At 43.6% G+C, this 281,825-nt stretch overlaps 3 protein-coding genes across 10 annotated transcripts in view; 2 read left to right on the top strand and 1 right to left on the bottom strand.

Moving 5' to 3' along the window:
* Positions 1-24,538, bottom strand: part of LOC131136480 (zinc finger BED domain-containing protein 4-like) — a 49,028-nt gene extending 24,490 nt beyond the window's left edge. Inside the window, exon 1 of the mRNA XM_058083331.1 lies at positions 24,361-24,538. The gene's annotated coding sequence lies outside the window, so the exon portion shown is untranslated. The remainder of the gene's footprint in view (positions 1-24,360) is intronic.
* Positions 24,539-41,877: 17,339 nt separating this feature from the next.
* On the top strand, positions 41,878-197,452 carry LOC131137599 (copine-5-like). Of its 7 annotated transcripts, none has more exons than XR_009131945.1 (22): positions 41,879-42,330; positions 80,665-80,705; positions 81,419-81,465; positions 88,130-88,233; positions 92,449-92,488; positions 93,557-93,571; positions 93,735-93,811; positions 116,005-116,068; positions 131,675-131,778; positions 131,991-132,095; positions 135,297-135,338; positions 135,440-135,515; positions 138,977-139,030; positions 140,306-140,367; positions 151,119-151,165; positions 151,851-152,032; positions 156,286-156,413; positions 168,661-168,763; positions 189,172-189,229; positions 191,051-191,124; positions 193,923-194,350; positions 194,592-197,452. XR_009131945.1 is itself a non-coding variant. In XM_058085726.1 (21 exons), the coding sequence occupies exons 1-21, from the start codon at positions 42,221-42,223 to the stop codon at positions 194,109-194,111; spliced, it is 1,722 nt and encodes a 573-aa protein (XP_057941709.1). In that variant the 5' UTR covers positions 41,879-42,220; the 3' UTR covers positions 194,112-197,452. The 7 variants fall into 7 exon arrangements, 5 of the variants coding, with proteins under 5 accessions (XP_057941711.1, XP_057941710.1, XP_057941712.1 ...); XR_009131944.1 differs by having other exon boundaries at positions 194,522-197,452; XM_058085726.1 differs by having other exon boundaries at positions 193,923-197,452.
* LOC131137601 (uncharacterized) lies at positions 58,271-66,240 on the top strand. 2 transcript variants are annotated; one of them, XM_058085733.1, is made up of 7 exons: positions 58,271-58,497; positions 59,234-59,272; positions 59,605-59,656; positions 63,898-64,088; positions 64,278-64,433; positions 65,221-65,313; positions 65,744-66,240. In XM_058085733.1, the coding sequence occupies exons 3-7, from the start codon at positions 59,620-59,622 to the stop codon at positions 66,053-66,055; spliced, it is 789 nt and encodes a 262-aa protein (XP_057941716.1). In that variant the 5' UTR covers positions 58,271-58,497; positions 59,234-59,272; positions 59,605-59,619; the 3' UTR covers positions 66,056-66,240. The 2 variants fall into 2 exon arrangements, with proteins under 2 accessions (XP_057941716.1, XP_057941714.1); XM_058085731.1 differs by having other exon boundaries at positions 58,271-59,272.
* Positions 197,453-281,825: the final 84,373 nt, after the last annotated feature.

Raw genomic sequence — 281,825 nt, 5'->3', positions numbered from 1 at the left:
CTGGCGACCTATCATCAGAAGAGAATACACTTTGCAATATTACAGCTCTCCAGAAAAGACTATCCACCTCCAAAGACTAGAAGAACATGAGCAGCGACCATCTCCGATTCAAGCTGGATGGCATTTAACTATGTCATCTTTGACAAACAACTGGAAGAGCAAGTCTATCACAGCACAAATGAGAGGTGTCCATGTTTTGATTTTCAGCCATGAGTTTCAACGGCTTTTCCCAGCAGCTTTTGCTTTAGGGAGGTGACTTTTGGCCTGCTTTTCTCATCGTCTGTTTTCAGAAATCATTTCTGAAATAGCTGACAAGTGTACTTCAGCTCTCGTGGGTAACTCAGACTGACAGCATAGATGTGGCCCATCAGCTTGGTATAGCCAACCCCTGCAGGACTTCTGTGCCCTCTATCGTGATGATCGCGCTCGATGGATCGGATGCTGTGGCGCCTTTGGTGACTAGGATCTTCATCACACGATTGTCAAGATCTCCAATTTGGCCCTCAGAATCCTGAATGTGAGAATATTAGAGACAAATCAGTATTGTCACTACTGGCACGGTCAACCACTAGCTACCTATGCTTTTTCTTTGATTTTAGCTGAAAATAGTCACTGAGTACATTTTTCTCAATTATTTGATGACTTTTGTGGAACATTTTTTTTTTTACAATTAAATCCCTTGACCTGAGAACAGCATGATGGACAGTGCTCCATCACAGTGCTCTGGAGACTGCATTTCCACTCAGGGCAAGTGCTTTAGTAAAACAAGTTACTTTGTGTTACTTTGTCCCTGTGAATGACCGAGTGAGTGCAGAGCAACAGGCAGCAGCCAAAAAAACAAGAGGGAAGGCGGATAGATCACTATAGATGTACTAAATATGGAATTACTTTCATTTATTTGTTAAAACATGGAACATGCTGAATCTTGGCCAGTCACAAAATATATATATTTTGAAGCTAATTGTCATGTGACTCGCAGCATGCTGATGATGATGATGATGATATGCCTTTATTCGTCCCACAGTGGGGAAATTTGCATGAAGTGGGGGGAGAGTCAGTGTGTTGATGCGCATTGTTTTGCTTTGTTTTATGTTATAAAACTGTTTTTTGCGCCAGTACCGGGAGCTCATGAACATCAGGGGAGCAACACCAGAGGATTTATTTCCTAAATTTCTCCTTCCAACAGCGGAAATTTTGGATATATTGGTCAAAGGTGCGCTCACCCTTGCACACGCAGCGAAACGCCGGAGGAGAGGAAAACGGGCCGGCGCGCTCGTGCGCCTTCGTCAGCGGGGATTACGCACGTCACTACCCGGGATATTTCTCTCTAACGTGCGTTCACTTCCCAACAAACTAGATGAACTACAACTGCTGTTGGGAAAAAACAGGGACTTCTCTTCATCTGCAGTTTTGTGCTTTATTGAGACGTGGCTCTGTGGATTAATACCGGACTCTGCGCTGCAGCTGGCTGGCTTCCAACTCCATCGTGCGGACAGAGACACAGAACTTTCCGGCAAAACCAAAGGTGGAGGAATCTGTTTCTATATCAACAGTGGTTGGTGCAACGATGTGACAGTGATCCAGCAGCACTGTTCTCCTGACCTGGAATCTTTCACCATTAACTGCATCTACATCCCGCCGCAGGCCAACGTGCAGGACGCACAGCGCATGCTCGCCGACCAGATACTGTGTGTGGAGCGGACCTACCCGGACTCCTTAGTTATTGTCCTTGGTGACTTTAACAAAGGCGACCTCACCCACGAACTCCCTAAATACAAACAGTTTATCAAATGCCCAACCAGAGAGGAGAATATTCTGGATCATTGTTACACTACAGTCAGGGATGCTTATCACGCCGTCCCCCGTGCTGCTCTGGGACTCTCTGACCACATCATGGTCCACCTGATTCCTGCGTACAGGCAGAAACTAAAGCTCTGCAAACCTGTAGTGAGGACATCAAGGAAGTGGACCAGTGAGGCTGTGGAGGATCTCCAGGCGTGTTTGGACTCCACTGACTGGGATGTGTTCAGGACTGCTACCAACAGTCTGGATGAGTACACAGAGGCTGTGACGTCCTACATCAGCTTCTGTGAGGACTTCTGCGTTCCATCACGCACCAGGGTGAGTTACAACAACGACAAACCCTGGTTGACAGCCAAACTCAGACATTTAAGGTTGGCGAAGGAGGAGGCCTTCAGGAGTGGCGACAAAAACAAGTATAAAGAGTCGAAGTACAAGTTTAGCAAGGCGGTGAAAGAGGCTAAACGACTGTACTCTGAGAAGCTCCAACACCAATTCTCAGCTAACGACTCTGCGTCTGTCTGGAAAGGGCTCAGGCAGATCACCAACTACAAGCCTAAAGCCCCCCACTCCATCAACGATCGACGCCTAGCCAACGACCTGAACGAGTTCTACTGCCGCTTTGAAAGACAAAAGGACAGTCCAGCAACCATCCCCCTCGACACCTTCCAACAGCTCCAGCTCCAGCCATCTCCACCAAGACCTGCCTTAATGGCCCTCCCTTCCCCCTCCTCACCCACCTCAGTGACGACTCTTTCCATCCACGAGAGAGACGTAAACAAACTCTTCAGGAGACAGAACCCCCGGAAAGCAGCTGGACCGGACTCTGTGTCTCCTTCCGCCTTGAAGCACTGCGCTGACCAGCTGTCTCCAGTGTTCACAGAGATTTTCAACACCTCACTGGAGACATGCCACGTGCCTGCCTGCTTCAAGACCGCAACCATCATCCCTGTTCCCAAAAAGCCAAGGACCACAGGACTTAATGACTTCAGACCCGTCGCCCTGACCTCCGTGGTCATGAAGTCCTTTGAGCGCCTTGTGCTCTCTCACCTCAAAGTCATCACCGACCCTCTCCTAGACCCCCTGCAGTTTGCCTACAGAGCCAACAGGTCTGTAGACGATGCAGTCAACTTGGCCCTCCACTACATCCTCCAGCACCTGGACTCCGCAGGAACCTACGCTAGGATCCTGTTCGTGGACTTCAGCTCTGCATTCAACACCATCCTCCCATCTCTGCTCCAGGAGAAGCTCTCCCAGCTGAGCGTGCCTGACTCCACCTGCAGGTGGATTACAGACTTCCTGTCTGACAGGAAACAGTGTGTGAAGATGGGGAAACACTTCTCCGATACAAGAACCATCAGCACCGGATCCCCCCAGGGCTGCGTTCTTTCTCCTCTGCTCTTCTCCCTGTACACGAACAGTTGTACCTCCAGTCACCAGTCTGTCAAGCTCCTGAAGTTTGCGGACGACACCACCCTCATCGGACTCATCTCTGACGGTGACGAGTCCGCCTACAGGTGGGAGGTTGACCATCTGGCGACTTGGTGCAACCTGAACAACCTGGAGCTCAACGCCCTAAAAACAGTGGAGATGGTTGTGGACAACAGGAAGAAATCAGCCTCTCCTGTCCCCATCACCCTCTGTGTTGACAATTGACATTGTGGAGTCCTCCCGCTTCCTGGGTACCATCATCTCCCAGGACCTCAAGTGAGAGCCGAACATCAGCTCCCTCATCAAGAAGGCTCAGCAGAGATTGTACTTCCTACGGCAGCTGAAGAAATTCAGCCTGCCAAAGACAATGATGGTGCACTTCTACACCTCCATCATTGAGTCCATCCTCACCTCCTCCATCACCATCTGGTACGCTGCTGCCACTGCTAATGACAAAGGCAGGCTGCAGCGTGTCATTCGGTCTGCAGAGAAGGTGATTGGCTGCAATCTCCCGTCCCTCCAGGATCTGTACGCCTCCAGGACCCTGAGGCGTGCAAAAAGGATTGTGGCCGATCCCTCTCACCCCGGACATAGACTCTTCGAGACGCTCCCCTCTGGCAGGAGGCTGCGGTCCATCAGGACCAAAACCTCACGCCACAAGAACAGTTTCTTCCCGTCTGCTGTCAGCCTCATCAACAAGGCCCGAACCCCACCTGACACTCTTCACACCCCACCTCTGCCTCATCCTGCCACTTTGACACTTTCATTGTATACGTTACATTAACGCTCAGTTTGGACTCTTAGGAAAAACAATCAGACTGCACTTCCGGAATAACAAACAAAAACAGACTGTGTACATATATTTATACTGTTATTCTGTATATTTTGTATTTTCATATTTTGTATTTCATATTTTGTATTCTCATTCTTTTTTAATAGATGTGTATGCACCTACTACACCAAAATAAATTCCTAGTATGTGTTTGATCATACATGGCAATTAACCTTTTCTGATTCTGATTCTGAGAGGGGAGGGGAAAAAACAACAACTCCAAACTAGACTCTGAGATGAAGGAGTACAGTGTGGGACCGTTAAAAAAACCTCGGCATACAAATCGGCAGGTAAAAGACATTGTTCACACACATAGACACAAGACCAGCGCCACAAAGGGAAAAATAGCCGATACGAGCAGCGGCCAGCCCGGCTACCTGCAGCCACTTAGCCGTGGTCCGTCATGCCCGCACCGGGGGAATTAGCGACGGAGGCTTTTGGTGGGGGTGGGGTGGAGGTGGGGGGTGGATGCCTGCGACGCTTCCCCCACCCACCCGCAGTTCAGTTCGCAGGGCGTCATTGCGACACATAGCAGTTGCCATGGAGAAGTCCGTGGTGGGCCAAAGAGAAACAACAGGTGTCCATGAAGGAATGAAGGAGGGTCAGAGCGTCCCGCTGCAGCAATCTCTTGGGAGAAGTTGTTTTCACAACACGACCTTGGTTAGCCGTGGTGGGGACGCCGAAATCCAGATTAAGAATATTGTTTGGGTTAGTTCGGGCAGCCACATTCCAATAGACCGGACCACCCTATTGTCCATTCTGGCCTCCCAATTGATCCAACTGCTTTTGCAAAGCCGAAATCTTCACCAAGATGGTATCCTTGTTGTGATTGGCAGTCACAGTCAGTGTGTGAACGGCTTTGCCCACCAAATCATTCACGATGGGCAGCTGTGGGCCAACTCGATCCGCTGCCTTCATCATCATATGAATTTTGCGATACACCAGGAAAGTGCCCAATCCAATCAGCAACAGACCTGTTATCATGGTCCCGATTAGGTAGACGTCTTCGATGTCCTCCATGGAAAGAATCGCCAGGCACATGACCTTCCACTTCCCCCAACTGTCCATCACGTACCCAGCGGTGAACATTCCGTCAGGGCAGGCAGGTTCCCCCGTACCTGAGCTTTTCGTCGAGAAGATCGTGTCAATTGCGTGGAGAGACCAGTTGATCAATTCCATGATTTAGGCTTTTGGAGAGCAGTGCAGTGAGAGGCTCTTGAGGAAGTATAAGACGAGACTAGACAAGACAAAGACGCTAAGCAGGGAAGATAAGGGATAGGGAGGAGAGGGGAAAGATGCGACCGCCTTCGTTGAGAGCCAGAGAAGAAATGGTTGGAGGTGATGGAACGACGGATCTCAATTACTGTGGCAGAGCTGTGTGAGATCGATGACCTCGCCACCAGTTTGGTGCTGGACCCTCTGCTGGGCTTTGGCACCCACCAAATGAAAACCAGTCCTTTACCAGACGGAAGGGACGGAAGCCGGACTGGAAGGGTTCATACAGACTGTTAAGAGTGAGATGTGCGTGAAGTTGGGAGGAGACTATTTTTTCAAGAATTTTGGAAATGAAAGGTGTAGCCAAATTTAGTTTTTTAAATAATTGTCTTTGAGCTAGGGTAGATTAGTATCAGGTCAAGCTGTGACCTGTACCAGTAAAGGGTCAGTTAACAGATGTCAGGGCACAGTATCCTGTGTTGTGGTTCTTGTTGTCTTTGCAGAGGTCATTGGGGGAGAACCAAAAGGCCAGGAGGGTCTTAGGTATTCACGATCATTTATCCAGGAGGCAATAAAGATAACGGGGTGAAGGAGGAAGTATCTGGTCCAGGAACGGGATCCTGGTCCATTCCCCACACATCCCCCCAACTCCACCCCATCTGAGGAGATCTACAAAAAGCCCTGGGATGCAAGAATCAGGGCTGACTTTCCTTCTTATCGTCGGGAGGTTGCAGGCGGACTTTGGAAGAGAAACTCAGCCCAGGATCCTGTGTTTTTGTGAAATTATTCTGTCTGATCTTGTTATACAATACATAGTGTTAACTTGTACTAGTGTGTGAGTTTTATTCCTTCTCATAAGTGGAGATTAACGAATACGCTTGGGTAGATGAAATTTACTTAAACAAGTGGTCTTGGAGGCCTCAATTAGGTTGAGGAGAATTTCTTCTACAACAAAGGTAAGTTGGAGATAGGGTGGAGGTTATTGAAGTTGTTGGGATCTGTTTTTTAAGAATTGGGGTGACAGCAGCAGTTTTGAAAGCTGGATTTCCTTTGGATTTCATTGTCCAGAGTTCAGGGGTGTACCAAGGTGCAGATGATGAAAGAGAAACAGTCCGAGTTTTCAGTGGGGCAATAGAGTTGAGGATGTTGTTTAAACCAGTGTTGTAGAGAGCTGTGAGAACATCAGGGTTGGAAGGAAAATCCGGAATTGGGATACAGGAAATTTCGGAGCAGAGAGTCAACATTAATGTCGTTTAGGTTCCTGAAGGAGATGAGACGTGGATGTTTGATTGAAGAGAGGCAGAGTGTAGTGCTGAATGAGAGGAGAAAGTGGTCCGTTATAGGAAGTTCGTCGGAGGTGCAGTTGGAGGGGGTGAGGCCAGAACAGCAGAGTAGGTCCAATGTATGTCCTTTGGTATGTGTCGGGAAGTCAATGTATTGATGGAGTCCAAAACTGTCGAGGCAAGTCTCTGGTGAGGGGAAGAGTTTTGTTGTCTATGTGTATGTTGAATCTCCCAGCAGTATTAAGTAAGGTGACAGAGTGGAGAGTTGTGTAAGAAGCGTGGCAAAGTACAGTTTAATTTTTTCCGTGTGCACTCAAATGCATCGCAACAAGCATGGAACGGCAGAGGCAGAGACGGCAGAGGTTGCGTGATTATCATTCCCGGTGGGAGAAGAACTTTGAGGCAGTAGTGATGGAGGAAACCCGCAATGAATAAGAAGAACCAAACGACTAAGACGCTTTCAACTAATAAAAAACACTTAAGGTAGCCGTTTGGCTAACATGACCAGTAGCATTAATTTCCCGTGGTTTACGGGGGAATGTTAATTTACAACCTAAACTACAATATTTACTATGATGACTATCGTGGTGCTTAGGATATATATACAGTATATGTAGCAGCATAGGAGTATATCCATATCTCCCTATGCAGCGTGTACCGTTAAACAGAGCTCACTGATGGCCAATCATTGTGTAGGTGGAGAGTATTTAAGCAGCGCTCCTCTCACTGCTTCTTCCGTTGCACTTCCGTCTGTGTACTTCCGGGTCAAGTGTTCGACTGAGACAGAGTGATCGGTGTGCTGCTAGGGCATACGTGTCTTTCGGCATCCCATTGTGGTGAGTGTTATCTCTCCCTCTCTCTCCGTTGCTGTGCATGCTCGTAGCTTGCTAATGCTAGTGTGGTCATAGGTGAGACGCCCGTAGCCACCTGGGTTTACTCCCTCCCTCGCTCCTCTCATGTGCCTGTGTGTCTGCTTAGAAGGTATGTAGAGTTATTAACATAGGTCGTAACCGCTACGGCTTGCTACTGGCCTGTTCCGTTACTGCTCGGTCTTGTGGCTTCACCTAGCTGGGAGCTTGGCGCTGGTGGCCTCTGTCTGCGCTCTGGACTGCTCTGCCTGCTGTGATCAGCCCGCGGGCTGGACTGTGACTGACTTGCCAGGCCGCTCGGCCTCTCCTGACAGACAGACACTACGTGCAATTCTTATTATTATTTTAGAGTTTCACTTCTATTATGTGTGTGTTTTAGTGGTGGGGTTGTAGATCCCTTTTTGTTTAGTTACAATTGCATAGGTTTTCCTTTTGCTTTTGTTTAGATTATTTCTATAGGTTTACCTTTTTGTTTTAGGATTATTTTGACTCAGTTATATTTTCTAGCCTAGTTGCTTTATTTGATTTTGGGAATTGGGTGGGTTTTCCTTGAGAAGTTCCTTCTTTTGTTTATCATATGTTGTTTTGCTTGTTTAATTTGTGTGTTTAGTGGCTCAACCTTCAATTTAGTTAGTATAATTTTGTTATTTTTGTTTAATTGCTTTATTATTTTGTTTTTGACCCCATTAATTGTTTTATTCCCTTTTCAGTTGCTGAGGATCGGTGGTGGTGCTGGTGGTCTGGGTGGCGGTATCCCCTCCTTCTGTGTGCGGTGCTCCTCTGGGATTTGGTTTTCTTTGCACATCCCTGTGTGTGTGTCACGTGTGACTGGGTGCTTTTTGGGTTGTTTTGGGTGGATCCCTCCCCCCTTCACTAGCCCATTGTCCACCTGGTAAGCCTCAGCACCTGATTAGGTTTCCCTCTTCCCCATTCTTGTGTGTGTGGTATTTTAAAAAGATGTTAAAACTTGTTAATAAAATCTATTAATTTTTTATAATGTGAACCATGTCTCCAGCCTCATGAGTATAATGAACCTGTGTATGCTTTAAGAGGGAAAAGAAAAAGAAATTGACTCTCTGGGTGAAATTCCCAGGGTGGGCGTTGTCTGGTCCTCGAAAATCTCTGGTGTAAGCCAGTATTCTTCCACTCCCTACCACTGCCACAAACTTGGCGTTGTCTGCAGGATTTACTCAATTGAAAGGCTGAGACGTGTGTTCCTTTTGCTTTTGTTTTTTTTACTTTCTGATTGTCTTGTGTATTGATTTTGTTTGGTTTTGGTCCTGACAGATTGGAGAGCTTGGAGACAAAGCAGCGGTAATTCACAGCGGATCCTTGTGACCGTCCTGTTATGGAGGAAGAGATTCAGGAACTCAGAAATGTAATTGCACAGTTAAAAGCTGACAATGAGCGGTTGCGACAGGAACAGGCTGGGCCTAGTGCTCCTCCTTCTACTTCTGCGCCACCTACTGTCCCCTCCACGTCTAGTGTCTCTGTACCAGAGAGACTCATTTTTGTGCCTAGAGATAGGAAGTGTCCAGTCTTTAGGGGAAAGGTAGGTATAGGTTTGAGTGAGTGGAAAGAGGAGGTGCAGGCGTGTATGAGAGCCCGGCATCTATCCCGGTCTGACCAGGCATTCTTCCTGTTTGATCACTTGGAGGGTGAGGCTAGAGATGAGATCAAGTATCGCTCTAGCGCGGAAAGAGAGGATCCTGATCACATACTTGCCATTTTACAGGAGCTGTACGGGTGTTCAGATTCTTATGTTGCACTGCAGGAGGCTTTCTTCTCTAGGAAGCAGACAGAGGGGGAGACTCTTCAAGAGTTTTCCCTCGCATTGATGGGTCTCATGGAGAGGGTGAAGCAGCGTGCCCCGGCCGGTATGTTGAACTCTGAAGTCCTCCTGAGGGACCAGTTTGTTGAGCAGGTGTTCAACAGTTCCCTGCGTCGTGAGCTGAAGCAGTTGGTGCGTAGACAGCCTAATTCCACTTTGCTTGATGTTAGGGCAGAGGCGATCCAGTGGGAGCGCGAAGGGTTACCTGGTGGCGCAAGAGGCCGTAGTCACTCCGTCCCCCTAATGTTTGGTGTTCAGTATGGGGTTCATGGTGGTCCTCAAGTGTCTGTCCCCTCGTCTTCCGTATCAGAGATGAGTGAGATGAAAGAAATGCTAAAACGTCAGCAAGAGCAGCTCAATCAGCTCACTGAGAGCCTTGCTCGGCTGCAGAATCCCCAGCAGTACAACCGCCCACCTCGTACTGGCCCCATAGTGTGCTTGCGCTGTAATCAGCCTGGTCATATTGCCCGACATTGTGATGGAGCGCGTGTTTCTTCCCGCTCACAGGTCCCCTCCCGACCCCCTCCTACCCCTGGTAGGCAGTCCCACAACGCTCCGGTGTCGGAAAACTAGTGCCCACCGAACTGCAGAGCCACAGTTTGGGTGGGGTCGCCACTGGCTCACAGGTTTCAGATAGCTTTGAGTCTTCTAAGCTGATTTCATCTTGTCCCCATCTAGATGTGGACATGGGTGGAGTTAAGGTTCCCTGTTTGGTAGACACGGGTTCCATGGTCACCACGATTTCTGAGGGCTTTTTCCGCCAGTATTTCGAGCCTTGGGGTCAGGAGCGCCTGCGGTCGTGTCACTGGTTGGACCTCAAGGCTGCTAATGGTTTGGCTATCCCCTATCTTGGCTACCAAGAGCTTGAGGTGGAGCTTTGTGGTAAGTTCATGCCCCACTGTGGAGTGTTGGTGGTAAGGGACCCCCCTGATGGTGCAACTGCCCGGGTGCCTGGTGTTTTAGGGATGAATGTGATGCGCAAGTGTTACCACAAGCTTTTTGTGCAACATGGCGCTACTTTGTTTTTGCAGCCTTGTGTTTTGGAGGCCCCCAGGCCTGTTATGCAGGCCCTACAGCAGTGCCGCGTTGACAGCACTCGGACCCCTCGTGACGTTCCAGGACAAGTAAAGATCAGAGGTAAGAGAACCTGCCGGATCCCTGGCAGAGCCATGAAAGTTGTGACTGCCACATGTTCAGCGCAGTACGCTGGTTCCACTGTCCTCTTTGAGCCCTCTGATTCTGGTTTGCCTGCTGGGTTGCTTGCGTCCCCTGCCCTGGTCCGAGTAGTCAGAGGTACAGCCTACATACCTGTTGTTAATGTGGGAACCACCAAGGTGTTGTTGCATCCCCAAACAGCTGTTGGCACGCTGGATTTGTGAATGTGGTCAGTCTGCCTGCAGGGGTCACCGAGGTGCCATCAGGTGTGGCCACTCTGTCCTCCCAGACAGCTGTTCCCAGTGTGCAACAGCAGCTGGGAGACATGGACCTGTCTTCATTGTCTGCTGAGGAGCAAGGTAGGGTGAGGTCTGTGCTTCAGCAGTACACGCCCACGAGGGAGACCTTGGGTGTACCAACCTCATCTCCCATGACATTCCTCTGGTTGATAATGTCCCGGTCCGGCAGCGCTACAGGCGTATTCCACCCTCTGAGTACGAGGTCGTAAAGGAGCACATTAACCAGCTGCTGTCATCCCAGGTAATTCGGGAGAGCAGTAGCCCCTATGCATCTCCTATCGTGTTAGTGAGGAAGAAAGATGGTTCAATTCGCATGTGTGTTGACTACAGGCAGCTCAACAGTAAAACCCATAAGGATGCCTTCCCTCTACCACGCATAGAGGAGTCCCTGGATGCTCTGTGTGGTACTCGCTGGTTCTCGACCCTGGACTTGGCCAGTGGTTACAACCAAGTCCCAGTTACTGAGGCAGATCGGGCCAAGACTGCCTTTTGCACACCCTTCGGCCTGTTTGAGTGGAACAGAATGCCCTTTGGGCTCTGTAACGCCCCCAATACCTTTCAGAGGTTAATGCAGTGTATCTTTGGTGATCAGCAGTGTCAGTCATTATTGTTGTATTTGGATGATATCGTTGTGTTCTCCTCCACTATAGAACAACACCTGGAGAGGCTGAAGTTGGTCCTAGGCCGATTACAGCAGGAGGGCCTCAAGGCAAAGCTCAGTAAGTGCTCCTTCTTCCAGAGAGAAGTGAGTTACTTAGGCCATGTGATTTCTGGTGAGGGTGTCTCCACCGATCCGAGTAAAACTGAAGTGGTCGCCAACTGGCCAATTCCCACTACTGTCTCGGAGTTACGCTCTTTTCTCGGGTTCGCCAGTTATTACAGGCGGTTTGTGGAGGGTTTTGCCAAGCTGGCAGCCCCTCTGCACAAAGTTGTAGCTGAGTGTAGCAACACTAGGGCTGGTAGGAGGTCTGACCGTGGTGTTATCAGGTGTTGGACTGACCAGTGCCAACAGAGCTTTGAGGCATTGAAAGCTAGGCTCACCACTGCACCTGTGTTGGGTTATGACGATTTCTCCCTTCCTTTTGTCCTCAAGGTGGATGCAAGCCATGGCGGCTTGGGCGCGGTGCTCTCTCAGGAGCAGGCAGGTAAGGTAAGACCGATAGCCTACGCTAGTCGAGGTCTGAAGCCCACAGAACAGAACATGGCTAACTACAGTTCCATGAAATTGGAGTTCTTGGCCCTTAAGTGGGCCACGATGGAAAAGTTCAGGGAGTACTTATTGGGTAATAAGTGTGTGGTTTATACTGACAACAACCCTCTTAGTCATTTGTCTTCGGCTAAACTGGCTGCCACTGAGCAGAGGTGGGCAGCTCAGCTGGCCTCTTTTGACTTTGAGCTCAAGTATCGTTCTGGCAGAAGCAACAGGAATGCAGATGCGCTCTCCCGTCAGCACCCGCCTGGCCCTCAAGATGTCCTGAGGTTGAGAAAGGTGGAGGTAACTCAAGCTTCTGTCGCTGTCATGCCACAGCGCTCTGCCCCTGAACTTCATGCCCTTCAACAGGCTGATCCTGTCATCCAGGAACTGCTAGAATTGCTGCTAGAGGGCACCAGGCCAAGGGGGTTCAGTGTACACAATCGGGCCAGTAGACGACCTGACCAAGGTAAGACAGGTACATCGTACTATGTTGAAGGCCGTGGTTGGAGTAGACTCCTCCGGTCGTGCATCTTCCCATAACTCTCCCCCTGTTGAAGAGCCACCTGTTGAAGATGAGTGCTCATTTGAGTATGATTTACTTGTTTTGGGACACCAGACTCCTAAGGTACCCGCTGCCATGCCCACCACCAGGTTAGTGACAATGACTTGTCCCACACCCCAGATTTTAGTGCCACCGCCCAACTCAGACCCCCCTGGGCGTCGTCCCTCGAGTGCTTCACCAGAGGAAGCCTCAACATCTTTGGCTGTTCCCTTAGTTGGTCAGGCCGGTTCGGATCACATGGCTCCTCGTCGGACCTCTCGGTCAACTGCTGGCCACCACCCTAATGTGTATCACCTCCCACGGCCAGCTAGAAACCCACAAGTTGCCAACCCTTCTGTTCCTGTTTCGAAAGGAGTGTCTGCTTTGTTTAGACCTTGGAGCTAGTTTGTAGTGTCTCCCTCATTTTGTTCATCGTCGGGGCGACGATGCAAGGGGGGGGGGGGGTAGAATGTAGCAGCATAGGAGTATATCCATATCTCCCTATGCAGCGTGTACCGTTAAACAGAGCTCACTGCTGGCCAATCATTGTGTAGGTGGAGAGTATTTAAGCAGCGCTCCTCTCACTGCTTCTTCCGTTGCACTTCCGTCTGTGTACTTCCGGGTCAAGTGTTCGACTGAGACAGAGTGATCGGTGTGCTGCTAGGGCATACGTGTCTTTTGACGTCCTATTGTGGTGAGTGTTATCTCTCTCTCTCTCCCCGTTGCTGTGCATGCTCGTAGCTTGCTAATGCTAGTGTGGTCATAGGTGAGACGCCCGTAGCCGCCTGGGTTTACTCCCTCCCTCGCTCCTCTCATGTGCCTGTGTGTCTGCTTAGAAGGTATGTAGAGTTATTAACATAGATCGTAACCGCATCATTGTCGGCCATATCATTAATTTTAACATCTGCGATAGGTGTAATCTGCCTGAATGCCAGCTAACACTGCCGCCGCATGTGATGTCATCGCCAGCCATCTGAGAACGCCGCTGCTTTGTCTCCGCTGCTTTGTCTCCGCTGTTTTGTCTCCGCTGTTTTGTCTCTGTGGTTGCTTCCGCTGCTTCGTCTGCACTGTCGCTGCTTGCCTTGACTGACTGCTCTCCCGCTGCTGTGCTACGGCTTGCTACTGGCCTGTTCCGCTACTGCTCGGTCTTGTGGCTTCACCTAGCTGGGAGCTTGGCGCTGGTGGCCTCTGTCTGCGCTCTGGACTGCTCTGCCTGCTGTGATCAGCCCGCGGGCTGGACTGTGACTGACTTGCCAGGCCGCTCGGCCTCTCCTGACAGACAGACACTACGTGCAATTCTTATTATTATTTTAGAGTTTCACTTCTATTATGTGTGTGTTTTAGTGGTGGGGTTGTAGATCCCTTTTTGTTTAGTTACAATTGCATAGGTTTTCCTTTTGCTTTTGTTTAGATTATTTCTATAGGTTTACCTTTTTGTTTTAGGATTATTTTGACTCAGTTATATTTTCTAGCCTAGTTGCTTTATTTGATTTTGGGAATTGGGTGGGTTTTCCTTGAGAAGTTCCTTCTTTTGTTTGTCATATGTTGTTTTGCTTGTTTAATTTGTGTGTTTAGTGGCTCAACCTTCAATTTAGTTAGTATTGTTGATGTGCTCTCATTTCATTTTGTTTGTTAAAATGTTATGATTTATTTGTTCATTTTGGTATCACGTGACTGTGATTAGGGAACTGCCCACATGCTCTAATTAATATAAAACAGGTGAGGCCGTGTGTGCGGGTGCTTCACTCAGCACTGAACAACGTGTGCCGTGTGTTATGTGCGTTTAACGTTTAACGTTGGGTAAAAGAACTCTGCTAACAGGTTATGGGCCCAGTTGAATCCCATAACACAAAGTTTGAAAGTCGGTGAAAGGTGAAAGTCGCAACTTGTACCGCGTGCACCTGAGAGCTAAAGGTATGAACAGAAAAGAAAGGGAGACAGCGAGTAGCCGCTGGGCGAGGCTCATTTTTGACGGTGACGAGAAAAACTACGAAATATGGGAAACCAAGTTTTTAGGCCATCTGTGCCTTCAAGGATTGAAAGACACAATCTTGAACGAGCCCGACGATGCAGACGAAGAAGACGATGGGAAAAACGCTGAGGCTTACGCGGAGCTCATCCAGTTTTTGGACAACAAAAGCCTATCACTGGTGATGCGTGAAGCCGCAGATGATGGACGCGGTGCGCTGAAGATTCTCCGTGAGTACTATGCTGGAAAAGGAAAGCCCAGAATAATTAACTTGTATACAGAGTTAACCTCACTGCAGAAGTCGCCAACCGAGGATGTCACAGAGTATGTTATCAGAGCAGAGACTGCGATTACAGCCCTGAGAAACGCAGGCGAAGCGCTCAGTGATGGACTTTTAATAGCAATGGTGCTGAAGGGGTTACCAGAGACATTTAAACCTTTTGCCATACATGTAACCCAGAGTGAAGCCAAAATGACTTTTGCTGAGTTTAAGACAAAACTCGGAAGTTATGAGGATGTTGAAAACATGCGCGCAACCGTGTCTGAGGACAATGTCATGAAGGCAAGAACACAGTTTGGCACAAAGCGCGCGCCCGCCGGAGTAAAGGACAGCAATTATATGGACGTTGTATGTTACAAGTGTGGTGCAAGTGGACACATTGCCAGATCCTGTTCGCGCAGACGATGGTGCCATCACTGCAAAAGCAACACACACAACAGTGCCAGCTGCAGACGGAACAAGCAGCGGGGTGACGTGCGTAAAGCAGCCGACGAGACTGGGGGCAAGGAGTATGCATTTCGGATATGCGACTCTGAAGAACCAGCGCTGGATGTCAAGAGGAAAGGCCTGTTGGTGGATGCAGGTGCGACGTCTCACATAATCACAGACATCGCAAAGTTCAAGAAGTTTGACAGCAGTTTCCAAGCCGGGTCTCACTGCGTGGAGCTGGCTGACGGCTCCAGATGCAAAGGAGTGGCCAAGCGCAGAGGTGACGCGGAGGTGTGGCTCATCGACAGCGGGGGCAGGAGCTTCCGAACAACGCTGAGGGGTGCCTTATACATCCCAACGTATCCACAAGATATCTTTTCAGTGAAAGCTGCCACTTCCAGCGGAGCCACTGTGACCTTCAGTGAGAAGAAAAATGAGCTGCTGCACAGAGACGGTACCAAATTCAATTCAATTGAATTTGTGTATTTGTGTATTTGTGCATTCAATTCAATACACGTACACAACAAACTTTATTATCTGCACACATCAGAAAACATGTGTAAGACTAATGACCAGTGTAAGAAAAGCCTTGATTTGCAGAGTTGGCATGAAATCTTAGGTCATTGCAATTTTGCAGATATAATGAAACTGAAAAAAGTTGTAGATGGAATGGAAATTAAGAATGAAGGTAACAAACCTTTTTCACAGTGTGAAGTATGCATTCAAGGGAAGTTTGTCCAAACTAGAAACAGAGGGCCAGATGTGAGGGCTAAAGCACCTCTGGACATGGTACACACTGACTTAGCGGGTCCTATAGATCCAGTGTCTAAAGATGGTCATAAATATGCACTTTCTTTCACAGATGATTACTCTAGTGCAATTTTTGTTTACTTTTTGAAACACAAAAGTGACACTGTACAAGCAACAGAAAAATTCATTGCTGATGTGGCGCCCTATGGCAAAATAAAATGTATGCGATCTGACAATGGCACAGAGTACACATCCAGAGAGTTCCAAGCATTAATGTGCAAGATGGGTATTAGGCATGAGACTTCCGCTCCATATTCTCCACACCAAAATGGTACAGCGGAATGCAATTGGAAAACCCTGTTTGAAATGGCCAGGTGTATGCTAATAGAGAGCAAGCTGCCAAAGATGTTGTGGACCTATGCTGTCCAGACAGTTGCTGTGGTGAGAAATAGGTGTTTTAATAGACGTACAAAACAGACACCTTACTACATGTTAACAGACAGACAGCCAAATATTGCCAGAATGCAGAAATTTGGACAAGTGTGTTATGCTTACAAACAACAAAAAGGAAAGTTGGACTCTAAATGTGAAAGGGCAATTTTTATTGGATATGATAAAAATAGTCCGGCCTACATGGTGTACTATCCCAGCATCAGAAAAGTACAAAAACACAGACTTGTAGAGTTTGTAGTTAAAAAGAATGAGGAGGTACTGGATGTTACCAATATTGACTACTGTTACAGACTCCTGTGTAATGTTCCTCAAACATACACAGAAGCAATCACTTCAGTTAATGCAAAACAATGGGTTGATGCTATGGATGAAGAAATGCAGTCACTACAAGACAATGTAACTTTTACCTTGACCACTCTTCCCAAGGGTAAAGATGTAGTGGGGGTAAATGGGTTTATGCAATGAAAAAGAACACTGATGGATCAGACAAGTACAAAGCCCGATATGTAGCCAGAGGGTTTAGCCAAAAGAAAGGTGTAAACTATGATGAAACTTTCTCCCCTACAGCTAATATGACCAGTGTCCGGGTATTAGCACAGAAAGCAGCACAGGAGCAGCTAGTTGTTCACCAGATGGATGTAAAAACTGCTTATCTTCATGCACCAATCGAGTGTGAAATCTACATTGAACAACCTGAAGGTTATGAAGTTGTATCAAAAGAAGGTGACAAATTAGTGTGCAAACTAGAAAAATCCCTGTACGGTCTAAAACAGTCAGGACGCAACTGGAATAAGATGTTGCATGATTATTTGTGTGAGATGAAATTTGTACAGAACCCAGCCGATCATTGTGTTTATAGCAAAATTACTGAACAAGAAAAAGTGCACATAATCATATGGGTCGATGATTTGATTATTGCTGCCAATGATGATGATGTCTTACAATGTGTTAAAGAAATGTTGAAACTCAAGTTCAGAATGAAAAACTTAGGTAAACTAACACATTACCTGGGTATTGACTTTGAACAATCTGCAGATTGTGTTAAGATGTCACAATGCAAATATGTACAGAAAATACTGAAGAGATTTGACATGTTAGACTGTAAAGCCAAAGCTACCCCTTGTGAAGAGAAACTTGACTACAGTGATGATGCTAAACTAATGGATGATGTGAGGAAATACAGAGAGGCAGTTGGGAGCTTAATATATGTACTTAGCAACATGTACAAGGCCAGACCTGAGTTTTATAGTGAGTAAACTATCTCAGTACTTCACTAGACCGACTACTGATCAATGGACAACGGTAAAGCATGTGTTGAGATACTTAAAAGGTACTCAAAACAAAGAACTTTGTTTCAAAAAGCACAAAGGTGAAAACACAATCCATGCTTGTAGTGATGCCAACTGGGCCGCTGATATTGATCGAAAAAGCACGACAGGTTACTGTATCAGCCTGAACAAAGATGGGCCATTTGTTTCATGGAAAACTAAAAGACAACCTACAGTTGCACTCTCTACTTGTGAGGCTGAGTATATGGCTTTAGCTGCGACCATGCAAGAGTGTCTGTATTTAAAACAGCTTCTGAAGTATTTTGATGGACAGGTATACAGGTGTTTAGTCTACGAGGACAACCAGGGCACTATAGCTCTAGCCAAAAACCCTGTACATAGGCAAAGATGTAAGCATGTGGGCATTAAATACCACTTTGTGAGATCTACTTTACAAACTGATGATGTGACATTGGAATACTGTCCAACTAATGAAATGGTTGCAGACATCCTAACGAAACCAGCCAGTAAGCTGAAGTTGATGAACTTTGAAACCTTTATGTTTGGTGAATGAACCATGGACTATGAACAACTAATGAACTCTGAACTTATGATTTTTGTGTGAGCATTGGGGGAAAAAAAAAAAAAAAGAAAAACCTGTGAAGTTTATGTTGACATGATTCTTGTAAAATGTGAGCAAGTGGGGGTGTTGATGTGCTCTCATTTCATTTTGTTTGTTAAAATGTTATGATTTATTTGTTCATTTTGGTATCACGTGACTGTGATTAGGGAACTGCCCACATGCTCTAATTAATATAAAACAGGTGAGCCCGTGTGTGCGGGTGCTTCACTCAGCACTGAACAACGTGTGCCGTGTGTTATGTGCGTTTAACGTTTAACGTTGGGTAAAAGAACTCTGCTAACAAGTATAATTTTGTTATTTTTGTTTAATTGCTTTATTATTTTGTTTTTGACCCCACTAATTGTTTTATTCCCTTTTCAGTTGCTGAGGATCGGTGGTGGTGCTGGTGGTCTGGGTGGCGGTATCCCCTCCTTCTGTGTGCGGTGCTCCTCTGGGATTTGGTTTTCTTTGCACATCCCTGTGTGTGTGTCACCTGTGACTGGGTGCTTTTTGGGTTGTTTTGGGTGGATCCCTCCCCCCTTCACTAGCCCATTGTCCACCTGGTAAGCCTCAGCACCTGATTAGGTTTCCCTCTTCCCCATTCTTGTGTGTGTGGTATTTTAAACGGATGTTAAAACTTGTTAATAAAATCTATTCATTTTTTATAATGTGAACCATGTCTCCAGCCTCATGAGTATAATGAACCTGTGTATGCTTTAAGAGGGAAAAGAAAAAGAAATTGACGTTGTCTGGTCCTCGAAAATCTCTGGTGTAAGCCAGTATTCTTCCACTCCCTACCACTGCCACATATATATTCATTAAATTCATCGATGGCGGCGGCGCGGTGACGCCTTTAAGTACTTTATACTTAAAAGGTAACAATTCGGTGGTCTGTGACAAAATGTGTGCAAAATGGAGATGGCGTACCATATAAGCAATAACATGCACCAGCACCAGGGAGCTGCTTGTGTGGAGGAGAAGATACCGTACATTTCCAACTTTTTTTCTTTTAATGTAACAATTAACCTCGTCATTCGTCGAAATTGCCCCATGTAACTTGCGCTCCGGCCTCGCACACACATGAGACACCGGAGCAGACGCACACACGCACGGAGTGAGAATGGTGGTGGGTGGAAAGCAAGAGGAAAAGAAGTGCTCTTGCAGGAACACACAGCTGCTGTTCTTATATTTTTTGTATTTTGATTCAGATTGTATTTTTCCACAGTTTTATTTATTGAAAAAGTTTGTTGTTATTATAGGATTCCATTGTGAACTGTATTGTTGTATTGTTCAATACAATTCATTTTGGAACACATGAAAATTGAAAATATATTGGAAATAAGAAATTTGTGTTTTATTCACGGAGATAAATTAGTATTATTTGCTATAAAGGTCAAATCAAAATTAACTCTCCCTGACCCCTGTTCTACACAATTTTGCTGTGGTTCAGAAAAGGGGATGGCGGGTAATTACTCTGATTACTTACCAAGTTGTTGTTAAATTCATTAAAACAATGTGTTTTTTGTCTGTGGTTGTAAAAGTATTTTTGACATGAGCCATGCTGTGGCCGAATTGCACTGCTATGCAAAATTCCCCAAAGGCATATTTTATCTCTGTGGGCTAACCATGTCATATATTTTTGGCAGAATATGGCAACAAAAAAGCCAAGAGAAGGAGAAGACCAAGAGAAGGAATCGGTATTGAACTTGTGGCTAATGTGGCTTACAACTCAACTGATCAAATGAAAATAGAGATCAAAATGTTCACATTATTCAGTCCAGTTTAACCTTATTTATTAATTTGAGTTTGAGCATTTCCCATTCTTAAAGTGAATGACTTTGGACTTACTGTACGTCTGTGTTTGCTGTAGCCTTTTCAATGCAAGTCCATTTATGTAGCTGAAATTTGAACTTATTTTTACAAGCTCAGTTCATTGTCAGAATCCAGCAATGATGTAGACTGTGAAAATACCTGACACAACTACCCCGACCAAGGTTGATGTAGATGTAGATGTTGATGACACCGAGGAGGAGGGTAAGCAAGTTACGGTGAAATCCTGTGTCCGGGGCCAAAAATGTACATGGGACAAGAGACACTATTGCCTGTACTGCAAAAAGGCTAAGAGTAAAATGGCACGACATCTAATTAGGAAACACGGTGATGAAAAAGAAGTGGCCTTAGTTAAAGGTCTTCCACCATCATCAAAAAAATGTCAAATGTTGGAGCAAATTCGCAGGAAAGGCAATTTTATGCATAACAAATGCGCTGAAGAGGGGACAGGGTGAGATGGTTACATACAGGCAGCCATCAGATCATGCAACTATCTTACATGCAACATGTTATGGGTTCTTTTCAAAATCAAATCTTTGGAGACACGAGAAAGCCTGTCGAAAAACAACGAGTCATAAGTGGAAAGTGGAAAACAAAGAAGAATTCAAACTGCTGCTTCATCTCTTCTTCCACACAAAGGAGAGACGTCGGTGAGGTGCAATCTCATTGTGAGCAGAATGGTGATTGATGACACATATATCAAAAGAAGTAAGACCCAATCTAAAAAATAAAAAATAAAAAAATAATAAAAAAAAAAGAAATGACCCAATCATATGTGAGTTTGGTGATGGACTCCTGGCCAAACAGTAATCAGCTGTAATCAGGCAGTGCTAGAATCGTACTTCCTACCAGTACTCTTTTTCACAATGCTTTTTCTGCTTCATCATTCCACTGTAAGAGTCATGTCATTTTTATACATTAAGTTTGTTAATGGTGACACTATTTGTGCATAGTTTGGAATCCAACATCTACATCTAATTAGTGAAACATAAAAAGGACATAATTTGTTTTACCCACTTTTATGGCCTTCTTTTGCTAATTGATGCAATAAGGCTATTGTGTCTTCCTCACATGATTTCTTATCTGGTGACGCTAGTAGGATGTCATCTACATATAGTAATATCTGGCTTTCATTTGGGGGTTCAACATAGACATAATGGCTATCATTGCTTGTGAATAAATTTGGGCTTTCACAATATCCTTGCAGTAGGCGTGTGTATGTATATTTTTTCCTGCAAACGTAAATGCGAGTCAGAACTGACTTTCTTTCACTATTGGAATGGAGAAGATGCATTACTGATGTCTACTATGGTGAACCATGTGAAATCTGTTGGTAAAGAATTTAACAATGTGTGTGGGTCAGGCACACAAGGTGCTCTTGCCACCACAGCTTGATTTACAACTTGTCCTGTATCATTCTCCATCTCACAGAGAGTGGTGCTTTTTCACACTGGAAAAATAAGGATGTTACATTTTTCTAATCTCTTCTCATAATTTGGGTTAGGTCCACTGTCTTGTCTGAAATTAATGGTTACATGCAATCCATCTGGTGGCATTTGATCCTGTACTATTTGAAGCAATGGTAACGCTTCCTGAAGGAGACTAGTGCCTATGTTCGTGGGAGGCTTGTTTGGGATGTCCAGGGAATAGACATATCTTGGTTCCCCTTTCCCTTGCAACACGAAAATACATTGTAATTTGTGTTTTTGCCTCACTACCAGTTGTCCCTTGTCTGTGGTAACTAGGGCGAGACCCAATGCTCCCATTGCGTCTCTTCCCAGTAAATTTGCTGGACATTGTGCGGCTAGGAGGATGGATAGTTTACATGTCCCCCCTTGCGGGTCTCTAATAGTTGCTGGTAGGGATTAATTGCTATTGTCAAATCTCCTGCTGTCCTGAGCCATGTATTGCCTGCAGATCTGAAATGCGGAAATTCTGCAAGTTGTTCTACATGCTCCTAAGTCACAAAGAAATCTGATTGGATTACCATTCACTTCCAATGTGACTTCCGGTCGGGGATGTTCAAAGGCAAATATCTCTTGTAAATTTAATTCTACTATTGGTTCATCATTTTGTTCTGGTTCTCTTTGTTAAGACAAGCCCAGTTATGCTGAATATGGCTTTTGGTTCCTTTTGAACTGGCCTTTGACACAATCACGGGAGAAGTGACCCTCTTCACCACAATTCCAACATCCAGTAGTGTTGGGATAGTTTTGTATATTCTGTCTACCTGTTCCTCTACCTCTTTGTCTTCCTCTACCTCTTCCTCCGAATCTTCTCCGAGTTGGCATAACCCTACTTTCGTTACCTTCCTTTTGTGTGAAAAATGTGTATGAGTCTTTCTCCTCACTTACTTTTCCTTCATCTTTCTGATACTCATGAAGTTAAACTTCCCTTACTATCTTATATAACTCTTCCTTTTTACAACCTTCACTTTCTGCTCTCTCTCTCGCTTTCCTCTCTGCCAACTCCTTCCAATATGATAGGTCATCATACCCTTCCTTTTGCATCCATCCATCCATCCATTTTCCTCCGCTTATCCGGGTCCGGGTCGCGGGGGCAGCAGTCTTAGTAGGGAAGCCCAGACTTCCCGGTCCCCGGCCTTTTGCATTTTAATTGGTTTGATTCTTGTTCCTTTTTGCAATATCCTGTTGCAATTTTATTAATTTAGGGATTGATAATTGTCCGTCAAAACCATACTTGTTAATACATATTTCTAGATGGTTTGCTGTGGTTGGATGGCACTGAAACACGTAACACCAATCCTTGCACTTTAGTACTTCCTATTTTAACTTGTGGTTTTCCACTTTTATTTCCCATCTTGGGAATAATTTGGTCCCTGTTGTGATGCGCTTCCTAGGGAAAATAACAACAGGGTTGCTTGTCAGTGAGAGAGTAATGAACTTTTCTTTGAGGTAATTCTCAAGCTTCTACCCCGGTGAGGGCGGAGAATTCTTGCCTCTGCTTCCTCAAAGACTTACTTTTTTTCTCACCCTTTAATATGAAGACCTGTCTAGTGACAAAATCTCCCATTCACACACTCATTCGTACTTTGAAAACGTTTTCACATTCAAACCCCGAAAAGGCCTTTCACCGCGGAGGCTCTCCTTTTCTAGCCTAACATGACCGTCAACTCCGTCTTTGTACAAAAAACTGCCAACTCTGTCTTATTGTGAAAGACGGCCAACTCCGTCTTATTACAAAAAACTGCCAACTCCGTCTGATTACACATGACAACTCCTTTCTATAGCAGGAACACTGTGGGTCCGTCTTATTACACAAGACAACTCCTTTCTACAGTCGGAACACTGCCGGGTCCGTCTTATTGCAAAAAGACTGCAAGTCTGTCTTACTGCAAAAGACTGCCAAGTCCGCCTTATCACAAAAGACTGCCAGCTCGTCTTCCTACCAAAGACTGTCGAGTCTTTTGCTTGCCAGCGACTAGTATACACAAGGCTTTTAGCACCGGGTGACAAACCTTATTGACTTGCGGGCCGCACTCAGCTCTAAGGGTCAAGAACCCTTCTGGCCTCCCTGCATTGGTTGCCTGTTCGCTTTAGGATTGATTCTGAGATTTTATTGTTTGTTTTTAAGGCGTTGGTTGGGCTGGCCCTCAAATACACCTCGGACCTCATCCAAATTTACTCTCCAGCACGGTCACTGAGGTCCGAGGGCCAGCTCCAACTTGTGGTGCCCAAGACGAGACTTAAGACCAGGGGAGACCGAGTCTTTTCTGTGGTTGGCCCCAAGCTATGGAACTCTCTCCCCTCCCAAGTAAAAAAAGCCCCCAACATTCAAAGCTTTAAGTCTCGTCTTAAAACCCACTTTTATTCTCTGGCTTTTAACTCGGAGTCAGTCGTATGGTCCTGTGTCCTTTAGTTCTTTCTTTTTATTTTAATTGGTTTTATTTTTTTAATATATTGCTAATTAATTATTCGATCTTTTAGTTTTGGATTAATTCAATTTGTACCTTCATTTATTGTATTTTATTTTTACTTTTTATTGTACTCATCTGTGTAGCACTTTGGAAACTCTGTTTATAAAATGTGCTATATCAATAAAGTGGATTGGATTAGTGGGCTGCAAGCGGCCCCCAGGTCTCAGTTTGCCCACCCTTGCTTTAACACAAAGGGACAGCACCCTTTCACTCACACTTTGCACCTGGTGACAAACATTATTGACTCGTGGGCCGCACTCAGTTATTGGATTAGTGGACTGCATGCGGCCCCCTGGTCTCAGTTTGCCCACCTCTGCTTTAACACAAAGGGACGGCGCCCTCTCACTCACACTCTGATCAAAATGTCTTACTGTTTGTTATCTTCTCTTCTGTCAGTATCCCGTCAACCTTGAGCTTCCAGTTGTTGAGCTGAGAAGATAGCCCGTCAAAGGGTTTTGTCTGCCGTGGCCACGGTCTTTCTGTCTTGTCCACAACTGGACTCCTCAGGTATCTTGGGATCCGGCTCGAAGGACCAAGTTCCTGACCTTCTTAAGCATGGCAGCAGGTGTGCCTTGTCGCCAGATCGTACCTCAGCCTACCTCGTCCTACACGCCCTCCGCTTGCTCAGCAGCGTGTTAACCCTTTGTGTCCTTGCTTTCTGCCGTTCAGCCGTCATTTCTTGGAAGTACCAGCCCATTAGTTCTGCACTATTTGCACTGCTCTGTTTGCGTCTTGTACCCGTGTGACCTTTTGTCCACAGTGTTTTCCATTGTACTTTGCTCTCTGTGTTTCCTGCTAGCCGTTTGCTGCAGTGTTTATTGTTGTTCTTGGTTGGGTTGAACTTTTGGGACTCTATGTAGCCAAATGTTTCTACTTTTCGCCCTGTGTCTGCGTTTAGGTTCCAGACTGGCTCTCGCCACCCCCTGATGACATATTCCAATTCATTATTCGTAAACAGGTTCTGAATCCCGTATTCGGGTTCGGCCCCACCCCTAGTACTTATCAAATGTCTCGAAATGCTGGCTTTTCAACAGGGGTGTCTGCCAGTGTTGTGCGTGAATGAGTTCAAAAGAACGCCTTCAATGAACATAAATAAATAGTAAATAAAGAACTTGTGAACTTGTTAATATTATGTGAGAATTGGTGCCACTGTTTAAGTACAGTTGTTACCTGACGAGAGATATTTGCACTTCTGCTCCAACAGTATGTTATTGGCACTATATACGGCATTGGCATTGGCATATGGCATTATATTACCCATGAAGCATTGCTTCATGCCCTATCGTAGCAAATCAGCAATTCTTAAAGGGGACCTATTATGCTCATTTTCAGCGCTTTGTATTGATTGTTGGACTCCACCATAACCACAACAGAGCAACAAGCTGCCAACTTTTTACAGTCAAAGGAGGTAGATGTCAAGAAACAATGAGCTGGTCCAATGCGGAGGCAGGAAGTGTAACAAAAAGTGTTTATGAACAAAAAGAGTCCACACAGGTTAAAGTACAAATAAACAGGTAACAGCAAAAAGGCTCTAATCCCGGCTAAAAACACGGTAACTAAAAAACACTGTAGCAAAAGAAGGCACAAGAAAACTGCTGACAAAAGGTCAGCGAAAAAAAAAAGGAAGCAGTAACAAAAAACACAGTGGCTTAAACCGAAGGGCTCGTGCTCACGAGGCAATGGATACAAACCGGAAAGCGTGGCCGAGCAGCAGACACGGACAAGCTTGAGGGACAATCTGGCGGTTTGCAGAGCTGTGACAGGGCTTAATAGTCCATGGGAATGATTAAATACGGGTGTGTGCAGTATGGGCCCGGCATGAGAGTGGAGGTATTAAGGCGGTATAAACACATCCATACATCCATTCAGAACGCCACACCTATCACCATGGAGAAGTTCACCAACAGAAAATTGCACCATGCACTGCTGAAACAGGGAAGGAAGCTAAAAAGTAAAAAGAGAAAACCTCTACATCATGGATCATTAACTCCAACACCGGACCCAGACACTGTCCGGTACAGACCTGGACCAATAATCCAATAGTTAAGTTTGGATTGGGTTCTTCTGTGTTGTCTTCCTTTTTAGACTGATTAGTTCAGGAAATCCATGTGAAGCTACTCAGCCAATCAAATCTGTGCCCCGGGGCTAAACATTGCAATTGTAAGTACAACAAAGGAGGAGAGAAGCAAAATGAGTGACACGGGAGACATAGTGAGACATATAAAAAAGGAAGATCAAAGCAAGGCAATAGGGAAAGTTAAACTAGTTTAAGATTGCAAGGTGCATCCTGCAACATGCGGAGAGGGGATTCATATTTATAGTATCTATTAATATATGTTGATATTATCTATTCATATATATATATATATATATATATATATATATAGCTATATATTGATAGTATGTATTAAATTTATATATGTGTTGCTATTATGTATTAATATATGTATTGACATTATTTATTAATCTATATATATATATATATATATATATATATATATATATATATTCATATTTTGTATTAACCCTTTCACGCTGTCATGTCTGTCATCGCCTACCCCGCCTTCACCTTGGAGACCTTCACCTCCTGCCTGATTGTGTTCAGGTGTCCCTCATCACCTGATTTCCTGCTTCCTATTTACTTCCTGATTCCTCCTGTCCGGTGCAAGTTCGTTGTACACTCATGTCTCGTCCTAGCACTCCTTTATCGCCTCGCCTGGTTTTGGACTCTTGTCAGTTTTTCGACCTCTCCTTCTGCCTGCTGTTCTTGGATACCTTTGCCTTATTGGACTGACTTCTTGTGAACCAACCCTCACCCTCGTGTAGAACCTTACCTCGTGTAGTGCCTGCCAATTCTGCCTTTGGGTCCTCCTTCCCACGTCCTATCTAGACAGAACGAACTTGCCATCATGGACACAGCAGAGTTGGAGTCCGTTCGACAGGCACTCCGGAACCAAGGACAGCGAGCGCCAGAGCCAACAAGAGGAACAGCTTGCTGCTCTGGGCACGGCGTTACAATCCCTGTCAGAGCAACAGGACGCAATGGATGGGAATCTAGGCTCCCAGCTTATCTCTCTGCTACTGTCTCTTCAGCCAGCTGCTCAACCCGCGGCTCCAGTGCTGCTACGCTCCCTCCAACGGTCCTGACGGCCGCCACGCCTTGAAGTGGATGCATCAGATATTGGGGTGGGAGCCGTCCTGTCCCAGATTGGCACAAAGGACAGTAAACTGCATCCATGTGCCTTTCTGTCTAAAAAAAATTCTTCAGCAGAGTGCAATTACAACAGTGGTAACACAGACAAGTACAAGGTTCATTCCTTTCATTAAAATTCCCTCTGCCAAAGAAATGGCCGAGGCACTGCTCAACAATATATTTTGCATTTTCGGTTTCCCTCAGGGCATAGTGTCCGATCGTGGTCCTCAATTTGTCTCCTTGTTTTGGAAGGAATTTTGTGGCTTGCTGGGATGCAAGTCTCTCATCTGGAGTTCACCTGTCTTCTTGGGCTAAACAGCTCTTGTGGATGGAGTTGGCCCACAATACCTTGCCGAGTGCATCCACCGGTATGTCTCCGCATCACGTGGTATTTGGTCACCAACCCTTCTTGTTCCCCTCGCTCATCAAGAGTTCCGCTGTTCCCTCCGCCTTGGCCTTGGTAGGGCGTATCAAGAGAGTTTGGCAGAGGGCTCGCAAGAATCTTCAAAGGCAGTCTGATATCTACAAGGTGGCGGCAGACCGTAAAAGAATTCCTGCTCCTGCCGGAAACGGTGGGCCAAAGAGTTTGGTTATCCTCCAAGACCCTTCCTCTGAGAGTGGAGTCTAAGAAGCTTTCCCCTAGGTTTGTCGGCCCATTTCCAATCTCCAAAGTTATTAATACCTTACCTTGATATCTACTGTTAGCAGAGTTCTTTTACCCAACGTTAAACGCACATAACACACGGCACACGTTGTTCAGTGCTGAGTGAAGCACCCGCACACACGGGCTCACCTGTTTTATATTAATTAGAGCATGTAGGCAGTTCCCCAATCACAGTCACGTGATACCAAAATGAACAAATAAATTATAACATTTTAACAAACAAAATTAAATGAGAGCACATCAACACCCCCACTTGCTCACATTTTACAAGAATCATGTCAACATAAACTTCACAGGTTTTTCTGTACATATTTGCATTGTGACATCTTAACACAATCTGCAGATTGTTCAAAGTCAATACCCAGGCAATGTGTTAGTTTACCCAAGTTTTTCATTCTGAACTTGAGTTTCAACATTTCTTTAACACATTGTAAGACATCATCATCATTGGCAGCAATAATCAAATCATCGACCCATATGATTATGTGCACTTTTTCTTGTTCAGTAATTTTGCTATAAACACAATGATCGGCTGGGTTCTGTACAAATTTCATCTCACACAAATATGTGTCATGCAACATCTTATTCCAGTTGCGTCCTGACTGTTTTAGACCGTACAGGGATTTTTCTAGTTTGGACAAACTTCCCTTGAATGCATACTTCACACTGTGAAACAGGTTTGTTACCTTCATTCTTAATTTCCATTCCATCTACAACATTTTTCAGTTTCATTATATCTGCAAAATTGCAATGACCTAAGATTTCATGCCAACTCTGCAAATCAAGGCTTTTCTTACACTGGTCATTAGTCTTACACATGTTTTCTGATGTGTGCAGATAATAAAGTTTGTTGTGTACGTGTATGGGGAATTTGGTACCGTCTCTGTGCAGCAGCACATTTTTCTTCTCACTGAAGGTCACAGTGGCTCCGCTGGAAGTGGCAGCTTTCACTGAAAACATATCTTGTGGATACGTTGGGATGTATAAGGCACCCCTCAGCGTTGTTCGGAAGCTCCTGCTCCCGCTGTCGATGAGCCACACCTCCGCGTCACCTCTGCGCTTGGCCACTCCTTTGCATCTGGAGCTGTCAGCCAGCTCCACGCAGTGAGACCAGGCTTGGAAACTGCTGTCAAACTTCTTGAACTTTGCGATGTCCGTGATTATGTGAGACGTCGCACCTGCATCCACCATCAGGCCTTTCCTCTTGACATCCAGCGCTGGTTCTTCAGAGTCGCATATCCGAAATGCATACTCCTTGCCCCCAGTCTCGTCGGCTGCTTTACGCACGTCATCTCGCTGCTTGTTCCGTCTGCAGCTGGCACTGTTGTGTGTGTTGCTTTTGCAGTGATGGCACCATCGTCTGCGCGAACAGGATCTGGCAATGTGTCCACTTGCACCACACTTGTAACATACAACGTCCATATAATTGCTGTCCTTTACTCCGGCGGGCGCGCGCTTTGTGCCAAACTGTGTTCTTGCCGTCATGACATTGTCCTCAGACACGGTTGCGCGCATGTTTTCAACATCCTCATAACTTCGGAGTTTTGTCTTAAACCCAGCAAAAGTCATTTTTGCTTCACTCTGGGTTACATGTATGGCAAAAGGTTTAAATGTCTCTGGTAACCCCTTCAGCACCATTGCTATTAAAAGTCCATCACTGAGCGCTTCACCTGCGTTTCTCAGGGCTGTAATCGCAGTCTCTGCTCTGATAACATATTCTGTGACATCCTCGGTTGGCGACTTCTGCAGTGAGGTTAACTCTGTATACAAGTTAATTATTCTGGACTCTCCTTTTCCAGCATAGTACTCATGGAGAATCTTCAGCGCACCGCGTCCATCATCTGCGGCTTCACGCATCACCAGTGATAGGCTTTTGTCGTCCAAAAACTGGATGAGCTCTGCGTAAGCCTCAGCGTTTTTCCCCATCGTCTTCTTCGTCTGCATCGTCGGGCTCGTTCAAGATTGTGTCTTTCAATCCTTGAAGGCACAGATGGCCTAAAAACTTGGTTTCCCATATTTCGTAGTTTTTCTCGTCACCGTCAAAAATGAGCCTCGCCCAGAGGCTACTCGCTGTCTCCCTTTCCTTTCTGTTCATACCTTTAGCTCTCAGGTGCACGCGGTACAAGTTGCGACTTTCACCTTTCACCGACTTTCAAACTTTGTGTTATGGGATTCAACTGGGCCCATATCAACATCAACATTTTATGCTATTAGATTGTGATGACATCCAATTCAAGAACCACAAGATGTTTTTTGATAACTATTTTTGTGGCATTACACTAATTACTGTCTTGAAGGAACAGGGCATCTATGGCACTGGCACATGCCGGCTCAACAGGCTTTAGGGGGCACAAACAAAACCCAGGAGTGCAACAGAACTCAAAGAGGAAGGAAGAGGAGCTATCTCTGTTGTCACCAATGATGAAGATGTCACTGTAACACGTTGGCTTGACACTTCACTTTTTCACATAGCCTCTTCAAGCACCCGAGGGATGTTGCACAGAGATGGTCCAAGAAAGATAAGAAAATCATCAACATTGACAGGCCATTTGTAGTGAAGGTCTACAACGATTATATTTGAGGGGTTGACCTGATGGACCAAATGGTGGCAATGTATCCCCACAGATGCAAGAACAAACACTGGTACATCAGAACGTTCTTCCACTTCCTCGTAACCGTTGTGAATGCCTGGCATCTCCTCAGATTCTCTGGATTAGAGGAGGGTGGTCTTCAGCCTTTCAAGACATCTGTGGCTTGTTCATTGATAAATGCAGGCACTGTCCGCAAAAAGGGGAGACCAAGTGACACTTCCCCACCTCCTCTTCCTGTCAAGCGCAAACCTGCATCCAAGGTAGCTTGTGTAGTTTGTCAGTTGAAGCACTGCTGTTTGTCTCGTTTTGTCAATTGAAGCGCTGAAGGTTGCTTAGTTTTGCAATTAAAACACTATAGTTCATTTTTCTGTGGAAAAGAAAAGTCCAGAATGGTGTATTGAAGGGAGCAAAATATTTTGAAAAGTATTTATAATTTTTGCATAATTCAATGAACATTGATCACTTGATCTTTGTTGAATTTTTTTATATTTTAGTTAAAATCCATAGACACATGCTGTCCACCTATGTGGACATGTTCATAACTCCATGAAAATTTGGTGTATAAAAACAGAACCAAATCAGTTCTTATTGTCTAAAAACACATAAAAACATTTTTTTAACTCAGTAGATTATGCATCATGCACGAAAGGGTTAATATATGTATTGATATTGTGTATTAATGTATGTATTGATATTATCTATTAATATACAGTGCATCCGGAAAGTATTCACAGCGCTTCACTTTTTCTACATTTTGTCATGTTACAGCCTCATTCCAAACTGTATTAAATTAATCTCTTACCTCAAAATTCTACACAAAATACTCCATTATGACAATGTGAAAAAAGGTTTTTTTTTACATGTTTTGAATTTATTAAAAATAGAAAACAAAAAAAATCACATTTACATAAGTATTCACAGCCTTTGCTTAATACTTTGTTGATCCACCTTTGGCAGCAATTACAGCCTCAAGTCTTTTTGAATATGATCCCACAAGTTTAGCACACCTATCTTTAGGCAGTTTTGCCCATTCTTCTTTGCAATAAGTCTCAAGCTCCATCAGGTTGGATGGGAGACGTCTGTGCACAGCCATTTTCAGATCTCTCCAGAGATGTTCGATCGGATTCAAGTCTGGACTCTGGCTGGGCCACTCCAGGACATTCACAGAGTGGTTCTGAAGCCAATCTTTTGAGATCTTGGCTGTGTGCTTCGGGTCGTTGACCTCAGGCTGGGGCGAAGGTTCATTTTTCAGCAGGACAAGAGCGCTCTGGAGCAGGTTTTCATCCAGGATATCGCTATATATTGCTGCATTCATTTTTCCTTCTATCCTGACTAGTCTGCCAGTTCCTGCTGCTGAAAAACATCCCCACAGCATGATGCTGCCACCACCATGCTTCACTGTAGGGTTGGTATTGGCCTGGTGATGAGCAGTGCCTGGTTTCCTCCAAACATGGCGCCTGGCATTCACACCAAAGAGTTCAATCTTTGTCTCATCAGACCAGAGAAGTTTGTTTCTCATGGTCTGAGAGTCATTCAGGTGCTTTTTGGCAAATTCCAGACGGGCTGCCATGTTCCTTTTACTAAGGAGTGGCTTTCGTCTGGCCACTCTACCATACAGGCCTGATTGGTGGATTGCTGCAGAGATGGTTGTCCTTCTGGAAGGCTCTCCTCTCTCCACAGAGGAACGCTGGAGCTCTGACAGAGTGACCATCGAGGCCTTGGAGGCCTTTGGGACCTTCAAAGCAGCAGAAATTTTTCTGTATCCTTCCCCAGATTTGTGCCTCAAGACAATCCTGTCTCGCAGGTCTACAGACAGTTCTTTTGACTTCATGCTTGGTGTTTGTGCTCTGACATGCACAGTCAACTGTGGGACCTTATATAGACAGGTGTGTGCCTTTTCAAATCATGTCCAATCAACTGAATTTACTGTAGGTGGACTCCAATTAAGCTGTAGAAAGATCTCAAGGATGATCAGTGGAAAAAAGATGTACCTGAGCTCAATTTTGAGCTTCATGGCAAAGGCTGTGAATACTTATGTAAATGTGATTTCTTAGTTTTCTATTTTTAATAAATTCAAAAAAAGGCAAAAAAAAAAACTTTTTCACATTGTCATAATAGAGTATTTTGTGTAGAATTTTGAGGTAAGAGATTAAATTAATACAATTTGGAATGAGGCTGTAACATGACAAAATGTGGAAAAAGTGAAGCGCTGTGAATACTTTCCGGATGCACTGTATATATTGATAATATGTATTAATATATGTATGGCTCATGTCAGCCACACACACTCTTGTGCTCCAGTGCAATTGTACCTAATGTAGTGGCCAGTCAATGCTGGTCAATACATTTAGTACTGAGTTATTGACTGTCTGCACAGTGCTGCATGTAATGGAAGACTTTAGATAGAAACCAAAATCGAGGCCAGCTGAAGAAAAGCTAATAAAGTGGAGGCATTGGGACAAACGCTGGGCCATTTTCAACTTCCCAGTTGCACCGTGTGAAACACCGCCAAGCTCCTCTGTGACTGCAGCCACACGGTCACTGTGTGTGACTAGCCAATCACAGAGCGTGAAGAGTGAATACATAATGAGCATTTTCTTTAAACACGAATACGGATAATGATGAAATGTACTTGTTTCATACTCGTATCTGACAGAAATGATCCACATCCATAATGGATACTGGTTTATAAAGAGTATCCAGCTCATCCCTAATGTTTATGCATTTATGCATATCTTATCTTACTTTATGCGTTTATGCAGTTTGGATGATGAATGATGAAAAATGCATTTGCACCATTAGGGACCGTTAATGGCGCTGAAGCATGGAGCTGTTATTTCTGTCTCAGCTGGTGATGGTGGTAGTGATGAGCTGAAAGGGGCTAAAGGCTACTGGTACTCTCCAGCGATGAGTTTAACCTCCATGAGATGTCCTCAGGACTTCAGATGCCCATCAAACACAGAGCTCATACTGCTCCTGTAATGTAGAACGCCATAATGGCAAGTTTAGCTAGAGGCTCCTCTGTCTGTGTCAGCGCCAGAGGTGCATGTGCACAAGACAGTGGGGGTGTTTCAGTATTTCATCTGTCTTCTCATTATCTGGACATAGTGCCATAGTGGGTGGTGGGGGGGAGGGGAAACAGTTGGGGCATGGAGTGGCATTAATCCCACCGTCAAACATGTGAGGGTCCGTTCCACAGAAAGGAGTTCTGACATCACAGTATGCTGCACTGGAGATGACCACAAATACTTTTAACCATCACAACACTAACATTAAAACATGATGCCCTCTGTTACCAGCTCAACTCCTCATCATAGTTGATGATTTGTGGCTTTGTGGAAAATTGGTCCTGACTGATCTAGCTCAGCAGTACCTTACTCCTTGTGTGGGAGTAATTACTCCCCAGTGGGCCCTCTGCAGCGTGCTGCGCCTGCACCGCCTTACCTTGTGCATATTAGTGACCGAGCGTTCCATTTCCATCCATACTTGCACTCAGGGGATAATTGTAATGATTTGTATCGATATAGCTTGGGGGGACACTAATGAAAGCCCCACCTGCACACGATGGAAAGCAAACTTTTATCTGTGAGGGGGATGTCTCCTGGAATCACAAGGGCAGGAGGCTACTGAGTTGTAACATCTCGCTTGTTGAACAAAATAAAAAACACAACTTGGATAGAAGCCCTTTGAGCATCTATCTAATATTTATTTTTAAAGTCAAGATGCTCAGAGGAAGTGCAGCTGCAGGAAACATGATTATCAGACGTGTTGCTGTCACATGATGATGATGATAATGATGCCCAAATGGAAAACTGAGCCAATGCTGCAGTGGCCTGCAACGGTGGCATGACTTGAGAGATGATAAATGTATCTAAGAATCCCTGCCCCTGAGGAAATTTATTTTCTTTTATTGATTACCGCCGGTTACCGCAAAGCTTGTGCTTCTTTCAAAAAGGCAGTCGAGAAATTTCCTGCAATAAGTTTAGCTAAAATCTACCATGTCTTGCTCAGAAAGTGCATGTGTGTCATTTTTGGATTGATAACACTTTTGTGCAAATACAGCATGTTTGTTCTGCTCTCATTTTTTCTAGAGTCATGTCTGAACGCTTAATGTGAACTTTATTTTTTTAAGCGATGCCACCCTTTAATACGTCAACCTCCATCCTCCATCCACCTCATTATGTTTGTTGGGATTGCTCATGGTTGGTGCCTACACAGAGAGGGAGGGCGTAAGAGAGAGAGGAACGCCCTGATTTAACAGATGTGACAGCAGGGTTACGTTAAATTAATGTGACATTGACAGGGTTGTTGCTTAACCTTACAACCTAAAGCTACAATGCTGAAAAAAACGCTACTCAAAACGGTGCCGGTCTTACCTCCCAGTAGTCACGGGCAAGGTCCTCAATCCAATACCAAGTTTGCGTCTGCATTAACTAATGCAATCCAGTGACTTCAATATCCATGTCAATTCTCCTGAGAGGTCCCTTGGTGTGGCTTTTCAGACAATAATTGATACTTTTGGCTTTGTTCAATGAATACATGAGCCGACCCACATTCATGGAAATACCTTAGGTGCAGTCTTAACTGGGGGCATTATGACCTCCAATGTTGTTACAAGGGGGCTGGTGCGTGCACCAGGCGTTGTGGCCCCCAGAGCAGAGACGAAGGCGGAGATGGTAAAAAGGGTGTTTAATAGCAACAGAAGGCGCACACAGAGGAGGAAAAAACACGCTATAACAAAAGACGCCGGCAGCCAAAGGTCACCGGAGAACTAGAAGTACAACAAAAGGCACAGAACGGCAAACAAGGAAAAACTAGGGAGCTCAACTACTCATGGGAAAAGAGTAGGCAGCAGGAAATAGCAGTAAGTAAGAAGGCTAGGCCAAGGTGTCAGGAGTCGCGAGGCAGGAACAATACAGGGTACGCAGTAGGACAATCTGACAAGGTCTTGCCAGGCCGCATGGCTTAAGAAGGCCTAATAGAAGATTGGCCCCAGGTGTGCTGGCCTGATGAGCCGGGGGTGGAGTCCTCAGCAGAGCTGCAAGGAGACAGCAGAGGGCAGCGGACCAAGCAGAGTGAATCATGACAAAAGTAATGGTATTTCCTTATACAAACATTATGTCTGACCATTATTTCATAACATTTGAAGTCTTAACCCAATGCCACCGCTCTGACCGGAATCAGTGCTCTAGCAGTCCTAATATGAGTTCTTCAACTGTTACTGCCCTCAGTGGTTTCCTCCTTTTCCTCGTATATGGTCCTAGAGACAATCTAACAGCACTCCACTCGCTCAGAGAAGGCCTCCGAAGAGCGTTTTGGCACTTATGGAACACATTTAGTGTGATGTGCTTTATTGCTTGATTTTAAGAAGGTGTTATGTAAAGCTCTTGATACCGTAGCACCTTTAAGAAATAAGTCTCATCCCCAAAGACTTACTCCTTGGTTTATGGATGAAACTCAAAGGCTGAAACTGTTATGTCGGAGATTGGAACGCAAATGGCGTGCAACTAAACCTGATGTCTTCCATCAGGCATGGGGGAGATAGTCTGACCAAATACAAACAGTTGCGTTGCGGCATTATTTTTCTACATTAATTGGCATCAGGGGTCGCAACCTTGACTATCAAAAGAGCCATTTTATCCTCTCGCTCACTGAAGAAAAAGACTGGAGATGCAAAACACAGTTTAAAAACAATATCTTATAAACTTTCGAAAGTTTGAATCTTTCTTCATTTGACCAGTTTTAACATCAGAATACAACAAATATAAATGCAGTGTGTAGGTGTAATGGAGCCCATTTCATAAGGTATGACAGTATCATCTTGGTTAAACCTCAATACCTGACGCCTGAAGAAATGTACAGCGTCGTACTCACACCCAGAGCGAATTGCGAGTCTACCAAGATTTTGATTGACTGTCAGATTTGGAGGGAATAGTGGAGTATCAGAGTAGTTCAGAAGAGAAAAAGCGAAGTTGATGGAGTACTCTTGTTGGAGTTGCTTGTATCGGATCTTGCTAACATTGAAGATAAATGTTATAAATATAAATATCTGTGTATATTAAATGTAAACTTACATGGTATGTTTACTCTGGTGCAAACAAGCTCCCGAAAATCTGACCTGTGAGAACCTAGCATCCTGTTGGCTCATTGGTCGGTCAAAAAACCCTCCTGCTTATTGATCCTTGTCTGGGCGTCCGTGCACGATGACATGCACAAGCATAAATTCAACAGGTGTGTACTTCATGTCACTTCGCTGGACAGAGACTGAGCATAATCGCCCTGTCAAGCAGGTTCCATTGAAAATGACCATGTACCATGTTTTCATAGCGTTTTCCATTTTTAGAGTTGCAATGCAATGGAATAAGAATAGAGGTAATTCACTTCTTTGAAGTCCGCCCACCTCAATGTGCAAATGGGTCGTCCAGTCAACCCAGCCCTCTTTTGGAGCCTGAGTTGAACCAAATAAGGCCCCGAAAATTTGAACCAAATATGGAACCATGACAATGGAAAAGCAAATCACCAAAGAACCAGCTCCAAAAAAGCTCCAAAGCAGTTACTGTTACAGTTATACCTCTGAACGACCTCAGGCGACACTTTTCTCTTTGAGCTGTCCAATTTGTCTCCTTTCTCTTTTGTTCTGTCCATTTATTTTGTTATATTGTCTTTGTTATGTTATCTTTCTCTAGCAGCAGAAAACTCTAATATAAACAAACACTATTGCTCTAATATGGTGCCAATGCCCCACAATGCATTGCTCCATCACATGGAAGTATAACTAAATGTTGTCTTGGGCTGGTGATCCAAGATGGCGGTGTAAACAAACCGTATGCTAAGGAAATGGGCAAACACAAACCAAGGCAATTTTAGCAAACTTTTTGGGTGTTAACCAGAAAATGCACCAAGGTTCGGAAGATGTTAACCAAGGTACCACTGTAAATGACACTCATTGCCACAACAAATTGAGGGACTTCATTGTGCTTGTGTTGGCTCTCGGGTTGATGGACAAAATAATCCAAATTCAATGATACATTGTCACAATCGTCTCACATGCGATATAATTTGTGACACAATCGTGATACTACCTTGCTTCACACATCATCATCATCTTGATGTGACATTTGTGAATGATTTAAGACTATTTGGCTTTATTACTAAGAAATATTCCAATAATTCATTCGAGGCTGCTAGCCATAGTGTTTTGGTTTCTTGAGGAAAAACGGTGTCTGAAAGCTCTAAATCCTTGCTGGATGTTAATCGAGTGTTTGTCAACCAATAACAATTGAGTTTATTGTCTATAAATTGTGGCGTGTAAATAAATGGTCACAGCAACAGACGCAAAGTTTAATTTGGGTAACATTTGAGAAAGGAGCGCTTCTCTCAGGGATCGGACTTGTGTCTTGTCTGACTTAGTCACACTCTGGAGGAGGCGTGCATTATTTCTCTGAGAGTTCACAGCTCCAGATTTGAGTCTGTCATGCAGTCCAGGACCTGAACCATGGCTCCGCTTGCATGATTATTGAGGGAGTGGCCATCCATCACCAAGCAGCACCTAGACAACCTTCAACTTGACTGCTCCAGTATGCGTTTAAGATGGACAAACACATCCCAATGTGCTGACATTGGATGAGAGCTGCTATTTAGAGAGTTTTCGCTTCTGCTCAAGGGGCCCCCTTATGACTGAGAGCTCTATGAATATGTATATGGAAATGCATGGATCTAGGTCAGGCTGCTGGTTGCTGATGAGATGCCTGTGAAGCCAAGCAACACAAGACTACCCGGAGAAACCCTTAAGAGGAAGTGAGAGACCTTTAGTTTTCAGAATAGCGTGTCTGAGAAGTTTTCAAGCCAGTGGATTTTTCTTTTTCAAAGAGTGGCAACTCATCCAAGCTGAGAAGCCTGAAATGACTTCCCTGACTTCCCCATTGCAATCTTATAGCTTCAACAGAGCGACTGCATGCATCGACTGGCCCTTCTACTCTGTAAAACATTGCCCTAAAGATGATGTCTTGTTTTTAGGTGAAAAAGGAAGAGCTAGTGTTTTATGCCAGATTTGAGATCATCATTTCAGAGTCACTAAACGCCACGCCTTAGGGAGGTTCTCTTCTCAACAGAAGCATACTAAATATGTGAAAACCACCAAAATGACAGGAGAGCCAATCCAGCATGATACAGGACACGTGTGAGTTGGAGATACCCACGGTAGATGGTGCTGCTGTTGTGTTCAGGTTGGTGGCAGAGTCTGAAAGGAGGAAAAAAAAAAAAAGGCAACTGCTGTTCTGAATTTGCTACATATGTTTTAATCAATAAAAATCACCATTTATTGAAGTAATATGTTATTAAAGTAATATTTTAATCAGCAATATTTTCCCATCCAGAATGCAATCGAGCGCTGGATTGGTGAACATTTTTTTGTTTTTAATGCGTTTTTTTTCCCTCTTATTTGCAATCACACTTTGAAGATCGTAGAAGCGTTGTCATGATCGGGCTTCACCCCCTCGTGACAGCTTTCTTAGTTTTTGTCTTTTTCTCTGTTCCCCGTTTGTGCCCTTATTTTGTATTCACTTCCTCTGTTGCTCTGTTCTGTTTTTCGTTCATTTCTATTATCTCCCGCACCTTTTTCCGATTTTGTGTTGCCTATTTATTTCAGGTGCGCGCTCCCTTTGTTGTTGGTTCATTGCCATGTTTGAGTTTGCCATGATAGTGACTTCTTATGCTGCATAGCACAATTAAATATATTTTTACCTGCAATCGGGTCCTTATCTCTGCATCCTGGGGTCGAACCATAAAACTCACAAGCCGCAACGTGACAGAATAAACCGACCAGACGACGACCTCGCGGAGATGGATTTCTGGACCCTGCAGATCTAGCAGCACTAAAATATCAGCACAAAACAAAATGTCTTTACGTCACAGCACACCGAATCACTACAATGTAGTGGTGGCACAGTGGATGTAGGCATTATAATATAATATAATATAATATATAATATAATATAATATAATATAATATAATATAATATAATATAATATAATATAATATAATATAATATAATATAATATAATATAATATAATATAATATAATATAATATAATTTTATGTTATTATATTAATATATGATATAATTTCATGTTATTATTTAATATTATTAATATAATATAATATAATATAATATAATATAATATAATATAATATAATATAATATTATATTATATTATATTATATTATATTATATATTGCTAGTTACTCCAAAGGTCACACACATGCACTGTAGCACTGACACCTTGCTCCATTCAGCCACCATTGCACCATTGCTCCACCACAGAAAAAGAATGACAATGTAATGCTTATTATGTGGTATTATCAATGTGGTATTTTTGTTATACATCTCATTCGCAACCCCCTTTCAGAGAAAATGATGCCTAGAAAAGTCTAAATTTCTCTTTCTGGGCAATGCAAATAGTCTCTTGTTTACTTCTTTTATGGTCAACTTTACACTCGTGCTGTCACAGTGTGGCATGTTGGCGTTGCGTTACGAGCCCAGGATGCAGACAGCAGGACCCAAATGCAGATAAAAGGTGTTTTTAATGGTCAAAGCAATGCGGTAAAATGACTAGTATGTACAAACACAAAAACCACAATGATCCATCAAGGTAAGGAGCATGCACCTGAACTAAATAGTGAAACAGGTGCAAGAGACAAAGGCAAAGCAAAAGAAAACAGGGCAACGCAGGAATTGAATACAAAATAAGGGCACGAGTCAGGAACTATGGCATGAAAGGAAACTACACAAACTGTCATGGAGGCCAACTCCCACATCGTGACACAAGCAACACAGCTCAACCTCTTTGGCTCTTTCCGGTGATTATGTCACGACAAAACAAAACATTTATTTCTGTTATGCTGCTACTTTATATATTTGATTTACTTGATTTACTTTGATTTACTTTACTTGAACAAGAGATGTTGGCTGCACGGCGGCCTAGTGGTTAGCACGCAGACCTCACAGCTAGGATTCAATTCCACCCTCGGCCATCTCTGTGTGGAGTTTGCATGTTCTCCCCGTGCATGCATGGCTCCATAGGCTCCAGCACCCCCGAGACCCTCGTGAGGATAAGCTGTAGAAAATAAATGAACAAGAGATTTTGGTTTTTCTGAATGAGTTTAAAATAGCTTGACTGTTTGTCAGACACCTTACAAAACTAATATGAATAGAAATACTTGCTATAGAAATGCTCCCAAAAGAGGAGCATTGAAGGTTGAATTCTGCAGGGCCAGATGCCTTAGTCTTCTCTGCTTCTCTGGCTTAACCTTTGGGCTTCACATGTGGCGAAAAACAACCACAAATGGTTTACATCTTCTGAAAAGAAATAAATATTCTTTTATTTCACCCTCTTGCCGTATGATACATCAGCCGTGTGTGTATTGCGAGTCCTATTATAATGTGAGGTACCCTAAAATTCCCAGCCTAAGTTTGAACGTCTTAAAATTAAGTTATTTTTACACTTGTACCAGTTGAGAATGTTCAAAAATATTCTTAAAGCAATATTCTTAAGCCATTATCATCATGGATGGATGGATGGACGGACGGACGGATGGACGGATGAATGGACAGATGGACGGATGGATGGATAGACAGATGGATGGATGGATGGATGGATTGGATGGACGGATGGATGGACGGATGGATGGACGGATAGATGAATGATGGACAGATGGATGGACAGATGGATGGACGGACGGACGGATGGATGGACGGATAGATGGATGGACGGATAGATGGACAGATAGATGGACAGATGGATGGACGGACGGATGGACAGATGGATGGACGGGTGGACAGATGATTGGACGGATGGATGGATAGATGGAAGGATGGATGGACAGATGGATGGACCGATGGATGGAAGGATGGATGGATGGACGGATGGATGGGAGGTCTATGATGTGGATCTCACACTCCATCATATAAGCACATGTGGATGTTTTATTTTCCGATGTGACAAAAGGAATAGTGTAGAAAACACACACACACACTTGCACCCCATTTGAAAATCCCTGCAATGAAATGTGTGCCAATTCCTGCATCTCCCAAGCCAATTACAACCTAAATGTCAATCTCCACCTTCACACCACAGCATGTAAACTCTTGCTGCGTCTCCAAGATGCAGATCAGATATTAATGACCGAGAAAAGGGAGACGAGAGCATCACTTATCATCATAAGAAGGAAGCATCAGCTCGTCTGAGGAGCTGGCCACTTGCTCACACAGCAATTACTGGAGATCAGCATAAAGTTATTATGTGAGAACACCTTTTACTGCCTTCGTAATATTACACATTTTTATTCACAAAAACCCCAAAGGTAATTTTCAGCCCCCCAGATCATATTTATTCCCTTTTAAAGCCGATACGTAGCCCAGTAACGATGCATGCTGTGAATCCATAGCTTGAGGAGAATGCACTTAGAACAAGAAAGGAGGAGGGTGGAGCTCACAGCTCGAACTCCGCCGGCGAGCCTCCGCGTCAAAGCGCGCATTCATCGTCTGTCAGGCGGTCCGGGAGGCTGATATGAGCCCGTCCACCGGTCAATAAACTTTCCATGCGCTTTCCACTTCCGCGGACAGCACTCAGGAGGTTTGAGTGGACCGGATTTGCGCTGCCGCCACTGACAAGACCTCTCCGCTCCTCCGCGCCGCAACCACCGCAGCGGTCACCGTTCACTGGGTAGGTTCCGAGGGTGCAACACTCGACCCCGCGCAGCCTGGGCACGATCTCCCGGCAGCATGGAGGGCGACGTGATGGACAAAGTGGAGGCCACGGCGGTGGTGTGTGACTTCGACCCTCTCAGTGGGAGCATCCCGGCGACCAAAGTAGAGATCACCGTCTCCTGCAGGTGGGTGGCTTTGGGATGCATGAAAATGTGCACCTTTGGGACATTTTATCACTCGTATTTGAACATCTCATATGAATTAATCAATGAATAAAAGGCTATTTCATTAAGTCGCAAACACAAAATAATGTGATCAAATCTGAACTTTATCAGATAATCCAGCATTTCACAAGAATTTTTCATCACGACCTATGTCAAAAATTTCAAACATATCAATATCTGTATATTGATATTCTATATTTTGATATATATATCAATATCAAAAATATTGGTGATATTGTAAAAACAAATCCCATTCATAAATCCATGAAGTGTGTGTCATTGTGTGTCAGTGTCACATCAAGAAATGTTATTGTAGTGCATGTGTGTGTGTCAGACTTTTGTTCACCACGGACCCGCTTCCCCTGGGAGCGCTTTGTCAAAGCATCTCCAGTTTGTCACACAAATTGTTGGTCTGCCAATTCAGGTTCGGAAAGACCAGTCCCCAGCTCCAAAAATACCCTTTCAACACTCCCAAGTGTAAGCTTGCACGTGTAGGGTGGGGCAGGGTTGGATGCCTCTGCTGCAACATCCTCTCCATCCTTGTAGCTGGACTGTAGAAGCAGCCGCTTCACATTTACACGCTACTCTTTTAGCTCCGTGCAACACAATGCTACTGTATGTTTGCTTTAATTATTCATTGACACATAATTGATGAGTTCCAGCTCATGGGGGAGGGGGGGCATACGCAAGACAGCATTATTCAGCAAGCATCATTATTCTTAAAAACGTACAACTATTGTTTAGGAATGAATGAATGTGTTGATTATCCTCATGAATCAGTTCCTATGTTGTTATGTTTTTCTGGCACATTTCTTAAAAAAATGTAATCTTAACCTTATAAAATGTCTGGCATAGCTTGGATGTGTGTGTGTGTTTGGTGAGCAGCAGCTGGACTGCTGTTTTTATCCTTCAGCCCCTCATAGTACTTCAACTGCATGTATCGGTGTTGATGCCTTCGGTGCCTTCAGTGTCTGTCGGCTTACAGCTCCCATGTTTGTCATTAACGTCTTTCCAAGCAAAGATTTGCTTCTGGCCACACTTTTATAAAGAAGGAAAATAATTGGTACTCTCAGTGAGCTTGGTGAGGTTTGTTTGCTTTTTTTTGATTGCATTTCCACTGTGGTCTGACATTTGGAGCACTGCAACACACTATTTGAAGTATACACGTATCGATGATTGCAGCCACTCCGCTCTCAGATGTGTACATTTGGACCATCCAATGGAGACAATATGGAGCACGTGGGTGTTGTGTGGCTGAGAAGCTCCACAATACCGTGTCATTGATTGAGTCAGGCTGAAAACTCTGAGATTGCAGGGCGCTTGGAATTGAATTGAAGCATGCAGCCGCGCAGGCATTCTTATATTATCTGCCAGTATTGCTGCAGACCCTTGAAAAACAGAATTGAAGAAGGCAGACAAGCCCTTATCAAATCAAAGTGCATATCGCTGTGAAGGCACATTGCTCAGTCTCTAATGTTCTGATTGCTTTTTGCTCATAGGTCAGTCACTGATCTGAACCTCCTGGTAGTGAGGGTTTTGGTCCTAATCAGCCATAATATTACTCTTCTCACGGCTCCTCTCGCTGTCTGATCTCCTCCTCTTATAGACGGTCATGTGTTAATATTTCAGCTATGCTGATGAATATTTCATACATTGTCTATGCAGTTTGCCACATCATGCTTTAATCATTATATAAGTTATACCTGTGAACCTCTCAACCAAGATGCCATTCATGGCTTTCCACATTTATTGAATACACATTTAAAAAATCATACAGCAGATCCATGTTAAGGTAACGCCTCTGTTTAATGTATGCCTGATACAGATTGACGCAACATTCCTTGGTTGTTGATGAGCTTGGTGAACATCACCCGATTGACATCACTAATATTTTTCCTTGCAAAAAAGTAAAGCCTTGATGAGCGGCCACATGCACAATCAATAATAAGCCCAATAATAAGGCCACTTAAAAGAATAATTGCAGCATAAACAATTACATTGTGATTTGAAGGCAACCAATCTTCATCTCCATAGGCTCTAATTTTGTAGACCAGGCGCCACGGCAACGGGGTGTGGCCGGTGTACTTTGCAATTTTTTGTGAGCAGGACAATGTTAAGAGGTACGTAAACTGTCTACATAGCGGTTTTCCACAAATTAATTGAAAAATTCTTACTGTTTCATAGTTCCATAGACAGCAGATAAATCTACAGCAGTGGTTCTCAAACGTTTTACAGCCCCATACCTCTTCTGACATTTGACCTGAAGCCATGCACCCCCAACTCCTGCACACTTCAAAAACATAAACCTTATTATGTTAGTTCACTTGAAATATTGAAGATAATTCAATGGTTCATTCATGTGATAGTAATTGTGGGTAGAGATGTGTATTTACATGGTGATCAGGATAACGTTAGACATGAGCCCTGATAAATAGATCAGGTATCACCAGGTATTGATGTCTGTTAGAAGTAGAACATTTTCTAACATGGTCTTATTGTTGGATGAGCAACAGGCGGTTGGTTCTGGAAATATCACCTACTTTGAGCTGCATGTGTGGGTGTGTTTGCTGTGATTTAGTGTCCCTGAATGCAGCAGCAATGTGTGTCCCAGGAGTTGTGATGTACCTGGATGCACCATTTTAGAAAAAGCAGCACTGATGGCAGTTTGCTAGTTTGGATCCTGCTTGTTGGGTATGAACATAGTGTCCATGAACTGGCTAGAATCTTTGCATGGTGTCCCAACTCTAAATGAATCACTACCCTCTTCTTAATAGTATCTGAAATCCAAACAACAAAGCCTCATTGTGGGGTGAATCTCCAGCCCAGTGCCAGGTTGTCACCGCCCTCCCGTGTGGGGATGAATGGGAACGCCCAATAAATGACATCTTCAAGATGAAACACTCTTAATGCACAAAGTCATCATTCAGACTTGTTGATATGATTCACACAGAGCAAGGAACAACTTGCTGCTCTGTCTACTTCCTGCTGGTCTCCTGGCACTGTGAGACGTTCAGGCGAACTCGGAATGTTGAGTGTTATAGTGTGTTATTGTGCTTATTGTTTTTCATTTTTATTCACGTACCGCCCTACAGCAAATGACAAACCCCTGGGGGTACCCCTGTCCATATTCAACCGTTTTTACTGATGTGTATTTGATAATGGGGATTTTAAAAATGTGGGAAAAGTGTGTTGTACAGTGTTATTGATACATAGCATCACGTCTTCTTAGTGATGCGTATTTGCGTACAGCATGGAACCAACTGCAGTAAATGTAGATACGATAGATCATTTAAACTGCCTTGTTTTATTCCGTATTGGTCACCTCCGTGTTTGGCCTGATTGTATGGAAACAGTTACAGTAACTTTTGCTGTCTTTTCATGTTTGGTAAGTATCCATGTTGGCACTGCATCGGCATTTTCATCAACATCTGTTGGATTGATATCTTTTGTATATTGTTTCTTGATTATTTAGCATAAGTTGAAGTAACTCCAATTTGCATGGTAGTATAAATTACCTGTCGGCAGTGACATGCACAGTTGGGAATAAGGTATCTGGTGGCGTGTGCTCTGACATTTTAACTGTGGATGTGCTTGTAAGTTTCAATGCTTGTTTCAGTGTTGAAACCAGAAATGAGGGCTATGGTTTTAAGAATAAGACAGAAACACTGAGTGCACCCCCACTCGATGCGCCACTGCATCAATACTCTGTATGGAACCAGACGTGCTACGTATGCATGTATTTTACTCACAGCCATTGAGTATTTTACTGGAGCCACTCAGTCACATGTACTGCATTTAAATTTAAGTAAAATAGCTGTGGCTATAAACTGACACTGAAATTAACTTAGCCGATAAATGGATGGAAAATATCATGTTCCTGAAAGACAGATGGACAGGAAGTGAGGTTGGGGTTCAGAGTTGGGATGATTGGTTAACAGACGCATCTAGGTTGGATATGGAACGGAAATTGGAGAGGTTATTGGGATCGAGACCAGACTTTTTGAGTGTGGGGGTGATTGCCGCCAGCTTGAAAGACTGTGGGACGGATCCAGTGATAAGGGAGGAGTTAATGATACTTGTGATCAGCAGGGAGATGATGTGGAGGCAGGGTTTAATGAATGAAGAAGGGATAGGATCCAGGGAGCATGTCGGAGTCTTTATACCGGTTAGTATTTCAGTGAGTTGCACGGGGGAGATAGGTGTGAATTTGGTGAGTCGTTGGGTGGAGCCAGATAGCGGAGGGTCGAGGGGCAGCGAGTGAGCCGAGGGGGGATTTAAGGAGCTGTATATTTTGGTAATTTTGGGCTGGAAGTAGGTTAAGAAGTTGTTGCATTTGGTGGTGACACCAATGTTTTTTGGGACACTAAGAGATGTGTGTAAATCAAATGTGATGGCCAGATGGTCTGATATGTGGAGGTTATGGCTAGTGAGGTTGTGAATATTGATACCAGTAGTGCAGACAAGCTCCAGGATGTGTCCTCTGGTGTGGGTGGGGAAGTTAACTTGTTGAGTGATGGAGAAACAGTTGAGAAGGTCAAGGAATTCTGTTGCGGGTTTGGAGTTGGAATTGTCAATGTGAAGGTTGAAATCACCGAGCAGAAGGATGGATGATGAGATGACATTACGGATGAGGTCCGTAAAATCTGATAGGAAAGAGGAATTTGGTTTTCTGTTTTTTGCCATCTATCGCCCCGACAGATGACAGCAGTGACAAGGGGGGATGGACCGGACAGTTTGAAGGCAGTGAATTCGAAGGAGTGAACATTTTGGAGGGAGATTGGAGTGACTTTGATGTCCTTTTTATATATGACTGCCGTGCCACCGCCACATCCGTCAGGCCGGTCGTTTTCAAGGCATGTAAATCCAGGAGGTGTTGCTTGGTTCAGGGAGAAATAGTCCAAAGGTTTGTGCCAGGTTTCAGTCAGACAGAGGAAGTCCAGTGTATTTTCAGTGATGCATTCATTTAGGATGAGAGCCTTGTTATTGAGAGAGCGGACATTTAGGAGGGATAATTTGAGATTATAAGAGTTTGTCATTTGATCTTGGCTGCAGTAGAGTGGGCGGATATTTATCAAATTCGCGCGTTTATTGTTGTAATAGCGGAGTCCAGTCGGGCGGTATGAACAGTGGGATGGGATCTTGTTTGTAGGTGAAAGAACAGGCTGAAAAGTAGAACAAGCAGTAGCAGGGTGCAGACGCTGTGGACTGCAGGAGGAGCTGTGGGTAAAATTGTAGCCGGATATGGAAGAAGAGAAAGGGGGGAGTGTCTGATTAAATGTAAATAGTCACGCACTGTGAACAGCGTGTTGTAAGTGTACTGTTAAAATTTGACTGCCAAGCTTGCTAGGATGGAGGCCGTCAGGATTAAAAAAGGATTTCCGGCCCCAAAAAAGATCGAAGTTGTCAATATAGTTAAGACAGTTAACAGTTTGTAGCAGACTGGAGCCAGGTGTGGAGGGAGAGAATGCGACTGAATATACCATAGGTACCATAGGTTGTGAGGTGAGAGAGGGCCACTAATGAAGATAGTCTTGCCAGTTTTGTGAAGGAACTGAAAAAGATTATTGAACTGCACTTTGGTAATTTCAGACTGACTGTGGAAAGCATCAACGCAGCCAACGTGTACAATTATTCTATGGACATACTATTTAAATTATTCTATGGCTTTTTGGCCTTGGTGACAGTTTAGCTGGGGTGGAGGTCGCCAAGGACTTGGGTTTATCCCCCAGCAAGACGGCTGCGGCGTCGGGAGCTGCCGGAGGGACAGCAAGGGAAACATCCGGCCGATCATGGAGGACATCATGCAACGGGAGAGGTGGACTATCTGTTGAGGCAGCGAGGGAGGCTGGATGTGTGGTAGATTCGGACCGTGGGGATGGTAGACGGAAAGTGATGGTGTCCATTAGGCGCTCAGCCTCGCGGACCCTGTGCATGGTAGCAATGCGCTCCTCCAACTCGTGGATTTTTCCCAGGAGGATTGAGCAGTCAGGGCAGCTGCAAGTGGAGGTGAGTCATGGTGGGTAAGGTTGCTGAAAAACAGTAGGCAGCCGGCCAGAACAAGGCTGAAAGTGCACGATTCTGCTTATGGCAGGCAGCAGTGGAGTAGAAGAGTGGTGGTTAGCGAAGACAGGGACAGAGACTTACACGCAAGGGCTCTAATGGAGCCCTCTGTGTAGAAACAGCGTTGTGCAGGATATGAAGGAGCAAGACTTACAGACAAGGGCCCAGAAAAGGGCCTGACTGTAGAGAATACACTTCTGAGATTCGCGGAAACTGTACCAACTCTACCACTGTAGGACCATGCTTCAAGTTCACTCAATGTGTCTTTATATGCCTTTCTATTTCACTTTAGTCAGGGTAATGGTAACGGTTTTAGGGCTGCACGGGAAACAATTTGCTTAAATATTGGGGCTGTCAAATGATTAAAATTTGTAATCTGAAGCGCCGAAGAACTGGAGTCTGAGGCGGAGTGTCGAATTTGGGAGAAAACTTTATTTTTCTTGCAAACATTAACTTGCACTCTTTGCTACGTAAGACATGAAAGCCCCGTCTCTCAACCACAACAGGAAGCGGAAAGCCCCGTCCCTTGCGCCCACCCCTCCGGGTGGCAACCCCTCCCCTATCGATCGTTCCGGGGTGAATTATGTCCCGGTAACCTACCTCTACACAAGCCCCCCCAGAAAAAAAGTGTTGTGATGTGACAAGATTGTCCACGCGGGGGTCGGCACGCCTGGCCCGGCAGGGGGCGCCTTGCCGGGGAGCGGGGGCCTACCCCGGCGAGGGGGTTCCGCCAGTGTCAGGGGTTGGGTGTCGTCCACCAGCGCAACCTTCAGCCGGTCCACCGAGACAGTCTCCCGTCGGCCACCCATGTCCAAAACAAAATACTTGTCGCCATGCTCCAGGACCCTGTATGGTCCGTCATAGGGTGGGCGTAAAGGCCCACGGTGTGTGTCGTGGCGGCCAAACACAAAACGTGCTGTGCCCAGGGCAGTGGGAACATGTGGGTCCACCGTGCCGTGGTGTGATGCAGGGATGGGTTTAAAGGTGTCCACCGCCTCCTGCAGGGTGGACCTCTGTAGGGCGGCGGACCAGGGTGCGGTGAAATGCTCCAGTGGTGCCTTTGTGTGGTGGTGAATCTTAGCGCGTTGACATGGAATGCACGAACTGGCCCAAGCAAGCACATCTTTCTTTAGCGCCCGCCACACGAACTTTTGTGACCGTGTAGAGACCGTGTATAATGTCGAAGACGGCACGTTGCCAACCCGCCGGGACCAACGGGCGGGGCAGACCGGTGGAGAGATCGCACCAAAACCTGGCCCCGGAGGTGCCAACAGGCACCTTGGCCAGGCACTCCCTCATCGGTGGCCTTGTTCCTCCGCCATTCGCGAGTAATCCAGGTCTAGTTGCACGGCACTCACAACCGCTCTGGACAGACAGTCTGCCACCACGTTCGCCTTGCCTGAAACGTGGCGTATGTCCGTGGTATACTCGGAGATGAAGGACAGTTGTCTCTGCTGTCTCGCGGACCATGGCTCGGTCACTTTGGACATGGCAAAGACGAGTGGCTTGTGGTCAACGTAGTCTGTGAAATCGCGACCTTCGAGCAGGAAACGTTAGGGTCGAATCGCCAGCCACAGCGCAAGGAGCTCTCGGTCAAAGGCGCTGTACTTCTGTTCCCGTGGGACCAGCTTGCGGCTGAAGAAAGCGAGCGGCTGCCAGGCGTCATCTACCCACTGTTCGTAAACCGCACCCACCGCGTAGTCCGAAGCGTCCGTGGTGAGGGCCACTGGGGCTGTGGGGCATGGGTGTGCTAACAAGGCAGCTTGGCTTAGGGCGGACTTGGTGGCTTCGAAGGCGTCCTTCCTCTCCTCTGTCCACACAATAGCTTGGTTGGGCGACAGATTATGTAGCGCCTCATATAGCGGCCGCATGACGTGCGCTGCATGGCGGACGAAGCGGTGGTAATACGCTACCATGCCCAAAAACTCTCTGAGGCCACGGGCTGTTTGTGGGAGGGGAAAGGCAGTGATCGCCTCCACTTTCGACGGCAGTGGTGCAGAACCGTCCGCTTTGAAAAGGTGCCCCAAGAATTTGACCGAGGGGACACCGAAGACGCATTTTGCTGGATTAATGATCAGTCCATTCTTGTCGAGTCTCGAGACTAGCTCTCGGAGGTGACGCAGATGCTCTTGTTTAGACCGACTAGCCACCAGGACATCGTCCAAATACACGAAAATGGACGGCATGTCTCTGAGCACAGAGTCCATGAGGCGCTGGAAGGACTGGATTCTTGAGTCCAAACGGCATCCGGAGAAATTCGAACAGCCCAAAAGGTGTAATGACGGCCGTCTTTGGGATGTCGGCGGGAAGTACGGGCACCTGGTGGTAGCCCCGCACCAAATCAACCTTTGAAAAGATGGTGCAGCCCGCAAGGTGCGCGGAAAAGTCTTGGACATGGGGAACAGGGTAGCGGTCAGGCGTGGTAGCATCATTGAGGCGGCGGTAATCCCCACATGGACGGATCCCGCCGTCTGCCTTGGGCACGATATGGAGGGGGGACGCCCCCGGGCTGTCAGAATGGCGGACAATGCCCAAGCGCTCCATATTGGTGAACTCCGACTTGGCGACTGCCAACTTCGCGGGGTCGAGGCGGCGGGCTCGGGCGTGGACGGGTGGGCCAGTGGTGTCAATGTGGTATTCCACACCATGCTTGGCAGAGAGGGCGGAGAAGGTGGGGCTGGTGAGGCTCGGATACTCCTTGAGGTGGCGCTGGAAGTCGTCGCCCTCCGAATGTGAGCAGCACAGGCCCCCGTACCGCCCTCCGTCCCAGACACAGGCGAGGGACGAGAACGTTAAAGCATCCACCAACCGGCCATTCTTAACGTCCACCAATAATCCGTGTGTGCAGAAAAAATCTGCGCCGAGTAGTGGAAAAGCGATGTCCGGCGTAACAAGGTGCCACACAAAGCGCTGTCAAGTGCGACTTGAGACCGTTGTACTTCCGCTGGGCCGGCGGGGAGGTGATGAAGTTTACCGCTTTACCGGCCGTCGAGCTGCTCAACGCCGCAACAACATGGTAGTAGTGAGAGTCGTCGTCATCCACACCGCGGACGGCGAACTGTGCCTGTGCGAACCATGCCGCCGCTGCTGATTCCCAGAACTCCGGCAATTTTAGGGTGGCGTTTGTAGCCATGTTCACTGTAGCTCCGAATACTTCGGAACTACTGTCGGGGTCACCAGTGAAGCGCCTCACCAGTGAGGCGAAGTGTCGAATTTGGGAGAAAACTTTATTTTTCTTGCAAACATTATCTTGCACTCTTTGCTACGTAAGACATGAAAGCCCCGTCTCGCAACCACAACAGGAAGCGGAAAACCCCCGTCCCTTGCGCCCACCCCTCCGGGTGGCAACCCCTCCCCTATCGATCGTTCCGGGGTGAATTATGTCCCGGTAACCTACCACTACAAATCATTAATTTTTAATCACGGTTTTCAAATTAACTAATCATGATTAATCACTATGTCTGAAATATGCCCCTTTGTACCATATTTTTCTTGAAAGAAAGACAAATTATAGGGCAAATTACAGCGGCAAAATTATAACAAATGAAGAGATGACACACATGTCTGAAAATTTATTTATATATAAATATTTATTATATATCTAAATATATATATTTATATATATATATATATATATATATATATATATATATATATATATATATATATATATATATATATATATATATATATATATATATATAATTTATATATTTACCTAAATACTGCTTTATTTAATTGTCGCCTGAAGTCAGCTGGGGTGGGCTCCAGCATACTCCTGGGACACCCTGAAATAGCCTGCTAACAATAGCATGAATTAGAATCAGAATCAGCATCAGAATCGCCTTTATTGTCATTGTATTGCATACAACGAAATTTGAGTGCAACTCCACTGTGCATTTTGTAGAAAGTAAAAATAAGAATAAGGAAAAGGATAAAAATAAAACAAGGAAAGTCCAGTAATGCACAATTTGTAGCTGAGGAAGCCGTCCCTGAGCCTGTATGTCCAGGTTTTGTGTGACCTGTACCGCCTGCCTAAGGGTAGCAGATCAACCAAGTGGTTACCAGGCCAGGATGCTCTCGATGGTTGCTCTGTTGAACATCACCGGCAGCTTCTCCTCCAGGTTGTTCCTCCTGAGCACCCTCAGGAAATGGAGTCGCTGCTGGGCTTTCTTCACTGCCGCCGTGGTGTTTGCTGTGCAAGAGAGGAATCTGATGGAGCTGACCCTTGTTTTTGTGGTGTTCAGTGGCAGGTTGTTTGCTGAACACCACGCTGTCAGTCTGTTGACTTCATCTCTGAGCCCGACCACGGAGGTGTCATCCTCAAACTTTATGATGGTGTTTGAGAGATGAGTCGGAGAGCAGTCGTATGTGTAAAGAGTGAACAGGAGTGCTTAGTGTGATGGTGGAGGAGAGGGGCCAAGTTTGACGGACAGAGGGCGGTCCGTCAGGAAATCTATTCCACTGGCAGATGGATGTGGAGATGCCCAGGTGGAACAGTTTCTGGACCAGGATCTCCGGGATGATGTGGTTGAAGGCTGAGCTGAAGTCCAGGAAGAGCATCCTCACGTAGCTTCCGAGGTCCTCCAGATGACTCAGCGCATGGTGATATATGGTTATATAGTAGTTATAGCATCCTCTGTGGATCGATTTGTCCTGGTGAGGGTCCACAGTGGGAGGCACACAGGTCTTGATGTGTTGTGAGACCAGACGCTCAAAGCACTTCATGACCACAGGCGTAAGTGCAACAGGCCTGTAGTCGTTAAGGCTCTCCACTGCTGACATTTTGGGGACAGGGATGATGGTGGAGTCTTTGAGCCAGGATGGAATGATGGTCTGTGACAGAGACAGGTTTAAAATACAGGTGAAACCTCCTGCCAGTTGGTCAGCACACGCTTTGAGTACCTTACCAGGTACACCATCAGGGCCGGCCGCTTTCCTGGGGTTCACAGACTTTTGCACACGTCTCACTTCATGCTCCTGAAGTGTCAATGTGATAGTGCTGGAAGATGGTGTGAGTGGAGTGACTGCTGGGGGTCTGTCTGCCTCAAAGTGAGCAAAGAAGCAGTTGAGTTCCTGTGCCAGCGAGGCATCCACCTCCGCACTCACCGGGTTGCTGCTTCTGTAGTTGGTGATGTGATTTATTCCCTGCCACATCTTCCTGGGGTCATTTGCAGTCAAGTGGTCCTCTTTTTTCCTCTTGCGGGCTGCCTTGGCCTCCCTGATGCTTCTTTTCAGGTCAGACCTGGCCAGGCTGTACAGGGCCCTGTCTCCTGACTTGAAGGTGGTGTTGCGGCTTTTAAATAGAGAGTGGACTTTGCTTTTCATCCAGGGTTTCTGGTTTGGAACAACCCTGACCCTTTTGTCGACACTGACAGTGTCAACACAGTTTTTGATGTATGAGAGTACGTTGTCAGTGTACTCCTGCAGGTTGTGGTTGGAGAATAAATCCCTAAATAAATAAATCAGTCCTTGAGAAGCAGTCCTGTAGCTGCTTGAGGGCTCCCTCAGGCCAAGTCTTTATTGTCTTTTGTTATGGCTTTGTCTTCCTCAACAGGGGAGTGTAGGTGGGGGTGAGGGATACACAGAGATGGTCAGATCCAGCAAGATGGGGGAGGGGAGTCACTCTGTAAGCTTGTTTAATGTTGGAATAAACACGGTCCAAAGTATTATCCCCTCTGGTGGCACATTTCACATATTGGACGAATTTAGGGAGCACAGTTTTTAGACACGCTTGATTGAAGTCACCGGCAACAGTAGAGACGCCATCCGGATGGGCGAGCAGGCGAGCAAGAGGCTAAGGACCATGCTAATGTTAGCATCAGTGGGATGTAAACAGCTATCACAATAACAACAGTGAACTCCCTCGGGAGATAAAAAGGTCTGCACGAGATTGACAGAACCTCTAAATCAGGTGAACAGTGGGAGTCAATGGTCCTGCTGTTACAACACCACTCTCCGCTAACGTAAACACAGAGCCCCCCACCTCTGCTCTTGCCGGAGTGTCTTTTTCTGTCCTGCCGATGTAGCGTGTGGCCAGCGTGCGGCGACAGGTGAAGCCACGTCTCCGTGATGAAAATAACGCTGCAGTTCCGCACAAAGCTGTTGGTGGCCATCCGTAGTTCCAATTCATCCATTTTGTGGGTGATGGATCTGGTGTTTGAGAGGAAGAGGCTCGGTAACGCTGGCCTGTGTGGTTGTTTACGTAGCCTAGCATCTGAGCCCGACTGGCAACCTCGCTTCTGCTTCCTTTCTCTGCGCCGCCTTTTCTGCTTGCTGGGCAGACTGGTCATCCACGGAGAGCCTGGTCATGCTCACGTGTTGGGGGAGAGAATTCCCAGTGGAGGTCGGGTGTAGACAGTGCAGAGGCTTCCCTGGAACATCCCTACAGTTGCTCCTGAAAATCCTCGGAATGTCAGACCCCAATAGGAAGTGAGATCTCCATAACCTTGGTGAGAAAGCTGAGCAAGGCAGCTTGTCTCTGACTCCAAAGCAAGGGCAAGTAGTGGGAAAAATAAGGATTATTTCTGCTAAATCAGCTGCGACAATCATTTGAGCCCTGCCCTCAACCCCATCAAACACCCATGGGATGAAATACAACAGAGCTGGTGAACCAGCAGGCCCTTTCCCACAAATAGACGCAATCCAACATTTGTGGAATTCAAGTAGTGGGACCTGGAGTTCCTGTGTGGCCAGATGTCCCGATATTTTTTTCTTTTTTTAGCCAAATAAGTACAGTGGCTTCACACAAAGTCAATCTTATGACTTCGACAACCATCAGTGTCTGTTATCCAGGATGTAGATGGTGCTTCTTGTCATTCCCAGTCATGACGTTGGACCTCATTGGAACCATTCAGTTTCAGTGATGGATTGATTTGAGCAGCGCAGCAGCCAATCAATATATTCCATAGCTGTGGGGGGTATCTAACACAGTCTGCCCACTCGCCTCCCAAGGGAGTCTAATGACTCTCCTCCTGCTCGTGTTCACATGTCCAAGGTAATCCTTGGACATGTGAACACGAGCAGGAGGAGAGTCCTGAATTACTGATTGCAGCTCCCTGGGGGTCAAACAAAAAATGTGAGCTCTTCCAGATGCAATCATTACAGCCGAGCAGGGAGGCCAAATGAAATCATCAGCACGATTAGGGTGTGTGACACTGCCGCTGTCACTGCCGCTCCGTCAGTCAAAAACAATCACTCTTATTCACCCTTACTGCTGTTGTTGGACTCGTTTTGCCTGGTGGAAGGCAAATTCAGCTGGAACTACTATGTATAGTGTGTTGTGCATTGTGTTAGTAACACTGTCAACATAAGGACATGCCTCTTTGTGATTCACCTTTAAGTTTCGCTACAAATTTCTAGAGCTCTTTGTGTTGCTGGAGCCTGGCCAACCCGTTGAGTCCTTTGTGAAGTCACTCTGTGAAATGAAAATATATACGTACATTTAGTGCATTTTGGTAATGAGTACCGGTGTAACGATTCATCAATACACCAATGCAACGATTTATATTCCTATGATCCTACATCGATCTGTGTCCAGCACAGTGTCCATTTAAGATGACATATATCTATCTAAGGTAATCAATCAATTGAATTGATACTAGGTAATAAAACATTTTTAGGATTATTTCCCCATAGTTCCCAAACATGAGCACATATTTCTTTCCCCTTTCTGTGCATTATAACACAAGGAAAGGAGTTAGCCAGCTAACTACGGACGTTTTTGGGACACACCTATTTCAACTATGTATGGTTAGATATCCATGGTCATGCATTAACACGTACACTGATGATACCATGGAATAGTTGCTGTATCTTACCCTATTTGGATCATTTAAAACACTACCCAAACGTCTTTCCTACTGTGCATTGATATAGTACATATTTATGCTAGTTCCATCAGCATGGATACAGTGACAACACTTCCGATGTCCGCTCTCCTTGGAATGGCTGTGTCTTCCAGCACAAGGTCCAGTCGTCAGGGGAAAAATGCCGACGCAAACCAGCATCTTGTTGAGTCTTTGTAGTGAAATAGAGAGCTAGCTATCCACTCTTCCGTCTGTGAATGACGCTGAGGCTAGCAACTAGTGACATGTCATGTTAGTTGCAAGATAAAAATGTTTTTTCATGTTAGCTGCGACAATAATCATCAATAATACAAGTTAGTGATGTAAATAGAGCACTTTTGGCATTTTTTTAGGTTTTTGTGACGGCTTTAGCAAAATTTATTTAATATTAATGAAAAAAGTGAAATCTGAAACATTGTAGGTCAACGAAATTCATTGTTTCCAAATAGTCTAATATCCACTTGATGATTATGGTCCCTGATGGTCCACACACTGTGTTCTGCTCTCAACTCCCCGGGATCAACATCAGTTTAGTGCTAATTAACTTGCTTTTCTCTCTATATAGTGTGCTCTCAGCTATCACCTTCCCTTGTTAGCATCAATTACTGGTAATTTATCTTGCCGCTTTACCAGTGAGAGTGATTCTACTCCTTGGTCCTTGTGTTACCCCTTACCCCTCGATTTCACAAGAGGGGCAACATACAAGTGGTTTCCCAATTCTCCTTAAACCGAAGGGTAAGTGCGAAGGGCTGAACACCCCTCATTCCAAGTCTGCTTGGGGACCCCCCTTGAAAGGAAAGGGAAGGCGGAGCTACAACACTGAGAAGATTGAAGTGCAGAGACCAAAAGAAACATAAAAATGTAAGTAATTAAACATAATAATTGATAGTAAGGTCATTCATGTATTATTATATATTCAACAAGTTAATCCACGTAAATATTCTCCATGTATTGAATTGTTCCTCGTCGCTAGTTATACCTAGCCAGCTCACATCAATATAACTTCACCGTAATGTAGCACATTTCATAAACGACGAGGTGATGACTAGATGGAGATAGCCGCCACAGTAGCGTGTTAATTGGGAGTTGTATTTTATACATTTATACATTTATTGGTCGCTAACGGGGGGAATATACATTACTAAACTGGCCGAGAGAATGCCATGTGTGTGTCCGACTGAAGTGCACCCTTTTCGACCACGGCGGGTGGCTAACACCGCTCTATGCTCTGGTTCTCCCAAGCTCCGTGGAAGCACGGACGCTGTCTGCCGTTTCCTAATCTACTTATTCGTGTAAGGCAGCACATGGTAGTGAAGTCTGTTCACTGTGAATGATAGCCATTCTCCACCAACTATGGAGAAGGTGAGATATGTTTACTGTATCCATCATACAGTATGGATGGTCAGGAAGTGAGCCAAATAAAAGACGTCACACATCATCCCAGTAGCATTCCTAAGCTCCCATCCCACTATGGAAAAGTCAGATACAACAAAATGACATTCTGGTCTTTCTCAATAAACCATCCGAGAGAGAACATCAACGACAGGAGGAGAGTGAGGCCAAATAAACCTTGTCAAGACAAAATGGTGCTTGATAAGGTTTATACATTTGTTGATGATATTTGTGTTCTTGTTGTTGTTATATTCCATATACATAGTTGATACATTCTATCTTTATAAATGTTGATACATTGCTGCTTGTAAGCTGTATGTTGTTTTGCAATAAATGTTACAATGTGTAAAATCTGTGTCTTTTATTTAAAATGGTGAACAGAATATATAGAAAATTTAAATCATGTAGAAATGTATGCACCTTACCTACACTGAAAAAAAGAGAAACAGTGGGTCTTTGAATTTACAAAAGTAAAGTTTGTATATGCAACACAATTGAATTATATTCTGCTTGGGAACGTGATTTAGTCAAGCAGACTTAAGTTGTTTTTCGATAATGTTGAACATGCTAGTTTCTTTCATGTAAAATGAACTTGATCAAATTAAAAAAACAAAGTCAATGTAATCGAGATTAGTCCCACCCGGAAATGGAAAACATTCAAATATCGCCAGGACATGTCATTAACCACTCCGGAACAGAAGTTGGCGCTGATGCGCCGATCTTTGGATGGCAAATAACCAAGAAGAAGATCACTAAGCCCGCGAAAGTTGGCTCGTGGAAAAAATTGCCATACTCTGCGGCAGCAAGCCACGGACCAGTCACCGAAAAAGTAAGGTCTTCAAATGTATATGTTTCTGTTCTAGTAATTTGGGTGATAGTTAAGTAGAACGCTGTTCTCAAACAGTAACGCAGCAAATATAACAATTACAACGGCATGTTAACGCTAGCTATTAGTGTGTATGTATAGCCTTGATATTTGCATCAAGTTGGGGAACGTTAGCTAGTGACACCACCAGCCGGCGGCAGCTCGCTGGAGGGCTTTAGCCCGATGCTAATTGATTAGCTCGCTATTTACTAGTAACTAACTAACGAAGTGATGAAAAAACGGAGCGCCGACTGTTTGGACAGTCTGTTAGTACAATTAACCACACAGCAAGCCGTGTTATTTATCCAGTATTTACATGAAAAATTATCCGAAATTCAAAAACACCGCAAACACAGACGGATTTCAGTGATTGAATGAGCTAGGTGTTTGCAGCCGACCGCCAGCAGTCAGCTGCCAATCAAAGTGACGTCGCTCTTCATTATGCATGATTTTAGATTGGGAGTCAGAAACTGACACCGAAGGGTTTTGACGCGCTGGGAGTGAGAATGTAATGTGGGAAATAAGAACTAGTACAAAGTACAAAGTTAGGGCATGTTTAGGATTGTTTGTGTGTGTGCTTTAGATAATCCTATCCTTACTTGCCATTGTGTTTAGAAAGTGTAATCAAAGTTAATGTCTGCATCTAGCACCTTTGCTTTATGATTGTGTGTGATTTATTTATTTATTTTTTATTTCACAGGTTCACCGTCTACATCATACATATTCAGAAGGCTCTATAGTAAGTGCTCTCATATTACTTTAAGCCCTAAATTTGCATTTTCATTTACCTTCAGATACATTTAAAAATGTTTATTATTATTATTGATAGAAAATGTTATTTGTATTTTTCGCATTTGATTATACTTGAAAAAACAGACTTGCGTTATCCTGCTGGTGTAAACAAGCTAGTGTTAGTCCTTGTGTTTGAAAACATATCAATTTATTTGGACATGATAGCAGGTTTCCATCTTGTTTTGAATTATGGTATTGCCGTGAGCCTTTTTGTTTCAATTTGGCTTGCACATTGTGGATGAATGATATGACTAATGATGAACTTGATGTATGTTACAGGATTAGGTGCAGGGAATGTGGAGTTGTAAGGGGTGCACAGAAACTGTAGCAAGTAGGTCCAAGCTTTTGCACCACTACAAGTTAAGGCATCCACATTTTGGGCATAGTTCTCGCTATCCATGTACATACCAGCATTGTCCATGCACATTTAAGACGTGGAATGCCTTAATTGTCCACCAAAGTAAAATCCACACCACAGGTGTCACTCACAAAAAAGAAGCAATATTCAGTTGTCACATTTGTAGTTGTAGTGATTTTGCATCAGAGAAGGATTATTTTTCTCATATAAATGCCCATCTCAAACGAAACGAGACGGTCATTTGTATGTTTTTAGGCTGTGATTTTAAGACAAACATTTATTGTACTTTTAAATCACACAAAAATCGAAAACACCGCCATCACACATTGGTTGATTTTAAACCAGAAGTAGTCATAACTACAAGGATATCATTTGTGAATAAATCGGAGGAAAATAGTGAGGAGTGTGTTGAGCAGTCAGATACTGCCATTCCTTCAAACAGTCATTCGCATGCAGAGGACTTGCAGAAGGTCATAGAGCAAAGATTTGCAGCTGCTTTGTTGAAGTTAGAACATTTGGTCCATGTGCCAACTTCAGCGGTAGATGAATTTCTTGGGGAACTCCATCATTTGATCTGTTCTGCCCCTGTTCCATTATCTTGTGACACTGTGAGAGACATATTTCATCAGAAAAACCTCTCTGTTGATGAACTTGCAATTAGAGAAACTGTCAATGCAATTTGTTCTGGTAATCCAGTGCAAAGGTCCATACAAAAAGGTGGCTCTCTAAGTACCGCCTATCTGCGTAAGCAGTATTACAAGGAAAACTTTGGTGTTGTTGAGCCAGTTGAATTCATTCTTGATACTAAAAACAAACGCAGCTTCCAATATGTCCCAATATTGAAGTCTTTACAGCAGCTGTTAAGTAGAGAAGACATCATTACTAAAGTTGTTGAGGGCCATCAAAGACAGGAAGGCACATACTCTGGTGTGTCATATCAGTACAGATCCTCAAGGGATGGCTCTCTATTTAAGGAAAATTGTTTCTTTGCTGGAGAAAAGCCAAGGATCACCTTAAATTTGTATGTTGACGACTTTGAAACTTGTAACCCGCTTGGCACCTCACGTAAGAAGCATAAGCTTTGTGCTGTTTATTGGGTATTGGCTAACTTGCCTCCGGGCTCTCATTCTTCACTGTCATCTATCTACTTGTCAGTACTGTGCAAAACTGATGATGTGAACACCTATGGTTATGATAAAATCTTTGAACCCCTTCTGCAGGATCTTAAAAACTCTCGAAGAGCTCGGTGTTTATGTCCCACGGTTAGGTGAGTCACTTCAAGGTACAGTATTCAGTGTAGTGGCTGACAACCTGGGAGCTCACAGTGTTGCAGGATTTTTGCAGAGTTTTTCAGCTGAATACTATTGCAGATTTTGCACAGGAAAAAGCAGTGATATTCAACTAAATTCTGTCGCAACTGGTGCTTTTAGTCTGAGAACTAAGGAGCTACATCAGACTCACGTCAGACAAGTCCAAGATACAGGTACAAGTTGTTTTGGAGTGAAAAAGGAATGTGTCTTCACACAAAATCTGTCACATTTTCATGTCATCTTTGGCTATCCACCTGATCTTGCCCATGATGTTTTTGAGGGTATAATCCCAGTGGAGCTTGCTTGTTGCTTAACAGTGCTTATTTCCAGAAAGTATTTTACATTAGTTGACCTGAACAATGCCATTCTGAAGTTTCCCTACAAATGGGCTGACAGGACAAACAAACCTCATGCAGTGTCACAAAGTTTCTCCAGCAGGAAAACAGTGGGGGGAAATGCTCATGAGAACTGGAGCTTGCTCCGGTTCTTACCTTTTTTGGTTGGATCACTTGTACCTGAAGATGAGCCTGCGTGGCTTGTTCTCATGGACCTGAAGGACATCACAGAGCTTGTTGTTGCCCCTGTGCATAGTGATGACTCGCTGGCTTTTTTGGAAAGTAAAATTGTAGAGCACAGGCAGAGATACCAAGCGTTGTTCCCAGACATCAAGCTGCTACCAAAACACCATTATTTGGAGCACTACCCCCAGATGATCAGGCTGTTTGGTCCACTTGTTGGACAGTGGACATTGCGCTTTGAGGCTAAACACAGCTTTTTTAAACAGGTTATCCGACACACAAGCTGCTTCAAGAATGTGCCCCTCTCATTAGCTTCAAAGCATCAGATGATGATTGCGTACCATTTGAGCTCTCCACATCTAAATAAGTCTGACCTAGAGGTCTCAGCTGTAGCCACTCTACCAGTAGACTTACTCAAAGAGGAGATAGCACAAGTCATCAGACAGAAGTTCCCAGACACACCTGAGGTTCAACTTGCACAGTGTGTGACAACCAAGGGTATAACCTATAGGAAGGGAATGATACTGGCCCACAGAACAACAGGTGGATTGCCTGAATTTAGTGAAATTAACCAAATCTGCATTTTACATGACAGTGTATTCTACATTGTTAATGAGCTGTGTGGCTGGTATAGAGAACATTATAGAGCCTTTGAACTCAGTCCATCACCCACAAGAACATTCACTCTCGTGGCACCCAGTGAACTCCTTGATACTTATCCACTGGTTGACTACAAGATTGGATCAGCCCGTATGGTGACTTTGAAAAGACATATTGAAATAAAAGGTGGTGTGCAATAATTGAGCTGAGGGTTTATGACAGTTTGTAACTTGTGTGTATGATATGTAAGTCATTAAAAAGTGTAAAAGTAAAGAGTTTCAATTAGAATTCACGAGGTTGTGATTTAAGTTAAAATGTTAGCCATTAAAAAGTCTTAATTTGATCTAACCTAGTTTCATACTTCTGCCTTGGATGTCTGCAGGTTCTTGAAGTACTAAAATGTCTGAAATTCAATTAAATAAATATTAGACCTAAAAGTAATTTAAAAATCTATATTTGAATACATAAGGTGTTTATTTCAGCATAAGCTTTTTAAACTAACTTTTGTCAACATTACTACTAGTGCTACTTCTACTTGCAAATTTCCCCACTGTGGGACGAATAAAGGCATCTTATCTTATCTTATCTTACTTCTGCATCAGAGAAAGCACTTCTGATTTTAAAACTCTTACTTGCTACTGAAGCTAATACTGCTTTCATATTGATCTATAGTACTTATATGCAGGTAAAATGAACTAGCTTGCCTGCAGCATTGGTTTTGATAAATGTTTATGAAAATGTAATCTCCTGTATGTGCATTTACCGTGTTTTACATATTTTCTCTTTTTTTCCAAATCCACTACTATATTTTAAAAACATTTTCATTATAAATACCTGCTGCATGCAGTAATAGATAAATAGGTTTTTACTGTTGGATTTTACATTTCAATTATATTGATGTCTGATGTTTAATTTTCTTTGTTTCTGCAGAGTGGCTTTGAAGATGGATGCTCCTGTGATCCTAAAGATCATATTGACTGATGGCAGCTCTCAGAGGTTGACACTCTCACATGGACTCCCTGAAACAGTTGATGACCTTATTGTTGAAGTAAAGAGACAATGTGGACTTCAGGGCAACTTAAAACTTCAATTCATGGACTCCTTGTTTGGAAACGAGTTTCTCAACTTAACCTCAATGTCAGAGGTGGAAGACAGAGGCACTCTTAGAGTTATTGATATGTCAAGGCCCACCACTATGCAACATGATGATAACTCTACTGTGCTTAATTCAGTCCTACACCCCCAAGCATCAAGTCCTTGCTCAACAACTGGCTCTTCATCACGGCCAGGTGAACTTGTGGATACAGACATACTGTCATCAAGTGAGTCTACAAGCTCACGGTCCTCCTGGCCAGCTGTGTTTCATGTACCTAAGTTCTCCTATGACACAGAGTTAAAACTTCAGCAGGCAGGTTTAGTTTACATTCAAAATGGCACTGCACTTATTCCAGATCCCAAGTTGAAGTCAGCTATTCTTGATGGATTAGTGCAGCAAATTGTGCAGTATAAAGTGTATGTCACTGATAAGGAGATGGAACAGGTAGCCCAGAGTCTCATCAAGAGACATGCATGTTTAACTGAGAAGGGCTCCAGCACTGGATGTGGTGGATGGAAAATGAGTTTAAAATAAATGAGTCTAACTATCGCACACATCTGAGAAAACTTGGATGCCCAGAAGTGACGGTGAACTCCATAAAAAACAAACCTGCTGGAAAGCACAGTGCAGCTTTTGGCATCAAAAAGGCAAAGAGAGCAGAAGTTAATTTTTGCCCAACATACCCGTCAGCAGAAACTGAGGAGAGTCTAGAAGCCATGCGGAAAGCTTTACTCTTGGATGTAAGGAAGAGGAACAACCGAGAGGTTGTCAAGCTCAACATGGAAAAGACTTTCGCATTGAGAAGACATGAGGTTGTTCGTGATGCACCGATGGTGGATGATTTCATGGCGAGATGGCCTGCTTTGTTTGAAGTCAGTGAGGTAAGGCTGATCTCATGCTGGGTTTTCATCTTAGATTTGCTGTTGATTAAATGAAAAGCTTGTATGCACTGGCAAATTGCTAATGTACCTGATAGCACATCGTTTGTATGTGCTTCATCTCCCTCTTGCCTGTCCTGGTCTGCTTTGTGTGATGGTGACATTCTCCCTGAATCCTCTGTGCTTTTTCAGATCAACGCTGAATTCAAGAGAATCACGACTGTACCACTTCAGTCCAAGTTCTTTTCTCAGGTGGACCTCCACACTGACAACTTGACAAGGCTGTTCCAGAAGAGAGGAGGACAGCTAGGTGAACGGCTCAAAAGAATCACTGCACAAATTGCCAATGTAAGTAATGCAGGGCTCTCGCAATCAAAAATTCTTTCTGCTATTTTGCGTTTACTTTTCCTTTTTGTCCTTTCACTGTTGCATCCTTTTGTATCATCTTAAACTGTTCCTCTGTTTCCTTATTTATCTTCATATTTGTCTACCTCCTCTTTCTTTTCTGTTTTTTTCCTGTTTCTATTTTCTACTTCCTCTTTTTCTAAGTCCCTTCAGTCCTCCTCTCACATGGAGTACACGGCAAGGCTCTCACAGTCATAGGAAACTTGCATACATAGGAAAAGAAATGTGCACCCATAGGACAGTTTATACCAGGAGATTAAAGCGATATTCTACTTTGCCAGATTAGTCCACTCAATATGTACTCTCCTCCATTCTGATGTGATGAGTGAAGATCTTCAGTTCACAAAACAATGCTTGAGTTTTAGGAGAAAGAGGGTAGCCTCATCCAGTACAATGGCAGTGAATGGTGACCACAGATGAAACGTTAAAAAAAGAACACAAAACGTCTCCATCCTGCTTGTGTGGTGTAATCAAGTGTCTGTGAGCCACAACATTAAAAATTGACCGTGAAAGATGCCGTTTACACCATGTTTTTAGCCTAAATGTCAACTGTAGCCTGTAGCTGGATGTCAAGATGGCGTCGATCTTGCGAGGCTTCCGCATTTTCATCCATTGAGAGATATACGAAGTCTCACATATTACATATTTAGTGGATTAAACTTACAAAGTGGAGTATCGCTTTAAGGCACATGTGGTGAATTAAGATGCTAATCTAGAAATGTCCTTTCAGTGTGATGATGTAGATGCTGGACGAGAGTGCATCATTAAAGGAGTCTGTGTCTACATGGGCGAAGATCCAGATAACCTCCTACAGGAATATGTGGTATGTATATGAATCGGTGCTTGTGTTCTTCTTCCGCTCTTCTCTTGTTCCCATTCTTGATCATTGTGTGGAAATTGTTTATTGATTAAAAGAATATAGTATATTCTGTTTTTTAAGTCAATTGTTTTACTGTTTCATAACCAAAAATCATTACAGTGTTTCTTGTTGCTGGTAAATGAACTTACAGGTAGAATAGAAGGTTCTCAAGACTTGTTGTGAAATTCATTAAATATCTGATTGCCTGCCAACAGTCTGATCTGTGCGCGTGTGCTGAAAAAGAGTCCTGTGTTGTCTCTAAATTTGCCTCCATTCTAACTTTGACCTTACTAGATCGAGTGTCACTATTTTGTTTATCCTTTTCTCGATGGGGCTTGGTGATTAGGTTTGACTTACCTAACTTCTTTACTTACCTTTTGTCTGTTTTGCACAGAGCCTGGATCAGAACACGATCAACAAGGCCATTGAAGACACTACAGTTGGTATATATGTTGTCAAAGAACATGCTTCAAGTGATGAAGCAGAGGACATTGGCATTGTTCTTGAAGGCATCAAGGTGTTACAAAACCTTGATAATGTAGCATTAGGTGTTGCTGTTTTATTTGGATTGATGTATGCGCTGAACCTCAGCTATCCTGCTGACCTCCGCTACACTTTTGAGGTAATTCAAAAGATCTGGATGGAACTGGATCGAGGGAAACTTTCCAACAGAGCACTTGCTCTGAAAAACAGGCTCCATCAGTGAACAGTTCAGACTGGATTGACTGCACTTTTTTTTAAGTTTTGTTTCTCAGTGACAAGTTTATGCAGGATTTATTGCTTTTTGTTTACAAACCTGTTACTGTTATTATGTTCTATTTGCTCTTGAGGATGCACTGGATGCTCAAGCTCACATTATATTTTTGAATGTACTGTGATAGGTTCAGATTGTTATCTGCTGTGACCTGGTACTCTGAAAAAAGTTAGATTATTTGTAAGATGAATCCATTGCACTTTATGCAGAATTTACTTTTAATTCATTTTTGTTGTGAATTTACTGTGAAAACTGTTTTTGTGTTTTAATGTGATTTGTATTTTCAATATTTGTGTTTTGAAAGTTGTGTTTTTATGCTGAAGTTAAAGCTGCACTGAGATCAAGATCAATACACTACATTTTGTCAATACAATCAGTTTTGATTTTTGTATTTGCACACACAATTGTCTACAATGTATTTGACTGGCTTTAACAAATCAAGTTAAATTTAGAGACCTAACTTGTATTGTAAGGACATAATAAAATTGCTTTCAAGTTATATAATACATTTAAATTATATTAGCATTAACAAATCAAGTTAAATTTAGAGAGCTAACTTGTGTTGTAAGGACATAATAAAATTGCTTTCAAGTTACATAATACATTTAAATAATATTAGCATTAACAAATCAAGTTAGAGTTGCATTTGAAAAACAGGTATCTGAACATGAAAAAATTACTTTCATATTACTCAATTCGTTGGTGTTAAATCAACTTGATTCTTTTAAATACTCGAACGTAATTGAAATATTTTGATTTAACAAGTAATAATTCATTGAGAAGAAGAATGAAATTTTGTCAGTCATTCACATTCTTATCATGTGGGACCGATGTACACATTAAAATCAAGTAAATCCAAAGGATTATTTTTTTCAGTGTAATGAAAGGAAACATTTATTATGAACCATGATATCTCATGGTCGGCCAATGTCACAGCCGGCAAAGGGTGAAGGGTGATGATGGCATGATAATCAAATGGTGTCCCATTTCTTAGCTGCTTCTTCCCCTTGGTCCGAGGTTGTAAGGGCTCAGGGAAGGGGTAAGACGAAGGGGTAAGGGAAGGGGTAAGACGAAGGGGAAGGGCAAAGGGGTAGAATTGGGATTCAGCCTTCCTTCCTGTTATTTATAATGATTAGTTCCAATTCAAAATCATACCACAGATTAGAAATGCTGTTGTGGGCTTGACTGACTTCTTACCATGCACTGCATGCTGCCATTTTGTGGCACGTATGCTTTATGTTAGTTGGTAGCAGTGGGATTTAGGGGGAGGAAAGATGAGTGTGAATTGACAGTCAGCTAAGTGCAAAGTGCTGTGCATGGTTATAACCGCCATGTCGTGTCAGTGTGACTGTGTGAGCATCTCCACTGGCTCCTGGATAGCTTGCATGTCTTATGTACATATCCCTGAGCTGTCAGAGCACACAATCAGCCAGTGGTCTTATTCCCAGTTCAGACGTTTGTTAAATAGTCAAAGTGGGGGGGGGGGGGACACGGCCTATGCGTGTTTATTTAACTGTGAGACAAGCGGGTTTTAAGACTTAGGTTCTTTCACTGCTGGAAGACGGCTGCTTGGCGACAGCGCTGCTGGTGATGTTCTCGACCTGAAGGGACGGCAGGTGCAATAAGGGCTGAATAATTAAGCAAATGGAGGAGGAGGAGAAGACACCTGGTGCCACCACAGTGAAGGTCAGCAGATGGATCTGTGGCTAATGAAGCACCACTGTGTGCATTTTTTATCAAACCACATCCATATAAAATCAACTGTACTGCTTTATCATTTGCCACTCAGGGACAACTTGAAAATACTACCATGTATGAACTCAAAGAGTGGCAATGTAAGTCCGCGTCTACTGCCAACAATAGCACAGTAGTCCAAAATATGGCCATTAAATCAGCTGATATGGTGAGACGTCCACAGCAGAACCCAGCGCTCAGAGATCTGTGATGCAACAGGCTGGTGTGCATCATCTTCCTCCTCAACACCTGTGCAGAGTAGGACAGAGCCGTGGATGAAAGCTAAAGGGAAGATGAGCAACAAAGCTCCCAAACCAACTAGTGTGCAGCTTAGGTCACCATCTCCAACTGCATCCATCAAGCTCCTCATCTTCACTGGGTATCCTTCAGGGTACCCTCCTCCCCCCTGCTGCAGTTTACTGACCAAATGAACAAACTTGCCAGCGTTGGTATCAGGCTTACTTCTTTTTACTCCATTTGGGATCTTCAACCACCCTGTCCCCCTCCACTACCACAGCGCCAGTGGGCACTACCTCCACCCCCTCCACAGCTTGATCTGAACTTACTAGAGTCTCCTAGTAAGAGCCCTGGGTTATGTGGTGTTCTGGGTGTTCCGGGTCCAGATTTTATGTCAAATGTTATTCCTGACTTTCCAGGGAAAAGCTAGGGTCCATTGTGCCAGAAGCTTCATTGATTCATGTCTCAATCAGTAGGAGAAGATCAGATTATCAAATTTAACATGTGTTCCATCCACGTCAGCCTCAGTATGTTGTAAAATATGGGGATGTTGGACTTTTTAGCATATTTAAGTTAGCTCTTTTAAAGGTCTTTAGCAGGCAAATCATTCTTAATCAATGATTTTATCATCAAGTAAAAGCTTGATTTTATGTTTTCAACTGAAACTTGATTAGGATGAGATAACAGTACAGCAGTTCTCAATGAGTTAGCTCCTCCAAATTTCAGTTTTATAAATGAAGTAAGAATGCATGAGAGGAGGTGGAGCCACCATTTTGTTTAATGATGGCATTCAATGCGAGGTATTCTCTTACAGTCAGTTTGAGTTGCCATTCAATCAAAGTCCCTGTCGATCAGTCTTCGTAACAAATCTACAAGCCCCCAAAATACAACGCAAAATTTTCTGATGAGTTTGCCAATCTCTTGCCTGTTGTTTGTATTGATTTGACTTTGCTGTGTTCGTGGGTGACTACATTCATTTTGATAATCTCAAAGATGGATGTGCCTAAGAACTTCTAAACATCCTGGATCATTTTGATCTCACCACGTAACACATTCAACATAACAAAGGGCATATACTATTAGATTTGATTATCTCCAAATGGGTTCATATCTCTGAAGTTGTAGTGACAGATGTTGCTCTTTCTGATCATTACTCTGTGTCCTAAAAATGGCCACACCGGCTACTCATAACAAAAGTGGAACAGAGCTCATCAAAAAGCGTTATATTAAAAGTTGTTGCAACACTGCCCTCAGCTTCAACTGATGAATAAATGATGAATAATTTCAGTTCAAAAGTTACGACTATAATTGACTTATTGTAGCCTCAAAGGGGTACAAGCCAGTGCCGTGTTGTGCCAGTCCCAAGCCTGGATGAATACAGAGGGTTGTTTCAGGAAGGGCATCCCACGTCAAAATTTTGTCAAAGCAAATATGCAAATCAAACTACAGGGTTCTGGTGGAAATTAGGTTACTGTTGGTCAAAGAAGGAGAGGAGGAAGATGTGTGTAAGGAGAGAGAAGAGGAGCGCCAAGAACCTAGAACTGATAGTAAGGACTTTGAATGTTGGAACTATGACAGGAAAAGGTAGAGAGTTGGTTGACATGGTGCAGAGGAGGAAGGTAGACATACTGTGTGTCCAGGAGACCAGGTGGAAAGGTAGCAAGGATAGAAGTTTAGGAACAGGGTTCAACTTGTTCTATCATGGTGTAGATGGAAGATTAATGGAGTAGGATGAGTTGGTTGAGAATTTCCTGGAGGTAAAAAGGTTAGCTGAGAAGAAGTGGGACATGGAGAGGACTGAAGAGAGTAGAACAGAGTACAGAGAGATGAATGCTAAGGTGAAAGTAGTGGTGGGAGAGGCCAAACAAGAGGTCTATGATGACTTGTACGCTAGGTTGAACAGTAAAGAGGTAGAGATGGATCTCTACAGGTTGGCAAGGCAGAGAAACACAGATGGGAAGGATGTGCAGCAGGTTAGGTTTGTCAAGAACAGGGATGAAAGTGTAATGACAGATGCCAGTTGTGGGATGGGAGGGTAGAAAACGGGCTTTCAAGAGTTGATGAATGAAGAAAAGGAGAGAGAAGGAAGAGTAGAAGAGGTGTCTGCTGTGGACCAGGAAATAGCAAAGACTGGTAAAGAGGAAGTGAGAGGAGCATTAAAAAGGATGAAGAGTGGGAAGGCACTTGATCCTGATGGTATACCTGTGGAGGTATGGAAGTGTCTAGGAGAGGTAGCAGTAGAGTTCCTGACCGGGTTGTTCAATAGGATCTTAGGTGGTGAGAAGATGCCTATGGAATGGAGGAGAAGTGTGTTGGTGCCCATTTTTAAGAACAAGGGTGATGTGCAGAGCTGTGGCAACTGCAGAGGTATAAAGCTAATGAACCATACCATGAAGTTATGGGAAAGAGTAGTTAAAGCTAGACTAAAGGCAGAAGTCAGCATCTGTGAGCATCAGTATTGTTTCATGCCAAAACAAGAGTACTACAGATTCAGTATTTTCTGTAAGAATGTTAACAGAGAAGTACAGAGAAGGTCAGAGGGAGCTGCATTGTATCTTTGTCGTTTTGGAGAAAGCCTATGACGGGTGCCTAGAAAGGAACTGTGGTATTGTATGAGGAAGTCTGGAGTGACAGAGAAGTATAAGGGTAAGATGTGCTGGAGGTGGGACAGAAGAGTTCAAAGTGGAGGTGGGACTGCATCATGGATCAGCTCTGAGCCCCTTCTTGTTTGCTATGGTGATGGACAGACTGACAGATGAGCTTAGACAAGAATCTCCATGGACTATGATGTTTGCAGATGACATTGGGATTTGTAGTGAGAGTAGGGAACAGGTGGAGGAGATGCTAGAAGAGTGGAGGTTTGCCCTGGAAAGGAGAGGAATGAAGATTAGCCGCAGCAAGATGGACTATATGTGTGTGAATGAAAGGAACCCAGGTGGAAGATAAGTGGCCATAACTACGCTTCATAACACACCTCACACATAGATGACATAATGGCAATGGACATTGGACACAATGAATGGACAGACTACTAAATGGAAAATAATTGTACCAGGCAGCTTTATATCGAGCTCGGATCATCACATGGAATGCATGATGACTTGCAAACAGCACTTCCAGTCAGGGAAAAAATTATCACTCCACCCTTGTTTCTTCACTTTATTTCTTCACTTGAATGCCTGATACAACCAAAGGTACATTTGTTCAAACATATTTCATGATGACAACATACATATACAGCTCATAAGAGTTTATTTAAGAGATGATATCCAGCAACTTCAATGGTTTTCTTTGTTTTTTCCAAAATCACTAATATTCTTACATGAATAACTATAACATTGTATTTCCCCAAAAATTAATCTTATGAGCTACGTATTTTTGATCATTGTTTCATTTGCCCAGACAACCGTACGTATTTTTAGTTGTAGCAGGCATTAAAAAGAAGAAACTAAGGAAACAAAGAGGTCTATTATTTTTCCACAATTGTATTTACAGTCCTTAAAATCAACCTGACTAACAAACCACTATATGTGGCTTGGGTAAACATACATGTGCAAGACTAACCGTATATTTCATGTCAAGGCATGTCCAACTTGAGATTGGTCACGGTCATGGTCATGGTTTCATTTTATTTGAACCTGAATCAAGTTACAATGGAATATGAAACATAACTCAATTTCAGTAGATGGCATTCTGTACGGAGTTTCCCATTACGGAGAAAGCGTTGGCAATACAGTGACGTGGTTGCTATATTTAGAACATAAGGGTGCACATCAAAGTGTTTCAGTATTGAAAAACAAGCTGTCAACAAAGGCGAAGAGGGAGTGGACCTCCGCCTCCTTAGCAACACGCAAAGTAGTTATGAAAGCTACATAAACCTTTCCACAATGCAATCCAATCAGCAACAGAACCAAGAAGGCAGCGCTTGGACATTATTCTTTGTAGTCTGGCAGGGTGTCATCTTTGGACACATGGGTGTCCAAAGTGTTGTGCAGGGCCCATCTGTGGAAAGTGGCTCATTGTAGAAATAAAATAAACAAAAACGCAACAAAAGTGAGAAAAAATAGGGCAAAAGGACAAAATGTAACGAGAGAAACCTAAAATGTTGACATTAACTTTATTGATATTGTTGATATTTACTAATAAAAACCAGGGCTGTCAATCCATTAAAATATTTAATAATAATAATATCGCATTTTGGTTGATAGTTAACACATCACAATCCCTGATAGAAATAAGTTTTCATCTATAATAAGTATGGGAAATATCTTTGTGGTAAACGATTCCATCTGCAACTACGATAATTACATCCAATTTTATGTAAAAGGATATTCATTTGAGAACTATGGGCCATTATTTAAAACAATACAGTAAGCAAGCAGATTTTTGTATGATGTATGTATTTTTCTTTATTATTAGCATATTAGCTCTTAAACTCGCCCACAAACCTTCAGCAAATCCAAAATGTGAGCGAGTGAGACCTCTCATACTAACATGGTTTTGTTTATTTGTGTCAGCTTGAAATAAGATTAGTTTATTTGTGATACTGGTTTTAAATTCTAAATGTTTTTGAGTAAAAAGCCCATTTAGGAACATTCAGAAAGGATTATTATTAAAGAATTGCCTCAATGCATCTTTCCTTCATGAAATGTACAAATGGAAATACCTAAAACACAGGGCAATAGTCATAAAACATTTCATCCAAATTGTAAACCTAACATTTGCAAACATTTCTCTTTAAAACACATTAAATACATAGAAATTCATCATTTTATTACAGTAAATATTATTTTATTACAATACTCTATTCTACTCTATCTAACTATTTCCACGGTTTTTAAATGTTTGATGCGATTTGCAATTTGTCCTACTTTTTCGACGGTCATTGAACGCAGCGACGCACCGTTCTCCAATGTGCAGAGTACTGTATGGATGTATTTGGATGTATATTTCTTTCAACTTATACTTGCTCCCGAATGCTGATACTATGTGGGAATGCATAAAGGTAAATGTGCATCATTGTGGTAGTTCCATGCTAAATGGCTCACGCTAGCACAACACTGGACTTCAGCCACGGTCATCACATTGACAGCCCGTCAATAGCAGCTGGAAGTCCAATTTAGCTGGCAGTGCAATGCTAAAATCATCAGAGAGATGTAAGAATGTGAAAATCACTGGTTAGTTGGGCCACTATTATGCCAAGGTAGCACTGTATATGACAATAAAAACAATACCTGCACTGCTCCAGTCTCTGGCAGGCCATGGAATCTGTGATAAGTGAAACACAGCGACAGTAGATACAAATAACTTTGGTCTTGCTACAAGAGCCATCTGCCAGGGATTTGAAGCTAACTTTACCAATCTAAATACTCCTTTCTTTCTCCATTTACCATCCGTATTTGTTCCAGCTTGTGGCTACAGAGTTACCGTGCTTCAACCAAACTACGGTGGGGGCCGAGGGTCAAACAGGAGGAGTGCACATTAATCGTGCGTCAAAAAAATAATCATTAAAGTAAAAAAATAGTCAAAAACTAGTCATTAAAGGAAACTTCTGTTAACGCCTTAACTTTGACAGCCCTAATAAAGACACATTTGCCTTTGAATGCATATATAACTTAAAAAAAATGTAAAATATCAAATGACAGATAGACAGCCTTGACCTAAATAGACAAAGACAAGTAGATAAGACAAAATAGTCCTGTCATATTTTTTCATTGTACTTTCCATAAAATGAATGCTGTTAAACTCTCATCTCATCTCTCGTCTTGTGGAGACCCAATATCTGTGCATATGTCTTTTGATGTTGGTGTCTCATGACCAACCCAATAGCCAAGTAGCTCTCAATACAAGTATAGTCATATATTTAGTACCATATTCAATTCAAAATTCAATTCTGAATTCAGGTGATGTGCTTCTTCACCACCAGCCGACCTCACTTGCATTATTCACATTTTTTCAGTGAATTAGCAAAATAGCCTCAAGGTGAAGAGGACTACTTGGTAAAATAATGTGCAGCTTTAATGGGTTAGCTGACGTCTGCAGAACCCCTTCTCTGACACTTTGTTGCTGTAAATTTGCTCAAGGCTATGTCACACACAAAGGAGACCCGCTGACCGACTGGTAAGTGAGTTGAGAGGCAGTGTCTCTATTCACTTAGAAGGGAAGAGTACCTCAGGCAACAGGAGGAAGCAAAGGAAAAGAATCTTCAAAATGCACACTATCCTTCACTTCCTCCTCCCGCCCATCTCCCGTTGTCTCTAATGTCATATGGGAACTTCGCTTTCAAGCCCTTGTTTGTCCTTCCAAGAGCCAACCAGGCAGCAGATCACATCGGAGCTAATCAGCCACATTCAAGGCTGTTCAAAATCACTTCCCACAGAATTGGAAGTCATTACTAATTACTCATTGTATTTCCCCAAAAAATAATCTCATGAGCTATTTTTGGTCATTGTTGAGTGAATTGAGTGCATCACATAATCAGTTCACAGTTCCACATGTCCGAAAGGAGTTGGAAGAAGCAAAACTTATTTAATCCTACCCCTCCATCTGGTACTTTTACAATCAGTAGCTGTTACATTTGTTCACGTCCTGCTTTCCATAATAGAGTTTAAAGTTTTTTTGTAATTATTTTTTTAATAATATACCTCGTACCAAAGTATGAGGTGATATGACCATCCAATGACATAATGGGTACCATAGTAAGTGTCAATATAGTGATATATATAGCACATCATGACTGGTTCAAGACTCTTCATCCTTGTATTTAGCAAACATCAACTGCTTGTATTGTTTCTTGAATTGGCTCATCGTTGTGCATTGTTTGAGGTCCTTACTCAATCCATTCCATAGTTTGATTCCACATACTGAAATGCTATGGCTTTTTAACGTAGTCCTAGCATAGAAGTGTTTCAAATGTAGTTCTTCCCTGAGATCATATTTCTTCTCTCTTGTAGAGAAGTATTGGATGACATTTTTAGCTAATTGGTTATTTTTAGCCTTATGCATTATTTTAGCTGTTTGAAGATGAACTATATCAGCAAGTTGAAGTATTTGTGATTTTAGAAATAAGGAGTTAGTATGTTCTCTGTAGGCGGCATTATGAATTATTCTTGCTGACCTTTTTTGCAGTACATTTAGTCACAGTCCTCAGCTGGACCACAGTAGGATCCTGGGCAGGCCCTGCAGGGACAGTGTCAGGCCGTACCAGCGTTGCATTGGACCCCGTGTCCAGGAGTGCTGTGCACCTCTTGCCTGCTATTGTCACTGGAATGTGGCAGAAGTCTCTAACATGGGTCCAGTCCACCATTACCACTTGGCTCGGTGTAGGCGGCAATGGGGTATGGTTGTTTATCCCTTGGGCCCATGTATCCCCCTTTACAGGGGCCCCCGGTGGTTTCCCTACAGTGCTGCCAGCTTGGGGCATTCCCCCAGGAGGTGTCCTTCAACTCCACAGCCCCAACATGTCTGTGGTCGACGACGTCTGAGGCCAACTGGGGCAGCCGACTGCAGGACAGCTGCTTGCACCGCAGCTTGTGGTCCTTCTGGCTGTTCGAGCCACTCACTGGCACACGCACATACGGCGGCATATTGTCATACGCTCGTTGCAAAGGCACTCTATATCGTGTGCCAGGACACGCAAGGACTCTCCAGGCCGTCTGTGTCTATTGTGAAACTCTGAGCGTAGCAACACAGGTTGGTTGTACTGTCCGTACCGCCTCTCAGAGACGTGCAGTCCCCCCTCTCCTCATGATTTAGCAGGAGCAGGCATTCAGCAGCTTCATCCAACAGGCAAAGAGCTAACTGCAGGGCTCTCTGTTTATAGGACCACCCGGCTGCTTCAGCCAAAAGTTCAAACTGGGCTTGGAATACCTCCCATGCAGATTTGCCGTGAAACTTTGGCCTGCCATGGGCGCCGCCATCTTTGTTTACATCACTTGACGCTCCAACTCCGCCCATGCTGCCGTCATGGTGCGCAAAGCTCTCCCGCCGCGCTAACCATGACGCGAATCCCTCCTCTGCCGCCTCTCTGACCCGGTGTCTGGAAGAACAAAGATCCATTTCCTCCTCTTCCTCTTTCTTCACCTTGACCGTCAACATAGTGTGCACGATGAGTCCTCACTCAACAACACTAGCTCCCGGCGCGGGTCCGTAATAACCCATCTGACACCAGTGTAACACTCTACCCTCAGCCAAACACCAGACCAGACGGGTGGAACAGAACAGGTCCAGAACAATGATCCCTAACAAGGGCTACTGTCACGGCCGTAACCCACGCCTACAACTCTCCAAGATGCGGGTTCTGCCTCACTTCCTGTCCGTCACCCCTTTTCCTTCCCAAACCCGGAACTTATCTCTTCATTGCAAATACAACACATAATACCCTTAAGCAGGGGTCCCCAAACTACAGCCCGCGGGCCGGATACGGCCCGCCTCCACCTTTGGTCCGGCCCCCTGAGCAACACCAGATAAATACCCCTCCCCCCTCCCAGAAAAAAAATCCTTGACTCACCCCGTCAAATAGAGCGGAACAATGGCGAAAAGATTAGGTAAGAGAAAAATTGATTCAGAATGCAGGGTATTTAACCTGCTGTGGACAAACGATTATTTTTTTGTTCAATGCAAAGAAAAAGCGGTTTGTCTCATCTGTCAAGAGACGGTGGGCGTATTTAAAGAATACAATCTGCGCCGACACTATGAATCCCGTCACAAAGACAGGTATGATAGCTTGCAAGGCCAAATGAGAGCAGACAAACTCTCAAAGCTAAAAAGTGGACTCTTTGCTCAGCAGAATATATTTCTATGCCAAACTCAGCTGAATCAGTCATCCGTTCGAGCCAGCTTTCGGGTTGCTCAATTGATAGCGAGCAGCGGTAAACCTTTCACTGATGGAGAGTTTGTAAAGAAATGTTTGAATGCTGTTGCGGAGGAGGTGTGTCCAGAGAGGAAAGATGTTTTTAATGCCGTGAGTCTGTCGGCGAGTACAATCACCAGACGCATTGAAGAACTTGGGGGTAATGTGTATGCCCAGCTGCAACAAAAGACAAAAGAGTTTGACTTTTTTTCATTAGCACTGGATGAGAGCATGGACGTGCAGGACACGGCGCAGCTGCTCATTTTTATTCGTGGAGTTAGCGCTAACTTTGAGATGTGCGAGGAGTTGGCAGCCCTCCAAAATTTCAAAGGGACTACAACGGGGGAGGATATTTTCGGTAAAGTATGCCAAACCATGGAAGAGTTGGACTTGGACTGGTCAAAGCTTGTCAGCATCACAACTGACGGGGCTCCTAGTATGGTGGGCGCGTCTCGGGGTCTAATAGGACGCATGAACCGGGAGATGGAAGAACGGGGTCTCACTGCCCCGCTACAAGTCCACTTCCTAATTCACCAGCAAGCGCTGTGCTGCAAAGTGTTGAAGTGGGATTCTGTCCTACTGGAACCTACACAAAAGGATTATAAAAGGCACACAAGAACTTTGAGAGACTGTACATATGACTCATTTAAATAAGAGATTCTGCTCTGACAACGAAGCTGAACTTTTACCTGTTAAGATTGTGCATGGCACAACAGAAAATTAATGTTCCATGGCCTTTTTTTCTGTGAAGACCCCAGAGAGGTTTATTTGGTTATTATTTATTTCATAATTGTGTTATTATATATTTCCTGACTTTATTTTTTCTTTGAAGACCTCAGAGAGAGTATTTGGTTATTATTCATTTCATAATTGTGTTGTTAAATATTTCCTGATTTTGTTTTTTCTTTGAAGTCCCCAGAGAGAGTATTTGGTTATTATTTATTTCACAAATAGTATTATTTATTTTATTAATAGTGTTATTATTTATTTCCGACTTATTTTTTCCGTGAAGATCCCGGAAAGGGTTATTAATATTTGGTTTTGTGTGGCTTTCTGGAAAACAATAAATGTTTATGTTTAGACACCCATGCAATCGTTACATTTTCTGCTACAAACTGACCCCGGCCCCCCATCAGAGCAGGGAAAGGTTATGTGGCCCTCACAGGAAAAAGTTTGGGGACCCCTGCCCTTAAGGGTCATTACAGTTTACCATTACATTACCTACCATGGTTTGCTCAAAAGAAAGAAAAGTTGAAACTTCAAAGTGACCGGACCGACTAATATATGTTTAAGATCATTGATAATTGTATTGAAACAAAAATGGCGTTGTTTGTTTTTGTTTACATTTGATATTCATATGAGCTTCTTGTTGGTGCATTTTAAGGCAAAATGAGTCTCTGACTTTTGCTGTGAAAATAAATTGCATAAACTGACCTTAGTCAATTTTGATTGAAGACAACTGGTCTAGAGGTTTGTACTTGCAAACCAGACTGGTGACAATAGCTTCTTCTCAAGCAAGTCAGAGTTTTTCTCCCTGCACACACGCACACCCATGCACACACACACGACCTGGGGGGACAAACAGGAGGAATTATGATGCTCATTTTTATATGATGGTGATGATTGAAGCAGACTCACCAAGCAACTGTCGAACAGCCAAGTAATAAGCCGGCATGCATTCTACAGTTAGCATTGAGGTGATGAAGATACTGTATTAAATGGGGAGGGTCATGGATGCCAGCCGTAGGGACAGTCAGGCATGAATGTGTTTGTTATCCTGGTAATTACCCTGACAGTATTCCTCAAAAGGTCTCAAAGTAGACCTCGAAAAGCTGTTGCTATGATTACCACACACGTTTATGGCAGAGGAATTTGGATTTGCAGGAACATGAATGATGTCCTGATGCTCAGATTGAGTCAGCTCAGCTCAAAACCTTAAACCAGGAATCGGTAATGGTGATGGCAATGGTAATGGAATACATCACATAATAATTCACAGTTCCATGTGTCCAGTAAGTAGGAATAGGCAAAGCTTATTAAACTCCCCTCGCAGTACTTTTATTCACTTCCTGTACTCCACATGTGATGTTTTTTGTAATAGGATATTTATATATATATATGTATGTATAATATTTCCCCCCTCCCAGTTTCCATGTGGTGCATCTGGCCTGTTTTGGCTCCGGGTCGGGTATCCCTTCGGCATTCCCCCATTCCCTCTCTACGCTGAGATGACCGAAGGTGGCCCCGTTTGTCGCCCAGCCACTCTTTTTAATGCACTACACATGCACAGGCATACAAACGGAAAAACCCCAAACAAATAAAAACATGAAAGCATAGGGTAAGCAGACAATCTCTGCCTGTCAGTCAACCGGTCAGCAAAACCGAGAGGCAGAAGAAGACACAAAAAATACTTAAATTATTCCCCACAGCCCTTCAAAAGAATACATCTTATATTATGTGACAGGTTAAAAATATGAATGATGCTGATTGCATCTGTCTCTTGAATCAGTTTGACCGATCAAAGTTCTTACAGCATTGGATGATGGTCAGTGGCCATCGGCCATGGAACAGCTTTTGGAGTAATTCTGTCTTTTTTGGTCCTGCTTTTTGGAACATCCCATTAATGACTGTAGGTTATCAATTGTCAATGAGCTAGGTGTTGTAGATAAATGCAGTATTCACATGTTCTGGAAAAAAATAACATCTACAGAGCCATTTTCAGTGCTGTTTGAGTTCCTCCTCAGCCTTCAAGAAAGGTGGAGCGATAAAGAGGGAGAGAGAGAGGGAGAGAGAGAGAATGACACCTCTGTCCCTCCATGGGTACTACTGGATCAAATGCATAACACTGTATGCTTTTGGTGTAAAATGCAGCATGCAGGGTCATTTCATCCCTACTTTAATATTGTCTTACTGTGTCTTTAAATATGCCAAATATATGAGAACACAAAAAAGTGCAAGGTGATCATTTCATTCCAGCGAAGATCTTTGTCTCCTCTTGTGCAGACCTGTCGAAGTTCCACCAGTCGGATTTAAGAGTCAGATAACCGTTGAATTTTGTGCTGGAAACTCTCATAAAGTTTCAGAATTTGATCAGGGAGCCAGGGAACCACCTATTAGTACAGAGAGTCTACCCGGCTGGTTTTTGGAGAGGTCTTCTGCGCATGTGGATTGCATCATCCATCTACCACTCAATCAACCGCCTCATCTCCATCACCCATCTACGCTTCAGCGTTGCTCCGCCAGTCATCTCTGGGATTCATTCTGCCGTGGAAAAAACTGGTGGTCGGACTTTGTGTGCACTCAATTTATTTCATTTTTTGTGGGGATTTTATGGCCATAATTCATTTGTATTGAAACCTGAATATTGTCTTCATCCAAATGACACATTTCTTTCTTTCTGTGGTGTACATGTTTGAGACCGGTTGTTTTAAAGTAAATTCAAATAACATAATAGTCCAGTTCATGGATGAAGTGACTTTAGGTCTCAAGAGTCCAAAACCTGAAATAATAAAAACTGCAATTAGTTTTCCAATTGACCAAACATACAGTATATGTCATTCTCCTTCACTCATTTTGGCCCAATGCTTTTTCAATACCTCTGTGACTTGCAGTCGGATCCAATGAAAACATCCTAAGACGTGTATCTCTGTGCATGCTGAATGCAAACGGAATTAATTTGGCTTATCGCTGATGGAATAAAGAGCACTCTGATGTGTAACTATCTTCTCTTCTTTTACAGAAATCTCTTAGACAGAGACACATTCTCCAAATCAGACCCATGTAAGTTTTTTCTTTCTTTTTTTCCAACGATGCTATTACAGAGGGCGATACTCTGTGAGAACTCAGCTCATTGACACTGCCTTTTTGCAGATGTCTCACTTTCAAATATGAACTGGGTTCATTTGGTCTTGGGGTTTTGAAGGTGTTCCTTCAACAGCGTATCATTTACAGTAATGTGACAGCCTTGGCACTCAATGTATAAGATTGCTGTTTGAATGTATTTTGGTGAGACAACCTCAAAAGGGCCACGGCAGTATTTTGCAGGACTTTACAAGTCTGACATAATGAGGGAGACATTTAACATAATGGGTGGGAGGTTTGAGCCCTTGGTGTAAATCAGCTGTAGAAAGAGAATATCACACTCAGCCTATTTTGCATTCAGCCTCGTTGTGTTCGCCCTCCTCAGCTTCATTTGAAGATACACAATCAAATTCAAATCGAGGAAATCCCACTGTGAAGAAAATGTGTTTTGATTGCAGAGCGTAAACTGTGTGCCTTTAAGCACGCTTGCTTCTTTGTGTGTGAATGCTTCATGTGAACTTGCGTCATCAAACTTGGCACTTTATTCTGCTGGGTGGGTGTGGAAGTATAATTCATGATGAATGTCTGCTAAGACGCCACAAAAAGAAACAGTGACTGAGGAAACGGCAATCACGCTTGACTGAAATCATCGACTGACTCCTCTTGTTCTTTGGCCTTTTGCTTTTCCACAGTGGTGGTGTTGTACACCCAGGGTGTGGAATCCAAACAGTGGCGAGAGGTAAGACACCCCTCCCTCACTCAGTAACACAAGTGAATCACATATGTCACCAATTATGACATCCCAGGGGTCACCAACGCAGGTAGCCCCCCATGACCGCCTGAGACTGTTTTCATTCAGGTTTCCAGTGAATAATGTGAGAAGACTAGAAATAAATGCATGGTGGAATAGAAAAGGTGAGTTGTTGTTCATGTTCTGCTAAAACCAGCATATTCTGCTTGTTTGGGTTGAAATAATCTATGGAAATAAATGTTACAAAAATGTAACACTTTTAAAAAAGTAAACTCTTGGCCATTTTCATTTTGTAAAGGTAGCTCTCACAAGAAAAACCTTGGAGATCACTGACGTACGCTATATGGCAGCCAACTCTTTGTTTATAATCACATCACATACTCTCAAGCTAAATGCTGTGAATGTCAATCATTTTACTATTGATTGACCTTGCAAACATCCCCAAAGATTATTAGGCCCTCCACCTCACCTTCAGGCTGTTGACCCTTGGACCCCAATTAAACTCAAGGGGCGGAATAAAAGCAAAAGAAGAAGAAAGCAAAGACTGCTATAGATGGTGGGCTCTTGTGGGAATATTACAAGCTCCCAGTAATCCCAGTGTGTGCCTTTACAAAGGAGCAACATCTTAAAATGAACTTGAAAATCTGTTTGATACTTTCACCTCTTTCATGCTTCTTTATGAGCAGAAATTCAGTGGTATAAATGTTTTCATGATGTTCCTTTCAAAATAACTGGTTGTTGGCATCATCTATTCCAGGTAAATATATCATATAGCAGACCAACACAGGGATAGATGAGAAGGGAAATGAACTGCATACAAATTACAGAAAGTGTCTAATCATTATTCGCTCCTCAGACTCCAACCTCCTGGCACTTCCCTGCAGGACCAAGCTCCGAACCTGGGGAGACAGAGCCTTCTCCATTTCTGCCCCCACCCTCTGGAATTCTTTGCCCCATTCACTCCATGCTTGCCCTGACCTTCCCACCTTCAAAAAGCAACTTAAAACCCACCCGTTTAAATCCTTTTTTAATGTCTATAACTTTTTATACCTGACTGCTGTGCTCCGCTTTTAGCCTTGTTTTTTAGCTCTGAATGAATTAATGTTGGAATGGAATGGCCTTTATTGTCATTATACAAGATGTACAACGGGATTGGAGAGCTTCTCCTTTTAAAAAAAGTATATAAAAGTAGAGTAAAAAAGACAATTTAACAAGATGTATTTTATGTATGTTGTATTTTAACGTCTTTTCTACTCAGTTTTTTGCACTAAATTTTATTGTTTTCACTGTAAAGTGTCTTTGAGTATCCTGAAAAGCACTATACCAAAAAATTAATTAAGTATTATTTAAACTAAAGTAGGCGGTAGATAACTTTGGGCACCATTGATGTTTTATTGTTTGAATACTACCACTAATTATTGGAACACAACATTAGTTTGGTAAGCTCATTGACCCTTGACCTGCATACACAAGTGAAGACAATCATAGAAAAGGTATTTAAGGTGGCCAATGGCAAGTTATATCTTCTCTGAAGAGTAGCACCATGGTAGCCTCAAAACAACTGTCACATGACCTGAGATCAAAGATTGTTCAAGATCATGGTCTAGGGGAAGGATACAAAAGCTAGCTCAGAGTTGTCAGCTGTCAGGTTCCACTCTGAGGATCATAGTGAGAAAATGGAAGACCACAGGAACAGTTCTAGTTAAGGCCAGGAGTTATTTGGAGTTAAAATGGAGTTATTTGGACATAACGCGAGGCGGTATGCATGGCGGATGAAGAACACAGCATTCCAAGATGAACACTTGCTACTCACAATAACATTTGGTGGTGGTTCCATTATGCTGTGGGGCTGTGTGACCAGTGCAGGTACTGGAAATCTTCTTCAAGTTGAAGGAGGCATGGATTCCAGTCAGTATCAGCAGATTGTTGGCAACAGTCTTCAAGAAAGTGACAAAGTTGAAGTTGACTGGATATTTCCACCAAGACAATGACCCTAAACACTGCTTCAATTCTACTAAAGCATTCATGCAGAGGAACAAGTACAACGTTCTGGAATGGCCATCTCAGTCCACAGACCTAAATATTATTGAAAATCTATGATGTGATTTAAAGAAGGCTGTCCATGCTTGGAAACCATCAAACCTGACTCAACTGGAGATGTTTTGGAAAGAGGAATGGTCCAAAATACCTTCAACTAGAATCCAGACCCTCATTGGAAGCGATAGGAAGTATTTAGTTTTGATAAACGAGGATCTACTAAACATTGATGTCATTTTTCTGTTGGGGTGCCCAAATTTGCCTACTTTAGTTTAAGTAATGATTGTCCACTTTCTGTAAATCCCATAAACTTAATTCACCTTCTCATCTATCATTGTGTTGGTTTGCTATATGATATATGATCTGATATATGATCCCAACAACCAGTCATTAATAAAAGGAAAATCTTGAAATTATGAGGGGTGCCCAAACCTTTTCATACCACTGTAAGTCACACATACAACCGGGTTTGCAAATCTTTAATCTTTAATCACAAACAGACATTTAATTCTTTTGCATGGAGAAAACAATATGAAATATGTGTAAATCAGGAATGAAATTTACATTTAACATACATTTGACCTTTATCCACTTTGTCCACTCTCTGGTTTGTGCAACCTCTACTGGGCCCCCTATGCAACAAGGGGGCGGGGGAGGAGAGAGACAGAGAAACAGCGGCAGCCAAACAGGCAGGGAATATTTTTAACTAAATGCGAAAGTGTAGAAATAAGTCCTGAACTTGAACATTTCTACTGAGGTAGCAGCTCTAATATTAACAGGTAGACCATTCCACAACATTGGAGCCCAAATAGAAAAGGCTCTAGAGCCTGCATACTTCTTTCTGGCTCTCGGGATTGTCAAAAGACCGGCGTGTTGTGAGCGTCCGATCCCCACGATAAGATGGAAACCATGAGAGTACCGGACCAGTAGCACCAATATACGTTTGAAGGCGTTCCAGTCGGGTAGAGTGATGGACGGTATCAAAGGCAGCACTGGGATCAGAGTCACTGTTGCAAGGGCTGATTCAGTGGAGTGGTTCATCCTGAAACTAGAAACTGAAAGAGATTCAAATAAATCACTCAAGGCCATGTGATCGTTGAGCTGTTGTACTACAAATTTTTCAAGGGAACTACTAGGAGAGGTCCGCTTCTGAGTTAGCAATGCAACTGTGTAGAAAAAGTACTTGGGGTTATTTTTATGAAGGTCAATTAGTCTAGAAAAATAATTGCTTATTTCCCCATGTCTGACATTTGCACGCCATGGCTTACCAGGTCTGCAGTAAATTCCTCGAAGAACTCAGAGTAAGGACTGGGGGGATAGAGAAGTGCGTGATAAAATGGCCACTATGCTGTCGATTGCAAGTACAGACCAAGTACTGAGGTTAAGAGATTAAAGGATGAGGGATATGCTTCATCCTCGTGTCATTGGAGCCGACGTGTATCACTATGTCAGAGAAGCTCGTGTTTGCTTTATGCTGGTGTTTAGGCCTGTTGCGAGTCAGCTCCCTAAGGCTAGCTTCAATGTCGGGTGCTCTGGCCCCAGGAATACACGTTACGGTGGCTGGGTTCTTAAGCTTAATGTTACACACACAGGTGTGGCGAGCTGGACCGGAGAGCCTCCGGTCGTGGGTGGGCTCCCTTCCGGTTCCGCCCTTGTGCCCACAGGTGTGTGGCCCTCGATGCCCTTCTGCCCTAGTGGGGTATGGTCTCCCGCCGGTCTCGGGGGTGTGACTCTCCTCCGGCCTGTTGGCGCCCTTTTGCTGGTCGAGATTGCTCCTCCATGGCCCCTTGCTGGTCTCTTCGGGAGTATGCTTCAGGGGTGGGTCTTGGGTGTTGGCCATGGCTTTGCCATGGCTGGAGTCGGCCATGGGGCCGGTGGATCTCTGCCGGTTGGCTACAACCTACACTATATGGTATGCCCGCCACATCTATTGTTACAAAACTACTCTGCTCTAGTTGGCGGACACGTCCCTTTAGGCGGGAAAGCCTCTCAAGGAGAAGGGGACAGGTAGTGCACGAAGCCATACTCACGTCCTGGTCAGTCGGCTAGTTAGCAGGAAACTCGAAGAAAAACTCTGGTGACACCGCTGGAAGTCCAAGTCGATGGGGTTAGCTTGGTCCAGTCAGCCATTTTGAAAAACTGGAAGACAAAAGCCTAGAAGAAAAGGTCTGTTGAAGATCGGAGTAATAAAGGCTAGTTTAACTAGCGAGCGTGCAAATAAAGGGAGCGGTCTTCAAGGAAGGAAGTCTTCAAGTTTAAAAAACTGTGGTATTTCTCATGAAGTTACAGGATTGTAATAAAATAATATTTACTGTAATATAATGACGGATTTCGCTGTAATTGAATGTGTTTTAAAAGAGAAATGAAATGACATTAGGTGTGCAATTTGGATGAAATGTTTTATGACCATTGCCCTATGTTTTAGGTATTTTCATTTGTACATTTCTTGATGGAAAGGTGCATTTAGGCAATTCTTTTATAATAATCCTTTCTGAATGTTTCTAAATGGGCTTTTTACTCAAAAACATTTAGAATTTAAAACCAGTATCACAAATAAACTAATCTTATTTCAAGCTGACACAAATAAACAAAAACATGTTACTATGAGAGGTCTGACTCGCTCACATTTTGGATTTGCTGAAGGTTTGTGGGCGAGTTTAAGAGCTATTATGCTAATAATAAAGAAAAACAGTCATATGAAAAGATGAAAAAATGCTGTTTTAGTAACATTCTTAATGTGCTTATGAAAGGATAGAGTCGAGTCCAACTTTGGGTAATGATGCTTTTATCAAAGCTCAGAGTGGTGTCCTTAAACAGGTGACTCTGTGTAGCAGAACCAATGTTCAACAGCTCAGTTTTATCAGGGTTCAAGAGTAAAAAGGTACAGGACATCCAATGTTTGATATCGATGCAACACGCCTCAAGATTGGACAGTCCTGCGGGTCAGTTAACTTTAGTGGCACATATAGCTGAGTGTCATCAGCATAAGAGTGAAAGCTAATCTTATGTTTGCGAATGATGTCGCCAAGCGGCAGCATGTAAATGTTGAACAGAAGTGGGCCGAGCACTGATCCTTGTGGAACTCCGCAAGTGACATCACAGTACTCAGAAGTCACATCATCATAAACAACACGGTGCGTCCGATCCCCAAGATAAGATCAAAACCATGAGAGTACTGGACCAGTAACACCAATATACATTTAAAGGCGTTCCAGTAGGATAGAGTGATGGACGGTATCGAAGGCAGCACTGAGATCAAGTAATAACAATATTGTGGATGTGTCACAGTCCATAGATAGAAGATCATTTGTCACTTTTGCAAGGGTTGGTTCAGTGGAGTGGTTAATCCTGAAACTAGACTGAAGAGGTTTAAAGAAATCACTACAGTTTTTTCAAGGATTTTGGAAAGAAATTGGAGGTTAGACACCAGCCTATATTTAGAAATACTCCCAGAGTCGAGGCTTGTTTTTTTTTTCAGTAGGGGTGGAATCACTGCAGTCTTGAAAGCTGCAGGCACAGTGCTGGATGAAAGTGATAGATTCATAATATTTAAGATTGAAAGAGCTAGAATTGGGAACAATTCTTTAACAAGTTTCCCAGGAAGCATGTTTTCCGTTTTGCTGCACTAAAAGCTTTGTAAGCCCGTCAAGAAATACTTCCTCAAAGTAGGATAAGCCAGTGGGACAAAGGATGGAAGTAGTCCCAACAGTGGTCATGGCGGTCGACACGTTTAACCGGTCTGGAGGTAGGGTGTCCTTTATTTCATTCCTGATGAGCTCAACTTTCGTCGACTGAGAGAGGTCCTGAGAGAGGTCCTCTTCTGAGTTAGCAATGCAACTGTGTCGAATAAGTACTTAGGGTTGAGCCTGCTTATATTTGGTCAGACTATCTCTTAGTTGCATGTCATGGGTTACCAGGTCTGCAGTAAATTCAGACATGTATTGCTGTGGCCCATAGCTCCCAAATATATATCCTTTTACTTAAAATTGGATGTAATTATCGTTGTAGTTGCACATGGAAACAATTACTAAAAAGAGATTTCTCCTTCTTATTATAGATAAAATCTTATTCCTATTTGCAATGTGATTATTTGCGAAATATTTTAATTGATTGACAGCCCCAATAATAACATATAACATATATGTCATATATGTGCATGGGGTGATTCGGTAGTCTCCGGGCAGTGGGACCCGTGCTGCTGGTGGCCTGAATTCCGCGGTGGCTACTTGGCGTTGCTAAGCTGTGGCTGCTACGCTGTGTTGGAATGGGGCTTGGAAGAAGAGTCTTGAATGGGTTGTTTATCTTTGTTTATATCACAATTTTGATTGCTATATTCATGATCAATATATTTATTCTGGATGTGACAAATCACTGTTACATCACTATGTGGTTGCATTACCTCACTCTTCTTTATGAAATATCATATCTGGAATACCAAAAGATGTTTTGCTTAATAAGGTTTGCTTCTGCCACTGTCCCACAGTATTGCAGTACAGTATTTGGTTCACAACTAATATAGCTGCAGCTGGAGGGCGGTTACTGCTTGCAACGATTTGACAATTCTGACGTGCTCCTTGTTTGTCTGTTTGTGCTTTCTCTCCATGTTCCAATCCAGTTTGGGAGAACAGAGGTGATAGACAACACGTTAAACCCTGACTTTGTCAGGAAGTACATCCTGGACTACTTCTTTGAAGAGAAGCAGAACCTGCGCTTTGATGTGTGAGTTATCCGCTTTGATCAGCTCCTCTGAGGACACAGCAAGGTGTGCATGTTCCACATATATGCCACTGCTCCAAATCTTCCCGTTTTCTTTCAACCACAAGCTCAATGCACCCCCTCATCTCTACATTCCCTCTTTCTCTAACCTGACTCTTATTTTCCTGTCTTCTGGCTTCCCTGCCTCGTCGCTAGATCGTCTCTCTCTCCAGAGAAATTAGTCATTGGCACTGTGTCTCAATAGAGAGGATAAGAGTGATAAATATTTTATATCAAGTTTTATCCTTCATCTCCAAACTGCAAAAGCCAAGCAAGTATTTTAAAAGTCGCCAAGACCCATGTGCTTTGCTATCCCACATTTACAGTACAGTAGCTCCCTTTGTCCCGGTGAGTGGGTCAGGAAGTGCAGTTTCATTTTCAGATCTCAGAGAATCAAATCAGAGCCATTGGTGCACTCCACCCTTCTCCTGAAACTCAAAGAGATATGTTTTGGAAAGTCCTTTCTTTTGTTTAACCTCAACATGATGGACTGTCTGGTCTCCAGGGAGCTTTATTCTCTTCATGAAGTCATTTACATGCCATCTGGGGATTTGGACAGCAGGGGGCCTATCCCTTCACAATTACAGCAACTCATTTACATCTCTTTTATCACAGAGAAGCAAACCGAGCTTTCTGGAAATTAATTACTATTACATTCACTTTGACTGGCAGATGTGTGAACCTTTTTTTATCTGGGGTGTAGTGTAGGAAATTACTAATAATGTATTGTACAACTTGTCGTGTTCCGGCTTGAGAGCTTTCCGGTACGACCCCAGGATGCAGAGATGAGGACCCAATTGCAAGTAAAAATGTATTCATTGGTGCTATGCAGCAGAACAACGCACTGGCATGACCAACTCAACAATGACAATGACCCGACAAAGAAAGGACCGCACACCTGAACTAAATAGGAATCACAACTAATGGGAAACAGGTACGGGAGATAATGGAAATCAACTGAAAACACAGGAAGTTAATACAAAATAAGGGTATGAACTAGGGACAGAGGTAAAAGAAGGAACTAAAAGAGCTGTCACAAGGGGGTAACGCCCACATCATGACACAACTTCCTTCATTACTTGGACAATGGAACAGCAAAAGTGGAATGCTCCTATTGTTGCCTAAAACTTTGGAATTCTGACCACCGTCATCTGGAGGCAGAGTGGGTCAAGATGCAACTGGAGGGTTGGTGGTCCTAATCCCCCCAACAGTCACTGCTGTTGTGTCCTTGGGCAAGACACTTCACTCACTTTTCCCTCAGGGTTGGCCACAGACTGATGCTACCTACAACTTGGTCACAGTGGGGCAGTGGTTGCCCACTGCTCATTAAGACAAGAGGGTGCGTCCATCAGGGGTTGGGAACCTTGTCAGCTAGAGCCACAAAAACCACCTATTTTTACAACCATATAATATTAACATTGAAGGAAGTAAAATGTGTACGTTTTTAAACAAGACCAACAATTTAAGAATATAAAAAGTCTCAGAATTTTTTTTTTAAATAATGCTGTTATAGCTAACCAATAACAAATACGTCTTACCGATAATGCAACAAGTGGTGCTACATGGTTTTGCACCTTACTTTGTATCTTGCTCTTCGCCATCTTCTTCCTCAAAAGGGTAGGCTCTGCAGAATAAGCTAACTGACTATTTGATTAAAAGGTGGGAGTTGACTAAAGTTGATTAAAAGGCATAAGGAAGCTTTATATTTTAATATTTTTAGCACTGTGATTTCTGTAATATTTTGTTTTAAAATGCCAGCCAAAAAAATAAGAAAAAGATCCGGTGTGGCGACTCTGTAATCAGGGAAAAAAGAGGAAAAAAACAAGCTTTTTAATAAACAAAATTTTAGTAGCTAGAATATAGAAAACCTTTTTCATGACACTCTAAAAGCTAGCAAGGAGTAGTAAAGGATCTTCGGTGGTGAGAAGATGTGTCAGGAATGGAGGAGAAGTGTGTTGGTGCCCATTTTTAAGAACAAGGGTGCACAAGGGTGCAGAGCTGTGGCAACTACAGAGGTATAAAGCTAATGAGCCATACCATGAAGTTATGGAAAGAGTAGTTGAAGCTAGACTAAGGGCAGAAGTCAGCATTTGTGAGCAGCAGTATGGTTTCATGCCAAAACAAGAGTACTACAGATGCAGTATTTGCTTTAAGAATGTTAATAGAGAAGTACAGAGAAGGTCAGAGGGAGCTACAATGTGTCTTTGACGGGTGCCTAGAGAGGAACTGTGGTATTGTATGAGGAAGTCTGGAGTGACAGAGAAGTATGTTCAAGTGGTGCAGGACATGTATGAGGACTGTAAGACAGGGGTAAGATGTGCTGGAGGTGGGACAGAAGAGTTCAAGGTGGAGGTGGGACTGCATCATGGATCAGCTCTGAGCCCCTTCTTGTTTGCTATGGTGATAGACTGACAGATGAGCTTAGATAAGAATCTCCATGGACTATGATTTTTGCAGATGACATTGAGATTTGTAGTGAGAGTAGAGAATGGGATCACTCATTGGGAGTGACTAGGATGGATAGGATCAGGAACGAGTGCATCAGAGGGGCATTACATATAAGATGGTTGGGACATGTCCAGAGGACAGATAGTGAATATATTGGTAGAAGGATGCTGCCAGGTAGGAGGCGTAGAGGAAGACCAAAGAGGAGGTTTATGGATGTAGTGAAGGAGGACATGCGGGTAGTTGGTGTGACAGAGACAGAAGTAGGGAAGACAGGGTTGGATAGAGGAGATTGGTTTGCTGTGGCGATCCCTGAAGGGAAAGGCCCAAAGAGAAAGAAGAAGAAGAAGAAGGTGACAAACATCAATTTACAAACCACCGTCCAGTCTCCTTACTACCGCAATTCTCTAAAATTATCGAGAACAACAACGGGTTGGATAAATGTATTAATATGAATGAATTACTATCAGAAAGTCAGCACAATACAGAGCTAACATTTCTACCTCCATGCCACTGATCAAAATTATGGAGGAAATTACTCATGCTATAGATCAGAGGAAGTGTGTGTAGCCGCAGTATTCATGGATTTGACAAAAAAAAAACAAAAAAAAACTAAAATCATGCTGTTTGGTAACAGCAGAAAGAACACATACCAGCAAACACAAATAGATGGTATAGACATTGAAAGGGTGAGAGAAAATAAATTTCTGGGGATCATGAGCTGGAAACCTAATATTACAAATATACCACATAAGGTGGCAAGAAATATTTCAATATTGAACAAAAATGTGTTCTTGGTAAGAAATCACTCAACGCTCTTTATTGTTCTCTGGTTCTACCATATCTAACTTGTTGTGTGGAAATATGGGGTAATAACTATAAAAGCAATCTTCACTGGCTTAAATGTACCAAAAAAGATGAGTAAGGATAATCCATAATGCCGCCTGTAGAGAACATACAAACTCCTTATTTCTAATATCACTAATACTAAAACTTGCTGATAAAGTTCATTTTCAAACAGCTAAAATAATGCATAAAGCTAACAATAACCTATTAGCTAAACATGTTATCCAGTACTTCTCAACAAGAGAGGAGAAATATGATCTCAGGGAAGAAATAAAGGTGAAATATTTCTTTGTGTGGACAAGGTTAAAAAGCCATAGCATTTCAGTATGTGGAATCAAACTATGGAAGGGATTGGCTAAGGAAATCCAACAAGGATGAGACCATTCAAGAACCAATACTAGCGCTTGATGTTTGCTAAATACAAGGATGAAGAGTCTTCAACCATGTTGTGTTTATTTTATATTATATATCACCATTGGGATGGTTATATCTACGTATGATCATTATTGTTGTGAAGACATCACAATTATGTCACAAATGGTCACCAGAAGGTATCACCTTATACTTCTGTATGTGTAAAAAAATAAATCATACCAGGAAGGCAGAAAATGTATTTAATAATCTTTGTTTCGTCCTACTCCTTTGTGGAACGGTGAATTGATGATGTGATGCATTCATTGTAACTTGATGGATGTTCAAATAAAATCAAACCATTACCATTACCATTACCATTACCATTACCATTACCATTACCATTACCATTACCATTACCATTACCATTAGATCAGACAATTATGGCAGAACATTTGTAATGTAGTGTTTTCAATGTACAGTGTTCCACCATGCTTATATAATTTATACTTAATAAGGCTCTTGGTGTGATTTCAGGTTTGATATTGATTCAAAAAGTCCCGATATGGCCAAGCATGTAAGTAAATACCCTACTTCTTCTAGTAGCTCTTAATAATCATAAGTCATTGTATGTGTGTGTTTTTCACCTTTATGGAAATCCAAATTGATGGCATTCAGCCCTCCAAGGAGTAAATTAGGAGCAAATTATTGCACACAATAATTACAGTTGTGCCCAAACATTTGCACCCCCCTGCATAATGTTTGGCCTTTTCTCAGAAAATATGAATGATAACACAAAAACCTTTCTATCACACATGGTTAGTGGTTGTGTGAAGACATTGACTGGTGTCATTATGATTTAAAAAGAGTAAAATATATATATTTTCAATAAATGTCTTCACACAACCACTAACCATGAGTGACAGAAAGGTTTTTGTTTTATCATTCATATTTTCTGAGAAAAGGCCAACAAATATTAAATTCTGCAGAGGGGTGTAAACGTTTGGGCACAACTGTAGCTTTTCTTCTTGCCTTTGAAAAGTAGAAGGTTTTATTTTTCTTGAGGTCTACCAATACAAGTTACATTTACATCACACACACTCATATGCATATGATTATCACAGAGTTCTAGCACGTTATCTTTCCAATGAGTATTTCCATTCTATTTTCAACATGGAAGTTGAAAACGTGGAAGTTGTTCTAAATTCATTCAGACATTATATTGTGGCGCATTATTGATAAATGACAAAAATGAAGTCAGTCTGTTCAGTTGATGATGAAATATAAAAAGTAAGTAACACAAACATTTGTTTTGAATACGTCCAAACTTTGCGCTACTTGTGACTTGCTGCTGCATTGATTTCATTGTTATGTTGTGGTTTTAAAACCTGCCATGCTGTAGAAATAGATGCCTGCTAAAAGCCTTTCTGCCTCCACTGATCCACTCATTGTCCTCTTGTGAGTTTCTTTTAATGTTCTCTGACATACCGAGCTCCTCTTTTCTCTTCTTTTGATTTTGCACTTGGTTCATGATGCTGTAATTATTTGAGTGGTGTGCCTTCTGTTCCATGATATGCTCTGTTGTGTCACTGCTGCTGCCCGGTCCCTCTCTCCTTTCCTTCCTCCTTCTCCACTTGGGAAAAAGCCAACCGACTTTAACGTACGTGTCTGCCTCAGATGTCCTAATTCACCATGCTTATGATGATGCTATAATGATGCTCCTCATCGACTCTCCTTTTACTCCGCTCACCCACCTGAACACGCCTTCCCATTGCCCCAACCTGCATCTCTCTCCATGGTACTTATTGTCCCCCTCATGGCAGGATTTCCTGGGACAGGTCTACTGTACACTGGGGGAGATTGTGGGCTCTCCTGCGAGCCGCTTGGAAAAGCCATTGGGGTAAGTTGCCTGTTTAAGTTGCTTAAACAGTATGGTTTGGTTCAGTTATATCCACATTTGGCTGCCTTTCCATTGTTGACAATCCCAATATAATTAACCTGTCACATCCCACGTTTAAGCATGCCATGGTTGGGATGGCAGGATAGAGCTTGACACACTGCTGTGCATTTATTGGGACAAATATTATGACACCCTGGTTACATACAACAGATGTTTACAATGCATTGATACTGTGCCCATTCTGTCATTACGAGGAATTAAACCTACCTCCCCTGTCACCAGTAGCATTAGGTATCATATACATACATATCTTTTTACAATGCCAAATTGGTGCTTTTGAAACAGTGCCAGTGCTTCAGCAATGCACCATCGGGTACATGCAAAAGGAAAACAAGATTTGTCCCAAAACAATGCCTTTTTCTTTTTAATAGTATATATTACTATATTATGTTGCTATATATAGCAATGAATAGTAATTCAATTTTATAGAATAATCATTTAAATACTGCCATAATACAGTATGTCCCTGAAGGCAACTTGTAAGTTTCAAGTCAGAATAGGAAGAATCTGTTATCTGTCAACATAGCCTAAAAATCCATACTGCAAACATATTCTTTGGCATAATTATAATAGAACCATTTCAAAACAGATTACAGATTACAAAGGCTCCTCCTTTGGCTGCTGATATAGCAGTAATGACATGTCATTTCCTTTTTCCAAATTTGTGCACTCCAAAAAAGCTCCAAACCAGTTACAGTGGAAAAGGGGCAACAGTATAAACATGAATAGTTGAATAGTTCATGTTCATAGTTCACTATTTCAGTTATGAACTAGTTCACAGTTCAGTTCAGATTTTTTTAGGTGAAACGTGAGGACTGACTGTCAGGAACTAGTGGACTTAACCGGAAGATGCAGAGTCAGTGGTGTTGTACAAAAAAGGTTTATTTAACAGAGGTGTACTCACAACTACACAAGTTAAAAACCAGTCAGCGAAGGGTCAGTGAGTTTGTGCACGTAGCCGAGTGAGCGAAGGACGTGCAGCAGGCAGTCACAAGGAAGCTTGAGGGACAATCTGGCAGTTTGCAGGTAGAAACATGAGGCTTGAGTAGTCCCAGGGCTAATTGGGCTCAGGTGTGCAGGAGGAGCCAGTCTGCTGCCAATCAGGGTCACCGGAAGAGAAGAGGCAGCAGGCGGCAGCAGAGCACAGATCAAGACACTGACTTTGTTTTTAGGAGCACTTGGGAGTGTGACCAATCACAGCGGAGTGGGCATACCTAGAGGCGAGCTGAGGATGGAGCAAATTGTTTATACTGGTTATTGTGTGTAGCTGCTCTATATGAGTCCACAACTCAATGCCAAGGACCGAAAATGAGCACAATAGGTCCCCTTTAAGAATTGCTGGATTGTTATGCTAGTGTGTGCAATGCTTTGTGGGTAATGCAGTGTGAAGCAAGTCGAGTACTTCATGTGTAGCGCTGCACTCTGGTAAAGGACCAATAACATGCTGGCGGAACAGGAGTGCAAATATCTCTTGTCAGGTATTGGATCTAAAAGGTGGCACTGATTCTTACATAATCAGAACAAGTTCAAGTTCTTTATTTACAAAAAAAACAGAGCCAATGAAGACAATGTTGTTGCAAGATAAGTCAAGAACAAAATGTAGCTACATCCTTGAATAACTTAGACTAGTCTGAAATGATGGCCTGTCTTAGCGTTAATAAATGCTGTGATCTCTTGCACTCTTCAATTAACTTTGCATTGAAACAGTTCCAAAGAAAAACATTTTATAAAAGACGAGTATATTCTTTGCCTTGGATCAATGGGGACTGTAAACAACTCATGATTTATCGGGACAAACTCCTTAAAAAATCTTTACAGTCAGGTTAACTACTGATACATTACAATTTGTATCAGCAAGAAATAAAGTCACTCAAACTTTAAGAATGGCAAAAGCAAACTTCTTCATGACTGTGATAGATAATGCAAAAGGTAATTGTAAACTTGTTTGGGATAATATGAAATATATTAATATATTATATTGAAATATAAAATGATTAACTGGTCAATCACGAGAAAGTGGTGTAAGAACTTGAACTTAAATTTGACAATGAATTGTTTCTGAACCTGTTATCCTTGCAACTAAACTTAATGATTATTTTCAGAGAACCATAAATTATATCACACTCCATGTGACTCTCACCCAAGTTATAGTAAGGAAATGATTAATTCAACTTTCGGTATTCTACTTGATTCTACACTTGGCTCAGAGTTCAATTTTAGAAGAGTAACTGGTATGTCTAAAATAATCTCCAAAATAAAAAATTCTAAGGCTATGGATGAATTTGGTTTACATATCACTTTTCTGAAACAACACAAGTCTTGCCTTTAGGCCCATCACACATCTGATTAATTTATCAGTCACACAGGCAGTTGTTCCACTGAAATGGAAGGTGGCCAAAGTAATTCCCATATATACATCAGACAGCAACTATAGTCAGACAGCAACTGACAGGCCGATAGTTAACAGACCCTGCTAACTATCGGCCTGTCAGCATTTTGCCAACAATCTCCAAAATTGCTGAAAAGTGGGTGGCCAAATTGATTACAGAACATCTTAATAACAGTGGCCCAGGACTGCACCCCATGCAATTCAGGTTTAGGGCCCAGGATTCATGTATCTATGTTTTTCACTGAACCAATGACTAACCAAGCAGGCTACCAACCAAAGTTTACCTGGAAGGGGAAGCTCCACAAATTGTAGAAGAATTTACGTATCTCGAGGTGGTGCTAGATTCATAAATGCAGTTCCATAAACGTGCTCAGAAAATAGTACAAAGTGTGAATTTTAATATCCATAATTTTAAACATATTAGGGCACCTTTGACAGATGAAGCAGCACTTACATTTCTCCACTCAATGATACTCTCTCATATTGAGTACTGTATTACCATTCCTACACTGGCTTTTTGTCATTAAACCTATTGAATCATGCTACAAAAGGGCACTGAACACTTTTGAATTGAAACCTTTTTCTCACCAACATTGCCAAATACTTGACAAATATAATCTACCGGACGCTATGCACATCTTTCACCACATATGCCACCTGGCATCATGACATCATGTGTTCTTGACAGTTACATTAAACAAAGCAACAGGCTAATCCAGGCATCTTGCTTGTTTTCCACCAGCATTCCTGCTCTACAAGGCTAAATAGGAGAACCTTTGATGGTATATTGGCGGTATCTCCTCCTCATCCTCCTTGAGGAAAAAATGAACATAAAAAATGTTCCAGCCAGATTTTAACAAGCAACTTTATATTAATCATAGTTTTTAGTTGTTTTTAATTTATTAGCTGTCGGGTGAAGGGCGGCACGGTGGTCTAGGGGTTAGCGCGCAGACCTCACAGCTAGGAGACCAGAGTTCAATCCCACCCTCGGGCATCTCTGTGTGGAGTTTGCATGTTCTGCGGGTACTCCGGTTTCCTCCCACATTCCAAAAACATGCTAGGTTAATTGGCGACTCCAAATTGTCCATAGGTATGAATGTGAGTGTGAATGGTTGTTTGTCTATATGTGCCCTGTGATTGGCTGGCGACCAGTCCAGGGTGTACCCCGCCTTACGCCCGAAGACAGCTGGGATAGGCTCCAGCACCGCCCGCGACCCTCGTGAGGAAAAAGCGGTAGAAAATGAATGAATGAGCTGTCGGGTGGGTCACTTTCTCTGTTTCCACAAAGCCCGTGCTGCGTGTTGGTTCATTTGTGATTGGATTTTACTCGGGACACAGGGACGATCTGGGCTATGATCTGGGCATCCAGCACATTTATTCAGGCGAATGTTACCTGACAACTTTGCCTGTGAGGTTTTGGAGACATGTGTACACTGTGCCTGTCAACCATTTACCACAGAACAGGGCGCACTTCGCCTGCGCCAAGAATAGACCAGGTCAGAGCTGGTGAGTTTTGTCACAAAAGCTGAAAATGTGGACACATGGTAAAAAATTTGGTAAAATCCATACTAAAAGTCAGTGTACGCCCAAAAGCTGAAAACAGTGCACGCCCAAAAATATTAGCATTTATAAAACAGTGAACATAAACATCATGACCAATAGGCAAGAGAACAGGGCACTTGGAAAAGCCATCCTCCAGGACTTCCACAGCACACTGGTAGTACACGTGATGCCCGACAACCATTTGTGTATGCCGCTGCTCCTAGGTCTTAACTTCATGACCCCGACTCAGATAACCCTGAAACCTCATCTCCGCAAGTATGTTATGTCAGGTGGAAAAGAGTTTAGGTTTCTCAACAAGACCAGAGATAAAGTACACTGGAATCATACTCACTCTTCTGTGAATTTTTACATGGCGGGTGTCGAGGATCCCAAAGGCCACCCATCCAACATTCCTCTTTTGGAGGCTCAGCCCGAAGTTGTGAGGCCGCTGCTGCAGAAGTGGCCAAACGTTTGGACTGAGACCACTGGCGCCACCAGGATCATTACACATAAAATCAACCGATGAGGCGCCAGTGAGGCAGAGGGTCTACAGGGTGTCTTGCCAAAAACAGCATTGAAGAGCAAATCAAGAGAATGCTTGCCAATGGACTAATTGAGCCATCAACATCGGTGTGGGCATCTCCTTTAGTGCTGACTCCCCGGAAGGATGGGACACCCCGGTTTTGCGTGGATTACAGGGGCCCATGCCAAAACACAGCATGATGCGTACCTCATGCCCATGGTCCACAAGATATTGGAGTCCCTGCAGGGCGCTACCTATTTCAGCTCCTTGGACTTGCAGAGTGGATAGTGGGAAGTGGCCATCGATGTGGAGTGCAAGCCAAAGACTGCCATGACCACCCAAATCAACAACATCATTGTATTCTCAAAAACAAAGGAACAACATCTTCTCGACCCTGACAGTGTGTTTGCAAAATTGCATCAAGCAAACCTGACACTCAATGTCAAAAAGTGCCACTTACGCCAATACCAGCTCACCTTTTTGGGACATCTGGTTTCAGGGAAAGTGGATCCATCAAAAGATCTCTGCTATTACTGCCTACCCCCCGCCAACTGACCTGAAAAGTCTCCAGAGGTTCCTGGGGTTGGTGGGCTGGTACCATAAATTCATCTCCAGGCTGGCTTTGCAGTACCCTTAAACCATCTAAAAAAAAGGGATGTGCCTTGGCAATGGAACCCAAGTTGCCAAGAGGTCTTCAACCACCTAAAAGCCTTGCTGCAGTCACCGCCAGTCCTTGCATGACCCCATCCATGTGTCAGTTTCCAGGTCCACTGTAACGCCAGCGATGTAGGCCTGGGAGCTGTCCTGATGCAGTACGTGGAACGGCTCATTGCTTTTGCCTCCAGAGCCCTTCATGGTGCAGAAGACCGTTACTCCACCGCAGAAAAGTAATGCCTGGCTGTTGAAGAGTGGAGACACTTTCTTGAGGGGACCACCTTCGACTTGTTCACTGATCACAGCGCCCTCTCATGGGCATTCAACTGCCCCAAGACATCTTCTCGGCTTACACGGTGGACTCTGAGGCTGCAAAGTTTCTCCTTCAGGGTCCATTACAAAAAAGGATGCTGCAATGCCTGTCCCGTGCACCCCAGTCACCAGAAGGGAAAGCTTGTCTGGCTGTCCCAAAGAACTACTGGTCGGACCTCCCAGGTATGCTCCAAGACATAGCGGAAGCCCAGAAAACGGATCCAACTTGCCTGGAGTGTGGGCCCTCGGTTGACCAGCCGAAGCCCGGCCGCAGCCACTATCAACTTCAGCAAGGTGTGTGGTACCGAGGAGTACCATCAAAGCATGGTGGCTACCATGTACATGGCTGTACTAACTCGTACATATAAACTGCAGAAGCATGTACGCAAAGTATGGCAACATCAAACAATATTTGAATGTATTCAGGGAACCTTTCAAAGTAATTGCAATCTTGGAAACCTGGCTGAACGAGAATAAAGGCACGGACTTTGAGTTGGAAGGTTATGAGATGACCTGCAACACGAGGGGAGGAGGCATGGATTCTAGTCAGTATCAGCAGATTGTTGCCAACAGTCTTCAAGAATCAGTGACAAGTTGAAGTTGACTGGATACTTCCACCAAGACAATGACCCTAAACACTGCTCCAATTCTACTAAGGCATTCATGTAGAGGAACAAGTACAACGTTCTGGAATAGCCATCTCAGTCCCCAGACCTAAATATTATTGAAAATCTGTGGTGTGATTTAAATCTACTGAATATTTATGTTGGGGTGCCCAAATGTATGCACCTGCCAACATTTGTTGAAATAATGATTGTACACTTTCTGTAAATCTTAGAAAGTTAATTTCAGTTCTCATCTATCACTGTGTTGGTATGCTCTATGATATATTTAATTGAAATGGCTGATCATAACCACCAATGATTTATAAAGGAAAATCATGAAAATTACCATACCACTGTATAGTGGTATACCAGCCCTGCTGGTCTATGCTGTCTTTTCCAGCAGGGTGCGCCTGCTATCTTTTGTTCTCTGCTGGTGTGGTGGAGCAGCCTACCAGCATGGGATGCTAGTAAGACAAGGATAGACTTAGTATGCTGGTAAGACCAGCAAGACAAACATACTGTTTGGGTGCTGGTGATTGGATGCTGGTGACTAACCTGTGAAACTGCAATAGTTTCCTGATCACCAGGGTGGGATGCTGGTCTGATCTGGTGCCAAAGCACATGAAAATATTGCAATGTTTTTTTCTTGTGTCATGATACCAACTACTAGAATGAAGAAAACAAAGTTTTAATAACAGTGGGTTAGCCAACATTTAATAAATACACATGACAAATACATATATCAATAATGTGATAATTAAACAAAGAGCAACAAGATGCAATTGAAGTGAAATCAATAATTTACTTGCATGTATTTAAGTTCCAGTAACCTGCTCACATTCTGACTCCAAGTTGCTTGTTAGTTTGTTTGTTCATTCATTCATTCATTCATTCATTTTCTACCGCTTGTCCTGGGTTGCGAGGGTGCTGGAGCCTATCCCAGCTGTCTCTGGGCGAGAGTGTTTGTTTGTTGCAGCACCATGCATTTCCCATTTTCATCTGGTCTGCAGCTCAGGTTCCTCCAGATTTGATTCTGTGACGCAGACTGAAAAGACATATTGAAATAAACAGTGATGCTCCTGTCACACCACAACAATCAACATGTTAATACTCCATATCAGCAAACACTTAATATTAGGGTTGGATTATTTTTCATTTCTTTTTAACCAGTTGTACTCTACATGCTAACATATTTATTTAACGACGATGAGCCTGTTTCCACATTTTAAATCAACTCGGAAAATCCCATGAAACATCTGTCTTTCAGCCAAAGACGTGACAAGGAGCATTTGGTTTATTGATAACCTTTCCTCTGTTAGCAGCTGGGGATAACTCATTATTACAAGCAGAAAACATACTTTGGTTGAAAACTTTCCAATATCTACTGCAGTTTTCTGATGTGGTCCTAGAAGCTTTTCTGTGCCAATTGTAATAACCTCACCAACCATAAATGCCCTGCATGTCACTGTTTCAACAACAGGTTTGCATCTGTAGTGACGGGGGCATTTGGGCTGAATATGGCATGTAATTAATGTGGAATTAATGCCAGTATTTATTTTCACTTATGACATTGTGTTATGTGGTGTAATTTATTCAGAGTATAAAACAGAGAAAAGGGGTGAAAAAATATTCCAGAGACAGATTGTCGTGATTTGAGTTGAGTATATTTCTTAAAACAAGATGAGTCCGCCTTTATAAATAACGGCAGAGAGATGTTAAATTAAGCTTTTTTCAGCTGTGATATATGACTCAAAACAAGATGTTTTCAAGTCCCCTTGACTTTGACAAAATTTTCAAGCTCTATTGTCTAAGAAATGTTGTTAATGTCTAAAAAAAAAATCCTCTGATTTTGTCTTTATATTAAAGGAGATCTATTATGCTTATTTTCTTCCCTTTGTATTGAGTTGTGGACTCCTATAGAGCAGCTGCACACAATCACTCGCACAGAAAGTTTTCTAGATTTTCCAGACGTCAGCAACCTATGGCTCCAGAGCTGCATGTGGCTCTTCAGCCTCTTTGTTGTGGCTCCTTCATAATACTCATACACATCTTTGTAATGAGTTTTTTTTTTTTTAAACTGACTTTCTGTGAGACCCTGAATGAATCCTGGCTGAGTTCTGACTTGTGATTGGATGACCTTGAGGAATGGAGGGGAAGCGGGTATTTGGCTACCTGTTTCTGTAGGTTTGAGTTGTCCACACAAGATGTGGACAAAGTTTTTTTTTCGGGGACATAATGTACATTTGACGCGTACATTTTTACCTTTGACCTCAACAAGGTTAAAGTAGTGTCTGTACTTCTCTTTGGCAAACACTGTCTTCTCACTGGAGTCCTCCTCACTCGCCATCTGTCACGATGATGTATCTACTACCTGGCACTTTAGATTGCTCTAAACACCCGACCACCCAAGTTCTCTGATTGGCTGACTAAACCTTAGCCAATCCTCATTGCTTATGTGGTTATCTCACCCCCTCCCTTGTCACTCTGCAACACTCTCACTGTGCTGCAGATTAGTTATGAATGTCTGTGATATATTTTTAGGCGGCTTCAGTAACGTGCAGTAACGGGGTGTCGAAAATGGTGTTAAAACGGCCTTATGCCAACAGTAAAAGTAATTAGTTAGATTACCCGTTACTGTTTATTCATACGCCGTTATTCCCATCACTGGATTTTACAGATCTTCCCCCAATACGGTAAACCAGGGGTGCTCATTAAGTCGATCGCGAGCTACCGGTCGATCGCGGAGGTGGTACTGGTCGATCGCTGGTCGATCGCGGCGTGACATTAAAAAAATATCCCAGCATCAATGCCGTCACTTGATTGATATACAGGGCAGCCATTCAGATGACAACTGAATGTTGCCCTTCGGGGGACCAATCAAATCAAACAACGTCTCTAAGTGCAGCAGAACTTACGATGTCAGCCTATCATCCATCCCCGTTACTTGATTGACATACAGGACAACCAGTCAGATGACAACTGAATTTTGACCTTTAGGTCACCGCTCATGCGTAAACAACGATGCAAAGTGCTAAGCTAGTCGGCGAATTGCGAGATTTTAAGCCCTCGCTAAAGTTTATGGTCACTAAAATGAGTGAAGGAGCTGAAAACTGGACCAAGTAAAAAGGCAAAAAACACATCACTTCCATACGGATATGGAATATTATACGGATATTATGATACGGATATTATCCATGACTGATAAACATTTGGAAGTGTGCTTGAGGCTGGCTATCAGCAGCTACTGTCCGGACTATGCATCCCTGGCTGGTTCAATTCAGTGCAAGTCATCAAAGTAAACTCAGGTAATTACAAAAAATTTTAATAGTTAATTATGTGTGTTTTGCAACATTGGCTCATTTGGTTATGTAAGGTACATCAACATACATTGTACGTACAAATAATCCTCAATACATTTGAAAATAAATAGATGTTTTGCATTTTTGTAGTGGGTAGATCATTTTGACTCGGTCATTTTAAAAGTAGCTCGCATGCTGAAAAAGTGTGAGCACCCCTGCGGTAAACCATAAAAAAATTGTTCTTGCTCAACATGAAGCCACACTCGTAACTGCAGTGAAAGCAACAACCTCATCTTGAATAGTTCCGGTGAATTCCTGTGTGTACCAACCCCCTAGCACTACACCCTCTACAAAAAAGGTGAGTTTAGTTTACTTTATTCCACTATTTAACAACAACATCCCTCAGACAATACAATTAAAGCAGATACCTCAGCCCAAACTCCACTCGCCCGGCGCTTCCTCCATGTTCACGTCAATTTTGCCACCACCATCAAACACCTGGGTTCTCTCATTATTGTCGCAGTCTGTTGTTGTTAGGTAGTCCATGATTGGCCAGTTGCATCGTCACTTTGAACGCCTTTGTTTTAAACCCTCCTAACATGCTAGCAAGCTCTCAATTTACTTCACTTGGCTTTGGAGTTGAGCCTTTATTCTTGTCAAAATAGCGTCAAACTGCAACCACAAGGCATGACAAGGTACTCGAAGTGGTCAAGGAGTGTGTTCAATGCTGTCTTCCACTCGTCTCCTTTGCGAATGCGCACAAGGTGATAAGCGTTTCGGAGATCGAGTTTACTAAAGAAGTTGGCGGAGTGAAGTGGTGTCAAAGCATAGTCCAAGAGGGGTACTAATATTTAACAGTAATGAGGTTGAGGGCCCGATAGTCAATGCAGGGGCGCAGAAACTTGTCCTTGTTTTCAATGAAAAAAAAAACTGCTGCCAGGGGGGAAGAAGAGGGTCGGATAAGGTTAGCTATAAGGACTATAAGGAGGCTATAAGGACGAGAAAATGTAACCCTCGAGTGCTTTCATCTCAGGTTTAGAAATATGGTAAAGGCGCGCAGAGGGAAGGGCAGCCCCCTGGAGGAGGTCAATGCCGCAGTCATAAGGGCGATGGGGGGGCAAGACAGGGGGAACACCAGAAAGGTCTATGATCTCGGGCTAAGGGGGGTGTGAGGGAGTGCTGGCTAAGGGTGGAACGCAGGCAGTGAGTGTGTCCAGTTGAGGATAGTGGCCAGTCTTTGTGCAGTTTTTTTTTTTTGAGAAGCCAGGTAAGTCCAAGAACTTGGGTGCAGCGCGGGAGGGGATAATGAAAATTCTGAATGTTTTGATGTTGTTGCCAGATAGTCGGAGGCTCAGAGGCGTCATCTGGAATGTAATGCTCGCAAGAACATAGCCATCAAGAAAGTGTACTCTTTTAGGTTCAGAGAGTTTGACTATAGGTCTGAACCAGCGTTTGACTAATGCTTCTTCTAGGAAGTTGTCATCAGCGGCAGAGTCAATAAGGGCACAAATGTCAACCTGCTTGTCCGACCACGCTTGCGTACCTTGCAGCAAACATTTACCTTGCATCCTTGGAGTAGCCGGAGTGAAGAAGATCGACCCCTGTCGGTCGAGCCGGGAGGTGAACGCTGGCAGGAGCTGCGATGAGGAGCTCTTGAGGGACGAGTGGGGCAGCGAGAGAGGGACTGGTCAGCCTCACTTAGGTGTAGGCGCCATTGTCTCTTTGTGCAGCGGTGAGGCAGCTGCCTCTGAGCTGCATGGGCTGATCCACCACCCAAGCCGGCACAGTGTCGGTAATTTCTGTTGGGTCGGAGATGTTGATGTGGCTAGGAGTGCTCGTCTGTCTGTATGGAGTGTCCACGTCGCCGAAGGATAACTTCCTTGGTCACGCTGCCGCTTGTCAATGGACACTCCTAGATAAATGAGGTCATCCCCTTTAACTATTGTTTTACCCACTGCTTTCCAGACAATACATGTGGGTGTGCAGGTGTGTGTGTAATAATTATCCACAAAGTTTATCAGCAGCTGTTTGCAAAATACAAAACCAGGACAAAAAAAATTCCCATATCCCGCCCCGTGCAAAGACATTTTGCGTGATGGCGGCAATGTTTTTCAACCAATCTTGCTCAGATTTAACATTGTTTGTTAGTCCCATAGGGGTGTGCACCGAATTGTGCGGTGGTTTGATCACACGCCCAAAATTTAGTGTGGGTGTTTTGAAAAGTGCATTCAGGTGTATGAGAATTTCAAATCTTATGGGCATCAAACCTTGAGATTTGTGAAAGACAGCAACAATGAATTTGTCTGAAAAATATCACAGGTAACACGATATAAGTTTGTAATTAACAAAATTTTAACCTTTCACCTTTTCACGGCAGCGATTCAGGAGGAGTTTACACAAACAAATACATCCTGCAACACAAACGTTTTCTCACAGAACAACACTTGTGTTCTGCTGACTTATTTAATTATCCAGGGCACTTTTCATCCCTTTTTTAAAATCCTGGTCAGGTGAAATATTATGGATGCTTATTGGTGTATAACGATCAAGGGGATTAGTGGGATAATCCCCTTTTAATCCCTGCTACAGCCTTGTTTTATTCTCTTCAGATGAATCTGCCCCCAAATGTTGACTGTGGCACAAAGCCAGATTTCATGCTACCCGGCATCCCTGTTGGTCTTTCACTTAAAACAGTCGGCAAGCAGATTTGTTCATTTAACCTTACTGTTGACCAGAGATTCATCGGATTCACACACCTGAGCCTATGCAATGAAATCATTATGTTGGGTTGCAACTTTTCAATTTCCTGTCTTTGTTCTCTCTGCCTTTTCACTCCAGTGCACCAGATAATATATTTTAACTAGCTTATTCTCAACCAGGTGTGAAATTGCTGGCCAACAGTCTGAGCATGACAACACTGCAGTCACAACCATAAAGACCCCACCCTGCAGCAACTGCTGCATGGAAAAAAAAAATCATTTTCTTCATCTTCTTCCATGCTCACACATTGTTGAGCAGATGACGCTCCCTCACTCCCCAGCACCGCTCTTCTTGCGTGACACTGCAGCATTTTTAAATATCACGACCATTCCTCGTCCTAATGACCTAATGTGAGCAGCATCAACAATTGCTTCCTTCTCCTTCTTTGGGCTCAATCTCACCTCCAACCACACTGAGAGAATGCCAGAATATCCCTGATGTTATATGTCATGTCCAGTGAACTTTGATGCTCTGTTTTGGTGGGGGTGGGGGTGGGTGAGAAAGAAGTGACATTGTCATTGGTATTCAGCCATATCAGAAGGTTTGGTTTATTGTTTTGAGCAATGCTGAGATATGCTGCGTGATTTTTTCCCAACTGATCAACTGATCATGAAGGAATTGTGGCCAGTCTGAGCAGAGTGTATGGTTATGAAAGGCAGCAATAGCCACACACGTTCATGTACTGTATGTCTTTTCTTGTCTTTTTCCTTTAAAATGCCAATGCTAAATGCTCATAAACCCATGAATATGTTGTCCATTGATGTAGTTTTTTCCACAGCACTAAGCTACCACTAACAATAGAGTGACTAGCCTCTTAAATACTGCTGGTACCCCTACCAACACAAAGCAATAAAGCATTAAAAGTAACTATGTATCTGATTATCTTTGCAAAAGTACTCTCTGATTCCCTCTGATGATGTGATCGATAATAAATGTCCATCATCATCAACAGTAAATGAGTGTGGACATGGTTTATTCCTGTTAGCACATGCAGACATTTTGGTGCATAACAGGCTCATGTGGGGTGAGACATTGACCTGTATGAATTTTTCTTAAATGTTATTACTCTCATTACAGGTTGGTTTGCAAAAGTTAACACTCAAGACTCTACTTTTAAATGTGTTGTTATGAAACAACACTGGAAAACATGAATATTGTATCTTTGATGACATTCATAGAGGTAATCCATCACATATTGCAGGTACCAATGCTGTTGGCAACAAATCCATCATATCAGAATAGTATCATGGCAGTTTATTATATCACTACTCTATATCGTCACATAGGGTACTTTCATGTGTACCGCATGTGCAATGGTGCTGTTATAGGAGCTCATGCACATGGTGGAGACCATTGATGATACCATTGATGTTACTGGATAACACTGGAGTGAAAGAGGTCATCACTGTACATAAAAAACCCACCCAGACTAAACCCATTTTAATTGTTTAATTTTACAATACCATGGAGGGAATATAGTTGCTGACTTCCTCACTGGATGATACCTGTAGCCTTGTCTGGGAGGAGGTTTACAGCTCTACATTTCACAGAATTTCATCATCAAAGCCATTTTCATATAAAAGCAAGGGTACGACTATCACCAGCAGTCACATTTCAGCAGACAACGAGCAGCAAACATTTAACTGAAATTAATAAAAAGCTTAAAGTGGACGTGACAACCCAGCTTCTACATTTGTATCATTTTCACTGCTGGCTTGTATGGAGGACCAAAACTGCCAAAATAATAAATAAATAAAAGTGGAAATAAAAACAAAAATAAAAAAAAAATAAAAAAATTAAATACAAAAAAATTAATATGAATGGAAATAAAAACAAAAATAAAAAATATATACATAAATAAATAAATAAAAGCAAAACTAAATACAAAAATAAAAACAATATTCAAAAATTAAAAATAAATACAAAAATAAATGCAGAAATAAATACAAAAATAAATATATAAATATAATTACATATCAATAAATAAATAAAAACACTCTGCTCTCATATGTATTTATTTCATGCAGCAGACAATGTCAGCTTGAAATGCAGAAGGAAAAACTATTCAAATGAGGGGGCGGTCCTAAGTGTGTCTTGGGTTGAACTGTTCGCCTATTGGTTGATCGACATGTGAGTGCGAAAATCGACTAGGTATGCCTGCAAACGGCCACAGCAAGAGGAAGTATACAGGGAGAAAAGTATACATTTACTGGGACAATAATGGCGGGGTCCACCAGGAAGTCGGTGTCCGAGCTGGAGATTGCAGCCATATTTACCGCCATTGAGAGTGGTGTGGTGACTTCCTCTTGCTGTGGCTGTTTGCAGGCATACCTAGTCAATTTTCGCACTCACATGTCGATCAACCAATAGGCGAACAGTTCAACCCAAGACACACTTAGGACCGCCCCCTCATTTGAATAGTTTTTCCTTCTGCATTTCAAGCTGACATTGTCTGCAGCATGAAATAAATACATATGAGAGCAGAGTGCTTTTATTTATTTATTGATATGTAATTATATTTATATATTTATTTTTGTATTTATTTCTACATTTATTTTTGTATTTATTTTTAAATTTTGAATCTTGTTTTTTATTTTTGTATTTATTTTTGCTTTTATATTTTATATATTTATTTATTTATTTATTATTTTGGCAGTTTTGGTCCTCCATAGGCTTGCCCCTCCAATTAAACACTCAAAAACTTAACTGTAACTTTTAATGGACTTTTAACTTCAAAAGTCCATTGCCAAATTACAACCTACATGCCCTTATATTGGTTCATTAGAGTGTAATGTGTAATGACTCGCACAACACCAGAACATCCCACGTAAACAAGGGGAAGACAAAAAAAGGAAATTTATATATATATATACACAATAATGTATATAGCATACGCATACATACATGTATACGTACGTACTACATACATATACATGTATATACAGTTGTGCCCAAAAGTTTACACCCCCTTGCAGAATTGCCTTTTCTCAGAAAATATGAATGGTAACACAAAAACCTTTCTGTCACTCATGGTTAGTGGTTGTGTGAAGACATTTATTGGAGAACATTTTTAATGCTTTTTAAATCATAATTACAAAAGAAACAAAAAATGACCCTGTCCAAAAGTTTACACACCCTGGTGATTTTGGCCTGATAACATGAACGCAAGTTGACACAAATGGGTTTGAATGGTCCCTAAAGGTAACCTGTGATGTATGAGCTTGTAATCAATGTGTGTGTATAAAAGCTTAGAGCTGCGTTGAAGTTTTTGGTTTCTGCGTCATGGGGAAAGAAAAGAAAAGAAAAGAATTAGCAAAGGACCTGCGAAACAAGGTAATCCAACTGAATAAAACAAGAAATGGATATAAAAAGATATCCAACAAATTGAAGAGGCCAGTCAGCAGTGTTAGAACTCTAATCAAGGATTTGAAGATGCCAGTAAGCATTGTTAGAACTCCAATCAAGAAGTTGAGAGTGAGGGATTCTGTTGAAACCAAACCACGGTCAGGCAGACCACCAAAAATTTGCACCAACTGCAAGGAAATTTTTTGAGATGCAAAGAAAAACCCTCAATAACTTTAGGTGAAATACAGGACTCTCAGAAAAAAATTGGAATGGATGTTTTCAGATCCACAATAAGGAGACACTTGAAGAAAGCCATTTCTATGCAAATACCACAAAATATCCCATTTGCAATACGCCAAACACCACAGAGACAAGCCTCAAAACTTCTGGAACAAAGTCATTTGGAGTGATGAGACCAAAATGGAACTTATATATATACATATAGACAAACAACCATTCACACTCACATTCATACCTATGGACAATATGGAGTCGCCAATTAACCTAGCATGTTTTTGGAATGTGGGAGGAAACCGGAGTACCCGGAGAAAACCCACACATGCATGGGGAGAACATGCAAACTCCACACAGAGATGGCAGAGGGTGGAATCGAACTTGGGTCTCCTAACTGTGAGGCCTGCACGCTAACCACTCGGTCGCCGTACAGACAACATTGGGGTATTGGGGTTTTGGCCACATCTAATGTCGGAGACTCCATATTGCTCCATGAAAGTATGACGTTGAGACAGGTGAGGGTCTAGACGAGGGGTGTCAAACTCATTTCGCATCGTGGGCCACATACGGCCTAGGGAGATGTCAAGTGTGCCGGACCATTAAAATTATACCATACTCTGCTATAAATAACCAAAATATCATGTCTTTCCTTTGTTTTGGTGTAAAGAAGCACAACAACATTAGGAAAATATTGAAATTTAATGAACTATCCTTTTACAAAACATTTCATGAAACACCTCATATTTCCTTAGACAAATGTGCAATTTACTTTTATCATTCACAAATATGCATTGCAACTGATCCCACTGATTGTACAAAGGCACAAAACTTTAATTGGTACTGAAAAATATAGTAATGCACTTTAAGATTAAATGAGACTTTTAAAGAAAGGGATTTTTAAACCACTTACACATACGCATATAAAATCGAAATGTAATCCCTGCGTACACCTTACAAACTAAGGAGAGTGATTTTAAATGTGTAATGAAGAAAGTGTTCGCCTGTCCTGTAAATCTGTAAACTTCATACATGAAACATACATACACATACAATATATACTGAAAATTTATGGAGTTGTATGAACAGTAGAATTCCATCACACAACTTTTGTTTTGAAGCTGCTGACTAACATTAAAGTGCACATTTTTTAAATCACCACAGTAAGGATTCATCTTCACAGAGCTGTATTATTTCAATGCAAACAGTAAGCCGTCATATTTTTCGCTGTGATGAGTCTCGTAGTGGCGTCGAATATTATATTCCTTCAATACCGAAACTTGTTGCAAACACACCAAGCACAAAGGTTTTCCGTGCATGTCTGTAAATAAATAGGACGTGGTCCATTTTTCTTTGAAAATTCTACACTCCTTATCTACTTTTCTCCGTTTGGATAACGACATTTTGGCTAATGAGGGTGTAGCGGAGAGGTAGAGACCAAGGTATTAACAACGTCGTAACAAGCAGCAGATGGCGCATTGATACCGTCTGCTGTTTTCAGTCTGCCTCAGTGATGCGGCTTGTCTCCTACGCTGATGGAAAGAGTGCGCCCCTTAGCGGATAATCCATGAATTGCAGCGAATTAAAAATATTAATTCCATGTCTTTTATGCATTTTTTCCACTTTCAAATTATCCTGGGGGCCTGATCGAACCTCCTTGGGGGCCGGTTCCGGCCCGCGGGCCGTATGTTTGACACCCCTGGTCTAGACGAAGAACGGACCAAAGATGGATTTGAGGTAGCAATTGAAATCCCCACCAAGAATAAGACGACTGGCATTTAAGTTAAGACGGAAGAATAATTTTTTGAAAAATCTTCGTTATCCAAATTAGGGCCATACATATTTGCTAGGGTCAACCTATTTCTACCAATGTACCCTGTAACGATAACATATCGGCCATTGCGATCCGATACAATGGCTAACGATGAAAATGGAACAGACTTGTGTATAAGAATGGCAGCCCCTCGAGCCCTGCTTGAGAGTGAAGAGTGATAGAGCTGGCCAACCCACCCCGTCCGAAGCCTTGCATGGTCTGAGGGTGTCAGATGTGTTTCCTGAAGACAATTTTCGCATTCAATCGTTTAAGGTGTCTGAACACTTTGTTTTGCTTAACAGGCGAATTGACCCCCTTGACATTCCAGCTGACGAATCTTGAAGCGCCGCCTGGTGACGTTGTATAGTCAGCACTTATAAGGCGATGGTAGTGTATACATATATGTAAAATATCTGTTGTACTGACAAGTCAGCGCCCCAGCTGCTGGCGCCCCCCCTCATATATACATATATCATGACAAAATTTTGTGTTTGGAAGTCACATCCTCAGAAGCACACAAAAAAGAAACACAAAAAGAAAAAAGAAACAAACACACAAAATAGTAAAAAGTGAGAAAATAAAAATTCTTCCCCAAACCCCAATTTCCCTTAGCTTAAACTGTGGCCGTCGGTGAAACACGGCAAAACAGCCAGGACATTGGTATAGCAATCTATCACTTCTTACATCACCTTACTGACTCCCGTGCCAGAGCTGCGAAGAACAACAGCGAAAAGGGGGAAACCCTGAACAAATCCCCTAAGTGCAAAACAGCAGAAGTGCCTTGAAATTTAACATGGTGGCAGAGAGTGCAAGTTCTACTATAGCAACACAGCACACCTTTGTTGGAGGCTTATAGAAATCAAGGTGTGGGCATGTGGCAATCCCAACAAGCAAATAACAACTCTTACCATTGGTGTGAACAATACGCTCAGTATATTGCCCTCAGTAAATTATAGTATATTATAAAGCATATAGTATAGCTCAGTAGTATATTATACTGTATCCTTGTATCACTGTCTATATTGAAAAAAAATACTTTATGTAAAGGAGAAAAAGATGCCACAGTACAGGCCCACCTGTTTACCCAGAGTTCAGTTTTGGACAAATCTCTCGGTCTCCACAAATCGGGGAAACCACTTCTTGTCCCCACCAGGCATGATTATACACAGCCGAGCAGGGAACAGCAACACTGGCTTGTATCCCTGCTTTTAGAGCTTGTTCATGGAGGTCTTGAACTCGGCTCGTAATTTTAGGACGTCGGGGGTGCAGTCATCGTAGAAGCGGATCTTATGGCTGTTGTACACCAGCTCTCTCCTCTTGCGTGCCTCGCGGATGATCAGATCCTTGATTTGGAAATGGTGGCGGCGAAGTATGACCGGCCGGGGCCGCTCACCACATATGCCATCTTGTGGGACACATCATCTGTTCCTGACAGTTACATTAAAGGCTAATGTAGGCATCTTGCTTGTTTTCCACCAGGATTCCTACATTTCTACATCGCCAAATAGCAGAACCATGGATGGTATATTCTCGGTATCTCCTCCTCATTCTCCTTGAGAAAAAAAAAACTTTATATGCTTTATATGCAACTTCATATTAATCTTGGTTCTTAGTTGTTGTTAATTATTAGTTGTCTCACGGCACACTTTCTCTGTTTGGCTCATTCACATACTAACCGTGATTGGATGGCCCGCTTCCACATTTGCCCCGGCCCCCTGAACAATACACTACCAGTGATACACATACCCCTCACCACGACTCCCTTCAGCTGTTTTGCAGCGGTACAACCAGTGTCACGACAAAAACTGTACCCGCTGGGACAAAGCACGTACATTTCTGACAGGGTGCAGTTTCTGTCATAGAACCGTTAATGGTAACCCCTATTGGGAGCCACGTTGCCACAACATCACTTCCACAACCTTAAAAATGTCCATGCTGGTTCAGACGATTACATTAAATAGTGGTTACTGGTTGTATTGACATGTGCCTGACAACCTGCCTGTGAGGTTTTGACGACGTGTCAGCACTGTGTCAGCCAATTTACCACTGCACAGTCTTGTGGCAAGACTAGCATACTGACATCTTGACACACCACACAGGCAAGCTACTAGCCGACAAGCTAGGAGCTTCTCCACACACTCCAGCGCAGTGCTAATGCCTAAGATAAGATAAGATATGCCTTTATTCATCCCTCAGTGGGGAAATTTGCATTGCACAGCAGCAAGAGTACAGAATCAGTTAAGCAGTACAAAATACACAACATGGAAAAATAAACAATATAAACAACCCAAGTATTAACAAAATCAACAGTTTTTCCCAGAGTTATATACAAGTACAGTATGCAGATAATATGAAACGAGATGAGATATATGACCAGTCTATACACCGAGATCTTGAGTTAATATGAGGCATCATGGAAATACTTCACATAGAACTTAGTATATTGCATTTAGAACCCTTAATATTGCACATGGAGGTTGATCAGATATCGCACAGTGAGTGGAGTCTGGAGTAACTATACTGAATGTAAAATTGGGAGCAGTGCTGGTTGTACAGCCTGACAGCTGCAGGAAGAAAGGACCTGCGATATCGCTCCTTCACACACTTGGGGTGAAGCAGTCTATCGCCGAAGGAGCTCTCTAGTGCTGTCAAAGTGTCCTGCAGGGGGTGGGAGTTGATCCAACATGGATGATAGCTTAGCCAACATCCTCCTCTCTCCCACCACCTCCACTGGGTCAAGGGGGCAACCCAGGGCAGAGCTGGCCTTCCTGATGATCTTATCTAGTCTCTTCCTATCCGCAGCCGAAATGCTGCTGCCCCAGCAGACCACTCCTTGGAAAATGGCTGAAGCCACAACAGAGTCATAGAACGTCTTGAGGAGTGCCCCTTGCACTCCAAAAGACCCCAGTCTCCTGAGCCTATGGCCTCTACCAAAAGGTAACGCTACATATTGCAGCTGCTGCAACTGCTGTTTTTGTTTAGAATTTGGAAAAGTTAATGTGAGGTCTCAGCATTTGTTTCTATATTGCTATATGAAATCAATGCACCCAGAATGGAAGTTACAGTAAGACTTAACAGGACCAAAATATGGCAAAATACTGCATTACGTCATCATGAATATATCTGTTACAACATGTTTACAGCATGGATACAAAACCATAAAACCTTGTTGAAGTTTTTTTGAGGTGTATTAATAGTGCTCTTTGTAGACTTCATAGGTGTGTCTATTTTTTTGTCTGTTTTTATTCATCTACAATGGACAGAAAAGAGAGAGGTGTGTGTTCATATCGCACATAAGGATTGCAGCTGATGGACAAAATTCCAAAAAGTGCAGTTTTTCTGTAGGAAAGCTTTTTTGGCATGACATGATCGACTTGGCCAGTATGGTGACCAAAGGCTGATGACTTGACCTCACTGGCGAGGCGTTTACTGGCTCCCGTGTGTGTCATCAAACTGCATGCTAATGACATCGTCTTGAGTCATCAATAGGATGTTTAATTCACCTTGAGAATGGTCCCTGTGGAGCCTGAAAAGACAAACTGAAGATCTCTGTGTCCAATTCCATGGCTTCATTGCCTTTTGCCTCATTAAAAGCTGTTATGTAATGGGTGTCCTGTGGCATCAGATGGTACATATGGAATAGCGGCAGACATGTGTTGGTCCAACTCAATACCTTTAGGGTAATTGTTTATAAAATGGAGCTTTACATTATATCCTCAAAAAGGCCACTGGGGCTTAATAGGAAAAATGTCAAACTGTTGTATACAAGAGCTTTTATTGCTTTTTAATATGTCCCTGTATGTACTTTATGTGATCTCAGTACATAAAGTATGCTTCACACCCCCCACCTCGACCCAGCAGCGACACAGCAGTATGGAGTCCAAGTTCCGATTTTACCGCGAGGGCAATAAAGATGTGCAGCAAGTATGACCCTTTAATGACCCGGCTCTAATATAGTTAAGATTGTGGTAGGATTCCTGTGTAATTTGCTCTTTTAAAAAGGTTCTATCCCTTCTAGGCTCCAAATTATGCTTTTTCACCTTGAAAGTGGTAAATGGTTTTTACTTTTATACAGTAGCGCTTTTTTTTGGCACTCAAAGCACATTGAGTGAGCACATTTACTAACTGATGACGGAGCAGCAGGAACAACTGGAGGTTGAATATCTTGCCCAAGGATACTTGGCCTACATACCGGGAGGGTGAAGGTTTGTGAAACAATTTTTGGTGTACAAAATTATAAACATATTCCTCACAATTATGGGGGGGGGGCTTCATGGTGTTATAATAAGTCTTCATGCTCTGCTGGAACAGACTGCTGCGACCTGCAGGTATTTGAAGGCTCAGTGTGGTGCAGGTAGATGGGAATCACATGTGCTATGTGTTTCACGACAGTGTTTCACATTGCTTCAAAAAAAGATCTATATCGATCTAGGAGAAACACAAATAATGATTAGTGTTGTCAGTCTCTCCCGTCTCTTGCTTTTTGTTCGATTTAAAATGTGTGACTGGGGAAGTAGAGAGAGGATGAATAGATGAGGTGCATAAAAGATCTTTCATCGTTTTCTTTCAACGGTTCTTGTGTGTGCGTTCTGGTAAGACTGCCACAGGTTAAAGTTCAATTTCTATCCGCTGTGTAACATGAGTAACATTTGTATTTCAGTGGAATCCCTGGGAAGAAATGTGGCAACATCATCTTGTCTGCTGAGGAGCTAGGAAACAGTCGGGTAAGTCTTAATTAAAAAATACTAATTACACAAAATCATGAGCATATTTGTGAGATACACTCTGCACTCCTCACTTGACTCATATCATCAAGACATGACAATGACCTCATAGCTAAGCCAATCATAGCTTGGCTTAAAATGAAACTGAATATGACTCATTGGGAAATAGTGTCTTTCATGAGGCACTATGGTGCATATTACAATACAACAATTGTTGAATGTATAAAAAAACATTGCATCATATCGCATTAATTTACATTTTTCACTGTTGGATCTACGTAGAGCTTCAAAATAAAAAGAGGAAACGGTAGACGTCTATTGCAAACTGCCATTAAAATGAAATGGCATGTTCATCAGCTGATCAAAATCCTTCATCCTTGAAAAACTAAATCCTGGCAAAAATGTGGATTCAATGTCATTTTCTCATACTGTTGTGATCTCGACTCCGGTTTCCTCCCACATTCCAAAAACATGCTAGGTTAATCGGCCACTCCAAATTGTCCATAGGTATGAATGTGGGTGGGAATGATTGTTTGTCTATATGTGCCCTGTGATTGGCTGGCCACCAGTCCAGGGTGGACCCCGCTTCTCGCCCGCAAACAGCTGGGATAGGCTCCAGCTGTGAATGAATGAATGAATGTTATGATCTCGAAATGGTAAAGAAAAAAATTGTTTTCTTTTTGAATGCAGTCAGACTGTTGAGCTGCATAAGCAAGGCCTGTCTGATGCAGTAAGACGATCATTTGGAACATCTTCAAAAATCCATGGGGTTATGGAACAAAATTCAAGTGGTGGACCCAAAAAAGGTCACCAGTGCTGAGCTGGGGGCTGTGGGTGGTTGTCCGTCAAGACACGGGTCCGGATTCTCGCCTCAAATTAAGTGTAGTCCAGTAACGACCAGATGGCATCTGCAAGGGTTTAAAAAGTATGGTAATGGTAATGGTTTTATTTCATTTGAACATGCATCAGATTTACAGTTGAGTGCGTCACATAATCAGTTCCCAGTTCCACATGTTCAAAAGGAGTAGGAAGAAGCAAAGCTTATTAAATCCTACCCCTCCATCTGGTACTTTTACAATCAGTGACTGTTACATTTGTTCACTTTCTGCTTCCCTAATATAATTTAAGTTTTATTTTTAATTTATTTTTTTAATATTTATTTTTATTTTTTATATGTATTTTTTTGTCACGTACCGAAGTACGAGGTGATATGATCATACAATGACATAATAGGTACTAGGGGTAGACCGATATGTTTTTTTGGGGGCCGATGCCGATACCGATTTTTTTTCCATCACCCTTAGCCGATGGCCGATTTTGCTTGGGCCGATATTTGTGGCCGATACTGCTTTTGATCCCTCAATTTACATGAAAAAATGACCATGATAACAAATATTACAGGTCTCATGTTCAAACAAATATGTATTGAAATGTAAACACTGAACACACTAGGATTCAGCTTTCTTAAACACACATTTAAATGGCATTATCAACTTTAAAAGGAATAAATATTCAACCATGTGCAAAACATTTCTGTCATAGTTTAAATTTATCTAGGATCTATGTGATGACTGCTCTTCCGCAGCGTGACGCGCAACCCCCCGCCTCCACACACACAAACACATCACACTGACACAATTTAGTACGATATATAAAACATTTCTCTCATCATTAAAGTTCGTGTTGTGCACGATAAAGACCTCTCATAAGCAGACACGGCTGCTCCAATTCCTTTTGTGTGTGTGTGTGTGCGTGCTCGGAGAGAGCGCACACACATAACACGACACGCATTTAAAGTTGCATAGTTGTTCATTCTTGTTCTGCTCAACTAGTGAGAGTGCTTTTATTCGTCTGTTGCCTTGGTATGTGATGTTTTTGGGCTGTCTTGTTGTCACACCGTGACTTAAACTGTTATGCCGAGCGATCACCCAGTGAAATGTGATGGGCTTAGTAAAGTGTTAAAAGCAAGCTAACTCTATTACTTGTGAAAACGCGCCCTCGATGTGATTGAACAGTGCGGGCGGGGTACTGCAACTATCTGTTTTGCGGGGTCCTCCGGGGCAACACAAAGCTGCTTCGGTGGATGCCTGACTGTAAATCATACGGTGGAAAAATACATTGGCGAACCCATGCGCGTATCAGCCGATACCGATACAAGGAAAAAACGCAAATATTGGCCCGATATATTGGCTGTCCGATGTATTGGTCGATCCTTAATGGGTACCGTAGTGTTACGTCTTTTGGAGGGTCTGGGTCCCAGACACGGAGACAGGAGTCATTTGAGAGAGTTTAGGATTTATCTGGCCCAAAAAGGAGGAAACGAAAGGCGATGGTGTCGAAAGGGAGTACCATGGAAAAACACAACAAAGGGAGCTGGCTGAAGGCGAGCGCTGCTGAACGCACAAATGAAAGGTTCTAGAAGGCGGTGCAGCGACATGTGTAGTGTAGCGTATTCAATGCAATAATCCGGCGTTCCCTGGCTGTCAGCAGTTGGCTTAAGTGCCAGAGGAGTAATCCACCTCAGGTGCGTTCAGCACCTCCACCTCCAGCCAGGAACAGAGGATCTGGAAAGATAAAAAAACACAGGGCTCCTCCCTGTGTGGGGGCACAGAGCAAGGGCACCCGGATGTGGCAGTATCCCCCCCCTTAACGATGGGCGCCACCTGGCGACCTCCTGGCTTCTCAGGGAAGTGACGGTAAAAGTCGGAAAGCAAGTCAGGGTCTAGGATGAGAGCACGAGAGACCCATGAACGGTCCTTGGGGCTGTACCCCTCCCAGTCGACCAGATACTGGAAACCCCTGCCCCTTCTCAAGTCCAAAATGGCCTTGACCGAGAATGTGGGGTGGCCGTCGATAAGCCTGGGAGGAGGAGGAGGCACCTCTGGAGGGCTGAGGTCACTGACCTTGACGGGTTTGAGAAGGGAGACGTGAAACGTGGGATGGATACCAAGGGAGTCCGGGAGACGAAGCAACACAGAGGAGGGGCTGATGACCCGTCCCACGGGGTAAGGGCCACTGAACCTAGACTGAAGCTTCTTGGAACTGGTGTGGAGGGGCAGATCCCGAGTGGACAACCAAACCCTCTGTCCTGGCTTGTATTCCGGTGCTGCCACGTGGTGGCGGTTGGCCAGGCGCTGGTTGCGCTTCGCTGTGCGTGCCAGGGCCATCTGGGTGTTGCGCCAAGCCAGGCAACCTCGGCGCAGGTGGGCGGACACCGAGGGGACAGCTGACTCTGCCTCCAGAGAAGGGAAGGCAGGGGGTTGATAACCATATGCCCCATGGAAGGGAGAGAGACCCGTGGCAGAGCTGACCAGGGAGTTGCGGGCATACTCAATCCAAGGCAAGTTTATGGCCCAGGAGGCAGGCTGCTGGTGGCACACGCAGTGGATGTCGGCCTCCAGGTCCTGGTTCGCTCGCTCGGACTGGCTATTAGTTTGTGGATGGTAGCCCGAGGACAGGCTGGCGGTAGCCCCCAAGTCCTTGCTAAAGGCCTTCCATATGGCTGAGGAACTGTGGACCCCTGTCGGAGACTACGTCGAGGGGGATGTCGTGGAGCCGGAATACGTAGTGGACCAGTAGCTGGGCGGTCTTGAGGGCTGAGGGGAGCTTGGGGAGGGCGATGAAGTGGGCCATCTTGGAAAATCGGTCTACCATGGTGAAAATGACCATGTTCCCGTTGGATGGGGAAAGGCCGGTGACAAAATCCAAAGCCACTTGGGACCACGGCGGGGAAGGGACAAGCAGGGGACATAGGAGGCCTGCTGGGGCCTGATGGGAGGATTTATTCTGGGCACATGTAGTGCAAGTGGCCACAAACTCTGTGACGTCCGAGCGCAGGGACGGCCACCAGAACCTCTGTGACAGGAGAAAGGTGGTGTGGGAAACTCCCGGATGGCACGCTAGCTCGGACTTGTGCACCCAGCGAAGAACCTCTGGGCAGAGGCCAGGGACTACAAACAGGCGTCCGGCCGGGCAGCCCCCCGGAGGAGAAGAGTCCTTCATCTCTCGCCTCTAAACGCCCCACTGAAGGCCCCCCAGGATGCGGGACTGTGAAAGGATGGCTTCCTGGTGAGGTGTGTGCAAGGAAGGGGAGTACATCTTTGAGAGGGCATCAGGCTTGCCATTCCGGGAACCGGGGCGGAAGGTCAGAGTAAAGTCTAACCTGGTGAGGAAAAGGGCCCAGTGTGCCTGCCGCAGGTTTAGTCTGTGAGCAGAGCGGAGGTAAGCCAAGTTCTTGTGGTCCGTAAGAACGATGAAGGGGACCGCCGAACCCTCCATCCAGTGCCTCCACTCTTGTTAGGCCAAGACGACGGCCAGTAACTCCCTGTTGCCAATATTGAAATTGCGTTCCGCCGGGGTCAGGCGGCGAGAGAAGAAGGCACAGGGGTGCAGCTTTTGATCGGTGGTGGAGCGCGGGGAGAGGACAGCCTCCACGCCGGTGTCAGACGCGTCCACCTCGATAAAGAATTGAGAGAGAGGGTCAGGGTGGACAAGAACAGGTGCAGAGGCGAAGCACAACTCGAGCCTTTCGAAGGCGGAATTAGCGTCTGGGGTCCACACAAAAGGAATCTTAGTGGATGTGAGCCTGTTCAAAGGTTCTGCGACCCGACTGAAATTCTGAATGAAGCGGCAGTAGAAATGAGCAGAAATCTTTGAAGGTCCTTCCTTGATGTAGGAGGAGGCCATTCGACCACAGCCTGGATCTTGGCAGGGTTGGCTCGGAGTTGCCCCTTCTCCACCACAAACCCCAGAAAAGAAACTGACGAAGAGTGGAAAGTGCATTTCTCGGCTTTAACGAAAAGCTTATTGTCAAAGAGCCTCTGCTGGACCAGCCGAACCTGCTGGATGTGCTCTTCGAGAGTGGCGGAAAAAATAAAAATGTCATCGAGATAGACAAAAACAAACCGACCCACCATATCACGAAGGACATTGTTTATGAGGCACAGAAAAACGGCGGGAGCATTGGTGAGGCCAAAAGGCATTACTAGGTATTTGAAGTGGCCAATAGGGGTGTTAAATGCAGTCTTCCACTCGTCCCCCTCACGGATGCGGACAAGGTGGTAAGCATTGCGGAGGTCGAGCTTGGTGAAAATCTTGAAGGGAGTGAAGGGAGTTGAACAAGGGAAGTGGGTATTTTTGACAGTGATATTATTGAGGGCACGGAATTCAACGCATGGGCGGAGTGACTTATCCTTCTTTTCGACAAAGAAGAAGCCGGCAGCTAAAGGAGAGGAAGAGAGGTGAATGAGGCCTGACGCGAGAGAGGAAAAAAAGTATTCCTCAAGTGCCTCTCTCTCGGGCTTAGACACGTTGTACAGGCGAGAGGTGGGGAGCGTGGCACCAGGGTGAAGATTAATACTACAGTCGTACGGACGGTGAAGGGGGAGTGACATGGCCCTGCTCTTAACCAAGGTGATATCAATGTGCTCGGGAGTAGCGGCACGAGTGGCTGGCAGATGGGGACACGCCCCCCTCAGGCAATGCGTGTGGCAGAAAATACTCCAGTTAGCAATGGCTGGCTTAGTCCAGTCAATGTGGGGGTTCCGTCTGCTCAACCAATTAAGCCCTAATACCACGGGAGCGGAGCGTGAGGGGATGACGAAAAAAGTCATGTTTTCGACGTGGTTGCCAGAAAGACGGAGCAAAAGAGAGTGGGTCTAGTGAGTGACGTTAGCAAGGTGGTGCCCATCCAAAGAACGAACAACTTTGGCCGTCGATAGATAACCACAAATGCTTCGTCGAGGAAGAGAGTCAGAGAGCCCACCGACGAACCGGGAGGGGGCGCGGCCATAGCTTGGGAGAGTTGGCTGTCAGGGCGGAGGGGACAGCGGGAGATGGTGTGGTCGGGTTGTCCACATTAGATGCAGAGACGTAGCCGAATTTGACGCTTCCTTTAGGCCGGCGTGAGGTGATGTCCGCCGAGCTGCATCGGTTCCTCCGGTGCCAGCATCGGGGGTGTCCCTATGGAGGTGGACAGCCTGTTGCTCCATTCCACCGTGGCCCAGGCGCCCGCCTTGTCCGTGAGGTGGGAGGTGGCAAAGGCTACTCAAGCGCGTTCAGTGGGAAAGGCGGCTGCTTGGAGCTCAAAGTGCAGCTCGCACTGGGTCAGGAGGGTACGTCACGTGAGTCCCCAGATAATCGCTCCGGTTTCGAGAGCTGGGGGCACACGGCTGCAGAGCTGGGCACCACTGGCAGAGGGGAAGGATCCGGATGGACGTCCACAACCGGAGGTGCGGCAAGAGCCGGGTGGAACTGCAGGGCCAAAAGCACAGCTTTGAGCTGGGCTTTGAGGGCGGCCTTGCATGCATCTTGCCGCTCGGCCAGGTTCTGCACGCTGGCGCCGATTGCGACGAATTGTTCCTCTTGTTTGGAGAGGCGCATGGCTTGGAGACGGAGGGACTTCTTGACCAGGTCCGCGTCGCCGGGATCCATTCGATAGCCGGATTATTCTGTTACGTCTTTTGGAGGGTCTGGGTCCCGGACACAGAGACAGGAGTCAGGTGAGTGAGTTTAAGGATTTATTTGGCCCAAAAAGGAGGAAACAAAAGGCGATGGTGTCGAAAGGGAGCACCATGGAAAAACACAACAAAGGGAGATGGCTAAAGGCGAGCGCTGCTGAACGCACAAACGAAAGGTCAATGCAATAATCCGGCGTTCCCCGGCTGTCAGCAGTTGGCTTAAGTGCCATAGAAGTAATCCACCTCAGGTGCGTTCAGCAGCTCTACCTCCAGCCAGGAACAGAAGATCCGGAAAGATTAAAAAACAAATTTTACTTTGTACAATATTGAAATGTTTCTTGCCACCTTATGTTGTATATTTGTAATATGAGGCTTCCAGCTCATATTTTCATCTATTGTGATCCTCATCCTCCCTGGGAAAGTCTATTCCAGGGTGCTGGAGAGAAGGGTACGACCGTTGGCCGAACCTCTGATACAAGAGGTCCAATGCTGTTTTCGTCCTGGTTGTGGAACACTGGACCAGCTCTACACCCTCACGAGGGTGCTTGAGGGTGCATGGGAGTTTGCCCAACCAGTCTACATGTGCTTTGTGGACCTGGAAAAGGCATTCAACCGTGGCCCTCGTGGCGTCCTTTAGGGGGTGCTCCGGGAGTACGGGATTGGTGGCCTGCTACTACATGCTATCCGGTCCTTGTACAAACGGGGCAGGAGCCTGGTTCGCATTGCCAGTAGTAAGTCGAGCCTGTTTCCGGTAAACGTTGGCCTCCGCCAAGGCTGCCCTTTGTCACCAATTCTGTTCACAATTTTCATGGACAGATTTTCTCGGCGCAGCCAAGGTGTTGAGGGAGTCTGGTTCGGGGGCCTTAGAATCTAATCTCTGCTATTTGCAGATGATGTGGTCCTTATGACCTCTTCAGGCTGTGACCTTCAGCGTTTACTGGGGCGGTTTGTATCCGATTGTGATGCGTCTGGGATGAGACTCAGTACTTCCAAATCAGAGGCCCAGCAGTAATGCGGTCGCTGTACAGGACCGTCATGGTGAAAAGAGAGCTGAGCCGGAAGGCAAAGCTCTCAATTTACCGGTCGATCTATATGCCCACCCTCACCTATGGTCATGAGCTTAGTGTCATGACCGAAAGAATGAGATTGCGGATACAGGCGGCTGAAATGAGTTTCCTCCGTAGGGTCGCTGGACTCACCCTAAGAGATAGGGTGAGGAGCTCAGTCATCCGGGAGGGGCTCAGAGTAGAGTCGCTTCTCCTTCACATCGAGAAGAGTCAGTTGAGGTGGCTCGGGCTTCCAGTCTGGAGGCCTCTCGGACGCCTCCCTGGTGAGGTGTTCCGGGCATGCCCAGCCAGGAAAAGGCCCCAGCGCAGACCTAGGACACACTGGAGGGATTATGTCTCTCAGCTGGCCTGGGAACGCCTTGGTGTCCTCCCGGTGGAGCTGGAGGAGGTGGCCGGGGACCGGGAAGTCTGGGCTTCCTTACTGAGACTGCTGCCCCCGCGACCCGGACCTGGATAAGCGGAGGAAAATGGATGGATGGATGGAGGTGTTTCCCACCATGAAATAATTAGGTCCTAATATAAAAGGCCTTGTCTCCTTTGACTAAACATAATATTCCAATGATGGCTTCTCAGGACACCCCACCTGAGATGTTTTCCACACAGCACAGTGGAGGGGCCGCCATCATGATCTGCAATGCTTTTTACTTCAATGGAAAAATGGTGCTTCAGGTTGTGTAGGGGTGTCAAACACCAGCTGGCTTTGTGGAAATGTTGTCTGAAATGACTGAAGACCCTTGTCTCTGTGGTAATGACTGGCTTCTTCTATAGGACTGTGGTTCTCAATTATTTTTTGTCATGCCATCCCAGGTATGTTTTCACTGTCCCCAATTGTATTGATATACTGTACTATTGAAAAATGGATTATATCTATTTATTCAACTTTACTTTACCTTTATCTGTACTGGTCTCACTGTTTTGCATTTTGAAGCTCTACTTAGAACCCCCATGTGATCTAAGAGTGAAAAATGTGAATTCTGGCCCTTTTTCAACTGGTCTTGTGATCAGGAGTGTACACCACTGTGGTTCTGCCATCCTACAGTGTGCACACATGCAATACGTTTGAAAAGTATGGAGCAACATCCAATTGTGGCAAACAAAGAAATGATCCGTACCAAGAACACACAAAGACCACAAAACACATGCTGCAAATTCGCAAAACAGAAGCAGGGGCATATGCAGCACTCACAAGCCAGCAGGCTTTTCAATAAACGGCGTTACTTTTTTTTTTTTTTTTGTCCCGTCCAGCCATTGGGGCAAATAGTATTGTTGATCTAAATGCCCTTACATGCTAAACAGATTTGCTCTGTGTCAGGAAAGGTGTTGGCTACAACTTCCCTGTACCATGAAATTTTATTTGCCGTTATTTGATGTTTTTGTTATGCCATTTGGAGCGACCGGACCGGAGCAAGAAGAAGAACAGAAAAGAAGAAGAGAAAGGTGGGGTGGCGGGGGGGGGGCAGTAGAGGGAGACACAAAAACAGCAGCAACAAGAATTCCCATAACAACAACAGTGACAAACAGAACAGTTAAATGTCAATGATGGCTAAGGTCACAATGGAGATGATATCAGTGAAATGAAACAGTCCAACTTACCAGTGGCAATAGTAACAATGAAGACATGAACCATGATAGTAAACACAATTACAGCCATACAGTTACGGTAATTAAAATCTCACTGCTTGACATCATTATTACTGTAATAATAGCATACCAATAGCATATAGACATCAGGGATATGATGGTAGATTGTGTAGAGAAGCACCCATGTGCTGTGAGTGTCCATATGGAGGTGTGTTGTGTATGTGAATGCGAGTATGTGAAGGCCCCAGGTAACCCCAGGCCTGACCACCGACATAGGACCGCCCCGGCCAAGACAGAAGAGGCACGGGCACACTGCCCCATGGAGGACCGGGCGGTAGAGATGGAATGCCCTGCGCCAGACCCCCGCAGAGCCCCCCCCCGTATATCTATATGGCCATATACACACACACCCACATACATATATATATATATATATATATATATATATATATATATATATATATATATATATATATATATATATATATATATATATATATATATATATATATATATATAATTATAATAAAACTAATCATTATTTATCTAAGTATTTCAAACAATAAATACATAAAATAATCTCAGACACACGCGCACACCCCATCCACTCAATACGCACACACGCAAGCACACACGCAAGCACACACTGTGGACGTCCCCGGGTGGGGCGTCCGGGGCATCACAGGGCGGGGGACCCAGGGGTCCCAGACCCACAACCAGGCCCCGAGCCCAGGGAGGTACGGACCGCCAAGGCATAGCACCCCCGGACTCCCCTTGACCACGGCATCGGGGCTACGGCAGTGTGGCAGACAAAGGAGCGGGCGAGGGGAGGAGGCCCGCACATGAGCAAGGGGAGGGGGCGAGCAGGCGAGTGGTGAGGCGCTCCACCGCGCCGGCCGACACCCACCGGGCAGCTCACCCCCGTGAGGGAGAGCCATAGCTCCAAGTCATGGGGAGGCCAAGCACCAGAGCTGAGGAGTTAAGACCAGCGCAAGGCCACTGACAAACCCCACAATCCACCGGCCCTGCCCCCAGAACCAGCAGCGCTCCACCCACGTACCGGAGAACCATCCCTGACGAGCCCTAAGGCAAGACTGGGGATGGGCAAAGACAGGGACAGCGATGCAGCAGAGCATAGGACCAGTGGCAGCAGACACCCAAACGCCCGGAAGAGCACCGCCCCCCCAGCAGGCCCCACTCCGAGGAGCATGCCCCATCCCCACACGCCACCCAGGCCCCCGTCCCCATGAGCAGGATCAGGCCCCCTCCCAACACACAGCCCGGTCCCCGCAGCAGCCACCACAGTGCAACAACCCCAAGCCACCACCGTAGACTTCAGGCCACCAGCAGCGCGGACCCCACCGCCTGGAGGCCGGCGAACGCCCCCCCCAAGGGCACGTTGGTGCCCGCGATTCAGGACAGACCCAGGGAGGTAGCGCCAACCATGACCCTAGGGCAAGCCCCGGCGTCAGCTGGTTCCAGCGGGACCCCCATAAATGGCGTTACTAACGCTGTTACTTTTTTCAGTAACGGGTAATCTAACTAATTACTCTTACTGTCAGCATAACGCTGTTACCATTTTCGACACCCCGTTACTGCACGTTACTGAAGCCGCCTAAAAAGATATCACCAACTTCATAACTAATCTGCAGCGCAGTGAGAGTGTTGCAGAGTGACAACGGAGGGGGTGAGATAACCAGATAAGCAATGAGGATTGGCTAAAGTTTAGCAAGATTGCGTCTTCAGCCAGTCAGAGAACTTGGGTGGTCGGGTGTTTCGAGCACATCCAAAGTGACAGGTAGTAGATACAGCATAGCGAGAGATGGCGAGTGAGGAGGACTCTAGTGAGAAGACAGTGTTTGCCAAAGGAAAGTACAGACACTACTTTAACTTTGTTGAGGTCAAAGGTAAAAATGTACACGTCGAATGTACATTATGTCCCCGAAAAAAAAGCAGAGGCAAGTAATGCAATAGATACTTTTACTAGTAACTAGTTACTTTTGTAGTGGAGTAACTCAGTTCGTAACTCAGTTACTTTTTTGGAGGAGTAACTAGTAACTATAACTAAGGAATTTTTTAAAGTAAAAAGATTAAGATATGCCTTTATTCGTCCCTCAGTGGGGAAATTTGCATTGCACAGCAGCAAGAGTACAGAGTCAGTTAAGCAGTACAAAATACACAATATAGAAAAATAAACAATATAAACAACCCAAGTATTAACAAAAATCAACAGTTTTTCCCAGAGTTATATACAATACAGTATGCAGATAATATGAAACGAGACGAGATATATGACCAGTCTATACACTGAGATCTTGTTAGAGAGTTAATATGAGGCATTATGGAAATACTTCACATAGAACTTAGTATATTGCATTTAGAGCCCTTAATATTGCACATGGAGGTTGATCAGATATTGCACAGTGAATGGGGTCTGGAGTAACTATACTGACTATAAAAGCAAGTATTACACAGATGTACATAGTGGTGTAGAAGTCTATTGGGAGCAGTGCTGGTTGTACAGCCTGACAGCTGCAGGAAGAAAGGACCTGCGATATCGCTCCTTCACACACTTGGGGTGAAGCAGTCTATCGCTAAAGGAGCTCTCAAGTGCTGTCAAAGTGTCCTGCAAGGGGTGGGAGTCGTTCTCCAACATGGATGATAGCTTAGCCAACATCCTCCTCTCTCCCACCACCTCCACCGGGTCAAGGGGGCAACCCAGTGCAGAGCTGGCCTTCCTGATGATCTTATCCAGTCTCTTCCTATCCGCAGCCGAAATGCTGCTGCCCCAGCAGACCACTCCCTGGAAAATGGCTGAAGCCACAACTGAGTCATAGAACGTCTTGAGGAGTGCCCCTTGCACTCCAAAAGACCTCAGTCTCCTGAGCAGATAGAGTCTGCTCATGCCCTTCCTGTAAAGTGCTTCCGTGTGATGAGTCCAGTCCAGTCTATTGTTGAGATGAACACCCAGGTACTTGTAAGATGTCACCATCTCAATGTCCATTCCCTGAATGTTCACTGGTGTTGGAGGAGAGTGGATGCGCCTGCGGAAATCCACCACCAGCTCTCTGGTTTTCCCCGTGTTGATCTGGAGGCAGTTCTGCTGGCACCAATCCACAAAGTCCTGTGTCAGTCCTCTGTACTCCAAGTCGTCCCCATCTGTGATGAGGCCAACGATTGCAGAGTCGTCAGAGAACTTCTGCAGGTGGCAGGTTGGTGTGTTGTATGAGAAGTCTGCAGTGTAGAGGGTGAAAAGGAAAGGAGCCAGGACCGTTCCCTGCGGAGCCCCCGTACTGCAGACAACCGTGTCGGACACACAGTCCCGTGTCCTCACATACTGTGGACGGTTGGTGAGGTAGTCCAGTATCCACGATGTGAGGTGCAGGTCCACCCCTGTGTGCTCCAGCTTGTCCCTCAGAAGTGCCGGCTGGATGGTGTTGAACGCACTGGAAAAATCAAAGAACATGATTCTCACCGTGCTCCCAGGTTTCTCCAGGTGAGAGAGCGCTCTGTGCTGGAGGAAGATGACGGCGTCGTCCACCCCAGTGCCAGGTTGATAGGCGAACTGAAGCGGGTCCATCGAAGGACCCACCAGGGGGCGGAGATGGTCAAGGACCAGACGCTCCAGGGTCTTCATCAGGTGTGATGTAAGTGCCACCGGCCTGTAGCTGCTGAGGTCCTTGGGGTGCGGCGTCTTGGGGACAGGAACCACGCAGGATGTCTTCCACAGCTGTGGCACCCTCCCCAGCTTCAGGCTCAGGTTGAAGATCTGCTCAACAATCCCGCATAGCTCGTCCGCGCAGGACTTCAGGAGCCTGGAGCTGATGCCGTCTGGTCCCGCCGCCTTCCTCGCCTTGGTTTTCCGGAGCTGGTTTCTCACCTGGGATGTTGTGAGGGTCAGGTTGGAGCAGGGGGGCTGTGTGCAGGGAGAGGTTGGTGAGGAGGTAGAGCTGATTAGGTGAGAAGTGGTGGGGGATGGTTGTGTGCAGGAGGGGGAGGTGGGGGTAGGGCTGTCCACTCGAGGTGTCGATGGGGGGAGTTTCGGCAGGAGTTTCGGCAGGAGGTGCTGGGCCGGGGGATCGTTAGCCCACGCCTGGTCCCCAGCAGCCTGGGAGTCGGGCCCCCTGTGGCCAGAGATGGTTTTCAGGCCTCTCCAGACTCCTCTGACGTTGTTCTGCTGCAGCTGTTCCTCCACCAAAAGTTGTGCTCCATTGTCTCACCAAACTCCTCCAACACCCAAGTTTTTGCCTCGACCATTGCCGAAGCCATGTGATGCTTGGCCTCATGGTACCGGTCAGCTGCTTCAGGAGTCAAGCCATCCAAGTTGAAAGAGCTCCTTCTTCAGCGTGACAGCAACCCTCACCTGACCTCTGGTGTCCACCATCGGATTCGGGGCTTGCCGCCACAACTGGCACCAACCACTTTGCGGCCACAGGTCTGATCAGCTGCACGTACGTGGAGGCACGTAATATTGCCCATTTAGACTCAATATCCTGGTCTTCTGCCGGGATGCAGGTGAGTTGAAGACTCAACGAACAGGAGACTCTGCCAGATGTTCCCAGCACCCTCTCACTTCAGAATTTGGTCTCCCAGGTCTGTCTGGCCTCCCCCACCATCTAATCCAACTTATCACCAGGTGGTGATCAGCTCTCTTCACCTGTGTGTCCAGAACATGTGGACGCAGGTCTGATGATACCAAGTCGATCATAGACCTGTGGCCTAGTGTGTCCTGGTGCAAAGTGCACTTATGGACATATGGACATCCTTATGTTCGAACATAGTGTTAGTTATGGACAAACTGTGGTGCACACAGAAGTTCAACTACATCACACCACACGGGTTCAGATCAGGGAGGCCGTTCCGCCTCCTGTGTGGTTTCTTCGGGCTGGGCCCAGTCCGGCCCCCTGGGTGAAGGCCCTACGACCAAGCGCTTTCCTGCGAGCCCCCTGGCTCCAGGGTGATGCCTCGGTATCCCACGTTGAGGCAAGGTGTGGTCTCTCCTCTTACTTTTCTTCATATTGGTCTTCAAAATCACTCTTGGTCTGGCCCGTCATGATCTCCCTAGGCAAACAGGCAAACAACATAGCTTCTAGGTCACTCGGCACCCAAACACCTCCACCACGATATGGTGGTTATTCATGGAGGAGCATACATACAACTCACATCAACTAAAAAGACAACTCACTATCAGTGCCACATAGGCCAATTAAAAAATGCCCTTTTGAATAAAAAATGGTTGATAAAACCTAATTCGTTTAATCCATCTATCCCTCTGTCCATCCACAAAATGAATACCTTTCTAACAAATATATAATAGAAAATGTATTTAAACTATTTTGGACAGTGTTCATAGTCTTATCAAAAAAGGCACAGGTGACCTTGGTCTTGGAACCCAATAAGTCTGTTTAACATATTCTACTGACTGAAATGTGTCACATCAAATAACAGCAAGTTGACAGCTTCAATATGACTTTCTAACTCTTTGAACTAGCAGGCTCTTTAACCTTGTGTCATCTTCACTTGTCTTGTCTTTATCTGAATCAGAGGATGGTCAACTAAGTAGACATCAATGGTGACATGTACCCTGTTCACCCTTTGACCAAGTGAGGTGCATTGGAGATGCTACAATTCCTTATAGCATCAACACTATCTTATGGCGAGTGCATTTTTAGACTATGTTCCTTGTCTACATAATGGTAGCCTACATTGACATGCTGCCCAAATTAGTGTAATTATGCTAATGTAGGCTTTTGTAATGTATCATTAACTGCACTCACACCCTGTGCACCTATTGTACAAGGTTTCACAATCCATTTTAGCACTCCTGCGTTATCTCTTACTGCTACTGTGATTATATTGATTACAACAAGGTGCTTTCCATTTGATGCTCTTGCCCTGCATTATGTTGTCATCCAGAAGTTGCATAATAAATGGCACATGCATTTGCAGGATTTGAAAACAGGAGCCCTGCTGGCCTGTTAGACTAGATTTGGATTCAGGCTTTTATTTGGTGCATTTGTGCTTTATATCTAGTAACATGCCATGTATGCGGTCTGGTGGTTAGTGCGCAGACCTCACAGCTAGGAGACCAGGGTTCGGTCCCCGCCCTCGGCCATCTCTGTGTGGAGTTTGCATGTTCTCCCCGTGCATGCGTGGGTTTTCTCCGGGTACTCCGGTTTCCTCCCACATTCCAAAAACATGCTAGGTTAATTGGCCACTCCAAATTGTCCATAGGTATGAATGTGAGTGTGAATGGTTGTTTGTCTATATGTGCCCTGTGATTGGCTGGCGACCAGTCCAGGGTGTACCCCGCCTCTCGCCCGAAGACAGCTGGGATAGGCTCCAGCACCCCCGCGACCCTCGTGAGGAAAAAGCGGTAGAAAATGAATGAATGAATGAATGAATGCCATGTATGAATAAACACCAGCAGGCAAGCAGATGCAAGAGCGTGAAATTACAAAGTGTTATGTTGGTTCTCTTTATCTTGCTCCCCTCTGAAGGATTACACCACTATGCAGTTTTGTGCCAACAAACTGGATAAGAAGGACTTTTTTGGAAAGTCTGACCCCTTCATGGTCTTCTACAGGAGCAATGAAGATGGCACGTAAGTTGGTCTTTTTATTCAGTGGGTGATTCACGTTGGCTTTAGGGGACAGACATTCAAGGGAAGGTTGTCAGTGGAGATTCCTTAAACTCAGTGGCATACTGACAACTTCATCGCGGCAAGACCTCAAAGCAGATTCACTTCCACCTTCAAGGTCCTCTTAAAGATGTGAGGCAGCACCACTTTAAATCCCGGTTAACTTTCATCTCCAGGTTCACCATCTGCCACAAGACAGAAGTGGTGAAGAACACGCTAAACCCAGTGTGGGAGCCCTTCTCTATCCCCGTGCGAGCGCTCTGCAATGGAGACCATGACAGGTACACAGTATGATGGTGCACATCACCAACTGCACAATCTAATTTTTAATGTGAAGTTGTGTCAAATTGAGATGACAATGATTTTCTGTCTGCTGCTAAAAAAGACCATCACTGCAGGCCAGTGTTTGTCAACTTAAGTGGACAGCACAAAACTGTTGACATCGGTTCAAACAGTTTGTTGCTGCAGAAGCCTACTTCCTGTCTGACAACTGAGCAGCATGGCACTTTTTTTGGCAGGATACTAGAAAATAACAAGGGAGTTCCATAAATGACGACATGCGGCTGGGATACAGTAACAGCTCTGTGTGTGTGCGTGTGTGTGTAACCAAGGCAGTATGTGTCAAGACAGCCACAGTGTGTGGAAGCCAGAAAACTTCACCCCCATTAGCACACAACAGAGGATTTTTCCTCCATTCTGCCTTTGCTCACCTGCAAGTTAATTGGGTCAGACAGATGGAGGGAAGCCATGGATGGTGTCTTTGAGGATTTGGATGGAGGAAGGCAGTTGCTGTGATTAAGGACCCTGCCTACTTTCACACTTTTTTTTATTTAATGCAGCCTTGTACTGCAAATAGAATCAAATATATGGGTTAAAATGTAAAATGTAAATGTAAAAACATGTAGTTCCTACCCACTATATAGACTATAGCATCTGAAATCTTTGCCTTTAATGGGCTATACTTGAAGAATGTTCATCTGTTTCTGTTTCAACAGTTACGACTAGAGATGCTCGATACTGGCGTTTTAGTGTGATGCGATACATCAATATAGTCCAGCACTTTACTACTGATATCAACCAACATCAATATTTGTAGCAGTTCTTCCCAATGTCAAGTCACATGTTGTGTACCGAATTAACAGATTTTCTCATTTTGCAGTAATGCCACTGGATCAATGTCCCCCCACTAGTTGAAGTATCTGAGCATAAACAAAAAACGTTTGAGCATTCCTCACATACCTCAGGTATTACACACCGTAATACCTCACCTGTCCGAAACCTGAGAACTTCTGTTCTATCATTTTGTATACGACTGCTTTCAAACATATGTCCATGAAGCATTCTCAACCTCAGACAATATAAGCCATGGTCTCAATGAACCATCTGCCAATAAGCTGTGTTGCCCTCGCCTGTCTATGACAGAGTGGGAGATTTGAACCCAAGTCTTCCCATTCTCTTGACTGTGTGGCCGACACGCTAACCACTCGACCACTGTACGGCCTTGGCAGAGTCCAATCATATCTCATCTTGTCTTGTGGACGAGAGGAAAAAGTATTCAATCATTGAATGTTCAATCATAGCTATTTTAGCTAAATGTTAGAGAGGGGATGGGGGATGACATATGGAGGAGATCTAATCAAAACTATTGTCTTTGTGAGGTTGGGCTGTTTGAGTTTTCATTTCAATTACCAGTTGCGATTGGTTTCATTGTCATTCATTGTTCACAGGGGTCCCCAAACTTTTTCCTGTGAGGGCCACATAACCTTTCCCTGCTCTGATGGGGGGCCGGGGTCAGTTTGTAGCAGAAAATGTAACGATTGCATGGGTGTCTAAACATAAACATTTATTGTTTTCCAGAAAGCCACACAAAACCAAATATTAATAACCCTTTCCGGGATCTTCACGGAAAAAATAAGTCGGAAATAAATAATAACACTATTAATAAAATAAATAATACTATTTGTGAAATAAATAATAACCAAATACTCTCTCTGGGGACTTCAAAGAAAAAACAAAATCAGGAAATATTTAACAACACAATTATGAAATGAATAATAACCAAATACTCTCTCTGAGGTCTTCAAAGAAAAAATAAAGTCAGGAAATATATAATAACACAATTATGAAATAAATAATAACCAAATAAACCTCTCTGGGGTCTTCACAGAAAAAAAGGCCATGGAACATTAATTTTCTGTTGTGCCATGCACAATCTTAACAGGTAAAAGTTCAGCTTCGTTGTCAGAGCAGAATCTCTTATTTAAATGAGTCATATGTACAGTCTCTCAAAGTTCTTGTGTGCCTTTTATAATCCTTTTGTGTAGGTTCCAGTAGGACAGAATCCCACTTCAACACTTTGCAGCACAGCGCTTGCTGGTGAATTAGGAAGTGGACTTGTAGCGGGGCAGTGAGACCCCGTTCTTCCATCTCCCGGTTCATGCGTCCTATTAGACCCCGAGACGCGCCCACCATACTAGGAGCCCCGTCAGTTGTGATGCTGACAAGCTTTGACCAGTCCAAGTCCAACTCTTCCATGGTTTGGCATACTTTACCGAAAATATCCTCCCCCGTTGTAGTCCCTTTGAAATTTTGGAGGGCTGCCAACTCCTCGCACATCTCAAAGTTAGCGCTAACTCCACGAATAAAAATGAGCAGCTGCGCCGTGTCCTGCACGTCCATGCTCTCATCCAGTGCTAATGAAAAAAAGTCAAACTCTTTTGTCTTTTGTTGCAGCTGGGCATACACATTACCCCCAAGTTCTTCAATGCGTCTGGTGATTGTACTCGCCGACAGACTCACGGCATTAAAAACATCTTTCCTCTCTGGACACACCTCCTCCGCAACAGCATTCAAACATTTCTTTACAAACTCTCCATCAGTGAAAGGTTTACCGCTGCTCGCTATCAATTGAGCAACCCGAAAGCTGGCTCGAACGGATGACTGATTCAGCTGAGTTTGGCATAGAAATATATTCTGCTGAGCAAAGAGTCCACTTTTTAGCTTTGAGAGTTTGTCTGCTCTCATTTGGCCTTGCAAGCTATCATACCTGTCTTTGTGACGGGATTCATAGTGTCGGCGCAGATTGTATTCTTTAAATACGCCCACCGTCTCTTGACAGATGAGACAAACCGCTTTTTCTTTGCATTGAACAAAAAAATAATCGTTTGTCCACAGCAGGTTAAATACCCTGCATTCTGAATCAATTTTTCTCTTACCTAATCTTTTCGCCATTGTTCCGCTCTATTTGACGGGGTGAGTCAAGGATTTTTTTTCTGGGAGGGGGGAGGGGTATTTATCTGGTGTTGCTCAGGGGGCCGGACCAAAGGTGGAGGCGGGCCGTATCCGGCCCGCGGGCTGTAGTTTGGGGACCCCTGCTTTAGAAACTTGCTGTTAATTACAACAGTTAATTTTCCTTCTTGTGCTAGACATGCCAATCCTGATAAAGTGTCCCCATGTGTATGTGTTTTTTTTTTTTTTTACAGGACAATCAAAGTGGAAGTGTATGACTGGGACAGAGACGGAAGGTGAGACACACACTCATACAAACACACACACACACACACACACACAGCACACACACTGGATGGAAATGTAATTGACACATTTTCCTCACTCTCTCTCCCAGTCATGATTTCATTGGTGAATTCACTAGCAGCTACAAAGACCTGTGTCGGGGGCAAAGCCAATTAAACATCTTTGAGGTGAGTGGACACAGAAACAAACACAACCATCTGGTGCGGTAAATTTGTATTTTAAATTTGTAATCATAATAAAAAAAATAATCATGAAAAATACAAAACATGTTTTGGTGTGCAGCTGCAGCAAACCAAACAACAAACAAATGACAAACGAAAGACAATGCCTCAACAAGGGGAGAAGTGCACACCTGAATGAAACAACAGAAAATTAGAGGCAGGTGCGTGTAACAAAATAGTAAAGGCAGGAACAAACAGAAAGGAATAACAAAGGAAGTGGCTACAAAATAAGGGCATGGAAACAGGATCTAAGGCATAGGAAGGAAACTTACAGCAGGAGGAGCTCCTTTCACAGGCGGTATGTAATGTGCGTCGTCTGCCGCTGGACGTACTACCCCCTTCAGAAGAAAGGTCCCATACGTCGTTCACTGCTGGAACTGGAACCAGTGAAGGGAGGAGGGTCATTTGGAGGAAGGTCCCGAGTTCAACCCGCTGTGTCTCCTAGACCGGAGCTACAGCTGCTACTTCCCTGTCCTTTAGAGCTGCAATGTGAACTTTGTATCAAGAAAAGAAAAAGAGAGGCAACGGAAAGTGTACTCAGAGCGGTTGGAGATTGTGTGCTGAGTACATCTCTTCCGTTCTCCTCGCTAGTAAAAGTAATAACTGTTGTCTTCCTTCTTCCGTTTCATTGTTTTGAAATGTTGAAGATGCTTAGACCTGACAGTGTCAAAAGCAGTGGTAAGGTCCAGGAGGATGAGGATGGTGAGATGGCTAGAGTCGGAGGAGAGAAGAAGATCATTAGTGATTTTAAGAAGAGCTGTTTCAGTGCTGTGTTTGGGGCGGAAACCGGACTGGAAGGATTCAAACAGGCTGTTAGAGTTGAGGTGAGTTTGAAGTTGAGCAGCTATGACATATTCAAGGATTTTGGACAGAAAGGGGAGGTTGGCTAAGGGACGGAAATTGGAGAGGTTATTGCACTCAAGACCAGACTTTTTGAGTGTGGGGGTGATTGCTGCCAGCTTGTTAGACTGAATGGAGCCAGAGAGCGGTGGGTAAGGGGACAGCGAGTGAGCAGAGGGGAGATTGAGGGAACTGTATATTTAGTCAATTTTGGACTGGAAGGAAGTTAGGTAATCATTACATTTGGTGGTGGTGAAGAATAAGGAGTCGTCATTGGGCTTTAGCAGTGTGTTGATTGTTGAAAAAGGAGATTTGGGATTGTTGGAACCAGATGTAATGAGATTGGAGTAGTATTGTGACCGGGCTGTGTTTAAAGTGTCTTTGTATTTCTGTAGGAAATCTGTATAAGCTTGGAGATGGACAGTTAGGCCAGATTTCACATTGTGGAGCACAGGTACCAGGGTGCAGTGTGGGAGAAGGAGACCATTTTGTTTTTTTGGGGGGGCAAGCTCATCAAGACGGGAAGGAGAGGGTGTTGTTTTAATAGCTGACAAGTTCAAAGGGGTCTTCAGATAATGGAGGGAGGGGAGACAGGAAGTTTGGTGGTGAGAAGTGAAGGAAAGACATGAGGGTTGATGGATGTGAGATTCCTAAAGGTTAGTTCATGTTACATAGATCAATTGTGATGGCCAGATGGTCTGATATGTGGAGGTTATGACTGGTGAGTTTGTGGATTTTGATGCCGGCGGAGCAGACCAGATCCAGGATATGGCCTCTAGTGTGGGTGGGGAAGTTAACTTGCTGAGTGATGCAGAAGCAGCTAAGAAGGTCCAGGAATTCTGTGGCAGGTTTGGCGTTAATGTTGTCAAAGTGAAAATTGAAATCACGAGCCAGAAGCAGAGCTGAGATGGCACTTAATTGGATAAAGAGTTCTGGGAAATCTGAGAGGAGAGAGGTTTATGACAGAGTTGGTTTATGACAACAGTAACAAAAAAATGACACCTGTTGCAGTTCAGACTGCAACAGGTGTCCACAATAGGTGTGACAACAAGCGGACAGGGCAAACTCCTTATGTGTCGACAGGGAAGGTGCTTGATCTTTCTGAGATGAACATGCACAAATGCAACAAAAAGAAGCTTGACTCACAAACTGAAAAGGGGATTTTTGTGGGTTTTGACAGTAACCGTCCTGCATAAGTTGTTTTTCATCCTGAAACTGGTAAAATACAAAAAAATTGGTTGGTAAAGGTCTTAATCAAATTTGTAAATGAGTGTCAAACCCAGTGAAGTGTATATGCAACAACCTGAGGGTTTTGAAGTTAAAGTAGAGACGGGTGAAAAACTAGTTTGTGAACTTAAAAGGTTGTTGTATGATCTGAAGTAGTCAGGACAAAATTGGAATAGGATGCTTCATGATTTCCTAATTGGTTACTTCAGAACCCAGCTGACCATTGTGTTCATAGTAAAAAGACAACAGACAACAAATGAGAAGATAATTCAGATAATTTGAGTTGATGATCCCATCATCAACCCATCATAAACCCTTGAGATCATCATTGATCTCATCATTAATCATTGATCATTGATCGTCATTGATCTCAAGTGACAAACAGACTGTAAAAAATGTAAAAGAGATGTTGGGAGCTAAATTTTAAATGAACAACCTTGGGAAACATTTCTTGGGTGTTGATTTTGTTCAGAAAGAAGGTGAACTAAAAATGGGCCAAAAAAGATATATCACAAAGATCTTCGAGCGATTTAAAATGACTGTGAAAACAAATTTAAGTGGGACAATGAGTGTCAGTCTGTTGATCGAAAGAAGTACCGTGAAGTTGTTGGAAGTTTGCTTTATGTCATGATTTGTACGAGACAAGATCTATGTTGGATTATTGTTAAACTATGGGTAAACTAAACCGGTTGGTGAACGGTTGGTGGTGCGTTCAAAAGTAGGACAAATAGGAGCAGTATTGTTACAGTGTTTTAATACACTACTATTTACTGTAATATAATGATGGATTTCGATGGATTTTAATGTGTTTTAAAGACATTTCATTGAGTTTGCACTTTTTATGAAATGTTTTATGACTATTGCCCTGTGTTATACTATTTTAGGTATTTTTTAGGTGTTTTCATTCGTACATTTCATGAAGGAAAGGTGCATTGAGGCAAATTTTGAATAATAATCCTTTCTGAATATTCCTAAATATTGAGATGTTGAGATGTAAATACAGGAGACTGACAGCTCATGTTGGAATATTTTGAGCTGTCAGCCAGAAATGTTACCCTACTTTTACATAATAAGAACCGTTATCTCTCCTAATTTGTTTTTCTATGCTTATCACAGTGATACACAGTGTACTTTTTGTGTATGCCTCCATTATATGTAGCTGCATAATGGTGAATTTGTCACTATACGATTCCCAGTGCTATCTCCTCATGCAGCTATCGGATGAGGTATGTGCTCCATTAACCTTAGCTTCATGGAATAAGACGGCAATGATGTTTTTATTGCTCGCTTGGGGCAGCATACAATTATGTGATCATGTTCCCATTCTGCCTCTGTCATAGGTGGTGAATGCCAAGAAGAAATTAAAGAAAAAGAGATACATCAACTCTGGAACAGTAAGTCTTGTGTTTTGAGATTAATCTCACAGAAAGTTTTCAATGAATGGATTTCACACAGCAGCACTTCTAAACTAAATGCTTGTATTCCATCCCCAATATCAGAATTGACAAGGCAGACAATAATATGCAACCTTTGGCTGAATGTTGTGGCTAAACGTTGTAATAATCCTTAATGAGTCTCATGTCAGGGGCCAAGTGTGTGATGATGAAAATTGATATATCCATCAGTGCACATATGCCACGCTCCAGATTGTGATGATGAAATTAAACATTGTCCATGCATCACACTTTCTACATGGATGAGGCATTCTAGGGGTGGTTTGCACAGAGGTCAGCTGTTAATGGGATAATGCACATTGATGGCTTTCGCTCCCTTTGAAGGGGAACTGCAATTTTTTTTGTAATTTTACCCATCATTCCCAATCCTGATGTGAAACATGAACACATATTATTCTCCCTTTTCTGTGTTTTCTAGTGTGAAAACACAAGTTCATATGAGCTAGCTAACAATGAATGTCATGGGTAGTGCCTTTTTTGATGCTAAAGCGCTCACAAAATAACGTTCTATTTACATAACAGACTTCTATATTAACAAAGCTACAGCGATATTGTTATTGTAGCAGCCAACATGAAAAACTACTGTATACTTATCTGGCCAACTAACATGATGCCTCGCTGGCCGCCCGTCTCAGCCTCACTCACAGACCGAAGAGTGGATAGCTAGCTCTTCATGTTACTACAAAGACTCAAGCACATACTCGTTTGCCGTCAGCATTTTTTCCCTGAGGACTGGAGCACACGTCTTGTGCTGGAAGACACAGCCATCCCAAGGAGAGTGTTGTCACTGTATCTGTGCTGCTGTTGTTGACAGAAGTAGCGTAAGCTCTATGAGCAATGTGAAATCAATGCAACTCAGAAAGAAGTTTTGGTAGTGTTTTAAATCATAAAAATTCAGCAAGACACTGCAAGTAAGTATTACATGTTATCATCGGTATACTTGTATACTAATGTGTGATCAAAGCTTATATTTGAAACGATAAAATGTTAGAGGGCTTTGTTGTCGAAATAGGTACGTCCCAATAATGTGCATTGTTAGCTCATTTTAAGTTGTCTCCGCTTGTTTAAAATGCCCAGAAGAGGGAAAGAAATGTGTGTTCATGTTTCACATAAGGATTGTGAATGATGGGAAAAATTCTTCCAAAAGTGCAGTTCCCCTTTAATGACCAAACATAAAACAATCTGTTGAGACTCTCTGTTTTGTCCTCCCATCAGGTGTCCTTGTTGTCATTCAACGTGGAGTCTGCGCACACATTCCTGGATTACATTAAAGGAGGGTGAGTTCTCTGTGTCATCTTGTAATTGTTATAGTTATACAGTACATAGTTGTGCTGTTATTTCATGGGTCAGTATACTATGTATACTTGTATGTATGTACGTATAAGTCTATGTATACTTGTAAGTATGCAAAATATCACTTTTATACTAAAATATATCATTATAAATATGTTTGTTGAGTTTGTGAAGTGATATGTAAAATTTGGTGGCGAATGATGAGAGAAATGAGACAATAGAGACATTTTTCAGTTATACAGGTATTGGTACACACCAATGAAATTAGATTGACATCTTACCACAGGTGCAAATGTAGGAATATTTACAGCAAGGTGCATGTGGAAATAGTTACAATTGTGGTAATATTCAAAGATACCAAATGATTTCATGTAGGAGATCAATAATTTTGTCTGTGGCAGTTCATAGTCAGCCTGCTGCGACGTCTGTTCCAAGGAGTGTGTGTTAGTGGATGTCTGATGCACGAGTGGCAAGAGAATGATGAGAGCTACTCCACCTTTTTAAAATATGTTTTGGATGAGAAGATGAACTTTTACCTACATCAGTGAGCACCTTTCCTAAGACTTGCATGATAAACCATGCCCTTTGATTACGGATATGATGGATGGATGTTAACACACTGCAGTAGCAGAAGCTTCGGATACATAACTACATATCGGATACATGCTGCTTTTTGCATCATCAGTTTAATTTGGTCTCGTCTGGAGTGCTATCCGATGTCAGGTAGGTTTGGGGATTGAATCTCAAGCATCAGTGGGACATGTACAAGACATGAACCGTGATAGTAAACAGAATTACAACCATACAGTTGCAGTAATTGCAATCTCACTGCTTGACATCATTATTACTGTAATAATAGCATACCAATAGCATAAAGACATCATGGATAAGACGATGGATTGTGTAGAGAAGCACCCATGTGCTGTGAGTGTGTATATGGAGGTGTGTATTTCTGTTGGTGTGCACATACATATAAATGTGTGCATATGTGTGAATGTGTAATTGTCACTGAGAATGTACAAAAGGAGAGGGACTGCCTCCTACCACCCAGTAAACCCCGCCCTGCGTAGCAAGGCCGAGCTCCCACCACCAGAGAACCACCGGCCCCACGGGGACTGGCAAAGCCAAAGACCACCCTTGTCTTACCCTTTAACCCTCTACAAGTGGTTTCCCAATTCTCCTTAAACCGAAGGGTAAGGGGTAAGTGCTAAGGGCTAAACACCCTTTCACAGCAAGTCTGCTCGGGGAACCCCCTTGAAAGGAAAGGGAAGGCGGAGTTACTTGCTGAGAAGATTGAAGTGGAGAGGCCAAAAGAAGCATAAAAAATATAAGTCATTCATGTTTTATTATACAGTCAACAAGTTGCTACTCCACGTAAATATTCTCCATGTATTGAATTGTTCCTCGTCGCTAGTTATACCTAGCCGGCTCACACCGATATAACTTCACTGTAATAGCTCTTTTCTGCGACTGGTTTTATTGCTACTGGGGTTCACCTGTCTTTCCTCTTCCCGACCTCAGCCAGTCTAAACGTTGTAGGATGTATTCAAGTTTGTTAAAACTTTCTCAGTCAACAGTGAGCACATTAGTTAGTGCTGTGACTAATGCATTGACATTGAGTTCAAAATCGGTCATGTCATCTCTAATGGAGTAATCCAGTCAATTCAAAAGCATTACTTTGGGACCCATAATGTGTTTCACATCTCCTCCACAGTACTGTGTTGCAGAAACACTTTTCCTCAATCTTTGCCCTGCATTTCATAAATGTGGGATGTTCTCCAGTGTGTTCCTCCTTGGAGACAAACCTGTCCACAGCTCAACTACAATGAAATGATAAAAGACAGACCAAATCGTAATTAAGGCCAGACAACCAGTTACACATGGACATGTTTCTTAGTGCCCTGGTTTTAGCTGTCCTAGATCTGTCTTATTTGTCTCTCTCCAGGACACTCACAAAATACATACACACCTTGAATAACAGTGCTTTATCTCAATTGCTGTACCCCTCTGGTCCAATTTGCCCCACAAAGTTTTCACAAATCTGGAGTCAATTTTCAAAAAGTCAAATCCATACTCATACTCAATGTTCTAGCTTTATAGTTGAATTGAAAGTCTAGATTATATTACAGGTCATTGGTATCCTTTAGAATGGTGCAGTATGTAGTTTCCTGTCAAATTTACTGTCAAATATCTAACTGCAAAAATATAAAATCTAAATACTTGATGTGTTTCATTAAAACACAACCGCTTCGTTTGTTGCCACTTTCTAATCCAACAGATAACCATTCAATAATTAAAAATAAAAGAAACTAAGGTAAACACATGCTATTCTATATTTTTCTACCATCATTGAAATTAGCCAAATTACCAATTATTACTCTCTTTCTTATCAAATCAGTATGATGAGTATGATGCTTCGCTAAGTGCTTTAAAGACTACAAATCAAAACCCTCATGAGCTTTTAAAGCATTGCAATAAAGACTGTCTTGTCTTTGTTGCTGAAGACGGAATGCAAAATGTTAAAAACCCACTAGTTTCTCTGCTTAGTTTTATGCTGGTGTTGAAGGAAAGTGAATAATAACTTTTATGTCAAACATACCATATAAAATAAATTCATGAAGGAATCATGCAGGGAAGAAAATCCCTTGCCACATCGCGGTTAGAATGTAATGACGTCTCTTTATCACTTTATCACATCTTACCGCAGAGTTGATTTTAGTTCAATTTCCAAACAAAAGCTGTGAATGCACTGCTCACTGTGCTCATATTGTCAGGTTTTGATCTTATGATGCAAGCTCTTTTGGCGCTCCTTGTGGATAAGGTACTGTATCTCAAGGAATCACATTCAGCCAGTACAGGATAGACAATGTGATTGTAATGCATCTGGAGCCACTTTTGCAGCGACACTGGTCCTGCTTTCTGTTGCACAGTAAACACTGTGGCAACTGCTCACGGCAATGTTAGTGTTGGCTGATTTCCAGCAGGATGAGAGCTTATGTAGGTGTGCCATGAATACAATGGTTGTTTAACACTATCCTACCTGGCATGCATTTCCAAGCCTGGAGGGGATTCCTATTTCAGAGACTCTTTGAACATATTGTGTTTGTCCAATTGGAAGGAGGAAGTCAAAATTACATCAGCGTTCAACAAAATAACCCATGATGGAGCCATAAACAGTTGCAAGTGCCAGCCTTTTGATAAAGAAGGTGAGGGGCAGTATTGAATTCAAGAGATAACCTATAGCCAACCAAGTCCCCAATCAAGGAAAAACTGAAGATAGGTGTTAGGGATGAGCCGGATACTCGTTTGCAACAACTATCTATTGGGTATAATACATTTTTGCTGAGTACGAGCATGAAACGACAACCGCTCGTCATTATCTGTCATCGTGATAATGGAAAAACCTGTGTATTCACTCCTCATGGTGTGTGATTGACAGGTCACACAATGACCACCCTCCTGAGACAGACTCAGGAGGATGGTCTGTATTGTGTCTGTGTGTCAGGGCTGTACAGGGAGAACTTGTGTGAATACCTTTTTCAAACCTGTCATTCACATTTTGCTCCTGAAATAGTCAACTAGTCAAACGAGTCAAATTTCCATGCATCTGTGTACAAATGTACGAGTCCCCTACAACTTTTCTTTGTTCACGAGGGCAACTCTCGCTTTGACGTACATGAAAAAAAGATTTTTGGGTTGTTTGTATGCATCATAACTTTCAAATTTCACAAATTTCACAAATTTCCTTTGTGGCGCACATTTAAACAGGAAACAAAGTGTTTCTTTTGTTGTTCATTTACTGTATAAGCTTCACAAGAGGCTTGCGGCTGCAGCATACCTCCTCAACACGGATTGTGTGCACCGCTATGGAAGTCAAAACAAAAAGCATAAAATAACGAAGAAAACAATTAAAGTTGTAGAAGAGTTGATTCTAAAAACGAGTTAGTCTTACAGATCACTTACGCACATACACAGTACACATATAGCTGAATCATAGTAACTAACTATAAATTTAGCAACTTCTAATCAATCCATATCAATTTCAGACTTAAACGGAACAAATTATTCTCATTTTTTTTGGCCCTTTGTATTGAGTTGTGGACTCCTATAGGGCAGCTACACACCATAACCAGCACAGAAAGCTTTCTAGATCTTCCAGAATCAGCACTATTGCAGCTGTATTTCTTTGGATTTTGTGCTTCCTGTCAAAAAAGTTTTTTTTGTTGTTTTTTTTTTTTATGTATTTTACCCACGGCCTGCTTCCAGGCACGGCCACTCCGCTGTGGTTGGTCACACTACCAACATTAAAATGGCTTTTAATGTTGAATAATCCCATCTTATTCAGTGCTTAGTTATTCTCATTTTAACTCTATGGTACATGTAGATTCGTTCTGTATTCTATTGCTTTATTGTACATTGTATTCATTTCAGTTGCTTGCATTGATAATTACAAAGTGCCTTTGAGTTTTTAGAAAAGTAAAGAAAAACTAAAATGTATAATTATTTCACAGGTGAGAATAACAGGACACGGTTTTGTTGTACAGTGGACGTACAGTGCTAGTAGTGCATCTTGTTGAAAGAGTCCCTTCGGTAGCTAGTGTTGGATTTATGAACTTATGATCAAGTAGCAGGAAATAATGATAGCACATTTATCTGTGGTTGCAAAATATTGTTCAAAGAGAAAGTGTATTTCTGAAATACATTTAAAAAACAACTTTTATGGATTACTTGATTGGGATAAGGATAAAAATAGTAATCCCATTTTGGCCATGATATGTTTGCAATGCTGCAGCATCCATCAAGATTGTTCCATATTGATTTTTTCATTTTGCAGTAATTTGTAGACTCAGCTCGTCAACTAATCCCCAACAGACCTCAGAAGGGAAATTGGGAAATCAGGTGTAGTGAAAGCCAAGCCTGCCAAGTTGTATGTGTGGCGGTATGATACTCTTCATACATCCACACAGCAGCACATGCTGATCCCCAGAGTACCTGATCCTGCTTTCACCATCCCTTTTTGTTCACAGCACTCTAAAAAAAAAACTGGCACCACTCACCATGACCTGGTTTCTCTCCACCCGAGTACACCGCATTACAAAGATCCATCATCGGTCCATTCTGTTTCATTCATGAGTATTACATAAGCATACACAACATGGGGGGTATCTGTCATGACATGACTGCACTACTATTCATGAATGGTTCTGTTCAAAAGTCATTGTCGTCCTAGCCAAAGACTGATTTCCTCTTCTGGGACTAATAAAGGCATATCTCATCTTAGACATGTCTCAACCAGCAGCACCATTAACATGCATGGGGGGGAATGGGGTGTGTGTGTGGGGGGGGGGGGGGGGGGTGGTTTGGTGGCAGCCAAAAAAGGCAGGAAGTATTTTTAACTAAACAGTGTAGAAATGAGTCTTAAGTCAGGACTTGAACATTTCTACTGAGGTAGCAGCTCTAATTTTAACAGGTAGACCATTCCACAACGTTGGGGCCCGAATGGAAAAGGCTCTTGAGTCCACATACTTCTTTCTGGCTCTCGGTATTGTCAAAAGGCGTGTTGTGAGCGTACGTTTCTAGACGGAGCATAGGGTACAATTAGGTCAACCAGATAGGAAGGTGCCAACCCATGTAATATTTTGTAAACAAGAAGCAGAACCTTCACATCTTAAATGAACTGGGAACCAGTGCAGGTTGGCTAGTACTGGAGAAATATGGTCAAACGTATGCGTCCTTGTAAGCTGTAACATTTTGTACTAACTGCAGTAACTGCAGGCTTTTGAGACTTGCCATGGGAAGACCAGAAAGCAGTACATTACCGTAGTCAAGGCGAGACAAATGCATGGACTAGGGTCTCTGCATCAGAAGTGGATAGAACAGGCTGTATCTTCTCCATGTTGCCAAGATGAAGAAATGCTGTTTTAGTAACACTCTTAATGTGCTTATCAAAGGATAGAGTCGAGTCCAATATCACACCCAGAGTCACTTTGGGTAATGATGCTTTTATCAAAGCTCAGAGTGGTGTCCTTAAACAGGTGACTCTGTTTAGCAGAACCAATGATCAACAGCTCATTGTTGATCCATAGTCCATAGATAGGAGAAGATCATTTGTTGCTTTTGCAAGGGTTGGTTCAGTGGAGTGGTTCATCCTGAAACCAGACTGAAGAGGTTCAAAATGATCACTCAAAGCCATGTGATCATTGAGCTGTTGTGCTACAATTCATTCAAGGGTCTTGGAAAGAAATGGGAGGTTAGACACCGGCCTATAGTTAGAAATACTCCCAGGGTCAAAGCTTGGTTTTTTCAGTAGGATGAAAGTGATATATTCATAATTTTTAAGATTGAGGGGGCTGGAATTGGGAATAATTCTTTAACAAGTTTCCCAGGAAGCGGGTCAAGCAGACATGTTGTGTGTTTTGCTGCACTAAAAGTTTTGTAAGTCCGTCAAGAGATACTTCCTCAAAGTTGCAAAAGCTAGTGGGACAAAGGATGGAAGTAGTCCCAACAGTGGTCATGGCGGCCAACACGTTTAACCGGTCTGGAGGTCATTCCTGATGGGCTCCATTTTATTTGCAAAAAATCTCAAGAACTCGTCGGCTGAGAAAGGGGAACTACTACGAGAGGTCGTCTTCTGAGTTAGCAATGCAACTGTGTCGATTCAGTATTTAGGGTTATTTTTATGGAGGTCAATTAGTCTAGAAAAATAATAGCTTTTTCCCGCAACAGGAGCCTGTTTGTATTTGGTCAGACTATCTCCCCATTCCTGTCGGAAGACCTCAAGTTTAGTTGCACGCCGTTTGTGCTCCAATCTCTGACATAATTGTTTCAGCCTTCAAGTTTCATCTGTAGACCAAGGAGTAAGTCTTTTGGCATGAGACTTAAATCTCAAAGGTGCAACAGTGTCAAGAGCTTAACATAGCACCTTGTTGAAACCATTTGTAATGTTGTCTATAGGGCCCGTATATGAAGGGAAGGAGGAAACCGCTGCAGGCAGTAGCTCAGCAAGTGCGGTGGCAGTTGAAGAACTAATATTACGACTGACAGGGCACTGATACCGGTCCGAACGGTGGCATTGGGTCAAGATTTAAAATGTTATAAAATAATAGTCAGACACGGTGCTTGTATAAGGAAGGACAGTTATGTTGGAGGTCGTAATGACCATAATTAAGACCAGATCCAGGGTATTTCCACTGATGTGGGTTGGCTCATGAATTAGTTGAACAAAGCCAAAAGTATCAATTATTGATACAATACCAGGGCCAAAACTGTTCAACTTGTACATCAATGACATTTGCAAAGTCAGGAAAGACTTCAAGCTGGTGTTATTTGTGGATGATACCACTGCCTTTTGTTCTGGAGAGAACACAGAAGAAATCATTAGAAAGGTCAGAGATGAAATGGTCATATTAAAACCATGATTTAATAATAATAGATGATCCTTGAATCTAAGAGACTAAAATCATGCTGTTGGTTGCAGTAGAGAGGACACGTACCAGAAAATACAAATAGACGGTGCAGACATTGAAATGATGAGGGAAAATACATTTCTGGGGATCATAACAGATGAACATATGGGCTGGAAACCTCATATTACTATATATATATATATAGTAATATTTATCTATATATATTTTTTTATATATATATAGTAATATATTACATATATACAACATGAAGTGGCCAGAAAGCAAAATTTGTTTTCAATCAGACCATTCAAGAAACAATACAAACACTTGATGTTTGCTACAGACAAGTTTCTTCAACCAGTAATGATGTGCTATATATATCACTATATTGACGGTTACTATGATACTGCAAAGAAATCCATCAGGTTTCCTGGAGACATCCTCGATCACGCCATTGGCACCAGCTCGGTCCTGACCAGACGAAGGGACCTTGCCAGTGTTCTTCTTCCCCCCACCTACCACAGCGCTGACTGCGACAATGACCATTCCCTTCTCGTCAGTAATTGTTTCTGAACATTACATTGTTCTGCGGAAGATACACCACAACAAGAAGAATGGCCGGCCAACACATGTAATGTCAGCAACCCTTGGAGGACGCGAAGCTTCTTGAACTGTTTTGACACCCTTGTAAGGGAGACGCCTGAAGACGACACCAGACTCCATATGGTCCCACCTGTGGGACTCAATCTACAATGCGGCCATCTCCGCCTATGGGAAGAAGGAATACAAGAACGCTGACTGTGGTTGAGGCAAAGAGGAAGGCCCTCCTGGCCTACAAGAACGCTCCATGCCCCATCACACTCGCCTCACTTTGGGGCTGCAAGGAAAACATACCAGCAGACAGCCCGTCACCGTGCCAACACCTACTGGTTAGACCTCTGCCGTAAAATACAGCTTGCCGCGGAATCAGGAAATGCACGAGGGATGTATGAGGGCATCAAAAAGGCAACAGGTCCAATGCCCAGTAAGTCTGCCCCCCTCAAGACCAAGACGTGATCACCGACCAGGACAAGCACTAGATCGCTCGGTCGAGCACTATCTGGAGCTGTACGCCGCGCAGAATGTTGTCACTGAAACTGCTCTTTCCAACATCTCCGATCTGCCCGTTATGGAGGAGCTTGACACATTACCCACTGAGGAGGAGCTCAGCAAAGCCATCAACAGTCTCTCCAGTGGAAAGGCCCCAGTGAGTGACAGCATTCCAGCAGAAGTCCTGAAGAGTGGGAAACCTGTACTACTGGAGCCCCTGCATACACTTCTTTGTAAATGCTGGGAGGAAGGACACATTCCGCAGGATATGCGTGAAACAAACATTATCACCCTGTACAAAAACAAGGGTGACAGAAGTGACTGTAACAACTACCGAGGTATCTCTCTCCTGAGCACTGTGGGGAAGGTCTCCGCACGTGTCACCCTTGCCCGCCTGCAGACCCTCGCCTGACGCGTCTACCCTGTGTCCCAGTGTGGCTTCCGTGCTGGCCGGTCAACCATAGACATGGTATTCTCCCTGCGTCAGCTCTAAGAGAAGTGCCAGGAACAGCAGATGTCTCTCTATGTCGCTTTCATCGATCTAACAAAGGCATTAGATTTTCAGTAGGAGCGGACTTTCTCAGCTCCTCAAGAAGATTGGCTGCCCCCCACACCTGCTCGCTGTCATCTCCTCTTTCCACGACAACATGCACAGCACAGTGTGCTTCAACAGTGCCACGTGTGGGGCTTTTCCTGTCCGCAGTGGTGTGTCCTTGCACCAACGTTCTTCTGCATTTTCTTCTCCTTGCTCCTTCAATATGACTTTAAAGACTGCAGCGAAGGGGTGTACATTCCCACCAGAGCCGATGGCAAGCTTTTCACCATTGCCTGCCTTCGTGCAAAGACCAAAGTGAGAGAGGTGCTCATCTGCAAGATGCTCTTCGCATACGGTCAGTAGTTTCTCCGCTGCCTGCAAGGAGTTTGGGCTCACCATCAGCCTGAAGAAGACAAACGTCATGGCTCAGGGCACAGATCATCCTCCAACCATCGCCATTGTTGGGCATGTGCTGGAGACTCTGGGAACCTTCACCTACCTTGGGTCCTCTATCACAAGCTCGCACACACTGGAAACAGAAGAAGGAAACAGCAGAATCGCCAAGGCTGCAGCAGTCATGTCAAAACTGCGCCACATAGTCTGGAATAACTCCAGTCTCCCGGAAAAGACTAAGATGCATGTCTACCAAGCTTGTGCGCTTAGCACCCTCCTCTATGCAAGGCATGAGAAGAGACTCCACAGCTTCCACCTAAGACGCCTACGATGCAGTATCCACATCCGTTGGCAGGACAAAATCCCAGACGCGGCGATACTACAGCGAGCTGGCATGAAGAGCATGGTGGCCATCTTGAGGGAGAGACGTTTGAGCTGGCTCGGCCACGTGCGCAGGATGGATGCAGGTCGAATACTACAGTGTACTTCAGTGTGTGTCAAAAAAAATGACAATAAAAATAAACAAATAATATCAGAAAAACAGGAAGTGAACAAATGTAAATTCAGATTGTAAAAGTACCAGATGGAGGGGTAGAATACAATAATATTTGCTTCTTCCTACCCCCTTTGGACATGTGGAACTGTGAATTGACAATGTGATGCACTCAATTGTAACCTGATGAATGTTCAAATCAAATTAAACAATTACCATTATAAGACGTATCAATAAATCTTTGGGAGCCAGCGGTCGGGTTGAAAAATGGCTTTGGTAGTGAAACAGTTGAGCATATCCCAAAGAATTCCCAAATACATTTTATCCCCAAAATACATCCAGTACCTCTATGGGTCAGGCACAGCCACATTCCTGAAGGGTTTATGAATGACAGACAGATGGGTGGATAATTCATTCAAGCAAAAATGGACAAGATGGTTTTGTGAATGTCGGGTGGACACGAGGAATGATTTGTGGGAGTTGAATAGACAGATACAGTAAATGTTTAGCCATTTTTACACATTTTGAGCTGAATGGATAAATTATTGATAAAAGCTGACTGGACCAGAGGGATGTTTGCATGAATGGCAGATGATCAGGGAGAAGAATTGACAGACAAATGAAGGAATGAGATGGTTCGAAGTGGAAGCATCTTGGTAAAAGACAATCTGTGATATTATTATGAACATTGCTTGATGTGTAATTTAGACCCAACTATTGTCAGCTTGTGTAGCAGAATGAAATGTGCCTCATTAAACTGGTGGGGTGACATTCACTCTCTGCTGATAAGAGCACCATTCCTCTGCTCATCTTTTTCAGGACGCAGATTCACTTCACAGTGGCTATTGACTTCACAGCATCGAACGGTGAGTGTTGCATTTATTGAATGCCTGGGCTGCTTTGTTTTCTGGTCACCGTGGTATTTTTTGTAGTTTCTTAATGGATTTACCTATTTGTTTTCTTTCAAACAATATTATTGCACTGTAATAAAAGGCATGCACTGAGACGGTGATTAAAAAAAGGCTTGGCATACGTACCTACCCATGCCTTGCAATTTCTCCACACAGTCAGGAGGGAAGACCAGGGTTCGATTCTCCTCTTGGGAATCTCTGTGTGGAGTTTGCATGTTCTCCCTGTGTGCGGGTGGGTTTTCGCCGGGTACTCCAGTTTCCTCCCCCATTCCAAAAACACGCATGCTGGGTTAATAGGTATGAATGTGGTTGGGAATGGTTGTTTGTCTATATGTGCCCTGTGATTGGACACCAGTCCAGGGTGTATCCCCGAAGACAGCTGGGATAGGCTCCAATGGAGCCAATGGATCCATCCAATGGATGGATTGATATTGTACATTATATACCACTCTGAGCAGAAAGAGCATCTGAGCTACATAGTCAGTTAATAAATTGAATATTTACATCACAATTATGTCCCCTATAATAAGTATGAACTTTTATTCACATCATCTTATTTAGTGATGGTTTCTTTAATCGCATCTATCAGTTGATGGCCACTTTGAGGGCTCATATCAATGATTTTGACTTCTCTTAACAGGAAATCCATCCCAGTCCACTTCCCTCCATTACATGAACCCGTACCAGATGAATGCCTATGCCATGGCCCTGAAGGCGGTGGGGGAGATCATCCAGGACTATGACAGTGATAAGATGTTCCCTGCTTTGGGATTTGGTGCTAAGCTGCCCCCTGATGGGAGGGTTTCTCACGGGTTCCCTTTGGTGAGGCATCAGTGGTGTTCATTTGGTTCTTGCTCTCTATTATACTTTAACATTGTTTCTTACATTTTCATACCCTCATCAACATGTTTGCATGGATGGGCACACATCCTTCTACTTTCCTCCCATGATATAAAGTCAACTCCATTTATCTTTTATAGTGTAACTTAATTTAGCTTAGGCTGACTGATTCTTAAATCAATTTGGCTTCTCTCAGCCAGCTAATGTGTTCTGGCTCTTGATTATTAGTATTGTACAAGCTAATGAGAAACTGTCTACAGGGTAACATTTGCATCAGTCCACGTTTACATTAATATCCAAATTCAAATTGAGATTCATCACACCATATTATAATTCATTCATTCATTCATTTTCTACCTCTTATCCTCACAAGGGTTGCGGGGGGTGCTGGAGCCTATCCCAGCTGTCTTGGGGCGAGAGGCAGGGTACACCCTGGACTGGCCGCCAGCCAATCACAGGGCACGTATAGACAAACAACCATTCACACTCACATTCATACCTATGGACAATTTGGAGTCGCCAATTAACCTAGCATGTTTTTGGAATGTGGGAGGAAACCGGAGTACCCGGAGAAAACCCACGCATGCACGGGGAGAACATGCAAATTCCACACAGAGATGGCCAAGGGTGGATTTGAACCCAAGTCTCTTAGCTGGTCTACGCGCTAACCACATGACCGCCGTGCAGCCCCATATAATAATATAATACATTATTTATGTGTGATTACAGACTGTATTTGTATTTTCACCAAAACTGACACAAAGGTTTTGTATAGGCTTGAAAAAAATGTTTGTATGTACATATGTACAGTGGTATGATCATTTTCGGGATTTTCCTTTATAAATCAATAGAATCCAGACCCTCATTAAAAGCTATAAGAAGCATTTATTTCTGCAAAAGGAGGATCTACTAAATATTGATGTCATTTTTCTGTTTTGGTGCCCAATTGTATACACCTGGCTACTTTATCTTAAATAATTATTGCACACTTTCTGTATATCCGTAAAGTTAATTTCCCTTCTCATCTATCCCTGTGTTGGTCTGCTATTTGATATATATTACCTGGAATGGATGATCCCAACAACCAATCATTTATACAGCAAAATGATCAGGGGTACCCAAACGTTTTCATACCACTGTTTATGAATTTACTCCGTTCACTGCACCATAACCACAAATACGTATGTATTCTTCTTCTCCTATCAGATGTATAATGGTAATTATGCATTGGAAAAGAAAAAATAGAATATAAACTTATAACATTAAAATTGCAATTGTGCCTTTAAAAAGGGACAAAAATCTGCTAATTAATGGTCGTAGTAATAAATAGTAATACACCATGTGCGTTAAACCTCTGAGTATATATATACAATATACTGGATCTTAATTGTGGACATGTTGTTTTGTTTGGACTCCATGGCAGTTGCATCGTCCTTGTTCACATTTCATCATAAGATTAATAGATCACACAGTGACTTAGTGGTTAGCATGTTGGCTACACAGTCAGGAGATCTAGTTGGCCATCTCTGTGTGGAGTTTGCATGTTCCTTCCGCGTGGGTTTTCTCCGGGTACTCTAGTTTCCTCCCCCATTCCAAAAACATGACTCCAAATTGTCCATAAGTATGAATGTGAGTGTGAAAGGTTGTTGTTGTTTGTCTATATGCGCCCTGCTATTGGCTGGCCACCAGTCCAGGGTGTACCCCGCCTCTCGCCCAAAATGAGCTGGGATAGGCTCCGGCATACCTCCAAGACCCCAGTGAGGATAAGCGGCATAGAAAATTGATAGATGGAAAAACAACTAGTGCCTGTCCAGCGCCTCTCTGTCTAAGTCAGGCGGTATAGGCTCCAGCCTACCCCTGCAATCCTAGTGACGATACGCGGCATAGTAAATGGATGGATGTTTTTGGTAGATCAGGGTGAACTGTGAGAATTAGCGACATTCGGGTCTATCTCTTGAATGTGAGTGTAAATGGCTATTTGTTATATGTGCCCTGTGATTGGCTGGCCAACAGTCCAGGGTGGACCCTGCCTCTCTCCCAAAGACAGCTGGGATAGGCTCCACCATGTCTGCAAGGATATGCGGCATAGAGAATGAATGGATGGATAGGTCTATCTCTCCAAAATCTCCAATGAGGGGCACACAACATTTGCCATACCATACACTCTATATCCTCAAAACCAATATAAAGTGTCACGCCCTTTCTGCATGACGATTTGTTTATGTTCCCTTTTTGGGCCTCAGTTTCCGTTTGGATGCTCTTATTTTGTGTATACTTCCTGCCTATCCCTGTTCTGTTTTCCTTTGATTGGCATTCATCTCTCATACCTGTTTTTTATTTCAGTGGTGTCTATTTACTTCAGGTGTGTACTCTCTCGTTGATCGTTTTTGCGTATGTGCTTGGTGCATGCCAGTTGTTTTGCTGAATTGCATAAAGCATTACAATACCTTTTACCTGCATTTGTGTCCTGCTTCTTGCATTGTGGGGTTGCAATGTAACGCCGACAAGCCTGAATGTGACAGAATGCTCCAACCAAACGAAGATGACCTTGCAGATATGGACTTCTGGATCCTGCAGATTTTCAAGGGGCAAGAGGACTGTGCAAAATTTACGCCAGAAGAGTTGGAGGACATGGTTTGGGGGTCGGACGGCACACTTATCCCCATAGTGTGGGTGTATCCCGGACCTGCCACTGACACCAACTCGACTGCGACGCCGACCCACGTCTCAGCCGGCTCCAGCGAGGACTTTGCTGCGTCACAAGGTGAAGTCTCCTCCTTCCTTGTTTCCTCGCCAAGCCAAGGTGCAACCCCACGAGCCACCACTAGGGCTCCCGCTTTCTTCTTCTGAATTCTCATTGCCTTGATGCAACATGAAGAGGAGAGCAGCTGACCTTCCGCTCACCTGCCTAAGAGCTCCAAACTCCCGCTGCCCTCGTCCCTTCTGGCATTGCCTCTTGTGCTACGCGGAGAGAAGTCAGTGCACTTCCCACACCTGCACTTTGGCACCCAATGCTTCAGACATGCTGTCACAGCCCTCCAACGCCCCTGGCGTTGCTTGATGCTCCAGACCCCCCCAGAGTCCACACCATGCAGCTTCAAGCTTTTGTCCTCCCCTGCTCCTGTGCTGCACTACTTGATGCTCCAGAACCCCCACTGAAGCCCAAACCATGCAGCCTTAAGCTTCAGTCCCCCCCAACTTCCTTGCCCCGTCGCTTGATGCTCCAGACCCCCCCCAGAGCCAACACCGCCCTAAACTTCTGTCCCCACCAGCGTCGGCATGGACCTCGCCTCCTCGGCAGTCAGACTTTCCGGGTGCCCGTCTCCACACCACGTTTGAGGTCAAATGCAGCTTCTGTTGGGGACATAGAGCAGGGGGAACTCTTGCCACTCCACCAAAGCCCCCCTCCTCCCTTGCCTGATTCCTGTTCCAGCGGTGAACAGCATCTGGGATCTGCCTTCGGAAGAAGGATGTAGTACATGCTGCCTGTGGAAAGGGGGCACATTGCTATCTTCTGGGCATCTGAAGAAGCGCAGCCTGCTCCTCCTCCTGTAAACCAGGAGGTGATGGTCCGTCTCCCTCCTGCTGGCCCAGGTTCACAGCCCAGCTCTCCCATCTGCAAGCCAGGGGGCCAAGACGCCTCCTGCTTCACGTCCTTTGCGTCAGACGCTCCCAGTCATTTGGGCCGTCCCAAAAAGGAGTCCTGCTTCCTTCACCATTCTGGTCGGTCCTGCCACCTTTGGCGGCCCAGCCATTCCCTCCGTTGCCCAGAGGGGCCCCGCTGATCCCACCGGGCTTGTCGCCCCAGCCGGTTCCCGCCAGCAACCCACTTCCGGTCTTTGGACTTTCTAGGACGTCTGGGATCCGTCCTTGGGGGGTATTCACTTCCTGCATTGCCCTGTTCTGTTTTCCTTTGCATTTTTCTCTCGCATCTGTTTCTGTTTCAGTGTGTTTTCAGGTGTGTGCTCCTTTCTTTGTTGGATCATTGCCAATGTGTTTGGTGCATGCCAGTTGTTTTGTCATATTGCATACATTTGCATAATTTTTTTTTACCTGCATTTGGGTCCTGCTATCCTGGGGCCACAACATCAACAAGCCAACAAGCGTGACAAAAAGGGCTCCTTCTTATTTCTGACAGAAGTGACATTCCAGAACCTGAAGACTAAATCACCACTGATGCTATTGTTGTCATGTGGTTCTGTTTGAAGTTCACTGTTTTCTTTTGTTTTTACCAGAATGGTAACATTGAGAGCCCCTACTGCAACGGCATGGAGGGGATTCTGGACGCTTACCATCGAAGCCTTAAGACAGTTCAGCTGTATGGACCCACCAACTTTGCTCCTGTTGTTAATCATGTGGCAAGGTAATTGCTAGGGATGAGCGAGTACACCACTCTCTGTATTTGTATATTGTGAAAATAATGAGATTTAAAAGGTCCAACCAAATGGGCTGGTTTGAAAGCATTCTGCCATGTAATGTCTTTCCGTAACTGTGTTCACCATAGCAACTGGTCATTTAAATGTTATAAACTGTCAAGTATTTAAAAGTTTAAAAATCTGAAAAGTTGTTGCTGCATTACAGAGCACTAACATTTACAGTACAATGTCATCAGCCTCACAAAGCATATTTTAAAAAGTACAGTATTCACACAGAGCAAGTACAGTTTGTATATTATGTGTATGTACAGTACCGGTCAAATGTTTTGGAATACCCCAATTCTTCCAGTTATTTCCTGAAATTCAAGTAATTCAATTGTAAATAGTTTGAAATTGTACAAAGGTAAGTGGTGATGTGCCAGAGGTTAAAACAAAGGTAAGGTTACCCAAAACAGAAAAATAACAGGCCTGTGCCAGGGACCACAAATGTGTCAACAATTTAAACCTGTTCTGAAGAAATGGAGGTTGATCAAGCCTTGACAGTAGGCGCAACTAAATCCTACAAGTGTCCCATGTTCTGGAGTGCTAGCTATCCCTCTGTCTGCATAACAGTGTTTGGAACACACTGTGGTACTACACCCTTGTGAACATCAGTTGATAAGCATTGTACTAGAGTAAGTAATTTGTTGCTACACAAGTGGCACGAAAAAAGGTCACAAAAGGAAGAGAGACGAACCATCTTAACACACTCCTCCAGAGAAATTGGAGTGTTCTTGAACTTTGTGTACAACTTCTAAAAGAAATTATTGTGTACAAATTATGTACACAAGAAGCCTGTTTCCTTCAAATATAGTATTGGTCACTAATCTGTCTACATCTGTGTCAGACGGCATTCATAAAGAAGATGCTGACGAGACAGCATGAGCATATTGCGCAAGTGTGTCTTAGGTTGGCTACAACAAAAGGTCAATGAAAGGGGTGGTGGGAGATGTCCAGTCAGTATCTGGTGTGACCACCATTTGCCTTGACATTTGCAGGTAGAGCACATACTCAACAATAACTTCACCACACTTCAGTAGTCCATGGACTCCAGAAGGTATTACTTTCAATAACATGAATCTCTGTTACCTCTCTCTGGACCAAAGTTGGCTGACCTAGAGTGTTATAACTTAGTATAGTCGGTTGCCGTCTCACTCTTTGAGGTTGCTGTCTCACAGGGTCAGTCTCACCATTGCCGGGCTTTTCCAGGTCACGTTCAGAATCTTGAATCTGTTCTGGCACACCCTCGTCACTCTGTAGTGGCAAATCCTCCTCTTGTGTGACAAGGACTTGGTTGAGGTTGGAAGGGCACTGCTGATGGGTTGAGTGCAGTCTTCCAGGAACAGGTCTGAGATACCACTCATCCGATGTGTTGCTGTTCTCTAGCTGCGGCTACTGTCTATGTGGAGGTCGGGTCTTCCGCTTTGTGACAGATTCTTTTGGGGGCTGGCGGTCTGTGTTGGCAGGTTTTCCTGGGGCAGGAAGTCGCAGGGCAACAGGAGGTTCCTGTGCAACACCACCATTGAAGAGCTTGTGAGCGACGTTTTTAGTTGCTTTGTTCTTCGTTGCATAAGCTTGTGCAAACCTCATGAAGTTGCCCATGACTACCCATGACTACTAGTATGTACTCATAGCCTTGATTACACTTTTCCAGGTGGAGGAAGTCTATGGACACGAGCTGGAACGGGTAAGTGAACTAAATCGAGGTGCACAGATCTGCTTACTCGGTTTCTTCTTAATGCACTCACATACTTCTGTAACAAAGTGTTCGACTTCTTTTGCCATCTGTGACCAGTAGAACCTGTCTCAAATCAGGTCCAGAGTTCTTTCCACTCCCAAGTGTCCCATGTCTTGATGGAGCTCCTTGAAAACCAGGGAACGGTAGGCTTTGGGGACAAATAACTGCTCTTGACAGGTGGTGTGGCGGCACAGGACACCATCTACATCGATGTGAAGCTTCATCCATTGCTTAAGCAGTGCAGCTACAGCGGGATGCTCTGCTTTCACCTCCATCCATCTTCTACTCTATGACTTGTACCAGAGCACAAGACTTCATCTGTTTCCTGGCCTCTGTGGATCTGTTCTGGTTTAAAAGTCGGGTTGGAGTCAACATCTTTGATCAACGTTAAGGCACTGACCGTAATAATTCCGTCTTGGCAAGAACGATGGAAACCGAGTCACAGCTGGGAACCGTTCTTTTCTAGCTGTGACTGGGGCAGTTTTCTCACAAGGTGGCGGACTAAGCAGGCTATCGAGTGGGCAATTTCACTGCTGTGTTATTGTGCAATACGAGAGAAGTTGGTGATGAAAGGCCTATAATAAGAGAGGAAGCCAAGCATCTGACGTACCTCACCGGTGATTGTCGGTGTCTTCTCCTTTAAGGCCAACACTGGCGACAACTCCGCTGGATCCATCGTGTAACCGTTGTCGGTTACCAGCTTGCCTCGGAAATTGACACAGTGCTTGAACAACTCACACTTCTTTGGGGTCAGCTTGACAGCATATTCTTTGTAAAGCTGGAGGACGGGCCGGATGTGGTCCAAGTGCTCTTCGAAGTTATTACTGTGCACCAGGTTGTTGTCCAGGTACGGGAGGCAGATGGTGTCCCTGAGGCCTGCTAAACAGTGTTCCATGCTCCTCTGGAACTCAGCGGGTGCAAAGGGGATACGGACTAAGGATTGACCGATACATCGGCCGGCCGATATATCGTGCCGATATTTAATTTTTTTTTCCTTGTATCGGTATTGGCCGATACGCGCGTGGGTTCGCCTATGTATTTTTCCACTGCATGATTTACAGTCAGGCATCCACCGTGGCAGCTTTGTGTTGCCCCAGAGGCAGAGGACCCCGCAACACACGTAGTCGCGGTACCCCGCCCCCACTGTTGAATCACATCAAGGACGCGTTTTCACAAGTAATACGGTTAGCTTGATTTTAACACTTTACTCAGCCCATCACATTTCACTGGGTGATCGCTAGGCATAACAGTCACGGTGTGACAACAAGAAAGCCCAAAAACATCACATACCAACGCAACAGACAAATAAAAGTACTCTCACTAGTTGAGCAGAACAAGAATGAACAACTATGCAACTTTAAATGCGTGTCGTGTTATGTGTGTGCGCTCCCTCCAAGCATGCACGCACACACACACACACAGAAGGAATTGGAGCAGCCGTGTCTGCTTATGAGAGGTCTTTATCGTGCACAACACGAACTTTAATGAGAGAAATGTTTTATATATCGTACTAAACTGTGTCAGTGTGATGTGTTTGTGTGTGGAGGCGCGGGGGGGGGGGTCACGCTGCGGAGGAGCAGTCATCACATCGATGTTAGATAAATTTTAACTACGACAGAAATGTTCTGCACATGATTGAATATTTATTCCTTTTAAAGTTGATAATGCCGTTTAAATGTGTGTTTAAGAAAGCTGAATCCTACTGTGTTCAGAGTTTACATTTCAATACATACTATTTGTTTAAACATGAGGCCTGTAACATTTGTTATCATGATCATTTTTTCATGTAAATTGAGGGATCAAAAGCAGTATCGGCCACAAATATCGGCCCAAGCAAAATCGGCCATCGGCTAAGGATGATGGGAAAAAATCGGCATCGGCCCCAAAAGAAACATATCGGTCGATCCCTAATACGGACCAATTGATAAAGCCCCCGGAGTGTGATGAAGGCAGTCAAGGGGTGGCTTTCTTCATCCAAGATACCCTGGTGGTACGCCTTGCCCTGATCTACCACTGAAAACGAAGAGCTCCAACCCAGCTCATCCAACATCCTTGATATCGGGTGTTGGTCTGGAACTGATTTATAGTTAAGCTCTCTATAGTCACAACAAAAGTGAAGAGTGCCGTCCTTCTTGCAGACACACACTGCCAGGGATGAATTGGGGGACTGTGAGGGTGTAATCCAGCCTTTGTTAATCAAGTCCTGCAGATATTCTTTTACTTCTTGGTGAAGAGGCTTTGGGACGGACATGTAAGTTTTCTGCTCAGAACGTGTCATGGATGTTTGCATTTTTCGTTTACTATGCTGGACTGTAGGGACTCAGTAGTACCTCTCTGTTTCCCCTTGGCGGCCTCTGTGCTTGGCATCCACGGGAATAGTGATTCTCTTGTCCACATTTGAAACAGTGGCTGCAGGTGTCTCCTGTCCCCTCTTCTTTGCATTTTTTTACAGCCTTTTTCTCTCTGTCTTGGTACCATGGGTTGGCGGGGCTGGTTACCATCACAGCCATAAACATTTGCTTCATTTCTTTGCAAAGTTCTTCTATCATCTGCTGTGGGGGGTCTCTGAACAGCTCTCTGGGCTGCCTGGCATTCTGTTTGGAGCTCTTGCATCTTGGGAATCTTGACTGCAGTGGACCTTTTTCGTTTCTCCAATCTTTCATTTTCTAGCTTTGAAGCTTCAGTGACGGTCTCAATGAGGTCTTCGTCTGGTATGAATAAGTCACTTAGGAGAGGGACCTGCCTTCAACACCATCCTCCCAACTCTGCTCCAGGAGAAGCTCTCCCAGCTGAGCGTGCCTGACTCCACCTGCAGGTGGATTACAGACTTCCTGTCTGACAGGAAACAGTGTGTGAAGCTGGGGAAACAACAAACAACAACAAACAAGCTGGGGATACAAAAACCATCAGCAGGGCTGCTTTCTTTCTCCTCTGCTCTTCTCCCTGTACACAAACAGCTGCACCTCCAGTCACCAGTCTGTCAAGCTCCTGAAGTTTGTGGACGACACCACCCTCATCGGTCTCATCTCTGACGGCGGTGAGTCCGTCTACAGGTAGGAGGTTGACCATCTGGCGACTTGGTGCAACCTGAACAACCTGGAGCTCAACGCTCTAAAAACAGTGGAGATGGTTGTGGACAACAGGAAGAACTGACCCTCTCCTGTCCCCATCACCCTCTCTGACTCTACGATTGACATTGTGGAGTCCTTCCGCTTACTGGGTACCATAATCTCCCAGGACCTCAAGTGGGAGCCGAACATCAGCTCCCTCATCAAGAAAGCACAGCAGAGGATGTACTTCCTACGGCAGCTGAAGAAATTCAGCCTGCCAAAGACAATGATGGTGCACTTCTACACCTCCATCATTGAGTCCATCCTCACCTCCTCCATCACCATCTGGTACGCTGCCGCCACTGCTAAGGACAAGGGCAGGCTGCAGCGTGTCATTCGGTCTGCAGAGCAGGTGATTGGCTGCAATCTCCCGTCCCTCCAGGATCTGTAAGTCTCTAGGACCCTGAGCCGTGCAGAAAGGATTGTGGCCGATCCCTCTCACCCCGGACACAGACTCTGAGACGCTCCCCTCTGGCAGGAGGCTGCGGTCCATCAGGACCAAAACCTCACGCCACAAGTACAGTTTCTTCCGTCTGCTGTCAGCCTCATCAACAAGGCCCGGAACACCCCTGACACTCTTCACACCCCACCTCTGCCTCATCCTGCCACTTTGACACTCACTATATGCGTTACATTAACGCTCAGTTTGGACTCTTAGAAATAACAATCAGACTGCACTTCCGGAATAACAAACAAAAAACAGACTGTGTACATATATTCATACTGTTTATTCTGTATATTTTGTATTTTCATTTTTTAATAGATGTGTCTGCAATTCCTAGTATGTGTTTGATCATACCTGGCAATAAACCATTTCTGATTCTGATTTTGATTCTGACTGTAATTACTGTTTCAACTATTTCAGCTTCTGGGTGTCCTTTTTCACTCCCATTCTCAATCTGGCGGATTAAGCTGAGGTAGGATAGTTTATCCTTCTGCCCATGCTCTCCAATCTGTCCACATACTCTCTCCTCAGCCTTACCTATTGTTGAGTGTCTGTCAACATTCTTGGAGGGGTTTGTGCAGGGTTGTGCAGGGAACTATTTCTATGTCTTCATCTGCTTGATAGTGCCACAAATGCATCTGTGTTTGCAGTCCATAACACACGCCTACCCGTACAATAACCCCACTGCCACCATGGTCCACTTGATCCACAACACACAATCCTTTGAGGTGGATGGATTATGAATTAGAATGCTGTCTAACAGATTTGTGAACAATATTTGAGAGAGAAAGGTATGTATAGGAAGGTTTCAGAACTTTGAGTTTAGCTAATTAAAATGGGAGCAGAAACACAAGTGTTGTGTTTATACTTTGCTTAGTGCATTGACAAAAAATTGCCTTGCAGCATAACCTTGCTTAAACAACTTTATCCCTTGCAAATCAAGTTATCTTCCAGCCTTTCACTGCACGTCCCTAAGTACAATCCACACAGTGCACAATTAACAATTGGGCTAATGAGTTCTCTGTTAATGTGACACCAAAGACACAAGTTATTTTATGGTATGGAAAATAAGGAAGAGCAATGTCATTGAGACATCAAAATTCCAACCAATTGCAGTCATATATACCAAAGTGGAAGCAAACTGAGGATTCATCTTTGACGTGTCCATTGAGCTCCCATTGATTTGTTTTGTACTGTCTACCAATCCTCATTATGCATAATTTGGTGCCAGGAAATCAATAGGATTGTGAGAAGCTAAGACCACATGCATAAACAGGTAGATAAATTATTCATAAAACAGCCAGCACTGCACGATTGAAAGTAGGCCACACTTACTATGTGGTTCTTCTTATGGGTTTCGTAATAGTGTCTGGAAGGATCTCGGAGAGATGAAAGCCACAGCATATTTCATTTATTTGGTAATTGCAATGTTAATGGTTTTATTTTATTTGAACATGCATCAGATTACAATTGAGTGCATCACATAATCAGTTCACAGTTCCACATGTCCGAAAAGAGTAGGAAGAAGCAAAGCTTATTAAATCCTACCCCTCCATCTGGTACTTTTAAAATCAGTAACTGTTACATTTGTTCACTTTCACTTTTGTTCACAAAAGCAAACATCAACTGCTTGTATTGTTTCTTGAATTGGCTCATCGTTGTGCATTGTTTGAGGTCCTTACTCAATCCATTCCATAGTTTGATTCCACATACTGAAATGCTATGGCTTTTTAACATAGTCCTAGCATATAAGTGTTTCAAATTTAGTTCTTCCCTGAGATCATATTTCTCCTCTCTTGAAGAGAAGTATTGGATGACAGTTTTAGGTAATTGGTTATTTTTAGCCTTATGCATTATTTTAGCTGTTTGAAGATTAACTATATCAGCAAGTTTAAGTATTTGTGATTTTAGAAATTAGTTAATATGTTCTCTGTAGGCGGCATTATGAATTATCCTTACTGACCTTTTTTGCAGTACATTTAGCCAGTGAAGATTGCTTTTATAGTTATTACCCCATATTTCCACACAATAAGTAAGGTATGGTAGAACCAGAGAGCAATAAAGAGTGTGGAGTGATTTCTGATTGAGAACAAATTTAGCTTTGTTCAATATTGAAATATTTCTGGCCACCTTATGTTGTATATTTGTAACATGAGGTTTCCAGCTCATTTTTTAATCTATTTTTGATCCCCAGAAATGTATTTTTCTTCACCTTTTCAATGTCTATACCGTCGAATTGTATTTGCTTGTACGTGCCTTTTCTGCTGTTACCAAACAGCATTATTTTAGTTTTACTTAGGTTCAAGGACAATCTATTATCATCAAAACATCTTTTTAGTGTGACCATTTCTTCTCTGATCTTTCTAATGATTTCGTCTGTAGTCCCTCCAGAACAAAAAGCAGGGCTATCATCCGCAAATAATACCAGCTTTAAGTCTTTTGTGACTTTGGAGATATCATTGATGTACAAGTTGAATAGTTTTGGTCCTAGTATTGACCCCTGGGGTACTCTGCACGTAATATTGTCAAATATTGACAAATATATAAACTTGCAAATGTGTATTCTCCTAGCTGTACGTATTGTTTCGTGTCAGCTCAGTAGCTTTTGACCCAGTTCAGAACTAATCCTCTTATTCCGTACCTTTCTAATTTAGTTATTCAGATGCCATTGTTGATTGTCTCAAAGGCTTTTGTCAGATCCATGAATACTGTGCCTGCACACTTCCTATGATCTATAGCGTTAGTGATTTCCTCCGGAATTTTGATCAGTGGCATGGAGGTTGAAATGTTAGCTCTGTATCCATACTGACTCTGATAGTAATTTGTTCACATTAATACATTTATCCAGCCTATTGTTGAATAGCTTCTCAATAATTTTGGATAATTGTGGTAGTAAGGAGACTGGCCGATTGTTTGTAAATTGGTGTTTGTCACCATTTCTAAAAATTGGAACAACCTTTGTTGTTTTCCTTTCTTGGGGAAATCTTCCGGTCTGAAAAGATCAATTACTCATGAACATAAGTGGTTCTACAATCTCGTTAACTGACGTTTTTATAGTGTCCATTTCGATTCCATTACAATAAGTTGATGTTATTGCTTTACAATATTTTGACAATATCTTTTTTTTTTTTGTCCCGTCCAGCCATTGGGGCAGATGGTATTGTTGATCTAAATGCCCTTACATGCTAAACAGATTTGCTCTGTGTCAGGAAAGGTGTTGGCTACAACTTCCCTGTACCATGAAATTTTATTTGCCATTATTTGATGTTTTTGTTATGCCATTTGGAGCGACCGGACCGGAGCAAGAAGAAGAACAGAAAAGAAGAAGAGAAAGGTGGGGTGGGGTGGGGGTGAGGGAGTGGGGGGGGGGGGAGTAGAGGGAGAGACAAAAACAGCAGCAACAAGAAGTTCCATAACAACAACAGTGACAAACAGAACAGGTAAATGTCAATGATGGCTAAGGGTCACAATGGAGATGATATCAGTGAAATGAAACAGTCCAACTTACCAGTGGCAATAGTAACAATGAAGACATGAACCATGATAGTAAACACAATTACAGCCATACAGTTACAGTAATTAAAATCTCACTGCTTGGCATCATTATTACTGTAATAATAGCATACTGATAGCATATAGACATCAGGGATAAGATGGTAGATTGTGTAGAGAAGCACCCATGTGCTGTGAGTGTCCATATGGAGGTGTGTGGTGTATGTGAATGCGAGTGTGTGAATGTGTAATTGTCACTGAGAATGACAAAAGGAGAGAGACTGCCTTCTACCACCCAGCAAACCCCGCCCCGCGCAACCAGGTCAAGCCCCCACCGCCAGAGATCCTCCGGCCCCGTGGGTGTGGGCAAAGCCAGGGCCGACTCCCCAAGACCCGCCCCCGAAGCAACTCCCCGAAGAGACCAGCAAGAGGCCATGGAGGAGCAATCCCAACCGGCAACAGGGCGCCAGCAGGCCGGAGGAGAGCCGCACCCCCGAGACCAGCGGGAGACCATACCCCACTAGGGCAGAAGGGCATCGAAGGCCACACACCTGTGGGCACAGGGGCGCCCCCGCCAATCGGAAGTTGTCAATATTTTGACAATATCAATGATTTCCTATTTTGTTACATCCGTCAGAAACATAGAATTAGGATTCCTTTCTATTGTTTCATTAATTTCCTCCCTTGTCCTTTGTTTCGGAATCTTTTCTTGCAGTTTGGGACCAATATTGACAAAGTAGTTATTGAACTTTTCAACTGTCTCATCCATATCATCATGATAGGTGTTGCCCACCATGAAATAATTTGGGTAGTCTGTCTTGTTGTTACTTTTCCTGATAATACTATTTAAAATGCCCCAGGTTGGTCGAATATTGTTTTTGTGCTTGTCTAATAGTTGGCTGTAATATTCCTTCTTACACACTCTTAGGATTGTAGTCAACTTATAAGTCTTGTATGTTCTTTCTGATTCTTTAGTCTGTTGAACTATGAATTTCCTGTACAGTGTGTTCTTCTTCTTGCAAGCATTAGTAAGTCCTTTTGTTGTTTTTCTTTTGCTTCTTTGACTTTTCCTTCCAGGGACAGTTCTTATCGTACAGGATCATATAAGTATGTAGAAAGTGTTCATATGCTTCATCCACGTCTTTGGCACTAGACACACGCTCCCATTTCTGTTCTTCTAGATCCTTCTTGAAAGCGTCGACTCTGTCTTCAGATAGTAGTCTTTGGACAGTCTTTGTAGCCTCCATTGGTCTGTTGTTGTAATGATGGTTATAAATTGTAAACACTGAAAGATGATCACTGATGTCTTTGATTAGCAGGCCACTAGTGGTTTTGTTATCAAAATCATTGGTGAATATATCGTCGATTAGAGTGGCACAATGGGCTGTTATTCTACATGGTCTGGTGATTTAGGCAAACAAACTTAAGCTGTACATTGTATCTATAAAATTGTCAATTACCTTGTTCTTGTGTGGATTCAGCAGATCGATATTGAAGTCTCCATGAAAATGTTTGATTGTTATCTGAAAAGGTTGTTTTGATCCAATCTTCAAACATTTCTATCCTTGAGTGTGGCGTCATTATGGGCGTTACTTATGAACACGTTTTTCCGTTGTTCTTTATAGATTTCAATTGTTATGCATTCCAGGATATTGTCAAGAGCAACTGATATAGTATTATTATTATGTATCCGGATCTATGTCCTTTTCCAATTCCAATTGTTTGTGATTTGTAAAGCCAAAGGTGTCCAATTGCACATCTTCTTGTGTCATAATGGTGATGTTTAAGTCGTTTTCCATTTTCAAGTAATCTTAGACTTGTTCCAGATTCCTTGTTCCGATATTTTTGACAACGAGACAACACTGGCTTCCGGTCCTCCATTTAACTTGATGAAAATTTTGCAGTTGGTACTCCAAGTAGCTTGAATCTTTCCCTGCTTTCTCAGGTCATGTGCTTTCTTCGCGATTTCAGCATTACGTTTGGTCAGGTGGTCATTCATGTAGACATTTGTACCTTTCAACTTCTTTCCCTGTTTTAGTACAGTGGTCTTGGATTTCCTGTTAGTGAACTTGACGATGATGATGGGTGTGGTTATGTTCCTTCCGTACAGTGGGATGCAAGTGTCGATGGATTCGGTGTCAACCTCTACCTCTTTGGATGTTAGGACATCCACTACTTGTTGCTCCGTTGAGGTGATGTCCATTTCGTCTGCTTCCTCACTGTTCCTGACTGCCATGGCATAAGACCTGGGTTTGATCTTCAGCCCCGTCACTATTATGTCGTTCATCCTTGTATTCTGATCCACGTCGTCAATTGTATTTTTCAGCTCCTGAATTATTTTGTCTTTCTCCTCATTTTCTTTTTTGATGATGGTATGACTCTCTTGTAATTCTTTATATGATCTATCATCTCCTTCATTGGGTTTTGAATGTGCTCATCCACCTTCTCTTCTGATTTTTCCCACTTCAAAGTCATCTTTTTCAGTTAATTGCCGTTTTTTTGTAATTTCTTATCCATGTGATCCGTCCTCCGGGTTAAGTAATCCACCTTATTTAGCAGCTTTGATAGCATCTCTAGTATGCTTTAGTGTGCGTTAGTGGTGGAGATCGCTTTCAGTGGGAATCGACGGCAGATCTTTGAAGATTTTTTCCGTGTACATAATTGTGTCCGGAGTGCTTTGGCCCGAGCTACATGAGCTTCCAGGTACACTTCGATCCGAGGTACTTGGGCTGGGAGGTTCACTATTTGGTCCCAGGGGTGAACCCTTCCCCTTGGATCTCCGCATGGTTGCGGTTGCTAGGCAACACCTTGACAACACCTTGTCAACACCGTCTGTTGTTAGCCTGTTAGCTCGCTTTTACGACTGTATTCAATATTTAGTAATCGTTCTTATAGAGAGTATAGTCTCTCACCACTCGATGTTACAGCCCGGAATGTCCCCACAAAGGTTCCGAGATATTATGGAGGTTATGGAGGCTAAAAGCAGCCACCACCTTGTAACGGCTGTCGACTCCTTAGAGTTCGTTGATGTGGTGAGTTCAGACCTCGCTTGTCCTGTATTAAGACAGAGTTGCCACAAGGTTCCCAGCGGAGTAATTTGAGGTGCTGACACGAGTAATGGTCGGGAATGTTTCCAACAAAAACTTTAAAAAACTTAAAAACTCCAGGAACAAAGCCAGAGCTCATGCCGCCCATGTCTGTCCTTGTCAACAGGAGGTGAAGTTAAATTCTACATTCAGCGTTTGTGCACGCCGCGTGGGTGTAAGGGGAATTCATGTTTGCAAAAGGCATGTAGTACTCGTTCTATGAGTTAGAAAAGCACTGCTGCAGATCACCTTTATACATGCCCATGTCCTTGTCTGCATATGTTTTCAATGTTCTACATGGCTTATGTTTTTTTTCTCTCTCAGGTATGCAGCAGCAGTGCAGGATGGATCTCAGTACTTTGTCCTGCTCATAATCACAGATGGCGTCATTTCGGACATGGCTCAAACTAAGGAGGCCATCGTAAATGTAAGTGCTGTTCTAACACCAGCCGCAGGATTATCTTCTCTTATACCATGATACTGCTCTTAGGGTTTTTTGTACCCTTCAAGGTTTGCAGTTCAGTCAAAGAAGATATTAAAGTTTCTGGGATGTTTTCTGCGCCACTTGTTTCCTCTCTTATGAACGCCTATGTTCAATTTTGCTGAGATGTCTGGGATGCCTGAGGTGTTCAAATCCTTATCGTCAGGTCTGCTTGAGTGACTGTCTGGTTTTTGGCTCAACCAAGAACTACTAAAATATTGTGGTGTTGGGTATATTGTTTTTCCAAACTGCTATTGCATGTGTAAGCTATAGAGGGCAGCCAGGTTCAGCATGCTGGTTAGAGCAAGCGTTTGGAGGAAAAAGGCCAGAATAAGAGATGGAGGAAGTGTTGGGGAGTGCTATGACGAGAGTCAGCGTGAAAGACAGGAAATGCTGTATGCTGCTGTTACAAATAAATGGCGAACTGTATACAGCCATCCTGACGTGTAATTATTCAGCCGCCATTACAATATCATTGTCAACATGACCCCCCCCCCCCCCACACACACACACACCCCACCAACTTAAAGGTACCAAATACTGTGTGTGAGCCAATGTGTGAGCCAATGTGAACGTGACACTGCCAACACCCTTAATGTTAGCGAGCTAATGCTAACAGAGCCAACGGGAGAAGGCCCAACCGCAGAAGTAAATAGCAGCTAAATGCAGCCCAACAGAATAATGTCCCGGTCAAACTCCACTATTACTGATAGTTGAAAACAGCATCTGAAACACAGTTGAGGTGAAAGGTAGTGTGTTTACAAGGCAAAATACAGATGCTAACTAACTAAGTTGAGCCTTCTCCATTGCTGGATGGTGCAGGCTGACAGCTCTGTGTCACGCTGTCCCCGCCCCCGACTACTGAACACCAGTCACTCATTGGCTGATCTGGGCATGCACTGCGGTCTCACCAAGAAACGCAGCTTTCTGATAGGATGTTTTTATTGTTCCCCCAATACTAATATTTTTTTAAGTATTTGTTGAAATTAATTATTCGTAAAAAAAAAGTCATTATTCGTGCCGTTTGGAATATCATAGTCCAGTTCGGTTAAGTGTGGTGGGGTTAACGTTCACAATTATATTTTATTAGATTTTGGTCTATCCATCGATGGGATAAGGCTGTTATTTATTTATTTTTTTTCATTGGTGGATTTATGAAAGAAAACGTGAATTTATTTCTAATTACTATGATTGTACTATTATTATTATTGGATTTTTTTTTGGCAGGCTATTATTTGTATTTTTATTATATTAAATGAATTGATGGGGGGGGGGGGGGATTTTAAATTTTATTCGATTACAAATACTTTTCCGAGCTCAACAAATACAAATACAATACACATAAATGTATATACCAGGGCTGTCAATCGATTGAAATATTTGTTGTGATTCATCACATTTTGTCCACAGTTAACTCACAATCAATCGCATTTAATCGCAGATAGAAAGAAGTTTTTATCTATAATAAGTAGGGGCATTTCTTTGTGGTAAACGATTCAATGCAACTACGATAAACGATAATTACATATATTTTATGTAAAAGGATATCAATTTGGGAACAAGGACCATTATTTAAAACAACACAGTCAGCAAGCTTATTTTTGTATGACTTTTTCTTTATTAGCATATTAGCTCTTAAACTCGCCCACAAATGCTCAGCAAACACAAAATGTGAGCGAGTGAGACCTCTCATACTAACATGTTTTTGTTTATTTGTGTCAGCTCCAAATAAGATTAGTTTATTTAGGAAACTGGTTTTAAATTGTAAATGTTTGTAGAAAAAAATAATCATTTAGGAACATTCAGAAAGGATTATTATTAAAGAATTGCCTCAATGCACCTTTCCTTCATGAAATGTACAAATGAAAATACCTAAAACATAGGGCAATAGTCATAAAACATTTAATCCATTTCATTTCTCTTTTAAAACACATTTAATTACAGAGAAATTCAATTAAATTTGTACTACTTTTTTGATGGTCGCACCATCCCACTGTTCTCCGATGCGCTGTATGGATGTATTTGGATGTATTTTCCCCTTTTTCTTTCACTTCATATTTGTCCCCAATTGCTGATACTATGTGGGAATGCATAAAGGTAAGATTTGATGACTTTGAGTGCTAATGTGCATCATTGTGGTAGTTCCATGCTAAATGGCTAACACTAGCAAAACACTGGACTTCAGCCACAGTCATCAGAATCAGAATCAGAATGCTCTTTATTGTCATTTTACATATAGTAGAATGAAATTGCAGCAGCTCCATTTTCAGTGCAAGACAGTATGACAGTACAAAATATAGATATTGGAAATTAGAAGAATAAATAATAATGAATAATGAAGGGTCTACATTGTAGAGGACGATTGGTTGCCTTGGTTACATGGTCTTGTTGAGGAAGATGATGGTTCAAGGAAAGAAACTGTTTTTTAGTCTGTGTGTCCATGCCCTGATACATCTGTATCGCCTCCCAGAAGGTAGTCACTGAAACAGTTGTGTGGCATGGTGAGAGTAGTCCTGGATGATCCTGAGAGCTCTGCTGACGCGCCGGGAGTCGTAGAGGTCTGCCAGGGAGGGCAGAGGGCAGCCGATGATCCTCTGTGCTGCTTTGACTGTCCTGTGCAGCCGCTCTCTGTCTGCAGCAGTGCAGCTCCCATATCAGATGGTTAGGCAGTAGGTCAGCAGGCTCTCGATGGAGGAGCGGTGGAAGTTTCTTGGCCACGTTGTTTTTCCTGAGGACTCTCACCACTGCCGAGCCTTTTTGATGATGGCTGAGGTGTTTTTAGTCCAGGTCAAATCACCGGAGATGTGGACCCCCAAGAATCTGAAGTCATGGACCCTCTCCACATCCTCGCTGTTGATGTAGAGGGGGAGATGATCACTTTTCGTCCTCCTGAAGTCCATGATGATCTCTTTAGTCTTCCTGGTATTCAGAGTCAGGTTATTTTTAGAGCACCATGTTGTGAGTCTCTGAACCTCCTCTCTGTAGGCTTTCTCAACTCGGTTTGAGATCAGCCCGACCACTGTGGTGTCGTCCGTGAATTTGACGATCATATTGTTCCTGTGGGCCGGACTGCAGTTGTAGGTGTAGAGACAGTACAGCATGGGGCTCAGGACACAGCCCTGTGGTGAGCCAATGCTTAGAGTGCGTGTGGAGGACTGGTGGGGGCCGAGCCTCACTTTCTGGGGCCTGTTGGTCAGAAAGTCCATAATCCAGCTGCATGTGATGGGGGGAGGCCAAGTGTGTCCAATTTTGTGTTTAGAATGGCTGGGATGATGGTATTTAAGGCCGAACTGTAGTCAGCGGAGAGCAATCTGCCATCGGCCTGCTGCTGTTCCAGGTGACTCAACACAGCATGCAGAGTTGTTGTGATGGCGTCCTCTGTAGATCTGTTTGTCCGGTAGGCGAACTGGTGGGGGTCAAGTGTGGGGGGGGGGATAGTCCTTGATGTGTCGGAGTACCATAGTCTCAAAACACTTCATGATTACTGGGGTGAGGGCAACAGGGTGGTAATCGTTGAGGCTGGTTGGAGGTGATGTCTTGGGGATGGTGATTATTGTGGCTGATTTTAGGCATGTTGGAACGATCGTTTGGGCCAATGAGAGATTAAAGATCTTGCAGAAGATGTGGGAGAGCTGGTGAGCGCAAGCTCTGAGCACCTTGCCAGGTTCTCCGTCAGGGCCGGGAGCTTTCCTGGGATTCACTCCCTTCGGCACACATCTCACCTCCTGCTCCTCAAGAATGAGTGGGGGTGCGCTGGGGTCTGATGTGGGTGGGGGCACGGTTAGAGCAGATGAGTGTTGCCTAGGTGGTGGAAAGCGGAATAGGAGAGCCGTGAGCCGCTGCGTCTGAGCGCGCCGCCATCTTGGAAAAAAAAATTGACATCGATCACATTCACAGCCTGTCAATAGCAGCTGGAAGTCCAATTTAGCTGGCAGTTCAATGCCAAAATCATCAGAGAGATGTAAGAATGTGAAAATCACTGGTTAGTTGGGCCACTCTTATGCCAAGGTAGCACTGTATATGACAATAAAAACAATACCTGCACTGCTCCAGTCTCTGGCAGGCCATGGAATCTGTGATAAGTGAAACACAGCGACAAATAACTTTGGTCTTGCTACAAGAGCCATCTGCCAGGGATTTGAAGCTAACTTTACAAAAATACTAATTTCTGTCAAAAAAAAAATCCCAAGTACGTAGATCACAAAGTAAATTGATATTCAGTTGAGCATCGGACCTCCACCAAGGACAACATTGCTAATTTAACAAAATTATCATATTCATGTATAGCTGTGGCTTGCATATGCTTGCATGATCTCATAAATATTGATGTATGCTGCAATTAGCAATTAAAATACTCAACAATTAAATCAAGTATCAATGCAGTTGTCCCTCATTTATTGCGGTCTCTTGGTTCCAGACCTGACTGCGATAAGTGATTTTCTGCAACTAATGATTCAATATTAATAAATTGAATATTTTTGTAGTTGGAGCATAGAAAAACTGTTAATGGCTTTGTAAATATATATTTTTAACCATTTTAAGACCCCTGTAGACATTACCCCATTACACCCCTTCACATTCCTATTATTCTTTTTTTACAACACATTGCCATGACACATGCCATGGCTGACTCGTGTGACATGCAGTGTAAAGATAATCTATCGATAATCTGTCTCAATGTAACATTACTCAATCCTAGTGACTAGAATACTACATATTGTCTTTTAATATTTTTTGACAAATAATAGTCCATAGTCAAACACAAAACAGATCCCTCACTCCAGCATGTGCGAGAGCATCGTTCAAACCTCAATCCTGCTAGGATTAAACACACAGTGTACAGTAAAAACACTTTCCACCTTTTAGATGATAAAGAATTTCCATCTTTTAGCAGAACATTCTTCTCTGCCTCTCAACGAAGGCGGTTGCATCTTTCCCCTCTCCTCCTTATCCCTTATCTTCCCTGCTTTGCTTCTTTGTCTTGTCTAGTCTCGTCTTGTACTTCCTCAAGAGCCTCTCACTGCACTGCTCTCCAAAAACCTAAATCAGGGAATTGATCAACTGGTCTCTCAACACAATCTTCTCGACGAGAAGCTCAGGTACGGGGGAACCTGCCTGCCCTGACAGAACGTACACCGCTGGGTACGTGATGGACAGTTGGGGAAAGTGGAAGGTCATGTGCCTGGCAATTCTTTCCGTGGAGGACATCAAAGACGTCTACCTATTCGGAACCATGATAACAGGTCTGTTGCTGATTGGATTGGGCACTTTCCTGGTGTATCGCAAAATTCATATGATGATGAAGGCAGCGGATCGAGTTGGCCCACAGCTGCCCATCGTGAATGATTTGGTGGGCAAAGCCGTTCACACACTGACTGGGACTGCCAATCACAACAAGGATGCCATCTTGGTGAAGATTTCGGCTTTGCAAAAGCAGTTGGATCAATTGGGAGGCCAGAATGGACAATAGGGTGGTCCGGTCTATTGGAATGTGGCTGCCCGAACTAACCCAAACAATATTATTAATCTGGATTTCGGCGTCCCCACCACGGCTAACCAAGGTCGTGTTGTGAAAACAACTTCTCCCAAGAGATTGCTGCAGCGGGATGCTCTGACCCTCCTTCATTCCTTACGGACACCTGTTGTTTCTCTTCTCTTGGCCCACCACAGACTTCTCCATGGCAACTGCTATGTATCGCAATGACACCCTGCGAACTGAGCTCCAGGTGGGCGGGGCATCCCCCAATCCAAAGCCTTCGCCGCTAACCCCCCCGGTGCGGGCATGACGGGGACCGCTGCTCGTATCGGCTATTTTCCCTTCGTGGTGCTGGTCTTGTGTCTATGTGTGTGAACAATGTCTTTTATTTGCATGCCGATTTGTATGCCGAGGTTTTTTTTTAACAGTCCCACACTGTACTTCTTCATTAAGAGTCTAGTTTTGAGTTGTTTTTTTTCCCTCCCCTCTCCTAGTGTTGCCCCCCCCCCTTCATCGCCCAATCATCCCGTCCTGTCACCCCTTGTCTCACTGCATAGTATGTTGTATGTGTATGGAAGGGATGATTGCACAATTTCGCTTGTACTCCTGTATAAGTGACAAGAATAAAGGGCTTACTACAACATTCACCAGCATTAAACTCAATTAACTGAATGTTCTTTAATGTCACCTGTGAGTAGATGAGGCAAAATGAAGTGCACTACGTGGTTGTAACCAACATACAGTGCATCCAGAAAGTATTCACAACGCTTCACCTTTACCACATTTTATCCCAAAATGGATGAAATACTTTTACTTTTTTGCTCCAAAATTCTACACACAACACACCATAACAGCAATGTGAGAACAAAACATTTTTTAAACTGTTGCTAATTTATTACAACTAAAACGGTGAAGAATGACATGACCATAAGTATTCACAGCCTCTGCCCAATACATTGTTGATGCCCCTTTGGCCAATTCCAGCCTCATCATATTTGAATATGATGCCACCCTCTTTGGCCAGTTTTTCCTATTCCTCTTTGCAGTACCTCTCAAGCTCCATCAGGTTGGATGGGAAGCGTCGGTGCACAGCCATCTCTCCAGAGATGTTCCATTGGGTTCAGGTCTGGGCTCTGGCTGGGCCACTCAAGGACATTCACCCAGTTGTTCTGAATCCACTCCTTTGATATCTTGGTTGTGTGCTTAGGGTCGTGGTCCTGCTAAAAGTTCAACTGTCGCCTCAGTCTAAGGTCAAGAGCACTCAAGAGCAGGTTTTCATCCAGGATATCTCTGTACATTGCTGCAGTCATTGTTCCTTCATCCTGACTGGTCTTCCAGTTCCTGCTGCTGAAAAACAACCCCAAGAATGATGCCGCCATCACCATGCTTCACTGTTGGGATGCTATTGGCCTGCTGATGAGCAGTTCCCTGTTTTGCCAATATAATGCCTGGTATTCACACCTAAGAGTTCCATTTTTGTCTCATCAGACCAGAGAATTTAGTTTCTTGTGGTCTGAGAGTCCTTCAGGTTCCTTTCGGCAAACTCCAGGCGGACTGCCATGTGCCTTTGACTAAGGAGTGGCTTCCTTCTGGCCACTCTACCATACAGGCCTGATTGGTGGATTGCTGCAGAGATGGCTGTCCTACTGGAAGAACGCTGACAGAGTGGCCATGCGGTTATTGGTCACCTCTTGACTAGGGCCCTTCTCCCCCAATCACTCAGCTTAGATGGCCACTTAAGTATAATGGAGGCTACTGTGCTCATTGGAACCTTCAAAGCAGCAGAAATGTTTCTGTAACCTTCCCCAGCCTTGTGCCTTGAGACAATCCTGTTTTGGAGGTCTACTGCCAATTCCTTTGTCTTCATGCTTGGTTTTTGGTTTGCCATGCACTGTCAACCCTGGGACTGTATAGAGACAGGTGTGTTTCACATCATGTCCAACCAACTGACTATGCCACAGGTGGACTCCAATGATGCTACTGAAATATCTTAAGAATGATCAGTAGAAACAGAATAGACTTGAGCTCAATTTTGAGCTCCACAGCAAAGGCTGTGAATACTTATGTAAATGTGATTATTCATTTTTTATTTGCAATAAATTTCCAATGACTAATTTTTTTTCACATTGTTATGACTCAAGTCAAGTTTATTTATAAAGCCCTTAATCACAAAAGAGCCTCAAAGGGCTTAACATGCAAGCAACAGTAGATAACAGTAGATGATAGACAATAGACGACATCCCCTGATCTAAACCTCCATCAGGACATGAAAAAACTCAAAACCCATTAGGGAAAAAAAACCTTGAGAAGGTACCGCAGATGGGGGAATCCCCCTTCTACGATGACCAGGCTGCAATGGATGTCGAGAGGGTAACGTGACAATTAAATATAAACAGAGAGTATAATAGTCCAGGTCCAAGATGTAAGGCCATTAGGATAGTTGGGCAGCCACAGGTGTTGAGATGATCACCAGCCAAAGCAGGGCCCTCTTCTGCAGCACCACCACAAGGTAGGCCACGTCAGATGTTGTCCAGTTGAGTCAGGGCAACTTCCAAACAGCCTCTCCTGGACCAGGGGAGGTTGTTAGAGAGAGAGAGCGAAGGAGCAGCAGTCAAAACAGGCAAGGAATACTTTTAAGTGTAGAAACGTGTCTTAAGTCGGGACTTGAACATTTCTACGAGGTAGCAGCTCTAATTTTAACAGGTAGACCATTCCACAACGTTGGTGCCCGAATGAAAAAGGCTCTTGAGCCGGCATATTTCTTTCTGGCTCTCGGGATTGTCAAAAGACCAGCGTGTTGTGAGCGTACGTTTCTAGACGGAGCATAGGGTACAATTGGGTCAACCAGATAGGAAGGTGCCAACCCATGTAATATTTTGGAAACGAGAAGCAGAACATTAAAGTCACATCTTAAATGAACTGGGAGCCAGTGCAGGTTGGCTAGTACTGGAGAAATATGGTCAAGGCGTCTTTGTAAGAAGTCGTGCTGCAGGCTTTTGAGACTTGCCATGGGAAGACCAGAAAGCAGTACATTAGCGTAGTCGAGACGAGACGTGATAAATGCATGGACTAGGGTCTCTGCATCAGAATGGATAGAATAGGCTGTATCTTCGCCATGTTGCCAAGATGAAAAAAATGTGTTTTAGTAACCCTCTTAAAGTGCTTATGAAAAGATAGAGTCGAGTCCAATATCACACCCTGATTTTTCACAGAGTCACTTTGGGTAATGATGCTTTTATCAAAGCTCAGAGTGGTGTCCTTAAAAAGTTACAGGACGTTCAATGTTTGATATCGATGCAACACGCCTCAAGATTAGACAGTCCTGCGGGTCAGTTAACTTTAGTGGCACATATAGCTGAGTGTCATGAGCATAAGAGTGAAAGCTAATCTTATGTTTGCGAATGATGTCGCAAAGCGGCAGCATGTGAATGTTGAACAGAAGAGGGCCGAGCACTGATCCCTGTGGAACTCCGCGAGTGACACCACAGAACTCTGAAGTCACATCATCACAAACGACTCGATGCCTCCGATCCCCAAGATAAGATCTAAACCAAGAGAGTACCGGACCAGTAACACCAATATACGTTTGAAGGTGTCCAGTAGTTAGAGTGATCTACGGTATCGAAGGCAGCACTGAGATCAAGTAATAACAATATTGTGGATGTGTCGTAGTCTATAGATAGAAGATCATTTGTCACTTTTGCAAGGGTTGGTTCAGTGGAGTGGTTAATCCTGAAACCAGACTGAAGAGGTTCAAAATGATCACTCAAAGCCATGTGATCATTGAGCTGTTGTGCTACAATTATTTCAAGGATATTGGACAGAAAAGGGAGGTTAGACACCAGCCCATAGTTAGAAATACTCCCAGGGTCAAGCCTTGGTTTTTTCAGTAGGGGTCGAATCACTGCAGTCTTGAAAGCTGCCGTCAGATTGCCGGATGAAAGTGATAGATTCATATTTTTTAATCTTGAGGGGGCTGGAATTGGGAACAACTCTCAGGTTTCCCAGGAAGCAGGTCACGCAGACATGTTGTCTGTTTTGCTGTACTAAAAGTTTTGTAAGCCCGTCAAGAGTTACTTCCTCAAAGTTGGAAAAGCTTGTGGGACACAGGATGGAAGTAGTCCCAACAGTGGTCATGGCGGTCGACACGTTTAACCAGTCTGGAGGTAGGGTGTCCTTTATTTACTTCCTGATGAGCTCAACTTTATTTGCAAAAAATCGCAAGAACTCGTCGGCTGAGAAAGGGAAACTACTGGGAGAGGTCCTCTCCTGAGTTAGCAATGCAATTGTGTCGAATAAGTAATTAGGGTTATTTTTATGGAGGTCAAATAGTCTAGAAAATAATTGCTTTTTGCCACAAGAGCTTGTCTATATTTGGTCAGACTATCTCCCCATGCCTGTTGGAAGACCTCAAGTTTAGTTGCACGTTGCAAGTTATACCATGGAGTGTTGTGTGCAGAATTTCTGATAAAAAATCTGCATTTAATCCATTTTGGAATAAGAGTGTGGCATAAACGAATGTGGAAACAATGAAGCGCTGTGAATACTTTCTGAATGCACTGTAGGCGCAGTTGATTCAATTTCAACCAGTTTGTTGTCTAAAGAATTTCGACGTGTCAGCTCAGTCTTATATCAATGAAGACCTCATCTCTGTCACAGCTCCTCTAGACAGCATTATTTGACTTTGTTATTCTACGAAACAGGAGCTAAGAACACTCGCAAGAGGGAGTTACTTTTATTGCATTACTTTTGTAATTTGTTGCTCCCCACCAGGTCCTTTGTAAGGTGAAAAGTCAGTTGGACATATAGGTCATGGTCACAATGGCCGTGGATCAATTCCAAACTGGGGGATTTATTTTCAAATATTTTAGGGTGCCGCATTGGGAGTTAAACAGAGTTCATTTACTTTATATATTTAACTTTCATACTTGTACAATACCTCTCTTGCACACAGATATTCACACACAAGACAGTTAAATAAACCACGTTTTGCTGACAGAGCTGACACAACTTCACCTCCTGGGTGGCCCCACGTTGACCCCCAGCAGACTGGGTTTAAAGGGAATTTGCGACTGTTAATCAAATCTTTCGAACAGCCACACCTTCCTTTTAAGATCTTGTCTGCTGCTCTGCACTGCTCAGCCCTAACCTGCTGAACTTATCTTGCTGCTGCTCTGTGAGAGAACTGTTTACTGTCATCCTTCACCTTACCTACTTTAACCCGTCACCTGCAGGAATTAATCATTGTGCGTGCAAATCTCTACTTTGCTATCTTGTTTCTCACACCAAGAGTAGAGATGAAATTCATATTTATGGTTAATTTGTGCTTTTGGGAATATTTATGTATTTTTGGTTTTTTGGTTCCACTGACTAATATATGCACATATCTATCAGGAAATCATTCAAGCATCTGCCTTTGATGTTTTTCCAAATTTAGCTCCATAGCTTCTAAAATCTTTTTTATGACCTTAAGTGGGTACACACAAAAACGAATTTGGACTGAGGTGCCACAGTATATATCATAAATCTATTAATATTTTTTAAAATTGAACCTGAGATCACTGGCATCATGACAGGTTCAAACTCCTGTGACACTTGTAAAAACACTTCATTACAGAAGAGACAGACAACAAAATTCAAAGTTTCTCGTAGTGAGGAGAGTGAAACAACATACCCAGTGACATGCCGCTCCACTCTGAGTATGCCATTCATGCTCCTCTCTTTTTATTTTCTTTAGGAGGTTCCTAATACAGGGTCGTGCAAGCAGTTGCACAAGCTGTACTGTCTATTGTGTGTGTGTATGTGTGAGCAGTTACGTTTTGTGCATAAGTTCTTATCTCCGCACATTTTGCATGATGAACAGGAACATCTTCAAGGTTGCTGCTGGCATTCCCAGGCACCTGCAAGATTAGTGGCGCTGGGAGTTGCTGGTTAGGGTCTTGGAATGTTCCTGCCTTTAAAACACTCAAGACACTTTGTCTATTGTCTAAGCAAACGGATATGAGGGTGATAACTATCACTATAATAATTGAATTTACATTTTATTCTAACATTACCTAGCACTATAATAATTGTATTTACATTTTAATCTAACACATCACTATTTTTTCTTTCTGAGCATTTAAATTTCAATGGCTGACAAAACCTGTTTGCTTTAGCAACTTTTTCAACATGTTTAATCATTACTATGTGGTTTACAAAGTGAGCCACTTCATATTCACCCTTGAGAGACTTTGATTAGTACAATAAATAACCTTAATAATAAATAAAATAACCTTCAGTTATAACAGTTATAAAATAACTTAACAGTTACTGGTGCTTTATGACCTCAATCTAAAGCAGGACAACTGATGGAGCCCAGATTAATCAATATTCACAAAATACCTTATTTCACAGCAAAATATCTATAAACTATTCAGTAATTCACACTATTATTGATTAATAAAAACATTTACAATAAAAAACACTTCGTAAATTTATGGGCTCTAATTTCGTAGACCAGGTGCAGGCTCAGCACATATAATGCATTTTTGCTGAATACAAGTATGAAAAGAGTACATTTCATCAATACCTGTATTCGTGTTTAAAGAAAATGCTCAATATGTATTTACTCTTCACACTCTGTGATTGGCCAATCACACAAAGCGACTGCCTCTCCCTAGATCGACACAGAGGAGCTCGGTGGTGTTTCTTCATCTCGTCTCTATACTGGCGTGCTATCTACAATATAAGAACTTTGTTAATTTTCAGTTAGCAGTACACAGACAGTGGTAATGGTACCCTGCATTGACCGCCCACAACATTATGTACACTTGGACAGTAGCACAAGAGCGGCATCAAGCATCCTGTGTGTATGGCTGATATCAGCGTGATAAAATAATACACCTCTCAAAACGTTTCAATATGCGCCTTGCAATAAACTTACAAACACAAAATAAAAAGTGCATTTCACCAATGAAACACAGCTTTCTGATAGGATGTTTTCATTGTTCCCTAATACTAATATTTATAAAAGTATTTGGTCAAATTAATTATTTTCTGCCCCCTCAGGGAAAGACATTTTTCTTGACAAAATCAAGACAAAATGGAAAGTTTACTGCCAGGAAGAAGTGGACAGACTAGAACCTCAAATGCAGAGGACAAGACCATTTGTACAAAAAGATTTATTAACATAAGGCGTCCCCATAGGGTAAATTAGGGTAAAATAAACACAATGTACCAAAATACAACTAAGGGAGCAGGCCAAAGAAAACAAAAACACAGTAGAGAAAATGCTACTCGAAAAACGAGGCGAAAGGTTCAGGAACAAAAAAACACCTTCTGTCAGCGGGCAGAACATTTTTTTTCTTCGAGTTGAAAAGTGTTGACTCTGTCGTCTGAATGTCGTCTTTGGACAGTCTTTGTAGTCCTCCATTGGTTGTTTGTTGTAATGATGGTTGTAAATGTCTTTGATTAGCAGGCCACTTCTGGTTTTGTTATCAAAGTCATTGGTGAATATATTGTCGATTAGGGTGGCACAGTGGTCTGTTATCCTACTTGGTCTGGTGATTTTGGGAAACAAATTTAAGCTTTGACTCTTCCTCCCCTCGTGTAGTTCCTGTTGATGCAGGTCATCTCATAACCTTTCAACTCAAAGTTTGTGCCTTTATCCTCGTTCAGCCAGGTTTCTGAGATTGTGATTACTTTGAAAGGTTACTTGAATGAATTCAATTATTGTTTGGTGTTGTCATAATTCACATGCTTCTGCAGTTTATATGAATGATTGACAACTTTTGCCTGTATAAAAACTATTACATAATAATACAATTGTATTGTTCTTCTGTATGTTAACGACAGTCAATTCTCGTGTATAGAATATACATATCCTCTATATCCCCTTCCAATTCCAATTGTTTGTGATTTGCAGAGCCAAAGGTGTCCAATTGCAGATCTTCTTGTGGCTTACTGGTGTTCAGGTCATTTTCCATTTCCGTTTTTAAGTAGTCTTAGTATTTTTCCAGATTGTTGATATTTTGAGCACTCTGGCCTCCTAGGGGAGTAGCAGGTGGCCAAAAAGTGCTCTAGTTTTCGAGATACCCCTACCGGAGGTATAACAAGTCGTACTTGGTATCAAAATGTTCGTTAGAACCTCTACTTTTCAGAACTGGTGTTGTACTTTGAAAAAGTTGTGTATAACATAGTCAATTAACCCCTTTATTGCCGAAACACGCAAAAAAACAACACTTCCTCATACCTTCAATTTATTCAACCCAGGCACTATAAAACTTTGTTTGATGCCACTACAATGCTATTTCTTTATTAACAGAGGTCTGTGGATATCATCTGGACATCAGTGGTGGTGTAAAAATCCCAAGGGGGGTAGTCTGGGGCCCCAAAATGGGGATTTTAGCCCCTTTTTCTACTTTTTCTTCAGGAAAACACCCCTTGTGAGCCCAATTTCAACTCAGATAAGGAGTGTTTGGTATCAAAATGTTCGTTGGAACCTCTTCTTTTCAGAACTGGTGTTGTACTTTGAGAAAAATTTGTGTAACATGGTCAATTAACCCCTTTATTTCAGAAACACATTAAAAACGAAACTTCCGTACACCTTCAATTTCTTCGACCCAGTCACTATAAAACTTTGTTTGATCTCGATAAAGTGCTTTATTTCTTTTTAGCAAATGTCTGAAGAAACAATCTGTACACCAGTGGTGCAGTAAAAATCCCAGGGGGCTAGTCTTGGGCCCCCAAAACTTTTATCTTAGCCCCTTTTTTCTACTTTTTTTCGGGAAAAAGATCCTGTTGCAAACACCAGTGAATTTGTAACTGTACTCGGACTCTGAAGGTCACTTCAAAACTCGTTTACCTGTTTGAAACAGCTTAGCAGTATTTTCTTTACCAGTAAAAAAGTGCCTGCTACCAAATATTGACCAATGAGACCAATGCTAGTTTTCATCGCTTCTGCCATCCCCATCCCCATCCCCATTATCTTGCTCAACACGGACAGTATTCGGGCAGTCACTGCATTTGCATGCTTCGATGCACGGAAGTCCAACCTGGAGACATGGACATTTCGCTCCATCAATACAGCTTGAATCTTGACAGTACAGATGAGTGAGGTTCCTCAGATCACTGGGAGCCGATTCCTTCAAAGTTCGAACACAAGGTTTTCTCCACTCTTGGTCCAGCCATATGCACAGGGGTCCCCAACTTCAGGTTTTGCTATGTGGCTGCTGCACCATACCATGGTCTGATATTTTGCCCGGAGTGCGTGCTGTTGAAAAGCATCCTCTGTAGGAGGGAGTGACACCACTGGCTTGTCGGTTGTTGATGAGTGGATGAGACGCAATTCATCCAAAGTTTTGCAATGTCTGTCCTTACGACCTTTGTAAATGAGGATACCGAATTTTCTTGCAGAATCCATTCCCACCTCTGGTCCAGGACTGTTGAATTCAGAAAGGCCTTTCAACTCATCTTGATGCTTTTGAAGCGCATTGAATGCAGTTCGTTTCCCTATTTTGAAAAATCCGCTAGTAGTGTCACATCCTGAAAGGGCGTGCATTGCTGGCAAAATGGAGCAGAGTAATGGCCCTACTTCTTCAGCAATCTTAGTCACTGGAATGAATCTCTCTTTTTTGGTGAATTTTCCGGCATGACCTGCGTGCATGTAGACCTCCCGACTCAACATTCCTCCACTCTGATAATGCAACAGCAACACAAGGACATCAGTGTCATCGCATCTGACGATGGTCCGTGGAAAGGAAGCTGAGTGTGTTGCATGTAACACAATTCTTGTGTCGGCTTCAGCTTGTGTCGAAGCCAGGTTCTCCATCGTACAAGGTCCTTCAGCAGATATTTGTTTCACTGTCTCTGGGTTCGGGTAACCCCCAGCAATCACCAGTGTTTTGTCTGGTGCAATCATGTCAGGTGCTCTCGCCTCTATATATTGACTAAGAAAATATATCAGTTCTGCTTTATTCTTTCCGGACTTGAGAAACTGTTTGTAGTTAGGAACTTTCCTATTCCCAATTACCTTGTGGGAAGCTCTATGTTCATGACTGTCCCCACGTCGTTGTCTTTCTCCTCCCTTGATGTTCAAGCTTGCATCTACATCATAACGGTCAAAGACCACCGTTTCGACTTCAATATGCAAGTCTGGATTTTTCAATAGTCTGGTCAGTCTTTTCAAGATGATCTGTCCCAAATCATCGAATGTCTGGAAGTGTGTTTCATTCACACTTTGAACAAGACTCATTCCATCAATTATGTATGCAGTTCGTGTGTAGGCTTCTGATTTCAGAACTGTTTCCTTCTGGCAACGTTCTTCAAGCTTGCTAGCAAGGTCTGATTTAGTCACCTTTCGCATGGCACCATCGTCATGGAATAATGCTGGCGGTACTGGGGTCAGCTCATACGACAAGACATCCTTCAGGTTGATTTCTCTGTGTCTTGCAACACAAAGCAATCGACGGAACAACACCTCTGGGTCAAGTAACAGCTTCTTGGCTTTATCAAACGATAGAGATTTCTTCATGCTCTCGAATGTTGTGGCCACAGACTTGGGTACTGCATCCCAAAAGTCTTTCTCTCCACCATCCACAAGTCGCTGGGCAATGAAATTATCCAGTATGCCTTTTCCCTTTCCTGGAATCGTTGTCAGGGACTGCACAACCGGTTTTGTGGCAATTTTCCCACTTGAGATATTCACAAGCTCACTAGGAACGCTGTTCAGATCAAATGGATTTTCGCAACTGTCCGTTATGTACGCAATTACAGAGAGTACGTCATTTCTATCCCTTGCTTTCCTTGTCTGGCCAAGTTCATCATGACTCCTACCCAGCGACTTCCCACCACAGAGCTCCTTGAAACTCTCAGAATACTGTGAGGTTGCATGGCGAGTTACAAGCCATCGTAGCAGGGCAGCTTTTCTTCTGGTGAAGCCGATGATTCCACCAGTGGTTTTTGCATCTCTATTTATTGATTGCTCCAACGCCTGATCGGTAGGGACACTGTTGAACTTCGATTCGCCTGACCGCCGAACAACAAATCCACCCTGCTCGAGGAACTTGAACATTTCTGGCTGTTTGGTTTCCAGCTGTCGCATCTCTGAAACGTACACGGGGGTGTACCTTGCATAGTTCACTCGCCCTGCCAAAATGAAGTAAGGAACAGCTTCCATTGCTGCATCAAGGTGTAGATGGAAGTCTCCCTCTTTGTCGGCTCTCAGGAGGTGAAGCAAAACATCACCTGCCTCCAGGAAACTGCACCAATACTTGAATGTCTCTGAAAAGGGGTTAAAATCCCCGTTTTGGGGCCCCAGACTACCCCCCCTGGGATTTTTACACCACCACTGATGTCCAGATGATATCCACAGACCTCTACTAATAAAGAAATAGTCTTGTAGTGGTATCAAACAAAGTTTTATAGTGACTGGGTCGAAGAAATTGAAGGTGTACCGAAGTTTCGTTTTTAATGTGTTTCTGAAATAAAGGGGTTAATTGACCATGTTACACAAATTTTTCTCAAAGTACAACAACAGTTCTGAAAAGAAGAGGTTCCAACGAACATTTTGATACCAAACACTCCTTATCTGAGTTGAAATTGGGCTCACAAGGGGTGTTTTCCTGAAGAAAAAGTAGAAAAAGGGGCTAAAATCCCCATTTTGGGGCCCCAGACTACCCCCCTTGGGATTTTTACACCACCACTGATGTCCAGATGATATCCACAGACCTCTGTTAATAAAGAAATAGCATTGTAGTGGCATCAAACAAAGTTTTATAGTGCCTGGGTTGAATAAATTGAAGGTATGAGGAAGTGTCGTTTTTTTGCGTGTTTCGGCAATAAAGGGGTTAATTGACTATGTTATACACAACTTTTTCAAAGTACAACACCAGTTCTGAAAAGTAGAGGTTCTAACGAACATTTTGATACCAAGTACGACTTGTTATACCTCCGGTAGGGGTTCAGTGGATTTTTGGTACTGCTGCTACTGCACTATCCGGTCCTCCATTTAACTTGATGAAGATGTTATAGTTGACGCTCCAAGTAGCTCGGATCCTTCCCTGCTTTCTCAGGTCACATGCTTTCTTTGCAATTTCAGCATTGTGCTTCGTCAGGTGCTCATTCATGAAGACGTTTTTACCTTTACCTGTTTCAATACAGCGATTTTGGATTTCCTGTTAGTGAACTTGACGATGATGGCGGGTGTGGTTCTGTTCATGCCATGCTGTGGGATGCAAGTGTCAATGGAATGGATGTCAACATCTATCTCTTTAGATGTTGTAAAATCCACTACTTGTTGCTCAGTTGAGGCGACATCCATTTCATCTGCTTCCTCTCTCACCATCAATATTGTCTCTCACCATTCGATGTTACAGCCCGAGTTGTCTCCACGAAGGTTCCGAGATGTCATGGAGGTCAGGCTAGGAGCAGCCACAGCCACGCTAGCTAGCTAGCCTTGTCACGGCTCTCGGCTCCTTACATTCATTGATGTGGTTAGTTCAGACCCTGCTTGTCTGAACTCAGACAAAGTTGTAACTGGGTTCTCAGCGGAGTAATTAGAGGTGCTGACATGAGTAATGGTCGGGAAATTTCCCCAACAAAAACTCCTGCCATGCATGTCCTTCCTTGTCAACAGGAAGTGACATATTTCGTTAAAATGTTGACATTAATGGAAGAATGCTGTTTTTGACACTTGTCGTATTTAGGAATTAAAGGAAAGATCCTGATCGAAGATGACACCAAGGTTTCTGACTGTACTGTGGATGATGAGTGCAAGACTATCTAGGGCAGTATTATTATTGCAATATTCACAGGAATCAACATTTTTGCATCTGTAGTGAACAGGTTATTTGGAATGAATATGGCAGACACTGTAATTATTGTCAGTATTTATTTTCGCTTATAACATTGTGGTGTAATGTACAGAGAAAAGGGTTTTTGACGTTTACTGTCTTAATTTGAGTTGAGTATATTTCTTTAAACAAGATGAGTCATATTTGGAAATAACAGCAGCAACATCTCAAAGGAAGCTTTATTCAGCTGTTACATGACTCAAAAAAATATGTTTTCAAGCCCCTTTGTTCTTAATGTCTCACTGACAAATGACTGTTTTGGTGATGTTGACTTATATTAAAGAGGACCTATAATGCTCATTTTTCTGCCCTGTATTTAGTTGTGAACTCCTAAAGAACAACTACACACAATAACCGGCACGGAAGTCTTTCTAGATCTTCTAGAATATGCACCAATTCAAGCTGTAGTTCCTTGCATTTCCAGAACGGTCTGATTCAATTTATTTCATGCATGCCTCTCATCCAGGAACGCCAAGGCCCCTTGATTGGTCCTACTCCCAAGAGTTCTCAAAGACTTCTGGTCAACTACCAGACCCCAATTTCTAATTTAGTGGGTATAGGAGTTGATAATAAATTAAAAAATCCCTTTGGAGAGCTACTTGCTCATGAGCTACTGGCAGGAGACCCCTGACTTACCGTCTATGAAGAGTAGTACCGGAGGTCTGCATTTACTAAGAGCTTGACATCGGTAGTGGAAATGTGGTCATTACATGTTTTTTGCGGGACTACCCCTGTTTAAAAAAAAGTCTGATAGCCCCCCTGATGGTGGTTAAAAAGGCTATCAGCAAACTCCTGACATCAGTGAGCTTGTAATTTGCACCCCATTCCCTGTATGCACACTCTATAATGCTACACAGACAACTGCTTACTTACACTAAATAAACACAGTTAGAACACTTATAAATTGTTACTTACAGCTTGCTCTTCTGACTCAACATGATCAAGTAATTTCAACAGTTTGAGGAAAGTCCAGCTTTGTCCAGCAGTCCTTGCTAAAACTATGAAAGCTCCGACAAAGATGTTTAGCATGGTGGGGGTGGGCGGTGTTTCAGTGGGAGGCGGGATCTACAGCTTGTGCTCACAGTCAGCACACTGTGATGTCACAAAGCCTCTGCTTTACCCTCTGCTTTAGGATATCACAGTACACAGCTGACAGCACTCAGACCATGACACATCCATGATTGACTGTAGGCAAGACACAGTTATCTTGCTCACTTGCATTGCCAGCTATTTAGACAATAATGGCTGTGTATTTTTTTTCGGTGGATAGTCAATCTATGCTACATGGACTGGACACAGACTTCGATAACTACTGTCTCATAAAACATTAGTATGCCATGAGAGACCACCCAATTACCATCCAATTTTCAGACTTATTGGTCTGAAAATGTATTTACTTCAAATAACATATTTTTTTTGTCAACAACATCTTGTGACAACCAGAATAATGAAATGCTCTTCCAGTATCGGGTAGAAGGTACACAATTAACTCTTAACTAGAATTTTTCTGATGTAAAAATATTTATGCCTGAACTCAGTCATGGTTGGGAAACACTGCTCTGAAGTATATTCAAGTTTCATTTCTATAGTATTGTCCGTTGAGATGATATACAGTAATAAAAATGATTGTTAAATGATGCATATGTATGTCCTCATTGCATTGTATGTATATCTGTGAGCAAAACTATAAAGATAGTCATATCTTTAACCGGATTGATATATTATATTTTTAAACTCGCGTATGAAATAGGTACAGTTTAAATGTAGTTATTCAGTTCAATGTTGAAATAACGTTATGACCTCTTTCAGGCAGTGGATGATTCACACAAACTGCTCTATAATGTGGCATGAAACACTGCCATGAAACCTTTACGATCATATCTATAATTTATGTTTCACCAATTCCTTCTTTGAACGGCTCCTTTTCTGTGACGCCTTGCTTTCAGTTAGACTGACAATGCAGAAAGATCAAGTGCATTATGGGATACTCAGTAGTACAAAATATCATTACTTCCAGGAACTTACTGCTCTCTTGCTCCTGACAGGCAGCTAAACTCCCCATGTCAATCATCATTGTTGGAGTCGGCCAAGCAGAGTTTGATGGTGAGAGTGTCAACTAAAATGTTTATTTATTGTTATTAACATAGTATAAATGTTGATAGTTCTTTAACAGTGTCAGTCAACACTGAGCACTTTTGTATTTATTTGTAACATTGCTCTTGCTATGGGTCTCATTAAGCGGGTCATAATTTTGTGGCCGTGAGATATACAGTGAAGAAAATAAGTATTTGAACACCCTGCTATTTTGCTATTTCTCCCACTTAGAAATCATGGAGGGGTCTGAAATTTTCATCGTAGGTGCATGTCCACTGTGAGAGAGATAAACTAAAAAGAAAAATCCAGAAATCACAATGCATGATTTTTTAACAATTTATTTGTGTGATACAGCTGCAAATAAGTATTTGAACACCTGTGTATCATCTAGAATTCTGACCCTGAAAGACCTGTTAGTCTGCCCATTAGAAGTCCACCTGCACTCCATGTATCATCCTGAATCAGATGCACCTGTTTGAGGTCGTTAGCTGCATAAAGACACCTGTCCACCCCATACAATCAGTAAGACTTTAACTTGTAACATGGCGAAGACCAAAGAGCTGTCCAAAGACACCAGAGACAAAATTGTACACCTCCACAAGGCTGGAAAGGGCTACGGAGCAATTACCAAGCAGCTTGGTGAAAAAAGGTCCACTGTTGGAGCTATCATTAGAAAATGGAAGAAGCTAAACATGACGGTCAATCTCAATCGGAGTGGAGCCCCATGCAAGATATCACCTCGTGGGGTCTCAATGATTCTAAGAAAGGTGAGGAATCAGCCCAGAACTACACGACAGGACTTGGTCAATGACCTGAAAAGAGCTGGGACCACCGTTTCCAAGGTTACTGTAGGTAATACACTAAGACGTCATGATGTGAAATCATGCATGGCACGAAAGGTTCCCCTGCTTAAACCAGCACATGTCAAGGCCCGTCTTAAGTTTGCATATGACCATTTGGATGATACAGAGGAGTCATGGGAGAAAGTTTTATGGTCAGATGAGACCAAAATAGAACTTTTTGGTCATAATTCCAATAAGCGTGTTTGGAGGAAGAAGAATGAAGAGTACAATCCGAAGAACACCATCCCTACTGTGAAGCATGGGGGTGGTAGCATCATGCTTTGGGGGTGTTTTTCTGCACATGGGACAGGACGAGTGCACTGCATTAAAGAGAGGATGACTGGGGCCGTGTATTGTGAGATTTTGGGGAACAACCTCCTTCCCTCTGTCAGAGCATTGAAGATGGGTCGTGGCTGGGTCTTCCAACACGACAACGACCCGAAGCACACAGCCAGGAAAACCAAGGAGTGGCTCCGTAAGAAGCATATCAAGGTTCTAGCATGGCCCAGCCAGTCTCCAGACCTGAACCCAATCGAAAATCTTTGGAGGGAGCTCAAACTCCGTGTTTCTCAGCGACAGCCCAGAAACCTGACTGATCTAGAGAAGATCTGTGTGGAGGAGTGGGCCAAGATCCCTCCTGCAGTGTGTGCAAACCTGGTGAAAAACTACAGGAAACGTTTGACCTCTGTAATAGCAAACAAAGGCTACTGTACCAAATATTAACATTCATTTTCTCAGGTGTTCAAATACTTATTTGCAGCTGTATCACACAAATAAATTGTTAAAAAATCATGCATTGTGATTTCTGGATTTTTCTTTTTAGTTTATCTCTCTCACAGTGGACATGCACCTACGATGAAAATTTCAGACCCCTCCATGATTTCTAAGTGGGAGAAATAGCAAAATAGCAGGGTGTTCAAATACTTATTTTCTTCACTGTATACAGTGTATCATGGGGTGGGTCAAGTGACTTGTGTTTTTGTTGCAGCCATGGTGGAGCTGGATGGTGATGACATCAGGATTTCGTCACGTGGAAAGCTGGCAGAAAGAGACATTGTACAGGTGAAAGAGGATTTGTCAATAAGGATTCAAATATAAGTTTTTTAATACATATTTCATATGTATTTTATACAATTGTGTGACCAGACCACAAGACTTAATATATAATATAATATAATATAATATAATATAATATAATATAATATAATATAATATAATATAATATAATATAATATAATATAATATTATATAATATTATATAATATAATATAATATTATATAATATAATATAATATTATATAATATAATATAATATAATATAATACGACCCTCGTGAGGACAAGCGATAGAAAATGAATGAATGAATGAATAATGCTCTACACTAAAGCTAGAGAGTGCTATATCAGGAATGTCAATTTTTAAAACAATGTATAAAAATGCAACTCTCAATCCAATTTTAATAGATTTTAAAAAATAGATGTAGCCCTCTGAGGCTCTTTTGTGATTAAGAGCTATATCAATAAACTTGACTCGATTTGACTGAGTGGTGATCAACACCCTAAACGTGGTAATCTGGGCTCTCAAATTATTGGTTTATTGATAATTATTTATATTTTCTGAAGTGAAACAACTCTGAAACAAACCATCTTAATCCAGAGTAGTTAAACCTTTGAGACTTGTGTGCTGCTTTAATATCCAAAACATTGGTAAATAATAATGTGTATATTCTACCTTTGCTTTTATAATTGTTTTGTGTACAATGTAACTGTATGGCTTTGCCATATCTTTGACTTTTAACTACAACTTAATTGTAGTCATTAATAGTCATAGGGCTAGGTATAGACCAGACACCTGGCAAGCGCAGTTTCCTCTCTGTACTGTGGCGCGGTCCAGCACAGTGCACCCACGCCTCCGTGCCTCCCACTAGCACAAGAGACAAAGAGGGAGGAGGGAAGCTGTGAGACGTTTCTACACAGCCGAGTGTAATCTTAACCAATCAAATGAAGGCCTGTCTTTAAATGTTCAGAGCCCATTGGACTGCACATCAGAGGCCACAATTTGAATCACCAAGTAGACCACATCTGTTCCTGACAGTCACATTAAACACAGCAGTAGGCTAATCCAGGCATTGTGCTTGCGATCCACCTACAAATAGGAGAACCTTTGATGGCATATTCTTGAGATGCCATCCTCCTTTCATGCACTTCATATTTTTAGATAATGTTAAAAATAAAGATCGGGTCTACACTACGGCAAGGGGGCAAATACAAATTTTAGAAGTGAAAACGGACACTCATGACAAGGTAACCCATCTTTCATCTCCATGATTGTGTGTGTCTTCACACCCACATGCCCCTTCTCCCCTCTCCTCAGTAAACAGTAGGCATGAACCCGATATTCGTAATAAACAAGTATGGGTTACGGATAATGCTTTTTTTGTCGAATACGAGTATGAAACAAGTACATTTCATCATCATCCGTATTTTTGTTTAAAGAAAATGCTCATTGTGTATTCATGCTTCACGCACTGTGATTGGCCAGTCGCACACAGCGACTGCCTCTCCCAAGACGGCGGCAGCCATGGAGGAGCTCTGTTGTGCCTCACACGATACATTTGGGAATATGAAAACGGCTCAGCGTTTGTCACAATTCCTCCACTTCATTAGCTTTTCTTCAGCTGGCCTCTATTTTGGTTTAAAGTTACTTGGTAAACTTGTTCCGTAACAAGTGTGATTGCGCGGTGCACAGCATTAAACAACTCAATACATACGTATAGCTTGCATTGACTGGCCACAACATTAGATACACTTACACAGGACTTGTAATCTTAAAGGGGAGCTATGATGCTTTTTCTGCTTTTCTGCCCTATAAATGTAGTTAGAATGTTTTATTCTGGTGTTAAACTATGCCAAAGTTTCAGATCACGAGGTTTGCACATTTGGAAGTGAGCCCTGAAAGAAGTTTGGGATGGCTAAAAACGCTGGGTTTCTATAGGTGTGGTAAAACTGCCCCTTTGTGATGTCACAAAGGGGTGGACTTCCTCATGTGTTCATATTAGGAAGCACTTTGGGCGTGTGACCAGTCGCAGCGGAGTGGGCATGCCCTTAGGCACATACTGTGAGTGGAATAAATTAAAACAGACCGTTTTGGCTGGAAGCACAAATCAAAGAAAATTCAGCCGGAATGGGTGCAGATTGCGGGTTATTGTAGGTAGCTGCTCTATACGAGACCACAACTCAATAAAAAAGGTTAAAAAAAAGCATAATAAGTCAACTTTAAACTTATTTCATCACAACATAGTGCATTTTTTCAAGACTGCGGGCACTGAATCAGTCACTGACAATGTTTTTTGTCTGCTTCTGAGAAAAATACATAATAATGTACAAATACATGATAATGTGTTAGTAAAGCTGACTTTATTATGAATGAATCTTTCACACAGCTCATATATATATAAAATAATTATAATATTTATGAATTACAAAACAACTACGCTGTTAGAAATCTGCTGCAAAAACATTAAAAACACTTTTGTTTTGAACTGAAGATGTCGGCCAGTTGAATATGCTCCATGAATTTCACCTCAACAGTTGGCCACACAAACCAGATGTCATGTGGCCAGGAAAATTAATCTGATGTATTGTGCTGCATTACATGCATTTATAGCAAATCTGTTGGATTTCTTTTTTTTTTGGTATTCATACAATTGTTGTTTTACAGGTGTATAGCTTGCCCCAGTGATTTGTAACCCACATTTAAAAAAAAAAATTCTTTTAACATTCCTAACTCAAATTCACAATGCAGCCGTGTAGACTCATCTTCCTGTTCTGCTCACTGATCTGTCTCCTGCATCGCACCAGTTTGTCCCATTCAGAGACTACATGGACCGCACAGGGAACCACGTTCTGAGCATGGCCCGCCTGGCTAAGGATGTACTGGCTGAAATCCCGGACCAGGTCATCTCCTACATGAAGAGCAGAGCTATTAAACCCAACATCGTCCCACCAGCTTCCTTGCCTGACAACTATTGCCAAACCAACTCTGTCTGAAGGCCCTCCCACTGCTCCAGGCTGTATTCTTTTTGGAGGCCTCATAGGCCTCATAGGTCCCCTTAGTGAAACCAGTGGAGATGAAACTATTTCTGTTTTGGAGCAAAGAGCTTTAGAGCTTGCAGGGCACCTGCAGGAAGAAGATAGAGGAGTTTTGGTGTTTTAGTCACTTTTGGAGCCTAGAGGGTGCTCAGAGGAGCCCATGGATGCCACAGGAGGTTTCATTGTTTGCTGCATTGGTGAGTAATGGATAGCAAGAAAATACTATAGGAAGGGCATATGTGTATTAGAATGTGCCAGTGTGTATCATGTGTGTGCAACCTTTTACAATTGCTGTGTGTTGATCTAGAAAATCATATGGAAATCAATTTATTTATGGAATAATTTATTTTCTTTGGTTTGGATTTCAGTTTCAGTTTCCCTGGAGTTGTCCATCCTATATTTTATCCATCCATCTTCTATGCCGCTTATCCTCACTAGGGTGGGGGTGTTGGAGCCTATCCCAGCTGTCTTTCGGAGAGAGGCGGGTCCACCCTGGACTGATGGCCAGCCAATCACAGGGCACATATATAGAGAAACAACCATTCCCACCCACATCCATTCCTATATTTTATGACCCAGCTTATTAAAGAAAATATCCCACTTTCTAAATGTAAACGCATGTAATATATATTATGCATTTTATGGATTGTGTGACCATTGTTAGATTGTAAGTTAGTTATGGATGACCCACCGCCACCCTGTTTTCTTATTATTATTATTATTATACCTGCTCCTAGTATGTTCCTAGTCCCTAGTTCCTAGTATGTTTCTATCAAAACAATGCACTAGTTACTATCCAAAATCAAAGCACAACAGCTACATTCTTGTTTTGAAAGAAACAGCCACAAACAGTATGTTTACAGAGAGGACACACCTCTCCTGTGTATCCCGTTCACAGGAAGAAATGTTCCTGCTTAAACATGAAAACAAATCACACTGTTAGAGTTTCACAATCTTATATTTGTTTTGATTCATTATTGCTTACGTTCATTTAAAAAGGCTAAATCAGTTATACCAGAATGAGAAATTATACATTTATTAGTGTAAAACGTGATTAAATATATTACCGTTGCTTTTTCTTTCGCCTTCTAAGAAGTGCTGATCACACCAAATGCAAGGAGTGTATTTTCCGCACCATGAGGTGCCCCTGATTATAAGGCACAGTCTCAATTACGGGGTCTAGTTCTCATACATTTTTGATAGATCAGGCGCACCGTGTTATAAGGTGCATGCTAAAACATATGGTTGAAGTGCTGAAGAATGGAGTGTCAAATCCGTTCGAGTGGCAACACCATCAACTTTAACAGTTCTTGAATGAATAACTATGTACAAACCCCCTGGCACTACACGGTCTACAAAAAGAAGGGCAACTGAAGCCAAACAGTGAGTTTAATTGAACTTTATTCTACTATTTAACAATACACTCACCATATTTTTTAATGAATCTTCTCCAACAAATCCATCAAGACCCTCACCTTCTGTATCTGAATTGAAACGCTGGGCAATTTCACCATCAAACATGCCGGGTTCCCTTGCATCATTGTCGGAGTCAGTCTTGTTGTCAGGTGGTTGTTCAGCAATGATGCCGGCTTTCGCCAAAGCTTGGACTACATTTAAAGAACATACCTTGGTCAGGCACCCACAATCTATTCACATATGGTGGCGTAAATTGCCCGGGTATTGCCTCCGTGTCCGCCGTCTTTCATCCATCACTCTCACACCCTTCGCAACTTCACTTTGAACATTCCTATTACACCAATGTCCAGCTTTGGAGTTTTCTTGTTAATCCTCCAGGAATGATGGGAAGCTCTGAATTAATTTGCTCAAATTATCTGATTGGTTTATCACTGCCAGCGTAGTATTACATACCTGTGTCAGAGTGAAATGGTATGACACTCAATCAAGCGGAACACTTATCAAAGTAGCACAACATTTTTACAGATTTTTTAACTCACATATAAGGCGCCCCGGATTATGAGATGCTTTATTCATTTTTAAAGGCTTTTAAGAGTGTCTTATAGTGCAGAAAATCCGGTAGTGGCACCATAATCCTCCACTATTATTATTCATTTTTTCAAACAAATAATCACTACACATTAAGCAGTATAATGCACTATGGTCCATTTTATGTAATATTATTTAAATATTGTACAGTATACACAATCTGCCACTATTTTCCATATATGTATGCTGTTATTAAAGTCCACTTATAAGGATGAAAAAGACAGTTTAACACCCACCGCTATTGTTTTGACCAGTTTGTCTCAGTCATTTGATCCAAATGTGCCTACAATATGGAAACATATCCAAATTGACTGAGCCAGGTGTTATTCTGCCAGCAGCTGTTGTCATGTTGAAGATACAAATGTTACTAATGATAAAACTGTTGAGAAAGTCTGTGGAGGTTGCACATGTTGTGTAGTTTTTGTACTTCACAGATAATCTTTGAATATAATGTAAGGTATGACTAAGCCTTTTACAATACTCGAGTCAAGACTTGTTTACCGTTCAATTGGGGCCATTTTTTTGCCTCAAGGAAGAAGTAAACTTGCATTGTTTTTATGAAAAATATGTACCATAATGTCCGGTGAATAAGCCACACCCACCAAATTTAGAGAGGAAAAAAAGATACAATTTTACTGATACACTTTTTATCATTCACAATCTTTATGTGAAACATGAACACATTTGTTTCACATTTGTTTACCTTTTCTGTGCGTTCTAGCGTGAGAAAACAAGTTAATATGAGCATGCTAAAAACGGACATCATGTGAAATACCTATTTGTGTAGCCCTCACAAAAAAAGCAACAGTGTCCATTTACATAACTGACTTGTACATTAACCAAGCTACAGCAATATTATTATTGTAGCAGATAACATGTAAAACTATTTTTATCTGGCGGACTAACACAACGCCTCGCAAAGTGCTCATCTCAGCTCCATTCACAGACGGAAGAGTGGATATCTAGCTCTCAATTTTGCTACAAAGACTCAACAAGATGCTGGTTTGACATCCCAATGAGAGTGAACATTAAGGATATTCATTCATTCATTCATTCATTGGACTGGTTGCCAGCCAATCACAGGGCACATATAGACAAACAACCATTCAAACTCACGTACATACCTATGGACAATTTGGAGTCGCCAATGAACCAAGCATGTTTTTTGGAATGTGGGAGGAAACCGGAGTACCCGGAGAAAACCCACGCATGCACGGGAAGAACATGCAAACTCCACACAGAGATGGCCGAGGGTGGAATTGAACCCTGTTCTTCTAGCTGAGAGGTCTGCGCGCTAACCGCCATGTATATATATATATATATATATATATATATATATATATATATATATATATATATATATATATATATATATATATATATATACACACACACATGTATATATACTTATAGATATATACATATATATATACATATATATGTATTTATATATACTATATATATGTATATACACGTATCAGTATATATACGTATACGTACATATCAAAAAGAAGTTTCGGTAGCATTTTAAATCATCAGATTACTGAAAGATACAGCAACTATGACATGTAATCATCAGTGTACGTGTTATCAAACATTTCAACTTCATAGTCGAAATAGATCCCAATGACGTGCATTGTTAACGAGCTCATATTAACTTGCTTTCTGTTACGGTTCCCCGGAGGTGGACCACAGAATGCCAAAGCAGGAAGTGGAAATAAAAGGCTCTTTAATGGTTCAGTAGCAAAGAGGGACAACTAAGGGCGCTGGTGGCAGCAACAGGCTGCACACCATGAAAAAATGACTGGAAAGGAAACAAACTGAACATAAAGCGCTGGTGGCTAGGTACACCAGGATGACTAGCTAAGCGAGAGTTCCTCACACTAGGGAGACAGGGACAGCTGGACGAGAGGGGAAAAAAAGGCAGCGAGGTTGTGGCGTGTGGAGACGTCAGGACGTAGAACAAAGATCCAGCGACTCCCAGCTGCCTCCACTCCACTGCCTATGTAGAGGAGAGGTCTAATGAGGAACCGGTGCGTCCACCTGCCCCTGCTCCAGTAGGGCGGTATACTATAAGGGGGGAGAGAGAGAGAGAGTGCACCACCAGACACAAAACAGGTGATCGTCACACTTTCTCATGTTATAATACACAGAAAATATGTGTTCATGTTTCACATTTTATGGAATAACTAATGACTAATAACTAAAAAAGGATTATGAATGATGGGCAAAATTAAAAAAAAAAGTGCAGTACCCCTTTAAGATGAGTTGAAAAATACCTAGAATTGACGTTTTTCACATCTTAATGACACACAAATCAATACAAAGGGTCAAAAAATGACCATAATAGCTCCCCTAGTGTAAAAACCCCCCGTTTGACCACCCTGCACCAACTGCAGTGTTCCACTAAATAAGAAAGCACCCCGCATCATGATGGACCCCCCCTCCACTGTGCCGGGTAGAAAACATCTCAGGTGGAATCTCCTTGTCAGGCCAGCAACGTTGGAAGCCATCTGGACCATGATCATCAACGGTCCAAGTTCATTTTTTTCTCATCAGAGAATAAAAATTTTCCACCTTTCAATGCCCCAAGTTTGATGCTGCCTGGCAAAGCAGCAGTTTTGTAGTGTTGACGGAGACAAGGTCTTTTAATTTGTATTTGAAACCCTTTTTCCGCAGATGTTGTCTGATGGTTATTGCGCTGCAGTTGGCACCAGTAAGGGCCCTATTTTGCGTCAAGGACCGCCCTGTGTCTTGACAGACAATCAATCGGCTGTTCTGGCTCAGCACAGGAGTAATTTTTGGGGGTCTACTACTTGACTTTTTTTTTGTAATGCTCAGGATCTTTCAAAACTGTACAATGACTGTCTTACTGCGTCCAAACCTTAGCAGCAATGACAAGCTGTGAGAAGCCTTGCTTTTGCAGCTTAACGATCCAACCACCTTCAAGAAGAGAAAGCTTCTTAGCTCTAGCCTACGGAAATGAGAATTTTGAGCAGATTTTGGCTTATATAGCCTGTGGTCTTTGAACGTTTGATCAGGCAAAAAAACACCTTCATTGGGTTGCAGTGGGACTTCTCTTTGGCTCTCAACAAGGCGGTCGCATCTTTCCCCTCTCCTCCCTATTCCTTATCTTCCCTGCTTGCTTGCTTCTTATGTCTTGTCTAGTCTCGTCTTATATTTTCTCAAAAGCCTCTCTCTGCACTGTTCTCCAAAAACCTAATTCATGGAATTGAACAACTGGTCTCTCCACGCAATTGACACTCTTCTTGACGAGAAGCTCGGGATCGGGGGAACCTGCCTGCCCTGACGGAACGTACACTGCCGGGTAGGTGATGGACAGTTGGGGAAAGTGGAAAGTCATGCCAATCACAACAAGGATGCCATCTTGGTGATTTTGCAAGATTTTGCAAAAGCAGTTGAATCAATTGGGAGACCAGAATGGACAATAGGGTCGCCCGGTCTATTGGAATGTGGCTGCCCGAACTAACCCAAACAATATTCTTAATCTGGATTTCGGCGTCCTCACCACGACTAACCAAGGTTGTGTTGTGAAAACAACTTCTCCCAAGAGATTGCTGCAGCGGGACACCCTCCATTATTTCTTCACGGACACCTGTTGTTTCTCTTCTCTGGGCTCCATGGCAACTGTTGCGTATCGCAATGACACCCTGCAAACTCAGCCAGGTTTGGGCACCTGACGGGGGAAGCGTTGCATCCAAAGACCTACATCCATCCAACGCTCTCGCCACTATATCCCCCCGGTGCTGGCTTGACAGGGACCATGGCTTGCAAGTGGCTGCAGGTAGCCTGGCTGACTGCTGCTCGCATTGGCTATTTTTCCCTTTGTGGCGCTGGTCTTGTGTCTATGTGTGTGAACAATGTTTTTACTTGTATGCCAATTTGTATGCTGAGGTTTTTTTTAATAGTCCCACACTGTGCTCCTTCATTTAAGAGTCTAGTTTGGAGTTGTTTTTTTTCCTCCCCTCTCCTCGTGTTGTTCCCCTTCTTCACCCCCTTCATCGCCCAATCATCCCGTCCTGTCATCCCTTGTCTCACTGCATAGTATGTTGTGTATGTATGGACGGATGATTTACTGATGATACACTTTAATGATATACTTCTGTATAAGTGACAAGAATAAAGGGCTACATCATATTAATCAAAAGTATTCATACCCATGAGCAACACTCAATTTCTTGGCACAGAACAAAAGAAAGGTGTGCAGTCATTTTTGACTAAAAATGACAACTTTGGTGCAAGGGTATGAATACTTTTGCAACAATGAAATACAGACTTATGCAATCTATCTATAGTTACTATCTATCGTACTTATGAACAGTGATGGATTGTCATGTTTGTGCTATTTCTTTTCATGTGAACAGAGGAAACACATCTTTCCTTTATTCTGTGCTGAGAAATTGAGTGTTGCTCATGGATATGGATACTTTTGCAACCCACTGTATTTCATCCATCCATTTTCAATGCTGCTTATCTTCACTAGGGTCATGGGTTATACTGGAGCTATCCCAGCTGTCTTTGGGTGAGAGGCAGGGTACACCCTGGACTGGTGGCCAGCCAGTCACAGGGCACATATAGACAAACAACCATTCACACCCACATTCATTCCGATGGACAATTTGGAGTGGCCAATGAAGCTAACATGCATTTTCTTGGAATGTGGGAGGAAATCGGAATACCTGGAGAAAACCCACGCATGCGCGGGGAGAACATGCAAACTCCAGAGATGCCAAGTGGATAATCCCACCCAGGTGTTCCCGATCTCCTGACTGTGTATCCAGCGCAAGTTGGAGCTGCTGGGCCTCAAGACCTTCCTGTGCAACTGGCTCCTTGACTTCCTCACCGACAGAACCCAGAATGTCCGATTGGGCAACAACAGATGACACATTCAATGTCATCTCCCTAAACATCTGCTCACCCCAGGGATGCGTTCTGAGCCCCCTGTTATTTACCCTGATGAGCCATGACTGTCGCCCCACGTACAGCAGCAACCATATCCTGAAGTACGTGGATGACAGAACAGTCGTGGGCCTCATTCAGGACTGTCACGCCGAGGAGAGGGTAGGACCCAAGAGAAGCACGCAGGCAAGAGTAAGTTTGCAATAAAAGGTCTTTATTGCCTCCTCAAAAAAGCAGGATAGTGATAACAAAAAACTATGGTGCAAAAATAGAGAGCAAACAGAAAAGGTACCACGAAAAAGACTAGCAAGGCTATACTAAACTAACTTCTTAGTGCAGGTTGGGAGCAGCTACCTGGCTGGCAGGAAGGCGTCGGGCAGGAGACTTGGCACCACTATGTGGTGGTGGAAAGGGCGGCAAAAGGCTCAGGTCCAAACAGGCAAGTGGCGTGCGTCCATGAGGAATAATACTACGACGCCTTCCTGCTGCCACAGGTGTGCCTAAATGGAAGGTGGTGATTGAGAACACCTGTGGCTGGCCGGGTAGCTCCTCCCATCAGGGCGAACTGGGGCCTGAGGGGAGAGAGAGCATGAGTGGCAGGCAAGTGCAAATGGTGACAAAACCAGTAGGCTGCTCCAGGAGCAGTAAGATAGTGTCACGCAATGGCGTGACAGTATTCCCCCCTCCCAACTAACCGGGCGGGCCTACCGGGTTACCTGGTTTATCGGGAAATCTCCAATAAAAGTCGGAGATGAGGGACGGGTCAAGGATAAGGGCGCGCGAAACCCGCGAACGCTCCTCGGGGCCGTAACCCTCCCAGTCTATGAGAAATTGCACCCCTCTGCCACGCCTCCTGGCGTCGAGGATGGACTTAACAGAGAATGCCGGATGGCCGTCCAGAAGCCGGGGGGGTGGTGGAGGCACGGGTGGAGGGCTAAGCTCGCAGGAGGCAACTGGCTTCAGGAGGGACACGTGAAACACTGGGTATCTCTTGATGGACGGAGGGAGTTTGAGCCTGGCGGACACAGGGTTGATCATGCGCACCACCTCGAAGGGACCAATGAACCGAGGGGACAGCTTCCTGGATCCGCCAGCCAACGTGAGGTCCCGAGATGACAACCAAACCCTCTGACCGGGCCTGTAGTCAGGAGCTGGTCTGCGGTGACGATCGGCCAACCTCTGGTTACGTCTGGATGACCGCACAAGTGCTGCCCGAGTGTCTCGCCATACCCGGTGAACACGGCGTAGCAGGGAGGCCACCGAGGACACGGAGGACTCCGCCTCTTGGGTGGGAAACAGGGGTGGCTGGAATCCTTGGGCGACGTGGAAAGGAGAGCGGCCCGTAGAGGAGCAAACGAGGGTGTTGTGGGCGTACTCCACCCACGGCAGGTGGAGGGACCAGGAAGTGGGGTGCTGGTGGCATACACACCGCAGGGCCGCCTTCAAGTCCTGGTTTGCTCGCTCCGTCTGGCCATTGGTCTGTGGGTGGTATCCAGAGGAGAGGCTCGCTGTGGCTCCCAGAGACTTGCAGAATGACCTCCAAGTGGCTGCTGCAAATTGCGGACCCCTGTCCGATACCACGTCCAGTGGAATGCCATGGATACGCACCACATGTTGGACCAAGAGTTGGGCTGTCTGCATGGAGGATGGCAGCTTGCGGAGCGGAATGAAGTGGGCGGATTTCGAGAATCTGTCGACGAATGTGAGAATGACGGTGAAGCCTTTCGAAGCCGGTAGTCCAGTGACGAAGTCCATGGCCACGTGAGACCACGGGCGGGAGGGAACGGGAAGGGGCCGCAACAACCCCACCGATGCCAGACTAGAAGACTTGTTCCGAGCGCAGGTGGTGCAGGCCGCTACGAACCGCCTGATGTCGGAGTGCAGGGATGGCCACCAGAACTTCTGAGCAAGCAGAAAGGCGGTGCGTCGAGCCCCCGGATGGCAGGCGAGTTTGGAACAGTGAGCCCAAACCAGGACTTCCGAGCGAAGGTCTTGGGGAACAAACAGACGGTTGGGTGGACAGCCAGGGACCGGAGGTGCTTGACTGTTTGCTTCCTTCACACGCCTCTCCACCTTCCATTGGAGCGATCCCAGGATGCGGGACTCGGGTAGGATGGTCTCCCGAGGGCAAGGCTCCACCGGAGGTGCGAACATCCTGGACAGGGCATCGCGTTTTCCATTCTGGGAGCCTGGGCGGTAAGTGAGGGTGAAATCAAACCGAGTGAGGAAGAGGGCCCAGCGTGCCTGGCGGGGGTTCAGCCATTGGGCGGAGCGGATGTAGGACAGGTTCCTGTGGTCCGTGACAATGACGAAAGGGTGAGCCGCCCCCTCCAACCAGTGCCTCCACTCCTGCAGGGCGAGGATGACTGCCAGGAGTTCACGATTGCCAATGTCATAATTACGCTCGGCGGGGGACAGACGTCTGGAAAAGAATGCACAGGGGTGCCATCTCTGGTCCGTGCTAGTGCGCTGGGAGAGCACGGCCCCGACCCCCGTATCTGACGCGTCCACCTCAACAAGAAAGGGGCGAGAAGGGTTAGGGTGAACAAGTAAAGGAGCGGTAATGAAACATGATTTGAGGTGGTTAAAGGCCACGTCGGCCGCAGGGGACCATAAAAAGGGTGTCTTGGAGGATGTGAGCTTGTTCAGAGGTTCCGCGACCTTGCTAAAGTCTTGGATAAAGAGCCTATAGAAATTAGCGAATCCCAGGAACCTCTGTAAAAGCTTCCTTGATGTAGGAGTAGGCCATTCGGCCACCGCCTGGATCTTGGTGGGGTCGGGTCTGAGTTGGCCCTTCTCCACGATAAACCCTAAAAATGGCACGGAGGAGGAGTGGAAAGAACACTTTTGAGCCTTAACGAACAGACGGTTGGCTAAGAGCCTCTGGAGCACCAGGCGAACGTGTTGGAAGTGAGCGGAGGCAGAGGGGGAGAAAATGAGGATGTCGTCGAGGTAGACGAACACGAAACGTCCAATCATGTCACGTAATACGTCATTAATGAGGGCTTGAAAAACGGCGGGTGCATTAGTGAGGCCGAACGGCATGACGCGGTACTCGAAATGTCCCAGCGGGGTGTTGAAAGCAGTTTTCCATTCATCGCCCTCACGGATGCGCACAAGGTGGTAAGCGTTGTGTAAATCCAGTTTAGTAAACACGACAGCAGGATATTTGTTTTTTATTGTGATTTTGTTAAGGGCGCGGAAATCGATGCAGGGTCGCAAGGAGCCGTCCTTCTTCTTAACAAAGAAGAACCCTGCCGCCAGGGGTGAGGAGGAGGGACGTATGTGGCCAGCCGCGAGCGAGGAGGAAATGTAATCCTCCAAAGCCTTTTGCTCAGGCAGAGAGATATTATAAAGGCGCGAAGAGGGGAGTGGCGCTCCCGGCAACAAATCGATAGCGCAATCATAAGGACGGTGGGGTGGAAGTGACATGGCACGATCCTTACAAAAAACCTGGTGAAGGGAGTGATATTGCTCGGGCACAAAAGAGAGGTCGGGAGGAACCGGTGGCGACAAGACAGAGTGAGAACTGGGAGACGAGGCGGAACGCAGGCAATTGGAGTGGCAGAAATCACTCCAATTGGTAATTTTAAGTACAGACCAGTCAATGACAGGGTTATGCTGTCTGACCCAAGTAAGACCAAGGACCACCGGCGCCGAACGAGAAGGGATGACAAATTAGCTAATAGTCTCTAGATGGTTACCAGCGAGACTAAGAGCGCACATACAAGTCTGGTGAGTGATACTAGCGAGGTGACCCCCGTCGAGAGAGCGAACAGACTTGGGAGGATGTAACTTGACAGTGGGTAATTTGAAGCGTGAAACTAAGTTACAGTCAATGAAATTATCATCAGCTCCAGAGTCAATAAGTGCCTGGACAGGTACCGCCTCCCCCCGCCACGACAGCGTACCTTCAATCTGGAGGCGTCCGATGACTGGTGAGGTCCTCTGTGATCCCTCGCTGGAGGGGGAGGGGCGTCGGCTCCTGGGACGCACGGGGCACCTGGCGACGGAATGCCCCGCCTCTCCGCAATACAGGCACAGACTAAGTCGCAGCCGTCGGGCCCTCTCTGCCGATGACAGGCGGCTGGCCCCCAGCTGCATGGGTTCGGTCCCGCCAAGAGTCTCCAACGGGGGTCCGCTGATGTCCGAAGGGGGGATGAGGGGGTCCGGGCGGTTGTCTGGAGGGGCTGGCAGCGCCAGGCGTGGGACGACGATCCTTCCTGCCCTACGTTGGAGTGCGCGCTCCCGCAGACGGCCATCCAACCGAATGGAGAGGGCGATGAGCTCCTCCAACGTGTTTGTCTCGTCCCGCGCGGCCAGTTCATCTTGCAGGTGAGGGCTGAGGCTCCCCAGGAAACTGCAGCGGAGCGCCTTCTCATTCCAATCGCTCTCGGTTGCCAGAATGCGGAAGGTGACGGAATGGTCCGCGACGGAGGCGCCGCCCTGGCGAATAGACAGCAGGCGCATTCCAGCCTCCCGCTCTCGCATGGGGTGATCAAACACCCTCCTCATCTCGGCCACGAACAAGGTTAAATTGACCAGTAGCCCCGGTCTCTTCTCGGAGATGGCCATGGACCAGCGAGCCACGCGGCCAGAGAGGAGGTTGAGCATATATGCCACCCTGGCTGCGTCCGTGGTGTACGTGGCGGGCTGCTGGGCGAAGGTGAGGGAACACTGGTGAACAAACAACCCGCACTGGCCGAAGTCTCCTCCATACCGGGCCGGGTGGGGAATGCTGGGTTCACGGGAAGAGGTGCCAAGTGGCGGGAGAGGAGGCATGACTGTCGAAGGCTCGTCGGAGGAGGGAGCAGGAATACGGGCGTGGATCTCCTTAATAAGGCTAGCCATGCCTTCAAGCATCTGCTCGTGATGGCTGATGGACTCACCGTGAGCCTTGAGGGCAAAAAAAATCTTCTCCTGCTTTGCGGGGTCCATGCTTCATTTGGTCGTAGTATTCTGTCACGCCGAGGAGAGGGTAGGACCCAAGAGAAGCACGCAGGCAGGAGTAAGTTTTCAATAAAAGGTCTTTATTGCCTCCTCAAAAAAGCAGGATAGTGATAACAAAAAACTATGGTGCAAAAATAGAGAGCAAACAGAAAAGGCACCACGAAAAAGACTAGCAAGGCTATACTAAACTAACTTCTTAGTGCAGGTAGGGAGCAGCTACCTGGCTGGCAGGAAGGCGTCGGGCAGGAGACTTGGCACCACTATGTGGTGGTGGAAAGGGCGGCAAAAGGCTCAGGTCCAAGCAGGCAAGTGGCGTGTGTCCATGAGGAACAATACTACGACGCCTTCCTGCTGCCACAGGTGTGCCTAAATGGAAGGTGGTGATTGAGAACACCTGTGGCTGGCCGGGTAGCTCCTCCCATCAGGGCGAACTGGGGCCTGAGGGGAGAGAGAGAGAGCATGAGTGGCAGGCAAGTGCAAATGGTGACAAAACCAGTAGGCTGCTCCAGGAGCAGTAAGATAGTGTCACGCAATTGCGTGACAAGGACAACCATGAACTGGGAGGAAGTGCAACACCTTGTGGATTGATGCAAGGCGAATAACCTGATCATGAAAGTTGACAAAACCAAGGAGATCGTTGACTTCAGGAGATCCAGTCCTAGCCACACTCTGCTCCGCATCAACGACACAGCCGTAGAAGTTGTGAGCACAAACAAGTACTTGGGGGTGCATATTACAGGCAACCTCGGCAGGTCACTCCACAGCTCCGCTCAGGTGAAGAAGGCACAGCAGTGACTGCACTTCCTGCGGCGGATGAGAAGAGCCTCCCTCTCCCTCCCATCCTTACCACTTTCTACAGAGGGACCATCGAGAGCCTGCTGACCAGCTGCATCTCTGTCTGGTCAGGGAGCTAATTGGGACCCCGCTCCCCCCCCATTAAGGACATAGCAAACAACGGCTACTTATCAAGAGCTTATCAAGATCTTCTCTGACCCCACACACCCCCAGCATGGACTGTTCTCTCGCCTGGCGTTGGGCAGAAGGCTCTGCAGAACAACTGGTTTTAGAAACAGCTATGTACTTAACCCTGGCCATCAGACTGCTGAATCATGCAGATGCAGCCGACTCGCTCTTCTGTGCCCGGAAAGGAGATGCAATAGTAGTTTGATATCGCTGCACACAACGCCCGTTTCAAGCGCAGCGCATGTCACACATTATGCGGAGTCTGACGCAGCCCTGCACAAAAGTTCCTCTTGCACTATAAGTGCTACATAGTGTCTGCATTCTCCCAAATCCGTGCTGAGGCACTACTCATCCCCAGACCGCTGCCTGACTGAGGATTACATCGTGAACCTCACCACACCGTGCCAAGTGGTCAGCCCCAAATGCCTCACCAATCTCAAGCTTTATAAAGCGCCACCCTGGTGAGATATTTTTGAGGCACATTTTGCAGGGTGCAATTACTATCACTCTCACAAAGACAGGAAGTCCCCCAACCTGCAGACATGCTTGTTCTGGATGCTGCGACAGGGATGGAGCTGATTGGGGTAGGAGATCTGCATTTCAAAGTGAGTATTGGCTAATATCGCTACTGTCCTGTTTCAGTGATATTGGCCAACACCGATCAGTGGCCGATCGATTGGACCATCCCTAATTTAAACGATTAGTAGTAGTTCTGAAGTAAAGGAGATGTCACAAGATTAGAATATAGCCATAAATTAGCTGCACTGTTGTATAAGCCACAAGGTTCAAAGTTTAAGAAAAAAGTAGCAGCTTATACACCGGAAATTGTGGTATATTGTTGCTCATTTACAATGATTTATTACATTCTCTGACTCTTGCATAGAGGGTTTGTTTGGTTTTGTTCAACGTTATGTGAAGCACACATTCTGAAAAACACAACCCACACCCACATCTTTTTCAGATATACTTTTATGCCTGAAAATGACAATTTCTCTCTGTCGGAGGACAAAGAGCAATCAACTTTCCAGTTATTTATTCATCAGAAATTAAATGAGGCCATGCATTTATGTTAAATATCATACATAAATACCATAATACCTCTACAAAAAGCCATTCAAGCACATTAAGAATATTGAGAAACATTTATATTATCATTAAACATAATTTTGCCATTCATGGTCCCAGTTGCATTGAAATATGCTGTATGCCTATTGATTTGGTTTTGTGTGCACATAATTCATGTGAATAATGCGTCATATTTAAAGTACAAATAGATGCCTGCTTTAAATACCAATAAAGATATTTAAAAAAAAACTTGAGACTTTTGCAAATGTGAAGCATTACATAATTATTATTATTATTAAGGAATATATGTTCATTTAAATCTGAAAATGCCAGTTCAATTGTTTGTTCACTTCATTATATCTCTTCCTTCAGGCCTAGCTCTAATTATGTGCATATACTGGAATGCAATATACAAATTTTCAGTGCCAAAAATATACTCGTTTATACATGGCATTCTTTAGACCTTGTGCATGTGTGTGCCAAACATGGCAGCAAGTCGGGGTCGTCTGCCATCATGTCAACTGATGCATCGGCCATATGCTTGATTTTTTCCTTGGGATGTTCTTTGGACACAGCAAGCACCGCAAGCATGTTGCATCTCTGCTCTGGCCCCATTCTGTTCCTCAAAGACACATTCTGTACTGGTTCTTGCCACTGCTCCTCTTCTATCCCAGGCACTTGCATGTTGGGCATGATTGTCGTCATGCTGTGGTTTGTGAAATGCTTTGTAATGGATTGCCTTAAGAGTAATAAAAATATTGACAACTTGGACCGTTGACCGTCATGCTTTTGGTCATCTTTGGTCATGCTTAACAAATTCCTCCCAACCCCTGATTACACACTTACAATTCAACTAGTCCAAAAAGCACTAGCAAGAAGCCTATTTAAGCCTACCCCTTTTCCATGTCTGAGCTATTACTAATTGTTCAGTTTGTTCACTTACTGTGTTTTTACATGGTTTACATTGAAACACTTTTATTGCAGACATGTACAAATTTACATTACTAAACGTGCAATTTAACTCTTGAATACGCTTGTATGCGCTCCATTTTGTTCCACTTTCCTGGTTTCAGTTTCAAGTTCAGTCTGTACAGTACAAATAACTGAATAGATATTATCAGTTTCTATAGTATTTTAATTCATGAGGGGAGGGGGGGGGGGGGGGGGTGTAAACATTTCTGTCCCCTAGGGGTGCATGACAGAAAATAACCGAGAATCACTGCTGTGGATGGACATCGGTGCACCTGGAAGTACATCTCATTCTCAGACTTGGAACTCAAGGACCACCTTGGATTTCCTGAGTCATCTCCTTTACCCAATGATGACAAGGCTATGGCGTACTTCATCCTAGGAAATGATGCCTTGGAATATGGAGCGTCTTGATGAAGCCAAACGGTCATAGGGATCTTCAGAGGAATGAGAGGATCCACAACTACAGGACAACAATGTGGGCAACATGTGGTGGAGAATTCATTTGGAATCCTGACCCTGAGATGACAAGTCGTCCGCATCACCATACATCCAAGGTCTGTAACACTTTACAATAGGTACACAAAATTACAGTAGGTAATGAGGAATGAACCATGCCTAACCCTAACCACTACTCATTCGTCCCACATCAGTTCTAAGTTAGTTCTCCAGTAACTTTAAATGTATGTGCCTTAATTCCTCAGTAACTACTCTACTTATTAGTTTCTCATTAGTTATTCATTAGTTCCTCAGTAAGTATGTATGTGTGTATAAATGTATGTGCCTTAGATATTAGTTCCTCAGTAAATACTGCATTTTATTGTACTTTATTGTAAAGTGAGACTGCCAAGGTGGCTGATACCAATGTCTACCGTTATCAAATTTTAATGCTGATAATTATTGGTACCAATAATTTGGTACCAATAATTATCCGACAATCCTAATAATTACCATTGTTTCTTGTTTAATTGAACATAATTGTGCTTGTCCATGCGACAACTACAGGGCTGTATTGCCACATTCTTCAAACAATATAATAATAATATATAATATAATTCAAATAATACAATGCCAGGGCACCCAAAACACTGTTGCCGTGTGGCTGTAAGGCTGAAACAATAAAATTAAATTAACAATTTTGATCCGAAAACGTTCCAATATGGACAGTTAATTCAATTAATTAAGGCAGCTTTCATGGGTGACCAAGGCCGGTAAACAGGATCCCAATGCAGAGGTAGAAAAAAAAAGGTACAACAGAAAAAAACACACCGGGCCTAGCCACGGGAAAAATGTACAAAACGCACAAAACGTACAAAATGTAGAAAATACAAACGGAAATTGCTGAAGTAAAGCAAGCAGGAGGTAAGTAACAAAAAACAATGCACTGCTGAAAACCAAGCTGGCAAGAAACTCCGCCAGAGAAGGCAGGAAAAATCGGTTAAAAGAAAGTGGACCAGAAACTGAGGTGAGGTGAGGTGAGGATAAGGATAAGGGTAAGGAGACACACCCTGTTTACCACAAGCAAGGTAAACAGGACAATCTGGCGACAAATACAAGACAGAGGGAGACTAAGTAGCCTGTGGGAAGATTGGCTGCAGGTGTGCTGGGTGACTCCTCCCATGGACTCAGGGTGCACTACGGACAGAGGAAGACACGTGACAGCAGAGCAGCACAAACAGAACCATAACAGTCGCGCTGCTCAACTTTGGTCTTTTTCTTGTCACTATGGTGGGCAAAAACACATTTTCTGCACATAAAACATAGAAGTCCCTTATACATTATACATCATCATCATCATCTTATTGTCATTGCAGAGTTTTTGTACCAACATTTTATTTATAGCTATTTAAGAGAAACTGGCATCCTCAGTGAAAGAAAGCATCACTTGCACAAATGTGCTTCCCTCAGAGTTGTATTGTTTATCCCTATAATAAGATGCACTGTGAACAAATCAAGCCATCCACTTGGGAAGCGGGAGACTGCAGTCAGAGCCATAATTTGCCATCTTTAGATAGCCAAAACCTCCCCTGCCCACCTACTTTGTGCCTGAAGAGTAACCATCAATAAGAAGACAGAAAGAACGTTGAGAGCTAATAAAGAAGAAAGAAAATACATTCAGTTAGGACACTAGGAAAAATTATTACTTAGTGCATGCTCTTCTACTCCACCAAGTAACATTGGAAAGGCGCCAAGCTATAGCCAGTTTGTCAGCCAGTCCAGCTGCACAGTGGTCCATGTTCACGAAACAGTCCAGTGTGAAATGCCGTTGACAGATTGACAGAGAATCAGGAACTCCAACCATAAGGCCTGGTGTTTTTGTCAAATGTAGCTTTCCCTTCAACTCGGAGAAAGACTTCCTGGTAGCCATTGCTATCAATGTAAACACAGAATCATAGCCTGGGGGAGGGCAGAGAGTGTATCTCGCCTACAGCACACACCCATAAGGAAGCCCGCCTATGTATAATCCATCACAAACCTCCAGTTTTACAACACCCTCTGAAACCCATCTTTTTGAGCCATTCCGAACTATTTCATGTTTGCTGCAGCATTTGTTTTTTAGCTGTTTGTAAATACTATACTGGCTGCAGATGGAACTTTTCAGTAGTCATTACGACTCTTTGATATGACTCAAGATGTCTTCATGAAGTCCTTTATAACCTCATATTAGCCTCTGAATTATCACCCAGTGCAGTCAGTATGTTTACTTGGAGTGGGGCCGAACCCAAATACTGTATTTGGAAAGGCACGAATAATTACTTTTTTTATGAATAATTAATTCAAACAAGCATTTGCATTGGGGAACAATGAAAACATCCTATCCTGAAGTATGCGGACGACACAACAAACTGGCTTACAGGGAGGAAGTGAAACACCTTGCGGATTGTGCAAGGCGAACAACCTGGTCCTGAATGTTGACAAACCAAAAGAGATCACAGTCGATTTCAGGAGATCCAGACCCAGCCACACTCCACTCTGCATCAACGAAACAGCCGTAGAAGTTGTGAGCGCAACCAAGTACTTGGGGGTGCACATCACAGACAACCTCGGCTGGTCACTCCACGCCTCCTCTCTGGCAAAGAAGGCACAGCAGCGATTGCACTTCCTGCGGCGGATGAGAAGAGCCTCCCTCTCCCCTCCTATCCTTACCACTTTCTACAGAGGGACCATCGAGAGCCTGCTGACCACCTGCATCTACGTCTGGTCTGGGAGCTGCAAGGCCTCGGACTGGATGTTACTGCAGAAAGTGGTGAGGACAGTGGAGAAGATCATTGGGACCCCGCTCCCGCCCATTAAGGACATATCAAACAGCTGCTTCGTATCAAGAGCTCATCGGATCTACTCTGACCCCACACACCCCCAGCATGGACTGTTTTCTCGCCTGGCGTCGGGGAGAAGGCTCTGCAGCATCCGCTGTAGAACAACCAGGTTTAGAGACAGCTACTTCCCCCTGGCCATCAGAATCATGAATGCCAAATAAGCCCCTCTACCTGCCCACACATACACGCAAAACTTTAAATTATTATTATTAATTCAAAATTATTTAAATTATTTGTGCAATTTACTGTTTACGTTCTACATTGTTGTTCATATTTGATGTTATCTATTCTCCACATTATTATTATTTATTGTTATACGGAGCCAGGTAACGACATTTCCTTGGCAATTTCACTGCTGTGTTATTGTGCAATGACAATAAAGGAAGTCTATCTATCCATCCATCCATCCATCCATCTATTGACATCTGTTGACATGGAAAAGCCATTGGAGAAACTTGTTTTGGAGACAGAGGGGCTCAAGCCACAAGCAGATAGTCACAACATAGCATAGGTTGTTCTGGTAGGAAATCAGTCTGATCTTAATGAGCACATTAGCAGAAGTACTGTATTTGTTCAAATCAACTCACCTAATGCTAAAATATCAGATTTCCATCCATCCAGTGTGTAAGCAATTCTTGAGACTTTATTCTTTAATTATTTTTAATGTGCTGTGTGAAGTTGGTGTTTCATGCAAACATGGCAAACAGGGAAATAGTCTGTCAGCCTTGTTGACTATATTTTTCCCAAAAGCACCACATTCAGTATGACTGATTTTAAATCACCAGCCAAACCAGTCAAAGCAAGCTGAAAAAAACACTGTCAGTGACTGATGCATAATCTTGTCTACTGTTTTGTGTAAATTATAAAACAAATTTAATGGGTTAGTTCTGATTTTTTGACATGAAGTTGTATGACACCCCCAAGAGCAGTGAAATCCGTCAACAGCGACTCACCCCCCACTCTGTGTCCTGAGCCCAGTTCTGGTCATATTTTTGTGCTGAGGAAAGTAGTGGCTTCTCAAAACAAGATGCGTTCGAAATCACAATACATTTGCATCACAAAAATGGCTACAAGAAAAAATCAGACCTCATAAATATTCTCTGCCGTCATATCACTTCATGCTCCACCTGTCCATCGTTACGCACATTGTTTGACCGGTTTTACAGTGTTTACTGCTGGCATAGTGAAAGTAAACACTGACTACAAAACAAGTGATGACAACATTCCTTTTAGCAGAAAGCCAAGGGATATCTGTATGAACCGGAATACACGGATATTAAACTTGGTCAGGGAAGGTGCTAATGGGCGGCACAAATTAGCTAGTTCTTATCTGTGGTACTGGAATAGCAGAACACTTCAAAACACATCTCATCCCCTGTCTGGGACATGTAGGAACGTAATCCTCTTTGAAAAAAGTGTGCACTGCACTGACACGATGGTTCCCACATTATATCCCCAGGCAAGCAGCCAAAGTTGTCTAATAGCAATGTCTGTAACAAGAAAACCGTGGAATTTATAGGGGGACACGTCCTTGTTGTCACAGCCCAGATAATTACAAGTACGTACCAATTTGTAAACCACTTCCTTTATGTATGCTCCAGAAGCTCCGGTCACGCTGATATGATAGGATGCGACCTGTTGACAGCAGTGCAGGCAACCATCCTGTGTGGACCCTCCGGCCTGACTGTCCGCTTCCCAGACGAGACAAAGGTGGACTGCGACATTGGACATGACAAAGGTCAATATTTGGTCAAACCTTTACCAACCACAGAAGTTGCAGACATTTATTGGGATGTTTTACAACCAAGCACAGATGATATCAGTGTGGTGTCTGCATACCAGTTGTGGAAGCCTTGGATCCTCACTTGTTACTGTTACGTCTCACTTCCAGTCTCTGACCCTTTACATTGCACACTGTTTTATGACCGCGACACTAACCAACAGTATCATGAGGAATTCCCTGAAGGTGAAAAATGGACCCTCCATTCACCACATATTTATATAGGCAAGGAGGGAGTGGCGACATTTGTCGATTTGTGTCCAATGCAGGAAGTGTTTTACAAAATGGGACCCGACTCATTTCCCCCACATTTCATTGGCGGTCGCACCTGACCATGGACAAAGGGAGTTGGGTCCGATGGTCAAACATTTGTCCGGGCTCACCAACTGGTGTCCATCTCCACGGTACCCAGAGTTCCGTATTCTCCCTCAACAGGAGCATACCTAATTCCTGGTCGTTTTTGTGATGATGTGGTCCTCCAACACCAACATCAGCTTGTCCCACGCGATCATGGCCATGAGTTGTCCGACCACAACTTGGCAGGTCCCCTGGTAGACTCCATCGCAGAGGGGGTGTGGTCTCAGGGTCCCTTTGATGTCGGGTTCTGCAAAGGTCTTATGCCCATCACATTGGAAATTGATGACAGCAATGATATCTTCAAGTATCAATACCGTTGGCCACCTGCAGCTGACGAGGGGATGGTCGACACCCTGTCTGGGCTGTGGGATGCGAGAGTGTTGGAGGAATCTGACTCACGTACCAGGGTGAGCTACAGCAACGACAAACCCTGGTTCGCAGCCAAACTCAGACAGTTAAGGTTGGCGAAGGAGGAGGCCTTCAGGAGTGGGGACAAAAACAAGTACAAAGAGTCGAAGTACAAGTTTAGCAAGGCGGTGAAGGAGGCTAAACGACTGTACTCTGAGAAGCTCCAACACCAATTCTCAGCTAACGACTCTGCGTCTGTCTGGAAAGGGCTCAGGCAGATCACCAACTACAAGCCTAAAGCCCCCCACTCCATCAACGATCGACGCCTAGCCAACGACCTGAACGAGTTCTACTGCCGCTTTGAAAGACAAAAGGACAGTCCAGCAACCATCCCCCTCGACATCTCGCAACAGCTCCAGCTCCAGCCACCTCCACCAAGACCCGCCTTAAAGGCCCTCCCCTCCCCCTGCTCACCCACCTCAGTGACAACTCTTTCCATCCATGAGAGAAACGTAAACAAACTCTTCAGGAGACAGAACCCCCGGAAAGCAGCTGGACCGGACTCTGTGTTTCCATCCGCCTTGAAGCACTGCGCTGATCAGCCACGTGCCTGCCTGCTTCAAGACCTCAACCGTCATCCCTGTTCCCAAAAAGCCAAGAACCACAGGACTTAATGACTTCAGACCCATCGCCCTGACCTCCGTGGTCATGAAGTCCTTTGAGCGTCTTGTGCTCTCACACCTGCAAGTCATCACTGACCCTCTCCTAGACCCCCTGCAGTTTGCCTACAGAGCCAACAGGTCTGTAGACGATGCAGTCAACTTGGCCCTCCACTTCATCCTCCAGCACCTGGACTCCGCAGGAACCTATGCTAGGATCCTGTTTGTGGACTTCAGCTCTGCCTTCAACACCATCCTCTCAACTCTGCTCCAGGAGAAGCTCTCCCAGCTGAGCGTTCCTGACTCTACCTGCAGGTGGATTACAGACTTCCTGTCTGACAGGATACAGTGCGTGAAGCTGGGGAAACACGTCTCAGATACAAAAACCATCAGCACTGGATCCCCAGGGCTGCGTTCTTTTGTCCTCTGCTCCCTGTACACAAACAGTTGCACCTCCAGTCACCAGTCTGTCAAGCTCCTGAAGTTTGCAGACGACACCACGCTCATCGGACTCATCTGTGACGGCGACGGGTCCGCCTACAGGTGGGAGGTTGACCATCTGGCGACTTGGTGCAACCTGAACAACCTGGAGCTCAATGCCCTAAAACAGTGGAGATGGTTGTGGACAACAGGAAGAACTCAGCCTCTCCTGTCCCCATCACCCTCTGTGACTCTACGATTGACATTGTGGAGTCCTTCCGCTTCCTGGGTACCATCATCTCCCAGGACCTCAAGTGAGAGCCGAACATCAGCTCCCTCATCAAGAAGGCACAGCAGAGGATGTACGGCAGCTGAAGAAATTCAGCCTGCCAAAGACAATGATGGTGCACTTTTACACCTCCATCATTGAGTCCATCCTCACCTCCTCCATCACCATGTGGTACGCTGCTGCCACTGCTAAGGACAAGGGCAGGCTACAGCGTGTTATTCAATCTGCAGAGGTGATATTCTGTATATTTTGTATTTTCATTCTTTTTTTTAATAGATGTGTCTGCACCTACTTCACCAAAACAAATTCCTAGTATGTGTTTGATCATACCTGGCAATAAACCATTTCTGATTCTGATTCTAATTGGTGTACACTTTTACGACTTGTGTTGAAGGCAAACGGAAACAGTTACAGGATGGCACACGATTTATGGTCCATCCAAGATGTCACACGTACTCCAGCATTGACGGTCCTCGACCCACACAGGATTCTCACCGCCCTTTCACATATGTACAGGTTATTTACTGTGATTGACTTAGCAAATGCTTTCTTTTGTCTGCTACTACATCCTGACAGCTGCAAGTATTTTGCTTTCAGATTTCAGGGACGAGCATACAAAACACTTGCGTCCCACAAGGCTTCAAAAACAGTCCGGGTTTGTACTCCCGGAGGGGTGTACTTTGGTCCAGAATGTGGGTGACTTGTTACTTGCCTGTGACACAGCTGGTGTGTGCCTGGATGCAACTAAGAGGTTGTTGTTGAAATTGTATGATTTGGGTTTTTAGGTCTCTCGCAAGAAGTTGCGATGTTGCCGATGGTCTGTCACCTTCCTTGATAAGGTGCTCTAGGCTCCGGCCACTTCCTGTCGGATGGGCATCGTCGATCCATCCTGAAACATCCTAAGCCACAAACAGTTAGGGAAATGCAATCCTTTTTGGGATTTTGCGGCTACAGCAGGACATACATTCCCTGTTATATTGAACGAACGGCGCCCCTAAGGGCCCTGATCAAAGCTAAAGGTCCCCGACATGGCAATGCCACTTTGGACTGGAAGGCGGAGACCTCTGACTGTTACATTCAACTTGTTCAAGCATTGGCCACAGCCTCTGCCTTGGCGGTGCCCGATCCTTCGGCGCTGTTCCATTTGGACTTTGCTATATCTGGTCCAATTGACGGCGGCAGACAGGTCTTGATGTATGCAAGCGCAACCCTTGACCTCAGTGAACAATGACAACCACTGTGTGTGCGTTTTGCCAGTCTGGCCAGTCCAAGTCAGGCAAGTTGCAAGCCCGTGGCAAGGAGGTGGCTGACCAGTCCGCCAAAACCGCTGCTGGCTACAATATCATCTGACCCTCTTACTGCCATGGTTGTGTCTGCTCGTCCACCTATAGGTCACCCCCTGTCCCTTGACGTGGTTTGCGAGCATCAAGCTGCGGCCTCACTGGAGGAATGCTCCTTCTGGCTGTCTCAGTGGGCTGCACTTTCCTCTGACGGCATCTGGATCGGCCCTTCCGGCTGTCCTGCCTCCCCTATGGGTAAGTTGTCTACGATTCTTTGGTGGAGGCACACCCACATGGGTACCCAAGCCATGACGTATCAGTTCGAACATTGGTGGCACCCCAATATGAAAGCTTTGATTTGGAATTTCTGTCATTCTTCTGTCATCCTGACCTTGAGGCCCACACCTGGTCATCTCCCGGTCGCCCTATGGCCAGGGGCTGAGATCTCTTTGGATTTCACTGACATGGGCACTCGTGTGGCTGGCAAATGTTATCTGCTCGTCATTGTCGACTCTTTCACTGGCTGGCTTGAGGCCTACCCCTGTGGCCGGGAGGACGCTACTTCGGTCATCAAGGCTTTAGTGAACCATTATATTCCAGCTCATGGGTTCCCGGCCCGCATCCGCTCTGATAACGGCTCTCATTTCACTTCACATTGTCATTCATGTTGCACGTCGTCATTCATGTTGGACGGCGACGGGGGCAGAGCCCCCAGCGCTCGACTCTCCATCACCCCCCTCACGGACTGGACTGGAGCCAGCACGAGATGGCGAAGAAGGCGGAGCATCCTCAGCGGAAGGGGAGGGTCTGATCATGCAGTAGTGGGACCACTTGGAGCCTTTCCCGTCCATGGTGACACACACACAACACACATACTGATAACACTTACATGACTTACACTGATTTACAAGCACAACACGCGCGGGACATTAGATATCACATTACATTAGAGTAATAGGGGCATCGTTGCTATTACCTCCCATAGTATGAAATAATGTGCTGATGTTTTGTCAGCAGAGCCATCGGCATGCTGAAAATGATAGTGATGAATTATCTTAATCATTTGCATTGGGAAGAAACACAAACAAGTCATGTTTTTGTTTTTTGTTTGTCATGTTCATTGCTTTTAAGGTGACATGCTGAGATGTTCAATTTGCAGTAAGTGCAGAGATGAACTGCAGTATTTGTGACATTTAAACCGAATCATGCTCATTACATGTCATACAACCAATCCCAAATGGAGACAAGTTACATTCTTGTGAAGCCAACCTTATTTATTGTTAGCTGTATGCTGGAACAGCCTGTTCCCTATGAAATCCTTTCCCATTAGGGACAGAAACAACACTGAGATTGAAAATGTCAGGGATATTTTAGTGATTTCTATTTGATAGTACTTGCTGGTGTAAACACAAGAAGAAAAATAACCTTTCCTGAGGCCAATAAACTGAATACCATTATAGCTAATTTCCGGCACACTGAGTAAACCCTAAAATGGTATATATTGAATATTACACAAATACTGTCTGAGTCTCAGCATTGTTGTGTTTACAAACAACTGTTTGTGCATCTATCTATTTAATGAATGAAATGTACAGCTTAATAATTTATTCAGAAAATTGAACTGTAAATTCCACGGTAGTACATTATTAGTATAGTTATTATTAGTATATTAGTGCTTGTGTATATATATACTATATATATATATATACATATATATATATATATATATATATATATGTTCATGTACCTTTCCATATGCATATAAATTGCGTCTAAATGCGTGTAAATGATGATTGTTAATTCAGTCATTGTGTTATCTTGTCTTAACGCCCCATTTTCATTTCCTTTACATTCTTTAGATTTTGAGTCACAGACCAGAAGCACCATTTGCTGTAATAAAATCCTGCAAGGGACTGCATATGTAAAATCAAAAGGATGTGGGAGCCATTTGGGAATTTTTTTTAAATTAAGTTTGTTACGTCCCAAAGGTGTCTAGGTCAGAAATGGGGTGTAACAAAGGTGTAGAAGGAAAAGGTAGCACACTAGCAGGTCAATGTAAATAAAGTATTTAATCCCAGGAGCAACAGAAAACAATCCCTACAAAATTGGGGACAAAAAAAGCAATCCTCAACACCAAGATGCAAAAGAAACTATTGAAACAGAAGTAGTTGACACCAAATGGCTGAGCACGCGGCACATCTGGTCACCCACACAGCAGCACTTCCAGGAGAGCAGCATGAGAGAGAGAGAAGGGAGAGAGCACTGCTTGCTGTCTGCCTCTGATATGCCAGCTCCACCTGATTGGCAATCAGGCACACCTGGGATGCACCTTCCAGGTGCGTCACCACTCTGCAGAGAAAAAGGGACACACACAAAAGCATCCCACACACTACGGGACGTAACAAGTAAAAAAAAAGATGTTTTACAGTATATGTGTTTAAAGTCAGCTTTGTGTCATAGGTGACAAAGCTAATTAAAGTGGTCCCTTGTTTATAGCACTGGGTTATCCAACATAACAAATACATACATTTATTAAACAAAGAGCAACAAGATGCCATTCAAGTAAAATCAATCATTTACAGTAAAGTCTCATTATATCGATATCGGTTATAACGAATTACTGCTTATTACGATACTATTTTCATTTCCTGGCAAATTTCTAGTCTTTTATGATATAATTAGTTCCGTTAGTACGATACCCGGTTATTATGATAATCCGGTTACTACGATGCCCTTTTCATCTCCCGCCAGCCAATTTGGTCTGCTTATATCGATACAAAAGCAGCTTAAATCAATCTTTGCTTAAGGATTTCAATACCAAAAAAGAACACGGCGAACGGCTGCTTCCTGTCAACTTTATTTTTCACACTTCCACCACCAGAGCGCAGCACACACACCGATTCCCGCACTTCCTGGTTCACAGATCATGCTCAACCCGCCCCACATAGCTGGCCAAACACATGCCTGTAACAGAAGAACCAACTGACATAGCATACACACCTATTCCAACGAAGACACAAGCGTACAAATACATGTATTTAATTGTGTTGTATTCATATATCTTTTTATCGCTTGCAATAATCACTGTTTTTCACATGTACATGCTGGCGTTCGTGGTTTCTCGTTTCTCTCGTGTGTATAGCATCTATACACACGAGAGAAACTGTTGCAGGCATGTGTTTGGTCAGCTATGTGGGGCGGGTTGAGCATGACCTGTGAACCAGGAAGTGCGGGAATCGGTGTGTGTGAGAAATAAAGTTGACTGGAAGCAGCCGTTCGCCGTGTTCTTTTTTGGTATTGAAATCCTTAAGCAAAGATTGATTTAAGCTGCTCGACATTGTTCTATACTATAGAACAATGTCGAGTGCATTATTGCCCACTTTTAATGCAGTTCGGCGCAGGATCGGATATATCAACATTCCGGTTATATCGATATTTTTTCCGACTCCCGACAATATCGATATAACGAGACTTTACTGTACTTGCACGTATTTAGGTTCCAGTAACCTGCTCACATTCTGACTCCAAGTCGCTTGTTTGTTGTCCATATTTTTTTCTGTGATGCAGCGCCATGCATTTCCCATTTTCATCTAGTCCGCAGCTCATTTTCCTCCACATTTGATTCTATGACGCAGACTGAAAAGACATATTGAAATAAACAGTGGTGCTCCTGTCACACCACAACAATCAACATGTTAATACTCCATATCAGCTAACAAATCATTTCAGGGTAGGATTATTAGCTATTATTAGTTGTCGATTAATGTCTGAGTAAGTCAATATTTGTCTAGTCAAAGTTTCCACAGCATGGAATTGATTGTGGCACACCGCCACTACAAAATAAAAACTACTTTTAGCGCAGGAAACAACACCTAAAAAATGACTTTTATTAAAACATGAAATTAATCAATTAAGTAATATATTGTATGAATGGTTATAAAGTATTGGCTATATAGGTACATACGTACATAGCTTATTATTTGTGCATATAATGACCACAATTGGTTAGTACACAGGCCACACAGCTAGGAGACCTAGCTTGGAGTTTGCATGTTCTCCCCGTGCATGTGTGGGTTTTCGCCAGGGACTCCAGTTTCCTCCCACATTCCACAAACATGCTAGGTTAATTGGCCACTCCAAATTGTCCATAGGTATGAATGTGGGTGGGAATGTGGGTTTGTCTATATGTGCCCTGTGATTGGCTGGTTACCAGTCCAGGGTGTACCCTGCATCTCGCCCGAAGACAGCTGGGATAGGCTCCAGCATGCCCCACGACCCTCGTGAGGATAAGCGGTAGAAAATTAAAGAATGAATGAATAAAAAACACTTTCTATGAAGGTCTATTGTATAATGCATTATGAGCGCACCAATAAGGCATTATAATGCGTTATAAAACATATTGAAATTGAAATTATAAAGGATTATAAGCGGTGGATTTAATGTGTATAAGCTCATCATTCATAATGTTTTATATCTTCATGGCAAAGTGACAACAGTGTTTTATGGAAGTCCTGGGTGGTATACCATGCTATAACTACCGGTTATAAAATAATATGAACTGCTGTAACACAAGATGTTAGAAAATATGCTGTTCATCATTGTTGAAAAGTAAGATATGTAGCCATGGTGGCCAACAGCTTGGTGCTGCTGCTGGGGCGTGGCCTGCCCTGGCCCTTCACTAACAATCTGGACTTTCCCAGGTTACTTCAGTTTCCTAGCTGTTTAACAGTATTTATTTTTTAGTTTTTGACTTCTACAGTGATGTCAATAGGTTTAACGATCCCCTCAGGTCAGAATTTGTTTTTCTTTTTGTTTGTGATTGTGTGGCATGACAAACGTAGGAGATCATTAATATCCCGTCGACAACGCCAGAATGTGGCAAGACAAACTTAGGAGATCGTTAAGGTCCTGTGACAACACCACCTGGGGAGTTGCACCCCAGGAAATTATGAAAAGGGGTGATCTCTACCTTGGCCACGCAAGTTGGATACCACTGGGGAGGACGTGTTCTCAAAACAATTTTATTAACAAAATTAATCGTAAAAACAATCACACACCAGTTCAAACTTAAGAAAAAATGGGCAAAATAGCTAATACACAGGGCTGGGTGCTTACCATGCGGCAGGGTAACCAAAAAGGAGGTCCTAAATGAATCACTTGTGACACAACAAACGCAGACAAAATCAAAAAGGGGGACCGTGAAGACACCACCACCAGAGAATAGCTGTCAGCCCACAGCACCTGGATGTCACGGTTGGGCTTGAGAGCTTGGCGGTGCGACCCCAGGATGCAGAGAACAGGACCAAATGCAGGTAAAACGTTGAATTTAATGATAATAATTGCAGCAGCAGGATAAAGCAACTCAGGAAGCACACGGACAAATAATAATGATCCCACACAAGGAGAAGCACAAACCTGAACTAAATATAAACAGAAATCAGGGACAGGTGTGGGTGACTAGACAGCTCGAAGCCCAGACAGGGAACACAGACAAACTGTCACATGGGAACCCACACAAGGTGTGACACTGGAAACAGAAAAAAAGTCAAGTCAGGTCAATAAAATACCCTAGAGCAAAGAACTGGTATGGACTAAAAGAACAAAGAAACCCCCAAATTATTTAATAAACTATGAAACAAGTAAATAAAGCACAATACAAAAACCCCAAAACATACACAAGTCAATGTAACAACATAAATTAAACCAAAATACCCAAAAGGAAATTACTAAACCAAAACAAATACAAAAAAATATTTAAGAAGGCCCTCATCCTATGGCGTGTCACAAGGCGTGGGTGGCCTTCCAGGATCTCCAGAGGCCCACGACACCATTGTCCTTGGTTTTAGTCCACTTGTTCAGGAGACGGTCAGCCACCCTGAACCAAAGCAGATGCTCCCTTACAGTGTGGTCAAAAAACTAAGAAAAAAAAAAACTGAAATAAGGCAAAACATACAAGGGTAAAAAAAAAAAAAATGAGAAAACTAACCAATTTAAAATGCAAATGAATTATATCTGTACATACCCGCCGTGCAGCAAACCCCAAGCCACTGGAGGATATGGGCCTAGGTGGTTAATTCACGCAGCCTAAAGATATGCTCGGTGTTACGCAAAAACAGACAAGTACAGGCAGACAATGTGCAACTTACATACCGGAGCCAGCACACAACCACACACAACGGTATTTCTGTGGGCCACGCGATCTCTCTCTCCCTCACCCCAGCCCGACTGCGTTGCAAGGAGCAGAGACTTTGTAATTCCCTGTAAATGCTGGGTCACTAGTGTTTATTGATAATGTGACACAGGACAGAAGCAGCCAGATTAATTCTGCGGTGTTCAGAGACATTATATCTGCTCAGATCCAGTCAAATTCAGCTAAATTGATTGGGTGGGGTTCATAATACAGATGGACAATGACCCTAACATACAGCAAAAGCAACCCAGGAGTTTATTAAAGCAAAGAAGTGGAATATTCTTGAATGGCAAAGCCAGTCACCTGATCTCAACCCAATTGAGCATGCATTTCACTTGTTAAAGACTAAACTTGGGACAAAAAGGCCCACAAACAAACAGCAAATGCAAGCTGCTGCAGTAAGGGCCTGGCAGAGCATTTGAATGGAGGAAACCCAGCGTCTCGTGATGTCCATGAGTTCAAGACTTCAAGAAATAATTCCCAGCAAAGGGTTTTCAACCAAGTATTAGAAATCAACATTTAGTAGTTACTTAGTTTTGTCCAATTACTTTTGAGCCCCTGAAATGAAGGGGTTGTGTTTAATTGTGCTTTACTTCCTGGCATTTTTATGCAATCTTTTTGTTCAACTCGCTAAATTAAAGCTGAAAGTCTGTTTCAAATACATTGTGGTAGTGTACAGTACCAAATTAGAAAAACTTTGTGTCCGTCCAAATATTTATGGACCTAACTGTAATAAGTTTTACTTCTTCCCACTCCATTTCAAGCTTTAAATGTGTTTCTATATTGTTTCTTTCTTGCTCAAAGACTGTTGTGGACTTGATTGTGCTATTGATAATGCTATGTTTTGCAACACTGCATTGTTTTGCTCGAAAAAATTACAAACAAATAAACAAATTCCAATGACGACACATTTGATGTGGAGGCCTACCTTGATCCTTGAGACTTTTTCTTTAAACACGAATATGGATAATGAAGAAATGTATTTGTTGCATACTCAACAAATGCGTGCTGGAGCCTATTCTAGTCGTCATCGTATCTGACAAAAATACACTATCCGTAACAGATACTTGCTTATGACGAGTATCCAGCTCATCCTTAGACATTCCCATGAAGAGGTTGCTCATCAAGGTTGCCACTTAACTAGGTCAATGTCTAGTGTCCTTTACAACTATGTGACCTGTAAAGAACTGAGAGGGAGGTTAATGAAACAAAAAATTGCACCACTTCCAACTGACAGACTCGCCTCAGAACCTGCATTTGGCGGGAAAGGATGCTGGGAGCTGGGACCTGGGAGACCCACATGGGTAGTTAGGGTGTGCTGGGAACATCTGGCAGAGTCTCCCGTTCATCGAGTCATTAACTCTCACCTCTGGCAAAGCTTCACCTGCATCCCGGGGAAAGACTGGAATATTGAGTCCGAAATGGCCATATTCCGTGCCTCTATTGCTGAGACAGCCAATTGGATCTGAGGCCGCAAGGCGGTCGGTGCCGGTTGTGGCGGAAGGGCCTGCCTTGCGTGGAAGTCGGGAACAGTTCCTTTGGATTGGCAGACTGGGGTGGTGGTCCCCCTCTTTAAGAAGCATGACCGGAGGGTATGTTCTATAGGGGAACTATAGGGGAATCACACTCCTCAACCTCCCTGGAAAAGTCTATTCCAGGGTGCTGGAGAGGAGGGTACAACTGTTGGTCAAACCTTGGCTTAAATGCGGTTTTCGTCCTGGGCGTGGAACACTAGACCAGCTCTACACCATTGTGAGGATGCTTGAGAGTGTATGGGAGTTTGCACAACTGTGCACAACAACACGTGCTTTGTGAACTTGGAAAAGGCATTCGACCGTGTCCCCCTTTGGGGTGTGCTCCGGGGGTACGTGATAGGTGATGCGCCACTACGTACCATTCGGTCTTTGTACAAACAGGGCAGGAGCTTGGTTTGCATTGCCAGCAGTAAGTCAAGTTTGTTTCCAGTGAACGTTGGCCTCTGTCAAGGCTGCCCTTTGTCACAGATTCTGTTCCCAATTTTCATGGACATAATTTCTAGGTGCAGCAAAGTTGTTGAGGGAGTCTGGTTCGGGGGCCTTAGGATCTATTCTCTGCTATTTGCAGATGATGTGGTCCTGATGGCATTGTCGGGCTGCAACCTTCAGTGTTTACTGGGGCGGTTTGCATCTGAATGTGAAGCTTCTGGGATGAGACACAGCAGCTCCAAATCAGAGGCCATGGTTCTCAGATGGAAAAGGGTGGAGTACTCCCTCCGCATTGGGAATGAGGTCCTGCCCCTGGTGGAGGAGTTTAAGTATCTCGGGGTCTTGTTCACGAATGAGGAAAGGTGGGAGGTCGACAGATGCAGCATCTGAAGTAATGTGATCTCTCTACCAGACCGTTGTGATGAAAAGACAGCTGAGCCAAAAGGCAAAGCTCTCAATTTACCGGTCGATCTATGTTCCCACCCTCACTGAAAGCGGTTGAAATGAGTTTCCACCATAGGGTAGCTGGACTCACCCTAAGAGATGGTAGGTGACGAGCTCAGTCATCCAGGAGGGGCTCAGAGTGGAGCCGCTTCTCCTTCACATCGAGAGGAGCCAGTTCAGGTGGCTCGGGCATCTAGTCCGGATGCCTTCAGGGCATGCCCAGCTGGGAAAAGGCCCTGGGGCAGACCTATGCCTTGGCGTCCTCCCGATGGAGCTAGAGGAGGTGGCCAGGGACCGGGAAGTCTGGGCATCCCCATTGAGACTGCTTCCCCCGTAACCTCGACCAGGATGAGCGGAGGAAAATGGATGAATGGATGGATGGACGTCTGCAGGGCTTAAAGTATTCTGGCACTGTGCCGAATTCTCTTCACATTTAACTTGCATGTCATCTTGTACATTACCAAACAACATGCCAAACAGTTCTTTGCCAAAGTGCTTATAATATGCATCGGCTCCACCATCCTCTTTGGGGGAAAAAAGTTCAGATTTTTTTTTTTCTTTAAGCCCTGCATCTGTGTGTTGGTTAAGGTACTACATTACCCATGAAGCTTAGTGAGGGGGACGTGGGGGGTGTGGGGGCACCCACAAGACACTGCATGGTTGGGTCTTGTGCTGAAGGAGTGAGAATAAAGAAGTTGCTATACATTGCTAAACTCTGCAGTCCTGTCATATAAGGACGAACATTAGAGAAAAGAGATTAGCAAAAGAGGCTAGTACAAGCAACACGTGTCTTCTCTCTTTAAAAAAAGAAGAGAAAAGAGTAGGAAACATGGATAAGTCCACCAACACCTATGCAGCAGAGATTCAACATCTATATGGCTGCAAGTGGATGTGGTGAAGAAGATGACAAGTTAAAAGCATAAGTTTGCACATCATCGGTGAGGATGAGAAGGACACAGCGAGCCACGACGCGCCAATCACACAATCTTTGGCGCGATCTGAAACCAAGTGGCCCAGTGGACTCCTGTGGCCCAGTGGACTCCTAGCATGATTGGCGCTATTTGGCTCGCGCCATTACATTCCACTGGATTCCAATAGGCGGATTGTTTGCAACATTTGGTTCCACTAGGTGGACACTTGGCGCCGACTGGTTGATGCAAGTGGTGCAACCAAGATTTTCAACATTTTGTTTTTCTCTTGCCGCCAAACTCATATTTGCCGCCGTTACGGACCACCACGAGCCAGTTGAGAGGCAGTTGGAGCCACTGCACGCCACTAGCCACCTTATTGCCAACACTAGGAGCCACAGCAAATTGCATTGGTGCAAACTGGCACCAACTGGCGCTGGCCCAGTCGACTCGTAGCATTAGGAGTTCTTTGTGGATGCGGTACATTTTAATAAGGGCGAAGATGAAGAGGAATGGATAGTGTCGTTAACAGTTAACCAGACTATAATTCCGTTCTAACTGGACACAGGAACATTGGGATACCTCATGTTTGTGAATGACTACTGGAGTGGAGATCAAAATATTTCCTGTGAAAACAAGAGTGAGTGGATATACTGGAGAAAGAGTGCCAGTCAATGGAGGCTGCACCGCAACATTTGAACACAGTGGTAAGCAAGTAAACAAGTAAATAACACTGATGATTGTTGATATGAGTGTCAAGCCAATATTGGGATTATAAGTACGCAGACAGCTAAACCTTGTAAAAAGAGTTTTGTATTCTCATCAAAGCTTGATAATGATCACGACTCACTCATGAAGGAATATAGCAGTGACTTTTTTGAAGGTCTAGAATGTCTACCATGGGAGTACAAAGTACAAGTTGATGAGAATGTGACCCCAGTAGTTCATCCGTGCAGAAAAATACAATTAATGCTGAGAGGAAAACACAGAGTGGAGTTGGACAGGATGGAGAAAATAGAGATTAATAGATTAACCTACAACATGGGTCAGCTCGCTGGTCACCGTGGAGAAGCCCAATGGAGCACCAAGAACCTGTATCCCTGAATCCAAGGGATCTTAACAAAGCAATCGAGCTGGAGCACTTCCAACTGCCGACAAGAGAAGAGATCCTGGCACAGCTTGCTCGAGGAAAGTGGTTCAGTAACCTGGATGCATCTTCAGGGTTCTGGCAGATGAAAGTAGATGAGGCGAGCTCAAAATGTTGTACTTTCAAAAAGCCAGAAAGAAGGCACAGGTTCTTGTGCCTACCATATGGAATCCTGTCAGAGCCAGAAGTACAACACAAGAAAATACCCATGATCTTTGAACACATCTCAGGGGTCAAAAATATAGTGGATGACATCATTGTGTGGGGGTCCAGCCGAGGAGAACACGATGAACGACTGAGACAGGTGCTCAACAAGACGCAGCAAGTAAACTGGAAGTTTTATCCTGGACAAGTAACCATGGTGACTTATTCTCTGCAGCTAGCCTGCTCCAGACCAGGCTAACATCCAGGATAAGGTTAATCCTGTGGTGGCTCTGCCGTCAGTACTGTGAGAAATGAGTGTGTTTTACAGAATTCCAATGTTTTTTTTCTACACGTTACATCATCCAAATATTATAACTGTAATCATTTCATTTGCCGGTTGACTTTTAGTTTTAGTATTATTTATTAGCACAGTTTATATATAAAGACCAAAAGCACATATAAAAAAGACAATATTTGAGCAATGAAAGTAAGAAGCCACACGGTTCATTTGGAATGCTTTCTATATTAATACAACACAAACACTAAAAAGTGTGACCTCACTCAAGTAGGTACGATACAATACAGATATTTAAAAGAAATCCTACATGATGACGAAAGAGGAGAAAAAAGGAAAAATAATTATATATCACCACTTAAACATTTGGACTACAATGAAATTGACAGAAGATAATTTTTAAACTGTCTCTTCAAAATACGCAAAGAACATGAAGACTCTTCTAACTTTACTTTTTAACTTCAACAATCTTTCTATTCATTCATTGGTCTTATTCCTGTCAACCCTAGTGTTATGTTGCAATACTAAAAAAGATTGCTTGACTAAGCTGCGTCTCTTCATCCTGGCTCGATAAACGTGCAACCAATTAATCCAAGAAAGCGCCGACCAGGCTTGGTCAAGCCGGGTCTGCTCATATATCCTGGATGTCTTTATCCTACTTTTGTGGATAAATACCCCTGTTAAATACCCCTCTGTCAAAGTTCATACCTCAACCGTCAACAAAGTCAGCACCACTGAGATGGCTCTTTGTTAGAATAAAATGTAAATGCAATCATTATAGTCATAGTTATCACCCTTATATCCGTTTGCTTAAACAATAGAAAGAGTGTTTGAGTGTTTTGAACCCTGTTGTTAGTTAGCCCGAGGAAGCTCATCACAACAGGTATGATGGGAAATAAAAGTGGAAAACCACAAGACAAAAAGGAAGAATTGAAGTGTAAGGATTGGTGTTAACATTTTAAGCGCTAACTAAAGTAAACCATCTAGAAATTAAAGGTATGATGACCGATCATACTGGAAGGAGTTGGCAGAAAAAAGGGAAGTGAGGCGAAGATGAAGGAAGAAAGGAAGGTGAGAGAAAAAGCAAAATATGTGCTTTTTAGGACTCACTAATTACTGTAGAATATTATTATTAATAAAAATATGTTATGTTATATATGTTATGTCTTTGTACTAGATTTTTATTTTCATGTAAATTGTTATTATAGTAGATTCCAAATTGATGCGAAATTAAAAGAGTACTGGTAGGAGGTACAATTCTATCACTACCTGATTACAGCAAAACCTTTATACAAACAGTAGATTGTAAAGGTCATTACATGACCTCAGTCTTACTACAAGAGTATGGTACAAAGAAACAACCAATAGCGTACTACTCTTCTAAGTTAGATGCAGTAGCGTGCATCATGCCACAATGTGTGCTGGTTGTAATAGCAGCATCTATGGCCGTGGAAACAAGTGCATGAGGTTTACCATCCTCTTATTCTGCACAAGCAGCAATCAGTAGCGCTTACAGAAGCATACAAATTAATGAAAGGTCAAAAGGTGGCAATTTATACTGATAGCCAATACGTATATTGAATAGAACGTACCTTCGAACAATATTGGCAAAACAGAGGTATGATAACGGGATGCAACGGGAAAACCAACAACTCGGTGCATGTAAATGCACAGCACATAGAAATAATACTGATCCGATATCCTTAGGAAATGCATTCGCTGTTAACATGGCACAACAAGAGGCACTAAAAGAAGTAAACCATCTTAAAACTAAAAAGTAGACTTTGAATCAAAGGGAGACGCAGAACAGGGGTAGGCACGTGGCTTGGCATCTGAGGTTGGAACAATAGTGGAGTGCCATCCAGTCGCAAAAGGTGAGTATAAACGGTTAATTGCAGAGCATGCAGAGCAGCTGTGACACGTCCCGTAGCTCCGCCCCAGACAGGAGTGGTCAAATCTAAAAGGACAGCAAAAATTAGTGACCACTCCAACAAATAAACAAAAGACAGTAAACAACCAAATCTCCCAAACCCATGTTACAGTAGAGCGTGACAAATAATCCTAAATACCGGCACAGTAACATTGGTAACTCAAAAGAGGGCATCTTCCAACACCTCCCCCTTCTCAGACAATCAGGCAGTCAGGATTGTATGCCATTTTTTACACATAAAATTAGGACAAAGTTAAGGACACCATGTGTCCAGTTTGGTTAAACTTGTCGGCCGCCAAGGCTACCGTTGGCATTACTTCCATTCTTCATTATACTTGTCATGATCTGCACTTGTTTTGGTCTGCTGCCCCCTGTCGTCTCTTCTCTGTCTTGCAGCCGACTCCTGCCTTGCTCTCTGGTCTGCACACCTGTTGCCCATCAGCCTTTAGGCCTTGTTCTTCTCCGGCCGTGGGCGGGCTCCTTTCCGGCTGACGAGGGCACCTGGTTTGCCCACTGGTGTGTGGTCCTTGGTGCCCCTCTGTGTATTTAAACTGTATATTTTGTATTTTCACTTTTATTTTTTATATTTATTTTTTTATACTATCTGCCATTGGGGCATATAGTATTGTTATCTAAATGCCCTTACATGCTAAACAGATTTGCTCTGAGTCAGGAAAGGTGTTGGCTACAACTTCCCCGTACCATGAACTGGTATTTGCCGTTATTTGATGTTTTTGTTATGCACATTTGGAGCGACCGGACTGGAGCAAGAAGAAACACAGAAAAGAAGAAGAGAAACTGGGGTGGGGGGGCAGTAGAGAGAGAGACAAAAACAGCAGCAACAAGAATTCCCATAACAACAACAATGACAAACAGAACTGCATCAGTTAAATGTCAATGATGGCTAAGGGTCACAATGGAAATGATATCAGTGAAATGAAACAGTCCAACTTACCAGTGGCAATAGTAACAATGAAGACATGAAACGTGATAGTAAACACAATTACAGCCATACAGTTGCAGTAATTAAAATCTCACTGCTTGACATCATTATTACTGTAATAATAGCATAACAATAGCATATAGACATCAGGGATAAGATGGTAGATTGTGTAGAGAAGCACCCATGTGCTGTGAGTGTCCATAGGGAGGTGTGTACTTCTGTGTATATATTCATATATGTGTGCGGAAGTGTGCTCGTATGTGAATGCGTGTGTGTGAATGTGTAATTGAATGTGTAATTGTATTTTCAATTTTAATAGATGTGTCTGCACCTGCTTCACCAAAACAAATTCCTAGTATGTGTATGATCATACAAGGACACATAAGGTTTTTTGGATAACATTTTTTGGATAACAGAATAGTCGGAAGCTATGAGTTGGATGCCAGCAAAATGCAGACCATTTCATTTTAAAATGTGGCAAGAACTGAATTTAAGTTTCCTGTCATTAAGCAACTGACCTCCAGTTTAAGATATCAGTTTCTGTGTGTATTAAGTGTTGCAATGAAACACTGCTGTAACATTTTCTGATCATAATTTTGATAGTGCTTAGCCTATTCCGGGTCATACAGTTTTTACAATCATATTTCCTACAAAGGGGAAAATGTGGAGAGGGAATCAGATCATTGTCCTATGGTATTACGGCTCTGCATGTTTTACTCAACACATGTTCATACAATTTAGGTTTCTACATAAAAAGGAACCTTGAAAGCCAATAGGAATGCAGACAATTCATATGAATTTGGTTGGAATTTGTTACAAAAGACTGCCACCTTCAGACTGAATGGCCCATTGCAGTTGGATATTTAAAAAGCATGCACTGTAAAATCAAAGCAAATCCATGTACAAACTACATTCATTCATTCATTCATTCATTTTCTACCGCTTTTTCCTCACGAGGGTCGCGGGGGGTGCTGGAGCCTATCCCAGCTGTCTTTGGGCGAGAGGCGGGGTACACCCTGGACTGGTCGCCAGCCAATCACAGGGCACATATAGTCAAACAACCATTCACACTCGCATTCATACCTATGGACAATTTGGAGTGGCCAATTAACCTAGCATGTTTTTGGAATGTGGGAGGAAACCGGAGTACCCGGAGAAAACCCACGCATGCACGGGGAGAACATGCAAACTCCACACAGAGATGGCCGAGGGCGGGGACCGAACCCTGGTCTCCTAGCTGTGAGGTCTGCGCACTAACCACCAGACCGCCGTGCCGCCCGTACAAACTACAATATTGGTAAATATTTAGTGGCTTATACGTTAAATTCATTTTCCCCATTCCAAATTAAGAACACTACAATACTTTGATGGTAAATTATAGTTTTGACATACGTGCCTTTTAATCATATTTTGACTCAGAATCAAATGTATACAATATTTCACAATATTTCTCTGGAAACAACAAGGTAATGTGAAATGGGGAGGCACATAAGAATACAACAAGTCTGAAGTAGATGGCGAAGGAGGATACATTTGTGTGAAAGTCAGGGCATCCCTTTAAAAATAGTATATATATTGTACATTTAAAAATTCATATTCATTTATATTTATAGTTTTTTCTGGTATAAGGGGAAAAACTATATTATCAGGAAACATTAATGCATATAGTTACATTTTATTTTATAAAGTGAACACAAAAATAATTAAAAAAAACATCCGTTTGGCAGGTGCAAAAGTCGGGGCACCTTCTAGTGCCAGTACTTTCATTAATTAGTAAGACCCCTGGATTCTATTATTTGGGATTTTCTCCCATTTTTTCCTTGCAAAGGCTCCCAGTTCTGCTATATTCTCCGGTCGACTTGCATGCAATAATTACTTGTTATTTAATGGAATTTATTTTCCCTCCACCTGAGCAATGCTTTCTGTCCCACTGGCTGCAACACAACCCCAAAGCATGATGGATCCACAACCATATTTAATAGTTGCCAAAATGTTGTTTGTCTACATGTGCCCTGTGATTGGCTGGCGACCTGTCCAGGGTGTACCCCAAAGACAACTGGAATAGCATACCCGCGACCCTAGTGAGGATAAGCAGAATAAAAAATGGATGGACGGAAAACACTACCGAAACTTCTTTCCTCGGTGCATCGATATTAACTAATGAACTCGAGAGCCGCCTAGACCCTTCATCCTGAGGCTACACTATTTTCATGGGCTTGAGGACATCCTACGGAGAGATAGAACGGCGAAACAACTTCATTTCCAAGGCAAGAAGATCCAAATATTCCCCGACTATCCGCCCACCGTGGCTAAGCGGAGGGCGCTGTTCAACCGAGCCAGGGAGCTACTACGCGACAAGCCTGGCGTCAGGTATGGCCTGCTGTATCCTGCACGACTCCTGGTCACATACAATGGCACACAGACTTCCTACATTGACCCTAAAAAAGCTGAAGAATACGCGGAGAGTCTGTCCGGACCAGGACCATCGGCTGCTGCGGAGGACAGATAAATCGTGGGTCTCAGGAATACCTTAGTTAGCTTTGATGGCTAACATTGGCACAGTACCTGATGCCGGGAGAAAGTGAGTCAAGATAATCACGCACACAAGCACAGCTGATGTTTCACTACATGATGGTAAGAAGAAGCACTGTGTGCAAAGATGAAAGACTTGGTCTACTATGCTGCACTAGATATCCTCAGGCATGTATAGCAAGAATGTATCCTGGTGTTATTGCTTGCTCCCTCTCATATATTTAACTGCATTCATTATTATTTCTACTAAGTTTCAGAGCTGGCAGAGCATTTTAAGTTATTAACAGGCCACCAATAGATGTGGAAGTAACCTTAGTTTCTTTTGTTCTTGTTGTTGATATGGTGTTCAGGTTGACCTGGGGAGGGATAGTAGCTTGGGAGGGGCAAGAGGACCTACTTTCTGAAAAAGGTTTACTGATAGGAGTGCCATGAATGACAATACTAAGGGTAAAAAGACCCTTACCTTTTGCAGCTGGAATGTACGTGGAGTTAATAACCCAGTCAAAAGAGGGAAGGTTCTGTCTCATCTGAAAACACTGACCTCGGATATTGTGTTTTTACAGGAGACCCATTTGAATAATAAATCACACGGCAGACTCAGAGCAAAGTGGATAGCGAAGCGAAGCGAGATTTACCATTCGACTTTTTCTTCCAAAGCAAGAGGCACAGCAATCGTAATTAGGAAAGGCACACCCTTTGTGCAGAAAAAAAACAATAGCTGATAGAGAGGGACGCTATGTTATAGTGATTGGAGAGATTCGGAATACCCCATTCACTCTGGTAAATATATACGCACCTAACATAGATAACCCAATATTCTTTCAGAAAGTCTTTGCATTAATACCAGATATTTCACAGACTAATCTTATAATTGGAGGAGATTTTAATACCGTTTTAGATACATCTCTAGACAGATCCTCAACAAAAAAGTCTCCCAAAAATGCTTCAAGTGAATTCCTAAACACATACATAAATAATACTAATATTCTAGACATTTGGAGGATGATGAACCCCTCAGGCCGGGATTTTTCTTTCTACTCATCGGTGCATAATTCTTATAGTAGGATAGACTACTTTCTGGTCGATGCCAAACTGGCACCTTATACAGTAAATGCTCGGTATCACAGCATTGTGATCTCAGATCACAGTCCACTCTCCTTCTCAGTCTGCTTAGACCATATAGATAAGCCACACACTTCTTGGAGGCTGAATCCTTATATGGTTACAGATAAAACATTCCGAGATTACTTAAAGGACCAAATTTCATTGTACTTTGAGATGAATGATCTCCCAGAGACATCTCCCTCTATTCTGTGGGAGGCGTTTAAAGCCTATATTAGAGGTAGCATAATTTCATTTGAAGCTTCAAGGAGAAAAGAAAACATATCCAAATTAAAAGATCTAGAAGAACAGATCAAAACGTTGGACCAGGAAAATGCGCGTTCTCCATCTGCATCACTACACAGAAAAATAACAACATTAAAGTATGAATATAATCAAATTATGTCTGTGAAAATAAGAAAAGCATTCCTGTACACTAGACAAAAGTTTTTTTAATTTGGTGATAAACCACATAAATTATTAGCTCGGCAACTCCGGAAAATGGAAAGTGATAGGACAATTCATAAAGTAAAGGCCTGTGACAACACTATCCTTACAAAACCCAAAGATATTAATAACAGGTTTCTTGATTTGTACACTTCTAAATCCACGTCAGAATTTGAAATCATGAATAAATTTTTAGACGAATGTGAGCTGCCGAGGTTGACAGCTGAAGATTGTGAATCTTTAAACGCAGAACTCACAATCAAAGAGGTCCAAATTGCTATTGCCTCATTAAAAAGTAATAAAACACCAGGTCCTGATGGCCTCCCTGGAGAATTATATAAAACATATAGGGAAAAGTTGTCCCCCTACTTATTAAAAATATTCCAACACGCTCAGGAAAGCGGAGATTTGCCTCCAACACAAACTGAAGCTGTGATCACCGTAATTCATAAAAAGGGAAAGGACCCTCATGAGGTTGGTGCTTATCGCCCTATTTCACTCTTAAATGTGGACGGGAAGTTATTTGCCAAAATACTAGCAAACAGACTAGGCCCCCTGTTGGGGAGGTTAATCCACCCAGACCAAACGGGTTTCATACCAAACAGACACTCCACTTTCAATTTGAGACGCCTGTTTAATATTCTCTATACAGAGAGACTACCACACGCTGACCTAGTCGTCATTTCGCTAGATGCCGAAAAGGCTATTGACCAGATTGAATGTCAATATTTATTTGAAGTTCTCAAGAGATTTAACCTCAGAGATAGATTCTTATCACTGATTAATCTGATTTATAAAACTCCTACAGTTCAAATCCTAACTAATAAAACATTATCCTCCCCATTTAAGTTGCATAGGGGGATGAGACAGGGTTGCCCTCTCTCCCCCCTAATCTTCGCTCTTGCTATTGAACCACTAGCTCTAAGCATTAGGCTTGATGCTCGGATACATGGATACACAGTTAAAGAAACAACTAGTAAAATATCACTATATGCGGACGATATCCTTCTTTACTTAACTCATCCTCAGGAATCTATTCCAATACTCCTAGATAAAATTAATCTGTTTGGTACTTTTGCAGGATATCGGATCAACTGGACAAAAAGTGTTTTAATGCCAGCTCGTACAGATGTTCTGACGTCCCTGTCTAATCTTCCATTCAAAATTTCCCTAGATAAATTCACCTACTTAGGGATAGAAGTGACAAGAGAATACACCTCTCTCTTCCAAGAGAACTTTCTGCCCTTACTTGAAAGTCTGCGCTCTAGATTGCTGTTTTGGGACGCACTTCCAATTTCAATGATCGGAAGAATAAATGCAATCAAGACGGTCTTACCATACTATACCTGTTCCAAAACATTCCAATATTCCTTAAAAAATCTTTTTTTAAACAATTAGACTCCATAATTACACCCTTTTTGTGGGGACATAAATCCCCTAGAATCGGTAGGAAATATCTCTACAGACTAAAATCTGAAGGAGGATTAGCTCTCCCAAATTTTCTGTTTTATTACTGGGCCTCAGCACTCAAGAATTGTATTGTTTGTCTAAACACCACAGAGTCCCCACCCAATTGGCTAATGATGGAACAGGAAGACTGCCAGCCACATTCATTAGCTGCAATTCTGTTAGCACCAACTCCGATCAGTAGATCATTATACAACAATAACCCTCTTATCCACAGCATGATTTGCATTTGGAAACAAATTAAAGCCAGTTATAACCTCAATTCTATATCCCCTGCTCTACCCATAGATAGAAATCCCACTTTTGCCCCGTCTGGTCTGGGAGGAAGCTTTGCCAAATGGAGTCAGAAAGGTATAAAATGTGTTGGAGATCTATATATACAGGGTATCTTTGCCTCATTCTCTCAACTACAGCATAAATTTGGATTGGAAAATAATTCTTTCTTTCAATATCTGCAAATTAGGGATTATATACGTAAACATATGGAGGACTTTCGGAATGAGTCAAAAACATTAATAAATGATTGCCTGAAATTGACAATAGACGAACCAAAACTGATAACACGCATTTACAATGCCCTCCTGTCAATGACTCCCTCTCCAGCTCATATACATAAGCATAAATGGGAGAAAGAACTTGGCAAATCGATTACAGATGATCTTTGGGATAGTGCACTTGAAAAGATTAATACATGCTCGCACAATGCCAGACATTGCCTTATTCAATTTAAAATTATATACATGCTCCATTTCTCAAAGGAAAAACTACATAATATATACCCAGATATCTCGCCTATCTGTGACAAATGCAAATCTTCGAAGGCAACTCATCTTCATAGTTATGCACTTTGCCCCAAAATATACTCTTTTTGGTCTGGTGTTTTTGATATAATGTCCAAGGTTTTGGGGATTGTGTTAAAGCCAGAGCCTTTGCTCATCATCCTTGGGGTTTTTGAATCCTTTCAAATGTTAAATAAGGCACAACAATGTTTCATTTCATATGGTCTCATTATAGCAAAAAAACTGATTCTAATGCTATGGAAAAGTGTAAGTGTACCATCAACTAAGATGTGGCTAGAGGAGTTGACGAACACGCTTCATCTGGAAAGAATAAGATATATCTTGAAAGACAGACTTCAACATTTTGAAACATCGTGGCAACCTTTTGTTCAATATCTTGTAAATACAAATCAAGCTCAATGATGAATGTAACATGCACTGCAAGATTCAAGTGAGGTTTTATATGGGTCCTCAACAGGGATGGGGGGTGGGTGGGCTGGCAACCTGCTTTGTTGTATTGATGTTATGTTTGTATATTATGTTTTGTGTTCTGAGTTTGTATTTTGTATATTTGTGTTATAAAAAAAACCCAATAAACATACATGGGGGAAAAAAAAAAAAACTAATGAACTCGACACCTTGCTGACCGCTCGCCCCAGCATCGTTCACAGATGGAAGAGTGGATACCTAGCTCTCCACATACCGGAGGGTATGTTCCAACTATAGGGGAATCACACTCCTCAATCTCCCTGGGAAAGTCTATTCCAGGGTGCTGGAGAGGAGGGTACAACTGTTGGTCAAACCTCAGCTTCAATGCGGTTTTCTTCCCGGTCGTGGAACACTGGACCAGCTCTACACTCTTGTGAGGATGCTGGAGAGTGTATGGGAGTTTGCACAACTGTGCACAACAACATGTGCTTTGTGGACTTGGAAAAGGCATTCGACCGTGTCCCTTGCAGTGCCCTTTGGGGTGTGCTCCGGGGGTACGTGATAGGTGATGCGCCACTATGTGCCATTAGATCTTTGTACAAACAGGGCAGGAGCTTGGTTTGCATTTAATAGTTGCCAAAATGTTCTTTTCATGAAATGCTGCTACTTTTTTTTCTCCAACCATACCCCTGCTTATTGCGGCAAAATAGTTGTATGTTACAACTATTTTGTTGTACTTCATTAATTCACAGCACTTTTTTTCAAAAATCTTCAGGCTTTTGTAAATGTTCTGTTTTATATTTTTGCCAATGATGACAACGCAGGTGAGGTTTTCTTCTGCAGACTCTTCTGGGAACGTATTGTATGTGCAGTAACGCCGAGTAGTGGAACGGTGCACCACCACACCTGCGTTTGCTCAATCTTCCTGCAGTTCTATTCAAGTCAAGAGTGGGTTTTGATTTACTTTTTTAGCCTTTCTCTGAGAGAGTTTCCTTGGTCTTCCAGATCTCTTCTTGACCTCCACAATTCCCCTCTTTTAACTAAAACCCACACTGTGGGAACTGACATTTTTTAAGCTCTCCCTGGCATGAATATTTTTCATTTTTACTGTCCTACAAAGCATCTTAGAGGAACCCATGGTTGCTGAGTGTTTGCACAAGGGGCACTTTTTCTTAATTAATCATCATTCCCAATCCTTATGTGAAACATGAACATATTTCTTTCTCTTTTCTGTGCTTTAGAACACAATAAAACAAAGTTCATTTCAGCTATCTTACGAGGCTGTCATTTTCCAAGTGAGTTTTTAAGCTAGATTCTAAGCTTGGGCATGTTCTCCTGTGGGTGGGTTTTCGCCGGGTACTCCGGTTTCCTCCAAAAAACATGCATGTTATGTTCAATTGTCCATAGGTATGAATGTGAGTGTGAAAGTTGTTTGTCTACATGTGCCCTGTGATTGGCTGGCGACCAGTCCAGGGTGTACCCCAAAGACAACTGGAATAGCATACCCACGACCCTAGTGAGGATAAGCAGAATAGAAAATGGATGGACGGAAAACACTACCGAAACGTCTTTCCTCGGTGCATCGATATTAACTAACGAACTCGACACCTTGCTGACCGCTCGCCCCAGCATCGTTCACAGATGGAAGAGTGGATACCTAGCTCTCCACATACCGGAGGGTATGTTCCAACTATAGGGGAATCACATTCCTCAACCTCCCTGGGAAAGTCTATTCTAGGGTGCTGGAGAGGAGGGTACAACTGTTGGTCAAACCTCGGCTTCAATGACCGCTCGCCCCAGCATCATTCACAGATGGAAGAGTGGATACCTAGCTCTCCATTTGGCTACAAAGACTCAACAAGATGCTGGTTTGCCATCATAATTTTTGGAATCCTGACCAAAGTGGTTTACATGCGGTTCATCAACTAGTGGTTCCGCACCCGTACTGCTCACAGGACATCTTGGTGTGAAAAAAACAGTGAGTGCTTCGTCATGTTACGTCCCTGGGGAGTCTGGGTTCCGGACACGGAGACAGGAGTCAGGTAAGTGAGTTTACGGCTTTATTCGGCCCAAAGGGAAGAAACAAAAGGCGATGGTGTCGGGAGAGAGCACCATGGAAAAAACACAAAAGACGCTGGCTAAAGGCGAGCGCTGCTGAACGCACGGTGGTGGTGCAGCGACATGCTTAGCGTAGCATATGCATAGCAATAATCCGGCGTTCCCCAGTTGTCAGCAGTCAGCTTAAGTGCCAGTGGAGTAATTGGCCTCAGGTGCGTTCAGCAGCTCCACCTCCAGCCAGGAACAGAGGATCTGGAGAGAAAAAAACACAGGGAGGAGACTGGGGAACAGAGCAAGGGCACCAGGATATGACAGTACCCCCCCCCCCCCCCCCCCCTTAACGATGGGCGCCACCTGGCGGCCTACCTGGCTTCTCGGGGAAACGACGGTAAAAGTCCGAAAGCAAGTCAGCGTCAAGGATGAGCGCCCGAGAGACCCACGAGCGGTCCTCGGGGCTGTACCCCTCCCAGTCGACCAGGTACTGGAAACCCCTGCTCCTTCTTCTCAGTCCAAAATGGCCTTGACCGAGAATGCGGGGTGGCCGTCTATAAGCCTGGGAGGAGGAGGAGGCACCTCTGGAGGGCTGAGGTCACTGACCTTGACTGGTTTGAGGAGGCAGACGTGAAATGTGGGATGGACACCAAGGGAGTCCGGGAGACTGAGCAACACCGAGGAGGGGCTGAGGACCCGTTCAACGGGATAAGGGCCGATTAACCTTGGCTGGAGCTTCTTGGAACAGGTGTGGAGGGGCAGGTCTCGTCTGGACAGCCAAACCCTCTGTCCCGGCTTGTATTCAGGTGCTGCCACACGGTGGCGGTTGGCCAGGTGCTGGTTGCGCTCCGCTGTGCGTGCCAGGGCCATCCGGGTGTTGCGCCAAGCCAGGCGAGCGCGGCGCAGGTGGGCGGACACCGAGGGGACAGCTGACTCTGCCTCCAGAGAAGGGAAGGCTGGGGGTTGGTACCCATAAGTCCCATGGAAGGGAGAGAGACCCGTGGCAGAACAGACCAGGGAGTTCCGGGCATACTCAATCCAGGGCAAGTTGGTGCGCGAAACTCCGGGATGGCATGCGAGCTTTGACTCATGCGCCCAGCGAAGAACCTCTGGGCGGAGGCCAGGGACAACAAACAGGCGTCCGGCCGGGCAGCCCCCCGGAGGAGAAGAGTCATTCAAGGCGTCCATCACTCGCTTCTCCACGTCCCACTGAAGGCCCCCCAGGATGCGGGACGGTGGGAGGATGGTTTCCCGATGAGGTGTGTGCGAGGGAGGGGAGTGCATCCTTGACAAGGCATCGGGCTTGCCATTCCGGGAACCGGGGCGGAAGGTCAGGGTAAAATCAAATCTGGTGAGGAAGAGGGCCCAGCGTGCCTGCCGTGGGTTAAGTCTGTGAGCAGAGCGGAGGTAAGCCAAGTTCTTGTGGTCCGTAAGAACAACGAAGGGGACCGCCGAACCCTCCAGCCAGTGCCTCCACTTCTGTAGGGCCAAGACGACGGCCAGTAACTCCCTGTTGCCAATGTCGTAGTTGCGTCCCGCCGGGGTCAGGCGGCGAGAGAAGAAGGCACAGGGGTGCAGCTTCTGATCGGGTGTGGTGCGCTGGGAGAGGACAGCCCCCACGCCGGTGTCAGACGCGTCCACCTCGACAAAGAATTGACAGAGAGGGTCAGGGTGGACAAGAACAGGTGCAGAGGTAAAACACAACTTGAGGCTCTCAAAGGCGGAATTGGCGTCTGGGGACCACACAAAAGGAACCTTAGGAGATGTGAGCCTGTTCAAAGGTTCTGCGACCCGACTGAAATTCTGAATGAAGCGGCGGTAGAAATTAGCAAAGCCCAGAAACCTTTGCAGGTCCTTCCTTGATGTAGGAGGGGACCATTCGACCACAGCCTGGATCTTGGCAGGGTCGGCTCGGAGTTGCCCCTTCTCCACCACAAACCCCAGAAAAGAGACAGACGAAGAATGGAAGGTGCATTTCTCTGCTTTAACGAAAAGCTTATTGTCAAGGAGCCTCTGTAAGACCAGCCGCACCTGCTGGATGTGCTCTTCGAGAGTGGCAGAAAAAATCAAAATGTCATCGAGATAGACAAAAACAAATCGACCCAGCATATCACGAAGGACATCGTTTATGAGACACTGAAAAACAGCGGGAGCATTGGTGAGGCCAAAAGGCATAAGAAGGTATTCGAAGTGGCCAATAGGGGTGTTGAATGCCGTCTTCCACTCGTCCCCCTCTCGGATGCGGACAAGGTGGTAAGCATTGCGGAGGTCGAGCTTGGTGAAGATCTTAGCTGATTGGAGGGAAATGAAAGCAGAGTCCAGTAAGGGAAGTGGGTATTTATTTTTGACTGTGATATTATTGAGGGCCCGGAAGTCCACGCATGGGTGGAGTGATTTGTCCTTCTTTTCAACAAAGAAGAAACCGGCAGCTAAAGGAGAGGAGGAGGGGCGAATGAGGCCCGACGCGAGAGAGGAAAAAATATATTCCTCGAGTGCCTCTCTCTCAGGCTTCGACACGTTATACAGGCGTGAGGTGGGGAGTGTGGCACCGGGGTGAAGATTAATACTGCGTCGTAAGGACGGTGAGGGGGGAGTGACATGGCCCTGCTCTTACTAAATACGTCACGTAGATCGTGGTAAGCGGAGGGAACAGAGGAGAGATCTATGAGCTCGGGGGTAGCGGCGCGAGCGGCCGGCAGACGGGGACACGCCTCCCTCAAGCAATGCGTGTGACAGAAAATACTCCAGTTAGCAATGGCTGGCTTAGCCCAGTCAATGTGAGGGTTGTGTCTGCTCAACCAATTAAGCCCTAATACCACGGGAGCGGAGCGCGAGGGGATGACGAAAAAAGTCAAGTTTTCGACGTGGTTGCCAGATAGGCGGAGCAAAAGAGAGTGTGTCTGGTGAGTGACATTAGTGAGGTGGCGCCCATCCAAAGAGCGTACAACTTTGGCCGTCGAGAGCTGCACCACCGGGATAGAAGAGCTAACCACAAACGCTTCGTCGAGGAAGCAGTCGTCCGAGCCAGAGTCGATAAAAGCCTTGATATCAATACTGATATCAGACCAGGAGAGTGTACCTGGCAACTGCAAACGGCTGGCAGCAGGCGTGGTCGAGGCGGGAGGTGCGGTCAGAGAGCCCACCGACGAACCAGGAGAAGGCGCGACCATAGCTTGGGAGTGTTGGCTGCCTGGGCGGAGGGGACAGCGGGAGATGGTGTGGTCGGGCTGTCCGCAGTAGATGCTGAGACATAGCTGGATGCGACGCCTCCTTTCGGCCGGCGTGAGACGATGTCCGCCGAGCTGCATCGGTTCCTCCGGTGCCAGCATAGGTGGTGCCCCCATGGAGGTGGACGGCCGGTTGTAGAGGGCAAGCTCATCGGGGAATCTCCGAACAAAGGTCGGCGCGGTGCGGCGTGGCGCGGTGGAGGAGCCGGTCGTGCTCGCGGAAGTTCAAGCGCTTTTCGATGCGGACTGCCAAGGCGATCAACTTGTCCAGATCGCCCGGCGTCTCCAGGGGGATCATGTGGTCTCTGATTCGCTCCGCGAGCCCGTCGGAGAACACATCCAGGAGAGCTGAGGGGTTCCAGTCACTCATGGCTGCGAGCACGCGGAACTCGATCGCGTAGTCCGAAACGCTGAGCTTGTCTTGGCGAAGCCTCAGGAGGGTCCGAGCTGCCTCGCGGCCGGGAAGATTCCGTTGGAATACTTGCTCCAAGGCCTTTGCAAACGAGGAAAAGGAGGAACAGATGGCCGAGCGACGGCTCCATTCCGCCGTGGCCCAGGCGCCCGCCTTGCCCGTGAGGTGGGAGGAAATCTTCCGGTCTGAAAACATAAATTACTGATGTACATAAGAGGTTCTACGATCTTGTTGACTACCGTTTTTATAGTGTCCATTTTGATTCCATTACAATCAGTTGATGTTTTTGCTTTCCAATTTTTGACAATGACGATGATTTCCTTTTTTTTTTCATCTGTCAGAAACCTAGAAGTAGGATCCCTTTCTATTGTTTCATTCCTTTCCTCGCTTGTCCTTTGTTTCGGAATCCCTTCTTCCTGTTTGGGACTAATATTGACAAAGTAGTAACTTTTCAACTGTCTCATCCATATCATCATTATAGGTGTTTCCCACCATGAAATAATTTGGGTAGTCTGTCTTCTTTTTACGTTTCCTTATAATACTATTTAGAATGCCCCAGGTTGCTCGAATGTTGTTTTTGTGCTTGTTTAATAGTAGGCTGTAATATTCCTTCTTACACACTCTTAGGACTGTAGTCAACTTATTTTTATAAGTCTTGTATGTTCTTTCTGATTCTTTAGTCTGTTGAATGAATAGGCCATGAGTGGTTTTGTTATCAAAGTCATTGGTGAATAAATTGTCGAATAGATTGGCACAGTGGTGTGTGCATTCTATTTGGTCTGGTGATTTTGGGAAACAAACTTAAGCTGTACATTGTATCTATAAAATCGTCAATTACCTTGTTCTTGTGTATATTCAGCAGATCGATATTGAAGTCTCCACATATGAAAATTGTTTTTTTTTTTATCTGAAAACGTTGTTTTGATCCAATCTTCAAACATTTCTATCCTTGAGTGGGGCGTTCTGTATAAACAACTTATGTACATGTTTTTGCTTTGTTCTTTACATATTTCTAAGATATTTCAGCATTCTAAGATATTTTCAATAGCAACTGACATATTCTTTACCACTTTGTAATGTAGTTGGTTGTCCACATACAGGGCGACTCCTCCTCCCCGCGTGTTGTTCCTGTTGATGCAGATTGAGTAACATTCAAACTCAAAGTCCATGCCTTTAGCCTCGTTCAGCCAGGTTTCCGAGATTGCAATTACTTTGAAAGGTTCCTTGAATTTATTCAAATATTGTTTGATGTTGTCATAGTTTGCATATATGTATGCTTCTGCAGTTTGTATGTATGATTGACAACTTGTTACCAATAATAAAATTGTTATTGTATTTCTCTTCTGTATCATAACGACAGTCAATTCTCATGTGTGAAAAAACATTTGTGTCCGGATCTATATCCTTTTCCACAAGTCTTTGTGACTTGTAGAGCCAAAGGTGTCCAATTGCAGATCTTCTTGTGTCATAATGGTGATGTTGAAGCCGTTTTCCATTTTCAAGTTAGAGTAATCTTAGTATTGTTCCAGATCCTTTATATTTTTGACAACGAGCACACTGGCTTCCGGTCCTCCATTTAACTTTTAAACTTTTAAAATTTTGCAGTTGGCACTCCAAGTAGCTTAAATCTTTCCCTGTTTTCTCAGGTCACATGCTTTCTTTCCAATTGCAGCATTGCGTTTGGTCAGGTGGTCATTCATATAGACATTTGTACATTTCAGTTTCTTTCCCTGTTTTAGTACAGCGGTCTTGGATTATCTGTGAGTGCACTTTACGATGATTACGGGTGTGGGTCTGGTCCTGCCATGCAGTGGGACGCAAGTGTCAATGGATTGGATGTCAACGTCTACCTCTTGTATGATGTTAGGAAATCCACTACTTGTTGCTCCGTTGATGCGACATCCATTTCGTCTGCTTCCTCCTGTTCCTGATCCTGGCATAAGACCTGGGTTTGATCTTCAGCCCTGTCACTATTATCCATCTTCTGCCCTGTTTTATCCAACTTCACAGCCACCTTTTGCACTTCATCCCCGTTTTTCCGTACTTTCTTGTCAATGTGATCCATCCTCTGGGTTAAGTAATCCACATTACATAGCAGCTCTAGTATGCTACTCTCTTTAAGTTGCTGCTGCATCAAGTAAATATCACTTTCAGTGGGAATCGGCGGCCGATCTTTGAAGACTTTCTCCGTGTCTATAAATGTGTCCAGAGTGCTTCCGCCTGAGCTACATGAGCTCAAGAGTACACTTCGATCCGATGTACTTGGGTTGAGAGGTTCACTATTTTGTCTGCGGCGTGAACCCTTCTCCTTGAATCTCAGCATAGTTGCAGTTGCTCGGCAACGGCATGTTAGCACCATCCTTCTGGGAGCCTGTTAGCTTGACTTTGTGACTGTCTTTGATATTTAGTGTTCGTTGTTATAGCGAATATAGTCTCTCACGATGTTACAGCCTGGAATGTCCCAACAAAGGTTCTGTGATGTTATGGCGGTTATAGAGGCTAAAAGCAGCCACCAGCTAGCTAGCTAGCCTTGTAACGGCTGTCGACTCCTTACAGTTTGTTGATGTGGTGAGTTCAGACCTCGCTTGTCCTGACTTAAGACAGAGTTGCCACAGGGTTTTCAGAAAATTGAAATATAGAAATATAAAACTTAATAAAGAAAAAAGCTCTATCTCCTCCATTAGAAACTCAGAAGGTAACATCACTCACCTTCCAGAGGAAATTAATTCAGTCTTTAGGGACTTTTATGAAAAATTACATACACCTCAGATTAACCCTGTCCCAGACATTGAGACATTTCTTAGCTCCATAGAATTACCGAAATTAGAAGAACATCAGGTGACAAACATGGACTTACCCATTTCATTAACAGATCTTCATGATGTTCTACAGCAAATGCCAAATAAGAAAGCACCAGGACGGACGGGTTCCCTGCCGAATTTTATAAAACATTCTGGTCATTGCTAGCCCCAGTATTTTTTAGAATGGTTCTGGAAATAAAAGAAAATACACGCCTGCCCCCAAATATGAACTCTATATGATATATATAATATATAAACATGAATGTTTATATGAACATAAACATGAACTCTGCTAAGTCTCCTGCTAAAACCAGAAAAGGACCCAACATTACCTTCCAGTTATTGTCCAATTTCACTCATTAATGCAGATCTTAAAATAATATGCAAAGTATTAGCTAGAACACTGGAAAAAGTTACCCCTCATATAATACATCCAGATCAATCAGGGTTTACCAAGGGGAGACACTCAGTTAGCAATGTACGCCGCCTAACCAATCGGATCATCCATAATTTGGAAACCATAATCGTCTCATTAGACACTGAAAAAGCATTCGATAGAGTTAACTGGAAATTTTTCTTCGCAACTCCACAGAAATTTGGCTTTGGAGACTCATTTAGAACATGAATCAAAATATTATGTAGCACCCCGAAGGCCTCCGTTCGGACCAATAATCTGATCTCTCCAGAATTCACTTTACAAAGACGTACTTGGCAAGTTTGTCCACTCTCTCCCTCATTGTTTGCTATCTTCATTGAACCTCTTGCAGCTGCAATTCGACAACATGTAAATATTAAAGGGATCCACACAACGAATGTTCATCATAAGATAAGATTTGATGCTGATGATGTGTTACTCTTTCTGAAAAACTCCTCACTTCACCAATCTATCGTACTCATCAATAACTTTAGCACCTTTTCGGACTACTCTATTGACTGGTCTAAATCCACCGTATTGCCGATTATTTTGTTTTCCAGAGTACCCCCTCTATACCACTGCGCTCGGGGAATATCAGGTATTTGGGCATGATCTTGACCGTTGCAGAACTTTGCCGATCTCTCTTATGGGCAGAGTATCCACTGTGAAAATTATATTACCAAGGATTAATTATCTGTTCTCTATGATCCCAACCAAACCACCTATAACTTGGTTTGGAATTTGGGGGCTTAGAACTGCCAAATTTATCCAATTACTTCCTGGCAAACAGGCTACAGTATTTGTTAAAATGGATAAAGCCTAACCCCTTGGATCACTTATGGCTTGACATTGAACAATCATTTAGCCAAGAAATACCCATTTTTAATTTACCTTTCATAAGCCAAATCCTTTGGAAAAAATATTGTTTAAGTATAAATATAAGCACCACTCTGACAGCTTGGTGGGAATTAAAAAAAAAATAACTAGGTCCTTCCTCACTCCTTGCCACTACGCTCCGATCTGGAATAACCCTGATATATTGCTTAAAAAAAACCTTGGGTTTTCTGACATGGCATGAAAAAGGAATAAGTTGCATGGAAAATATCATAAAAGAAAAAAAAATTGTGTCATTCAATTACCTTGTTACACAGTACAGAAAAAGCCATAATAAATATATTGAATACTTACAAATTAAATCTATAATTAGAGCTAGTTTCTGTAATATATCATGGGAAAGCTATCCCACCATTGATTAGTTTTTAAAGATAGCCGCTGCCCAAACATTATCCAAACTGTATATTCTTTTGTCAAAGTGTGACAACACCATCGGTGTTCCAATAGAACCTAGATTTATCTACAAGCTGCGACCCTGAGTTCTGGAAGCAAATATGCTTTCATGCTTCCCGTCTAATAAAAAATCCCAACCTACAGTTGGTTCAGTTCAAAATCCTTCATAGAGTACACTACACAAGACAGAGAATGTTTAAAAAGGGTCTAACTGACTCTAACATCTGTGTACACTGCAGCGGCGTCGCCAGACATTTCACTGGGGCACGTGCCCCAGTAAAAATGTCACCAATTAAAAAAATCACTTCAGAGTTTTAAGTCTAAGGCACATACTACTTAGTACGTATGGTAATTAATTGCTGCTGTATTCACTCCACATAAACAATGTCACATGGCTAATTAATATGGTAATTTATTCATGTGTAGCGACTTCAGCTGATAATACTTGTGTGTCAACTCGAAGTTGAGAGAGCGAGAAAGAGAGAGGCAGGCAATGAGAATCACTGCTTGAGGTAGGTAATGTTAGCCGACAACAACTTGTTAAATATACTATTTGGATTTTGATTTGACTCTAACTGTAACTCTTAGATAGATATCAGCAGGTTATTCACCAGCAGCAGGGACAAAGCAACAAGGAATGAGAGAAGTAAGTGAAGTCCTAGCTAACCAGGCAACAGAAGTCTGTCTTAAGTTAGTAATGGTAAGTTAGCTAACGTTATCCCTTGTATCAAGACAACTACATTAATTTGTACGAGCTGTCGGGGGAACTTCCAGTGAGTTTCATAGTTCATGGTCTGTTCATGGCCTGCTGGTTCTGCTCAGGAACCAGCATCCTGAGCCTCCTGAGCATCATGAACTCTGCATCAATGATGATTTTGAGTAAGCTTGTGTTAGTTGACAGATATAGCCTATGGATGGTGCAGTGGTTCTCAAATGGTCTATCTTCAGGAAGAAAAACATTTTCCCCTAAGATCAAGTCGTGAGCCACATTTTTAAACCATTCAAGTTTATTTCACAGAAAACGTCTCCACACTTGGCTGAGAAGCACAATGAGGCAGGATAGGCTTCACCATCTTGCCATCATGTCAGTGGAGAGTGAGGAACTTTCCAAGTTATGCCACAGCCAAGTGATTGACCACTTTGCAAAACTGAAAACAAGATGTTACAGTTTACTTCCCAAAAAATGATTCCCTGAAGAGACACATAACAGTCGTTGTGTTTTTGTAATGGTTTAATGTAATGGTTTAGAAGTCTAGAGTAAAGTGCACAAGTAGGCCAAATGCATTAGCGCAGTACATTTCCGGTGGTTAATCAAAGATCTAGACAACAACATAGTCTGATATGATTGAATCGTTTAAAGATCTATTCATGCTCTTTGATGATAAATAAGTGATGAATTATCTTGCACACTTTGCGTGCTCTAATGAATTCTTGGTGCCCCAGTACAGTATCAGGTCTAGTGATGCCCCTGGTACACTGCCCAGATCATATAGTAGATGACTGTTTATACTCCATTTGGGCTTGTGCCCCCATTAATAGTTTCTGGCAAGTAGTGTGTGAGGACCTATCTTTGGCACTTGGGACCTTTATTCCTTCCTCACCTGTATTATGCTTGTTGGGCGATCTTTCTACAATCAACATAGAAACAAATCACACACAATTCCTCATCATAGCGTGTAGCATCGCCAAGAAAACCATTCTTATCTATTGGAAATCCAAAAAGAAATTTAACATAGACCTTGACAAAAATCTCCGGCCGGATCATATAGCAATTGAGAGAATGTCTGCCGAATAACAGTTTAACTGTTAGCCTCTAACAGTTAAACTTAGTTGAAATATTGCCACCTGCTTTGAAATAGGAAACATGAACGCTCTCTCCGAGCACGCACGCAAATGTGTGTTTAAGAAAGCTGAATCCTACTGTCTTCAGTGTTTACATTTCAATAAATATTTGTTTAAATTTGAGTCCTGTAATATTTTTTTTCATTGTCATTTCTTCATGTAAATTGAGGGAGCCAAAGCATTATCGGCCACAAATATCGGCCCAAGCAAAATTGGCCATCGGCTAAGGGTGACGGAAAAAAATCGGCATCGGTCTGAAAAACAACATATCAGTCGATCCCTACTCTAAACACCTTAAATTATGCTTCACCACCGCTCCTGTGCTTGTTCACCCTAACCCTTCTCTCCCCTTCCTTGTTGAGGTGGATGCGATAAGGGGATTGGGGCCGTTCTCTCCCAGCGCGCTAGCACAGACCGGAAATGGCACCCATGTGCATTCTACTCCAGATGTCTGTCCCCTGCCAAGTGTAACTATGATATTGGCAATCGTGAACTCCTGGCAGTGGTCCTCGCTTTACAGGAGTGGAGGCACTGGTTGGAGAGGTTGGCTCACCCATTCGTCATTATCACGGACCACAGGAACCTGTCCTCTATCCGCTCCGGCCCACGTCTGAACCCCAGCCACGCATGTTTGGCCCTCTTCCTCACTCGGTTTGAATTCACCCTCACATACCGTCTAGGCTCATAGAATGGGAAGCCCGATGCCTTGTTGAGGTAGTTTGCACTGCCGGTGGAGGCCCGCCCTCTGGAGACCATCCTACCTGAATCCCTCATTCTGGGGTCGCTCCAATGGGAGGTGGAGAGGCGCATGGAAGAAGCAAACAGCAAGGCTCCTCCCGGCTGCCCACCCAACTGCTTGTTCGTCCCTCAAGACCTCCGCTCAGAAGCCCTGGAATGGGCTCATTGTTCCAAGCTCCCCTGCCATCCGGTAGCCAAGCGTACCGCCTTCCTACTTGCTCAAAGATTCTGGTGGCCATCCCTGCACAGTTTGTAGCGGTTTGCTCCACCTGAACTCGGAAAAAGTCTTCGAGTCAGGCTTAGGCATCCGGGCATCTGGGCATCCAGCGGGGCGGATGGCGGGTGTTTGTTTGAAAAATATTTGTGTACTCTGATCTTAGCTTTCTGTCCTGAATTTCATCTGAGAATGTGCAAATTAAGTAATTATAAATATATTATTAATATATTTTTTACTGTTCATTTTTTCCTCAAGGAGGATGAGGAGGGGATACTGCCAATATACCATCAAAGATTCTCCTATTTGGCCATGTAGAGCAGGAATGCTGGTGAAAAACAAGTAAGATGCTTGGATTAGCCTGATGCTGTGTTTCATGTAACTGTCAGTAACAGATGATGTGTCCCACAAAGTGGTGTACATGGTGAATGACGCATGGTGGCCTCAGATTTGCAGTCCAATCCGGACTTTAAAGGGAATTTAAAGGCATTTCAATTCATTTGATAGGTTAATATTACACTCTGCTTTGTTAAACCCTCTTATGCCTTCTCTCCTACCTCTATGCCATTTGTGCCGGTGGGAGGGATGGAGGCGTGGGTGCACGGTGCTGCGCCAGACTGCGCTGCTCACAAAATTTGCTAAGTACGCTGATCACACCCCGTTGCACCATGGGCTCTACAAAATTAGAGCCCATGGACACAAAATAAATGAAAGTCAACCCACCTATCAGGTTTTTGGAGATCGGGACTGTGCGGAAGGAATTTAATGAGCGCAGAGTTCATAAAAGTGGGTTGTTCCAACGTCATTGGTAATGTACAGTATGACAGACAAAATGTACAGCATTTAAAAATGGTACACAAAGGAATATTAGAGTGACAGTAAACAAACAATATGTTAAAGTCAATGCAAAGATGAAAGAAACTCTTGCACACTTGTCCTTTGGCAACGTCACCAAGTCACTAAATGTCACTCCTCACAAGATGGATTCACAGATAGATTTGACTTGGAATGTGGTGCAAATTTATTATTTTTAACATTTAGACAGTGGCTAACATTAATATTTGGAGAAAACGTGTAAGTGTTTTTTTCATATGTTTGTTTAGGCTCAAATAAGTACAGGCGTCCCTGCAATATTATGGTTTGACTATGACTTCCTCACAGGATCTGTGGAGTTTGCATGTCGTCCTCATATGTGTGTGGGTTCATTAATAATTATGTTAATAAGTATGTTGAAATAAAGCTAGAATGTCAATGTTTCTGGTGTTGTAGGAACATAAGTTTGCCAAGGTGGGTGGAGTCTCTTTTAAAAAATCTACAGAGGACAATGAAGAGGTACGTTTCACACGAATGCTGTTTTACACAAAGGAACAAATACACTGCAAATGGTACACTGTAAAAAAAAATCTGTAGTTTATACGGAAAAAACTGGCAGCTGTGGTTGCCAGAATAATCCTGTAAAAATCACAGTAGAAATGTTTTACAGGCTAAACTGTAAATTTTACAATTTAAAACTGTTACAATTTACAGAAAGAATACACTTGAATCTTGGCCAACCTGTTACATTTTTTTGTTAAATCAATATGGTTATTTTGTTATTTCACGTTTTATTCATGTAATATTTGCAGAAAATTGTTGTTAATTTTACATCAAACACTATTAAACCCTATGGAAAAACACTGAGCAAAACTAAAAATACTGATATGGTATAAATATATATTACTGATATATTTTGCTCAATTAAACTCAAATATTTATATTTATATTTATAATATATTAATTTATTTGAAGACATCTAGGGTAGGCTCCAGCACCCCTTGTGAGGATAAGCGGTAGAAAATGAATGAATTAATGAATTTAGTAACAACTGTCAACAAACATGGCAACAGTAAAGCACAAAAACAATCATTGGGGCACATGGGTTGCCTTTCTCAGTTTAGTCCAAGTTCAGACATCACGCCACTCATGATCCAAAAGTTCCCGAATCAAAGTGATTACTCTAGGGTTCACATTAAGGTGGGATGTGGTTGTCTTCTCCACTTTGGTGCCCTTCTCTGGGTTGATGGAGAAAAAAACATCTGTAAATATGAGAAAAACAAGACCTTTATTAATAATAAAAAAGCTTACTTCAAAGCACAGCTTTCTGAAAGCTATTAGTTAAAGTCCTATAAATCCCATACAGTGACAGATGTTTGTCAGCTCAAATAAATTACAATGATGCATAAAGTCTTTTTATTAATATTATAATAAAAAAAAACTTTATATTAATAGGACATACCTCTGCATAAACTCCAGGGTTGAAGCCAGCGCCGATGGATAGTGGATAGTTAAAACAGTAATAGTTCCCAAACAGCAAGCACAGGACGGAAACAAAGGAGGGGATGTTGTCATGCACGATGTTTCGATCCACACTCAGCATGAAGCTCGTTGATGAAAAGCAAGACCGTCCTAAGGACAACAACAAAAAGAACATTTTACAAAAAAATGTAAACAAACATTTTAGAAAAATACAAAGCACATTTGCTTCTCAACCTTAAAGGTTAGTTAAGTCATAAAATTTTATGTTCCAATAGGGAAAATGTAGCTATATATACCTAAATGACTAGCTTAAGACGACAATCAGCAACATTGTGCAACAAGAATTAATGTACAACTATACAGGAAAGAGAAGACACGTTAAATGCAAAACAGATATTATAAGAATGACAAGGAAGCAGGAAATTGTGAACTTACCACACACAACAATGGTGGGGGTCAAAGGAATCTGATCCATCTGCACCTCCACTGCCAGGCTCGTGTCCGCCACGTAGCAGAACATTGCTTCTTCCTTCTCATTAAACCATGACAGGAGAAGCAGCACCATCTCCTTAAGATCTTCAGAACAACCAATCAGCTCACCCCTTGCCGTTTTCAATTTCATTAGGGAGTGGAGGAATGTTTTGCTTTTGTTTGCGCAAACAGTATTCAAGTAATTCAGGAGCCATTTCCCTTTAAGATCCACATTTTCTGTGAAGGTTTCTTTGAGACTGATTCCTGTGAGTGCCTTAAAATGGGCCTCCATGCCAACTTCCCTGAACCAAAATGACCACTCCTCCAGGAGGCATTTCAGACTTTCCCCCTGGTTGACTTGTTTACGCTGCATGTAGAAAGTCAACTTCATTAGACGTTTGACTTCCTGGGGATTCACATCACACTGCTGAGACATCTTTTTCATTTGTTCTTTCTTCTGCTGCAGTGTCTCAAGAGTCTCTCCAAGGGGCAGGAATTTTACTTCCCACTTGATGCACCCATAAATGTCCTGGACCACTGCTCTCTGTTCTTGAGGGACGTCTTCTGTGTCAGAGTCTTCAGAGCGATGCTTTCGTTTTCTTATTTTGGGGGTTGTATATCGCCTGGCATTCTCCATCCTGTTTTGCATTTGCTTGGCTGGAGAATGATACCCTGGCCCAATGATGTCCCCTTCAATTACATCTTGAAGAGATTTAGGATATTTTGCCACCATCCTCTGGGCATCTACATTGGTGTGCTTTTTACTTATGCAAGAATGTTTTTGCATGATTTCACGGACCACAATTCAGACCATCTCTCTCCTCAGCTGTGGACTTGGTCGTTTTTCTCTTTCGAGGGACTGCATCAGTTCCTCTGGCATCACATTCCATGGTATGTTATTCACCCAGTCTTTGCCAGGGCTTGGGCTGCTGCTGGAAGAGGTTGAGGGTGAACTTAGGGGTGAAGAGGTTGGCATTGGTGTGGACGGTCCCGCAGAAGAACAAACAGATGAGTTGCTTGTTTCGGGAGCCTGGCCTGAAAACCACACAACCAAGAAAAGTTAAAATTCTGAGTCAAAAAGCAAATGTTTGTATGTGTTAAATTTAACTTGCACAAGGGTTTGTTTCAAATGTGGTTGCAATCTGTGCTGTTAAACTTGACTTACTCAGCTTCCAAGCAGCAAGGACTTTTCTTGCTTGACTTGGCCTCAGAACTGACAGCAAATCTTCCTCCTTAATAAAACGAAAACCATCACATGTCTCCACACCAAGGGATTGTAAGGTTTCCTCCAGGATGTCTTTTGTCATTTCTGGAAGGTCAGGTAAGACCTCAGTGATGGCAATGCAGAGATTTGTTTGCTCCAAGTCCATATTTTCTGTAATTGAAGAAGAATGATACTTTTCTTCAGATGCAAAAAAACAGAGGACATAATCGGTAGTTAACTACTTCTTATTTCTCTGCATCTAAAAATTTGAAACAAACTTTTGTTGCTTTCCCCTTTCAAAAATTGCCATTTTGTCTCAGCATTTGCACTGTGTTTATCTTTAGTATATTTTCCCCAACAAACAAGCCAAGATTGTGCTTATTTTGACAACACACTGTGTTTCAGAGGAATGACTTTGTGTCCGTTGAAAATGTACGATGGTAATGGATAAAAATCTACCAAGTTGTCTATGTCAAGACACTGCAACCTTGTACTGTGTTTTTTCACAGAGTACAGATGATAGTCAGAATGGTAGCTAGCACTGTGCATGTCCATCACAAAATACACAGTTGCATCACTTTGAATTAAGATGATCAGAAATTCTCCAAATGCCATTGACTCTTCATTTTTTGCTACAAGGAAATGGCCTTTTTTGATGTATCTTTATACTGTACTTCTGTGGAAGCACTTGTATTGTGTTCTGAAAAGCCAAATTCCCTCACCGCTTGTTTGATTGTATCACTGTACAGATAAAAAGTACAACTGTCCTTGACTGCTGAAAGAAATGCCTGAAACATCTGATGTCTTTCTGACAAAGTAAGGCAGATGTTTTTAAAGTTTTTCAGGTGCCTGGCACATCTCTTAAAGTATGCGTGTTTACTTTCAAAACACATAGTCCACACTCTGATTAAAGGGCCAAATTTCAATAATAGGGCTGGGTAGTGCCGCAGGAAATTGTGTTTTTGTTTTAGTGGACTTCCAGGAAATAAACCCTTTGTGATTCCAAATATTCTTGATTATAATGTCGAGATAGGCTACCTATGACAGTGAAATCTTTTGTGCGCAAATCATGTCAACAATATCTTTAAGCTGGAGAGTTAACTGCCACACATCAGCTTCTGCATTTTCAATTTTGTCACCAATTAATACAGGCAGCAACCTTAAAAAGTTCCAGTTCTGAGTTGTGTGGCCTGAGAGCTTGGATGAATCTGAGTTGACAGTGCATGGCTTTGAGAGAGCATCAGCTTCTTTGTACTTGAACTGCCTAATTTAAAAGTGGTTTAAAAGTGAATATGCAAACCGCTTCTTTTTCTTAATGAAGTATATCAAGTACAGTGCAACATCATAGGATAAAATACCCTCAAATACATCATGGCCCAAACAAGGTGGGAGTCCAGGCTGGCAAACATGAAAAGAGTATTAAAGACTGAGTTTACCTTTATGCCTTAGACTTCTTGGCAGTCTTCTCCAAGCTCACCAACAGCAGTATCATAATGTGATGGGAAAATTTATATTTCACAGGTATAACATAGTTTACACATTGTTTGAATTACTTTACGGCCTTTTGTAGAGCTTCATCCGAGCACATCCTGCTGTTCCTTCAAAGATGGTGGCACAGCAGGAGGCTATCTGTAACCTGGGGTTAGGGGCAGTGTCGGAGGAGGTCATTCTTTGATCAAAGCTTTACCTTCATGGGATAAGGGGACATCAGGATGTCCCACCAAATGGCTGACCCTAGGAGGTTGTCTCGCATGGGTGTGACAAACCTTGCCAGAAGGTTGGGTGTGTAGACTAACCCCCATACATGAGGGTGGCATCGGGGGAGTGACAAGAAAGTCTCTTTTCTCTTGTAATGTAATTCATTTGCATGCTATGGAGTATAAAAGTTCCCGCCAAGAGGCCACTCTTGGCCAGACACCTACAGACCGCCATGCATACTGTGTGTTGTCTGACCCCTTTGTTCTGCAAAGGTAATAAAAACTGCCAGAGCTATGTATTTATTTCAGGTATTCTCTATCCTACTTAGGATGATAGAAATTTTTTCCACAACAATTTGGTGTCAGAAGTGGGATTCCTTGGCTGATTGGATCTGGACCTGTGGCGGACAGCGACTGATCATCCTGGAATTAATTTTTTCCTCCAGCCTCTCTGTCAGTGACATTCAGAGATTTTCAGGGCTGACCGTCCAGGACTCCAGACCATCACCACTGGAATCTCTTATCAAGAGTGGAACTACATTTTTTTGATGGTGAGAATCCTGAAATAATTACTATATATGAGCATTAGTTGCATGTTTATATGTAAGTGTTGTAGTGTTTCCCATATGCACATTTGGTCACTTGTCGGTACGGATAAGATCTCTGGAACATGAGTGAATCGCGTATCAGAGTATACTGGGTATACTTTCATGCTAATAAGATCTCAGTAACAACATTGAGTGAGTTACGCATGGTATGGGCGGACAAGACCTCAATAATATAAAAAAGAAACCAAAAAAATTGTGAGTGATTGGGCGAACAAGACCTCTGTAACAACAAAGAGTGAGTTGCGCTTGTAGCTGTTTTGTGCTAATGAGACCTCAGTAATAGATTAATAGATAGTAATAGATTAGACAATAGGAGTGAATCATGCACAATTGTATATTGGATATACATTAATGCGAACAAAATCTTGAAGTGATAAAGAGTGGATTACGCATTATTCATTGGATACAGCTCGGCTTTGTCGTGGATTGTGCCGAAGGAACAACACGGATTCGGGGTGACGACCTTGTCTTAAGGGAATTGTGCACAACCGAGTGACATCTGTAAATATGGGAAATCTGGTAAACATGCAACTATAGGTAAAGAAGAAAAAAATGGGGAAAGCATGCATAAAAAAACACTAATATGGGGAACTTTTGAGAACAAGAGAAAGTGAGTTAACCAAAATAGATAAGTGAGATTTTTGTTGGGAAAAGTGGTGATAAGGGAAAAAAATCACATTGCATTGTTTAAAAGAAAAATAATTATTTGAGAGAAAATCAAAGAACATTCAAGAATTTTGTTTAGGGCATAAAAAAATAAAAAAATTAAAAAAGAAAAATTTGGAAAAGGCTAAAAACCATTGAGGGCAGAGAGCACGGCTTGCAACTAAGACTTGTAATGATGATCGTTACATAGATGATGAAGATCTGCAACACACACTGACATGAAAAGAACAGACAAGACTTCTCAGAATAGGTCTTCCTTCTCTTTCTCCTACAGTGTCTCAGTGTCTCAGAGTGGACCATGATCTTGATCGCACACCTCCACCCTTGCTCTGCCAACAACCTGACAACAACATCCTGATACAACAACATGCACGATGAGTCCAATATCATCAGCCAGGCCATTATGTCCAGTTTCATCTTCACCAAGACCTGAAGAAGATCCATCACATGAGCTGTGTTCTAACTGCAAACGATCCCTTCCAGACATGCATTGTCGCTCGTATCCAAACGGATGCTTAGCAAGTATCCTGTGACTGACGGTGGAGACTATGAGTGGGACAATGGTGTAAGGAAGGCGTGTGGGGAGGCCATAACAGCCCTGCTTGTGTTTAGTGAAGTTGTCCCACTTTCCCTGACCACTGAAGAGTTCTGAAGATGTTTGCTGACATGGTGTTCACGGTGACGACAATCACATCACCAGCCACTAAAACGGAATGTGGCCGACTTAGAACTGGATGGATCTCACTTTTGACCGGATGGATCACACCTTTGATGCAAGGACAAGCCAAGCACCAGAATCCATGGGTGGCAACAAATGGCCACCTGCAAGGAGGACATCCAGAGAAGAGACTGGGACAGCAATATGACCCTGGCATGTGCAGCAAAGGAGACTTTGGACCAAAGACTTGATGGAGAACTTTCTTAACAAGCATGGTGGAAGGAAGCAAGGAGGTGGGGCGTGATAGGATCATGGCTACTCTGACTCACCTGATGCCAAAGATGATACTGAAGTTGACAGTAACACACACACACATACACATCTATATGCCCTGTCCTTTTCTTCCTTTTGTTTAGAGTCTTGGCTTAAATCAGCCCCTCTTGCTGATAACTATGTAGAATATGATCTACTTCTCTCTTTTAGAATATGCTATAAGAAGACGTAGTATACAAAATATGGCAAGGTTATTTATTTTCCTTTCGACTCTGATGAAACACACTCACTAAGAGTGACAAATTCCTAACCTCTCCAAAGTTGAATGGCAATTATGTTAACTTCGTTGGCCAATCAGGTGAAGTGGTCCAAAGACAATTTACCATTGGATTTTCTGTTTAAGAGAAAATTCATCTTCAAAAATTAAGTTTGTTGGCATATGGTGCAAAGGACCAAATGGCCTATTTTCTAATTCAGATGGAGGTGAAGGTGTAAAAACTGACACTGACCCTGATGTTCACACTTTGGTGAAGCAAGATGCCAATCAGCTGTATGCATATCAAAGGAAGATGCAAACTGGTGACATGAGTGCTCAACTGGTGGAGGAGGTTAAGGATGTACTTTCACGCACTCACGCACACACACACACACACACACACACACACAATTTATGCAAATTGATGCTCTGCAAGGTCTTCAATGCACATCATACCTTTCTATGGTGATGAGAAATTTGATAAAAGATATTGACATAGGGATAGCTGTTAGGGGAATGTTTATCTCACAAATATTTTGTTCTGGGCATAAGTGCTGCCTTGATGCACATTTGGGTTACTCAGGTACCATTTTTTTGACGTCAATGATTCCATTCCTCATGGGTCTCTATCTAAAAGAGACACAGTGACAAATGGAATAATGTGGGCCTTTTTTGTACAAGCATGCTATTTTACATTTGATTGGGAATGCAAAAACAATTTGTTAATTTATTACAGTCCGCAATTTGATTTTTTGAAAAGTGTTTTCGGCAAAAATACACTCAGAAAGGACTGTCCAGCTGGTTTTTCATTGTTGTGTTGTCTTGTTTGACATATTAGGCTGTTCTGCTCTTTTAGCATCAATAGGCATAAATTAAATCTGCTAAAATGTAGATAGTTCATTTAGGGTATGCAGGACCTTCATCTAAAAATTAGCTATTCCGAAAAAGGCCTTGTAAATTAGGACAATCCGACTTTCAAAGGAACTTGGACCTTTTAAGTGTTGCAAATGACATCCTGACATGACGACTATGAGTGCGACACACCGACAGCAGGGTTCTTCATGGGGGACAGTGGACTGGGACAAAAATTTTAATTGACTGAAATTTAAATGTGTTAATTGTTCCTTCAGGGTTGTTCTTGTGTTGTGGAGAGACATCAACTACTATGAACTATTCCAGCCTAACCTTCATTGTTCCACATTAGGAAAGCACATTCTCCTGGAGGAGGAGAAGACAAATGTCATATGTGGCCGAAACATGACATCTTTTTTGTTTAAAACTGTTTAACAGTACTAACATGTACTAACATTAACACTTACAGTACACTTACTTAACACTTGAGGTCATTCACACACCTGGCAGGGAGTGCCATCGTTTTAACTTCAGTTTGTTCCACAGGACACTTCTTCAGGATCCAGAGTTTGAATTGTTGAACTTTGTTTGATGTGTCCTGCTTCACAGATTACTGTTTGCAGATGTATAAAAAAAAATATAACGTCATTTGATTTTACAGGGAACTGCCAATGCTTTTGGAAGTTGACACATGGGAAATACATGTGTCAAAAGGGGGGAGAATGTCATTTTGTTGAGTAATCATGGTTAACAATTGGACAGGATATTTTTTTTGCTAAAATTGGTTTCTCCAAAACCAAAGTGAGTGAAACAAAGGTAGGTATGAGTTCCAACATTAGAGGTTGATAATGATCAGTGATCAGCAGTAGTAATGACACTCCATGGATTGTACAACACGCTGAAGACTTTGGTAAGTTACTGTATCTTGTTTTTTCTTAACTATATTACTGTATTTGGTACTTTGCCTTCCATAGTGCCAATGGTCATGCTAATGAGAGCAAATGGTTCATTGAAACCCAAATTTCCAGCTGTGAGCAAGGAACACTACTACAGTGTGACAATGTCCATCTTAATGCAAATTCAGACCAGATGGTGTGTTGGTTTAAATTCAGTGAAACCTTGTGTTGTTTGGCAAAAACTTAAATGCAGAGCTGGATGTTAAAATTAAAGTTAAAATAGATATTGGTGGCATGATGGCAGAGTGATTAGCACTGCTGTCTCACAGCAAGAAGGTTTGAGAACCTTTCTGTGTGGAGTTTCACGTTCTCCTCATGCTTACGCGGGCTTTCTCCTGACGATTAGAAAATTTTAAGGCTCATTTACAATTGACGTCAATGGCCAAAATATGAACAAAGTGTCGTATTCAGTCAGACACTACATGATGGTTGCCTACTGCTCTTAGGTTGCCTACTGTTCTCGAGATTAGTCATGTGTAGAGAACACATCTGACATGTATGACGTAGATGTAAAATGTTGTGTTGCTCATTAATTTCTTTCTATGTTCTTGGTGGGTGTCGAGTGACCTGACATCTGTTGGCCCTGGGGGCCATAGAGAGGACGTGTTGGAGTTCCAGCAGAGGGAAGACTCCACTGTCAGCGTGGTCATATGAGAGACCTGCACACAGATCGGTCAAGGCAGAAAGACACTACCTAAACAGAATGGAAGAAATGTCCATGACGCACTCAACCTTCTCAACTGCGTGTTTGGATGGAGCTCACGAGTTCGCACCGCGAGCTCAGGCAACCTAAGAACAAGTGCTTCAATCAAGAGGATTGGCTGGCTGACTGACTGATTGAATACAACACAATAGAACAACAGCATAGCTTTCCTGGGTGCGCTGTGAACCACAGCCATTAGGATCATTATTTTCAAACTCATGTCGTGTGATTTCACAATACCTGCAAAAATACTGAGGACGACTGAAGTTTTCACTGAACCCCCCGATGCCATGTGAACCCAAATTATCACCGGCAATGCAGTAAACAGCCGCTTTCACAGTTTCATTTCCCCCAGTTATTCCATTTTCCTCCAAATGTTTTAAATCTGCTAACATCGTTGAAAAAACTTTTGACCATCCAAACTTTTTTATGTCACTCTCTACACACAAGAGAACAAGGGGCATGGGATCAATACTGGACCGCACATGGACAGGTAAGTTTGCAACAGAGAGATAGACAGCAACAACTTTGTGTTTGTTTTTTTTTTTTTAGAGGAGCCGAGTGGGTTGACAACCTCAAATGCATCCTGGTACAGGATTAGCTGTAGGGATCTGGGATTCTCCCTGAAAAACTGGTTGGACTTAAAACTCTGTCCATCAGTTATGTCTCCAAAAACATCTGGATCTGTTTCATAAGACTGTTGTGACACTGAATTCTTCCAGAGGTGGGATTCTAATAGGGTATTTAGTGTTTCTTTAACTGGTGCATAGTAAGCAAACCGTGGTGTCATATTGTCATCATTTCCCAACGGTACTTTGACAGGTTCTATTTATTTAAACCTTTTTTTGAATGTCTGAGCTCTTGAATATATTGTTCTCATTGGTCCCTGATGGCAAACAGAGAACAGATCTGAATCTTTGACACAATCACAAATTTTGGTGATAGCATCATCTGTGAGGCACATGTCATTTTTTAGCAGAGAGTGTAGTTTGTCTAGTGTATAATTCTGACCCAACTCATGGAAATTTTGAATCTCCTCAACAATCGTCTGTATTGTTGAAGCTGGAAGAAGGAGCTGCCCTTGTAGTTTTAAGTAGAACAAACACACATTCCTCAGATAGGTATCGCTAAAATTCTCTGGCATTTCTGCTTTCATTTGTTTGTGTATTATCTGAGCTCTGAGGAGCATCTTCACATGCACTGACAACAGTAGTCTGAGGTATAGTTTTCCTGTACATGTCACTTATGCTATCTATCAAGCATGTTCTGTGTTTCCTGGACATATGAGCCGTAAAGGAGGATTTCACAGTGAAAATATTTTTACAAACAGCTACGGGAGATGTCACAGGTCGCCCCTCAACAATATGCTCCTAAGTGGGCTACAAGTTAATTCACTGTGTGAAACTGGCGCTCACACAAGAAAATGGCGCATTTTGGGTCACTAACAGCTGCTCTAGCAATAACAGAGGGATGTGGAGCATTGTGAACACGATAAAATTGAGCTTTAAAAGCTGCATAACTACAAAATGTTCGCTTGCAGTCATAGCTGACATATTTGAAAATGCAATGTGGTTCGTTCCTATGAACTCTACAATGCAGGACATAACACCTTGTTGTCTCAATTTTACTACAAAAAGCACAGGTAATCATTGTTACCAATAAAGGTAAGGGCAGCCTACACCAGCGTTTGATAACTATGGCCATTAAGCATCAGCACCAGTCATTTAAACCAACAAAAAAACACGAGTCAGGAGTTATATTATGAAAACTGCAGCTAATTATATTAAATAAAACTGCCAACCAAGTATTTACCTTTGACCATTACACTGCTGATGCATTTACACACAGCTACAGGCGAAAACGAGCTAACAGAAGCTATGCATCCAGTGAGCGCCAAAATTTGAAAAGAACAAAAGACGTGTACACGAACATATCGGCAAATACTGTAGCTGAACGACCAATACAGTTACACACAAAAAACCACAAGCTGACAGAATGTCTACTTCCCAGGAGAGCCATTATTTAAAAAAGGAACGTTAACATTTATGTGTGACTGCATAGAGGAGAGCTACCGATCTTAGCAACACCAGAAAGTTGGCAACAACAGGACGCATGTTGAGCTAGCAACTTATCTTTTGGACAAAAGAGTTAATAATCAAGCGGTTTAATTTTAAAAAGCATTATTTAACTTACCAGTGCTTGTGTAGTGTTCCAAACGCTTCCAACGCTGTCAGACGAATGGACATGGATTAAACCGCGATGAAATCTCCAGGAGACGTTGCATATGATGCATTCAAAGTTAACTCCGTCAAATGAGGAACGAGATCGCTGCATAAATGCTATGATGTGTTCAAACGAAAGATCAAGAAACAGAATGTTTAGGTTTTGAAGAGAAAGTAAAGCAGTGAAGATGATAAATGTTTATAAATGTTTATAGCTACTAGTAATTCAGAGTAACTACTACTGTTACTATGAATTTGGATGACTCAAACACACTATGTCCTCAATTTATTTTTGTTTTGTATTTGGTACAAGTCAAGAGGAGTTTAATAGTACCTGTTGTAGTCAGTGACAACAGTTTTATAGGTATAAGCTATAAAAAACACAAAGAGGTTGCTTTTAACCTTCAGCCAAGTTTTCAATCGTGTGATAGTTTTAATGTTTTGGCCTATATTGTAATTAGTGTAACAAGGTATATAAGATAAATAAATGTTTTTAAATTTTACAGTTTATTCCTGTAAAACATTCAGCTCCGAACATGAATTATCCATTATTTTAACTTTAATGCTGTAATTGTGACCTCATTGTAGTGTTTATCACATTACAAGTTTTCTGTGTCTAAATTATAGGAATCTGTCAATTCTACAAAGGAAGCTGATTTTTTTCACATAATTTTACTTTAAAAATAGCAGTTTTGTTTTGTTCTGTATTTTACAACAAATAGCTGTCAAATAAACAGGGGTTCTTTGTTTTTGTAATGGTAATGGTAATGGTTTTATTTCATTTGAACATGCATCAGATTACAATTGAGTGCATCCCATAATCAGTTCCCAGTTCCACATGTCCAAAAGGAGTAGGAAGAAGCAAAGCTTATTAAATCCTACCCCTCCATCTGGTACTTTTACAATCAGTAACTGTTACATTTGTTCACTTCCTGTTTTCCATAATACAGTTTGAGTTTTTGTTTTGTTTTAATAATGCACCTCGTACCGAAGTACAAGGTGATATGACCATACAATGACATAATTGGTACCATAGTAAGTGTCAATATAGTGATATATATAGCACATCATGACTGGTTCAAGACTCTTCATCCTTGTATTTAGCAAACATCAACTGCTTGTATTGTTTCTTGAATTGGCTCATCATTGTGCATTGTTTGATTTCCTTACTCAATCCATTCCATAGTTTGATTCCACATACTGAAATGCTATGCTTTTTAACGTAGTCCTAGCATATAAGTGTTTCAAATTTAGTTCTTCCCTGAGATCATATTTCTCCTCTCTTGTAGAGAAGTATTGGATGACATTTGAAGGTAATTGGTTGTTTTTAGCCTTATGCATTATTTTAGCTGTTTGAAAATTACTTATATCAGCAAGTATTTGTGATTTTAGAAATAAGGAGTTAGTATGTTCTCTGTAGGCGACATTATGAATTATATCCTTACTGACCTTTTTTGCAGTACATTTAGCGAGTGAAGATTGCTTTTATAGTTATTAGCCCATATTTCCACACAATAAGTAAGATATGGTAGAACCAGAGAGCAATAAAGAGTGTGGAGTGATTTCTGATTGAGAACAAATTTTGCTGTAAAATCATTACATCATCAAAATGTAAACAGCAAATACAAATAGACGATGTGGACATTGAAAGGGAGCGAAAATGAATTTCTGGGGATAGATAGATGAAAATATGAGCTGGAAACCTCATATTACAAATATACAACATAAGGTGGCCAGAAATATTGAAGCAAAATTGAACAAAGCAAATGAAAACAATTTTGAAGAAAAGTTTTAAAGAAAACTTACAACACCAGACATGAGACCGCGGGCCCCAAGTTTCTCCTCAAGAGCCGCAACATCTGCTTGACTTTGCAGCGGGAAGACTTTTTTATTTTATTTTATTTTTTTTGTCACCTTTTTTTGGCGCCGCTCTGGTGGCAGCCTGCTACAGCAGCTCTCGCTCTTTGTTGAGTTTTTTTCTTCTTTATTCTGTCTTTTTCATTCTTTTTCTAGGTTATTCTTAAAGGAACTGCTTCGTAAATGCTCAGTTCAACTGTCCACCATAGTGATAGTGTTGAGCTGGCATAATTTTTCGACGATGTTTTCGACCGCACGCCGAAACTCTATTGTTTACAGTAGGGACCAGCTGTTGGCGCTCCGCAACACAGCGGCGCTGCCCCACAAGAGGCTCGAGGTTCCCCGGGAGGTAAAGAGGAGAAGACGGGGAAGCCGTGCCAGAGCCCAATGCCGCGACAAGAGGAGAAGATACAGACCAGTTCTCCCGTCCATCATCATGGGGAACGTAAGATCTCTCCCCAACAAGATGGACGAGGTAGCGACGCTGACCCGGCATCAGTGGCAGTTCCGGGAGTGTAGCGTCATGTTGTTTACGGAAACGTGGCTGGATACACGGACCCCAGACACGATCGCTACACTACAGGATTCACACTACTGCGGGCGGACAGGACAAAGGAGAGCGGTAAGAGGAAAGGAGGCGGGCTGGCAGTGTTTGTGAATGAGAGATGGTGTAACTCTGGGCACATCACTATTAAAGAGCAACTCTGCTGCAAAGACATTGAACTGTTAGCCGTTAGCATGAGTCCGTACTATCTGCCACGGGAATTCTCGCACGTTATCGCGATAGCGGCGTACATTCCCCCCTCTGCTAACGCCGACGCGGCCTGTGACGTCATCCACACTGCCGTGGGCCGGCTACAGACACAACATCCGCAGGCTCTCCTTCTTCTCTCAGGTGATTTCAACCACGCTTCTCCATCCTCCACCCTGCCCACCTTCACCCAGTATGTCACCTGCTGCACCAGAGACTACAAAACACTGGACTTGTGTTATGCCAACACCAAGGAAGCATACACTTCAACAGCACTTCCTCCCCTGGGAAGATCAGACCACAACGTGGTTCATCTCCAGCCTGTGTACAAACCTCTGGTACGCAGGCTGCCAGCTGTGTCCCGCACAGTGAAGAGATGGTCTGATGAAGCCGATGAGGCTCTGAAGGACTGTTTCAACACAACAGTGTGGGAGGAACTCTGCCATCCTCATGGGGATGATATAGACAGTCTCACTGACTGCGTCACGGACTACATAAACTTCTGTGTGGAAAACACTACCCACCAGGACTGTACGGTGTTTCTCCAACAACAAACCGTGGATTAATCCGGACATAAAGGCTCTCCTAAAGGAGAAGAAGAGGGTCTTTAAGTCAGGAAATAGGGACGAGCTGAAGGCTGTGCAGAAGGAGCTGAGGAGGAAAATCAGGGAGGGGAAGCACTGCTACAGGAAAAAGATGGAGGAACAGCTGCAGCAGAACAACGTCAGAGGAGTCTGGAGAGGCCTGAAAACCATCTCTGGCCACAAGGGGTCCGACTTCCAGGCTGTTGGGGACCAGGCGTGGGCTAACGATCTGAACTCATTTTTCAACAGGTTCAATCAACCATCTGCCCATCCCCCGGCCCAGCACCTCCTGCCGAAACTCCCCCCATCGACACCTCGAGTGGACACCTCCCCCTCCTGCACACAGCCATCCCCCACCACTTCTCACCTAATCAGCTCAACCTCCTCACCAACCTCCCCCCACACACAGCCCCCCTGCTCCAACCTGACCCTCACAACATCCCAGGTGAGAAACCAGCTCCGGAAAACCAAGGCGAGGAAGGCGGCGGGACCAGATGGCATCAGCTCCAGGCTCCTGAAGTCCTGCGCAGGCGAGCTGTGCGGGATTGTTGAGCACATCTTCAACCTGAGCCTGAAGCTGGGGAGGGTGCCACAGCTGTGGAAGACATCCTGCGTGGTTCCTGTCCCCAAGACGCCGCACTCCAAGGACCTTAGCAGCTACAGGCCGGTGGCACTTACATCACACCTGATGAAGACCCTGGAGCGGCTGATCCTTGACCATCTCCACCCCCTGGTGGGTCCTTCGATGGACCCGCTTCAGTTCGCCTATCAACCTGGCACTGGGGTGGACGACGCCGTCATCTTCCTCCAGCACAGAGCGCTCTCTCACCTGGAGAAACCTGGGAGCACGGTGAGAATCATGTTCTTTGATTTTTCCAGTGCGTTCAACACCATCCAGCCAGCACTTCTGAGGGACAAGCTGGAGCACACAGGGGTGGACCTGCACCTCACATCGTGGATACTGGACTACCTCACCAACCGTCCACAGTATGTGAGGACACGGGACTGTGTGTCCGACACGGTTGTCTGCAGTACGGGGGCTCCGCAGGGAACGGTCCTGGCTCCGTTCCTTTTCACCCTCTACACTGCAGACTTCTCATACAACACACCAACCTGCCACCTGCAGAAGTTCTCTGACGACTGTCACGGTTCGGCATGTCTGTGTTACGGTGCGACCCCAGGATGCAGAGAGCAGGACCAAATGCAGGTAAATAATATTTATTTTGTGCAATTATTGCAGCAGCAGGAAAAAGCAACTCAACTCACTGACAGACAAACTAACAATGATCCAACAAAGGGAGACGCACACACCTGAACTAAATAGACACAAATTAGGGAAAGGTGTGGATGATTGGGACAACGAAGGAAGACAGGGCAAAAACAGGAAGTCCAATACAAAATAAGAGTGTCCCAAAAAGTAAACCAAAGCCCAGACAGGAAACTCAGACAAACTGTCACACAGGAACCCACACAGGGCGTGACAATGACTCTGCAATTGTTGGCCTCATCACAGATGGGGACGACTTGGAGTACAGAGGAATGACACAGGACTTTGTGGACTGGTGCCAGCGGAACTGCCTCCAGATCAACACGGGGAAAACCAGAGAGCTGGTGGTGGATTTCCGCAGGCGCATCCACTCTCCTCCAACACCAATGGACATTGAGATGGTGACATCTTACAAGTACCTGGGTGTTCATCTCAACAATAGACTGGACTGGACTCATCACACGGAAGCACTTTACAGGAAGGGCATGAGCAGACTCTATCTGCTCAGGGGACTGAGGTCTTTTGGAGTGCAAGGGACACTCCTCAAGACGTTCTATGACTCTGTTGTGGCTTCAGCCATTTCCCAGGGAGTGGTGTGCTGGGGGAGCAGCATTTCGGCTGTGGATAGGAAGAGACTGGATAAGATAATCAGGAAGGCCAGCTCTGCACTGGGTTGCCCCCTTGACCCAGTGGAGGTGGTGGGAGAGAGGAGGATGTTGGCTAAGCTATCATCCATGTTGGAGAACGACTCCCACCCCCTGCAGGACACTTTGACAGCACTTGAGAGCTCCTTTAGCGAAAGACTGCTTCACCCCAAGTGTGTGAAGGAGCGATATCGCAGGTCCTTTCTTCCTGCAGCTGTCAGGCTGTACAACCAGCACCGCTCCCAATAGACTTCTACACCACTATGTACATCTGTGTAATACTTGCTTTTTATAGTCAGTATTGTCACGGGGTGTCGAGGGTTGGACCCCAGATGCAGAGGAAGGCCAGCAGGAGATGCAGTTAGAGTCTTTTTAATGGGCCAAGTCTCAGAAACAAACTGCCCAGGGGGCAACACAAGGCGGTGGCGAGGGAAGACACGAGGGAAAAAAAAACAAAATCTCGCCACAGAGCACAGCTAACATAAATACTCAATAGAACTACAGGAGGCTGGCTGGACGGCTAGGGAGTGCTGGGTAGACCGAAGTACCAGTAGGATAGCAGGATACTATGCGAGGAACCAGCGACTCCCGCTGCAAGCGGCGGCCTTAAATGGGCAGTTGATTGGATGGGCTTCAGGTGTGCCCAGTCCTCCCGCCTCCAGCCCGCTCCAGGATATCTGGAAAACAAGGAAAAGCAGACCAGAAGGCAGGAACAGAACTGTGACAGTACCCCTCCCTCTAAAGGTCGCCACCTGGCGGCTTACCTGGCTTCTCTGGAAAACATCTATAGAAATCGGAAAGGAGGGTGGGATCAAGGATGAGGGAGCGGGAAATCCAAGAGCGTTCCTCCGGCCCGTACCCCTCCCAGTCCACCAAATACTGGAAACCCCTGCCCCTTCTTCTCACGTCTAAAATGGCCTTGACTGTAAAAGCGAGGTGGCCATCGACCAGTCTGGGCGGAGGGGGAGGAACTTCCGGGGGGCTGAGGGTACTGGAGGCAACTGGCTTGAGGAGGGAGACGTGGAAGGCTGGGTGTATCCGGAGAGCTTCAGGGAGACGGAGCTGCACAGAGGAAGGGCTAAAGACCCATACTATTGGGTATGGGCCGATGTACCTGGGTTGGAGCTTCTTTGAGTCAGTGTGGAGTGGTAGATCCCGAGACGAGAGCCACACCCTCTGTCCAATCTTGTATTCTGGGGCGGCCGAACGGTGGCGGTTGGCCAACCGCTGGTTCCGCTCGGAGGTGCGACCCAGCATGGCCCGGGTGTTGTGCCATGCTCGGTGAGCACGTCTGAGGTGGGCTGCCACTGAGGGGACAGCGGACTCTGACTCCAGTGAGGGGAAAGCCTGGGGTTGGTATCCGTACGCCACATGGAAAGGTGAATGTCCACGTGTCTGTCGCGCCAGGAGAGCGTACCTGGGAGTTGTAGTCTGCTGACTGCCGGGTCTGCTGGTGACGTCATCCCAGCAGGCTGTTCCACCGTTGCGCCACGAGGAGGCGATGCTTGCGAGCGTGGGTGATCTGGGCGGACCGGGCAGCGAGAGATAGTGTGGCCCGCCTGACCACAGTAAATGCAGAGCCGCATCCTTCGACGACGGTCCCTCTCGGCCGGGGGGAGGCGACTTCCTCCCAGCTGCATGGGCTCGTCGTATCTTGGTGCAGATGCTGGCTCGACGGCAGGGAGGGGCCGCAGCGACGACGGCGGCGAGCGGTCCCCGTGCTCGCGGAGATAGCAGCCGGGAGGGAGGCGTCCGTGCTGGAGGAGGCGGTCCTCCTTGTGGTCGTTGCTGCGCCTCTCGATCCCGATGGCCAAGGCGATGAGCTCGTCGAGGTCGGATGGAGTCTGCAGAGGAATCATTCGTTCCCGGATGTTGTCCGACAGGCCCAGGAAGAAGGCGTCCGCGAGGGACGACGGGTTCCAGTCACTCTCAGCCGCCAGAGCCTGGAACTCGATGGCGTAGTCGGTCGCGCTGCGGCGGCCTTGGCGTAGCCGTAGGAGAGCCCGGGACGCGGGGTTCGCTGGAAGATCTGCTCCATGGCCTGGGAGAAGGCGGCGTATGACGAACAGACGGGAGAACGGCGGCTCCACTCAGCGGTGGCCCAAGCTCCAGCCCTCCCAGTAAGGTGGGAGGTGACGAAAGCCACTCGCGCTCGCTCCGAGCGAAAAGCCGCTGCCTGCAGTTCGAAGTGTAGCTCGCATTGGGTGAGGAACGGCCGTACCTCCCCCGAATCCCCCGAGAACTTCTCCGGCTTGGAGAGCAGCGCGCCAAGAGCAGGTAAGGAGACGTCCGAAGTCGGCGGGAGGTCGGCGGGCTGCTCGGGGAGCGTCGGGGGGGTGGCGACGGGAACGTCGCGCTGCAGGGCGGACACCAATGCGCTTAGTTGAGCCTCAAGTGCCTTCATCCGTGCGTCCTGCTGGTCGGCCAGGCTCTTAACGCAGGAGCCCAAGGCGTTGAGCTGCTCCTCCTGTTTTCCCAGCCTGGTGGCGTAGAGCCAACTTAATCGGCTCTGGCTCCGCGGGGTCCATATCTTTTGGCTGGTTCCTTCTGTCACGGGGTGTCGAGGGTTGGACCCCAGATGCAGAGGAAGGCCAGCAGGAGTTGCAGTTAGAGTCTTTTTAATGTGCCAAGTCTCAGAAACAAACTGCCCAGGGGGCAACACAAGGTGGTGGCGAGGGAAGACACGAGGGAAAAAAAAACAAAATCTCGCCACAGAGCACGGCTAACATAAATACTCAATAGAACTACAGGAGGCTGGCTGGACGGCTAGGGAGTGCTGGGTAGACCGAAGTACCAGTAGGATAGCAGGATACTATGCGAGGAACCAGCGACTCCCGCTGCAAGCGGCGGCCTTAAATGGGCAGTTGATTGGATGGGCTTCAGGTGTGCCCAGTCCTCCCGCCTCCAGCCCGCTCCAGGATATCTGGAAAACAAGGAAAAGCAGACTAGAAGGCAGGAACAGAACTGTGACAAGTATAGTTACTCCAGACCCCATTCACTGTGCAATATCTGATCAACCTCCATGTGCAATATTAAGGACTCTAAATGCAATGTACTAAGTTCTATGTGAAGTATTTCCATAATGCCTCATATTAACTCTCTAACAAGATCTCAGTGTATAGACTGGTCATATATCTCATCTTGTTTCATATTATCTACATACTGTATTGTATATAACTCTGGGAAAAACTGTTGATTTTTGTTAATACTTGGGTTGTTTATATTGTTTATTTTTCTATATTGTGTATTTTGTACTGCTTAACTGATTCTGTACTCTTGCTGCTGTGCAATACAAATTTCCCCACTGAGGGACGAATAAAGGCATATCTTAATCTTAACTACACCATCAGGAACCTCCATCACAGATGCATCTTGTTTCTTCAAGAGGACATTCAGCAACTTCCCATGGACCTTCTGGGTCTCCTTAATTTCTTCTAGAAGTGTCAGATTTTTCGTGAACATGGCTTCACAATTGTGGTTTGAAACCCTCTGGAGAGTGGAACGGGTCACTCGCTGGGCAGTGGGGCTGGTGATCCATGTGGTCATTTTCTTTGTTGCTAGCCCAAGGAGTTTTTCTGGGGGAGTGGGTGGAAATTCCTCCTCTGAATCAGAATGCTCACTTGATTCTACTTGCTTGCTCTGTTTTGCCCTGGAGAGGTTAATATGAATTTGTAAACCATAACTGCTGCCCCAATTATGGAAATGACCTTTACTTGTATTACACCACCAACACCTACTTTCTCTTTATTGAGCCATCTTTCAATGACAAAATGAAACCAGTGAAGCAGACATCAAAATAGAACTTAGTTTCATAGACATTTAGAATACGTATAATGGATCACAAAATTCACAATTTGGATCACATCACAGTTTTGAGTCACGATTCAACTAATTTTTCCGATCAGGACATGAGTAGAAAAGAATAGATTAGAGTTGACTGTCAGTAGTTATTACAATGGTAAATATAATACGATTGTTTGAAAAATTATTGTTCAGAAGTCAAGTAATAGCCAATCAACACAGAAAGACACACTATATCAGACAGGGCTGCACCAGTAAATAAGTGGTGAACTCTGTGCAGAATTAAAGAAATCACTGAAATTATACTGTATTTTCTGGACTATAAGTTTACTATAAGTTAAGTATATGTCGCACAATGCCAAAAATGCATAATTAGGTAGAAAAAAAATACATAAGCCGCACTGGAGTATGAGTCGCATTTTTTGTAGGTAATTTATTTACAAAGTACTTGACCAAAACAGACATTACGTCATCTGGGAAGGCAAGTTCTAACAATAAAATAATATAGGACAGGCTGAATAGGTGTAAGATATGCTAACACAATGGTTATTCAGCTACACAAAAAATAAACATGAACAGAAAGGTGTCCAGTGTTTATGTAACATAAACAGTTTTTTTTTCATTCATAAGTCCCTCAGGAGTATAAGTCGCAGGACTAGCCAACCTATGAAAAAATGTGCGACTTATAGTCCGGAAAATACGATAATAAACATCACAATCTAATGACCTATTTCTCTGTTGACAGAGATACCAGCCCTTGACAATTTAGCTGAGAGAACCCTGTAGAGCGAAATGAACACAAAAAACAAAGAATAAGTTGAGCATCATAGGGACTAAGTAAAGGAAATTTGTCAGTGTCCATGAACCACTCTGATGGAATGATGTCCACCTTCTTGCAGCCATCAGGGTCAACTTCATCCACAAACCCCACCACACTGAATGAGGGCATTCTGCAAAATTCATTGTGTTATGTGCAGTGTAGCTGAGGCAAAGCCACAAACATTTTGCACAAAGGCAATAATATCAGTCAGTGGTTTTGTGAAGTCTGTCACTGGAGCACTCGCAAGCTGACCAGACAGTTTTGATAGTAAATATACTCCAGGACATGTCGAATCAATGGGGTAGCTGAAAAAACATGCCCCTGTCTCAAAAGGTTCATACACTACTATTACTACTATGTGTGTGTACAATGTTCCTCACAATCACAACCCTGCCCCCCAGTTCAAAACAATTAGAACCATGGGAGTTTGAGATTATTGTGCCTTTGAGTTTATACATTTTATATTGAACACCCTGATGCATGGAAAAGAAGGCAGAAGTATTCTCATTGCACATGACAAAACCAGGACATTTCTGTAATGTTGACTGGGTAATCTTTGAAAAAGCACAACTGGCCCTCTATACAATAGGAACTGTCTGAATTCTGTAGCCTTCTGTTGAACAGAAGTCGGAACCCAACATTGCAATGGCCCCTTAAACCACAGAGGAATCACTTTACGCACAATGCCCAAGCAAACTATGTAGTCCAGAGGAAAATCAGAAACCATGCCAACGCCTAGCCCTTGGAGAGGTGATTTAGAGTGGTGGTGGTCTTCGTCAGACATTTGTTCAAACTGAGTGTCAGTCCTCAGACTGGAATCCATCTGCTGTTAACATAAATGCCATATTGTGTGCAACGCTCACAAGAACTCTAGCCACTGTGACCTTTGATACATTTTTAAAAAAGCTCTTGCTGGAGTGTCACAAATAAAAGCATTTGGAAGTGGGACATTGTACCGTTTCCCACTTACCATTACACCAGTAGTTGTGATGGCTTTCAAATCTTGAATAAAATCATGTATGTAGTCGTTCACAGATTCAGGTTTACAAGGACCTGCATATACACCTATGATAAACACTTTTGCTTTTTGTAGTTCAACTATTTGGCCTAAAATAGGCCACAGCTGCATATTTGAGCTCCTTGAAAGAGGCAGCCCATCAACATTCACCCGAATAGTCAATGTGTCTGTTGTCAATTCATGCTCATTTGTGTTTTTCAGTTCTGACAGTATTGCACTTGCAAGCCCAAAGTGGTAGTAACTTCCCTGTTCCATGTCTTTGATCTCACAGTCTTTCATTGTACCAAGGAGAGTTCTGGGATCCTTGGGTACATCCAGACCTAGCTCCAAGAGTATTGCCAGTAACTCTGACAGTGCAGAATGAGACACCTGACGGTTAGCTGCCCATTCAGCTAGTTTCACCTTCGCATCAGCGTGAGGTTCCTCTTCAGTAAAACCACGGGCAGGATCCTCGTCACAGTCACTCCACAAGCACAAGTCATCATCACTGTCAAAGTCCAACTGCAGATTTAAAGCCTCATCAGGATTATTCTCCATATATTCCTCAACCTGCACATCCAGATCCATCGCCTGCACATCCAGATCCACCGCCTGCATTCCTTCATCACCCGCCTGCACTCCTTCATCACCCGCCTGCATTTCTTCATCCACTGGTTGCACTGCCTGGTCCACAGCCTCCATGGCAAGGGCCATTAAATGCTGCTGCACTCTACATTTGATTCTTCTCCTCCTCGTCCTTGAATTGCCATGGAAGCAATCCATTTCACTAAAATACACAGGAGACCATTGTGTTTTCTACATGTCACGTGTAAAATAGCTTATACCATTTCATAATTTTGTTTCGTTTGGTTTGAGGTAACTAGGCCTCCTGTGTCAACACAGCCCACTAAACAAAAATATAATGTAAACTGTAGGTCTAATCTAAAATCAAATTGAACTTTTAGCCTTTCAGGTGGCTTAAAGTTTTTCTCGATTGTTTACACACAATTTCTGATGCCTGAGACACAATGACCACAACATATAACCAATGCACCACCTCCATGAACTAAGTCTGCTAAACTATAAGCACAATTTCTGCTTTACACTCAGACTGCAGATCTACAACACACTTTTTTCAAAACACTACACACAATTCTCTGAGTTTTGGCACAATTTTCATGAAGTAAACTTCTTGTTTTCACAAAGAACACAATTCCACTCAAAACAGTAAAATTAATATTCCTATTATTCACACTCATCACATGGGTAAACACCTGTCACACATTTTTACAACTAGCAATCAGAGCTTTAGCATAAAACCGCAACAGGTGAGTTTCTCTGTTTTGAAACAATGGATGCCAACATTGAAATTAGAGGGAGAGCCAGAGGTGTGAGAATGACAGGAGGACGACGAGGCGGACGAGGACGAGGAAGGATGAGGGCCATAATCTCTGATGAGATCAGGGCCACTTTGGTTGACCATGTGGTAAACCATGGTCTAACAATGAGGGAGGCTGGGCAAAGGGTGCAGCCAAATTTGAGCAGATACACATCCGGACTTTCCAAAATGAAAATATGTAAGAAATTTAGTAGTATTACTAGTACTGCTGTACTGCAATTCAACACAGTACTCAATGAGTACAGTATTACAGTATTGCCAGTGGACTGTTCTGAAGGACTGTAAAAAAGTAAAGTTTTTATTTGAGAAAAGTATTCCTTCTTTATATCCCTTCACAGTATTTACAAAATTTCACTCTCTGTCCATGGCTGGATCGCCATGCTAGGCGATATTTATCCCGCTGCGTGGCCAGAGAAAACATTGCATGTGATGTAGATGAGGTGCTGTGGCCTGGCCCAAACAGAAGATGTGATGCAGCATAGTCTTTTGCTTTGTTATTGATTGATTTATTGTTTATTATTATTTTTATTTCTTTAACTGAAGCTGGGCGGCACGGCGGTCTCGTGGTTAGCGCGCAGACCTCACAGCTAGGAGACCAGGGTTCAATCCCCACCCTCGGCCATCTCTGTGTGGAGTTTGCATGTTCTCCCCGTGCATGCGTGGGTTTTCTCCGGGTACTCCGGTTTCCTCCCACATTCCAAAAACATGCTAGGTTAATTGGCGACTCCAAATTGTCCGTAGGTATGAATGTGAGTGTGAATGGTTGTTTGTCTATATGTGCCCTGTGATTGGCTGGCGACCAGTCCAGGGTGTACCCCGCCTCTCGCCCGAAGACAGCTGGGATAGGCTCCAGCACCCCCGCGACCCTCGTGAGGAAAAGCGGTAGAAAATGAATGAATGAATGAATGAATAACTAAAGCTGTATACATTTAGATGCAGACCACTGTATGTTGAACTTTGTGTTGGCTGTGATGAACACTTCTTACATTGTTTTTCTGTGAAAAATAAAAAAATATATATATTTCTGTGTAATTTTGTGTTCTGAGTCAAAAAAAATAAAACAAAAACAAAAAAAAATTCTAAAATACTTTGTCACAGTGTCACACTGAACACAAAACGGCCCGAGTCATGATGAATATGATGTAATCCCAGTGTTTTACACTGAGCACATCAGTGTTCAACTGGTTCATATAAATGTTTGTTCATATAGTGGTTTGTGTGTGTCATTTGGCGACAAAACAACATTTTCAGAAGAATGAAGACTGTTTTGGATGTAAAGTTTCATTTTGCAGGAGAATTGATGGGTTTTCAGAAATGTGTGAGTGATTTTTTGATTTGTGTGTAGAGTTCTGAGAATATGAGGCATCCTTTCAGAAAATGTGTTTAAACAATCAAGAAAAACTGTAAATTCTCACCTTGCTCCCAAATATAACTTCTCCAGTGCTCCTTCCTGTGTCCACGGTGCAATCTTGGACTGCCTTCTTCCACCTCCGAAAAATCTCTGTCCATCACTGTCCCAATTCAGCATCAAAATCCCGGTTAATGATTTGTTACCTGCTGCATTAACTACTGCAATGCCTTCCTCATCCGGTTCACTGCCAAACTCAACAGACTGCCGATTATTCAGAACTCAGCTACATACAAATTGTCTGACGCATCTGCCCTATTCTCATCCAACTTCAATGGCTCCAAGTACAATACAGTATCCACGATACAAAAAAAACAGCCCCTTCCACGACGTCTGCTGGACTAAGCATCCCCATATTACACCTTAGGTACCCATGCCTTCAGCTATCGGCACCCAGACTACACCTCCCCAAACAATCAGACTCCATCACAAAATTCAAATTTCAAACTTATATACTCACTGTTGCGCACTGCACTTGTTTAGGTTGATGTTTTAATAATGAGTGGTTAGCATGTATAGGCCACACAGGAGATCGGGAAGACCTAGGTTTGATTCTCTGCTTGGGCATCTCTGTGTGGAGTTTGCATGTTCTCCCCATGCGTGGGTGGGTTTTCTCCGGGTACTCTGGTTTGGCGACTCCAAATTGTCCATAGGTATGAATGTGAGTGTGAATGGTTGTTTGTCTATATGTGCCCTGTGATTGGCTGGCCACCAGTCCAGGGTGTACCCCGCCTCTCGCCCGAAGACAGCTGCGATAGGCTCCAGCATACCCACGACCATAGTGAGGATAAGATAGATGGATTTAATAATGTTTGATGTTGTTATTTTAGGCTTTTATTTTCTGTAAGGTGACTTGAAAGGCACCATCAAATAAAATGTATTATTATGAAATGCATGCATAAAAAGTGCCCCTTGTTAACTTCTCTCAACCACTGTCTTCCTGTCCCATTTAGAATTGTCCAGATCACACTGCCAGAAAGTGTTCTTTGCCACGTAAGTAATTTAAATGTATTAGTTTGCCACATTTGCACAATGTACATGTTGTCAGTTCGTGCTCATTTGTCATTTTCAGTTCTGATATTACTGCACTTGCAAGCTCCAAAATTGTAGTAGACCATGTGAAGTGCATGATGGTAGGCTGTCACTGCCCCCTCTGCTGAGTTTCATTCATTCTGATGATGGACACAATATTTGATTAAATTAGACAGATAGTGTTGTTACTTCTGAAATAATATTAACCGTTGTGCACCCCCAAGTAATTTCCCTCTCTTGTGATATACAAATATTATTTATGAATATTGTTTCCATGTTTATTGAGTCAGATCTTTTCTCCAACCAAAGTCATGATCACAACTATTACATTTTCATTCATTTCAAAGATAATTTTAACCTTTTAATGCATTTTTTAAAGCCAGATTTCCTTGTGAAATAAAAACAAAATATTTCAGCCACTGAGTAGTGGGTACTTTTCCCACTTAGTGATGTTAAGTTACAGTTTCTCAAAAACAAAGCAAATGACTATGCTGCATCATGTCTTCTGTTTGGGTCAGGCCACAGCACCTCATCTACATCACATGCAATGTTTTCTCTGGCCAAGCAGCAGGGGAAATATTGCCTAGCATGGCGAATCCAGCCATGGAAAGCATCTGCTGGAATCTCTCCACATGTATCTTCCATAGCTTGGAGAAGGGGATTGTGTGTTTGTGGATTTCTGTCATACACTTTCCATCTCCAAGCAGAAAAAAATGCCTCGATAGGATTGAGGAAAGGGGAGTATGGAGGGAGATCGTACAAAAAATCGTGGGTGTGCATTGAACCAGTTATGAACCAGAGCAGCCCGGTGGAAGCTTACATCGTCCCAAATGACAACATATCTGAGCAGCTCTGGGCCATCTATCTGATATGGTGGAATTAGGGTGTTATGCAGAGTGTGTGATCAGATCAGATCAGATGGGCAGTGTTGTAAGGGCCAAGGGTAGCATGGTGATGGATGACACCATGGTGAGTAATTGCTGCGCATATGATGATATTCCCTCCACGCAGCCCAGGGACTTCAATGATGGCACGCTGGCCGATGATGTTCCTTCCCCTTCTACGTCTTTTTGTGAGGTTGAATCCAACCTCATCAATAAAGACAAACTGGTGCTCCTCTGCAGCCACCTCTACCTCAAGGACTCTCTAAAACACACAGAGTTAATATCAGAAATGGACATGGAGTGGTCACTATTGTGAAATACATTAATTATGATTCCAATACTAAAACATGTATAGTATTTACAGTTTTCAGGGTATGCATCAGTTGGAGGATTGTAGAGGACTTACTTGCACATAGTTATATTGCAGTTCTTTGACTGAATTGCATTCAAATGGAACTCTGTAGACTTGTGTCATCTTCAGAAAATGTCTTCGCAATAAACGGTCCAGAGTGGATAAACTTATTCTATCAACATTTGGAAAAATGTCATTGTTTTCTAGTACTTGTAATGGCATTGTTCTCTAGGACCATGTTTACAATTTGATTTTCCTGTTCAGGAGACGCTCGACCTCCTCTTGATCGTCGTCTTTCAGCTCTGCAATACCGAGAGTGAAATATTTGACTTTAACACTTTACTTTTTTACAGTCCTTCAGAACAGTCCACTGGCAATACTGTAATACTGTACTCATTGAGTGCTGTGTTGAATTGCAGTACAACAATTTCCTAATACTAGTAAGACTAAATTTCTTACCTATTTTCATTTCGGAAAGTCCGGATGATGGATGCGAGTGTGTATCTGCTCAAATTTGGCTGCACCCTTTGCCCAGCCTCCCTCATTGTTAGACCATGGTTTACCACATGGTCAACCAAAGTGGCCCTGATCTCATCAGAGATGATGGCCCTCTTCCTTCCTCGTCTGCGTCCTCTTCCTGTCATTCTCACACCCCTGGCTCTCCCTCTGATTTCAATGTTGGCATCCATTGTTCCAAAACAGAGAAACTCACCTGTTGCCGTTTTATGCTAAAGCTCTGATTACTAGTTGTAAAAATGTGTGACAGGTGTTTACCCATGTGATGAGTCAGTGTGAATAATAGGAATATTGATTTTACTATTTTGAGTGGCATTGTGTTCTTTGTGAAAACAAGAAGTTTACTTCATGAAAATTGTGCTAAAACTCAGAGAATTGTGTGTAGTGTTTTGAAAAAAGTGTGTTGTAGATCTGCAGTCTGAGTGTAAAGCAGGAATTGTGCTTATAGTTTAGCAGACTTGGTTCATGGAGTTGGTGCATTGGTTATATGTTGTGGTCATTGTGTCTCAGGCATCAGAAATTGTGTGTAAACAATCGAGAAAAACTGTAACACAGCCTACTATAAATTACACCTGCCCTGAAAAAAGTGTGGAATAATTGAAATATGCCAGCCTCAGCCCTCCAGAATCTTAAAGAAATTGGTTTCAAAACTCACTTCTGAGGTTGCGTCTTGTAGGAGTGTTTAAGTCAGAGACCCTTTTGTTATTTAAAAAAAGAGGAAATTTTTTCATCAAGCCGTTTGCTAAATCCTGGGGCCAAGAGTGTGTGCCCAAACTTTGGGACCAGGTATTCTAGGGCCCGAACTGCAGCCATTTCAAATTTGACAAAATTTGTGCAAACTTAAGTTAGCATAATTGTAAAAAAATACAAAACATTTAATTACTGAAGCAACAGTGCCAAATATCTATAGTTCCACCCAATATCTACATTATGTCCCTTTTGGGGCCCATAGATAGGCCAAATTGGAAGCCAATGTGGGGCTCATGTTACTGAAACCACATGAGGCCCACACAACTTGCCTACTTACAGCCAATGCCCACATAGCCCACTCTTCTTACTTACGTGGGCCCAAGGTGAAGGAACAATATGGGGCCCAAAAATGATACCCGGTTTAAACCCATGCCCACTCACTTATGGGGCCCATGGAGTTGGCCCACATGGGTTTTTCATGTGGGGCTCATGTCAAGTTATGCATATGGGACCCATATAACTCACCTACTTCCATCTCATGCCCACTTTGTGGACTCATATTCCTTATGGGACCCATATGGTCAGCCCACATGGGCTTCCTTTATATGACCCGTGTTACTGAAACCATATGGGGCCTTCACAAACCTGCCTACTTCAAGCTGATACCCACTTAGCTCACTCTTGTCACTTACAGGGCCCGCATGGGGAGCCCATGTGGGTTGACCATGTGGGCCCAAAGAGAAGGAAAAATATGGGGCCCAAGAAATGATACCCAGTTCCGAC

This window comes from Doryrhamphus excisus, chromosome 10, assembly GCF_030265055.1.
Source record: "Doryrhamphus excisus isolate RoL2022-K1 chromosome 10, RoL_Dexc_1.0, whole genome shotgun sequence".
Classification (NCBI taxonomy): Eukaryota; Metazoa; Chordata; class Actinopteri; order Syngnathiformes; family Syngnathidae; genus Doryrhamphus; species Doryrhamphus excisus.
Note: the sequence above shows the minus strand (reverse complement) of the source record. Positions and strands in the feature narration are given on the sequence as shown.

What these genes read in the sequence shown, in the direction of transcription:
- LOC131137601 (XM_058085733.1), top strand. Translation starts at nt 59,620, where the DNA reads ATGTGGAGTTGTAAGGGGTGCACAGAAACTGTAGCAA. An exon ending in CTTTGTTTGAAGTCAGTGAG is followed by an intron (nt 64,089 to 64,277) that starts GTAAGGCTGATC and finishes GTGCTTTTTCAG; the next exon opens with ATCAACGCTGAATTCAAGAG. An exon ending in TCACTGCACAAATTGCCAAT is followed by an intron (nt 64,434 to 65,220) that starts GTAAGTAATGCA and finishes ATGTCCTTTCAG; the next exon opens with TGTGATGATGTAGATGCTGG.
- LOC131137599 (XM_058085726.1), top strand. Translation starts at nt 42,221, where the DNA reads ATGGAGGGCGACGTGATGGACAAAGTGGAGGCCACGGCGGTGGTGTGT. An exon ending in AATCCAAACAGTGGCGAGAG is followed by an intron (nt 81,466 to 88,129) that starts GTAAGACACCCC and finishes GTTCCAATCCAG; the next exon opens with TTTGGGAGAACAGAGGTGAT. An exon ending in GTTGTTAATCATGTGGCAAG is followed by an intron (nt 156,414 to 168,660) that starts GTAATTGCTAGG and finishes TTTCTCTCTCAG; the next exon opens with GTATGCAGCAGCAGTGCAGG.